The following is a 288,358-nucleotide window of genomic DNA, read 5'->3' as shown; positions in this document are numbered from 1 at the left end:
TGTCTTATTTTAGAAGCAGTGCACAGAGACAGACTGAGATGGCTCATTGGCTGTTATTTGTGCCTATATCTTCTCAGCAACCACTTGAAAGCAATTTAGTGTGTCCTGGCGTCTCTACTATGCATTTAGTGACTGCCTGTCTCATCTTTGAAAAGCTCCTTAAAAATACTTCTGGATTCACTGCATGCTGATTATCTAACAATCATATTCATGCACATGCACTCATCACAGCATATTTGATGTTGCTGTAGGGAATGTTATTAATGGACCATGCTTTTGCTCATATTTGGATTCTTTTGGCTAAAAGTGGATTAACTGATGTTGATTTGTTCTTGTCTGTTAGTTTAGTGTGTTCTTCAGGGCCCTTGTACACTGCTGTTCAAAATCGACACACTCAACAAAGAGCAATAGATTTGTTTGTGTGGCATTATAACAAAGAATTTGAGGCTTGAAATATAGTTTATGAAGTACTATCAATGACAAAGCAAAAGTTTGAAGAACCGAGAAGCTGAGCATCTTAAATATCCAAATTCATATTGTCTATTTATTGTTGTTTTCTTATATTACAGAACCCAGGCTTTTCATCTCATTACATTCAAATCACATTGTAACAGTGCAAGAAACACTGGTCTATTGGCTTATGGACAAATGTACTATAATATGATGTTCTTGAAATGTATTTGTTGATTTGTAAATCAGCATATTTGGATTTAAATGTTCGATACACAATGATGCAGTGTTTTCAGATCTCTGGCGTGGACACTCGTGGCTTGTATTGCCTTGACATGGTCATTTGCCTGTGGTGACGTTTATGTGATTTGTGTTATGATTTGCAGTGCAGGTGATGTGTTGAAAGAGAGAGAGAGACACAAGGAAAACAAAGGCCTATTGACAGTCAGATGAATGTCAGATGAATCTCACAAACCAACCAAAGCTTCCAGCGCTACAATTCACAGATTTGCTCTACTCCTTGAGCCTCTCAATGCCAGCAGCAGACAGACAGAGTGTAAGAGCTGCTCTATGATTGAGAAAAGAAGCGAAATGCAAGCAATAGCCCCAAGTTCATTTGGGAGTACACTAGCATATGGATCAGGTTTTTTTAATTGCATTTACATCACGACATAAGACATGCTTCAGATGAAAATCTTTGATATGGAATTGACTCATGAACAAAGATGGAAAATGAACAGAATACACAACTATCTGTTTCAAACTGAAATCTATTTTTTTAAAAATTCCTTTACTGGATATATCCTAGATCAGATATTTTACTATGAATATTTGATGCCTGGGAGCATGTCTGGGAGTGACACAAATAGTTCAGAAACCCTTAAATAGATGTCTGACTAAAAGCTAAGGGACATTTGATTTAATTTGGTCTCTCAGGCTACTTACAGCTGTTTGTTGGCTGCTCACTGACTCTGCTTCCTGTTTGTCTGAGCAGCCTGATGTTCTCTTAAGGTCTGTGGTGTTAATCAGAGGCAGTGGCAGATGGAGCCTGTGGTATTACGGCAGACCACTGATGAGGGATTCCTGGGTCAAACACTGAACAACCCCTGTGGCCACCTCCTTTGCCGGAACAAGTGTTTGAGATATCACTAATAAACACATACACCACTACAGGAACCACTGAAGATTGTAGATTAGATTTATGCTACCATTCATTTTCTGAAATCATTTGTGTTAACATTTCTTAATAAAAAAAGAGCAGAGAGGTTAGATAAATCAAGAGAGAGAAGCTCAATATCACTCAACACTTCAGCCAGTGAAATGCTGCCGAGGCCCTTGTCAGGACATCTGAAGACAGGTTTGCTGTGCCGTCTCTTGGGCAGCTGGCAGATTAACAGGCCCTGTAGTAAAAGGGATATTTCTGGAACGTTCACCTGTCCGTCCCCAAACCTGATCCACACAAGCTGCTCTCACTGCGCTGAAGATTACGCTCTCTTATTGATTGGGAATCATATGAGCTTGCTGATTAAAATCTTCACTGGTGAAATTCTTCCTCCTTGGCACACGGCACTTTTCTGGGCTGACGCATAATTGGCACCATATTTCATCTTCATGACCTTAAAATCAGGAGATAAAAGTGCCATTCGCTGAGGTTTATGCCAGAGCGTTTGCCGGAACGTTAATTGCATGAATGCGATCACAGCTGCCGAGCTGCTACCTGACCCTATCAGAGCGGAGCAATTTGAATGGTGAAAGTTATTATGCAAAACAGGCAGAACAGAAGAGGAACGTTCGATTAAATGAAATGTCACAGTGTCTGGAGCTTCTGTTTTGCATTGGAGAAAATAGGGAAAAATTATCAAAACCCATAAAGCCTGGAATGATGTTTTGTTTGTGTGTGTGTGTGTGTGTGTGTATACACACCATCATTCAAAAGTTTGGTATCAGCACATTTATTAAAAGAAAAGTCAGTGTTGAAGCTTATTCTTTTTCAGGATACTTCAATGAATAGAAAATTCAAAAGAACACAGTTTCTTTGAAATAATTTTCTTTGACAAAAACAAAAATTGTCACTTTTGGTTAAGTTGATGCATCCTTGCTTAAATGAAAGAATGACTATTATTTCTCTTATATAAATTTATTTTAAACAAAAAGCCCATGTAGCATTAGGGAATGAACAGAGCTAACATGATTGGCTGAGAAATGACGTGAGACGTGGTATTCAAGTCTTATTCAGAAATTGTGATGTGAGTCATTAACATTTCTAAATCTGGTTCCTCAAGTGTATTAACTCGTGTCCTGCATATCTGTGTAACCTGTTAAATCATGTCTGCGTCACAAACCTCACATTTTTCAAAAACAAGCTAGTTTCTGTTGGTGTGATGATGACGGGAAATTCCTGTTACTGGCTGAACTAGATAAGCTTCACATTTTCCCCAGTCACACAAAACCTGTGCTGTTACCTTTACGAGTTTTACCTGCTTTTCGGTTCACTTCATTCCCTGAGTCTATTATGGCTGTTTCTGTGTTGTCAACACAGTAGTTTAGACTAGGATCTTTACTGATCTTAGATCCAGCCATCATAAAGCTCTAAATATGCCCCGTCCTTTGTGTGTCTATTTACCAAATATTTTGGCTCATTTGATTGTATTTTCAGCTGCAAAATATTTGTTCAGCATAATTTATGTATTTCCTTTTTTTTTTTTTTTTTTTTTAGTTTTAAATTCATTCCAGGTGACCATATTGTACTTAAATAAATAAATAAAAAGGGTGTTATCAATAGTTTAATGTGTTAGCAATCATTAATCTAAGCATAAAAATACTATTTATTGCAACTTAAGTTTAGTTCAATGTTAGCTCATTGAACACAGTGACTAATGTTAACGAGTCTTGTAGTAAAATGTTTAATGTAGTTAATTTAGCTCACAAAATCACTCCTTTGGTTAATGTGTTCCCTACTGAGATAAAAATGCTTAATTTTTGTGTAATTCTTTCGTTAATTAATATTTTCAGTTGGGTATGTAGATGGAGTCAGCCATACATTATTGTACCTGAAGTTGCATTAGGGCTGGGCGATATATCTAACGATATGATCATGCACATCTAGTCAGTAAATCTGGTTCCGTGATTACCGCTAAATCGCCATCACCTGCTTTCAACTGGAGCGTATTTAATAGACAGAGCCGTAGACCACTGACAAGCTACGCAATATCGCGTTCATTATCCCAGATGAATCGCCTTCGTTAATAAACGCGATATTGCGTAGCTTGTCAGTGATCTACGGCTCTGTCTATTAAATGCCACTCCATTTAAGAGCAGGTGATGGCGATTTTAGCGGTAATCACGGAAACGGCTTTACTGACTAGATGCGCATGATCATATCGTTAGATATATCGCCCAGCCCTAGTATTGAGTGATGTTTTTTTTGTGAATGGGTGGGCATGATTGTGTAGTTAGTTTTATGATTGGTAACTGGGATGAATTTTGAGACTCAGCACCACACTCTGTTTGAATGCTGTGATCTGTTGATGGAGTGTATGTGATATGTGAATTAGTGGTCGACCGATATATTGCCAAGGCCGATAGATACATTTTTCTGCTTGGCCGATGTGTTCGAGGTGCCAGACTTTAATTTTGACTGTGCTGAGAGCGGCAGCGCCAGAGGATAATACTTACCCCCTAGAAATTACCTATTATATCGCTATCGGCCCCCCTGCTTTCCAAGATATCGGCATCGGCTGTCAAAAAAAACAATATCGCTCGGCCACTAATGTGAATCCAGCTTTACGCTTGCTGAAGGTAATGACTGAAAAGTAGTTTGACCAAAAGCATGTGGGGATTTGTATATTGTACCTAATCAACCAATTGTGGAACACAGAATGTCAAAGAAATGCAGCTGCGCATATCTGAAATGTATGAGTACTGTGGAGCACATCTATAGTAAAACAAAGCCATAACCTGGACATTTTAGGCAATTTAGAATTCCTGGCCTAAAAAAATGACATGTCTGGGAGAAAGAGGACGCATGTTCACCCTAATTTCAGAGAATACCACAGATTTCTAAAATCAGCACAGAATAAAAATTGAGTAAGAACTAACAATCTTAGAGAATGTAATGCATTTACTAATAAAAGACTTCTGGGAAATAACAGCAGCATGTCTGTAATTTTTTAAAGCGAGACTGTGTTTGACTGCGCGCTGGCAGCGTACTGAGGAAAGGAATGAGTGCGAGATGTGGGATTGGGTTTCTGTGCATGAAAATGGTCTTTGATCATGGTGGAGCGCTTTGGGTCTTTTGAGCATGACAGCTCGGGTGCCAAGAACACACTGCAGCATAGACGCTCTGGACTCCAGCAGGCTTTTATCATGCTGTCTGAGAGAGGGAACACTCACGCACCCATACTCATTTCCTGCCACTTCCTGCTTTTCAACACAGGAGGCTTCAAATGTCATGCTGTTATCTTCACTGGTTCTTCATTCCTGATGTGTGTGTGTGTGCCTTGTTCTGTTTATGTAGCAAATGTCTGTCCTTGTGCCTTTTATAAAGCCATTCATAATGACTTAAAATCGCATTTGCTAAGCATTTATAGGTATTTTTATAGGGATACTTCAATCAAAAATGGAAGTTCTTTGATCATTTCCTCACCCTATATGATATTGTTCCAAACCAGTATGACTTTATTTAATCTGTGGAACACAAAATAATAGACATTTTGATGATGATATTTTGAGTTTTTTTTTTTTTTTTTTTTTTGTCCATGAAAGTCAATAGTTACCAAAACTGTTTGGTTACCAACATTCTTAATAAAAAAAAAAAAAAAAAAAAAAAAAAGAACTTGTGTTCCATAGAGGAAATACAGGTTTGGAGCGACATGAGGGTGTATAAATGAGAGAATTGTAATTTTTTAGTTAATTGCAATTCTAATTGATCTACTGGTGAAAAGTGTATGTCTAATATTATTGGTGGTGATTGCCAATATTTTATATTGTATAGTATTCAAATCATGTGGCTTTTGGAGGATTCTACTATTACTTTTCTAAGCAATTGAACATAAAGATTGTTATCTGGCAGAAAATAAAAGGGGCTAAAATTTCTAATAGGCTTAGTTAATATAATTTTCCACAGTCCTGGTTACATCAGCAGAAAAGTAGTTTTAGTGACAGATAATGTTGACTTTTTTTTTGCTTTAGAATAATGTGCACTGATTAATTGTGCAAAAAAGGCCTGATCCATTTATTAAGAGAGTCTTTAGAAATGGACATGGTTGTCTTTTTATGAGTGAGTGAGTGAAGTGACATACAGCCAAGTATGGTGACCCATACTCAGAATTCGTGCTCTGCATTTAACCCATCCAAAGTGCACACACACAGCAGTGAACACACACACACACCGTGAACACACAGTTGGGTGTTCGGTGCCTTGCTCAAGGGCACCTCAGTCATGGTATTGCCGGCCCGAGACTCGAACCCCACAACCTTAGGGTTAAGAGTCAAACTCTCTAACCACTAAGACACGACTTCTTATCTTTGTGTCTGTATATGCAAGGCAAACTGAGCTGTGTTATTTTCTCACAGTTTCTGTCTTCGCTTCAGGAGACTGAACATGGTGTCCTGCCCTTGACGTGGGCACAGCCACTGGAGTGTGAGGAAGCCCACCCTCACTCCTGCCTCTCTGTCCGTGTCCTGATCGCTCCAGTAGGCACACACACTTCCCTTTAATCCTCTACTGTAATACACACCATGTCTGAGCCAAGGACAACCTATCTGCGAGCCAAACGCCTGTCCCTTCATTTTAATTTATGTGGATTATTGTGTCCTCTCTGCAAGTGCGTCTGGTGACTAATGGGTTTCAGCAGGCTTGTATTTCTGCCCAGCATGGCCGTTTGAATACAGAGCTGCTGAGAAAGTCGCCTGGACCCGTGAAGAGGAAATGTGTCCATGGCCTTGCTTACTAAAGCTTTATATGCTTTTTAAAGGTACAGTTCACCCAGAAATTAAAACTGACATTTGCTCAGCCTCATGTCATCCCAAACCTGTATTTGACTTGCTTTGGAGCATAAAATAAGACACTGAATTTCCTGGCAGCATGAGAATAGATCCTAAATAAACAGCACTCTATTGCAGTAGTCCATGTATGTTGTGTGCTATATTTCCAGTTTTCTTTCATGCTGTATTTTTGTGCAAGTAATGGACTGAAACTTATCAAATCTCAATTACGTTCATTCTGAATTCTTATATAGACCTTATGTAGCTCCGCTCCTTTTAGCGCTGTGCTCTTTGTCTTCTGTTTGTATTTCCACAGCGTTAAGGTAAGGTTATACGAATTTATGAATGAACCGCTTGTTTTAAAATCTTCCTGATCTAGTGACAGTTATGACATCCGCTTCAAACATTACAGCGCACACAATAAGTAGAGCTACCAGAAAAAATGTAAGTTCAAAGACAGAATTCTAAAGATGGCTGCACACTTGTTTCTCTGACGCATAAAGTCTATAGCATGCCAAGATGTATTGTGCAGGATTTGATGTCAGTGATACCAAATTTCTTTGGTTGTTTCATGACGTACTGAGATTCAGAAAGTTTAAATATATAAGTGCAAATTTAATTTGAGTGCTAAATATAAAGCAAATCATGACATTAAATTTCAGTGTTTTCCTTACATGAAACTATTGGATGAATTTAGAAGATGTTATGGATTTTTTTTTTTTTTTTTTGGTTAGTTTTTTTTTATTAATTTATATTATGGCAAAAAAAGATTATGGCTTTTAACAAAAGGCAAGACTTCTAACAAAAGATCTGCTTACATGTATTACATAAAAAGTCTTAAAAAAAGATGGTTCACCCAAAAATAAAAATTCTGGCATTGTTTTTTACATGATGAACAGATTTAATTTAGGCCTCTGTTTAGATACATAAACAATGATTGACACACATACAGGAAGTGCATCACAAATGGTAAACATTGAAGCTCATGAGTACGCCAATTACTAGAACTACCCTTGGTTCCCTTGAATCACACGTGAACGTTTCAGTTTCAGTGTTTACCAGATTTACCAGTTCCCTATGCATGTGTAATAGAAACCTCTCAAGGTTTTTTAAAAATATCTAAATTTGTGTTTTAAAGATTCACACACAATTCTTATGGGTTTGGAATGACATGAAGATGAGTAGAGGTGAAATAATTTATTTTTTTGGGGTGAGCTATCCCTTTAATTCTTTGTGTGTGTGCGTACTAGCGGCCTGCTCATCAGGGTGAGTCATACTGTGGGGCGGCTCTGCCACCTGTGATGGTGGGAGATTAGTTACACTGTACATAGCAACGCCCTTTTCATGGTTTACACTCGCCTCCATGGCACCCCCCCACCATCTCTTTTCCTCTCTCACCCTCTCTCTCTCTCTCTCTCTCTCTCTCTCTCGTTCTCTCTCGCTCAGATTCTTTTTATTTCACTCTCAACCGTGCCACACTGATTTGCTCACCACACAAACAGCCACTGAAAGACTGTTCAACAGCAAATGAAAAAAAAACATGACGAGGAGGAAAATACAATAGCAGCCTGTGTGAGCTTGTTCTTTCAGTACGTGGCTCTCAGGAGCTTCCTGATCGCTGCAGTGGCGGAGCGTGTGTGTGTGTGTGTAACCGCTTGTGTAACTGGTCTCTGGAGGAAGCAGGCAGCCTGACCCAGTTCCAGACTCAGGCAGGCCGAGAGACATCGCTTATCGGATGGATCGGACTTGTTCTCTGGCACCACTGATCATAGACTCGCTAACAGTCTGACGCTCGGATACAGAGAGACAAGCAGAAGAGACAGCGAGCGAGCGAACAAATGGTCCGCCTCACTTTTTTGTCATCCTCGCCCCGTTTCTTTGAGCTTCTTTGAGGCTTTTCTCTCATTCTGTGTTTCCTGTCAGCCACATAAAATGTCTGACATGTGGCCAGCATCTAAGAAGGGAAGGTCTCATTTCAAAGCACACCTCTTCTTTTAAAGACCACAAGTCGCCTTTGAGAGAAACTTGTGCTTGTTTGTTTTGTTTTCTTCCTCTTTTTCTCTCGCTCATCTGCATCCCACTCGAGTTTCTTTAACTTGAGTGGCGCGTGTCCACCGACTGGGCTCCACCTTTGGCTTGGGTCTATCCTCAAGACCAGCAAAAAGGTAAACAATATCTTGTTTTCCATAAATATGCCATGCTTTACAACTTTGAGATCGTACAAGCTAAAGACGTAGAGGTAGATGTCTCATGCTGAGCCAGTTACGTGAGGGCAGGTTGTACTGTTCACGTCTTCGTCTAACAGGATGTTTATCAACCATCTGCTTGTGTGGTGCAGTCAGTCGTGTTATTGTGTCTACAGCTACAGGGCGCTAACTTAACTGGTTGAAAGCAAAAGTGCCTTATGGAGCCATGCAAAAGCCACAAGCTCGCAAAAAACTATCAAGAACAGACCCGTGCATATATTTGGCCAGCGGAACTGAGATTTAAAGTTGCTGGGGATTTTTCCTGCTTGTTCGCTTATTAAATCAGTGGTGCAGATGACATTTGAGCGGCCCAGACAGACTGTGGGTGTCGGACAGAACTGCAGCTGTGCGGAAAGCCCCTGCTTATTTGAGACAGGGATGGATGGCGTGCCTGTTTTTGGGTGGGTGCTGGAACAGGGGTCGTCTAGGGTTGGTTAGGGTGATAGCAGGCAGAGGTGTCTTGTGTTTTGAAAGCTGTGTCCATTCATTCCAGCAAAGTAAGCTGATTATATAGTCATGTTCTCTCTCTCTGGAGCAAAGTCTGGAGGGGCATTTAATCTGCTTGATCTACTGAGAAGTTTACTGCCTGAAACGGTGTATGCATGTGTGTGTTTGAGGGAGGAAGGGCAGGGTTGCACTATGACCCATTTAGCAAACAGCTCCTTCAATGCAGCACTGTGCATAGTGCGGCTGTTTCTAATTATGCCTCTCGTATCCAAGAGAGAGTGAGAGAGAGAGGACGAGAGACAGTCTTGTTGCAGAACAGTCATTTTAGAGGGATAGTTGACTGAAAAATGAAAATGGTCATCGTTTACTCGACATTATTTTGTGCCAGACCTGTATGACTGTATTTCATCTTTTTACATACAAGGAATGTAAAGGGAGGCTGTTAAGCCACAAGTAGGTCAAAATGCACCATAAAAGTCCCCCACACAATTTTAATTTCAGGCTGTACCTACATAAAGGTAGTCTCAGCCTCAGACGTCACACCCACGGACCGTTGGCTAAACGTCTGATGCATATGGGACACGAAAGTGGAAACACTTCAGGAGTGTCGAAGTCGTCATCAGATTTGTTGAATTCTACAGGATTTCCGGGAGATGTGTGTGTCGCGTTCTTTAACGTTCTGTCCGTAAACAAAGATGCCGTGACGCCAAAGCCCTCAAGAAAGAAGAAAGCCATAGTGTTTACAACGGTGATGACGAGTGCTTATCAGGATCAACTAAACGCTGGAGTTTCAAAAGTATGTGAAATATTTAAAGTTCACGGCATAGAATCTTTCAAATATGTCCGTGAGTTTTACACACCAGTCTGTTATTGTGGACACATTTCCATGGCCTGAAATGTGACGTTGAACAAAACGAACTGTGATTGGTTGTTTGACATGTCGGTCAAATGGCCTCATGGGCGGGCCTTGGCCAATGAAAGCTGCCATGAATTCCAGACCTTCAGCCGCTACGCGAGACTAACATAAAGCTAGCAGAAGACATGGAAAACAGTGATGAGAGACAATACTTTTGCAGAACAGTCATTGTAGAGGAATAGTTCACCCAAAAACAGAATTGGTCATCTTTACCTGACAACATTTTGTTCCAAATATCTATGAACCTGTAGAACAAAAAAATAAAATAAAATAAAATACAGTGTTTACAAGGAAGCTAGAAAGGAAATGTCAAGCCACAAGTAGGCCAAAATGCACCATAAAGTGGCCGATTCGGTCTTTTCCTACATAAGGATGACAAGAACTACTTTTACATGATGATGTAACACGTGACAATAAGGTTCCATTAGTTAGCATGAGTTAATGCAATAACTAACAACGAGCAATACATTTGTTCCATTATTTATTAATCGTTATTAAAGTTAGTTAATAAAAATATGATGTCATTGTTAGTATTCTTTCTTTTTTTGTTGTATGGAAAAGAGCAGCTTAAACATTGTTCCATCTCCTTTCTTCAAAATGTATTTTTAAACATTGTCCAAATCAAGAAGTCATATCGGTTTGGAACAATATGAGGGTGAGTAAATGAAGACAACGTTTTGAATGAATTATTTCTGTATTTCCTGTATACAGTATTATTGCTGTATATCTTTGTTTTGATCAGGCTACTGTTGTTCAGATCGGTTGAAATGATTTAATGTTGTTTCTCTGTTATTGGATGTTATAAGGGAATTTTGGTTGGGTTTCATGTATTGTGTCTGTGAAGTGGGATGTGTCAGGGGAAAGTGGGAAAGTACCGTTCCTCCTGTTGGGATGTGTTTTTCTCTGCAGTGTGTGGTGGTTTCTCATGAGTCTGGCTTTTCTCAGGACTGCGGAGGGAATGTGCCGCTTTCTTTGGAGCAGGACACACACATACTGCCGGCTTTGTGCCTCTACTTAGAAACACAGACAGGAAGTGGCCATTGAACTAAAGTTCCTCGTTAGAGCCAGCTTGGCCGGGTGTCCCAACCTTCTGCTCAGTTTCACTGTTTTATGGGGGATGAAGTTCTGCAGTGAGGTTATAAATCTTGTATACTGCGAAATTACTTGGAATACGGCTCGCTTACTGTCTCTGGGCATGTTTGCAATGTCATACTGCAGTAGGACTCGTAGCAGCATGTGTTCTTAGAGTTTACTAATCACAGTATCAAATATCTATGCATGAAATACCAAAATGTGCAGTAAAAATGAACCTCCCGACAAATAAAGCAGGAGGGATACACAATTTTACATTTTATTTTTTTAAAGTTTTGTTCTGATGATCATGTTGTACCATGCTGAACCATGTCAATACACAATAATTTTGAGTGCCACATAGTTAAATAAACTAGTGAGGTTGTGGCATTTTAATAGGCACAGAGGCAGCACACTTGCAGTGCATTTTGAACAGTTACATTTTGAACTGAATTAGTAACAGTTTTTATTGAGACATTCTGGGGGAAACCAGCCCTCTGCAAACACTCTGGGTGTTTATGGAACATTGGATATGGAGTCTTCCTCCACAGCAAGAACACTGCTGGAGAAACAACAACACTGTCTGTGAGCTATTTGATGCAACAGATCAGTGTCAATGTGTTCATCTCACACTTGCAGTGTAGGCAGCTTAGTCATCGATAATGGGAGCAGTCTACTGCTCTCGGAGCAGATGAGGGGTTACTGACACCTCAGGACATGACTGACAGCTAACTTCACTAAAGATCTCAGTTCTCAGTATGTCATTATGCTGAGTTGCCCAAATGTTACCAACAAGCCACAATGGGTGTTTCATGCAAGCTCAGGCCTGCTCATATACAAATCGGGAATGTGATGCTATTTGTGGTCGTAACATTATTGCGAAGAGTGCTTGTGGTGATTTAAGCAGTCTCCCAAATAACTGCTGTCTCCTGTGAGTGTTTTTGCATTTGAAAAAAACTGCAGTTGCAGTTGAAATTGGCAGTGAATACACTTTATTTTGAAGTAATGTTACGTTGGAATTACACAAATAAGTACCGACCAACATTAATTAACTACATGTATTTACTATAGGGATTTGGTTTGGGGGAAGTTGTTTAATTATGCGTAATTTACTGTTGTTACTATAGTACATGCAATGTGTAACTACATCAACTTAAAGAATTACTGTGTATTTTTGTGCAAAACTGTTTTTTAATTAAAAACGCCTTTGTTTGCCACATAGTAAAGTAAACATGCTACATAGCGAGGTCCTGTAACACTTTTAGTAGGTGTAAAATAGTAGGCAGTATACATAAGATGTAAATGCGCAGTAAGCGGCACACTTGCATTTTGTAAATACAAGAACTTAATAACACTTGTTACTAATTGTGATTGTTTTTACAGATTTTGAGAAATTTGCTAAGGACTTGAGTGCATGCAAAAGAGACAACAGAGAGATGTATTTATTTGTTCAAAGAAAGACTGAGCGACTGTCCAATAACTGCTCCGCTGTGAGATCCTGCACGCGTATGTGTAAAGCGCAGTCGGCGTTCCTCCGTGACCTTCATCAGATAGTGTCATCCTGGAGCGTCCCAGCCTCCAGCACACTTGGCTATGCATGAACCCCGCACACGGCTCTGCCGCACATTCCAGTGCACTCAGCCTTATCAAATATTTATAGCTGAATTACGGCCCACTGCGCAGCGCCCGGCCGAGGACTGTATTTTGGAGATGCTTTGTCTGCACACAGCCGCCCTGTGCTTTCTCTGAAAGAGCTCCTCCTTTCATTGGCCTCTTTTTGTTCTTGCAGAGGGAATGAGATACATGTGTTGTGTGTTTCCGTGTGTGCAGCTGCAGTCGTGTGCATGTATCGTGGATCCACTCAGGTGTATTCTGTATTCTGGAGATGCCCAGCAATTATTCTGTTTGGCAGCATGATTGTGATGAGAGGTAACTCCCTAATGACAAGTGGCAGATGTGACCCAGTTGCAGTCGCTCAAGGAAGTGCTTCAATACCACGACTTAGGTGCCCTTGAGCAAGGCATCGAACCCCCAACTGCTCCCCGGGCGCCGCAGCATAAAATGGCTGCCCACTGCTCCGGGTGTGTGTTCACAGTGTGTGTGTGTGTTCACTGCTCTGTGTGTGTGCACTTCGGATGGGTTAAATGCAGAGCACTAATTCTGAGTATGGGTCACCATACTTGGCTGAATGTCACGTCACTTTCACTTTTTTATGCATCTCTCTGTTCGCCTGTGTTAGCGTGTGAATGTGTCACAGGGGTGATATCTCGTTTCTGATGAAAACTTCTGGCCGTAAACTGCAAAACTTTGCATTTGCGGTAGTGTTTAATGCTTAATTTTGCTTAATTACTTAATTTTGACTATAGACCGATTGCTTTCAAAGGTCGACCAGGTTTTAAATTGAGGAATCATTGAGTGAGACATCATTGGCTGCACCTGCAGAGCTACTCAGAGGACTCTGTATGTTTCTCTCTTTTGTCTGTTTTTATTTTCCTTCTCACAGCTGCATCAAGTGTGCATCTTGCTGAGCTCTGTGTTGTGTGGATGTTTTTATTAGAACAACAGAGCCTGGTTTTCCTTTAAGAGACGTGGATCTACTGTTGCTATATTTATCTGTCCTAGAAACGGCTCGAGTGACTGCAGCCTTGATTCAACTCCCTATATCCCAAAGAGGAACTACACGACAGCAGTGAAGCTTTGCTACAAGTCTAATAAATTAATGCTGCTTCTAGTAAATAATAATCACACAGATTCACAAAATTAGATTGAGATACTCTGTTAGATGTCTCTGCACTGTTCATTTTAATGCAACCCCTTGAAGCTGTACCCTAAACTTTGCAAATCTGATTCACATATTAATTTACTGTACACATGCATTACATATATTCTGAACAAACCTGTAGCGCATAAACAGGAGAAACTAAGAAATTGCTGTTTTTGTTTTGGCATTTCAATTTTTTTTAGAAAATATTCAGTCACGCCCACTGGCCAGTTTGTAAGAAGTAAAGAAACATATATGTATATGATTTTTTTTTTTTTTTAAATCTGATTAAGAGTAGTCAGATTCAAAGGTTTGCTTTGCTAATTCAATCGGATGTAAATTTAATTTGGAACAATTTCAGTTGGATTGATTGAGTTGTTTACATGAAGGCATTCAGTCCGATTGAGTCGTCAATCTGACTATAAACAGATTACTGGGTTGCATGTAAATGTAACTAGTACCATGCATATACCATGATTCAACTGTAGGTTTGGTTTGAATTCATGATTCAACTGTAGGTTTGGTTTGAATCTCTTTTTTGCTTCATGTCCAGTCTGGCATCTCATAAAATAAATTAAATATTCATGCAAAGTTCTAAATTATTGATGAGATATCATGAGGAAAAAGAATTATGACTATTTAAGTGTGTGATAGTATTGACACAGTTACAGCATTAAGTTGCCTTATTGCTAAAAATGGCTGTATTGCATTTTTAAAATGGTAAATTATTTTATTTAAAAAGTTTTATATTGCAATACTTTGCATTATATTTTAAGCAAATGCATTATTTGCCATCATTCAACTAAATGATGTAGTCCCTTGACCTGTGCAGTTACATACATTTATTTTATAGTTGGTACTACTGTACAACATGTATTTTAGCATCCCTTGAATGTTGTATTAACCAATCAGCATCCAGAACTGGAACTATGCGTAGCAAATCTTTTTTAATAGTAATTTTAATAATAGGTCAGTACTCTATATAGAAGTCAAATTCAGTAGCAGCTCACTTGACTGCTTGTGAGGCTGATGAAAGGTTTATTTTAGAAGTGTAAATCCACAGCTAGTCTTTCCCGTGCTGCTGCGGGATCAGGTTCAGAGAGACATGCAGGCAGAAAGACAGTCAATACAGATCGTCTGAGCTCACAATTCAACAATCAGAATTATTCAGCTAGACTGTGCTATCTCAGAGGTTGGTGGTTATACGCTTACACTGTTTACTGGTATAAAAACTCTTCCTGTTGGTCAGTGTGGTTATGTTTCACTCTAAAGGGCTGTTTGAAAGGGCATCCAGACATGGGCATGTCTATCTGACCTCTGTTGATAGAAATAGAAATGCTAGGTTGTGCAGCCAAGTCCAGCACAGATTAAGATCACATGCACACACTTGTATGAAATGCAGTCTTTTTTTAATCTCTTTCTTTTTTTTTTTAAGAAATAGGCCTGCTGTTCAGTTATTTAGGGGTTATTTGTTTAATAACGAGGAAACATTACAGATTTCACCCTCAACCTTCTTTATTTTATTTTTTTTAACTGCAGCACTAAAAAAAGGTGTAGGATTTACATTAAAACTATTTTCAATTATCTGAATGTTGTAAATGAGAAACTGAAATTACATCTAAATCCATAAGCCCCTGGTACATAGAATTCAGAGTAGCACAAAACAGTTGTAGATATGTTCCCTACTAGCAGACATGAAGAGTAGATTGTGATGGTGATCATGTGCAGCTAGTCTCATGACTGCCGTGTCTGCGTGTAGCATGAATCTTGCTTTCATCCCAGTGACCAGATGGCATGCCATTTTCACTCACTCACGCACACACATACTAAGTTCAGCTGCAGATTTGTGCTCTAGTGTGAGTCCGGGCTTGTAATGAATCCAATTATTGTCCACTCAGTCCAGCTCTTGTGCAGTCATACTAGTGCCAATTTAACCTTCTGATTCAATTAGAGTCTCAGGAAAGACCTCTGATCTAAGGTGAAGCTGCAGATGTTTACTGTGCCATGAGAAAGTACTGTCAGAGCCCAAATTGTGTTTAGTTCACACACAGGCGTATGGTCATAAATGCATCTATTGCTTGAGTAGAGTTGCGTCCTTTAATTTAGGGTGACTACAGATCCCTAAAAACTCTTTTTTTTATGGAACATTAAAAAGCATTGATTTGATTTAGTAAATGTGAGTGCTGCACATTCTATATGCTCATGGTTTCATTTGCATTTATAATCAGTGAATACAGCACATTTATGCCAAGCAATTGCTTAATGTCTACAGATGATGAATTTTGACATTTAAGGTAAACTGTTATAGCTTTTCTCTGGGCTGCCTTGTCATCACAGGAAGGACTAAGAACTTCATTTAACACATTCAGTGTGATGCATTTACCCCGTTATGCAGTTGAATGTGAGCCCTAGCTTGTTTAATTAAGTAGAAGAGTCTGAGATGCAGGATTTATTCTGAGATTGTATGACTTTGTTTGGTATGGACAGTATTCATTTTAAAAAGGTTTTATGTAAATTTTAAAGTTCTGCAGATAGCCTGTTAATTGGTTTACTGGCAGGAAGAACAGCTATCAGAAAAACAAATGGGTTTTCTCGCTTGAAATTGTTCATGTTTAACCTTGGGTTTACATAATCATTGGTTATCTTGGTTCACCCTGTTCATTCTTTACCTGGTTTAGCAATTAATTCTGAGTACTCAAGTTTCAAGAACTTTTTTGCATATGCACAAACTTGCAATAATAACATCGCTCGAATCACGATGGTCACGAGGTGTGTTTTCAGTCACGGTTCCTCATTTTTAGCCATTCCCTCAGATGCTGAAACTAAACACAGCACATGAAAGTTTCTGTGACTGTATAAATCATGTGAATATTCAATGAGGTTTCCACTGAGGTAGTGTATGATTGGTGGCATGTTGGTAAACAGTTCTCTGTTATATTCTAGCAAATTAACAGCAGTAACCCCAGTTTAAATACAGTGCTGACCCCCATTCAAAATAGCATGAAATGTTATTTTACCCAGCATAAAACTCAATGTGAAGGCCTTTAATAGTCAGTCACATGGAGCACGTTTGCATGTGTTTATGTGCTGTTTAGGTTGGATGGATGTGAAAAGGCATGCATCAAACTTATTTGTGTTCCATTTGAGCCATCAAGCATGACACACTTGCTTGTTTTAGCTTCCGACACACAGATCATTGACTAACCAGAGTGTTTTCTGTCCTTACAGACGTTCAAGCCTCTGGTGGGGAAGACAGTGTTAGGGTCTATCACAGCCATCGAGTTCTTCTCTGACAGACACCTGGACTTCTTAACAGATGAAGGAGCCTGTCAGCCCTATCAGGTAAGAGCCTCTCCGTCTTATTTGCTTGCATTATTTTGGAGTTACATTAGGCTGTGTTTACACTAAGCTAAAAGGTGACTGTTTACAAATTTTGGGTTCCAAGATGGATCTTCTGCTTGAAAACCCTCCGGTTACCGTGCTTTCCTCAAAATCTGTTGCTAGTATTCCCCCACCATCTGAGTATGTTCCCTTTAGCATCAACATCCTGCTGTGTGGATGGGTATACAAGCTGGTCAGCTACATGAGTTTGCCTCCATGAGCGCTTCATGCTCAGAGCACTAAGGACAACAAACAGCCTCTTCTATTGTTCTGTGCTAAGCCACTTTCATAAACAGCTTAATTAATCTAGCTTAGATAAAACACACAGTCACAGAGAGAGAGGCTCTGAAAACAAACACACATGACAGATGGGAGGAGATGCTCTCCACTGCTGGATTCATATTCACGACATGTTTTATCCCCAGTGTTGTGGGCTCACCTCCATCCTGCACGATGGATAATGAAAAGCCATCTGCCAGCAAATTATCGAGCGCTTTCTCCCCCTGAACCCAAACCTGGGCGTAGCATGTGGGGAAATTGTGATAAATTTAAAAGTGGGTCCTTGTTTTGTGAATGCTGCAGTGGTGTGTTTTACTGTGTACATGCTTTTGTTGCATTGGAACGCATGTGTTCACATTCCGTAGGTGATGTGGACTAATCTATAGTAGTCAGCATTTGAAGTGGATAAAAAAAGTTAATCAAAGTTGTCCAAAGTAAACAGCACAATTTGGCTTTAGGTTTTAGGACAACTTTGATGAAAGGTTTTGATCCACTTCAAATGTTGACTAGTGTAGTTTAGATCTATGTTTGTAGGCACAGGGTGATGAGCTTGTGATGCAAAAGTAGAGAGAAAAAAGTGCTATCTTTTAAGGTAACTCAGTGCATGCAGATCTCAGTGCTGTGTGAGCTTCTGGTATAGCATTTTTTCATGACAAACTGTGGTGGCCAACATTTTCTCTCATATTAATTTCTCTCAATTACTATTGCTCACAGCAAATAATATTATTTTATAATAAAGTATGTTTATATATAGTAATAACAATAGGGATGCTATTAGGGCTGCCCCATAATAGTCAACGAACTGTTAGTCGACCAGATAAGGCTTGGTCAACTGAAATTTTATTTGTCGCAGAAAAAAAAAAATACACAGGCGAAGTCGCGCAGTCTGTGACAGACAGATCATTAACAGCTGGTCTATGTGGTAGGCTAGTACATCGGACAGGACATCCAAATGCTCGGCTGTCATTCATCGACCTCTCATATGGTTTATAATCTGAAGTATAAGTATTTTAAATATAAAAAATAATGGAAGCAAACAGGATGCGCTTTCTGCCATCTCAGTCTCCGTGAACTTGAGCATGAAACTCTGAAAATAGAGAGTAAAATGTCTACTTTCAAATGAACCAATTCAAATTTATACATCTGAAAGCTGAATAAATAAGCTTTCCATTTATGTGTGGTTTGTTAGGATAGGACAATATTTGGTCGAGATACAACTATTTAAATATCTGGAATCTGAGGGTGCAAAAAAAATCTAAATATTGAGAAAATCGCCTTTAAAGTTGTCCAAATGAAGTTCTTAGCAATGCGTATTACTAATCAAAAATGAAGTTTTAATATATTTACAGTAGGAAACTGACAAAATATCTTCATGGAACATAATCTTTACTTAACCCTCTGGGGTCTAAGGGGTTTTGGGGGTCTGGAGAAGTTTTGACATTTTTTCAGTTGCTTATAAACTTATAGATATACATAAAGTCTAATAACACTGTAATCAGTACAAACTGGGCTACAATAATATGTAAATAGCATGTATGTACATGATTGTGTTTTTGAGGAAACAACATTTATGCGTGGTTAGTGAAAAACTACAATTTTGAAGTCACTGAAATAAGGTCATAAAACACCTAGAGAACATTTGTTCACAAGACTCCCAAACATGGACCTTGTAGCCTAGAATTTCTGCTTCAAAATGGTGTGAAAATCATCTTGTTTACTCACTCACAGAAAACAATAGATTGATTTAAATTTTCTAAGACACTTTTTGTTTTCGAAAGGGTTTATGCGAGTAGGCATGATTGACCATCAATATTAGTGTGATTCACACCTGAGAAGACAAAGACCCACATAATGAGCTGCATAATGAGCCTTTTAGTCAGGTGTGTGACCAAGAGGGAAGAGTTACAATAAAGAATGTGAGGACAAAATAAATTTATATATTTTTAGGTTTGTAGTTTATTTAGAATATATTTAATTGAGATTCACTTGCGAGTGCAGTTAAACAGTTTATTAGGAACAATCAAAGCTGACTTTCAAAGCTGAATCATTACTCCAGTCCCACGATCCTTCAGAAATCATTCTAATATTCTGATTTGCTACTCAAAAAAACATTTGTTATTATTGTTATTATTATATATATTTTTTTGATTAATTGAAAGAACAGCATCGTTTGTAACATGATTATTGTATTTATCATCACTTGTGTGCTAAATAAAAGTTTTAATTTCTATATATACTGACTCCCAGCTTTTGTGTTATAGTGTATATTGTTATCTTGGAGTAAGACTGGAGTAATGATGCTGAAAATTAAGCTTTGATCACAGGAATAAATTAAATTTTAAAATATAATCAAATAGAAAGCATTTATTTAAAATAGTACAAATATTTCACAGTATTACTGCTTTAGCAAATGCAACTTTCTGTATTTTGGATCAAATAAATGCAGGCTTGGTCAGCAGAAGAGAATTCTTTACAAAAACATTAAAAATCTTACTGTTCAAAAGTTTTGACTGGTATTGTGTCATGTTGAAATATATAAATGAACATCACATACCTGGCACATACCTCATATTACTGTTATATCGTATTGCTGTCTATGTTATACGTTAGAACATAAAAAAAACATCCTGGCATTGTGAAACATTGAGGTGATGTAAATTAAACTTCATAATGTTTCACTTGATTATACATTTAGTCTGGAATTATATTTTGGAAAAAGTCTAACTAGTAAATTGTGTACAAGTTATATGAAAACTAATACAAGTGGATTAATAATAAAAAAGACTTACTCATGTTTATGATCTCTGCTGGTTTAAGCCGCAGTAGAGTAGTGTCGCTGACTTCATCTCTTAAACCAAGAACAAAGAAAACACTAGTTTATCAATAAATTTTTAAAATGTTAATGCAGTCTCTTTATTGTTTTTCCCTGACACATTAATAATCATTACTTCTGCCGATGTGCTGTGGCAAGCTTTATGCGTGTTGCTTGAATGCTTATTAGGATATGTAGGTAATTAAAGCCTCATTATAATGATTTAAATGGTTTATTAATAAATGTGTGATTAGTCGACTAATGCTTAAAATGAACAACTACTACTCGACCAGAAAAATCTTTAGTCGAGGGTAGCTCTAGATGCTATAGAGGTGATGTTTGTAATGAAGGAGCAAAAATATAAAGAGTAACTCCGACAGTAGTTGGTTGACAGCTATTTTTTAATGTCAAACACTATTTGTGTGGTGCATGTGCATGTTGCCATCCATGTTGAGTATTTCATATCAGTCGCTTATGAGATTCCTTTGTAATTAGGTTGCAGCTTTATGAGATGGATGTTGAGTATTTCATATCAGTCGCTTATGCATGAGTGTGTTTCACTCCCAGGTGAAAGTGAGGTTATGGCGCTACAGTCACGGACAGGACACTCTCACACTCAACCGTTTGCACACCACAGCATGTCGAGAGGAAACAGGCAGGTACTTCATCTCTACAGCGCCACTCAGAGCCAAGAAATGTGCTCAAAAGGAGTATTCCTCAATCTCTGCATCTGTGATTCTCATGGGACCCTGACACATTCCAGCACATCATCACGTTGTGAAAACAAAAATCCCGCCCCACTTTCAAAAATCCAAAGTCTGACCTCTGAAGTGCTTGGGAACTTGTTTGCTTGCTGGAGTGTGATAAGCTGGCTTGCTCACTTCCTGTCTTGGCCTCTTTTCTCCTTCACGGATTTTTTCCACAGTGCAGCCCGATCCAGGGCTGAACGGAGGAGGGGCTGAAGCCCAGGAATCTGTTTGGCATAATCACAACAATTGAGGCTCTGTGTACAAGGCCAGTCGGCGAGAGTGAGAGAGAAACAGAAAACAGGAGTGCTGTTATGGTGTGCATTACTGGAAGAGACATCTACACGCTTGTGACTTGCACTCATTATTCTCTGTGGGCTACATTACTGAGCAGGATTGGGTCTGGGTCTGGGCATACATTTGCATTCGTTTATCCTGGAGTGGGATAGAAGAGGAGGAATTTGACCTCTGTACTCAGTGTGGCTGCATAGAGGACTTGAGAACTCTGTGTAACAATGAAACATGCTCTTGTTTACTGTCATGGCAGTTAAGGTACATTCACACTGACAGCCAATAAATCACTGGAGGTCACCAAGTCGCTGTGCTGTTGGTCTCTAGTAGCTGTATCCAACCTTATCAGTACTGGATGGATTCTCTGGACATTTGTCCACATTTTCTGAGCTGATTTTGGGGCAAATTCTGCAGACATGGACATAAGAGCATCATAATATTATAGTATTGAAAGAGACCTGTTATGCCCCTTTATACAATATGTAATATAAATCTCAGGTGTCCCCAGAATGTGTCTGTGAAGATTCAGCTCAAAATACCCCACAGATCATTTACTATATCAGGGCTGTACGTTAACTTTTTTTGCATGTAGAACTGGTGCTACAGAGGTTGAAAGTTTTGTAGCAACAGGCCAAACAGTTGAAGCACAAGTAAAAAATGTCTGTTATCATGTCTAAAAACAAACACAAGTAATGGAGTTCATCACTTAAGCAGGCATTGATGTTCAATTCAGAACACAAAAATACAAACCATCACAAAAAGTTTTTCTTTATTTGCGAAAAACTGTAGAGTACAGAAACATAACACCTCCTACACCTCAAAAAAATATAAAATAAAAAAGAATGGCAGACATTTAGGCCAAAGTGGGCGAAGATAAAAATCCTTGTCATTATTTATCTTTGTTATTAGAAAATAAGACCATTTGGTTATCCACATTCTCCAAAATTTCTTCTTTTGTGTTCAGCACACGAAATAAATTAATTAAATTACAGGTTTGGGACAACATGTGAGTGAGCAAATAATGACAGAAATTAAATTTTTGGGTAAACTATTCCTTAATTGACAAGAGGTAGCATGTTTAGTTCTGTCACTTTAAGAGCTGCACGCATCCGTTTCTCTCTCGAATGTTTAAATTCATTTTAGACATAACCAACTGTGTTATGTAAACCTTGTGTGTGTTTGACAGTATTAGACTCAAAATTAATGAAACGCGAAAGACAAATTAGTCTAGTAATCAGGTGCTGTTTTAGTGTGCATGGTGTGCACTCTTCATGTGTATGTGCTCAGAAAAAGCGCATGTCAGAACAGCATGTGAATGTTTAACCGGCAAGGCTTTAAAGCAGTGTCCTGTAAGTGTAACCCTGTAACTACAGCTGTAAATTTATTAATCACACAGACCAATTTTTGCATAGCATGTGCTACATATATGTTACACTGTACAGCCCTGTATATCATTTTGAAATTGCTTATTATTTGTGGAAGCAGAAACACGCTGTTTTCGTGCATGTTTTTTTAAATGCAAATGAGCTGCTGATCCCCGCTCCTTTTCCAGATTAGGGCTGTGCCTTTTCAGGCTCGTTTCTCAGGTACTCTGCTAAAAACATCTGTTTGGTTTTGATTATTGTGTCTATCGCACTGAAATTATGCGTTTTAAACCATATTAGTTTAAACTTCTGACATATGGTTTTCTGAGCGCACACATCCAAAGCACACACACAGAAGAAAGCGGCTGTCACACAACGTGAGTACTAAACTCAAAACTTCTCTTTCATGTCTTATTGCACTTGAACTGTCAAATAAACACAAGTTTAAGTTAAAAACAAGTAAGTTACAAAAATAGTCTGTTATGTCTGTGAAGGTTAACAGATGGGAAAGAAATTGCATGTTTATATTTGATTTGTGTGCATCATAATATACAGTAAATAAATCAATAAATTCACTGCTCTCGTCTCCACTGCACAGTGTTCTGTGTTCGTCAGCGCAGCCAAAGACAGCAGAGTTAGCATGCTTTGCACAAACTTTTGCCATGGCATTAGAATTGGAAGTTTGCATAGAAAGGCTTACCAAAACAATTTACTGGGTTTTTCTTTTTCCACATTTCCTGGGTTGGTAGATGCATTGAGGGTCTAATTTATAGCACTTAAACAGAAAAAAAAAACTGATTTAAAAAAAAAACTGACACTTTTAAAATATTTAGTGTTTGACCAATATGGATTTTTTTTTTATGTCTGATGCAGATAAGTATGGTGGGGTGGCTGATGACCAATATAATTTAGAGATAACACATGCACAATTTAGGCACTAGTTGGATTCGCTGAAAGTTGTGAGATTTGTGGCATTAAATGTTAATCCAAATGTTTAGAATGCATATTTGTTTTAGCTTAATGCGGTCACTATTTTAAAACAGTATTATATTATGCCCTTCAATTATTAGACAAAACGGTTAAACAAACAACTATTAAAGAGTGAGAACCTGGAGCACCTGTCAGTCTTCAATGAATAAACAGCTGGCAGTATGTTCTATGCCTGATGGCCAGTTCCTCATTTCACCTCAGATCATCAACTTTCATTAAAAACAAATGACTTCTAGTTGCTTTATGGCTGCAATTTGCTGTCAGTGTGAACAGCCCTTTAGTGTTACGCCCTCTGTGTTGAGTGGTGGGATTGTTTTTACACCCTGCATATGAAGCATGCATAGATGCCTGTGATTTCTCTTCTCTGCTGCACATCACAATATCCCAGCACCCCATAATGCTCTAACGTTTGTGAGAAATTGCATTAACAGATACTATTCCACAAAACAGAGCATACATCACACTGGCGTACTCTGTTTTAATGAAGAAACATATATCAAACACACACACACACACGGCTCAGCCACCCTCCCCCAAACACTTACACACTTTCACACGCAGACAGCTACCGTTTTAGCATGCGTATTTATACACAGAACTCCCTGAATGATTTAATCCACAACGTATAGAATTACCCACTGTAACTGAGCTTAATAAATGACCTCAACAACACACCGCTTGAAATGACACAAACCTATATGAAAGACACAATCAGCGCATACAGTTGTATTACCCCAGCAACAAGCTTTTTTCACACATGTCACGTATGTAGTATTGCCATAGCAACAGGAGCGCACACGTTGTCCGCTCCTCAACAAAAGCTTTTACGTGCCGCTGGGCTGTTTTTGCATTCATTTTTTGCATTTTCCCACCGCCGCAGCGGTTAATTGCGCTGATATTTATGCCAATGTTAGGAGACGTCACCATTAATGCTATAATAGCGTTATTATGGTATCTTTCTTCATGTCATTCCAGCTTTCTGCACAATGAATCATCCTCTGAATGCGTCATCTCTGTGAAAAGCATTTGTAGAGTGCTGGAAGGAACATCCTGTCTCTGTGCGCCCATTCGCTGTTTACACCTCTGACTGATGCAAGTATTGTGTCAGCTCCCCACGCTGCCCACTGCCATGGCAACAGTCCACCTGCATGTTCCTTTTCCCATCTCCCATCCAAACGACATACTTTTTTTAACATTGGTCCATCCTCATATGCACCCAGAGATGTGCAGCATCATTATCTCTATCAAAACGTGTTTGTGATTTCAAGCAGCATCCTTTCTGCCAGACAGGATAATGAGGTGTGTTCGTGGTGCTCATACGTGACCATTTCAAATACCATAGACCAGATTTAAAAGTACCTCTGTTTTAATGGTTAAATTACATTTTATTAATTATAAAATATACATTATACATTATATTTACTCAAATGCTGTGACAGTCGCTTTCTGTCTGTGTGCTTCGGATGTGTGCGCTCAGAAAACCCTATATCTGAAGTTTAAACTCATATGGTTTAAAACGCATGATTTCAGCGCAATAAACATTATAATCAGAACCAAAACAGATGTTTTTAGCAGATACGAGTTGTAATGGCGCAGCTCCATTCTGGAAAAGGGGCGGGGAGCAGCAGTTAATTTGCATTTAAAGACGCAGGCTTGAAAAACAGACAGACCTGAATTTCACTCAAAAGCGTGTTTTTGCTTCCTATATGATTTTATAAATGATATGTTGTGTTTTTTGATCTGTTAATTATTTTGAGCTTTATGTTGACAGAAGAGTTTTGTATTACATATTGTAAAAAGGGGCATAATATGTCTCCTTTAAAAGTTTAACAAAGTTTTTAATAAAAAATGTTTTTTTTTTTTAAATTACATTTATTATGATTCCATCAATTTTCTGCATTCCATTTTAATAATCAAAAGCCTCTCTTAATAATAGATTTTTTTTTTTTATTCTTTTTTTCCCAGAAGAACTGTGTTGGGTATTTCAATTTTTCTGGTAAATAAATTCTGGTAAAAAAATCATTCACACAGAGACCCACAGAACATGCAGGATTCATATTTAATAGTATTTTGCAGCTTAATATTCATAGAAACCAGTCCATACAAAATTTGCCAAATTTGTGACATTCCGCATTATACTGTAAATTCCATTTTATGACTGAATTCTCTCCACGTTTTCCACATTGCAACTACAAAGGTCTATACATCAGTATGATATGATTGTTCAAAATTTTAAAAGGCTACATGTTGACAGGACTTTTTGTTATACCTGGTTCAGTAAATTTGGCCTGTCTCACCTTGACACGTGGATTGTGAATCTTAAGAGGACAGGATGACATTAGCTGTCCTCTTCCGAGAGGGACAAATCAGGAACACGTCTGCCCTTTGTGTGCACAAAGACAGAGGAAAAGAGCGACGGAGAGAGACAAGTGAAGAAAGCAGATGAATGCTAATAGGAGCACTCAGTCATGTGGAGCGGGATGGTAATGGGACTTCATTCATTCTTAATGAACACATTGTTAATTTCACTGACGTACAGTAATGGCTGCACCCTGTATGATGACTAGACTAGATATTGATTTGAATTTGGCACATTAGAGACTATCTTCTATAACATACATCTTCATTTTAAACCTGCTTTTCTGACAACGTAAGAGTTTTGCATGTGGTTTTATTGATTACTTGTGGTTAAGTTGAATCTAAACACGTTAACCATTTGCTGTTTATTACACAGTATTGCAGTCCACGATTTTGGACCAATAGGATTTTACTTTGGGAGAAGCTATTTAGCATACCGTTGCAGAAATAAACCAAAGAAACAAAAAAACGTTCATATTTATCAATTGTTCAGTGAAGGTTTGCAAAGTCCAATCATCATAATAGGAATCCACGCAATCTGGAATTTTACATGAAGGCAAAAGATTTCTCTATAAACAAATTTAGCCACTGATTGGTCAAGCTTAATTGCTGCATTTACCAATTTGTCACTGGAAACTTGATGTAACACATTTACACTGCAGTCAAGTTGCACAATGTAAATTTTAAATTTGGATTGATGTAGTTTTGTTTATTAATCTTTCATAAGTCATAGAAAATGATCTCAGGCTTGATTATGTTATCATTCATGCAGATATTTTTATTTATTTTTTATAAAGCGCTAACCCACAGCTGACACTGGTTATCTAGCTATAGCTGTCAAATGTAATTGGAAACATAAAAAAGGAAAAGTAAAAGGAAACATTTTATAGTTGTATTTGTACCACCTAGTCCATGTGAAATCTCAGTCTCATCCAATCAGCATCAGCTCATCAACAAACACAGATGCTGCGCACAGACATGTTTTCTGGACCTAATTAGGAACCGTGGTGTCACTTTACGAGCTGCACCCTATAGCACATTGTTATGGAACTGCACAGCACCGAACCGTGGTAAAGAGTGACCGTTATTCAGTGGCAGACACACTTCTGCAGCTTATGCCTGTCTAGCACAGCAAATATGAATGAAGCACGTCACATGGACAGTCTGAACAAGATGTCTCTGAAACGTGATTCCTTCGTAGAGCCAGGGAACAGTACGGAACACTTCTGAGCAGCTGTTGGGCAGCGAGAGGCTGTTTTTCGGGAACATAGAGACGGGTTAGAGAAAGAGTGCGAGCACCACACCCAACCTTGTTCCCAAGCTCCAGCCTGCTGGACGGAGAGCAAGAAAGGGGAAGGAAGCTGTTTTTATCTGGGTCAGAGTTTGGATCTGGAAGCACTTTCCTATTCCCCCAATGCCGAGCACCACCCTGCTTTCGCAGTGTCTTCCACCGCAGCGCCATGTGGAAAATCCTGGAACATATTGCTGTTAAAGTGATGGATGGCAGCCCAGTGTGGAATGAGGTGGGGGATGGAAAGAAAAGTGCATCTGCTCTGTCCTTCACAAGGGTTTGTGTGCATAGGTGGAGGAGAAGATGCGATTACAGCCGAAGTCCTGCTGAAGGTGCTCAACCAGACTGTAGAAATGAGATCATGTCTCTCTCTGCTATTTTAATTTCATTGTCCTTATTCACAAGATTCGTCATTTGTTTGATGGTGAGCAGCTTTGCATTCCTTGAAGCATGCGTTGCTCTGATAGGAAACATTTGTACATGGAATATATTAATTTTATTTGGATGCTTCTCTTTCTGTCGTTGAGTAGAAGAGCTTTGGGGTAACCGGCTTCTGTTCTTGGAAGCCACCATGAGAGAAAGGTCCCTGTTTAACCTCCAGGCCAATAAATAAATCACATGTCCTGCAGTGCTCTCGTCTTAAATAGAAACTAGAATAGAGGTGTGTATGTGTGTTTGAGTAATGCAATGGTTGTTACTAGGGGAAGAGTACAAGACATTTTCGCAAAAAAATAGGCACACTGGCCATGCAACACTGTCTTTTTACGACAAACCACAGTACTTCTCAGTTCCCAAATTGCATGTAATCTCAATCAGATGCAAAGATGTTACTTCATTGGCAATTTTTGCTAGTTCCACTTCTAAATTACAAATCTGATCTGACATTTGTTATGAGCAACAGTGCAAGACATAATGGATGGGCTGGTGTATTTCACAGCAAAAGCAAAAAAAAACATCAGGGATATGACATAACAACCTTGAGCACATTAACATTTGACCATCAATATGTACATATCTACCAGTATTGACATTCCCTGCTGAACTTCAGTGTGAACCTTATACTGGTACACAGAAATTAGCCAATCAAAACTAATTTCATTTAAATACAGAACTCTATTTATAGGTAACAGTGCTATCAAAAACTGCTGATTTAATTCTTAAGGTGAAGTCATATTTACCATTGTTTAGTGAAATTTCACAGCAAAATCCAGGCATTTCAAAAGGAATCCAAGTGATTTATAATTCCGTGTGAGAGCGATTTTGCTCATGTTTAAGAATTAGATGAATTGACTAACAGAAATCAGCTTATTTTGAATACGTGAGCTGTGATTCATACATTGCTACACTATTGACAGTAGACAATTATGCTGATCTGACTGTACCTTAAGGGTCGAGAATGGGAGAGGGGATATGCTCATGAAGGAAAATGATGGCTTTTTTTAGTGCAAGAAATCTTAAACCACATTATAAATGGCCTAGAAGTAAAATTCTACTCTTTGGTTGGAAATGGCTCTATTGAAGTACCTGTGTTTCTTATCTAAGATGTGTTGTCATTCACCCTAGCCAGCAAGCACATGGCAGCAGTGTGGGCTTTTGTTTACACTGTGTGTGTATGTGTGTGTGTGTGTGTGTGTGTGTCAGCAGCGGGGTATTTCCAGGGCTCAGTTCATGTGTTCATCAGGCCTGCTGTGTGATTGTGTAAATAACTGGAGCTCCTGTCAGCCCCACCGCTCTCTCTCAACTCCTCATCACCATCAACAATTAATGGAAGTGCAGGGCGGATATCCCTCTCACCCTGCCAGGCCCTGACACACACACACATCTGCTTGACTGCTGTGCTTCTGCGAAGCGGAAATTTAGGGTTGCCGTGCATGAGGAGGTGTGAGGGCTTTCCTGTGCTTGTTTCTAATTCTGTGGGTCACTGGCCTTCATCAGATTGTGCAAATCTCTCTGTGACTGGAAACATTTTAGTGGTGATTGTAAAGCCTCTTGCTAAGGCCTATTGCTAGGCATAGGGGTTTGTTCAGACCTCTAACCCTACATATAACGCTTTGTGGCATATCTTGCTCTGCACCGTTTGTGCCACAAACCTCAACACCTCAGTTCAGGAAGTTTGCTGAGGAGTGAGCATTTAGACTTAAGATTAACCTCAGACTTACAATGGAGGGAATTGTTCTCACTATTTGTTCTCGTAATGGTCAATTTGCAAATGTGAGTGAAATTTTGCAGACTATTGTTAGTAGCATCACTCACATAGAGGTCACTATCAAACCAAGCAGCTTCATACTGGTCAACATGGTGAATTTGCGTGACCAACTAGGGGTTTATTATTACCTCCAGTACCACTCAGCACTACTTCCGCACAATTACAGTGCATTAAGCACAAAATTAGTTGTTCCCATTTAGCAGAGTTAAGTATACCAAAAGTATACCAAAAGTCTGCTAAATTGGAACAACTAATTTTGTGCTTAATGCACTGTAATTGTGCGGAAGTAGTGCTTAGATCCAACTGAAGACATACTGAAGTATATTTGATTATGCTAAAGTGGAATTATTGCAAGTATACTTCAGTTGCACTTTAAATATCATACATTTAAAAACTGAAATTGTACAGAGATCATACAGTTAAATTCAAAACATATTTTAGGCATAATATTAAGAAATGTGCATTGTGCAATAAAGAAATGCTCCAAATAAAGTTAAATTATAATTTTATATCAGTAAGTCTTAAGTGACTTTTTGAAGTTTGAAGTACACTTATGAAATATGTATGAAATAAATGTATTATAAATAAACTGTGGCATAGGTTTTTTTTGTGTGTCCTTGTAATTTTGGAAGTTTTATGCTGACGTGTTATGTTTGTTTTGCTTTCTGCAGGATGAGGTGGACAGTTTAAGTCCTGTTTTTAGGGACTATCCACATCTCCATGAAGAAGTGAAAGCGTGGGTGAAAGACCAAAAAGTTCAGGAAATTTTTATGCAAGGTAAGGTGGTCACATTTCATCAGTTATTCTAAATGGGCAGTTGTAACTAAAGGATCAGTAATTTGAGCGTACTATCCTGCTTTTGGTGTTGAAATGTCAAATTCAAAAATTACCCTATTTACTTGCTTAAAGTGATCTCAGGTTATGTCCATTAAGATTAAATGATGATTCACCTATAAATGTTTTTAACAATGACTGTCTGTTTTCATTGTTAGTTCTAGTACTGATGTTCACATAATAATGGTTATGGCAGTAATGGCAAAGAACAATAGAAGAACAGTAGAAGTGAAGTTAACAGTGTGATGTTGGCTTGACCTTCAGCCTCCATTTCCTGGTCAGAGTGTTTAAGGAGGGGAGTAGTTTTTCCCAAACCGGCTGCCAGCTCACATTCAGTTCTAGCTCCTTTCTGGTACGGAATGCCCAGTTCTTAAAATCCAAAACAGAAAAGTCCCTTTCTTTTCACTTGGAAATGTGTGACATTATGGAAGTAAAGAAAAAACCAACAAAAAAAACCTGATGTGGTTTGTAAAAATGGAAGCCCGCTCGCTGTACCTGGCTGGTTCAGGCAGAGGGTGTTGTTGTGGTCTTGGCAGAAGGTCTTGTTTACAAAGTCCATAACAAAATTCCAGGCCCACAATTAGTGATAATTGTTGAACTTGGCAGTTGACAAGGGCAGAATGGAAAGTATCTCAAAGCCAAAGGTTTTGGTGGGGAAACAGAGAACAAAAAGAAAAGAAAAAAAAAAAAAAAAAAACTGTCTGTGGTTTTATGCAGACGTCGCCCCATGGTTTATGTGCATGTGCAAACATGTGTGAGGGACATGCATTTTGGGTTGTTGTAGGCACAAGGACAGTGAGGGGTTAGCTGCTCTAGGAGGGCATATCAGGAGTAATTAATGGGAAAGACCTGCCCTGCACTAATGAGCTCCAGTCAGTTTGGACACCTGCCAGTGTTCACTGCGGCTAACAGCATATCACAGATACAAGGACTGATGTGTCATTCCCCGAGGTAAAGTTCACCCAGAATGAACAAAAGGAGAGTTTGTAGAATGCTCACACTGTATGCTCACACAATGGACAGTGACCAAGTACTGTTGAGCTGTAAAAAGAAAAAAGTACTCCATATTACTCCTGCTCTCTATAAATAAATTGAAAATGAATGAAAAACATCATGCTAAGTTTGATATGCCACACTGAAAATTAAGCACTCTGTACATTCTATCTTAGACTGTTATTAATGCTATGTGTAGTTTTATTGGATGTGTGTTTTTGAAAGTGTTTCTGGTTCTTGATAACGTCAGGTCCCTATTCGTTGAATGGCTACCGTGTACGAGTTTACAGACAGGACTCAGCCACCCAGTGGTTCACGGGCATCATCACCCACCACGATCTCTTCAGCCGCACTATGGTTGTCATGAATGACCAGGTATCAGACCTGATTTTGTTTAAGTTCTGAAAAATGTTCTGCTTTTTTAAGCCTTGAAGTGGTAACAACATAATAAAAAAAGAACACAAATTATTATTTTATTATTATGTTTTATTAAATCGTATTTTGAGGTCGACTGATATTGGTTTTTAACTGGCCCATGCCAATATTTAGAAATCAGCGCAGCCGATGGCTGATATATGATGCCGATTTTGGCCGATATATTTGGACGATTTTCTTTTTTTTCCCATGCATCTCATAAAAGTGTATTTGAGCAAATTATTATTGCAGGGTTCAAGATAGTTATAGTAGTAGTAGCCCAATTTAGAGTTATAATACATGGCTCAAAACTTCTCAAAACAGTTCTGAAGCACGCTTTTTGTTTGTTTACTGACAGACACCAGTGTTTCCCACAGACTGCAAATTAATTCTCTGCCAACAGGAGGCGCTGTTGGAGAGGAGATACAGCCAGTGCGCCTGCCTATAAATCGGCCTAATTTGCAGCAAAATCGGCCAATGCCGATTAATTAAAAAATGCCACAAATCGTCCGGCCGATCAATCGGTCGACCTCTAATTGTATTGTGAAAATATCATTTTAAGCAAATTCATTATCATTATCCGTCAATAAAACATTACTTTAAACAAATCCACAATCAGTATTGTAATTGTTTATAATATTTGTCATAAAACTTAAAATGAAGGTGTTGATTTGTAATAATTTGACTGACTCTGTGTACAGGTACTAGAGCCTCAGAACGTTGACCCCTCTATGGTACAGATGACCTTTCTGGATGATGTGGTCCATTCTTTACTAAAAGGAGAGAACATCGGTATCACGTCACGACGCAGGTCTCGCTCTAGCCAGAACAGCAACACTGCCCACGTGAGTGTAACCTACAAGAGCACACAGATATCTCACATGCCTATATGTGCTTATGTTGCTAGATGACCTGCCTTCCTCGATCAACTTTGTGTTCATTGTTATATGCCAACTTGTATTTCTGTTTTGTGCATGTCTGTCCCAGTGTCTGTTTGTGATTTTTATTGGACGTTGTGTCTGTAGCTAGCTTTGAAGTAAAGTTCCTATGTGCTTTTTTACAATCTTTTTTAAGAAACCTAGAGCCTTATAGAAACACATATCATTGCTCCCTTCATCATTAACAAGACTTCTCTGTTCCACCTTGTTTTTTTGTTTTTGTTTGTTTTCTTCTCTGTTTCCCTGTTTTAAACAATAATTGGGGATATGCAACAGACCACAGGAGGGAGACCAAGCGGCTCTACAGGAATCACTCAGGTACCGGGCCGCTCTCTCCATAGATTTAGAGCTGCTGTTATACCACCTGCATATCCCTGTCTATTATAATTATTTAGCATATAATTTATTACAAGTACTAATTTTCCAATAAGTGCTTACCCCAATTACTGTTTCACACACTGTGCTTGCATGGATTAAATGCATTTGGGGTGTAAAATAGTTCTTTGAGATACAGGGCTGGAAAGCTTTTTTTAAGAGCCATAGGAACTCTTCTTTAAGACTAGCTCTGTGATCAGTTTTTTACAGACGTGTGTAGTGCAGTCATTGCTGGCAAGGAAGTGTTTTTTTTATATTGGTGGTTTTAACTTAAACGTTCTCTTTCACTTTCTATAACCTAAATCCATTACAAGCCCTCTCATGCTTGTGTTTGTGCATCCTTTTGTGTTTTTTTCAGGGTCATTACACACGTGCCCAGGCCAATAGCCCCAGACCCGTGATGAATTCCTCTGGCTCCACCCCCAAACAGGCCTCTCAGGCTCAGCAGCAGCAGCAACAATCCCAGCATGCTCCGCAGCAGCTATCTCAGCAACACCAGCAGCAGCAGTCCTCACCAGGTCAACAGCGTGGCTCGCGATCTTCACGTCGGAAAGGCTCAGACAGTAGTGTTCCAGATGATGAGAAGATCAAAGATGAAAAATCGGACAGTGGAGGAAAAGGTAAAACACTGATCATTGTTACAGTAATCATGCCACTAATGAGACAATTATAATGTAGATGTAAATATAAAAGTATGCATGTGTGTTCTACCACAGAAAGTTGGCAGGTAGGTCTGTGTGTCATTTAGTGTGAGTTTTTTATTACTTGTGCTAAATATTTTCATAAATAATGCTGAAAGGATTAAGGTCTTTGACTGAATTACTTTGATTCAGTCATGTTTGGAATTTGATGGGAAATGAAACGGTAATTGCAGCACCCTACTCTGAGGAATTAACACATAATGAATCTCTCATAGATTGATTGGATTTTCCCCTATTATGGCTTCATGTTATACAGAGGCTATTATGTTTGGCACGGTCTAGTGCTGTATATTTAAGTTGAAGAAACCTTCTATTGGATAGGTTCAGTGCTAGCTTTTTGGCCGGATGTCCGTCTGGTAAAAGATCATTTAGATCCTTCCATCATGATTCCTGCAGTACAGTGTTGGTCAGGGTGTTGGGTCTTTGAGAGATGAGGTGAGTGCAGCCACTGCAGTGAAATGGACATTTTAAGTGTGCATAAATTCTACCAGAGTCCCATCCATCACACTTCTAATGCAGCACTTAAGATTCAATCAGCCTTTAACCTAAGTACAAAATGACATCATCCTGATCCGTGCTTGAATAATCAATTGGATTGAGTTTCCTGTGCACTCAGCTTGCATGGAAATGTTTGCTGGTGGCACGTTTTCTGCCTGTGTTGAAAGTTCTTCCTGACAGAGTTGGCCTCTTTTTCTTTCTAGATTCTTCTAAAAACAAAAGCAAGCAGACAAATAAGAGGAGAAAAGCAGATGAAGAGGACAAGAAGGGAAGTCTCAAGCGGCTCAAAACAGAGACGTCTGACCTCTCTGAGAGCAGCGACTCTGAGAACTCTAATAAGCGGAGCATAGACTCCTCATCAGAGCCCAGTTCAGAGAATGAGCTCAAATGCAAGAGCACTTCAAAAGTTCCAGAGGAGGAGGAGAAGTCCCAGGGATCCAAGCCTGTGGATGAGTCGAGTGTAATCAACAGGCTATCTCCCTGGGATGAGATGCAGGATAAAAGCAGCAAGCCAGTGGCCGTGGAGGTGGCTCAGCTGGCAGAGAGTGAGAGGTCAGGAGAAAGTACACAAAACCAAGCCTCTGGACTGACAGAGGTTCAAAGCTGTATTGTCGAGATGAAAAGCACTGTGAAAACCCTCCCCAAGGACCATTATGGCACAGGAACACCTCAGATGCACACGTCCAAGTGCGTGATTGATATCACAGAGGATGCCAACACGCAGTCTAGTTCCAGAGAGAACTCTGAGGCCGTATCGGCCCTGCTGGCATCACAGAAGTGTGATGCTTACGTCCCTGAATCCAGACATTTGGTGCTAAACACCTCCCACTCAGAGTGCAGGAGGCCGGATGGCGAGCAGCAGCAGAATGCTCGCAGCGTAGGCAGTAAAATCGAATTAACCCACTCTGAGGTCATAAGGCCGGTGACATCAGTGAGTGAGTCAGCGGCCCTGGGCGAGAGAGGGAAGCTCCAGCAGCAGTACACATCTATGGTTATTAAAAATACCTTGTTAACCGAGGACATCAAGAAAACCCATAAACTCAGTCCTTCCCCTGACCTGCCCAAACCTAAGTCCAACTCATCCCCTGACATTCTCAAGCCCAAGTGCAATCCTTCACCTGACATCAAGTCAAAAACCCACAGTGTTCATGAATCCTCCAAGCCCAAACCAAATACATCTCCTGAGGTGTCCAAACATAAACCGCGTCACCCTGAAAACCCACCTACTCCAGGCCGCTTGCCACTCAAACCCGAGCCAGACATACCCCGCTCTAGTTTTAAGCCTGTGCCAGCCCGAGGGGGGCCATCGGAATCAAGGAAAAGCCCACTTGTCGACAAAAATGAGCCTTTTATGGTGTACCGAGACCCTGCGTTGGTGCGTCCTGAATCAGATAGCAACCACATGACTTACCTGCACCCACACCTGCATCCACTACATGGTTCTTCTCACGCCACGTGTCTCACGCCCAGCTCGCACCACCCATCCCACCTCCTCCATTCTTCCTCCATGAGCCACTCTGTGCACCACCCACACCTTCTGCCCACCGTACTGCCAACAATTCCATCAGCCTCTCTTCTGGGCAGCCATACACGGCTGGACTCCCCTGGACTTGGGCACTTGGCTTTGGCCCACCACCATTCCCACCAGCAGCAGCAGTTCCTCCAGCAGCAGCCACCCCCACCCCTGCTGGCCCAAACACATGGAGGTGCCTCATATAACCAGCTCGGCCTCTACCCCATCATCTGGCAATACCCAAACGGTACCCACTCCTACCCACCTGGATACAAGTGGGTACATCCTGAAAATGCTGTCAATTCAGACTCCAGCCTACGGAGGGTATGTATGTGCACCTGTCTGTTTCCTAGCCCTGGTTGTTATAATTTATACAGACTGTAATTTGCAGCTGTGTGTTGTGAATTGAAGTGCACATTGTTCAGTTGAGGTTGTTGTAAGAAGATATCTTAGAGGAGAGACAGATACGCGGCCCCTCTCTTGCTTCTGTCAGGGATTTTTTGTTTTGAACTTAGCCTGAAACAAACTACCCTACAGTAATAAAGCATAATGTGTGTGAGCACATGTTTGTATGTGCTCTACCATGTCTGGACACATCTCCAGGCTTTTCATGATCACGATAATTCACTCAAAATAATTTAAAACTATTGACAACATCGGTGGCATGAAGGGTTTCTTACACATAAAATAATACGATAGGTGCTCTAAAGACTTCCTTGATTTCTGTCAACCCAGAATATTGCAAGATAATATAAGATAGCTCAATTGGAATCACTTTTTCACATCCTTCATTATAAGCATCTGTGAGTGAGTAGGAAAATATCCCACAATGAGAGACAGTCAATTCTTATGAATAGTTTGTGTTCTATGACTTGTTGAGAGAGAAGTGTGTGTGGCTTTGAGTGCATTATGACCTTCTGTTTGTTTTTTGTGTGTGTGTGTGCGATGCAGAACACTTCCAGCCCCTGGCTGCACCAGTCCACCCCTGTAACCTCAGCAGACAACATGGGGATTTTGAGCCATGTCCCGTGCAGACCAGCCAGTGCAGATCCTCATCGACCCATCAAGATCAGCTCACACTCCAGCCCACCGCTCTCTAAAACCCCTGGAGAGCTCCACAAAGAGTGAGCAGGCACTCACTTGTGTGTCTCTCTGTCTGTCATTAACACACGTGGTTAATCTATTCCCACAGTCCTGCAGTGCCTGGAACTGTGGCTAGCTGTTAAATACCTTGTGACCCGAGGTGGAACAAATGCCATGTGATAGAAACACTGTACGCTAATTCAGTGACTGTGCGCATAATTAAACTATTCTATTATGGCCTGCTGAATGTCTGTACTCATTTGAACCACCTCCAGTTAGTATCTGAGAAGGATCATACTGTAGCACTAACCCTTGCACATGCATATTTGTGATATACCTATACAGTAGTCAACATTTGAAGTGGATTAGAAAAGTTCATCAAAGTTTTCCTAAGTCAAGAACACATTTTGTCTGTGTTTTTGGACAACTTTGATGAAAGGTTTTGATCCACCTCGAATGTTGACTAGTGTGCATATATATATATACACTGATCAAAAGTTTCGGATCAGAACGATTTGTAATGTTTTTACAGGAGTTTCTTATGTGCATCAAGGCTGCATTTATCTGATCAAAAATACAGGAAAAAAAATTATATTGTGAAATAATTATGTTAATGTAAATATACATTAAAATCTAATTTATTCCTGTGATGCAAAGCTAAATTTTCAGCATCATTACTCCAGTCTTCAGTGTCACATGATCCTTCAGAAATCATTCTAATATGCTGTTTTATTATCAGTGCTGGAAACTGTTGTGCTTCTTAACATTTTTTTGGAACCTGTGATACTTTTTTTCAGGATTCTTTGATAAATAAAAAGTAAAAAAGAAGAGCATTTATTTAAAATAGAAATCTTTTGTAACAATATAAATTACAGTTCAAAAGTTTGGGGTCAGTAAATTTCTTTCTTTTTTTCTTTTTTGAAAGCAATTAAAACTTCAGCAAGGATGTGCTAAATTGTTAAGAAGTGACAGCAAAGATTTATATTGTTAGAAAAGATTTATACTTTAAATAAAAGCTGTTTTATTAGTCAAAGAATCCTGAAAAAAGTATCACAGTTTCCAAAAAACATTTTGCAAGATTACTATTTTTTTCTGTATTTTTGATCAAATAAATGCAGCCTTAATGAGAATAAGAGACTTCTTTAAAAAACATTACAAGTCTTACTGATCTTAAACTTTGGACCGGTAATTTATATATTTATATTTACTATTATATATTATATATTTACTATTGAACAGTAACCTCAAAATACTCCACAAGTTTGATATTTTCAGATATGCAGGTATCATGCTGGCAAACATTTTTTTTGTGATCCTAATTGATATTTTTTTATTTTTATCATTTCTTCAGAGACCAGGAGAAGAATGTGTTTGTGGACCCTATGCGTAGCATGGCCAATGCCCACCTGAAGCAAGAGCCAGATCGCAGCCGGACTCCTACCAACAAGGAGCTGCACCGTTTCTACATGGAGTCCCCCCACAGCAAGCAGCAACTACCACCACGCATGCCTCAGGTGGGGCCAGACCGTACCAGCAAATATAAGGAAGAAAACCGCCGCATTCTTAGAGAGAGCATTGAAATGGCCCCCTTCACTGCCAAGATCTGTGCTGGAGAGACCGAGCGTGAATCCTACCCCCGAATTTCATCCCAGCCAAAAAGCCATGAGAAAGAAGTAGAGCACTCTGTGGCTGATCTGTACAAGTACAAACACTCTGTATCTCAGTCCCTCCCTCAAACCAACTACTTCACCACTCTGTCAAATAGTGTTGTGAACGAGCCACCACGACTTTTCCAATCCAAAGATCTCAATCCGTACTTTGACAAAGTTCCCACAGCCTCTAGCCCTCTGTCCTTGGGCTCGTACAACTCTAGTCACACCAAGTCTTTGTCCAAGCCTCCCCCTCTCATTAAGCACCAGCCAGAGGGAGAGGGACTGGTGGGGAAGATCACCGAACAGCTCAGTCAACAAGCACCCATACACTCATTCAGTACCTCAGTGGTGACGGTCAATGAACGCTGCAGCCCGGCTATCTCTCCCTCCAGTCAGCCCAAGGGCATGCCAGCCTTGCGTAGAGCACCGGTCTTTCATCCGCCCACCCAGCAGGCGCTTGACCGCAAGGAGGGGGCATACGGTCGCCTTTCCCCACCTACACTTACCCCCATCCAGCCCGTCAGCTCAGCGGGGAAGGTGTCAGAACAGCAGAAGCCGCCCACCCTGCTCCCAGAGCTCAGGGAAGAGAAAAGCGGAGCCGAGCTGGGCTCGGCCGATTCCTGCCGGTCTGGCGGGGAAGCAAAGAGCCACGAGAAAGTGGCCTGGCATTCAGAGAATAGCCAAGGGAAGCCACAGGCAGCCATGGCATCTGTTATTGTCCGCCCTTCTACTTGCATAAAATACGACGGCTTGCCAGGTCCCAAGATGGCCCCCAAAGAGCAACACAGTAGCAGATTGTTTGCTGGCCGCACTCAGGCAGACTGCCTGAAAGTGGCCGAGAGTAGGGAATCTGGGAGAGTCATCCTACCAAACACAAATTTGGAGGATCCCAGTGAACAGTACTACAAAAACCTGATTAGAACGTCACCGGGTGTCATTCCCAGCTCAGTGGCAGTTGTTGCCAATTCTGTGTGCAACACTAGGACTAATGAAGCCATTGCTGCTGCCAGCAGCACGTTTAACATGCCGATCCACAATGGAACAGATCTGTCATTCTCCATCTCTGGCGCTAGTGGTAGTAGCAGACTGGAAAGCTCTGCATCCAAAAGCCGCCCTCCCACTGTTGTTGAGTCGCAGGAGGGAGGCTCGAGAACCACCTCCCCTAGTGCACTCCCTCAGGCCAGCTCCGCTGGCCCCACACAGGCCTACTCGAGGAACTTCGTTCACCTAAAGAAGGCCAAAGCAGCTCTGGCTGCGGCTCAGTCTCGTGGCTCCAGTAGCGCCTCGGAGAGTGAAAGCGGTAGCGTCAGATCCTCTCAGGACTCACCCACCATAGCCCAGGATAATTCCACGCCCAGCAATCCTGCCAGCAAAGCCAGCCCTGTGCCCAATGGACAGCCAGTGCAGGTGTGCCAGTCTAACTACCACAAGCTCAAGAAAGCCTGGCTCACGCGACACTCGGAGGAGGACAAAAACACAAACAAATCTGAAAAAGGCGGGAATGCCATTTCCGAGCTAATTAAGCCATGCTCCGTCAACTTGATTGCCCCTGCATCTAGTGATGTGGATCTGGGCAAGGACAGCAAAGGACAAGAGGACAAGCTGTCCCAGGAGGACAGAAAGACACGCCGTACCCCAAAGCGCCCATACGAATCGGGCTCAGAGAGCGGCGATGACTCAGACTCTAGCGAGAGCAAGCTTGAACAAAGAACTAAAAGGCAACCCAAGCCCACTTACAAAAAGAAGCAAAACGACATGCAGAAAAGGAAAGGAGACAATGAGAAGGAGGAAGACGAGGTAAAGCCAAATGGTATTTTCCGGAGTGCTAAGGAGAAAACCAAACTCAAGCTGGCCAGTACCAGTAAGTGCACCACAGTCTACATCACAGTTTGAACATTTATTTACTACACTACAAAGTCTTCAAGCTTGCCCTCTCTCCAAAGGTCTTTTTTTATGAATTTGGTTAGGCACATATGATGACATATGACAAAATGAATATGCTAGTACTTGTATCATACCTCCACAATCCACTGCAATAGATTTACCTTCCAGTTAATTCCTGATTAATGAAATCAAGTTCTTATTGAGTGTTTTGTTTTCATCAGATTAAATAGAGTCAACATTTCACAAGTAAAATGGCCTGTGAATGGCTGTTTCATGTTGACTTAAACTTTGGGGTTATTGGAAGGTTTGCAGTGTGTGAGAAAGAGAGCGAGGTGTGTTTGGTGAACATCTGGACGGCAGCTGTGCAAATGGCTTCTACTAGAATGCTCACATTTATGTGGAAAACATCTCCAAGAGCACTTGGGCTTTTATTAGCACTTTCTGATGATTGCTGTGTAGCAAAATGGTGCCTCTTTGTAATCGCATAGCTTCTAAAGCTGTAGGTCACTGTAACAGTACAGTAGGTCACAACTGTCAGGTTTAATAAATGTTAAGATTGCTTTGTGGTTACAACGTAAACATTAACTCTTCAAACCCTGCTGACTTTTTTCATCATCCCCACCTAGTGATAAACTGATACATCTGGGTCTGGCTAATATTCATTCCTGTCTTTATTATTCAGTTAATGTTTAATAAATGTGGCGTTTTAATGCAATATGTTTCCTAATGGATGAAGTAATGGAATCTGTGGTGTGTTTATAGATGGCATTCCCCGGTCAGTACTGAAGGACTGGAGGAAGGTAAAGAAGCTAAAGCAGACGGGTGAGTCCTTCCTGCAGGACGACTCGTGCTCTGAAATCGGGCCCAACTTACAGAAGTGCAGGGAGTGCCGCTCAATCCGCACCAAGAAAGGAGAGGAGTCTGCCCATTCACCCGTCTTCTGCCGCTTCTACCACTTCCGCCGGTGAGTACAAAATGAGGAACCATGTTTACATTGCATTCATCAGTTAGACTGATTATTTGTGTAGTGTAGTAAATAGGGAGGGCTGTTGCTGCAGCAGAAATAGTCAAACGCTGTAGTACATTAGACATGAACAATATTCAAACAATACATAATATAGAACATGCCAAGAAAAACTGAAGATGGTTGTTTTTAGGTTTTAGAAATTACAAAACTGCTTGTTGCAAACTGTGTATTACATGGTCATGGTAAAATAATTCACAGTAAGTAAACATTTCCCTGAGCTGTCTTTTGAAGTTAACCTAGTTAACCTGTAGCCATCCCACAATTAATTGTATTTAGAGATTAGTAGAAGTCCTGTCTGTGGGCACAAAGTGAATGTAGAGCAAAGTTTCCAGTGGTCAAGCTTGGGACATAGATTCTAACCATTTTTGACATGTATAAAAATAGTTGCTAGGCACCTCGGTGGTTGTCTTTAATTTTTCTTTCCATTTAAAATTGGCCATCACCAGATGCGTCTTGATTGCTTTATGGAACCAGTCTGACGTTGTTTCATGGCATGTTCAAGTATTAAGTATGTCTGCTTTTTTCTGCCCTGTGTGTACAGTTTTCCCCTCTCTCTCATTATGTTGTTACAGAATTGCTTTTAGGGAAGGAAATAAACTCTAATTGCACACTCTCTTTCTTCCTGATCTCCAGCCTCTCGTACAGTAAGAACGGAGTGATCCGGATTGATGGCTTCTCTGCTCCTGATCAATATGATGAAGAGGCGCTCGGTCTCTGGGCCCCAGAGGGTTATGAAGAAAACAACCTGGACCAGGAGACTTCCAAATACATCCTCAGCTACATTGGAGACAAATTCTGTCAACTTGTTATGACTGAGAATACAGCAACTACATGGATAAAGAAAGATGGTGAGCTACACTGCTTGTTTTTTGGTGCTTCATACATGATCTTCTAAAACGTTACCAGTGTACTGTTATATTTACAGCAGCCTGTCAGTCTGAAAGGAGAGCGAGAAAGGAAAATGAAAAAAGTGTGTGAGCACCGTGAATGTCTGTTTCATCCTTTTCTGTTTGCTTTGCTCTGCAGCCAAGATCGCCTGGAAGAGAGCGGTGCGCGGAGTGAGAGAGAGCTGCGACGCATGTGAAGCCACATTGTTTAACATTCACTGGGTCTGCCAAAAATGTGGATTTGTGGTGTGTTTGGACTGTTACAAGGCCAAGGAGAGGAAGAGCTCCAAAGGTCAGTTGTCATTTTCATATTCACCTTTGAACACTGACTCTGCTTGTACACTTTTTCTGTTGATATGTGGTAGGCTTAAAAAACAGTAAAATGGAAAAACTGGAAAAATGCCCCAGATATTTAAATAGTGAGGGGAACATTTTTTAACAGAAGTGACCCATAGCTGTCAGATTTTGGTGTTCTTTGTCTCAGACGTGAGTGTTTTGGAATCTGAAGCTATTCTTTAAAAAAAAGAACTCTAAAAAAAAAAAAAAATCCAAATCAAAAACAGCACAATTGTTGATATATTGTAGATTATTTATAGCTACTTGTGTACTTCATGTAAATTTATTTTATTAATTAACAGAAATAATTGTTCTAATTGAAAGTTTTTATAGGAATTATTAAAATCATTAGATTATTTGACAAAAACACAGTGTATTTTTGTTTAAATAAAAGATAAAAGTAAAATACAAGCAAAAATTAACAGACATATCATAAAACAAGTGCTAGATGTTCTCTTGCAATGCAGGGGGTCAGTGTTATTTTAGTATCGTTGCGAGGCTAATAAAGTTTTTAATAGTAGTTTGAGCAAATATTTATTTTTGTATTTTCTGTTGCTTTTAATATTACGTAAAGTTTTATTAATAACCCTGGAAGAAATAAGTGTATAGTTTTCTGTTGTGGTTTAGTTTGAATGGGATGTGTGTGTGCTGTAGGATGTGGCAGTTGTTCTAGGACTGTCTAGCTCAGCTGTCCCAGGGTTTGAGATGCGCCTCTGTGTCTTCCTCTTCTGTGTTCGCCTCATTTAAGTCTCCCCTTCCTGCAGCAGCTCTTCCTGTCTTCTTTAGGCTTGAATTCTGCCGCAGGGCATTAAACCCCTCCAGCTCTAGAAGTGTCATTTCTGCTGAATCACATCTGTGTATCTTTATCTACAAGGCTCAGAGCTCCTTATTTACTTTGAAGCATAAACACTGCGGCGACTCTACGGGAAAACGGGCCAGTGACAGCACCCTTCTCTGTGTGTGTTGTCACTCTCAGTCTCTGAGAGTAATCCACCTTTTTCTGATTTCGCAGATAAAGAGCTGTACGCCTGGTTGAAGTGTGTCAAGGGACAGCCTCATGATCACAAGCACCTGATGCCAACACAGATTATTCCAGGAACTGGTATGGAAAGAGACACTTTCATTCTGGAATGATCCCAGATCGCTTGTAGTTACGCCTTTAGCTGGAGATAGAGAAAGAGGCGACTGTATCTTTTGACTTGTTTGTTTTGTTTGTGTGTTTTAGTTCTAACGGACTTGGTGAATGCTATGCACATGCTCAGGGAGAAGTACAGCATTAAATCACACTGCTCCTGTGCTTGGAAGCAGAACACCCTCTACAACAAGCTGCCGTCCACCAATGGTGTCTCCCAGGTATGTGAATGTGTCATTGGGTGTCATTTACCACAGATTAAACAAGCTGTGAGGGATGTACAGGTCTGGTAATGCATGCTAAGTGTTTGATCTCAGTACACTGCAAAAATGATTTTCCTACATGGAATTGTTCTTTTTCCAGTACAAATATCTAAAGATTCTTAAATCAAGATACACTCTTTATTTTTTTGATTCCAATGGCAGATAACGTGTAAAAAAAAAAAAGTAGATATTAAGAATTTGATTATATAGATTAGATTATATAGTTGTGGGAATTAATTCTTAATTGATGGTCAAAATAAATATATATTTTTGTCCATGTGTCATAGATTATGCATAGCATTTTGTCATTTTGTATCTCAAGTAAATGCATCTTGATTTAAAAATGTTTCGATATTTGTTCTGGAAAACAAGATGAAAATACTGAGAAAGATTGATATCAGACAAAAAATGGAAATCTGCTTCAAGCAATTTCGGCAAAATTATTCAAATCTAATAATTACATCATTGGTTCATCCTGACCAGTGTGAAAAAAACTGAACAAAACTGTGGATTTCATGTGACAAAACTGTCAGTCTGCTATTTCAGCAGTGACCTGGACAACTCTGGATGAACCCAGTTCTTTTCAATAGCTTGTACGGTTCAGCTGGCAAAACATTAATACATCTTGTCAAAAAAAAAACACGCCTTGAGACAATATATCCCATTGAACAAACTGTACATCTACCCCTCTCAGTCACATTTCCATTCACATGAAATTAAATGTGGCATTAGCCTTGACTAGAGTGTGTGTGTGCTCTCACTGTAAACACAAACTCTCACACTCTCTCAGTCACACAGATTTTCACATTTCGTTCTGCGCTGGAATGTTGAATACAGTCCTGCTTCATCTCTCAACCACTAAAAGTCCAGGATATTTCCCTTCACTCTCTTCAAACTGCTGAGCTGTCTCTGACACACTCTTACTTTTCACAGGTGTTACAAAACGTGCTGAATCACAGCAACAAGATCTCTCTGTGTAAGCCTGAGGGAGGCCAGCAAAACTCCTCTCTGAAGGTAGAGGCCAACGGAGGGAGTAGTCCCGCCAGCGACACCAGCACCGACAGCAAGTTCACCCCACCGGAGTCCCAATCACCTTTGCACTTCCTGGCCGATCTGGCCGAGCAGAAATCCCGTGAGGAAAAGAAGGGTGGGTACAGAAACAATAAAACAATAAAAATATGGTTGGAGTTATTGGTAGCCAGGGGCAGGAGGTCTGCCAGCTGCCCCCGTGTTTTTCCTTTCTCTGCAGGCGTGTGCGTGCTTGACAGGCCGCCAGCATTCCACAATCCTCACATTTAGTGGTGTACGTTACAGGTCTTCTCAGTTGTGAGCTCCAACAGTCTAAAGAGTTCACCTGACCACATATTTATCCAGTTCTTCAGCTGCTCTCACATGCCGAACACGCCGCTCTCTCAGAATGAACTGCACTTAAAAGACCATCAGCCCTGTGGTTGCTGGCACACGTTCAGTTCAGTTTGTTGCCCAGTGCGGCGTATAGAATTTTCTTAATTTAGCAGTGGTGCTTAAATTGCGCTTTTTGACAAGTCTGCATTTTTGTTGTTTCATGTCAGCTCTTAAAATATAACAATAGAGCATATAGTTCATGCTATGGCATATTGTAATGCACGTTGCTGGTGTTTTGAGCAGTTTTTTTGTACATTGCAGTTGCTTGGTAGTTCTAGGTACTTGCAGAAAGCCCAATCTCAAGTCTCTGTGATATTTTGTTCTCCAGAAATGTCTCTCATCCTTCCTTGTCTAAGTCAGTGGGATTTTTAACCCCTTTTTATTCTCCACCCAAATGAAAATTGTACATCCGAAAACTTGTAAATGTAATAGTGTGCAGGAGTCCTCAGATTCGGCCCTGGATATGCCATTGCCCTGAAAAGTTTAGCTCCTATCCAAATCAGACACCTGAGCAAGCTAATCAAGGTCTTCAGAGTCGTTTTTTAAAACTGCTAAGAGTTTAAACTCTGCTATTTTCTAAAAAGCATATTAGAAATCATACTGTGAACATTTTATCCGTTATGTTCCTTTTTTGACCTTGTAATTTTGATTCAAAATGTCATAACACCTGCAAACGTACAATTATCTGCCTCGCTTTTGAGTGCCATGTCCACGTCTTGAAATCCAATTAGCAAGCAATGCATAGAAACAAGTCTGCCCTACATCATTTCTTTTTTGATAATCTGTTACACTCAAATATCTGTTGCAGTATGGAAAAAAAGATCTGTCGCTACCTTTGGTTTTAATCATGACTTTAAAATTCTAATAAAAAGTCCCACCATATCACTAATTATAAGGGGAATGTATCATATAATGGAAGTAAACCAAATTTCTACTATTTCTTTTACTTTTTATATTTCATATGATGTGAAAGAGATTGACATCTGAGGTTTGAACAGCCTGTTCTTCTCTCCTGCAGAAAATAAGGAGTCAGTTGTAGGGAAGATAAAGGAGGAGAAGGATCAGTCAGATGCTTTGGAGTCTCTGCACAGTAAAGCATCTTCCCTGGAGCAGGGATCAACCCTACGAGACCTCCTCACCACCACCGCAGGCAAGCTGCGCCTGGGCTCCACTGACGCTGGCATCGCATTCGCTCCTGTGTACTCCACTGCCTCGCAGGTCAGAAAACCAACACCTACTGAACATACTCAAACAGAGAGACTTGACTAGCATACAGAGGTTGCAACACACAACCAATGAAAAGTTTGCACATACTTTAAAATGTTTTGATCTAAATATTTATTCTTGAAATTAGTTTTGTACACATATTGCATATACAGAAAAATAGTAATTATAATCAAGTTGGTGTTTCCATACTTTTTATTGGTAGACAATATCATTATAAAAATAAAAAAAAACCTGATGTACAGTGTGAATTAGTCATTATCACATAAATATGGCCATGCTCGCATAAAGAGTCATGGGTATTCAATTCAATTCAAGTCCACTCTCTATGTTTCCTCCCATTGGAGGTCTGGACAGTATTTTTGTGTAATAGTAGTAAATGGTCAAATGGTCAAGATAGTATAATAGATGAGGATATTGGGCCCGAGAGACAAAGCTGCAAAAACAATTTAAATGTTTAGTTGAGCCCAATTGGATATGAATATTAAAGTTAAACAGATGTGTTATTTTTACATTTATATGACAGAAGGCCATGTGACAGAAAAGACACTAAGGTTTCAGGCTTTTCCTCTTTAAGTCTAAAATATTTTTAGATTTTGCTTTTTAGAATGCACATGTAGTGAAAAGAGCTTGAATAAAGCATGTTTGGCTCTAGCTAAATGTATTAGAGGATATAGTGCAGAAAGATCCTTATCTTAAACTACCCTGAGTGCTTGTGTACAGCTCCACTCTCTGCTCACTTTAAACTGTAGAAACTGTAAAATTGTGCACCCTGAGTGCTTGTGTACATCTGAACTCTGTGCTCTATTTGAGGATCCCTTTGACATGGAGTCTGTATCACTATAAAGAAAAAATGTTTGTTGTCCTAAAATAGCTTATGGCTTCCTTTGTGGTCTTACTACCACAGATTGTCAAGAGTGGCCGCAGCATGCCCAACATCCTTGATGACATCATCGCCTCTGTGGTGGAAAACAAGATCCCGGCAGGCCGTGGCACCAAGCTGAACTTGAAGCATGAGCCTCTGGAGGAGCCCAAAGCTGAGAGAAAGAAAGCAGTGGAAGAACCGCCCAAACTATATGCTGACATCCCGCACTGCTGGCTATATGAGCGCAGGCTGCTCTGGCTCAAAGACCACTGCAACAACAACAACTGGAAACTCTTCAGGGAATGCTGGACACAAGGACAGGTCTGTGAAACAAGCCCACTAAATACTGAATCTTACATTCCTTTCTGTTCTGTTGGAGCTGTGGTTCTTTTGAAGCCAATATTAGTTCAGCTCAGAACATTTCCTTGATCCTGTTGTTCCCTCTTCCCATCCTTTCTCTTGCTTCTTTATAATACCGCTCTGTAAAATTGGCAGAAATCCCTATTCTCATGTAGTGTTTTGAGTCATTCCTCCTGGAGCCCTGTCCATTGCCACTGATATCCTTGCACTCAGGATAATCCTAATAACCCTGTGTACCGATTACAGGTTGTGCTACAAATAATCATTATCCATCTACACTTATTCTCATTTTCCTGATTATACAGGGATGTGATTTTTTTAGTATTTATGCAGATTTCCATATTTTCCGGCTTGAGGAGATTATTAACCTTGTACACTTATTCTCATTTTTCTGTTTATTATGTGATGTTTTTCCTTTTTTCCATCTTCAATGATCACATGCTTGTTATATTATAATTTAGTGCTGTCATTCGATTAAAATATTTTAACTAATTAATCGCAATATTTTTCTGAAATTAATTGCGATTAATCATGATTAATCCCACCTAACATTTAAGTTTTTAAATATACTTTTATATTGCAATAATTTCACATTCAATCTTCAAATTAATGTACATTTCCCCCTAATATTTATCCATTGACTATAGCCATTCAACATTACAGTATAATTGAGAGCTATCAATTTGAACATTTTATTAGACTTAAAAAAAAATAAAACTTCTAATTTGTCAACTTAAAACAATCTTCACATAGACATATTATAATAAATGTCATATTTACCTTTGCCCTGCAGCAGAAATCTGCAGAAATTGAAACTGAAGTTATCAAACACTAAATTCTAAATTAAATATAGATGAATCCTTAAAGCTATAAAAGTTCATTATTTCCTCTTATTTCTTATTCCTTTGATTAACAGACATCCCAGCAGCTGGTTATTAGGTTGTTTTGGCTGCTATTTCTTTAAGAGCTGCCGCTGCTGGACATGACGCGGATCTGACATGCATCATATTTTCTCTCAATTCTCTTTACCTTTTCTGACCCACTTCAGGTCTTAAAGTCTCTACTTATGAACTGATGAGTTGAATGGGGTGTGTTAGACGAGGGAGATGGTGTTGGACTGCTCCAGGACAGTTTAGAAAACCATTTCAGAGACATGTTCTTTAAATGTGACTCATATACAATATATTACATGCATGCACATTTTTAAGGCAGCTTTAATCACCTTTTTGGTAACTTCATGACTTGACTGACCACGACATTGCATGCACGTAGTTTATTTTGTGCTTTGATGAGAAAAGATACAGGCCGGTGCCTTTGTGTGTGCAATTGAAGAGCATGGCGCTGAAGTGAAGCCGAAGTGCGCATCTGAAACATCTACCCTTTAATGTGGTCGTAAAGACGTTCTGCGACTGAATAAATGCACTTCTTGACAAGAAACAAAGTGACAGAAACAACAGTTGTGAGTGGGGTGGTCAACCCTAGCTCCGCCCCGCGTTAAATATATAAAATAATTTTTTCAGCATGTACTTCACATAGGCCATTATAGGCTTTAAATGCTTTGATTCTTTTATAGGTAGCACCTCTTCACGTGTGCTGCACTAATGCAGGACATTTCAAGTGAGCATATTACAATGAAATCTGATTTTCACTAATGGACAGGAGGATACTGAAGAGCTGTGAGGTTGAAATCCTTAAGCATACAGCCTTTTCCTATAGTTATAGCATTTATTCAAAAGCAGAGAGCCTTTGGGTGTATCCGAAATCGACCCCTGTACCCATTACTCCATTAATATGGTCCCCTTGAAGGTTTGAATGAAAACAAAAATGGAATTCGGACATTGATTCGGCCATATGGGCCATAGATGCCATCTTTTGGTGAAATGCATGAATGTATTCGCTGACCCTTCTAGTGCAGTTGAGTGTTGACTTTTGAGTGTGCATTGGCTTTACACTCATTATTACGATGCATGATTTGATTAAATATGTGCACTCAATAATGTCCCCTATGCTTTCAGACACCACTTCAAATACTGTATAGTGCACTAAAAAGGGTGTAAGGGGCATTTTGGACACAGCCTCTGTCTATTCCTGTTCCGAAATGACATTTATTGACTTGTGCAACACTCACATCATTATTATTGAGCTCTGCACTTTTGCAGAAGCTAGTTCGGCACTCAGTTTATAATATACTCACAGATTTAGGCTTTTCAATAAATGTAATTATTGCTTTTAGTCTTTAGAGTAATCCATCATGCAATTTCTTTTGTAACCAGACTTCAAATTTTTCCTCTCTTGAAAAAGCAAGTCTTAGTAGCGGTTGTGATCTCAGCTGTCATTAAAAGGCCATTTTCTGTGTGGTGTATTTGCAGCCGGTGCTGGTCTCTGGGGTGCACAGGAAGCTCAACGCCAGCTTGTGGAAGGCAGAATCCTTCAACCAAGAGTTTGCTGACCACCAGGGAGACCTCTTGAACTGCAAGGATGGAGTAATGTCCAACTCAGGCGTCAAAGAATTCTGGGACGGCTTTGAAGATCTCACGAGTGAGTGCCACTTGAAGGAAACAAATGAGCAGTTATTGTATTAATTGGCCTGTTCCGTTTAAATGCTGATCATGCTCTTTCTACAGAGCGGCCCAAGTCTAAAGATGGAGAAACTGTGGTGTATCGACTGAAAGACTGGCCTTCAGGGGAAGAGTTTATGGCTTTGATGCCCTCCAGGTACCTCAGAAACACAGGAACACCACATGCAGACATGCTAAGTAGCCATTAAGACACTGTTTTAAGGATTGTGAATGCTGTTTCATGGTGACCTTATGTATTTAATTTGTATTTTCTGATCAAGCATAGCTCTGGTTTAGTTGTTTTAGCATGTGCTTCATCTCAATGTGTAGGTATGATGATCTCATGAAAAACCTCCCAATGCCTGAGTATTCAGACCCCGAGGGGAACCTCAACCTGGCATCCCATCTGCCCTCCTTCTTTGTGCGGCCAGACCTGGGCCCGCGCCTCTGCTGTGCTTACGGTACTGCAGCTCCGTCTGTCTCTCTCAAACGTATTTTTAGTTTGCGTTTTATTAGTGGCTTGCTACGTTTTATTCATGGTTTTACTGTAGAAAATGTAATTGTTTTATCAAAAATTCTATTAAAAACTATTTCACCCCAAAAGAAAATATAAACACTTTTTGCAAAAAGAAAATGAGGCCTAATTATCGACAGATTATTTTTTTGTATAGTGACATAATTTTCATATAATATAATGATGAACATTTCCTCACATTCTCATTAGTGTAACATTACTGTAATGCAAAAAAAAAGTATTTGTTGTATTACCTTTTATTATGCCTAATTTAAAATGAGGTTAAAAAATAAAAACTGTAGATTATTTTAGAGAACTGAATGATGTATAATCCATATCTCAGGTGTGGCGGCATCTCAGGAGCAGGACTTCGGCACCGCTAACCTGCATATGGAGGTCTCGGACATCATCAGCGTGCTGGTATATGTAGGAGTGGCCAAAGGGAATGGTGTCCTCTCCAAAACGGGTAAGCCTGGGGCCGCTTGCCACACAGCTGTCAACAGCCTGTCCGTTTACTTGGTCAGCAGTGTTAGAGAAAGAGAAGGAGGGGGAAAGCCTTCTGCTAGAGCAGAAATGTTCCATAAACCCTTGAGCTCAGAGGAAAAAAAAGCAGAACATGGTTTCCACCCTGGAAACAATGAAATGTTAGAGATGCATCTGGAAGGATTTTTCTCTGCCAGTACAGGACCATAGCAGCACTAAAAAGAGCTCTCATGAGAATGAATATGTAAAAACATGGAGGAGTTTTACATATGACATATTATTATGGTATTAACTAAAACCATTTGTAGTTTTACATGACCTCTGTGCTGTCTCTGATCTTCTAATGGATCTCTAAAAGCCATTTGGGTGTGATGTTGCATCTAAAGAAACATAGGTCAGTGCTTCTTGACCTTTTTTTTATTATTTAAATTTTTTTTTTTCTTTTGTATTGTTCGATGTTCGAATGACATTTCCATTTGTTCATGATTTACTGAAAAAGGATTAAGGATTTTTAAGGATTTAAAAAAAAATGATGTACTCAGTTTGTACCCAATAAAATATCTTAAAGCTTGGCAAAACTAGAATAACATATATTGATTATAAATATGCCCATGGCATTTTAAGACTTTCTGAGTTTACATGAGTTTTCCAGGTGTAGAAATCACATTTTTAAAATTAGGCTACCTCATATATCCAGGTTTTCCAAGACAGTGCGGAAACGTGGTTCTTCAAAGTGAAAAAAACAGTAATTGAGGGGATGACTAAAAACAAGAAATATCTTGTTGGAGCCGCAGTAGGAGGCGTGGCCCTAGTAGTCCTTTCTGATCCCGTCCCCCTCACTTTTCCAATGGAAATGCTGTCCTTAGCTTTAAAAAAAGGTCTATTTTAATGCTTGTTTTAAATAATTTAAGTCACCTTTGATGTTAGCTGAGACTCCCAGTGGACCCCGGCTCCCTGTTTTAAGAACCACTGCCATAGGTGATTACCAGTAATGTCTTCAACAACATGCATTAAACATGGCTGAAAAAAACTTAATCATCTATTGTGTGGTTCAGAACAAATCTGGCAGTTACTGTACTGTACCTTGGTATTGCTACTGTACCTTTAAGATACAGTATGTAAATGACTGTACTGCTGTAGTTTACAATGATGTTGACATGTAAATGTGATAATGTTATCATTCAAAATCACAGCCATGACAGATTTTGAACGACATTTTTTGCAACTAAACTTGCAGTTGCCAGTATATAAGTCATTTTTGAATCTCATGCCAACAGCTGCTCCTCCCTCTTCCCTCCTCCCTACTGTGATGGCCTTTCTATTTTTATCCGCTGTCTCATGGGCTAACATGAGGAGAATATATAAAATCCAGACTCCCACGCACACTCCTCGCCATTCATTTTTAAACATCACTCTGTCTTCAAAAGAGGACGGCGCTCCCTGCCTTTATAATAAATTAAGCTGACTGTGTGATTCGTTTGCTGTGTAACCACATGAATGTGTTTGTGCCAAACACACAGGAGTGCTAAAGAGGCTGGAGGAGGAAGATCTGGATGACAACGTGAAGAAAAGATTAAAGGACTCAAGCGAGACTCCCGGAGCCTTGTGGCACATCTACACGAGCAAAGACGGCGAGAAGATTAAAGAGTTCCTGCACAAGGTTATTTTGATTTGATTTCTCCACTGATCTTGAAATAATACAGTGGATCACTGCAGTGTCGCTCTCTCTCTCTCTGAGTGTGTGTCCTCATAAAACCTTTTACTCTAGCACAAGGAAGTTTTAGAGGATTGATTTCATATGAATGTGCAGATCTTCAGTGCACATGCTGCTGTGTCTGAACTCAGTGTTTGTGTGTGTTTGGACATGACAGGTGGCTAAAGAGCAGGGCGTGGAGATCCCAGCGGATCACGACCCGATCCGTGAGCCAGGCTGGTACTTGAGCCGTAAGCTGCGTCAGCGGCTGCTGGATGAATACGCTGTTCAGGGCTGGACTGTGGTGCAGTTTCTGGGTGATTCTGTCCTGATCCCTGCTGGAGCTCTGCACCAGGTCTCATTGCACTCCTTCTTTTTCTGCAGTTGCTCAAATCACTGATACCACATGAGCAAATCATTTTATATATTGATTGTAAATTGGTTAATCATTTTTTATATATTACAAAATAAAATTTTTGTTTACATAATATATGTATGTGTACAGGGTATATTTATTATGTATATATAAATACACACACATAAATTATATATTTAGAAAATATTTACATGTATATACATTTATATATTTATATTCTTAAATTTTATATTATATATAAATATATTTAATATATAAACATAACATATTCTTCTTAAATATATACATGCATGTTTGTGTATTTATATATACATAATAAATATACACAGTATACACACATATATTATGTAAACAAAACTTTTATTTTGGATGTGATTAATCGTGATTAATCATTTGACAGCCCTATTTTATACATATATATATATATATATATATATATATATATATATATATATATATATATATATATATATATAGCAGTTGCTCAAACCACTGATACCACATGAGCAAATCATTTTATATATATAAAATGATTTGCTCTTGTTTTATTTTGTAAGCAACAAATCTCACTGTTTTGTTTCAGAGTTTTGCTAAAAATGAATCTGACACTTAAGCAACACTTTGTCAGAATGTCATTTAATTATTTAAAACATCCAAAAAAAAAAAAAAAAAAAAATCTGCTAATGCTTGTAACTTCACTTTAATCCTGTAAAGCCTGATATATGAAATAATAAATAATAGTTAGAAATATATATATATTTAGAGAACCAAAACTGATATTTATATGGACAAAAAGTAAGATGAAATTCTGTCGGTGCTGAAAGCCTAAGTGGTTAGTGCGCCGACATAAAGCACAACTGTGATCACAGTGACCCGAGTTCGATTCCTGTCTCGAGGTCCTTTTAACAATTATGCTAAAAGGCTTTTTACTTGCTAAATTATAAACTTTCAGTCAGATGACTGAAGGCATGTAGTAGATTGTGTAATACTATCTGAAGTTCCAGAGCACCATCATCTTTATGATATACAGTATGTCACATCAGTGCACACTCACATTTGTGTCTCTCATCCATACAGGTGCAAAACCTGCACAGCTGCGTCCAGGTGATCAACGACTTTGTCTCTCCGGAGCATGTGGTGCATTCGTTCCACTTAACCCAGGAACTCAGATCCTCCAAAGAGGAAATCAACTATGAAGATAAGCTACAGGTAGAGTGGAAATATCACAGCATGTCAACATTTATTGGAATATTGAGGCCTGAACTGGATCGCAGTGTCTCTGTGATTTGTCGCTCATTAGGTTAAGTGTCTGTGGGAAGACTGCCATTTGTTTTCCTTTATTACCGTTTATAACTGTTTGTATCAGTGTGCATGCAGTCTGATTGCTGCCACTTACATTATAAACTCAAATACTCTTGAAAATAGACTCCTGACAAAAGAACACATTTCATATTTTCAGATGCATTGTTAGACAAGAGAGAGCAAAAAGGTTACAAATATCAGGATTCCCTTTGAGGTTTCAGAGCAGTTCGCCAGCCATGAATACCACACATTTATCCCAATAGATTGCTTATGATCCACTGCTGATGAGTGTTTCCTGTTGTGTAGATGGATGCAAAAGTGCACATTTTATCACCTTTATCTTTTTACATGAGCAGCTGGAAGTAGTAAAGCAAGAGTCCCATGTATTTTGGGCTTGTTTGTAATTAAAAGTTGTTATAGTTTATAAAGTTGTAAGTATATAAAGTTTTTATGCCCCATATTATGCATAAAAACGTAAATTAAAACAATTTGCTATTAATTTCATTAATCAGCACATCATGTAGTTATTTACATTAAATATTATCACTTGGCAGCCCTGTTTTTAACACATTCAGTATATGGACCTTTGTTTTTTGCAGTCCATTAATCTATCTCTACTTCATATGTACTGATATATTAGTTCCTATTTCTGTTTCAAAAATTTCCGGATGCAATGTCGTGTGATTCTAACAGCCTGTCATTTCTCTCAGGTCAAGAACATCTTTTACCACTGCGTGAAGAATGCCGTGGGAACATTAAAGAGGTGCTGTGCCGAGGAAGAGGAGGAGACGAACTCATGACACTTGTTGACACGTTCCCCCAAATATGCACACTAACGCTCACACCGCGAACCTCCAGTGCCAAGCAGAGAAAAACCACCAGTAAACTGTATTTATTTGTTACTGACACCACAGCAGTATAGCGCATCAGGATGACTGTGATCGACATGCCACACGTCTGAAGAATCTAGTGTTCGTTTGTTTGTCTGTTTGGTTTCGTTCCCATTTTGTTCTTTCATACTGTATAGTTTCAGTGGAGAATCATATTTATTTAAAGGAGTTCTGCGCTCTGTTCTCGATCAAATAATGTAAATGTGACTTGTACAGTTTGCTAATGGATTTCTGATGGCGCTCACTACTTTGGAGACTTGGAGTTACTGTGAGAGAGATCCGCTGTCTCATGTCCTCATGCCATATCTTTTGAGAAAAAGAACTGCCAAACAATTGTAAACATTGTAAAGTTCTATTATGTAAAGAAAGACTTAATGAATAACTCACTTCAGCATTTTACTAAGAAGTATTCACTGTAAAATGGAGACATTTACAAAAAAAGTTGTAATTTATTTAAGAAAAACTCATTTCTTTCTCCTTTTTATGTTCAGATTTACTATGGCGAACTTTTGAAGTTCAATGGAAAAAGCAAATCGTACTATGCTGTGTAAATATATACATATATACATTCACTGATGTATTTTTTTAAACATGGCTTGCTTCAATTTCAAATTTTAAAGTGCAAGTGTTACATGCTTTGTACATTGAAGTTCAAAGGGGTTTTACATTTTCCATTAAAATGGATTTATCAAAAATCTGCCTGCCTTTTGCCTTCCTGACAAGATGAACGGTTCAAGATGACGTTCAATGTTAGGCCAATATATATATTTAAATATATTCTGGTAATCAAAATGTAATGATTTGTTTGCATCTTAAATTAATGTTAACCAACAGCCAGACAGTCAGTTGTAGTGCTTGTTTAGTATGAAATAGCCTCTTTTACAAGCCAGTATCTTATTGATAATATCAAATTCTGGATTTTCTTCACAATAGTCTTTGCCCACTTTTGAACACATGCTGTGTCATTCACAGATTGAACACCAGAGGAGGCTGTTGAGCTTTTGTGGGAATTTACAAACCATGAAATCAACATTTGTTTGTATTGCAGAGTCACTACCATTTCAATGTCTCTGATAAAAGAGTCTTAAACTTTGATAATGTTTTATACATCAGTTTGCATCAGTGGGCCATTGACGCTATATTCGATCAAAAATGACTTCAAACATTCTTTTATAATTATTATGAATGCAGCTTTCGTGAGCTCATACTCAGACTAGATGGAATGTTTGTACTATTACTAGTACACTTTCGACATAACTGAAAACAGATTTATGCTGCCACTTGTTAAAATCTTTAATTCTTGTCAGAACAAGCAAACTCACAAAAGAATTATACACAAATTCTTGTCTTCAATATCTTATTCCTATGCATACAGCTACCGTAAAACAGCCATTCATGCATCAAAACACTTTCGTCATATGATTTTCATAGATTTTTACATCACAAAACAAAAAGTAAAATAACAAAATCTGATGCACCCTGATTACTGTGGTAAACCAGTAATTAAACATTGAATTTAAAAACAAAATTACAATAAAAAGAGCAAAATTTGGATTTGGTTCCCTCTTCATGACAAAAATATAAGCCATGAATTCATCTCTTCCCAGGCGCGTCTGGCACATGTTGGTAGCTTTTGAGTAATGTGAGGAGTGAACCTGGTTTATTGTTAGAGCAAGGTATGATTGTGCAATCAGTTACCTGAAAATATTAACACCGTGACCCAGACAATCCTTGATTGATGAGTACAGTACAATGAAGCTTCAAACAAACCAAAGAGCCAAGCTTTCAGGACGTCCATTCCTATGCTGTTTGCACCGTGTCTGAAGAATGACACAGCGGAGATGAGAAACAACAAAGTGATTCTGTAGCACTTGACCAGATTATTGCTTATAGTTCCGAATAGTCTCAAGCTCATGTTCAGTCTCCTGAAGAAATGATCCACCTCTGTTTTTGTTTAATAAGTTGCTACAAATCGTCCAGAGATGACATCATGACTGGGCTTCGTACTAATTGCAATAAGGCAAAACAAGTGCTGCAAGCAGGTTATCAGTGTACGGAAACGGAATGCATAACTAATTGCATTGAGGCCTCTCGGCTTCCTCTATGCCCTAAATCTGCGCTGTTGATAGACGACTGAAACTGCATAACCACGACGTCAACAACGATGGTGCTGATAAAACAGATACTGCACAAAACCCTCACACACACACACACACACACAATTGAGCACACACACACACACACACACACACACACATGTAGTTCACAGTGTCTGTGTAGGAAATAACTTCGATTGAAAGTGGGATTTTGCAAGAGGCAAATTCACCTGCTGATAAAAAGTCTGATAACATAGTGTTCGACAGAATCTTCGATATCCCTTTTCACTCGTAATTCATAACAAAAAAAACAAAAACAAAAAATGCATTAGAAAAGGCACACGTACTTCAAAAAGAGTTGTTTTCTTTCTTTGCACATCCAGTCGTTACGGGGCGCCACTGAGAAGTCGTGAACCCGACGGTTGCGAGAACCGTCATTTACGCCACCGGGCTGCTTCGCCGTGCTTCCTCTGCATGTTCGCTGGCACAACGGCGATCGAAGTCTCCCTTTGGTGCGTGTTTTGAGCGCGAGTGGTCACAGCTTCTCCCCATCCAGAAGCTCTTGCAGTTCCTGCTGGATGTCCTCAGGAAGCTCCAGGCCGGGCAGGTCTTCTAGAGAGATCTCCTGAGTGGGCATCTCCAGTGGAGGGAGCTGTGGGATGGGAATGTCCTTGGCCTTGCGCTCCTCTGCCGTCTGTGGAAGCACCCATAGCTCCGACCGCTCCACGAAGTCGGCATCGGCGTAGGGTTCCTTCTTCAGCCGTGCATTCTCTGCCCGCAGCTGCTCGTTCTCCCGTTTCAGCTGCTCGTTTTCAGACACCAGTCGGTCCACCAGGTTGCGTAGGTCATCGATGGTGGTCTGCTGCTCTTCTAAACGGGTCTTGTCATCTTTCTGGGCTTTACTGCCGGCGCAGGGCTCAGGGACAGTGCCTTTGTTCTTCAGAAGATACAGCCAGGTGTCGTACTCTCGTTCGGAGGGTTGGGAGACGTCTGTGGTTGCTCCGGCCGGCTGTAGGTGGCGTGGCGTCTGGTCTGAGGGGGTAACGTGCTGGAGTGTTCTGGGCTTGTCCTCTCGCTTTGCTCGCTTCCATTGCTCCTCGATCAGCCTCTGCTGCTTGACGTGACTGTCCCTCTGAAGCTCCAGAGACAAGCGAGCCTAACAGGAAAGAAACATCTCATAAGCCGCTTTTCCACTAACAGGCCGAACGGATCTCTTTGCTTAACCGTTCCATTCCGTGCCAGTCAGCATGGATACGGTTTCATTTTCCACTGTGGTGCTGATAACGGAGCTCTTTGCAATGTAATACAAATGTGTCAGTCGTTGCCTTGGTAACACAAGTGTAATGCAAACAGCAATATGGACGATGATCAGATATTTCTGTTTTTAGGACTCAATTTTTATCTGATATTTACTTTGTTAAATAACAGAAAAAAGGATACAACTCGATGCGAAAAATAAAATAAACAGAAGGCGACGACGAGTATAATATCAATAAGTGCAAATGTTTCCTCCACAGACCAAACTTTCTCAGGTATTTTTTCTTTTTTATATTGAACGTAGCATCGCTGTTTACTTGGCTGTTTGATCAAATAGCATGCTTCCGCTTAGCCAGCTATGGAGAAACTGGTAGCCAGGCGACATAGTGGTGACGTCACGCACACGCACTCTACCAGCACGGGCCGAGAATGGTTTATAATCGTGCCGCGCCATACCAGGCTCACGTGGAAATACAACTGGAACCTTACCCGACAGTTCTTAGAACCATTTGGCCCGACAGTGGAAAAATAATAAAGAAAATGCAGGACAATGAGGACCATCTAGGCGTACCTGTTCACACTCGGTGAGCTTCATGGCCTCCTTGAGAAGTTCTGTGGAGACATTACAAGTTATTACACACACTTCCAATCTGAAGTTGAGCCCACTGGTACTCATAGATTGTACAAGAATATTGTGTAGGCTCAAATTCGACTCGCCGAGCTTTGGCGCTCTTAGTGAGACAAACCTAAGAAGTCAAAAGCCTTACACAAAAAAAAAAAATGTTTCTCATGAGGATGCATTCAACATTTACACAGGTTAGTCTGTGATTTTATTGCTGTTCGAATCCAGAATGTCTTTGTTTTTCTCCCACCACCTGTGTACAAATCTACAACTGAATGACCTACTGCTTTTTGACACACACTAACGTTGTGTGGTACCTACATCTGTGATTTTACAAGAGATTAGTCAAATTTTTCGGTAAATCCTTTTTAACCACTGCCGAGCAGTGTACGCTAACTTTTGCACTTCATGGTAATGTGAATGCATTTTAAAATATTGATATTTTGATTAATGAAAACATGAAACTACAGCTCCACTACAAGGAATGGGAGCTGTTAACAGGAACAATAAAAAAAACTGAACATAAACATGTAAACTAATGACATTTTTAAAATATTTATTATACAGATTTATATAAAATTGCCATGAAGTATTAGGGCTGGACAATTTATATCACAATATATTTCTTAATTCAAGTCAATACGATATTCAAATTCCAATATCGATATGAACAATATTTAAAAAAGCCTCAGAAAAACTGCCAAAAACACCCACAACTGTACCTAAAAATTTCTAAAAAAAATAAATAATAATTTGCAAAGTCTATGAAACCTCCTACTATAAAACTATAGAATTTTTTAGAGATAAAACCGGTACAAATAAATTATTGTTCACCTTTTCTCTCAGAGCTGCATTTGACACTGTCGATCATAACATACTTCTAGAGAGACTGGAAAACTGAGTCTGGTTTTCTGGGATCATCCTCAAATGGTTCAGGTCATACTTAGAAGGGAGAGGTTATTATGTGAGTACAGGAGAGCATAAGTCTGAGTGGATGTCCATAACATGCGGAGTCCCACAAGGCTCAATTCTTGCACCGCTCTTGTTTAGCCTGTATATGCTCCCACTAAGTCAAATAATGCTATGCTGATGATACCCAGGTTTACCTACCCTTATCGCCAAATGACAACAGCCCCATTGACTCCCTCTGTCAAAGCATTGATGAAATTAACAGCTGGATATGCCAGAACTTTCTTCAGTTAAACAAGGAGAAAACTGAAGTCATTGCATTTGGAAATAAAGCTAAAGTACTCAAGGTGAATGCATACCTTGACTCTAAAAGGGGTCAAACAACTAAAAATCAAGTTAAGAATCTTGGTGTGATTCTGGAGTCAGACCTTAGTTTCAGTAGTCATGTCACAGCAGTAACTAAATCAGCAAACTATCATCTCCAGTCCTTACACTGGCTTCCAGTTATATTTAAGATTGATTTTAAAGTACTTTTACTCATTTATAAATCACTCAATGGTCTAGGACCTAAATACATTGCAGATATGCTCACTGAATATAAACCTAATAGACCACTCAGATCAGTATGATCAAGTCAGTTAGAAATACCAAGGGTTCACACAAAACAAGGGGAGACCGCTTTTAGCTATTATGCTGCCTTCATTTGGAACCAGCTTCCAGAAGAGATAAGATGTGCTAAAACATTAGCCATATTTAAATCTAGACTCAAAACAAACAAAAAAAATCTGTTTAGCTGTGCATTTACTGAATGAGCACTGTGCTATGTCTGACTCTGAACTTATTGCACTGTATTTTATATATAATCATTTTCTATTCTTAACTGTTTAAAATCATTTTAAATCAATTTTTAAATCATTTTAAAAGTTTTTTTAAATTCCTTGTTTTTATTGTCGCGATTATATATTTTAATGATTATTTTACTTCCTTTTATGTAAAACACTTTGAATTACCATTGTGTATGAAATGTTCTATATAAATAAACGTGCCTTAACTTGCCTTTTATTTGTATTTAGCCTTCATACAAACAAGACATGTGAAATCACCTGCGAAATAAACAGAAGACACTCAGACACAACCTATTAATATTAATATATTTAACTTTAAACTATAATATTGGCCAATTATTCTTATAGACTGAAATAAAAGTGCTTCAGCTAGGATAAAGTTGCTCAGAGTTTCTGCATAAAACAGTAAAAAGAGTGAGTAACAACAAAAACATGTTGCTGGAGACGGGCTTATAGAAAATGCAAATCCATTCTCTGCCAGCAGGAGGCACTTTTGGAGCAGAAGAAACAGTGGCTTCCCTAGTAACGGCTGTAAACAAAGCAGCGCTGCACTCATGAACGCTACTTTATGAGATAAAATAAAAATGCCATCAAAACTTTTCTGAAGACAGTCGGCTCCTTTCAAACATACATTCATATAAAACACCCAGTGCTCATGTTTATCCAGCGACGTCAACCACCACAAATAAATAAATGTATGGGAAACACTGGTAATGAATTATTGGAAATGCATTTAAATATCATATCACTGTTATTGAAAAACATTATATCGCAATATATATTGATATTGAATTATTGTCCAGCCCTATGAAGAAGTTTAAATTATTTTTTAACTTCACTGAATTAAATTAATTTTACTAGTCTAACAAGTACCCTGGTCAAGAGTTTATTTCTGCAAAAATTCCACTTTTTTAAAATAACATCCATCATTTTTAGAGATAAAATGCAGAAAGTTTTTTTTAAATCTAGTGCATCAATATTTCTCTTTTTAACTAGATATTTTAATAATTAAAAAGCAAATAGGATATTATTCTCCTATTAAAATAAATATGAATGAATGAATTGTCCAAGCAATAACACGTTTTGTTTACAGCTGACAATCATGTGACTGACCACATTGCCAGGTTAGCGGGATCACAGAACTACATCCGAATCCGAAGTTTTATCACCGAGGTGTCATGTAAATTTATTTTCACAGATGTCCCCATGAGAAACAATTAGTGTCCGAATAGAGCCTACAGCCAAAACCAACCTGCAGCTTTTCTGTGGCAGGAGATGGCATCTTCAAATTTTCCTGCAGCCAGCAAGCGGTCTGCTTTCCTGCACTGTTGATGGGCCTGAAAGAGATAACATTATTTCATTATGAGTTTATTAACACAGTACAGATACTCAATGACAGCTCATTACCTGCTGCTACAGTATTTTCCCTGATAAACTCTAAACCTACATGAGATTCTAAAGAAAAGTTCATCTAATCCTCTCAATCTCAATGGATGTGGCAATGCTTGTTCTGTCATACCTCCACCACTCCAGCTCCAGCTATGTTATGATCTGCTTCGATTTTGCTGTAGTTCACCTAACAGTCCAAGGAGATCATTAGGAACTCAAGTCTCATGCTCAGACCCTCCACTGCTAACCTCATTTCACTCAAGGACTAAATGTGAACTCAGATTTTAACGAAGACCTTTAATCACACACCCAATCAATCATCAACATCAACATACTTATCCCGAAGCACAAGTATCCAGTGTTTACAGTGGCATCTGAGACCGCACTGAAAATCTGAATTTAAACTTGGAAATGCATTGAACACAAATCATTCCATTGACCCTTGTGAAAAAGAAGTGCGCTTAATTTGTATGTGCCCTTTTAGTCTATTTAAAATCATAAAAGTAAAGTACATTTGAAAAAAATAAAAATAAATGGTCATTCTTTAAAGAATCAAACTTATTTAGATGTGACTAACACACTAAAGCACATATAAGGTACTTTTGCTGAAGCGTGTGATTTTATATTACATTTCAAACTGATATATCTTAAATGCACTACATTACATCATCACCATTACAAAACAAAAACAAGATTCAACAGAAGTTATTTTTAGCTTCCTATAAACAGTACATTTAGCAAAAACATTAAACTTATTTCAAAGAGAAAAGAATCATGAAACAGCATACAAAATGTACTATTCAAGGGGGTCAAGTTCAAATATGTGCATTTAATATAATTGTAAAATTATATATATATATATTATTATATTTATATATATATATATATATATATATATTAAATGCAATAGCCTAAGTGTTCGTAACATTACATTCAGTTTGCACTTAAATATACTATTGTTAAAAGTATATTATTTCCATAAGTACTCTTTTTAAAAGTATGCTTAAGTGTACTTCTTTTTCACAAGGAGAAGATGTTCTTATGAATAATTATTATATTAGAGTATATTAAATATAATATTAATTTATATTGCTTTTACATTATTTTTAATTCAAATTCGTGGGATTATACTGACATGTATACCAATATAAGATTAGGATACTGTTTACAAAGGGAGAGAAATATCCAAAGAACAAATAAAGATTTTCTTTTGTTTTTACTGCTTTGTTTTGTATGCCGATAATATAATCTGCAATGCAACATTTTATTAAACTACAAAAAAAAAAAAAAAAAAAAAAATGTGTGTGTGTGTGCTCTCAATTTCAGGATTATATCACGAACAGACAACAGTAACGTTCTGTCATCGGTTTTTGTATTATGTAAAGAAAACAGCAACGTTCTGTCATCGGTTATGGAGGTTAGGTAATAATGAATAACGTCACATTGAAATAGCACAAGGTTTATATAAAGTCTTCACATAATGGTTAAATGAATTAAAGACCCGGGTGGCCTCTTCGCAGATTTATTTTAAATTTGTTTAGAGATGAAATGCGTCTATGCTAACAGATGCTAGCATGCTAATGTGGCTTGTAAACAGACACTTACGAGATTGAGAGGACTGTCCAGCACCTCCATTCCTTCATCAACTACAGCCTCAACTGCACGAGAGACTCATTGGCACAGTATTGTCTTTATTCCGGGACCAGAGACTCTGGTTTCACCGGCTGCGGATCCACTGCTTCAACAGACGAGCAAAAACAACAACGTCCCCTCCGCGACGTCACCGCCACGTCACCTCCCAGCGACGCGCGTGACGCGACAACGCTTTTCTTTTTCTTATTTCTACTTAGTAAATCACGCGAAATCATATCACATTCATAATAAGCGACATGTTTAAATCTCTTTAGACGTATCTCACTAGAAACCGTGTTCCAATTCTGTTCTGGAATGCTGTGATGTTACCTCACCACTAGAGGGCGCCTTTAACCAAAAAAGTTGACCGTGTCTTTTAGACCTGGCATCATAGTCATGCAAATTGGTACTTTTTTTTTGGACCTGTATCTATAATATGAAGTACCTTGGAGTATCATATAAATATGGTAAATAAGCGTAACAGCATTCCTTTCTAATGTCATGTAAATGACGTGTAATTTTACTTAATAATAACGCAACAAAACGGCAAAGAAACACAGATAAAAGTTTTTTTCTTTTTCTTTGCATACATCCTTGTCCCTGTTAACTATAACATATTATTATTTAAGTATTAATGTTAATATTATTTAATACATATAAATTAGTATAACATATATTTATTTTAATATACAAAGGCGCTGATGACATCTCTTAATCAATTCCTTTGTATTAGACTCTTATGTGCTGACAGTATGTCCCCATCTGTTATTGTTTGTTGTAAATGTTTGCTATTGCAGTAAAAAAAAAAAAGACGGAATAGAAAGAAAAGAGATTACGAGTAAATTTTGCAATTATAAAGAAACAGCAAGTAACACTTTGAATTAAATATGAAATTTTGAAGTAGGAAGACTGAAATTGTTTTTTCTTCTAAAATATACTCAAGTGTTTTGTTTTTATTTGTTTGTTTGTTTGTTTTTACACTGTATAGATGTAATTGGTCATTAAAAAAAATGTAATTACAATGTAAAAACGTGAATGTGAACATTAAGTGCATTGTATCAGATGATTTATTTAAATGTTAATACATAGTAGTTAGACCTTTAATATAAAATTGTCCCCAATATAACATTTAAGGGGGTATTTGATATCCCTCAGACACTTTGGTCAGTGTAACAATGTGAAAAGCACTGAATCTATATCATGCACATACATCGAAGACACAGTCAACATTAAATGCTCTGTGTTTTTCTGTCCAGCGGTTGGAGATTCCTTGCACAGCATAATATTTTGTTCATTCGAAGAGTGCACTTATTAACAAGTGACGTCATCAGCTCAAGTACTTTGTTTTTGTTGTCAAGTGCCACTTGCTTTATCCAAATGCTCTTCAATTACTACTAATAGAGAACAGAACTGGATCAGATACAACCTCATGAATCACAGCCTAAACACCGTCCAGCCATACACTCACAACACTCAGGGCCATATAAGGCCGGGCAATGCACATTTCATACAAAAACCTTTGCTGCATTTTTTCTTTTTTTTTTCTTTTTTACTTTAAGTGATATTACATTTAATTTATATTGCTCAGACGTTTCTCCTTCAAAGCTCATGTGACTTAATTTACTTTTAAGTCAAGTCATATTTATTTATATAGCACTTTATTCAGTACGGATTATTTCAAAGCAGCTTCACAGTAATAAACATGAAAATATCAGCGCCAGTGTTGCCAAATGTGTTATTAAATTGTTACAGTTATTAAACAGCTTCAGTTTTACTTGTACAGCAGCTCTACTGAAGACAATAGTGTCATTATTCAGTTTAGTTAAGTTCAGTGTTGACTCATTGTCTTATCTGGCTCTCAAAAATTGGGAGAAATACAAAAAAGACACAAACCGCTGAGTCGATGAATGTAGATAGCATAGCTCAGATCATTTGGTCTGGCAAAAATTTGATTACAAAAAAATTTCATTCATATTGAAATATCTTGCCAAACCTGGGCATATAGTTTGAGACGCTGTTGCGGTCTCTTCAGAAACTCAACAGAGGAGACGGGAGGGTGCTAAGCAGAGACAAAAATCAGTTGCACTTCATTTAATCTCATTGCTGTCCAATAGAAACAATTGACATATTAAAGAGATCTCATTTGAGACATTTCAACAGACATTTGAAACTGTATTCTTCCGCAGAATATAAGACACGTATATTTCGAATGCAATGTTTGTGATTCACAAGGCAGTCATGTTGATTATAAGTGTAAATAACCCTTATTTAGCAGGGAATCTCTGTGTTTTGTGTACTTTATCAGAATGCAGTCGCTAGAACACCGTGGGTGTCCATCGAGACAGTGGACAAATGTGAATCGAGCCATAACTCATTGAAAAAGAGTCTGTCCGTTCATGTACAGCAGGACACTGGAACAGAGCTGCCTTTGTTCTGGCCTCTGAGGTGCAAACTTAGCCTGCTTTTCTCCTTCAAAGTGATCCTAGATGCCGTGTATGTGTGGGATTCATTGTGAACCTGTTTCACATGCTGCTAACTTGACATTTGTGTGACCGATCCTTTATTTAGTACAAGAATGATGTCTTCTGAGCTGGATATTAGCTATGTGATGTTGTGAAGAACCACGGCTAGGTGTTTCATGTTCAGAAGAGCATTTAATCATACTGCTCTTATTTCTTCAGAAATATATTGTATGTGCATTCTGTATTGTTTGAAATATTTCTGAATGCTTAGCTTTTCAATTCAATTCAATTCAAGTTTATTTGTATAGCACTTTTCACAATTCAAATCTTTGCAAAGTAGCTTTACAGGAAATTAAACGTTATATACATTATAGCAGTAGCTTATAAGTGGTTCAGTTGATGTCCATATAGCAGAAATTCACAGTAAAAATCATGCGGTTAGTTAATGACATGCAATGCAGGAGCTAAACCATTAAGGGACTGTAAGTAAGTAGTAATATTTTGTAACTGATTAAGAACTGAATAGGTAGCCAGTGCAGACTGATCATTTTTTCTTGACCTGGTAAGGGCTCTAGCAGCTGCATTTTGGACTGCCTATGGCTTGTTTATTGAAGTTGCAGGACAACCATCTAGCACTGCATTACAATAGTCATTGTAACAGGTAACATGTTCCGTAGCTTGCCAATGTTTTTAAGATGGAAGAATGCTGTTTTGTAACATGGTAAATATGCTGTCTAATATAACACCCAAATTTTTGACTGTAGAGGAAGTAACTACTTCCGTCTAGATGCAAATTGTAATCTAAGAGATTATGTTTACTGTTTTTATATGTTATAATAAGTAATATCTCTGTCTTATCTAAATTTAATAGGAGAAAATTATTGGTTATCCAATCTTTTACATTTTTAACTCACTCTTTTAGCTTAGATCATTTAGACGTTTCATCTGGTCTTGTTGAAATATATAGCTGAGTATCATCAGCATAACAAACGGAGACAGAGAGCTGATGAGCCAGGGTGACGAGGAGATTCTGGAGGGCCGAGGTGGAACAGATGGCTCAGGCGACCGATGCGGAGGCGGGGATCCGGAAGGCTGCGGTGGAGAAATGATTTTGAACATTAAATCAGCATATTAGAATAATTTCTGAAGGAACATGTTTCACAGACAATTCACAGAAATATATTATTTTAAATTAAAATACATTAAAATGGAAAACTAATTTTTATTAAATTGTAATAAAAAAATAAAAATACTGTTTTTACTGTATTTTTGATCAAATAAATTCAACCTTGGTGAGAATAAGTGATTAAGAAAAATGTAAAAAATCATACCAACCCTAATCTTTTGACAAGTATATGCTGCAATTTTAACAATCCTTTCTTGACAAATTGTTTCATCAGACTGCCAAATTCTACTGCCTTTTTTTTTGATGCTTATAGTAGCTTACTGTAGTGATGTCATGTGACAAAACTGTAATATACTACTGTTTGTATCATTTATTGTGGGATAATGCCTCCTGTAAAACATTTGACATGTCAGCTAACTCTCTTTAGGGTTACAGTTAGGGTTACAGTTAGGGTTAGTACAAGTTGATACGTTCTTACAAAGTTACATATAGTTTATAGTTTACTTATAGTTTGTAGGAGGACCATTAAAATAAAGTTTAAGCAGAAATTAAGCTAATACTTTAATGACTGGCATGGCAGGTGACATGTTAGTATAATATCTATAGTGGGGAATAATGTGTTACCACAGGCGATGTAGAGTGCATACTGTACAGTATTGAGCAAGTAGTAAGCTAGTAATCTCTATTATGTGTGTGGCAGTCCCTGCTCTTCCTGTCGCCCTTCTTCTGTCAGCACGTCACAACAGCTAGTGTCCACTGGAATCTGCGTGTAGGAGGATGGCCCGTCACCTCTTTCACCTGGCTGAAGTCTGGCCTGAAAAGTAATGATGAGCCGGCCAAGCCATAGAAGACCCCCAGCTACTCAGGAGGCAGAATGCTGCAGCCCACACTCTTCCCGAGTCTGACTGAATAACTGCTGCTCCTCGGCCGCTTTCTTTGTCCTCTGTGCTCTCCTCTGTCCCGACACGAAGGTTTCTGCTTAGAGCGGGTATTCTGTCGACGAGCAGATGCAGGTTCCTATGTGCTTTTGGAGCTGTTGTATTGGGAATCCCACATAGCCTCCTACACAGAGCGCCCTAGAAGACAGAAAGGGAATGTGATGGGGGTTTTGAAGGCCGCCCCCTTACACACAATGGAAACCCCACAGTGAGCTAATGTGCCTGACAAATATTCTTACACATGTTAAACTAGCAGACAGCTCTCACCGCTGTCAGGTGTTCAGCTTTCTCACAACTTTCTCAAGTGGTTCAAACTGGATATACAGTGGATGAGAATCAAGCCTTGAAAAACACCAGTGATAAAGCAAAACACTACAGGTGAATACAAAGTGTAAAACTAATAGATATCACCATGCATTCTCTCTAAAGTACAGTACATTAAAGCAATTGGTGTGAATTAGGCCTACATGTTTTCTGAAACATTATGTGTAAATATGCCAGTAAGGCACTTTTTAATTAAATATACATACATTTGCATACATTCACAGAACAGAAGTCAAAATATTGGATAAAGCCAGGTTAAAATTCTTGTTTCGTTTCATTTCGTTTGGACTGATATAAGTTGGATGTTAGAAAATATTCTCAACATCAAGAAAAAATGTTCACCATGTTTAGGAATAAAATGTAAATCAGGCAAAAGATATAAGAACAACAAACCCCTCAGCAAAATCCTTCAGAATATAGTTAGAATGGTTTATGTAAGTGCTACTTAAGTGTACATAGAATAGGCTTTTAAAGAATGATTCATTCACAATATGTTTAGATTTGTTTATGTGGGTGTTCAAAATACAAATGAGTTTGTTTCTTCATCAGACCAGATTTGGGGAAATGCAGCATTACATCACTTGCTCAACAGTGGATCCTCTGCAGTGAATGGGTGCCGTCAGAATGAACGTCTAAACAGCTGATAAAAGCAGCCACATTATGTAATACTAAATTTATCTAGATCTGTTCTGATGAAGAAACAAAATCATCTACAGTATCTTAAATGTCCTGGGGGTCAAATTTTTTTTCAACTATTTCTTTAAAGACATGTATTGCAATTGAAATCTACAGGCACAAGTAGATGAAATAAACATAAATGTGTAGTTTGGATGTTTTCTTTCCAGTAGTCTAAAAAAAGACATTGTATGGAAGCAAAATATCCCAAAATATCAAAATTGATCATTCAGGAAAAAATGTTTTTCAGACATTCATTGTTCATAGTTCTAATGATTAAAAAAAAAAAAAAAAATCCTCAGAATGAATCTGTTGCTATAATAACACTACACTGTTATTATTGACTGACAGACAGTTATTAATGACCTGACACAACTCAGTTTAGGCATATTATTATAATTTTGCTTAATAATAGCAATAATTAATGAAAAAGTATGTGCTGTATTGTAAACTTAATCACTGTAAAACATGATCCACAATACAGCATGACCTCAAGTGTTTTATTAATTTTATGAGATAATGAAAACTGTTAAGGACCCAAATTATCATCATAACATTATGTCATTAAGCTCATTTATGCAATCATCTTCAATCATTATAATTTAACTATCAAATTCATGAAACAACAATCATCAAGATCTCTTAATGTCAATGGTTAAAAACTGCTCATTGAGCGACTGACTGAATGTCTATGTTAGTGCCTTTTTGTTTCCACAAAACTATATTTTCTTTCCAAAGAAGGTCATAAAAACCATGAAATCTAAACAATGGAAACATCTAGTGTTTGTCACAGCGACTCTCATTGGCCAACCTAACTGACTTGTGAGTTATTTGGCAATATGATATAATCAACCAAGATGAATCATTTAGTTCTCCTCTGGGTCGCAGAGTCTGAAATTTGACAAATTGCGATTTTCACAAACCTCAGCCTAGCGAATTAATAATATCATTATACTTAAAGCCTGTCAGTCTAAGTTATCCTTCTTCCATTTTGTCTGGGGAAAAATCTTCCTGTACTTAATATCACTTATAAGGTTAATGACTCCATAAACAGCTTTTTCATATTGCACTTGAAAAAGATTCATTCACAGAGCTATTGGTATTATTGCAGCCATAACTCTACCGACTGTTGTAGTGATAATGAAATATTAGAAATATGAATATGAAAATTTTCCACAGGAATAAATCTCATTGACTGAATAGATGGATGTGTTTCGTTTAAGCTGTGTCTAAGCATTAGGAAGAGTGAAGTAAATCATCACTTTTACTCTTGCATTGAGGATATTCTGTGCTTCATAGAGCTTTGCATGTAGTGTGTGTTTGTCCACACTGTAGCATTAACAATAACTGAATAAATGAAGAGACAAGCTTGATGTATTCTTAAAAATATATGTTACATCTACAGCCGTATTGGAGCAACTTCAACAGTTTCTGTTTTTCATATCTGTAATTTAAAAAAAGTAAAGATTATCATCATGTTCACAGTTAGCTATCACATTTTGTAGTTTCTTGCTTCGTGTTTTGGTCCTTTATGTAGTGAACATTATTCAAGATGTTGTGGGATGTCTCTAATAATAGAAGCTGAGATATGTTTCCTGACACAGTTGACCTGATTTCAAAAAACGTGCCCATTTCTACATCCATCTGTGATAGCAATACAGTTGCAATCAGATGAAATAACAGGTTCTAGGAACTTTGTTGTGGTTCACACAGTGCAGGATGAGGAGAAGCAGGCCAGATAAGGAGACAGAGAGAGCGAGAGAGAGACAAACAGACAGAGTTGCTGGTCGAGTGGGAGACTGGAGGAAATCCCCACACTAGCCGGCCTCCCACGGTCACTGCTGAGAAGTCTACCAGTGGACCTCAGCAAGCACAACTGATGGGATTTTCCTGATTCTGCAAGATTACTGATGTAAAATATGCACGGCACAACATCGTTGGTTTTTAGTCATGCATACTAATATTACAAAATACGTTTGTTGTAGGAAATTTCTGTCACATTTTCTTGATAATTAGCACCAGTTAACTACAGATACATAGTTAAGTTTAGTTTTTTTTAATGCTTTTTAAAAAATTCTCATATAAATAGAATATTACAAATACAGTAAAATTGTGAAATTTTGCTACAATTTAAAATAACTGTTTTCTATTTGAATATACGTTGTCATTTATTCTTGTGATGTCACAGCTAAATTGTCAACAGACATTACTCCAGTTTAATATGCTGATTTGCTGCTCAGTTTCTTATTATTATCACTGCTGAAATAAAAACAGTGCTTGGTGCTTAATCTGAACCTAATATTAATCTAAATGTGACACTGAACACTGCAGCAATGGTGGCTAAAAATTCAGCATCACCATCACAGGAATAAATTATATTGTAAAATATATTAAAATAAAAACCTGTTAATTATTCCAAATTTATACACTTATACAATATGCTGATATTGCATATGTGTAACATAATGCAACACTGTAATATCAAGTGTTAAGAAAATGTTTGTTGCATATAAATATTATTTGTAAATTAGATTAAAACTATACCTTAACAACTGGATATCTAGTTCTGAATGGTTTCTAGGTTTCTAGGGTGTTGCTAGGTGGTGTTGTGGTGATTCCTTCTTCAGTGATTTTTTTTCAGTCTGATCACTTAGAAAAGTAATGGCACCCTCTTAAAAATAAAGGTGCTTAAAAGATTCTCCACAGCGATGCCATAGAAGAACTATTTTTGGTTCCACAAAGAACCATTAAGGTTAAAGGTTCTTTAAAGAACCATCTCTTTCTTACCTTTTTATAATCTGAAGAACCTTCTTTCACCACAAAGAACCTTTTGTTCTTTATGGAACCATTTAGACAAAAAAGGTTCTTCTATGGCATTGTGAAGCACCTTTATTTTTAAGAATGCAAGTGCATTAACATACCATTTCCATAAACATGCAAGCAAAGCCGTGACCTTTGACTCGGCCACTTGGCTGCTGTCATCTGATTCACCGGTGACACAAGCTGCAGTGTCGGTCCTGCTCGGAAAGGCTGTACGCAAGTTCACTTTTAATAAGCTGCACGATTACCCTTTCCTCAGAATCCTGCATACATAAACACCTTGTATGATTTTATTAGCTGCCTCATAACGATGCTTGTGAGCTCGCGTTTCGTTTGAATAGAATTGATAGGAAACAATATCTGCCCTAAAGTACATCTAATGATGTTAGACTTGAGTGGGAGGAACTAGGGGGAAATTTAGCCACAGAAGCCTTTCATTTAGCTGTACAAGAGTGGGAGGCGAAGACATTACCAGGTCCAATCTAAAAAAAGAGAAGAGTTGCTAATGTTTGTACATCAGAGTAGGAGTAAATTAGTCAACTCTGGTCCCTGGCTGCTAATATCGGTTAAATTGAATGGCGATCAGTTGTTTTGGTTAAAAACAAGCCCTGCTCAGCAGCGAGGTATGTTTGTCGCAGAAGTTTACTGAGAAATGCTAACTGACAGAGACTTCCGTACACTTTGAGCAGTCTTGTAAGATTTAAAACAAATCAGTAATATTCAATATCAGTTTAGCATGGCAGTTTATCAGTTTATCATTATTCTTTTCACATGTTGTTTTCCATGACCAGACAGGCCAAAAATTAATTAATTAATTATATAAAACTTAATAAAAATAAATAATGTCAGTGGTTGTGTTTACCCATGTGAAACTTGGCACCATAGTGCTATCTAAGATTTATTTATTTATTACTTTTTAAATGAAATAATGCTAATGATAGTAGTATTACTTTTTACACCACAAGTTTGCATCAAAACAAAAGATAATAAAGACATTTATTTATTTATTTGAAATAAATGCTGCTCTTTTAAACTTACTCTTCATCATGTAATCTGCTAATCAACATTGCTAATAATGTAGTAATGACTACTGAAAATTCAGCTTTTTTGTAAATTAAATTTACAACAAATATAAATATAAAATACATTGAAAATAGAAAACAGTTATTTTAAATGGTAATAATATTATAAAAAAAGAGAAAAAAAGAAATTGGTGTCAATCCAGCCAAAACTCAATTAAATTTTTTTCATTCCTGCATTTCAAAGTATTTAGTGTAAATAAACAAATAAATAACCAGTCCCTTGTAGAGAAAAGGTTAAAGAGTTAAATAAATAAAAGCAGCTGATATTGATGTTACCATGCTGATGAAACATTTTGCAGTGTACTTGTGACTCAATCATATGCACATATGCATTTAAGACCCCTTTAAAGGATATCAATCTTTATTTTGTCCAATCTGCTGATTGCACATCAAAGACAGATAAGGTTTTGTGAAATTATTTCAGAAAATGAGATAAACCAGATTTCTCCACATCCAAAATTTCACATGGACTCTTTCCAGCGAGTCGATCCACACATCTCATATATCAGGCCATCTTTGATCACCAAGTTTCGTCAGCCTTATTTCCTTCACGCCGTCTCTCTCTCTCTCTTCAGACATATCACTTCCTCAAGGATAAATACACCAATTACTCTGCACCTGCATTTCATCATTTAGGAAAAAAGAGAGAAAATTGTGGTATTTATTAGATTTACTGTCACCGGAGAACAAACCAAATTCCCATCATTTGCATGAAGAAATATGATGCAGCTGGGCGAGCTCATTTGAACTGTTTTAATTGGTGAGAAATGGAAGATTGAGATACAAAAACATCATTACAGGCTATGTTTCCACATCAGGGCATTACTGATTTTATTACCTCTTTTATTGCCTCGATGTACTTGAGAGAAGGAGAATTTCACAGGTTTTGGCGTGTTCTTCTTAGACAGAAGTTCACCTTAACTAGAGGTAAGAAAGATGGTGAAAATCCAAAGGTAAGAAAGAAAGCGCAGTTGTGTATGTTAAACAAACAAACAGCAGAACAGAGCAACTTGTGTGAAATTCCTTGAACTCTGAAAGAGTTTCATCCCGGGCTTCTTCATACACGTCACCTTTGGTTTTCATTACAGACTTTGATCTTAATGCTTCCATCCACTTAGCAAACGTAAAGAATTTACCCTCGTCTAGAGCAGGATTAATGCTTTCTCACAAGCAAAGCAGGCACAGCTCAATCACGCCACAGGAGGACTGTGGGTAATATATGAGCCAGTGCCTATTCTCATATCCCTGGCAGACAATTTAAGGTTGTAATGATCTTTCCAAATCGCTGACATCTTTATAGATGTTGCAATACTGACAAAAGCAGTAATTCTATTTCGACTCAATCCAATAATCACTTTTGAATGTTAATCTATCCTGCAATAATTTTTTTCTTCTCTAATAGCTCAGCTGTGGTAAATGTATTCGATTTCCGCACCGCTGATGTCAGATTCATTCTCTTGGTTTTTAACCTTTATAAGCTGGTTGAGACTGTAGGTTCAGGGTGGGTTGGGAATAACTTCAGCAGGATATATATTTTCCAGCAGCACTTGAACTACTGTGATTTTCACAGCAAAAGAACCTTGAATTACGTTTATTATATCTCTCAAGAGATATTGTTCAGCCTAAGACGATATTTCATGGCAAATGTCTTTTATTTTGAAAAAGGAAAAAATAGAGGCAAAATATTAAAACATGACTGTTTTTGTTCTTTGACATTTGCTAGTCATACTGAAAAGCATGTAAAGGGCATGTGGGAAAGTTTCATATGAAAATGAAAACATGATGTTTTTTAAAACTGCCTTCAAATAACTCCAGGTTTCTAGTCATATAAGTTGACATTGTACATTATACATATACAGTATGTACATTAACTGACAGTCACCACTGATAAGCTACTACTAAATGTATTGTAGAAACTTAATTTTCTGTACAGTTGCTTTGCAACAATTTGTATCATGAAAGCGCTATACAAATAAACTTGAATTGAATTGAATTGACATCTTGGAAAGTTGACATCCTGACATGAGAGTTCATAAAATGCTAATGCCTGATTTGGGTGTTTTTAGCTGGATGCTTTGTGAACTTTTAGAAAATAAATGCCAAAACTCTATACAAAATAATATAGTCTCTTAAAGTAATAGTCGACTTGCTAATGCTCATTTCATAGCTAACATAACTTAAATCCTTAAATAACAGATTTAAATGTTTTTTTTTGTTGTTGTTGTTGCATAAATTACATCTTGACCGAAAGCCACACAAACTAAAAGCATCTTGATTTTTCTTTTTCATATTACACGTTTCATATTTTGTCTAAATGAGACAAAAAAAAAAAAATATATATATATATATATATATATATATATATATATATACATATACTGTGTGAGTGTTATATACATATACATATATATATATATATATACATATACATATATATATATATATATATATACATATACATATATATATATATATATATATATATATATATATATATATATATATATATATATATATATATATATATATATATATATATATATATATATATATATATATATATATATACATATATATATATATATATCGTGGTGGAAATGACACCTCAGTGCAATTACTGCAAAAAATTAATACAAATGATTTTCACACAAAAAATTTTTTGGTGTCCTTGCTACACATTACATGCAATTATGGATAATTACATGCAAGTAACCCTAATCCTAACCCTAACCCTAACCATATGGTAAGTACATGTAACATATTAATATTACTCAGTACTTAAATGTATAATTACACTTTAACAAGCACACCTTGTTTTAGCTTATTTTACACTTTGTTATCATTATTTTAAGACATATTTTCATTAATTACAGCTTAATTAGAAATGACGCTTAGTAAAAAGGTGACCAGCATGGAACTGAAACCTCAAAAATGACAGACTAAATTCATATAAAACTTAATGCAAATGATTTTCGCACAAATACATATTTTAAAAATTAATGTTTATTTCATACTTAAAATTACCATAGTTTCCATCATAAACTTTTATGCTAAAATTGAAACTCCTGTACAATAATATTTAAAAAATAAAATTAAATACATGCTTGAAAAAGTTTCCAAGACTGTTTTAAAAATTCATAACCAATAATAGTGTTGTTGTGTGCTCAGGACTTCTGGCGAAGGCCTCTCATCTCCATATCCTGCTGAAACAGGGTCAGTCTTCATCAGCAGAAATTCACAGACAAGGCGTGAGGGACAATAGCAGCGTCTCTCACCTCCCGGCCTGGTGCAGAGGGCCCAGTTTGAGACTTCCTGTCCAGGCCACAGACTTTCACTTCTACCGGTGGACACAAAGTTGATGATTAGCTGACTCAGTCTGGACTGTGGCTGCAGGACATCTTGTCGTTCAATCAAGGCCTTCTCCATCATGGTCGATGTGAGCAGCCCGCTGCTTTCTCTAGTCTTCAGGGATGAAGACGGAGCACCCTGAGAGCTAATTGGACATGGCGCGTTACAAGCTGAGAACAAGCTAAGTGGAGCTAGCTGTCAGGAGAGACTGATGACGATGAGCGCGGGGGACACACACTTCCACTACGTAAGCACAACGTCAGTTCCTGTACCTGGTTGAACATTAACCTACAAGCTAAAGCAGGGCTGTGGTGCTGTATCCTGAGCCATGCAGAGGAACAGGAAGAAGATGCTTTGAATATGGAGCTCGCTTGTCAAGAGCTTGACTGGCCTAACAAAGCCATCAGTCAGCCCCTCTTTGTCTGCCTGAGCAAAACAAGATGGCAGCGCATGTCAGAGAAAATTGCCCTGTCTGTACTTTTACTGTATTAAGGACATTCATGCACTGAGAAACTGAGGAAGAGCCAGGATGTTGTGTGATAAAGGAAAAATCTACAGTGCAAGAACGTACACTGTCCTGCTGACACCTTAAGAAATTACCAAATGAAAGTGCTGGGAAGCTCCGGCATTAGATGTGGGTCAATAACGTGACATACTGTTATAAAAGGTATGCAAATACACATTATATATGCAATTTATACAGACAAGCACTCAAATGCGCCTTTTCTTTTCAGTTTATTTATTTATTTGTTTGCTTTATACACATTTATCATTACAGTGTAATTACACAAATAAGTATTGAGTAAAACTAATGTAATATTATATACACACATTATTTTAGGATTAGGAATTGGTTTAGGGTTAGTTTCATTTAATTGTGCATATGCATAATTTACTGTTATTATATAGTAAGTACATGTAGCTATGACACATTAAAGTGTTATTTATTTATTTAACAGCGGTTGAGTTCAAAATGTCTAGCTGGTAGAAACTGTGGACTGTGTGGAAAGTTTTGGAAAATAAATCTTTATTATATTATATAAATATTTAATGTTATATAAAAAATTTATATTTAATAAATGATTAGGACACACTTAATATAAAGGGTATTTAATACTATGTATTATCATTTTAATTAATAATTTAATACAGTGCATTTATTGTGTACATGCAGTACATTTTTTATTATAGTCATATTTAAAAAAAAACACTTTATTTTAAGGTGTCTGTTACATGTTTCATGTACTTACTATTATAAAAACAATTAATTATGTATAATTACATGCAAGTAACCCTAAGTCAAACCCTATTCCTAACCATATATAGTAAGTAGTAGCCTAGTTAATGTAGTACCATGTAGTTGATTCATATTACTCAGTACATAAATGTATAATTACACTGTAACAAAGACACCTTAAAATAACGTGTAACCAAAAAATAAAAAATAATATACCTGTACATAATTTCAATTATAATTTATTCCTCTAATTACATCTGTAATACACTGTTGACCCTACCCTAACCCACCATTAACCCTAACCATATCACAAACCAGTCCCTAACTTTAAACGTATCCCACCTTGCTAGCAGCAAAGTCTTTTACCATACATGAACCAAATAAATATAATTTTTTCTTTTGTGTGTGTGTACAGTCACCTAATAAAAAGTGAAACCAAATATTATTTCCATTTGGAATCAACAGGAAATCTTACCATAAAAGGCAAATGGAAATGATATCAGCCAGAGGGCCTTCATTTGCATGACCTCAATGCCTTATTATTATAATAAAATTGTTACCACCTAATAAAAATAAAAAGGACACAGACTTTCATTTAAAGTTATTTTATTAAGCAAGTCTATTATTTTTTATTCTTCTACTAAATATAGTCCTTATAGTCATTCTTCATTGTGTAACAAAAATAATGAACTATTGTGCAAAAGTCAAAACTGTTACTACTCTATATCATGGAATATAATACTGTATTAACCAGTATCAGGACCAGAACTATCAATTTAATAAACATTCTTAAAAAAACGCATGAGAGCAAAATAAATACAGAAGACCATACATGCATTTTAAACTTGATTTTTCTCATCTACTTCCAGATCTTTGATCCACACCCACTGAAATCCTATGCTGGAGGAGCTCACGCTGAGTTTCTAAAATAGACTGCAGGCCTACAGGTAACCAGTTTGCTCTTTTGTTCCCACTACCCACTAATGTTAATAACTACTACTATATGCAAAGTGTAAAATGCACCTCTTATGGCTCTATCTCTTCCACCAAAAGCTTCAGTTTTTACATGGTCCCCTGTTAACATATTTTGACCCGTGCCCAAAGAAATATGTTGCTTAATTGCAACTCCAAAAATCACACTTTTCAAAGAGATATATATACCTGTATATATTGGTAGCTGAAAACATCCTCAGATATTCAATCTATATGAATGCATTAAAGTGACTCTTAATGAACAAAAGCACAATAAGGTATACTATTTGTGTATTCATTGAAGACTGTTATATAATGCATACTCTTTCACAGAACTGTATGTGACTAAATGTTCAAATGAAGAGGGAACAATAGTAGAACTGGTCTTGATGGTTCATGAATTGTTCAACAATAATAATCTAACAATAATTTTATTTAATTTTTCTTCATTTAAAGGTCAAAAGATCATTCATTTGTTAATAATGTGCTGTTTAATATGTAATAAACACTATATAGCACGGTTATGACCTAATCTGTCCTTAATTCCTGACAGACAACAGGCACTCGTTTCAGTTTGACAACAAAGAAGAAACGTGGCTTTTCTTGCATCTGCACCTCCCTCCCCACCCCCTCCCCAATCCTCGTCTGCTTAATTAACAAAGATGGGTCATTAGGGGGATTGTGAATGAGGTAACCAGACCCCGGATTAAAATGAACACAAGCTGCAAAAGAGCGAGAACACCCTCATTTATACAGCTAAACTTTCCACATTATTAGCGTCATTTAAGAATAGGATAGTGGAAGCAATAAGAGTTTATAGAATTACACAAACGGGGGGAATATTCCGCTATGCTAATGAGCTGGTCTTTGGAGATTGGGCTTAATGGGGTTTCAGTAGGAGCCTTTATTACCCGCTCCGCTCCACACCGGATCCGTCCACGAGGAGTAGAGGGGAGTCCGATAGCCTCGCTGATGTGATTGTCAGTGCTGCGTCTGGGCTAAAGTGCCTTGATTCATCTCCATCCAAATGGGCAGTGACGCCACGGCTGCATCTCCATCTTCGTCTGCAGAAGACCGAATTCCCTGGAAAATAATGAATCGCGGCTTCATTTGTAACTGTCAGAGAAAATCTCAGCTCGCCGCGGCTCTTCTTTCCGCTGATGAGAGCAAACGATCTCAAACTTCCAGAAGTTCACGGCTGTCGTGTAGTGTCAGGGCTCAGACTACTTTGCGTTGGGAAAGTTGGGTGTCTTAAACGTTTGCTAATGTCAAAACTCTCATTTATTCCCACACAAATCGAGTCTCCCTCACACCGAGCTGCCTTTCTTTTTGTTGTCTGTTTTTTTTTTCTTTCTCTTGTTAATGACAGGAGACCGAGCCGTCACTGAGGTCATCCATCTTCCGTGGACATCCACCCACTGATTGCTGCTGGCCAATCCAGACTCTGGTGACCAGCATTATGGCCGTGTCAGGGTCCGAGCCCCCCCTTTGCCCCCCGTGATTAATCATCATTTGGAGAGTGGTGCAGGGACACTCAGGAGAGGGGCCGGCCCCTGCAGGTGGTATCGGCTTTGGGGGAGAATGGACCTGCCACTGGGCCTTTGTTTCTTCTCCCCTGGACAACCGCGCTGCTGCTCTGACTTTACCTTGCTCCCAGAGCACCGAGGGAGACTTGCATTGGGATGGTGTTGGATCATAGGTAGATCGTTACTGAGTTTCATGCCAAGTCCAAAAATGTTCTCAAAAATTCCAAACACTGACTCAAATTTGACAACAAGAGAGAGTTTATGTGATATGTTCTAAAATAATAAAATAAGTGATAGTAAAACCAGAAACCAGGTCCCCACCATGAAAATGGCTTAGTAATGCAGCTAAATGTTGTCTTGCTAAGTGCATTTAATTGTACTTCAAATCATAAAAATATATTTTTAAAATACTACTTGCAGATGACATAATATTAATTAAAGACCACTTTATAGAACATGGAAAATCTGCCATAATTTATTCACCCTCATGTTGTTCCAAACTTGCGTGAATTTCTTTCTTCTGTTTAACACAAAAGAAGATATTTTGAAGAATGCTGGTAACCAAACAGTTTCTGGTCCCTGTTGGCTTCCATAGTTTTTCCCTACCATGCAAGTCAATGGAAACCAACAACTGTTTGGCTACCAACATTCTTCAAAAGATCTTTTGTGTTTCCAAGAAGAAAGAAATTCATACAGGTTTGGAGGGTGAGAACATGATGACAGAATTAAAATTTTTGGGAGAACTATCCCTTTAAGTATACTGGACACTTTTAAAAAGTGCAGTTTGCAAGACCGTCAAATTAAAAGTTTTACTTTAAAATACTTTATAAAATATATATATATATTTTTTGTCCTTTAAAGAAGGGCATTTATTTGAGTGTTGACTAACATACTAAAGCACATGTAAAATACTTGACTAAATTTAACTGTAGTGTGTTATTCAATATTACATCAGGAGGAATTACATTAAAGTACAGTGTAGTTACCATAAATGCATGCCAAAACAATGAAAATAAATATGAAATTAAATTACAATATACTTAATTTCTATTTAAGTGGGTCAAAAGACATTTTTAAGTTCAACTAATTACATTTAAATTAAATTTAACTATAATACATTTTGATTTAATTGCATGTAACATGCAATTTAGTGTCCGAAAACATAATCTTCAGTTCATACTATTATCATCATATTATTCCTGTAAGAGATGCGCTTTTTATATGTATTCTAACAGGTTCTAAAGGTTTAGGTACCCTATTTCTTGCCGTATCACTGCTAATTTCCACATTATAAGCATTATCTAAGAAAAGGAAAGTGAAAACAAAAATAACTTCAGATTCAGTCTAAATAATGCCTTATGCAAAATGCCAAAGTGTTTCTGTAAGGGGGAGGTGAAGGATTTGGGATTTGGGATTTTTACATTTTCTCTAGACAATGTGACTGGTGCTTGCACGTGCAAAACTCTCCGCCAAGATGTTGGAGGTGGCCTGACAACTTTCCCAGTATTTGCTGAAGCCAGAAATGTTCTGAGTGGTTTCTAGGGTGTTGCTAAGCTGTCACTAAAGAGTGATTCCTGGGAAGTTACTAGGCGGTTCCTCGTTGGCACAAATCAAAAGAGCCCACCTTCAAGTCTATATGATATTCTGGGCTCTAGAAAGTTAAATATTAAAAAACCTAAGTATGAGCAATTGAAATAGTGATACTAACAATTCATAAAAATAACAGAATGTATAAAACAACACAAATCAATGAGGTAATCACCTTAAAATAAATACAATATCACAATAACACACATTTTTAGCAACATTTTTAGAACAGGATAGTGGATGCAATGACAGCTAATGGATTGATGCTAAATAAAGTCTTATTTAAATCTAAAAACACCAGGTTTAGGAATAATATGATCTTAAAGAAATTACACAAACACATGCACGAGTGTATCAGAGAAGAGACACATCACACACATTCAGACTAAACAAATTATGCCTTTTAAGACCTTGGATTCATCAGTGTCAAACATTATTTTATTTTGCACTTGTGCAAAGCTGTTAGTCCATTGTGAAATCTCACAAACAAGTTCTTAAATAAGATGATTTTCCTGATGAAGACATTACATACTTTTGTTGTTTTGGTGGGAAACAGTGTATTAGAAAGCAATCACTCAGGATCACATAAATGAGCGAGCATCTAATGAATCAAAATCAACTAATTTTTCTCCCGTGACTGCTTTAGTCTATTTCTCACCATTAAACAGGGTGAACATTAAGAGGGTCTTTAATAGCTCCATTTAATAGGTGGAAGCTTTTGGTTCATAAACCTCTAATGATGCTGATGCACACAATTCATTACTGACCACATCTAGAAAATGATGGATCTGCTGCATAATGGGTAAACTTTGACTGAGCCGACAAAAGGCTAAGACTCTAACAAGACTCTCCATTAGCAAAAGGCTGGCATCAAATTAAAGATTGATTTAGCAAAACCATTTGTTACCAGCGCCTGACATGCAGCTCTGTCTGTTGAGACCGCTGAAGACACAGACACCCCATCATCTCCCTCACCCCTCGCAAGCCAAGATGAACGCTTATAATGATGCCATTTGCTTAATTTTCTGTTCTGTATACGTTTGCGCTGCTCTACACACACACCTAAAATCTGGTGCGGCTTTGTATCGTCTCACATTTTAACTTTCAGCTGCATGCTTTTGTTTTAGTTGTGATGCTTTTGTGATATTTTATGCAGTGTTGTTCATAATGTCTTTTTTTTCTACAATAGTCTGAGAAGACAATATGAAGGTACAAAATCATATATTTCTTAACAATCACAGGAGAAATTCTGAAGAATCTTCACATAGATGTTTTCCACACCATGATAGTTCATATTTGTCAAGTTCCAAAATGACAAAAAAGTAGTCCATGCAACTTGTGCACGATTTTCCAAGTCTTCTGAAATCATAAAATATTTTTGTGTGAGAAACAGGTTGCCATATTCACTGATGATCCCCTTCAATGTAATTCACATCAAATATTCACAATATTACATTTGTTGTTATGGAAAATGGTGTGCTTGTTTGAATAAGCAGAACAGAGAATAAGATTAGTTTAGACTAAAGATTAGATTTTACTAAATATTAAGAATTAATTTACTTTATTAAGGTTACATTAAACCTACAGCCTTTTGCATTCTACAAACATGCCATTCACGGTAATTTTCACCATAAAGCTTGTGAAGTTTATCAGAAACTTTTGAAATTAATGGGATACCAGGGATATCTTTAATGCCTGAATTTGAGAGTACAGAAACTCAAAGTGTTCACCCATTACGCTACAGTCAGTCCCAGAGAGCAGGAAAAAGTCTTGCGTCTTCAGTGTTAAAAAAACATTAGTGTTAATGGCTCATGTTGCTAATAGGGAAGGCAAAAGTCAATGATGGACCGGGTGTGATTAGTAATAATGAAGCTTGTGTTGGGATTTGACCTGCTGCCCCAGTAGGACGGTGCTCTGAGAACAGAACCAGTGTCAATATGAGACACAGAGTGCAGTCACAGACAGCAGTTTGTCTATGATTATTACTTTGGGCATAACAAGACATAACTAAATTTTAGTTCAGTTTTTAAACTCTTTTTATTTTACCTTTACGTTGCACCTTATCCAGTTAACAATGGCTACTTAAAGTTTCTTACTGGCACAAATCAAGTGTTTTGCTTTGTGATATTTCAACACAATAAAAATGTGCCAATTTTTCATGGCAAGTTACGATTTGCCAAATTGTTGTCTAATTCATACAGTCTCATTCATATATTTCTGTACATTCTGCTTATGCACCATTGATGGTTGAACTGTAAAAAAAAAAAAAAAAAAAGATTTTGAAAGAAAATGATTCAAAAAAGATTTTTCAAAATTGCAAATAAAACAAAGATTAGTACGTTTTACAATAAAAAAAACTATTTCAGTCTTCTTCTTCTTCTTCTTTCATTTATCCGGGGCCGGGTCATGGGGGCAGCAGTCTAAACACAGACGCCCAGACTTCCCTCTCCTTAGACACATCCTCCAGCACTTCTGGGGGGATACCGAGGCGTTCCCAGGCCAGCCGAGAGACATAGTCCCTCCAGCGTGTCCTTGGCCTTCCCCGGAACCTCCTCCCGGTAGGACGCGCCTGGAACACCTCCCCAGGAAGGCGTCCAGGAGGCATCCTGAACAGATGCCCGAGCCACCTCAACAGGCTCCTCTATTTGTGGAGGAGCAGCGGCTCTACTCTGAGCTCTTCCCGAGCGGCCAAGCTCCTCATCCTATCTCTAAGGGAGCGCCCAGCCACTCTACGGAGAAAGCTAATTTTGGCCGCCTGTATCTGGGATCTTGTCCTTTCGGTCATGACCCACAGCTCATGACAATAGGTGAGAGTAGGAAAGTAGATCGACTGGTAAATCGAGAGCTTCGCCTTGCAGCTCAGCTCCTTCTTTACCACGACAGACCAGTACATCGACTGCATCACTGCAGAAACTGCACCTATCTGCCTGTTAATCTCCCGCTCCATCAGTGTGATCATCCTGTAGTTGGAACACACCCTCCGGTCCCCCTTCTTGAAAAGAGGTACCACCACCCCGGTCTGCCATTCCAGAGGCACTGTCCCTGACCACCATGTGATGCTGCAGAGGCATGTCAACCAAGACAGCCCCACAACATACAGGGACTTGAGGTACTCAGGGCGGATCTCATCCACCCCTGGTGCCTTGCCACCAAGAAGCTTCTTAACTACTTCAGTGACTTCAGCTTGGGTGATGGAAGAATCCACCTCCGAGCCCTCAGTCTCTGTTTCCTCAATGGATGACATGTCGGTGGGGTTGAGGAGATCCTCAAAGTATTCCTTAAACCGTCTGACGATATCCCCTGTTGAGGTCAACAGCTGGCCACCTACACTGTAAACAGTGTTGGCAGAGCACTGCTTCCCCCTCCTGAGGCGCCGTATGGTTTGCCAGAATCTTTTCGAAGCCAACCGATAGTCTTTCTCCATGGCCCCACCAAACTCCTCCCAGACCAGAGTTTTTGCCTCCACAACCACCCAGGCTTTCAGCTTGACGGCATCCCTTACTTCTGGTGTCCACCACCGGGTTCGGGGATTGCCGCCTCAACAGGCACCAGAGACCTTACGGCAACAGCTTCGAGTAGCTGCGTTGACAATGGAGGTGGAGAACATGGTCCACTCGGACTCAATGTCTCCAGCCTCCCTCGGAATCTGGTTGAAGCTCTGCCGGATGTGGGAGTTGAAGTCTGTCCAGCTTCCTCCCCCACCATCGGATCCAACTCACCACCAGGTGGTGATCAGTTGACAGCTCCGCTCCTCTCTTTACCCAAGTGTCCAAGACATATGGCCGGAGGTTAGATGAAACGACCTCAAAGTCAATCATCGACCTCCGGCCTAGAGTGTCCTGGTGTTACTTGCACTGATGGACACCCTTATACTTGAACATAGTGTTCGTTATGGACAAACTGTGACTTGCACAGAAGTCCAGTAACAGAACACCACTCGGGTTCAGATCAGGGGGGCCGTTCCTCCCAATCACCCTCCTCCAGGAGTCACTGTCATTGCCCATGTGAGCGTTGAAGTCCCCCAGTAGAACGATGGAGTCCCTGGTCAGAGCACTTTCCAGCACCCCTTCCAGAGACTCAAAGAAGGCCAGGTACTCTACACTGCGATTCAGCCTGTAAGCACAAACGACAGTGAGAGACCTATGCCCGACCCGAAGGCACAAGGAAGCGACCCTCTCGATCACCGGGGTAAACTCCAACACATGGTGGCTGAGCTGGGGAGCTATGAGCAACCCCACACCAGCCCGCCACCTCTCACTGCGGGCAACTCCAGAGTGGTAGAGAGTCCAGCCTCTCTCAAGGAACATGGTTCCAGGACCCAAGCTGTGCATGGAGGTGAGCCCGACTATCTCCAGTCAGTACCTCTGAACCTCCCACACAAGCTCAGGCTCCTTCCCCGCCAGCAAGGTGACATTCCACGTCCCTAAGGCTAGTTTCCGTGTCCAGAGATCAGGTCGTCGAGGCACCTGCCTTCGACCGCTGCCCGATCCAAAATGCACCAGTCCCTTACGGTTCCTCCCACAGATGGTGGGTCCACGGGAGGTGGACCTAAAGGGCTTCTGAACCGCTCTTAGTCTGACCCGTCACCTAGGACCTGTTTGCCTTGGGAGACCCTACCGGGTCTATTTCAGTTTTTTTAACTCAAAAATTCATGTTTAAGTCAATATGTTGCTGTTTCATTGTCATTATTTGTGACATTTACTAGAAATTTGTGTGTGAGAACTCTCTCAAAGTGGACCTTCATGCTTGATTATTGTAAAAATAGTGTACATTTTCATATCTCTTCACATTTGATTTCATAAGAAATCACCATCTTGTTTTCTCATGAGATCGTATTGGATCCTTAAATATGACTTGTGTACCTATTCAATATGTACTTACATAGTATGAGTTATGTATCAAAATAGGGGTGTGTTCAAATCTTTCAGGGACAACAAAAGTATTTATGATAATGATTCACTGTTTTGCAAGTAAAAATTAGGAAGACATTCATCTGATTCACTGCATTAGAACAGATCACGTGCGTGTTGCATGCTTGGCTGTGTTGTCCACCCTTTAATCAAGATGCTTGAATGACACCAGAACCCACGACTCTGTCACTCAAAGCATTTCAGCTCTTGCACCTCTGACTTAACATTACCATGACAATTTCAATGTCAAAGATGTAGGATACACATAAAGTCCAACCATTGTCTTGAGTTTCCTTCTTCCACTTTGTTACACCCCCATGAAACAGCGCGAGAGAGTTAGACAGCACCTCATATAGCCACATGGTAGAATATAGACTATCAGTTTGAAACCAGATCAGTTTGGATGAGGAGCACCAGCTATCCCAGGAGTGTGTGAGTGTGTGTGTAGCGCTGTGTTGCTATTGGAGCGGTGTGAAGCTCTTGGAGGAGCCCACTCATATGATGGGAAGTCACAAAGAGCCACTCTCCATGCTGCACTGATAATGTGAGTATAGCGTTCACCATCACCAATGTTTCCTTATGTGTTTGAGCATGTGTGTGTGTGTGTGTGTGCACTTTAATGTACTGTAATGCTGCATGATGTTGAACCTGTGGGTGTACAGTACTTGTCTCTGTGAGCAGAGACCTTAATTTAGATAATGTGGATAATGGGATATTAGAATACATCAAATACGAAAGGGCGAAACTTTTTTCCGGAAAGGTATTATTGCTCTCGACTGTTTCTGTGAGCAATTATGTCATATGAGTGTTTCAAATTGACTTGATGTTATGTTGTCCTTCAAAAAAATGTCCAATTAGAATACAATGCATGTAATTAGACAAATAGACTTGAGTGGAAAATAATTTTTGGAATAACTGTTTTAAATACTATAAAATGAAAACCATTTTTATTTTTATGCTAGAGCATTTCTGATGATTTCTACTGATATAAATAAAAAATATTTATGAATTAGGAAGAAGAAAAAAAAGTAAAAAATGTTTTATATAAAAATATTTAAATGCATTTACATCTTCCAAATATATTGCAGCTACAAAGACAACAGTTTTCTGTAAAGGCCGTGGAATATCATGTCACCAATCCTCAAATTTAAACAGATTATTATTACCAAAAAAAAAGCAGAACAACAATTGTTAGCTCGCCAATTTCCACTAGCACAAACGAAAAAGTCCTTTGAAGGTAAGCATCTATAGAAAAGTAACACCTACACAAATTCACTAAGAAAAACGGCCTCCTACTCGGTAAAAAGAACAATTCATGTTGTGCGGAGTCTCCCACGGCTAGTCTTTAGATCTCAGCTGGCTCTAGAGCAGGTTTGTGTCCATTCACCCCTCTTCGACAAACCTCATCTGAATTTTGTGGGTGTAACTTGACAGCTTGCTTTATGGTGTATTGTCATATGCCTGACCAGTTTGGAGAGACATTCCGTTCCTGGAGCGGATTTATAAATTGTCCTGTTTTCCCTTTTCGAATACACAGAATTACAGCAATGCTCCTGACCCTTTTTTTTCTTTCTTATTTGAGCTAACTTTGGGTACTGGGAATAAAATGAAATTTTATGATAAAAAGATATTTAGAACAAAGATATAGAACGAGAAGAACCTGTAACAATCTTTCCATTCTACAAAAGGTTTTATCTATATTGTGGAAAAGGGTTATTTTAATTGTTAAAATTTTTTTTTACACTAATAGAAAAAAAAATGTCTTTTAAGAACTGTTCTCTGAAAGGCTCTTTGGGGAAACAAAAAAATGGTATGGTAAAATGGTTTATTTTTAAGAGGATAAATAGAACTGTAAAGAAATTGTACAAGAAATATAATTTCACAGATTTTTCATACGTACGCCTAGAAAGTAAACAGTAATACTAGCGAAGTAGTGAACTGGCCTATTTACTCAATTTGTGAGTACAGTTATATCATGAAGCCTTTTGTTGTGTGTGCTGATCTCATGGACAATTTGATGAGTAATAGAGAACAATGAAACAGACCTGAAAAACAAAGCGAAGGCTGATGCAGAAGGATGTCATTCTATGTATCCTCAATGTGCAGGAGTCATTTGACCCCGGGAGACCCCGAGCACATGCAAAAAAGAAAGCTCTTGAATTCAGTGGCTGCTATGTGTGGGTGTCCATTAAATTGAGACCATCATTCCCAGCAGGGACAGCCAGATCCCAGCTGCCAATGGGCATTCGGCGGGCCAGGCACGCTCTGCCAAAGCGGGCCACTTCTGCACAGTGTGCAAACATTTTTGCATCTGTAGGCGTACAACAAAAGACACATGCATCTGAAGAAGTTTCCTTCTTTCGTCTGTGGGGGAGGACGCAAGAATCCCTGAAAATGTGAAGCATTCAGTCAGCAGTAAAGATCGCCGCTGTTCTGTGCAGACTTGAGTGCTTTTGTGTCGAGCTGGGCTTCTTTATTGAGCTGTCATACAGCCACGATTAACCAGTTTATATCACAGCAGTTGCTGATGGTCTTATTGGTGCGTTGTAAATATGAAAGGTCAATAAGGTCACGAGGTAAAGCCAAATAAATGCATATCCACCACTGATTTTCAAGAGCTTGATCTCAAAGCAAATTCTTCTTTCCTTGCAAGGTTTTCTGCCCTTTGCAATTAATACAGCCAGCAGAAACAGGAGCAGGTTCATTACCTCCTCATTATGGATGTTCAGGCTCCGAACTGAGACAATATTTAAAGGGCTTCCCCCATTAACAGCGACTGACACGTCCCTGTAATCAGTCTGGCTGCGGTCTGTCACATTACTCGCTGTAGTCTTTATTCACGGGGCAAGAAAAGCACTGGCGCGCCTGATAAACACGCAAAGCTGTTCGGCACTAAACGTCCGCGAGTGATAATGTAACTGTGGCGTGTTGCTGGCCCTGACTCGCTATTGAGCGTTTAGGGTGATTTGCAGGGATGCACTCCAGTCAATATCTTCTGAGATGTCATTATGACGACACGACCTTCTTACTAATTGCCTGCTTGAGCGACAGCGGCGATAAAAGATTCAGAGCGGACCGTGTGGACTAGAGGGGATCTCAGACAGGTTACGGATGCATGGGGCCCTTATTAAATCATTACCCACAAAGCCGATTAACAGCCCTGAAAATGTTCGCTCAGTTTAGGCCCATGACAGGCGTGGGGGATGATTTTGGCTTTCTACATATTTCTTAGAGGTCAACAGAAGTAATTTAAAAAGCCTTCACAAGGTTCCAAAAAGGTTTTATGCCATCATTCTATTTTGTGCCACTGAAGAACCATTTGTTTCATGAAGATTCATGAAATTCTAAAAAACCTTTTTCTCCTACAAAGAAGCTTTTGTGCATTTAAAAAACTTCCATGAATTTTAAAAGTTCTTTACAGAACCATTGATGCCATTATAGAAGCTTTAGTGTTCTGAAGCTTTGGTTTATACACTATAGCATCTCAGTAATAGTATCCATCCACCATAGAGTCAGTGATAAGTGTATGCAGTGGCAACAGATGGATCCATTTGTAATTCATTCAGTAATTATGACACTCTGATGGTGTTCTGAGATCACAAACTGTTCCCAAGCCATGCTTGTGATGACAGCAACACCTTCTCAAAAATAACCCGAGCTTGCATGGGTGTCGATAAAAATATATGTGATTGATGGACAACAGGAAGCTTTGGGGATTTGCATTGTACTATCAAAACTGGGGGTGTGTACTGAGGTTTTCTGTGTGCAGGGTGATTTAGAATCCCATTCAAGCGGCTGTCAAGCATGAAGAAATAATTATTTGAATTGCTAATGATCTGATTTTCAAAAATGAGGACAAGCTCTGACCCTAAAGAACATTTTTCCCTGTTGATTTTTTATTGTTTTAATATTACAGTTATCACTGGTGTTAAACCATCTCTGGTGTGAAGCAATAGCAAAATGAAATGCTTTCTTCTTATAATGGGGATTGCAAAACTGATAGCAGAGAATGCAGTGTGTGATAATATCTGATATATTATGAAATACAGTGGACTTTATAGTTAAAATAGGCCTATGTGACAAATTTCCAGTGCAAATGAGCAGGAAAAAAATTACATCTGACATGTTAGCATGATTGAAAATGGAAACTGTAATTATACTGTACAAATTCACAGTCTAGTTGGTTTTCAAGATGAAAGCATTTCTTTTTGTCTACTTCAAAAATAATTTACAATCGAAATACTGCTTTATTTAAAAAAAATTATATAACTTGTTTGCTTTTACAAAAACAATAATTGAATATTTCCCTGCAGTTATAAGATGAATGGGCAAGTTATGGACTTCTGCAGAGTCCATTATGTTTTTTCCCCCTTACTATAGGCTACTTGAAGAAATAACTATATGCTAATGAGGTTATTTGGCATACATATCAGTTATTCATCTAGCAGAGTAAAAATTTAAAAAGAGTTTTTTTCTATCTCTTCAATAAAGCGTTATGATGTGTCAGTCTGTGGTAAAGGGACACATACTGCCCCCTGTCCAAATGATATGACATAACCCACGCAGTGTAAAACTGTGTATCGCGCATATATAAGTACCCTATAATATAGGCTATTATTTATTAGTTAAACAACATTTTAAATGAATATATACTTGATATAATTTTAAATAGACTATTTTTAGAGCTTATTTAAACAATAAAACTCCCTCACTAATTTACGTAGGCTACAGGCCTATTCAAATCTCTTGACAAACAGCAGTGCACAATGGCGTCGTTATATTAATTTGTAATCCCATCAGACATTTCATTTTTTGAAATGTTTACAAAACGCAACCAGGATTAAGCACGTGAGGAAATCGAAACGGATATGTGCTAATATTTGCCTTTTTATTTTGGAGAATTGAGGCTCGCTTCAGGTAACACCGAAGTGTTTTATATGTAGCCTACCGTGAATGCTGTCAAAATGCTTATATGCGACCATACGCACAGTCATACCGGCCGTCTGCATGATGTGTGGGATGTCGGAAGTTCAATGGAAGAGTTATTTCAGAGATGAACAAATATGCCCTGAAAACACACATAGACTCGAGCGATCATTCCAACAGTCATAACTCAGACAGAAGTCGAGTAGTGACTTGACTAGCAGCTATTAACCACTGGCGTGTGATTGAGACAATGTCACGGACTCCGCGCGAGGACATCAATTCATCGAGCGCGCGCGGCAACGACTCATTGAACTTTGAAAAAATGCATAATAAGTGATTTCTGCTTTGATGTTATGTGGATTTCTTCAAGGCAAAAGCAAGGCGTGCAAACTTAAACTTGGAAGATTATAAACTGAATTATGATTGTGTGCCATATTTGGCCATCTGGTTAATCCACCTCATATATCCCAAATAGCCTAGGTCATAAGTCTTCTAAAGGTCAATGTAGATGTAAGGCTGGTAGATAAACACAATACAGATCATTAATCCATTAGCTCAAGTATCGGTTATAGCATTAAACAGGAAGCTCAATCACTCAAATAAAAGCTGTAGCCTACATTTTGGATATGTAGCCTATTTAATCTGTAATAGACTAAAATCATTGGCTCAAATTCCGACCTAATCTCCCTCCTCCCCCGTATGTCTTACTAAGAGCAGTTTCTAAACCCACGAGGGGAATTCACTTCTATCATCTTTTTTATTTAGTCGCATCTTTAAACCTCACAGCGGAAAGCATTTCTATTTACGTATACAGGCATTTACATTTGGAAAGTTTGAGTTTATTGCCCTCACGTTTTAGAGCAAGTGGAGAGTCGAATTAAATGAAGTACATTAAATTGTTTAGGTCTATAACATGAAAAACAAAATAATAGCGGTGAGCAAATTTTGCAGAGCCAGGAATTCACGTGCGGCTATGTTTTTTTTTTTTTTTTTTTTTTTAACATCTGCACCATTAATGCATTATTAACACAACAAATAGTCGGAAGATAACGAAAGAAAAATAAATAAAATAAAGTCATTTTTGGTTGAAACTTTTAGAATCATAAATAAATAAATCTACTTTCCAGCAACATTCTAATTATAGAATACAGTTACTAAAAACGTTTCCCTCTTTCCAAAAACATAGGGTCTATTCAAATAGAGGTAAAGCACTTTCCGACTGTGCCATTGAAGCAAAGGTAGAAATTCCGTGATTGTGTCTCATTTGATTGTGGTTTTCTGATGCTGGTTGAGGCGCGTCTCTTTGCTCGGCAACACTCGCGAGTTTCCGATACTCAGTTTCCGGAATATGCTCCATAAATGGACGAAGGGGTGTAGCTGTTTACCGGATAAACCATTTATGGCGTGATAATGAACCGGAATTCCTGATTGAGAATGATGCGTTGTATCAAAACGTTAGATTTTCCCCCCTCTTTGGCTTCAATATATTTTAACAGACACGTGCCTTTATTTTTTGTTATTGGTGTCTTAAAATATTTTCATACAGCAAGCAATATAACGTTGCTCTTTTTTCCTCCCAGCACATTGGCTTATATGCATGAGCGGCTGTACAGAAAGGATTCTCCATTGACAAGTGTAATCTCGACGCGTCACAGGGGCTGTAACCAATCAGATTGCGCAGCGCTACTTTTCTTTTGCCATCCAGTCCTTAAATGGTCAGTGACGTAACGGCACATTGAAAGGCTCGCCATAAATACATACTACCACTAGCAGCTCCACAAGGATCTGTCATTCAACAACACAGAGCCGTCAGATGGCATCATAGTGAACGCTAAACTCACTGACAGCTATCCACATGTAACGTTTTGAGCGAGCGTTCGCACTGGCACAAAACATTTTGTGAACATCTGAACGAGTGCTTCTTAGGACTTCAAGATGACAGCTAAAACTTTGGAGAAAGCCCCTGTAACTCTTGGTGGCTTCGTGCACCCTCTTTCCGAAAGCATCTACTCAGTGGACGAGATTGGCACATCACTGCCAGCCTCTGTGACTATATTTCCAAACGGTGATTTAGGAGGACATTACGACCATATAAACTCTGGAGGTAAGAATGCTGCGCGCTTCCATCCTCACGTGCTCTGTGTTTATACGTCGCTCGCAGCTGAGGGTTTTCAGTGGGAACGAAAAAGTGTGGCTACTTTGCAGAAAAACCAAACCTGCTGGAACTGTAAACGCATTTAAAGTAAAACCAAAGTTCTTTGACTACTTCAGAAAAGAAGTTGCCTAGTGTTGATGTTATAACTACCGATGGTTTTACAGTGGACAGCTTGCGTAAAAGCGACGCGCGCTGCATCCAATAGCTGCATGATCCATAAGACAGCCTTCTTTCATGTGTACCTAAACCTTGTTTTGTGTGTATTTTTGCAGATGGCTTGATTGGCGGGGATATGAGCACGGAGAAGCGCTCCCTCGACTTGACCTATTCCAGCAGCTTCGCGCAACCAGCTGGCCCTCGCAACCAAACTTTCACCTACATGGGGAAGTTTTCCTTCGACTCCCAGTACCCAGGAAACTGGAACCCAGAGGGCGTGATCAACATCGTGAGCGCGGGGATCCTGGGCATGACCCAGCCATCCTCAGCATCCTCGTCACCTGCCTCCTCAGTCTCCCCCAGCCACTTCTCCAGCACCCTCAGCTGCACCATGGCGCAGAACCAGGCGGACATGGAGCACATCTACTCGCCCCCACCGCCCTACTCTGGATGCGGGGAGGTGTATCAAGACCCATCCGCGTTCCTCTCCACCTCCACCTGTCCGATCTCCTATCCACCGCCATCCTACTCCTCCCCAAAGCCAAGCACGGACTCCGGGCTGTTCCCCATCATCCCTGACTACGCCGGCTTTTTCCAGCCGCCATGCCAGAGGGACATGCAGTCGATGCCCGACCGCAAACCGTTCTCGTGCCCGCTGGACTCGTTCAGAGTCCCGCCTCCGTTGACCCCCCTGAACACTATCAGGAACTTCACGCTGGGGGGACCGGTGTCTGATGGGCCCCGGCTACCCACAGCCTACAGCCCGCAGAACTTACCCCTCAGGCCCATCCTGCGCCCGAGGAAATACCCCAACAGACCCAGCAAGACCCCCGTGCACGAGCGGCCCTACCCTTGCCCGGCGGAGGGCTGCGACAGGCGCTTCTCCCGGTCCGACGAGCTCACCAGACACATCCGCATCCACACCGGCCACAAACCCTTCCAGTGTCGGATATGCATGAGGAACTTTAGTCGCAGCGACCACCTGACGACCCACATCCGCACGCACACCGGCGAGAAGCCGTTCGCCTGCGACTTTTGCGGGAGAAAGTTCGCGCGGAGCGACGAAAGAAAGAGACACACCAAAATCCACCTGCGACAGAAGGAGAGGAAATCATCCTCGTCGTCCTCCGGAGTGTCCAGCTCGGAGCGCGGCGTCGCCACGGGCATCTGCTCGTCCAGTTCAAGCCAGTAGACTTTCAGCTGGACCGTGCAATATCCAACACTATGTAGGCAATATGAAGACAATAATAATGCACCATTCGTGATATATTAAACCCGGGTGGACTGATGATAGTGAAATCAAACCACAGTGCCAAATGGTATATGGACACAATTATGGCGCGCTTTTGAAGGTGGTGCGATATGTTCACTTTCTTTTTGCCTCCAAACGCACTTTGTTTGAATATTTTAGGCCGATTAATTTAATTAAAAAATATACTTAGCACGGGGGAGACTTGTGTCTTAGGTAAAAGGTGGAAAGTGGAGTTGTTACGCTTAACAAAGTTGATTTAAACAGACTAAACTTTCAAATGTGTCACTATTTTCTCCCGTCGTCGTGCCTTTCGTCCGTTCATCTTGTACATACACCCGGAGGCTTGAATTAAATTGTACATTATCCTTTAATATGAAAGTTTCTGAAGATATATTTTTGTACAAACCGTTTCGTGTCAAACGTGTTGCATTTGTGCTTAAAACAAGGATTGTGTATATATAGCTGAACTCATAGCGACTTGACGTTTGTTCTGTGGTTGTTCTGACTGATATAAATGTATTTGTTATGAAGTGACTAACGCAGGTCAATATATAATGTCCTACTTTGTCAACATGAAAATAATAAACAACACATGGATTGTGAACTTCTGTTTGTTTAACTGATTTTCATTATAAAAAAGAAAGTGTAAAAGGAAAAAGTGAAGTAGACTTTCAGGGACATTCCCGTTTGGGCATCACTGAGCTCTGACTCATGGTCTCATAAGGGCCAGCACCCACACACTGTGTTTACAAATGCACAAAGGGTGCGAATATTCACAGTCTGTAATGTCCAATATAGGGCAAAATATTTGAGGGGAAATGTCATGAATAATCAAAGAAGGGTTAGTGTAAAGGGAACAATTATTAAAACTTTCAGGTGAACGAAATGACTCACTTTGTGATCATAAATTCACTGATTTGACATTGGTATGACCACACTTTACAGTGTCTATGGTATGAAAATTGAGAAACAACACTGAAAAAATGACAAATAATTGTTGACACTATGAATCTTTGTGGTTTTGTGTGGTTGAAGGTATATACCAATCCCCGCATTCAGAGCGGGACAACCCCATATTTACATCAAGCAATACATAAATTTGGCACATAGATTTTTGGATTGGAACTAAAAATGGTGTTTGCTAAGAGGCTTAAAAACTAAATAAACAACAGTGAATAATTAAAAGAATTAATGAGAGCAAATGAATGAAATTACTAATAATTTTACTACTTTACTATTATTGTATTCATGGCAATATAAAAACACATGCGCTCTCTATTCTGAGAATGAGAGATGGATGTTAACTTAGAATTATCTATTGTTTATTTGCTCTTTCAGACTGATTATCGATCTAAATATATGCTAACTGATGTATATATGTTTACTGTATATTATATCAATTAAACTTTACAGACAAAAATCAGCACTGAAGATAAACTCAACTTAACAGAGGACCTAAGTAATTTCTGTTCAGCTCATCTAGGTCTATAAACAAAAATCTGTAGGGACGCAGGAAAGTACAATGTCAACCCGCACAGCATCTAAAAAAACATCTAAGAATTCATTTGATTAAATCATCTTATTACTTTTAGGCTGCCTCCTACGATAATGTTACAGACATATATTTACCAATGTGTGGGAAACATGAAGCCACATTAGACATTAAGTCTGTAAACATTCACAGTGAAAGTCTGACTTTTCAACAGATTTCACTCCAGTGTGCGACATAGGCTATTATAAATCAGCAGAATCGTTATTGTTAGTGATAACAAAACTAAAAACGCATATTATACACATTTTAAAGATGAGAAGATAAGAATTTTTAGCTTCCAACATTTCTCTCCTCACTTAATGTTTCTCAATTGCAGTGGATAACAACAGCTATATGAAGGATAAATCATTTAAGTAAATCATTATATAAAATCGATAGCAAATGATCAAAAGCAGTGTTTAAACACTTATAAATTAACCTATAAAAATACCTTATAAATATATCTTGTATTAGTATATGTTTTTATAAACTTATATTCTTACACATTCATATATATTGAATATATTATAATAAAATTTATAGTTATTTATAATTTAATACTTAATAAAAAGTATATTTAAAAAAAATGCAGAAGACGGAATAAATAAAAACTAAACTGATAAAAAAAACAGTAAGTGAATAATTAAAGAATAGCCTTGCACATGATGCACACAAAATGATTTTTTAAATACAAGACAAAGTCAAATTGAAAAACGATTCATGAACATTTTAATTGTACTTTAAATGTAAAAATATAAACAGTGCATAAGAATTAGTGTTTGTATGTTTTTTTTTTTTTTAATAAATTAAATACAAGTATTTAATATAGATATATAGTGTGCACTTATACAAGAGTAAATGTCTTTCAAGCATGTATACATTCATTTTTCACAAGCAATTAAGGCCACAAATCGATGTACATAGGTTTGGAATTGACATTTATAAATCATGTAGTGACATTTAAAGTCCCCAAAAACAACAACAACAACAAAAAATATTTTTTTTACATATGTGTTTTAGTATGGGGGGGTATCAGGGGATTTTAGTGTTTTTATCTTTTTACAGAGAATTTTTGGGAGGGGTGTGGGTCTCCCCCACACCAGAAATCTTCCGGCTGGGGGATCTCTAAAAGCCAGGCTTCGTCTTCACCGCTCTGCTCTGACTTTTTGCAAGTTTGTAAAACTTTGTAGTAGTGACAATCTCTCCCATTGTCAGGGTCATACGGTGGTGCAAGTATATCAAGAAACGCAGCCGGCCCGTCCACTGCATCAATCTCATGAAGGTTGTCTTTGAGAGGGGACAAGATGCAAGGGCCACTCTGAGGAGAAAACTGTCCGGAGGACCTGAGCACGGCTCTCCTCACATCATCTCCCTGGAAAGGCATCAGCGGTGGATCAAACTGCCTCTCAGTGTCACTCTCGGCACCAGCAGATTTATCCAACTTGTCATAACACCTTATATTGACCTTGCCATACAGGACCTTCAGCATGCCATTCATTCCAGGATGGTCATGAAGAGGGATGGAAGCCCCAGATTTCAGCAGAAACACTCCCATGCTGAAGACATCAGTCTCACAGATGTGCATGTATGTGACTGGAGGAACTGCTGATGACTGTGAGGAGGATATGGAGACTTTCTTCGGTGGCGCAATCCTCAGATCCGCAGCCCTGATGCTGGACAGGAGGGTGACCAACTCTGCCTGCCGCTCTAAAAACGTCTTATTATCCCCAATGGCAGAGGTAGAGCAGTTTGGGAAGGTCACATAAGCCTGGCTCGCTATCTTCTGGACCAGCGAGGTCTTGTTGTTCCTCGGCATGTTTATTAGGAGAAAACAAACGTAACCGTGATTTGCTTCGAGCCACGCGATGAGCACAAAAGCGCTTTAATGCCGGACGAGATTGTCTCGCGTTAAGAATTTAAAGCAGGCGAGTGTATTTGTGTTGAAAGTTATGATAAAAGTAACTCCATTGAGGTGCAAACATAAATTTTAGAATCTGGGTAAAATTCACAAACCCGCGTCTCCACCACCCCATTCATGGCTATCGGACCCACACGTCCGCGCCTACTGCGCACGCGCAAATACCATTTGGAACTTGTAGTTCTTCCGCGCTTATAGATGGGAAATAGATTCTTATAATCACCGATAATTATGCGAACAGATTAAGGCGAGCTCTGTCAATATACTCTGACACTCAAGTAAATATGTTTGGTTTCGCAAACCTGAGACCAGTTTTAGTAAATACACGCGTTAACTCAACGATAGAACTACAACACCCAGAAACCCCCACACTTTTGTCCCTCTCTAGTGAGTACGAGGAGTGGGAGGACCGTTGGGCCATTCAACTCTGTCCCTTCCCCCACAGCCACCCTGGACCACAACCCCACATCACCACCCTACAATCATCATCATCGCATTTTTATTTTTTCATAACTACAAGTAGGCTATCAGTATTTAAGATTAAGAATAAAAAAAAATCTAAATAAAATGCTGGAGAATTAAATTACATTTTAAAATACTCCCAATCAGACTACAGTCACTTTTTTATTGATTACATGATTACTTATTACTCCCTGATTCCTCTTATCTTTTAAAGGTTCCTTTTTAAAATAGCCTGCCACTTATATACATTCAAGAAGTCTCCCAGTTTTGTGGACATTTACACAAAGGATGCACAATTTAAAAATTCACAAATTCACATTATTCATATTTGCTTGTAAAGGTGTACATTCTGACCATCTTTGACCTAATATATTTATATGATGTACCCTGAGATTTTAAAATAAATATTTTAATAATTAAGTATCACATTTGAATGTTCACAGCTCTCTGTTGGTTAATGGTCACTTGAACTATCTTTTTATTTTTATTTTTAAGCAGGCCTTTAAAGTGTTTTATTTTGATTGATGTTATTTTAAAATTACTTATTTTAATTTAACATTTTTTAGGGTTTAATTAATTATTAGCTTTTCAATAAACTGACAACCCCCCTGCAGTTCTTTTAGGAACCCCAGTTTGGGAAACCTTGACGTATAACTTAATGCTTAATGCACTGGAATATATTTACTTACTCTTTGTATTTTTATTTCAATATGGTACAAGATTATCCTATTTAAATCAATGTGATAAACGACTCAAAAGTAATCTAAAAGTAATAAAAATTAGCCTCATTACATTACCTAAAATGTGTAATGTAAAGGATTACGTTACTGACTACAATTTTTGTCATGTCATTTGGATTCAGTAACGGACTACAATTTCAATTTTTTCAGAACTGTATATGTGTATTGTAAAATATTATTATAATTTAAAACAATATTTTTTTTTTATTTGAATATACTTTAAAATATAATTCAACAACAGCTAGTCTTCAGTGTTACATGATTCTACTAAAAGCATTCTAATGTGTTGATTTCAACAAGTATGCATTTTTGAGATAATATAATAGCCTATAGTCCATGAGTATTATTCTCAGGGTGCATCTAGTTTATCTAAAATCTTTACACCTCAGTAATTCAGGTTCATTATCTTTTGTCAGTTTGGCGTTGATAGCGAGAGGACCGGAAGTGTGCATGGACGGAGCGCACTGAGTCAGTGAAGTGCGTACTCAGGACATGTACCTTTGTGCACAAGCGCCACAAAGACCACGCTCTCGAGAAATAATGAGGCCCGCTCATTTACTCGGAGAGCAAGCACACCGTTTGGGTTATTCAATTAGATCCTCTCTCAGTGGCCAGGATATTAAGAATAGACACATAAGGGAGATCGTTCCATCATCAATCTCTTGGAGGCAAGGACTTTAATTAAATCACAGAGAGGATAGTAGTGTGTACCCTTTAAAAAAAGAGTAGGCCTACATATTACTAAAAAATAATACACTTTAAAAGAATATACTTCAGTGGAAAGTGAACGTAATGTTTTTAGAAATTTAATTGTATGTTATTTGCAACTGTACATCTATTATAGTTTAAATTGATATTAAATGCAATTAGTTTTTTTTATTTTTTTTTTTTTTATAGTTGATATAGTGATAGTTCACCCAAAAATGAAAATTCTGTCATCATTTACTCACCCTCAAGTCGTTCCAAACCTGTATGAGTTGCTTTCTTATGTTAAGTTGCTTTCTTTCTAAACATAAAAGAAGATATTTTGAAGATGGCTGGTAATCAAACAGTTGGTGGTTGCCTTCGACTTCCATAGTAGAAAAAAAAAAATACTATGGAAGTCAATGGTAACCACCAACTATAGTAAATGATGACAGAATTTTTCATTTTTGGGTGAACTATCCCTTTAAGTACATCTGTATATGTAGCCATTTATGGTTTAGCGTTTGCAATTTATTATATATATATATATATATATATGTGAGTTTAATTTGACATTATTACAAAGTGCACTTACACTTAAAGTATACTATCTTACATATAAGTGATCTTTTATTTCATTACAATTATATTATTTGCAAGTACAATTTTAAAAATCTACATTTGAAATTTGAATTGTTAATTTATTGCAAATTAAGTGTGCTTCTTTTCCACAAAGAAATACCAGCATTTCTCAACCATTTTAGCCCCACAGACCCCTTTTAAGAAACCAAAATTATTATTATTATTATATTTATTTTTTGCTCTTATTACCATTTAACAATAACTCTAATATTATTAATGTGCTCATTTTCAGTGATTCACTTATAAAACCAAAAACACTCAATAATGTGGGTGGGAAACACATGACTTCCTTTTCTGAAATCTGAGCTTATTTGTCTCTCAAAACTTCCAAATGTATTCTTAAATGTGACTTTTAACAAAAGCAAAGTCATTTGCACAAGCTCTATATAAAATATAACACAAAGTAAATGACTACTCCTGCAGATCAGTGGCAAATAATTTTTATTACATTTAGAAAATTGCACGAAAATACAGTTATATTATTTCATCATTGCAGAATGACAGTGAGTGTTTTTGCAAATTCATGTTTTTGCATTTTGATATAGCTTGAGTTTCAGTGCAATGGCTAAATGATGGGTAAATTAGTTATTGTGGTCCTAAACTGTACATAGAGTTCTCTTTGTCTGATTTTTGTTACTGTAGACTTGTTTGATTTACCAATATAAATATTTAGTTAATGGTTATGTGGTTTGGACTTTTATGATTTGGGTCAAAAGGTCGAAACATTCGAGTGCATTTCAAAACTGTAACTCATCCCAAGTTGAATGAAACAACAAAGCCTTAAGATATGAATTCAGCTCTTAAACTGTGCATATAAACCTCTCTCATGTTAGAAGGCTTACATAGTTCTCTTACAATCTCTTATCAGTAATTCAGCCAACTTGTATGTGTACATTAGCTCAGAATAAGCAAGTTTTTCCAAGCGAGATGCAATCATTCTCAGCAGCTAAAGTCCAGGGCAGATAAAGGCAACATTATTTGCAATGCTTAAAATGTGCATGACTAACATTGCATAGAGGTCAGATAGAATGGAGTTCATGCATCTCTGGTAATTCCAGCCAAGAATCCTGAATGAGCAGAGCAGAGGACAATAAGACTTTCTAATTGCTCCGACATCTTGTGGTGAACGTCCCCATTGTTGTGTTCAATCTGCCGTCTGTTCTGTTATGATTGGTGGTACATGCATGCCTTTGTCAGTGGTGAGTCTTTTATGCCTTCACAAATGAGACTCCATTGATTTCTTGAGGAAACTGAAGCAGTTACTGTTTTTAGATATGCCAGCTATTCCCTCAGATCATAAAAATTCATGTTTTGACTGTTTGGAAAATAGCTGCATGGTTAAGAGGCAAAGGCCTATGAAAATGTTGTTGTTCTTTATGTGAAGAAGGATCACTCCTGTTTAATGCATTGCTTTGATTATGTGTGTATTCTGTGAATGAGGGGCTGTCATGCAGGCAGCATGTGCGTAAGCGTTCTTCGTCATTGCTTTATTAAATAAGATTCCAGCTACACGGCTGATTCACGGGATCAAAAGCAGAACATGTTTTCACACCAGCCCAAATGCAACATGGAATCATCATATTGGAATCATTTCCCATGCATGTATTGTTTATTAGCAAATGGTAGTAGATAAAAAATGTGTCCATTTCATATTGTCCTCAGTATTTGTCAATATGTCAATACACTCTTAAAAATAATGTCCCAAAAGGAAGTTTTTGCAGTGGAGACAGAAAAGGACCATTTGGTCTCCTTAAAGAACCTTTCAGTGAGCAAGAACCATAAAAGAACACTTTAAGAGGAAGTTGTGGCCTAATGGTTAGATAGTTTGACTCCTTACCCTAAGGTTGTGGGTTCGAGTCTCGAGCCGGCAATACCACAACTGAGGTGCCCTTGAGCAAGGCACCGATCCCCCAACTGCTCCCCGGACGCTGCAGTATAAATGGCTGCCCACTGCTCCGGGTGTGTGATCACGGTGTGTGTGTGTGTTCACTGCTGTGTGTGTGCGCTTTGGATGGGTTAAATGCAGAGCATGAATTCTGAGTATGTGCACCATACTTGGCTGTATGTCATGTCACTTGTCACTTTAAAAATCCAAAGAACCTTTTTTCCAATGTAAAGAACTTTTGTGCAGTGTTAAGTTGTGCAGTGTTTTTTCATGAAACCACCAAAGCCATAACCCAGCTTACAGGGAACGTTCTCAGAACTTTCTGGCAAAGTTATACACAGACAGTATTGGATGAGAACTGAAATGATCTGGATGATGACATCACTGAATCAACAATAAAGCGACATTAACTGGAAAAACTGACTGTTTACTATTGTCCTCTTTTTAGAGCTGCTTCAAACCAGAATTGAATTTTGATTGTATTATTGAAACATTATTTTCCTGTTTAACACTGTTAAGCTTTTTTTTTTTTTACACAATCTGTATTGTATAAAGCACTATTTAAATAAAGGTGACTTGACTTGTATAGACATTGTTTATGGAACTCATTTTTTTTAACGTTACTACTTGTTTCAGAACATTCAGAGAACAATCAAAAATAATGTTTTCATAAGTTAAAGGGAACTTTCATAACAGTGGGAATGTTAGCAAAACGTTCTTATAAATATGGCTGGGAAAGAACCTTCAACGTAAGTTCTTTAAAGGGCATTTGTCTGCTAAGATGGACTTTTTATTGTATATCTCAATGGCAAACACTTTCCTTAATGGTAAGGGTCAGTAACTGTGTTCACTGCTGTCTGATGATCAAGGGTCATTGACTCATAATGAGAAAAACAGTTTTAACAGTTATTTGTTTTTCCAAACCCCCATTTGTGTCCTGTGATTCCTCCAAAGACTAAAATCTGCTTTAAATCTCTATCCAGTATTGATGCATACAGTAGACATGAACTTGCATACTTAGCAAGTGTTTCGTTTTTTCTGTAAAAAAGAAAAAAGGCAAGGGTAAAAAATTTTTTGCGAGGATACACAAAACACTTAAAAAAACAGACATCAACTACAACTAATGCTGTCATTGTCTAAAATGGAACTCTTTACAGAAGCTGTGGGTTTTGGGCAACAGGTCCTGACGATAACAGTAACACTTTATATCACTAAAGTTGTTCGCTGTCTTTCACGCTTGGTCTGTGAATTGAGACAGTTCTCAGATACACTCTGAAGTAGAAAGGATGAGGGCTGATGAGAGCTCTGCTAGACAAGATGTGAACGAAGGCTTGCTGCTTCATTGAGCTGATGCATCTACAGCAGAAACCATTGGAAAAGTCTTGCTCAGAGAGACAGAGGGCATTAATCGAGAGGTTTATACAGAGACCACATGACATCAAGAAGAGTTACCTCTACACAGTTCAATCATAAGAAGACTGATAGCAGATATTTCAACCTCACAAAAGGCTAGGTGTGAACAGAGCTGTTGTTGTGGCAGTCTGGAAATGAAGACTTTTATTCAGCAAGAAAGCAATAAACTGATCAAAAGTGAAAGTAAAGACATTAATGTTCCAAAAATTCTGTGAAAAAAATGTACCACAGTTTCAAACAAACAAACAGACAGACAGACAGACAAATAAATAAAAAAATAAAAAAATACTATTTAAATTAGCAGCACAACTGTTTCAACATTTATAATAAGGATTAAGCATATTCAAATAATTTCTGAAGGATCATGTGACACTGAAGACTTGAGTAATGTCTGCTTTGGATCACAGAAATAAATGACATTTTAAAATATATTCAATTAAAAAAACTGTTTGTTAAAATTATTATTAATATTTGAAGAGTTCATTTGTAAAAACAGATAACTCAGTTTTTAACAGTTTTCAAAAAGTCTTATTTTTTCATTGTGCATTCCAATTTATCTCAATCAAACTGCAGTTGGGTTATTTTGATGAGGGTAAAAATAACAAAAAAATACTACTTACCTAACACAATAAAAACAGAAACAACATAATAAAAAAGTTTTTTGTACAGCATATGCATTTGTGTATGCATGATTTTTGTACCAGATTTTGTATAGTTTGTACCAGAATTAGTTTACATTTGTCTTTTTGACAAAGTCTATAATGGAAATGATTTAAACTGAACTCACATAATTGTCAGTCCCAAATGTCATTTTTGTTGAACAAAGCTTTATTCAAAGTTAATGATAATGATACATTTAAAGAGAACGACATGATAAATCCAAAACAACTGCATTTTTGTACTTCTATCAGTGGAAAATCATGTTGGCAATATCAAGTATATTGCTTTGAGATATTAATGAATATAATAACATGATATTGTTCAAAAGAGATCATTCATCTGGAGATGATACTATTATCTCCTTATCATAAATGCACTGAAGTGCTGTTCTTGGTGGATGAGTGAAAAATGCAGCTATTGAGACTCTCTGAGCTAGACAAAATATAAACACACTGAATCCAAGCACCTGCGTCAGAACATCCATAGGATGATCCATCTGCGTCAGTTATGTCAAAGTGACGCCGCTGATTCGCTCTGCTCTGTGTTTGTTTTCATTGAGAAACATGTGGAAATGCACAAACACTGCATGCAAGTGGTCACCTGATACCTCACCTGCTCTTTTCGTGGCCTATAGGTAGGTCTTTAAGGTGAGTCGGATGTCCCGCTTTCACTTGTTCAGAGGGTCTCAGTTGCCATTGTGGTAGGAATGAGGCTGGGGGTGGGCAGCCGCAGAGTCACTTACACTGTCCGCCCCTCTCAGCCCTGAGAGGGCCTCCATTGCTATGCTAATTTTCCCTCTTGTCGGCAGAGACTGTCCCTGTCAAGGTGGACGGACATGCGAGGAGGGGCCAGCGGGGCAGGAAGGAGCTCTCTCTCCCCTCCAGGGGGCTTTCAAGCTTTGTGAGCAAAATGATGCACGAGACAGCCGCTCCTATAGATGCTGCGGAGAACACGACAGAGAGGGTAATTTGAGAGAAAACAGTGTCTCCGTAATGGAGACTGATGGCCTTGTCCTGTCCCTCTGTTATTGTTGAGGATCAAGATTAAAGCGGGTCCTTCGTATGAGGTACCTCATCCAGTTGGCGGTTCACGTCTGCTGGGCACGCTGCCCTCGCCAGTGGCCTTCCATCCAGAGCTCCTGGAGGTGACAGGCGCTCAGAGCTGCTGATTCCTCCGTGACATTGAGAGGCATTCCTTGCATTTCCCTGCTTTGTAGTCATAGCTCAGGTTGGGAAAACTCTCAGGATGGAATGGAGGATGTACAGTGACATGTCAGCTTGTGAGATTTTACTTCCTCCTTCTGACAAAGCTGTTGATGCTGTGAGTGTGTGAGTGCGTGTGAGAGTGTGGAAGGGAATAATGGATGTTTACCAGAAAGCTGACAATGTAAAAGGCCATGCTTCGTGACTCTAATCAAAATGCTGAGGCTTTACTATGCACAAAATATTAGTAAGAATAGTGGCACAAATACCTTAAGTGATGAATCATTTCCTGTCTCTGCTAAAGAGATACATGAATACCATCCTAAAAACAAGGACTTGCATTTGAACTTTCACTGGAATGAAATTCAAAAGCAGCTTTCCAACATTTGAGCAATTAGTTTATAATGCAACATCCGTCTGTCAATCTCTCTACATAAGGTTCACTATAAAACACTTTCCAGTATCGGATGGTGATTGCTATAAAAAGTGAACGTGTTTCACTGCATATTGCCTAATTATTAATCTCATGTTTTCTAATTATTGTGTTGAATCCACCCTGTAAGGGTTTTTTGTTTCTGTAAATGTTGGTATCATATACTATATACAATAATAGCAATCTTTAAAAAAAAAAAGAAAGAAAAAGAAAACAGTTTAGCATATGTCTTTAGAATAACTTCCTTTTCTTTTCTTTCTTTTTTTTGTATTGTAAGACATAACATACAGGCCATCAATCATTATCGAAAGATAAACTCACTACTGGTCAAATAGAGGAATAATAATTATTAATATTTTTCATGTTTTTGAAAGTCAGCATATTATAATGATTTCTGAAGGATCATGTGACACTGAAGACTGCAGTAATGATGCTAAAAACTGAGCTTTGCTATCGTATAAATTATTTCCATTTTAAAATATATTAAATAGAAAACAGTTATTTTAAATTGTAATAATATTTTCCTGTATTTTAGTGAAATAAATTTAGTTTTCTTTTTAAAATAACATTATTTAATTATTTTTTAGGCAGTGTGTGACAGGCAAATCCTTCACATTATTAATTAAAATAAAATAAAATAAATAATAAATGGACATGAAATATTGATTTATATTAATCATATTGAAATCTTAGATGAAATAAGTATTTACATTAATCTGAATTAGAGTCCTATACAGTTACCTTCTGTCATGAGGCATCAAAGGGCAGCTCATTAGGAGACAACAAGAATTAGCCTTTTAAAGTAATGACATTTTCATGTCTTCATGTGTTCTGTTTATTAGGCATACAATTTAAGGTTGTGAATCCAGACTGTATCATTTCACAACTATTTGTGCTGAGTTTTCACTTCTTTCATTTGATGTCACACAATGCAGAAGCTCTGCACACAAACAGTTGTAAAAATAATATTGTGGAACAAGCATATTCTTCCCCCCATAAGACTCAAATGAAAAAGAGAAAGTGAGATAGATAGAGCCTATCTCACTCTGGAGGTTAGTGCAGGGGTGAAGATCTTAGTACAAAGGCTCAGGTCTGTTAGGGGAATCCACAGACCTCAAAAAAAGGATATGAAATGTGTCTGCCAAAATCCTTTCTATGAAAGGTCAAAATTTGCCCTTTAAGACTTTTTAAGCACTTGCGCATTTACCTTGAATAAACGGGTTGTTTTATATGAAAGGTGAAGAGTGACTAATGATAGATGCAAAAGGGATGCAAAGAAAATCAAAGAAAGAAAGATTCCCATTATACATTGGAAATCAACCTTTGAGAGCAGAAGTAAGTGGATAACCTTTTGCCCTATGCTCCAGTGGGGAACTATAACACTCAGGTACATTGCTAAGTTTACTAAAGACATTAGTGATGTTTGTGTGTGCTCAGTAATGCTAAGGTGTTCAGTATAGTTGCTGGGGAGTTGCCATGTGGTTGTTGTGGTGTTCTAGGTGGTTGCTAGGGTTGGTTAGTTTTTTGTGGTTTGTTTTTTGTATCAGACAGATTTGTTTGTGTTTATTGATAGAAGTTGTGTTGTATAGATTTTTTTTTATAAATAAATTGTATGTATGTATTTTTTTTGTTGTGTTTGATTAATTAAGTAAAAAGAGTAATAGTTCACCCAAAAATGAAAGTTGGCTGAAAATGTACTCCCCCTCAGGCCATTGAAGATTTAGATGAGTTTGTTTCTTCATCTGAACAGATTTGGAGAAATTTAGCATTACATCACATCCTCTGCAGTGAATGGGTGCCGTCGGAATGAGTGTCCAAACAGCTGATAAAAACAACCCAATAATCCACAAGTATTCTATATGACTCCAGTCTACTGATAAATCTTCTTTAATGAAAATCTGAATCTAATCAACAAATTTATCATTACAACATTGCTTTCACTAAAATATGAGGCCATTGGCGTCATATCATCTGAATCAGGAGAGAAATACGCACAGATTAAGTACCATTTACAAACATAACCAGTCCAAAACAAATATGTTGGTGGATTTTGATGTGAGAGGACAACAGGGGATGGACCTTTTAACTAGAGGAAGAACTATTATGGATTTTGACTATACGCGACAGTTCATAGTTAAAACACCTCAATGATGGATTTGTTTCCTACAAACATGAAACACTGTGTGAAACTTTCATTTCATGTGTGTGAACTGCCCACACTCCACAGGAAGTTAAATGGGATTTTTGGAATTGTAATTCAGAGAAATTCACCACAGGTAATGCAGTTCTTCTACCCTCGTCTATACAAAAGTGTGTGTGTTTTTTGTTGCTGTTGTTGTTTAAGTTAAGATGCAAACATACATACATATATATATATATATATACACACACACACACACACACACACACACACACACACACACACACACAGTATATATATAATATATATATATATATATATATATATATATATATATATATATACATACATACATACAAATTTTAAGAGTTGGCATTGCAAACATTAGCTCTATCTATTACTCTGTCATATATATCATATCATGGGAATTTCAGTTCATTTAAATTGGAATTGTAGTTCTACAAGCTACTTCCTACATTCAGTTTCCACAGTAAGCTTGAGAAAATGCTCAGATTAAACTTTTTTAACATTCATCAGGCCGAGCACTAAGTCAGTGATGTGGAAACCACTTGTAGCAAGACTAACTGTGGCATCTATCTCAGACAAAGTGATTTTCTGGGTTTCTGATGGGGTTTGGTTATTGTACTAAGATGAGTGTTCGTTCCACCTTAGACCGCTACAGTAGTGAAAGTAGCCCCATTCATCAGGCCATGGTTTCTTCTGTGTGAAGGTGGGTGTGCAGGGCAGTGGAGGCAGACTGACTTTTTTTCCGTGACAAAATGGTTTGATCCTCCACTAAATGGGTGTTTGATATATGAGTGTTGTTTTCTCAAGTCTTCTGAGACCGTTTGTTAGCCTATTTGCTCTGTCATTGGGGATGCTATATCACAATGTTGTGCTACCCCGTGGCGAAAGAAAAAAAAAACTCTTCATTCATTTTTCAAACAGGATGCAAGACATACTTACTGTACTTCCTATAAACTACTTGCTTTATATTACTAGAGCCGGTGTAATGGCGTTACATCATTTAATTACAAAATAAATGTAACTGTAATCAGTTACAGTTACTAAATAAAAAAAAATAAATTACAGTTAGGCCAACTTATGAAAATGTTAATGATTTCAAAGGGGGTTACATTTCAATATTTACACACATCCACATATAGATTTAATTGATTCCTTTCCCAAATTGCACCGACTTCTCTAAAATATGAGACACATGGCGCTATGATTTCCACAAAGCGGAAAACACGGACTGGTTCGTATAAAATCCAGTCATAAAAACTGAACTCCTATAATGAGGAATGTCACGGAATATGCCACATTTTGGATGAATAAATCAAAAGTAGGTCAGTACACTTGAATCAAAATGTGATAGGGAATACACTGAGAGCAAAATTACCAGCATCAAACCCCATAAATTCTCCCCAAAATCTTGCAAGAGTAGAATTTATGATGTCAGTTCAATATGGAATTATTTAGAAAAATTTCAAATAGTGATATGCTCTTTCTGTTGAGAGAATGCAAAGAAAGACAACATATTAACTTTAAAAATATTTATTTACTTGTGAAAAATAATTGTGCATAACTGTATTAAATGTGGACTTGTTGTGTTCATCAAATGTTCAAAGTATATAATAATAAAAAAGTACAGATAATATAATAGCATTATAATATAATAAATAAGTTTATATTAATAATACATTATAAATTATTATATTAAATTATATTTTATTATATAGTTTTTGGTATTTGTTTTTTAGTGCACTTTTACCCTTTGTACTCATTTCTTTACAAAGTACACTGAAAAAAAAAAATATTCATTGAATTTACTAAAAAAAATTTAAGGTAAGTGGTTGCCATCAATTTATGTTAGCTACATTTAAATAAACAAATTTAGTTGATTAACTTTCAACTTAAAAAATTACTAAAAAAAATTTAAGGTAAGTGGTTGCCATCAATTTATGTTAGCTACATTGCTAAAATAAATTAATGGCAAACCACTTACTGTACCTGACTTACCTGAAAAAAGTATATATTTTTTTCAGTGTACTTTTTGTAAAAAAAAAAAAAAAAAAAAATAAAATAATAATTATTATTATTAATAATAATTTTTAATTACATATATATGTAAATACAAGAAAAGTTTCAATAAAAATTATATTACAGTATATTTTAGTTTGCCATACATGCTTTTCAGTACATTCAGCAGTACACTTTAACCATTTTGCAAAGACAAAAGCAGTAATTATGAAATTACATATAAAGATGTACTTACCTCCTACTTAAGTAGGTCAAAAAACACTCTTAAGAGTTAAACTAATTGTATTTAAATCTTTATTACTTTTTTATTCAAATGGAAATAAGATACAATAAAGTGTCTGAAAAGATTATATCCTGTTCACACTTTATAATACATTAATATTTTTTGTAAATTATATTTTCAAGTATGTTAAAAGTCTGCTTTCGAAGAGCAATAGTGATATGCTTCACTATAATGCAGTGTAAAAGTATTTAATGGGCCTTATTGGTCTATGCAAGGACAAGTCATGAAAATACATAAACCATAAATTAACCCAGAGATTCAGTCAAGGCTATATGTCCAATGCTTTATCATGACAGCTGTGTTAAGCAACAGTGTGAGAGAATATGTTGTCCCACCCCAAACGTGTCCTCTTAGTCCACTGGGTATATGCAGGAAACAGGGCTGTTTCTTAACGGCTGACTACTGCTGTCCCCGAGGTGATTTCTTTCTGCAGAGTTCTTTGTTTATTTCTCTCTTTCTCAAACACTGTCATTTGTCTTTCACTCTTTTACTATTGGTTTTGTTCAAGACAAGCATAGGCGGCGTTCTTTCTAATTTGCCACAGAAATCTCATCAGATCTCTTACATAACGATTGAGCTGCAATGCTAACGGTACATAATGACATAGCTGGCTCATTATAACACATTTGAAAGGATTTTTTATCTGTAAGAAAGAAGAAAACTGACATATAGTACGAGGGGCAGAACTCTTCAACAGTATGATGTGGTTACATGTTCAACATTATGACTCTAGGTGTTAGCTTAGACACAGAGTCGCAACTAAACATGTATCAAGAACGATGCATCGAGCAAGTCTATGCTACCTGTTTGGTTCTCTGCTGGATTTGTGTTAAGACCCAGAACAAACACTCTATTAAAAGTGTTTATCATTCAAAAGTAACCAGTAAAACAACATTTTTTTGTCATAAACAACAACTGAAGCTGGAAACACGTGTTGAAAAAAACGTGCCTGTGGCAACATTTCTATTCATTTTTATTCGAAACAGAAGAATGTGACTCTGGCAGTGTTTTATTACATGAATTGTTGTACATATCGCAGCAGTTCGGAAATCAAATATCTGGTGAGTGACACATACCACCTACACTACACCCTACTCTATACCTATCCGACAGTGTTAACAAAAGCATATGTGAGACAAAACATTTTCTGAAACAACCATTTCATTTTAGCTTGATTCTACAACTCTTTGAAATCTTTTGCGACTCATATCCGAATGCTCTGCATTGCAAGTTGAATGCTGTACCAGGTGAGCTACTGAGCAAGTTTGCTATGTCTGAAAAGCCATACATATGGAGCTGGTTATGTGTTGCAAACGTCAAAATGCATTAGTTTACAAATAATGCACTATGGTGAACGTATTTTGAGGTCATAACATAAAGTGTGCAAGAACCACATGAAAATAAGTCTTTATTCTGCTTCTAATCATAATTTGTGTTAAAAGGAATAAAAGTTGTTGGTGAATTGTATGTAAAGGTAGGTAGAGTTTAGCAAAAATAAAGATGCATTTTACAGTGAGCCTTGTATTGGAAAACCATAAGATTTCTGTGCAAATTCTGAACTTTTCTATTACAATTTTATATTAAAATTTTAAGACTAAATGATTAGTGCATTTAATAATATGACTCAAAATCTACAATGGTACATGTGAAGACCATTTAATAAAAGACTAACTCATGACCCATTTCATATAAAGTGCGCATGTCTAATGGTCAGCCTCTCTGGACTTTCGTGCTGTGCGTCTCTAAGGGCGAGGGGCAGATTTGACCATTCTGTCAGAAAGCACGCCACATCTCAGGCCATTTATTTACTTTGGCACAGTGCCTTTGTGTCAGTCCCTGCTCTGAGAGCCATCCTCTGTCACGCTTGTCTGTTTACATGGCTGTTTATTGTGGATTAGCTAGAGGAAAACAGAGGAAAACTGCTGCTCAGATGAAGCAAAAGCAATAGATCACACCGAATATTACACAATGACAGTGTGCTTATTTGAAAGGCTGCCAGTATTGTGGAGTGCATGTGTGTGAAGCGGATTCTAAGATGCTAATCACATCGAGACATATAGAAAGTCAATTTTGGGAAAATTACATTACCTGCATCAGATGTGAACATTTATCGAGCAGTGACGTCATTAAGAAGTATCCCACATCATACAAAACATTCTTAAATTGAAAACATTCACAGTTTTAGTAACATTGAAAATGTCAAGAACGGGCGCCACATATCATTGCTTCCACAGGAAGCTGCTTATTGTGAAACAGCCACAATAAATCCAGTCTGTTTTGGTAAATGACATATTTACAACTGTTTAGGCCAAGTTCAGTGCAGACAAGTAACAAGTCAGGCTCTCATTACTGAAAGACTATGTAAATATAAATCAGAAAGTGGATGTTTCCAAATAAAAAAAATAATTTATGTCAAGTCTATAATAACTGGAGCAAATAAACACAGGTAACATATATATATTTAAATAAATCTTAAACATTGGCCATATATATAATAGAATTCTATAAGAGGACATTTGAGGAGTTCATAAAACCTGCTTTTGCATCATACATGCTGAAATACTCAAACACTACACAATCTAAGCAGGATATTTTCTACTGTTTCATTTGCGTCATATAAGACCCTATCATTAGCTGGTAGTTCACATGCTCATCAAGTACGTGCCAATAAAACAGTGATATGGAAACACTGCCAGGCCACTTATCTCACAGGCTTCAGTGGGTACTTGGGACATTTTGGCACCAGGTATATGTCGAATGTTGGCCTTTTTTGCACTGGTTCACCTCTAATTAGATGCACTAATGCTAATTACCCAAGATCCTCTTCAGAGATGAGATGAGCTCTCTCCATGACCTGGCGAAATCTTCTCAGCATGGGACACAGTTGAAGTGTCCACTTGGCAAGGAGCACTAAAAATATGGCAATGATGATTGTGAGAATGGTGCCAGAAGTTAGGAGGACACTTGTAAATGTAACCCACCTAACCGTTGGCTCTCACTGCACCTCACATGCCCATGAGAAGATTTTAAAGAGAAATGTTAACTATTATTGCATCAGATATAGCTATAAGAGAATGGTTCTGTCATGTTGCATCTCATTTAACTCAGACCATATGTGTGAACTGGCTTTACCTTAAATAGTTAAAACTGTCATTATTTACAAACTGTATAACTGGTTTAAAAAAGTAGCATAGGTTTTGAGTTTAAGACGCTGTACAGCTCAGGTCTAACACATTAAGATTGATCTTTAGAGACACCCTGTGGACAAATGTTGTATTTCAAAATAAACCATAGAGAATAGTCATCTGTAGGAATTGCTCATGCAACTGAGATCTATAATCACATAGTTATTCAAAATCTTGGAGAGACATTTCACATTTCATACAGGTGAATATTCTATGTTGATGCACATAGGAAATGTTCCATCCATGGCTTTGTTACTGAAATAAAAGAAAAAGAGAACATGTACACTTTATTTCAGGACAGAAATGGCACAGCATATTTTATTCAGGCCTGTATAGTGTGAAAATTAATATGAATTTTTAATGTAACAGACATCAGTGGTGTGTCATGTTATTTGAATAACATAACATAGACATGATATGGTGAGAAGTTTATTTGTAATGTGACAAAAATGAAGCTAATAATGTAAACGGATAAAAGCCTTTTCAAATGACACTCGTATAACACACACATATGAACATATGAATGCATGGTAAACTTAATATGATTTACAGAAAAATCATTCATTTTGTTCCTTTTTTGTTCCTTCTTCTTTTTTTTGTTATTGATGTTGTTGAATTTGCTAGTTTATGCAGTTGATGATAGTAAATTGGTTACTTGTCTCAGGGACAGACAATATGGACCGGACACGTGTGTTCCTGCTTTTGTGAAGGAGAAATGAGGAAAAGTAGGCCTGCTTTGTGAGAATGAATTACTCTGTTCGAAATTCCTACTACCTCACCTTTGGTATAAAGAATTAAAACTGTAATGAAAGTTAATGAAAATGGCTCATAATGTAAGAACAGCAAGACTACGTTGTAAAATGTTGGTCAGTTAGTGTAGTTTACATTTCTACAATGATTTGGTATGATTAACTAATTAAGTTTTGTGATGTTTAATTATTGAAGGCTGTTAGCTTTGAGGCTAACATATGCTCATGTTCTACTAAAAAATATCTTTTAGCAGGGATTCACATTTGCAAATGTATGGTTTTCTCATTTAGTGAAAACAAACCAAAAAGTAATGCTGAATCTGCCAATATTTATAAGTACTTTAAAATGTAATGATGTTTATAAGTATTTTTGTAAGTAATTTTGTAAGTAAATTTTTTTTATCTTAATATCAATAGCTGGTAGCGAAGAAGAAGAAGAAGAAGAAGAAGAAGAAGAAGAAGAAGAAGAAGAAGAAGAAGAAGAAGAAGAGGAATAGGAAGAAGAAGAGGAAGAGGAAGAGGAATAGGTATGGGTATAGGAAGAAGAAGAAGAAGAAGAAGAAGAAGGGTAATTGTAAGGGCATTTCGTGAGGTTTTCAAGATTAAAATACCTTTACAGGGTAAAATTAATCATGAACCACCACAGTGATCATTTAGACCAAAAATAATTAATTATAGTGTGCGAGCATGAAGACTGCCCTCGCATTAGCACAGACAAAAATAATCGTCCGCCTCATTATAGACAAATAAGCAAATATATTATCAGAATGGGCCTTCCAACAGGGAACTGTGGGTGGACAGACAAAATGTGTGTGGACACAATGCTCAGCCTCATAGAAGACATTCTGAAGTTGCCTCCAGAATCAGTGTCAGTAGGATGACACCTGGTGGCTGTTTAAGAAATTAAAGGAAATTAGCTGTTTTCTCCAAAGCATTATCATGACAAATGTGGATTTCACGTGTAACAGAAATAATGTCACAGTTGATTTGTTTGGTCTGTTTGTGGTCACTGAGGTCATCTTGTTAAAACAGCAGATACATTTAATCATGATGCTTATTCAGACTGTGTTTCTAACATCATTGGGTGACTCTTAAGTCTGAGTCATATCACACCCTAATATTTTTAATAATGTAATGTGAACAATATATAAAATTCTCATAAAAAAAAAAAACATGTTTTCTTTTCGAGCAAAATTAACATAAATTAAAGGGTTACGTCACATGGATCATATAGATTTCTTTGTCCTGATTTTAATCATCATCTGCTGGATATTGAATATTTGAATATATATTCAATATTAAATATTATTGAACATGTGTGCCCATGTGAAAAAAAAACAACTTTTTAAATAGCACTTATTGCAGAAATAATGTGTATTTCCTGTTATTTATGAATTATAGTTTAAATTTATATTAAATGCAATAATTTTATATAGTTTTGTTGACCCATTTAAGTATCTTCAATGTAATTTCATAATTATTTCTATTGTCTTTGAAATATGGTTAAGTGTATTGTTAAATGTACTGACAAACTTTTGCATAGAAGGTCAAAGCACATATACATCACTCTTCAGCAACTGGAGTATAAAAATAAAAGTTTTATAGACACAGAACTAAATTTGAATGTTGGACAGCCAAATTTAAATTATGAAAATACTGATGCAAATAACCTCTGAGGCATATTTGCAGAGCAGGTAATAATGACTTTATTGATACAATACTGTATACTGTATGTGATATAGTAAGGCTCAATTTTTTTGAAATTGAGATTTATACCGTACATCATCTGAAAGATGAATAAATAAGCTTTCCATCGATGTATGGGAAGGATGCAGTGAAGGATACGTGTTTGTTTGGATAGGACAATATTTGGCTGAGATATTTGAAAATCTGGAATCTGCAAAAAAATCTAAATATTGAGAAAATCACCTTTAAAGTTGTCCAAATGAAGTTACTGTGATCTTTTTATTAGCTGTTTGGACTCTCATTCTGACGGCACCCATTCACTGCAGAGGATCCATTGGTGAGTGATGATGTAATGCTACATTTGTCCAAATCAGTTCAGATAAAGAAACAAATTCATCTACATCTTGAAAGGCTTGAGGGTGAGCAAATTTTCAACAAACTTTAAATCTGATTGCTTAAAAAATATTAGAACACCTCTACTCAGCAAGTATCTTTTAATGTGGGTTATATTCATAATAAATATCAATGGAATATATAGCACTTTCTAGAAGCCACTCAAATTGGACACTTCTGCATGTAAATGTGTTAACGCAGTGAAGTGACATTCCTGTGGCTGTCATTTAAAAATCAACTTCTGCCTGCTTAGTGCTTAATTTACCCACAATGGGAAGCAGATCGATTCCATAAGGAGCCATAGAAAACATGTCTATGAGGCAAAACCTACACAAAAAACAACACCATCCACAAACCCAATTGCATGGGTATTATTGTGGTAAGTAAATCACTTACATTTAGACCACAATAGTTTACCACATAGAATACAGACTTTCTAAATAAGAACATGCACTGTGAGAAAAAAATAAAAAAATGAAAAAAATCAGTAGAAAAATGGATAATGTCCCAAATGGCATAAAATTACCAGTGCCGTTTCTGTTAAGTTTACAAGCATTTCCTTCAACTCTAAAACACAACGCAATCACTTTGAAATAAAATATGTGTAAAAACACCTGTGAAAATTCAATACAGACTTTTCTTAAAGTGCGTATAAAAGCGTAAAATGCCAGACTGTGCCATATAAATACAACTAACTTATGAGAAAACAATGAACAATGATGGAGAATGGGGGGTGTAAAGAGGCAGACACCGCACTGAAGAGGGCCATTACTGCAAGAGGCTCAGATCTAGATGTTTTCCAAGGTTCCCTCAGATGTGCTGCCAAGCCTGTATGAAAGACCACAAATAACAAACACTCTTATTACATTGTGACATTTCCAGGCACTCTTACTCAATGGTATTTCTGTTAAGACTTCTCCATTTATTCCTCAGCTCTGCTTGCACAGTCATGGCCTCTTTGTCGCCAGCATTTGGAAATCTGGATCTTTGAGTGGGACCCTGTGTAAGAGGCACACAACCTTTAGGGACAGACAGCGATGTACCTTACCATCTGCGAAATTCTGTGTCCTTCTCATCTCCAATCAAAGAAAGGCACTATGAAGGCTGACATTGTGGCATACAGTGTGGGAAAGCACTTCACATCCTGTCCTGAAGTGAGAAGCCTTGTGGTGGGTAAAAGTTTGTTCCTCTGGCTGCCAGTGCTTCACACAGGCCTGTTCATACATCTAAGCCCACCTGCAAACACACGGACACCCTCTTGGCTCATGCACACCCATCCATTCAGAAAACGTTGCCATCAACATCAAGAAATACTTTGCAAACATTTGTCATTTTCAGGAAGGAACGTGAGATTAAACTTAATGAATTCCACATGATCAAAAAGATCCAATAAAAACCTCCAAAACTAACTAAATTAAAAAAAGATGAAATTAAAAAATTGTAAATCTGTCTGTTTGTAGTATAAAACACTGAGTTTATGACCAGAAAGAGGCCCAGATAAAAGGGAGCGTAATAATGAGGAATAAATGTGTTTGGTTTTTGGCTGTCTCACATTTTCCAAAGTCCAAAGCAATGAACAAACACATGTGTTAGATCCAAAACTCAAAATCCCAAACCCTTGAGGGCTATTACAAAATAACTGCAATTACACTGTAATTACTGGTATTTTTTAAAAAAATTTTTGTTTCATTTACAAAAATTCAGTTTTATTTTACCCCAAATTCTGTTTTTATTCAGTCTTAATGTTTTATTTACATTTTAATAAACAATATTAGGGCCCTGTGAAATGTTTTATGAAATGTGTATGAGTTTTTGTTGACGAAATTAAAGTCACAACTGCGCAGATTGTAGATAAGCAGCTGTTTTAAATAGGTAACTAACACCACCTAGTGGTGCAACACATATCCAGTGGTTGAAAACCTGATAGATGTGACACAAGGCTATTTATCAGAAATATCTGTGTGACTTTTTAAAACTATCTGTCATGTTCTTCATTATTCAAACTATAATCAACTCCCGAACCAACTCTCCAGTGGGCTTAACCCAAATGATAAAAACCTTCATTTGAGGATTGCGGGTAATATTTCCATTTCAAAGAAGGGTGGGGCGTGACGTTATTTATGCCTGGAGAGAAGCATGAGCCATTCCTACACATTTCACAGTCTCGGATTTCCTACGTTCCATTTCAAACATGTGGGACAGTGCCTTTGTTGCAGCGTCCTGAGCATGCGCGGACCCCCAAGGGACCTCTCTCCTGATTGGATCCATATGTCTTCCCACGTTACCCCTCTGTGAGCATGCGGCATTATGCTCATGGAAAAATTTACAACGGCAGAACATTTTTCCTGTACAGATCACCAGATATTGGGATAGTATAACTTGTAAGAGAAACATTACTTTCTCATATAAAACAGAAGCAGCAGCATAAGCACTCACAATATGTCTCACAATTGTTTTATTTGCCATTTGTTGTGTTTTGCATCTTATAATGAATTTGAGAAGGCTAATCATGTGTTTTACTGAGTGAGTCGAACAATGTATACATCCAATCTGACCTAGAATGCTTTGGTATTTCCTGTAAGTGTGTATGTGTGTGTGTGTGTGTGTGTGTGTGTGTGTGTGCAGGGGCCAGCGCTAGCCATTTGGGTGCCCTAAGCACAAATGCTTGGCGGTGCCCCCCCCCCTCCCCTCCCCAACCAACCACCCACCCACCAACCAAAGAAATAACTACCATTCAGAATTTCTTAGTTAGGTTCTCTTTACTTCCAAAATAACTGCTGCAAATGAATAATTGGAACTGAACAATGTAAACACAGAAAGTTAAAAGTGCAAAAAAAGTTTAGTGCAAATAACAGTATAAGTGTATGAATTTTATGAAGTATGAATTTTAAAGTGCACATTTTAAAATGCAAATAACCATGCAATTATACACAGTACACACACATATATCATGTAGACACAAACTTTTATTTTGGATGCGATTAATCGAGATTAATCTTTTCCCAGCCCTAATAATTTGATAACTCTGTGAATATGAAAATATACAAACACTGAGATTGTGTTTTTTTTTTCTAATTGCAGTTTCACCAACAGATGTCGCCCTTGGCCGAACCTCTTGAAAATGACCGCATGCCATAGTACAACAACGAAAAATCTTTAGTCTAAGCGGTCTAATTTGGCAAAATCACATCACGTTCAGTTGCAGGGTTTTTCTAAAGTTCAGACTGAGGCAGATAGACATTGTATTGAAGCGAAGAAATTACAATAGGGAACGTTCTGCACTAATAGCTATATGCACACGTGACACATCTGTAACGTACCGTACGGGGAAAATTTGCTTTATTGTCATTCAAATATGACGATGAGGACCCCAACGATTGGCATTCCTTTCCTTCTCAAACAAACTGCATCTTTTTTAGCTCAAGTTTCACAATTTCCCCGGACCCCGTTAAAATAAAAGACTCAACATGCAGGGCTAAAAGCCCCGGATCTTTTTGCACTACTAGCGACGCGGACGCGCCGACGCCCCTGGACATGCATACTACACGCAAGGGCTACAAAACAAACATTTTTATTTAAAACATTGTCTTACCTGCAAGCGACGCGGCGAGCATCATCCCGCTGTCTCTTCTTTTTTTCCGCCCCCGACTCTTGGTGCCTTTTCGAGGCCATGTCTGAGGTCGGTGTCTGCCAGATTTGACATTTTTTTGAGGCAGAATCGAACAGACCACTGGGAGGGGGGGAAGGGGGGGCACCAGAGGGAGACTGGCACAGAGATTCACCTTTTTTCTCGACTAATTTGGTCTAGGCCTATATTACTTTTGTATTGCTTTTGTATATTAACATACTTTTAGAAATATTTTATTTGTTATTTATACTAGTAGCCTATTGTGATGATTTTTTTTTTTCACGACCCAGATTTTTTTGGTGCCCCCCCAAGCACTTCGTGCCCTACGCGCAGTGCGTGATGTGCGTGTGCGGAGCGCCGGCCCTGTGATTTTCTGTAAGTGTGTGTGCGTGTTCTATGGGGAGAATGTCTGCACTGATTAAATTCAATTCATGTTTGATTTACAACAGATTTCCAGCAGGCACCACAGATGATTTAGCTGTAGAAATAAAATAGTTTTATCAGTTTGGCAGACAATAATGCTTGAAATGAAATGATACCCCACATATCACCAGAAGTATCTCAGAACGCACATACATATGTATACACATACAGATCTTAACAATACAAATCATTATGCTTTTTCTGTCTTCAGCTTGTTTTATTAAAAGCTTGTGAAACCATCTATATACTTTTACAAATATTTATTTATATGTTATTAACAGTAGAATCCACTAAAATGGATGAAAAAGAATGCTTGAATAATAAAGTACTAGAATAATAAGGTTTATAACCACTGGTTGCTTTATAGGTCCCATCATGTTTTGGTCAGGACAGAAATACAAAACAACAACTTCTAAATTGCATATTTTTATGCATTTAAATTTTTATGCAATAGCTATTAAGTTAGAATTTCTTTGTTCAACTGTGCTTTTTGAGTTCAGCAGTCTGTAAACATTTTAGAAGCCCAGCCCATGCAGTCTGTTAGCATTGCCTACCCTACACCATCTAAGCATATTTCTCTGTAGATTTCTCCGTAGATTGTAGATTGAAAAAACAACACAAAAAACAAAACCATGGATCATGTTTATGCATGTTTAGATTATCTCGTTTAATTTGATATATAACATGCTAAAACCCCTTAAATGTTAATATAACGACTATTTGATCTACAAAATAATATTAACATTTTATTAATAATAATAATAAATAAATGCATACAAATTGCATAAAATAGTTTTTTTTTTTTTTTTTTTTCAGTTGACAATATGTAAACAGATTAGGTTAAAGTTTAATTTTATTACATTCATAGCATGTGGGGAAATTCAATATTTGAGATAAATACAACTAGTGATTTTAATAATGCAAAAGTAAATGCTGAAATTAACATGAACTAAAATTAATAAATGCTGTGGAAATATTGTTCATTATTATTTATGTTATTTATATATGTTAACTAATGTAATTAACTAAATGTTAACTAATGAACCTTATTGAAGAATGACCGCAGATGAGGCATTAAGTGCATGTCACTGCGACCAGCTTAACATTTTACAGAGCACTGTAAACTTATTGTTTACAGAACTGTCCTATGAAAGCAATGTTACACTTGCAGTACTTAACATTGTTCTGAATAGGGTCACTTGTGTTAAGCAGCTGTTTATATATCCCCGTTGTGTTATGATTGACAGGATTAGATGAACATGACACACTTGAAACGGTGTCTGAATGTTCAGCTAAACAGCAGGATTCAACCACTGCAGGTCAGAGCAAGATGTACTTTCTGGCGATTAGGTTTTCAATATGTCTCAGACAGTTGTATCTTCCTGCTATGGCCTTTGTGTTTTGTGTGCTCTTGTTGCTGGGGGAAGAATATCAGCTCAGCAAAACAAACCAAGAAAGACAGCTTTAATGCAGACTCAGTGGAGCAGACAATGCTTGATTATGGAGTTGGTCAGTTGTGATAGTGGCTACATAGAAACAACTGAATATTAGATTGCTTAAAAATAATTGACTTGTTTGACATTTTGTACAACAGTTGACTTGTATGACATTTTGTTCTTTGCACTGAAAGATGAAGGCATTCAAATGCATGACAAAACATTGAAAAAAGAGAAGTCATTCTGCTTTAGATTAAATTCTACCAAACTGCAGATCTTGAAGGTCCTAAAAACCTTCATCAACATCAAAAGCTGGAGTCATTATGAATTATTCATGTGAATAATACATTATTTGAGATTTAATTAGGTCTGTACCACACGTAAATAATACATAAAAATACATAAATAATAAAGAAATTTAAATAAATAATCATGTTGCTTTGAAATAATGTGCATTATGAAAAGCACTGTAGAAATAAAATGTGCTTAACTTAAAACTTTACAAGTAAGCCTGGTACAAAGTAGCAAAATGGCCTAAATATAACTCCAAATTTATTTGATTTGATAATGAGTGAGCATTTTGTATATCATAAGTGCAATATGTGTAGCAGCACTTTGAAGAATTATTACTATATTTTAAAATGCAGTGGGAGAAAGTTGGGCTAAGAAAAAGAAAGACAGGATGTAAGGGAGCAGGGTTAACAGATGTCAAGGGAATCATGATCAAAACCAAAGTTCATGTCTTCTGTTCTGTTTGATAGTAAAGCACTGTTCAATGGCAGAGTCAGGAAAGGAAGTCGGACAATATTCAATGGTCTTTTGATCTGTGCATTGCACTGAGCCTTTCTCGAATAAAGAATAACATTTCTAGTTAGGGCCCTATGAAATCTGTTTTATTCTTTCTCCCAAATTCTGTATTCCATTTTTTTATGGATTCAGTTTTAAAAAAAAAAAAATAAAATAAAAAAATAAAAAACATAATCAAGAGGATAACTGATCAATTGAATTCATTCAATTTTATTATATGTTTACAATAATATTTGAAAAGTTTTTTTTTTTTCTGAAATTCTGTGTTGTCTGTTTACTATATTTAATATAATGTATGTGTATCCTTATGTACATTATTGTCTTTTTTATTTTATTTTTTATAATTTTGCCTGTGTTAATGCTCACAGCATATATTTTTATCTATTTATTTATTTTTGCATACATGTGTATTTTTATTAGAATTTTAATATTTCACGTTCATTTCCTTTAATAGATCTATTTTACACTAGATACACAAACTAGTTAAATTCAGGACCTTAAGGACAAAAATGTCCCAATTGAAACCCATTAAAATTGCTATTTTTAATCCCAAGGCCATTCATCTATAAATACTGTAGAGTTTCAATCTGATGGCAAAGCTTCAAAATGTATTTAATTATTTATTTATTTTTGGCAAATGCTGTTATTTTCTCAGGTTTGGCCTTTAAAGCAATGAGTTTTTCTCCCCCTTCCCGTTTTCTCCTTTTGCTGTGTTTTAGAGCCAGTTGGATAAATTATGCAATTAGAATTGTGTGGGTGTGTTGTTATGGATGTCAGAGTGTGGTTTGCATGAGTGAACTAAAAAATGTGCATGTGTCTGTGCGCCTGTAAAGAGAGAAATTATACTGTTCTGTGAATCACAAATCCCACTTCTGTGTATACCTGCAAAGTACTGCTGGCATCTAATGGGAAAAGGTTGGTACTGTGCCCGTATAAGATCTTACTAAAAGCTCTTTTTTTGAGATATGTACCTCAAATTTGGAACACAACTTGTTTAGATTTATGGCTTTGATTTTCTAGCAATTTTGGTGTTCAACATGTTTTATAAAATATATAATTTAGATAGAAATGTGCTCATAAATCATTTTCATGAACTAAAATCTCTGTAACTTTTCTGTTTGACTGGAGAGCCTCTGTCCTGTAGCGTTTAGCTTCAGCTTGCCTCAACACAATTTCTAGTATGTGTAGTAAGACCGTGATTGGCTGGGTCAGGTGTTTAATTGGGGTTGGAGCTAAACTCTGCAGGACAGTGAAGTTCAAGAACACCACTGGACACCACTGGTTTAAACAATTGACTATAGCTACAGTTTCAAAATAGCATCCCCGGCACTTGTTTAAATGTGTTTAAATCATTTCAAGTTTTATTTTGTTATTATTATATATTAGAAAGAATGTAACTATGCCTCTATTACCATTTTTTTAAGATGAGAGGGTGATGAGACTGAGGGTTGTGCTGTTTCATTTGGCAAGTCTCACTTCATCTATCTTCTGAATATATACATCGATCTTCTTTCTTCTCAGGCAGGCAGGTTTTCAGGAAGTCATGGTTCCCGGTGTTTCAGACTAGCAGCAGATCCTGAATCAGCAGGTTAGACACACACTGATGTATGCATCTCCTAAAGCTTGTTTAATTACTCCTCACTGTACCCGAGCCTCCTCCGAGGCAATGCCATTAATGCAGCTCTGCCTCTGAGCATCTCCCTCTGGCCTCTTCACTCTGTCCTCCTCTGGGCTTTTGATTCAAAACAGCTCTGTAGTCAGGCTGATCCCTTGTCCATGTCCCATTCTTGATTCCCACATAGTCATAGCCTGCATGAAACAACTAATCTCTGTACATTTTGCATACTGTAGTTATACTGGAAGTCATATTCAGCATAAAATGCATTACAATTCAGATGTTTTTGAAAGAAGTATGTATCTCATGCTCACTGAGGCTGCATTTATTTGATCAAAAATACAGTAAAACTGTGAAATATTATCATTTCAAATTCAACTCAGAAATTGCTAGTAAATTTCACAGTTAATGTCAAAGAAACAGCACGTTATACACTGAATTAAATGTGAAAGTCTGAAGTAGAAAGATTGAAACCTGTTTCCCGAAACCACTGTTTAAACGAACATTCACTAAAAGCTTCGCAACCATACATGGTTGGAACTATAGTGCTCGATTTGTGGTTAGAAGCATAATGTTCTGTTAGTATGACATGGATTTAATCTGTCATTAAGCAAGCTAACATGCAGTACATTGTATATCATTCATTCCCTTTGAATGTGTATCCATTTCAATCTATGTATTTTAGCGTGTCAACAATCAGCACCATTTATAAAGAATATGCATGTGCATAAATGCCCTGGAGTATGGCAAACGAGGGAACCTGAACTCGATGAGCAAAATAAAATGTAACAAAAAACAGTGTAGTAGTCATGTTCTTTACAGCAACATCTTGAATCAATTATGAACTTATTACTCCACCACCTGCATGTCACATCATTAACAACAGTCCTATATTGTTGAACCAATGTGGTTCAAACATCATAGGTGCAACCATGTTACTAAGGGTTTGGAAAACAGTTGTGACTAATTGGTTAGTTTCTCCAACTATGCATCATACTGTGACAGTTAATCAGTGAGTTACGTTGTTTTGTGAGAAACACAACCCTGAATATTGGCTCGGCTTAGATGTTTATAGCAGTGTGGATTTATGTTGTCTTCTGTCAAAGAAAAAAGTGTATTGGTAGATCTGGCATGGTCAGTAACAAAGATTCTGCTTTTCAGAAAGTAACAGTATAAAGTCAGACTTTCTACACACATACATCGTCCAACAGAGCCACATTTCAACAGCTGGGCAGTGCAGTTAATGTTTTGACTTTGACCCAAGGTTGAAACCGCTGGCTCACAAGAGTACATATCCAACTGTGCAGAATTGTTTCTTTTATGGGATAAATATTTTACCAGCATTAATCATGCAGCATGGGTTCGATTCAAGACCGTGTTAAAATTAAATAAACTGCTTTAATTTGCCTTACTGATATATATATATAAAGATGTTTTAAAATATGAATTTAGTGATTTTGCCAGAGGGCTAATCCATTTTCACTGCTGAGACTGACTCTCGGCTGAATATCATCAATAATGTCGATGATTAACTGCTGTTGCATTAACATTACACGTCCTTTAGAAAAAACGGAAACTGAGAGCAATCATGTATCACTAATCTAATAATCTAAGCAGATTGTCATCAAAATATTTCAAAACAATCCCTTAAAAAACAAAAGAGTAAGGGTGGTGGTGAATGGGGGTTTTATGAGGTTGTATTAAAATAGGCCTCAAAGGGCTCGATTATTCTGATGAACACAACATTATGATTCATATTCCAAAACAAATCACAAAGGGAGTATTTATATACAAATAAAAAGATTAAGAAAAGTAAAACTCAAAATCTATGTTTTCTGCGAACCCTCCATTATAGAATTAATAGTTTTCCACATTTTGTGCAAAATACATGAGCATTTACAAAGAGGTTATTTTTTCCTTGGTGACTTTTTGACTGGTGGTTTTCCTGTGGTTGATCTGAGTCAATGTTTGGAGAAGTCAGACAGATTCATAAGTAGTTTCTTTTACAAGCCAAACCAACGGAGTGAGAATAGAGTATTTCAAAAGCAGCTCCAACATTGGTTGGTAATATGATCTGAAAATGTTTGGAGAGCGCAGACCATAATCGTAATATGATAGTAAAATGATTGTAATAATATGCAGCCCATAGAGAAAGATGATTTAACTCTTTTGTTTTTTTTAAATTAATTGATTTGCCACTGCATGGGGCCAGCACTCCATAAAAAGTGCCCACTGATTTATTATTATTATAATTTTATATAGAATTTATTGTAATTTGGGTAACACTAACATTTCTAATAAGCATTGCATGTGTTACAGCCTTTATTAATCTTTGCTAACGTTATTTGAAAAAAATACAACTATTCATTGTTCATGTTCATGTCAGCTCATGTTAACAAATAAGACCTTATTGTAAAGTGTTACTAATTTGATTAGTAATTCTATCTTTGTAGTTTGCCAAGTTGCAATGCTGCTTTTTATAACCTCACTCATGTCATTTTTATGGACTTTATAAAGAAATGAATTGATATTGTCTTAAAACTAGGATATTACTCGTTAACACTGGAAACTTTTAAGCCCCAATCACTTATATGAGGTTACCCAAGGTTCTGTTTTTGGCCCTTTTTTAATTTTCTATTTTTGTTTCCTTTGTATTTCCCATAAACACAATATTTCACTATGTGACTACAACACTTACAACACACTGTATCTTGCATTGAAATATGATGGTGATTACCCTTATAAGTCTATTTTGGGTTGCTTTGAGAAAGTTAGATACTAGGTAGCCAATAATACTCTATAGTTAATTGAAAGAATCTGTCAACGCTATAGCTAACTATACTTATGTCCAAAAATATATAAGCTACACTCATCCTTATGAGTTGTGTGCAATGCAATGCAATGCAAAACAAAAATATAAATTATGAATTTATGATTTACAAGGTTAAAAAAGATGCAAAGTGAAGCAGAGTATTGTAGTGGGCAGAACAGATGAATAGTTGGCTGTATATTGCACAGGCCAGCAGATTACCAGAGCACAGCTGCAGAGGGTAGAAGCTCACACAAACAGCTGTGCCATCAGGACAGGCAAACAATGAACTGCCTCCACTCTTCACAGCACTGTAGTTATTGTTCATTGGTCTGGTTAAATACTGATAAGGCACAAATTTTAGTCCTGTGTCATAAAGGCTTGCACTTTATGGTTGCTGAAGCTAAATCAGTTGATAACCACTGATCTATATCATTTGTTTTTCCATTTAAATTGTGTCATTCAACAGGCGCACTGTGCTTATTTTCACATTTAATTTAAGGAATATATATAAAATTCTTTGATGAATAGCAGTTGTAGCATTATGCTTAAATGCTTTTGATAGTGTACTCATTTGGCAGGCAGGGGGCGGTCTGCTCAAGCTCAGCTGTGCTCCAGGGTGCTGCAGATGACATGCAGCAAACTGATGATTCCTTGTTTATTGAACTCTTATTTGACATTCTACTGTAGACATTCTCTCCCTCTATGCACTTGCCTTTCATTTTTTACTGTTGAGTCTGACCATGCAAAAATCATTTGTCTTTATGCACATGTGTACATAGGTTTATGTGCAAAGGATTTATTTCTGTTTTAATAGTTTGAAGGAGTGTAATGGTTCAGTTGCACAGATTGAAAACTCTTGGGTTAGCACTTGTGGAGGATGGGAAACCAGCATATTTAAGATTGTGAACTCACTCTCTGATTAGATTAAATGAAGCATTTCAAAAAGATTTTCAATTTTATAAAGCCTCTAGAGTAAAAGGAACAATTATTTGTTGTTTAGCTTGGGTACAAACAGGCAATCAAAAATAAATGTATCGAGTTATTTGCAGTTCAGTAGGATGTGTATATAAATGTAAATGTTTCAGTGTGGAAACAATTTGCGGTACAGCCAAGGCTTTCCACATTTTGCACCAAATGTGTATTTTAATCACAGAAACATTCAAAGGCAGGAAACAGAGATGGCGTCAGATGCCCTTTCCTACCGAGTCAACAGGCAACCGTGTCTGAGTGAGTTTGAGAAACACTTAATGGCACTTTGCCTCACGTGGTGGTTTGGGGCTGTGGGGACCAGCGCTGTTCTTACAATCATATTTTTTTCCTTCCCCAAGACCAAATTCTAAACTACAAACGGAAGTTGGTCACAGCGTCAAACAAATAACTTTACATGTCACCAGCACGATGTACTCACAAATAATATAATTCAGATTTAAAATGGTGTTGAGAGTTTTTCTGGGCTCCACAAAGCCAAATTTCCACATAGAGGTCTGTAATTATGTCTGTGCCTTTTTTACCATATATTTAATTCAACCACTAGTGGGAGTATTAAAAGATTGGAAAACATTTGGAGTGTATTTTATATCTTAATGAAGTGCAGTTGTTTCACGGTGAGCTTGCTCTTCTAAAAATATTTATTAGTAAGTGTTTTAAGTGGTACAAAAAGTTTTGCTGTGCAACTTGATGGTATTTAATCTTATAAGCAAAGCCCAGCTGTGGCACAACTCTTATAATGGCATCTATAAAAATGCTTCATGAAATATAAAGTTGTTAACTATACAGTGGATAATTTGGTCCACTGCTGCTATTTTAACCATAGCATGCTATATATACATATGTGGTAAAACACTGTGGAAGAGGCTTAAATTGGAACAGTGTTTGACCTTACAGCAGGGTGGCAAAACTGCATTCCTGTAGCAGCTAAAAGATTTAGGCCAAATTTCTGAAGTCTGAACCGTCAAGTTTGAACTCTAACCTCCAATGTGCAGCTGGCTGTGACAATCTTACACTGAAAGAGACACTTTAAGTGCTCTTGACAAACAGTCTAATTATGGGGCCACAAAATTCCCAGTGCTCATTACAATTATAATGAACAGGGTAAACTAGAGCAGATGTGTCCTAGTACAGTGCTTTTTCAATGTGTGCTTGAGTACTGTGGGGCAGTGTGAAATTCTCTACATGGCTGCACTATGTAGATAAACATTTGTTAATGTTTTTTTTTAACAAATTTTTAATTTTTTAATTACAAATGATGTTTCGTAGTTTAATCCATAGTAATATCCTGTACTCTACACTCTTTTTGTGTAGCTGAAGGTTATGGCATCAAGTATGCAAAGTAGGGCAGAGAAATAGGCTTAGTGATTGCATTAATTTAATGCAATCACTAATTCATTTACGTTCACCATAAAATTTAATTTTTAACCACAATTTAAGGCCCAAGGTAAATAATGTGTAAAACTTTTTGTGAAAAACAAAATTAGATATTTTGAAGAATGTCCACACTCCTTTTTCCCATACAGTGAAAGTTTAAAGGGACAGTTCACCCCAAAATGTAAATTTTATTATAATTTACTCGAACTTATATTATACCAAATTGTATGACATCCTTTCTTCTGTGAAACACCACTTGTGAAATACAGCTGCTTTTGCCAATACAATGAAACACTGGAACCTACTGACTTTAATTATATGGACCAGGGTTGAAGCAAAATGAATGATGACAGAATTTCCATTTCTGGGTGAATAATCCTTTTAAGGTTACAATTATTATTAATTTAAAAAAATACAGTATCTTGGCAAATAATATGAAAACTTGCACAGATTAACTGTTGTATTAAGTTATAAAACTGTTTATTACTCATTACAAAATGTTACATAGCAACCTTGAGTGTTACTCCAAACATTGTTGGAGTAAATACATTTCTTGAAGTTTAGCTTCTACTACTAATACATCAAAAAAAAAAAAAAAAAAAAAAAAAAAAAAAAAAATTATATATATATAATTGAAAAAAAAAAAAAAAACTGTGTTGCTTTTCAAATGTTCTTGGTACTTTCCCAAAATCTTTTGTGCAAAGAAATCATGCTTTACACTTAATTTAATACAGACGCAAATTTGACTGCTGCCAGCACTTACAGACCTTAAGTTCAAACAATATCTAAAAGTTTAACGGTTAGCTATCCTTAAACAGACACTGTTGGAAAAGTCTGTGTGGGCTTATCTAAGTGCTCCTAAAACATATTTTCCCAAAATGTTGTTTTAAATTTCAGTTGTATCTCCTGATAAAAAAGTCCTCTGAGTAAGCAAGCACAAGTGTACACCAGCAAATACAAAACTCACTTTCTGACACTTAAGTAGTCCTGCATTTTATCCTCTCACCGTCCAAATCGCTCTTTAGCCCCGCAGTTCAGAGCAATCAGAAATTACAGTAGCGAGTGGACATGATACAAAATGCATTCAGTTTGTGAAGGTTATGTACAAGCACCTTAGTCCTACATTTGAAAAAACCCATTCCACATTGCTCTGGTGATTAGGAGCGAGTTTGGCTGGGCGTGAGAGGAGCTGAAAGGGAGCCAGCAGACAGTGGTCAAAGAAGCCTGTGAAGCACATTGTATCACTGACATTTAAGATTCCTTCAAGGAAAGCTTAGTTTGTTTATTTACATGTAACTGTGTAACACACCAAACTGCAATACTTGGGTCTCTTTTTTGCGTCTTTATCAAATGTGATATCTCATTGCTTAACCCTTGTAGGATTGAAAAATAAACATATAAAACTACCACACTGTTACATTTATATATAAAAAAAATAACAACAGCAACAAAAACATACAGTCATGTGAAAAGGTCCAACATTTACCCAGGCAGATCTTGCATTATCGTATCATAGTGTTTCAGACAAAAGAGCTCTCAGAATGGACTGAAATAGCACTGTTGCATTGCACTGATTTGTCACTCGACTTTCCTTTGGGTGCCTTCGTGCTCATGCTCATCTCCACTTGGGCACCTGTGCCAAGGCAACATGTTTTCGAACAAGCCAACTGACACTTTCAAACAGTGCGGTGAGAACAAGCCACGATCAGCCCAGTTGGCCCCTATTCAAAGAAATGTGCAAATCATAAACTTGAGTGGCAAGAAGGTAAATAACAGAAATAACTTCTCCCGTGTTAAAGCGTTTATAAAACACTGCTATTCGCTGGATACATAGTGTGACCATGCTTGATGGGATTTTCTGGGGAGCATCAAGTCTGAGTTAAGCATGGGCTGTGTGCGTCCAGCCAGGGAATATCAGACTGCATCACCTAGGAAAGTTTAGTGCTGGGATGCACTGAAGAGAGTTGAGAGGGACTGAAAGCCGGCTGGGGGTGAAGGGCTGACATGGGGTAGAGGCCAGGGTGCAGAATGTCCCCGTATGAGGTTCCCACTTGGTGCCTGTAAATGTGAGCGGGATTGGCGGCCAAGAATTGTCTTTGCATCATTAAGGAATGAATAGCGAAGGGTGGCATGAGTGGTGACAGAACAGCCTGGTTCTTCAAGTACTGCAGTGGATGGGAGTAACTTGGGGTAATGTGGGAGCCCAAGCTATCACACATGTCCTGGACCTGAGATACAAATGTCCCTGGATACAGCCCTTGGAACAGGTGGGAGTGCCAGGGGATCTTGTGGCCTTCTGATGAGTAACTGCTGATGTGTGCCATGTGAGTAGGTTCTGCCGGCTTCATGGACTCGCTGTCAGCTTCCGGTGTCCTAGGTTTCCCTGGACCATCTCTTTGTTTCGAGCAGTGCAAGGGTGTCACAGCCCGGATCTTCTTCTCCGACGGTGCATTTTCCAAATCCTCAACGGTCCTTTTTAGTGGCCGTGCAGTGCAGATGTTCTGCGGGCTGCTTTTGGAGCTCAGAATGGGCCGAGCCATCTCATCGATCTTGTAACCCAAGGTCTCTTCTCCTCTGCTGTTGTGTGCTTTCTCCAGAACCTTTGAGTGAGATTCGGTTACCTTTTTAGATGTGGACACGGTCATGGGAGGAACACGACAGGCCCTGGGATGGTAGTCAATGCTTGAGCTCTGACTGTTGCCTGCTTGAAAGAGAGAAGAGTTTTTAATGTCCTGTTGAATTGTGGGATGTGGGATGCCACAGAGAGAGGATGTGGAAAGAGGCAGTTTGTGTGGAGAGGATTTTGGGAGACTCAAATCAGTTGGTTGCTCCTCTGTTACCCTTTCTGCAGGAGGTCCCTTTTCTTTCTGACTTATCCGGGCACTGTAATTCAAACCCACATTGTCAGGATGCTGGCTTGGGGGGAAGCCCTGGGCGGTCTCACAGTCCCGAGGGTAAACGTCTCTGCTAAGGTACTTGCTTATCTGCTCCTTGCTCAGGTGGAGCTCGGTTTGTCGGCTTAGATTGTGTAGGTGAGGTGAGGAATAAAAGTCACTCAGGAAGCTGGGAGCCTGGCCAGGACGAGGCACCTCAGCAGATTTCTCCATGCTGGAATGGGGGTCAGCCCTTATAAGGTATGGCTCTCTTATCGGGGTAGGCTGTGGCTGGGGTATTGGTTCTCCCTCATTACACCCCTCTTTCTGAGAGCCCTCTGTTGAGGACCTAATGTCCTCACTACCTCTGGATTTGAAACCTTGAGCATGCTGGATAACTGATGGGCGTTTGATCACCATGTTGGTATCTGCAGCGGAAGGAGCCTGGGAGCTCTGCTGTCCAGAAGATGACCCTTCTGTACCACTGCCGGACAACCTCCTACTGACTAATGGAGGTGGTGGTCCATACGGGTAATTATTACGCAGTCCTGTTCCACTGACTTGGGACAGCATCTTCTTCTTAGCTAATGGGGACATGATGCCAGGATTACCCCTAGGGTAGAGGAGGGGATTAAAACTGAAGCATGCTTCTTCTTTTTTAGGGGGGTCAGCCCTTTCGGGTGGGATTTCTGGAGATGTGAGGGGTTTCTGCTTTAGAGTGGGCAGCACCATTCCCACCTGGTTTTGGCCCTCTTTTGGCCTAGACTGTTCAACATTTGCAAGGGCACCCGGTGGTACCTTGTATTCCAGCACCCCATGCTGCCATTGCTCCAGTGTGTGAGAGTTGGGGAGAGGATGACCTTGGTGCAGCTGCTTGGTAGCAACAGGAAACACGTCACAATCCTCTGATTTGAGTGGTGCACAATCTTGTGGAAGTGAGGGTAACACATTCCCATTTGCATGCTCATATGTGTTATGGAGCACAGGTTGATCTTCATCCTTGATGACTAGTTGTAGACCTTCATCTTCAGAAAGAGGACTCTTTGCTTCTCTGTCCATCTGGGTTAGAGCCTGGTACTGCTGACTATCCTGCTTCTCCAACAGCTTCTCCTGGAGTTGTTCTGTGTCCTCCATCCCCTATAGACACACAGAAACATACTTAATGGTAGAATAACACAAAGAAACTGGACAAGCATACATTGCTTCTCATGCTAATACAACCACACGCACACATTAGTAAAAGGGATAGTTTTCCAAAAAATGAAAATTCTTCAATTAATTACGCACCCTCATGTCATGCCAAACCCAAAAAACCTTCTTCGTTCATCTTTGGAACACAAATTAAGATATTTTGGATGAAATAAGAGAGCTTTCTGACCCAGCAACGCAACTGAAACATTCAAGGTCCAGAAAGGTAGTATGGACGTGGTTAAAATAGTCCAAGGGACATCACTGGTTTGACCATAATTTTATGAAGCTATGACAATACTTTTTGTGTGCAAAAAAAATGTGCGTTCACAAGAGTGCATACGTGTGCATTCTTCTGACTGGAAACAAGGTGTAGCACATACAGGTTCTATGTCAGAACACCGACTCATGCGTCAGCATGCGTCGTGGTACTCTTGTAAACGTGCATTGACATTGGGCACAAAAAGTATTCTTCATAACAATACAGCAGAACCACTGATGTTACATGGATTATTTTTACTATGTCCTTATTACCTTTCTAGGCCTTGAACATTTCAGTTGCATTACTGTCTATGCAGGGTCAGAAAGGATTTCATCAAAAATATCTAAATTTTGTAAATCTAAACAACATGAGGGTGAATAATTAATGACATAATTTTCATTTTTGGGGGAACTATCCCTTTAAGTCACATGAGGTGCCCCCAGGTAGGTAATACAATATTAAAAGACGTGGAATTAAGTGTTTTGAATTGGTATTTTAGTTTTTAATAACTGAAACTGACAAAAATGAAACTTTTTCAGGTTACTATATTTTAAAGATACTTTTGTATCAAAATAAGTTTTACAGATCTTTATTGCAAAGAGTTTTAACTATTTTTTATGCTTATTCAATGAACCACAAACAATTATTGCACATGCACCTGTGGAATAGTTTAAGTTTACAGGCAATTAAGGTCAAATTTCATCTCCAGATCCCTAGAACTCGCTTCAAGACCTGGGTATCTAGAGCCTTTGGAGTGGCTGGTCCCACCCTCTGGACAACTTACCAGTTTGTTTTAGTTTGGATTGCTTTTTATTTGTGTTAGTTTGGTATTTTATTAAAAATCTATTTTTTCTAGTGTTTGGTATGTTTAGTTGTGTTTATTTTGTATGGTTTTATTTGTGTACTGATTTTTCTCTCTTTATTGTATTTTACGGTTTGTTGTGCAGCACTTTGGTCGGCCTTGTTCCATGCTTAAACATGCTCTAGAAATAAAACTAAACTTGAACAGTTACATTAACTTAGGACATTAAAGAGACCTTCTAGTGATTCTAAAAAAACACCAGAAGAAAGATGCCCCGGGTTCTTAATCACCTGCATGAACATGCCATAGTCCTGCTGCAGGGATTGTCCTTGCAGTGGCAAATCACATGTAACCATATGTCCCCCCAGATGTGTTTGAGAACTTGCAAATGCTTTGGTGGAAGAGCAGGGAAACATCTCACAGCAAGGCAAATCTGGTGCAGTCCATGAGGATGAGATGCACTATAATACTTAAAGCAACTTGTGGCCACACAAGATGCTCACTGCAACTCTTGATACTGATTTTTTTTTCTTTCTTTTTTTTTTAACAAGCTTATCGTCAATATAGTTCTAATAAATAGCCTACACTTTTGCAGTCCAGAATGTGAATAGGTAAAAAGAGAAGGGTGAAAACTGAGATGATTGACAAAAAGGCATGATATTATTCAGTTTTTACCTCAAAGTAAGTTTCAAGGTCCTTGATTTCATGAATGCTTTAAGAGTAGTTTGCGTTTGGATTCAGTATTCACTTTGGAGCATTATATTGATATTATAACCAGTCAGTATATATCTAACTGCTTTTAGACACTTTTAGATTTTGAGATCAAATTTCTAAATGTATTTATTATTCATGTGTTTGAATTGGACTTTAAGATTTGTATCTTGGACTGTACAATTTCAGTATGCCATTCATGGGTTTATCTTCCCCAAAAGTGTAAACATTGAGCATCCCAGGCACCATCCAAACATTTTGAGTGGTCTGCTCAAATCCATCAGTCTCTTTTCAGCTCAGCCTAGTGAAAGTTTGGGCCAGAGGGTGTTTAGCTACTGTGGGACCATGGCATGATGTGTTACATCTGAAAATAAATTCAGATTCAGTTACAGAAATGCAAGCCAAAATTCAAAGACTTGGCAAAATATGCAGAAACAGACAACCGGATAAAACTAGGGTAAACACTGGCGGTGCTTTTACAAGGTATTTAATGGAATCTTTGGGTTTCAACTGAGACACCAAAATTGAGGAGTTTCGTCTCAACAGGTAAGCTAAACTCAATAAAGCCACAGATCATTTCATACAAAGAAATGTCAGTCTGCTCAATGCTGGGAACATTGTGACTAGGTGGTACTTAAGTTGGTTCTAGATGTTCTGATTTGATTTTAAAGTATGATGCGATTTCAAGTTTTCCTTTCTCTTTGGAGTGTTACAAGCTGTTCATGCATAGATAAGATCCCTAAAGTTGCAAAGACTAAAGTCTCAAACCCAAAGAGATATTCTTTATAAAAGTTAAGACTCATCCACACCCTCCTACAACGCCTCGTTTAAACACGCCCACGTCTACGTCACTGTGTGGGACGATTTGCATGACATCGTCCAAATGTTTATGCAAAGAAAGAATGCATAACTTTTATTCTCGCTGTAGTATTGTTGCCGCCGCCGGCACCATGTCGTGGAGACTCTGTGTGTTTCGTTGTGAAAGCGAAACTACTTTGTTTGGCCTTCCAAAAGAGGACATGACTAGAAAACAGTGGTTAAGTTGTATTTACAACACTGTTCCAGAACAGTTCAACCCAAATATTCAAGTGTGTGCAGCCCATTTTGTGGAGGACTGTTTCCTGGGAGAGTAGCCTACAATGCCTGCTGTGGCACAAAGGCTGTTTCTATAAAGTGGGGCAATTCCAACTTTGCAAGGACAACCTGGCGCTTCTGATTCACAGCCTGTAAGTATGTTTTCATATCGAGACTATTCAAATGCAAGTTTTGAGCGGTGTAGAGTAATGCTTGTTGTTTGTCCTTTCTCAGATCACAAATGCAGACATGGTTTTATGTTTATGCGGCGCGTTATGCAGCGCAAGAGAGTATAAGTCATTATAATCAGTAATTATATCCCCACTGGATGCAACAAATGCCTCATTTGTAAGGTTTTTTTTTTATTGGTTTTGTTTTGTCGCGCCGTGACACCGCATCGCAGTATGGTAAGGGGCGTAACATTTCCGTCACATGCTTGAGGCATTCAGCCAATCACAATGCACTGGATAGCTGACCAATCGGAGCACACCTTGCTTTTCAGAACTATGAGCTTTTGTAAAAAAAAAATTCAAAAAAACTTGCTGAAGAATGCTGTGAGAACAGCATCTACATGCTTATGGCCAACATCAAAGTCTTTTTCAAGAGGCACGTAAGTTGTGTGCATCAACAGATGACCTTGTGCTTACGCACACCAGGAGCTGAGCTGCAGGCTTAAAGCTGATACCTCAATGCTTTCCCAATGCAAATATCTCTTCTCTTTAACACAAATGAGATAAAAGATGAGGTTGTGTAAGCTTTGCATCATTTCAGAGCTGAACAAATCAATGCCAAAATCCTCTAAATGCAGTCTGCTTAAATGAGAGTAGAAAACAGTGTCAGCATGATTGCATAAAAGAGACAGCCGACACCTGCTGCCATCCTCGTGATCCAGAGCATGATGCAAGGTTTGCACTTTGGACAAACTTCACATGTCTCTAATGAGCAGATGCTTTCCGGAACTTCAGAGTGGTGACAGCGGTGCAGAGAAGAGGCATGCACCGCCCATCCATTCATTATCAGTGTTGGAGGAAGAGATGCACAGATGTTTGACATCAGCTGGTGTCAAATAAAAGGCTGGCTCATCTCTTTCACTCCATTTCCTCACTCAACCCAGATGAATGTGCAACAACACGTGAATAATCACGTTCATACAAAACATTACGCAGCGTAGAGGCAAATAGCTTGTCCCAACTTGTTTTTGTAGACTTGAAAGTAGCATGATTGCCTTCATCTACTATCTGACAACTTTTGAGCACTATTTTATGGTAATTTATAATGTGGGCCCTTAATATGTATGCTAATGGTATTTTGTACCAAGCTGATAGTAAAACATTCTATGAAGAGCAGCTGCACACATGAATAGTCAAATGCTCTTCTTGTCCTTAATGCTTGGCGAGGTATTAATGTAAACACAGTTGGCTGTTTCAAGTGAATGTAAACAGACAAAAAAATAAATAAATAATAAAATAAAAAAAAAATTCAGATGTGTGTCCAATACAGGATCTATGCATTAGGTCTTACAGTGTAAATGAAGCCTAAAAGACCTGTCGCTGTGTATTATGTCAAACTCTGACAGCGTAATGTTGGTATTCATTTCTTATAATACTGTGCAATCATTGAAGATATTGCCCATAATACCATTACCATTATCATCTCATCTTGAACAGTTACTTGAATAAGCTAAAGCAATGCTTATTATTAAATATTATTGTCATCATGATTCATGATAATTTTTCTACAAAATTTAATTGAAGGCTATACATAGTCAGTGTTATATTATTGATTTACTACTATTTGTTTGTTAAATATTTTAAATTAGTTTTTATTTTTCTATGTTCCATTTTTTTATAAGATGCATTTTTTTTGGCATTTGTTGCCTTTATTGTGACAGGACAGCTCAGAATTGACAGGAAGTGAAGTGGAAGAGAGAGGAGGGGTGGGTTCGGGAAAGGTCCTCGAGTCGGGATTCGAACACGGGACGCTCGTAGCGCAATAGCACTTTATGCCCTACCTACAACCTACAAGGCTGTTGGCTCCGACTTTTCATTTTAATTTTAGTTAAAGTTTTAGTGATGTTTTTCATTTTTATTCGTTGCTTTTTATTTTTAAACCTCAGTTTTTTTTTGGTTTAAGTTTTAGTTATTTTTAGTACATCAGTTTAAACTAAAAGACATGTTGCTTTGGCAACTAATTGAAATAAAATAAATTGAAGTTATTTGTAATGTTCAGTTTTATTTGTTAAGTTTTATTTGAAGTAAGAACTATTGTTTTACTATAATAATAATAATAACTAAAATAAGCCTGTATCTCTTGTTTAATTTATGAATAATTATATTTATATATACTTTCATATAAATAACTTTGAATGCTGCTCTAAAATTGAATATGTCCTACAGCATAAATTTTAGCTGGCGCAGCAAAATTGGTGTCGAGATGTGGGGTTTTTTCGGTAAGCTCAAATGAGAATGAGCCTCTTTCCAAGCTGCCATTTGAGAAGACATGGTGTGAATGGAGATCTTTAACCCGCGGTGTTGCTCTCTCTATCGCCCTTTGGACACATGAACAAGTTAACAGGAATGTCTTAGGGCCCCAAGCAGCCAGTGACTAGCAGGCAAAATTAGCCAGCTGTAACGCGGCGTGAGCGCCAATTTTATAAGTTAGCTTGATTGTATTGCGTTGATTGTATTTGGTGCCTGAGGAAGGGCTGATTTAACAGCGCTTACAATGCTCTGATTCTTAGCAGAGCAGCACGCCTGTATTTGTACATGCCCTGATTATACTCCACTGAAATGCCGGCCCCCAAGACAACTCCCAGCATCTCTCTCTCCAAATTTCCTCTCTGAGATCTATAACTCTACTTTAAGTGTTTTTTCCTCTTTTCGGCACTCCAGTCTTGTCATATCGGCTCTGCTTCAAACAGAGAGTTCCATTTTCATTTTCTGCCTTATACAATGTACAATCAATTATCTAGAGAGGCCTTTCAAATTACACAACATACCAGACAGATGAGCTAGGCATGCAGCTGGAAGAGAACCTACAACAGGCCTTTTTGTTTCCACACCATAACCTATTACTCATTTCATGTGCGGTGGAAATGAATACGGACCGCTTAACGGCTTTGAAATGTGTCTAAATTTGACAATTCCAGAGAAATTTTCAAACAGGCCTTTCATCTTCTCTGTAATCATTTGCTTATTCATGTGAAAATAATAACTCAATTTTCATTCCCTTTCACGGCCGTGCTCTCCTTTTTTCTTATTTACGCTTAACTGGAGAGACATTTGCAAATCACCATGGATTTATTGGCTTTTAGGGATAAAAATAAGCACACGGTTTCTATAAGAACAAAACTGCAGCACGCATTGCCCCATTGCATATTGGTTTCTAAGATGTGATAGGAAAACATTTCCACCGCAGCTGCTCTGTGCACAAAATGTCTTGTCGATTAACAAAAAAAAAGAGAGAGAGCACTGTCATGATTTCCTTCAAAATTCATCTCTTTCAAATTGATTTGTGAACAAAACTCAAAGGGAGCTTATGGAAAATGGAACTCGGTGAATCCAGAGATTCACAGAAAATAACAGAATCGGGCACAGCTTATAAATCACCTGCAGTCAGGCAGACAAATAGCATTTGATTTTCATGCTGTACTGCAGCGGTCAGAGCTTCCAAATCAGCCCAAATAATTATGTTAAAACCAGCTGCTCCTGACAGCGCTATTCTCACACGTCTGTGACAGCTTATTTGTTGAGAAGAGGAAAGGCACATTGCCTGAAGTGGTCTGTCATGGTTGTTCTCCCAGCCAACTTTTTAGGGACCAGACACATATTGTATCTGTATTATTATTCTGCATTTCCTGCTCTCAACTCTATGACAGCCCTAAGAAACCATCCACACTGGACAGGAATATACACCACTTGTGAAAAGTTTGGAAGAATTATTTTGTAATGTTTTTGAAAAAAAGTTATTCTGCTCCCCAAGACTGCATTTATTTGATCAAATTATACAATAGTAATATTGTGAAGTGTTTTCTATTTTAATATATATTTTAAATTGTTTTCTATTTGACATTTTTTTTTAATCACAAAACTGAATTTTCAGCATCATTACTACAATCTTTACTAGTGTAACATGATACTTCAAAAAAATAATGCTTCTTATTATTAATGTTGAAAACAGTTTTGCTGCGTAATATTTTGTGGAAACTGTTATACACTACCATTCAAAAGTTTGGAATAAGAAAAAGAAAAACAATTTTCAGCATGGATGCACTTGTTTTTTTCTTTTCTTTCCTACAAAATATAAAGCAAAAATATTAAGACAACATTAATATTCCAACATTGATAATAATAATAATAACAACAATAACCATTATTAATAATTGAGTGCCAATATAATTTGATAATAGAGCAGCAAATCAGCATATTAGAATGATTTCTGAAGGATCATGTGACACTGAAAACTGGAGTATTGATGCTGAAAATTCAGCTTTGTATCACAGGAATATATTACATTTTTAAATATTAAAATACAAAACAGTTATTTTGAATTGTAATAATAATTTCACAGTATTACTGTTTTTGTTGAGCCTTGATGAGCATAAGAGACTTAAGTCTAAGTTATTCCAAATGGGTAATGTACCCAAGGCCAATTTTGGTGCTACTAGTCACTCAAAAGTTTTAGTCCCATTGGAGATATTAATGACATACAATTCTGCTATTGATGTGCTTAGCACTGTAAATTTTTGTGTTGCTTCTAAACAGGCTACAAGGACACAATGAAAGACTGACCGGCTCTGGGACTTTAGCTGAAGCATCCATTTCACTCTGAGGTTTTTGTTCGTCCTTTGGCCGCTTCATGGCCGTCATCTTTGTTTTTACAATGCTCTCCTGAGCACTTCCCTCTTGTTTGCGGGGTTTGACAGGTGGAAGGGGTTTGTCCTCCTCTCCTTTAGTAAATCTCTCATAGGGAAGGATGAGCCTGAGGAAAAGGAGGAAGTGATACAGGTTAGCAGAATCAGACGGATTCATCATCTGTTTGCACTTCTGTTACTTTAAACATTCCTGTCTTCTTCCTCAGCTGTTAATAATAATAACTGATAACATTGTTTCCTGAAGGCTTTATCTGTTATCCTAGATAAATTGAAATTGACTCATGAAACAAAAAGAAACATCTCTTTCCTGTGAACTGATGTTACAGTAAATGTGGTTTTGTTCACAATAGATGACTGTTTTTTCATATAGATACTTTTAACCCTATGGGCTTGTAAGAAATATACTCATATGTCATATGATACAAATTAAAATTTTCCTTTCTCTTTGTAGTGTTACAAGCTGTTTGTGCATAAATAAGATCGCTAAAGTTGCAAAGACCAAAGTCTCAAACCCAAAGAGATATTCTTTTTAAAAGTTAAGACTTGTCGGCAATAATGTACATTTTGTGGAAAATCATGTGTTTTTTGAACCTTAAACCGCATAAACACATTGCATTACACCAAATACACAAAATAAAATTCTTTTTAGCAACGTCATATGACCACTTTAAAACAAACTTAAAACTCACTAGATTATTTTTTTTACTTAATTTAGTTTTTAAATCACAAATCACCATTCAAAATGTGATAGAAATTAAATTTTTATATATATTAATGCCATTTAAATAAAATTCTTAATTTGTCTTGCTAATTTAGGCTTATATTTAATTGCTAGATTTGGATTATATTTATTTGTTGGAATTTAAATATTTGTATTATTTTCAAATTTTGCACAATATTTGCTCTTCATTGACACTGTTGCTAACTTAAATTATCAAACAGACAAAAATTGGGGTTAGGGTGGAAATGGCATCTCAACTTCAGAATGGTGGTAATTTTTGAAAAATAAATAAAAATAATTTTCACAATAATTAATTATTTGTTTACATCACTCTTTGTTTTGATTGCCATGGCTTATAAAAATACAATAAATATTTATTTTAGAGTATAATGCCACATTTTTAAATAAAAATTTCTAAATGCATTTTATTGATCTCACTGTAACCAATTTTTTCATGCATATGTTTAATTATTAATTGTTTTTCTCATAAATTTTCTTTTTCTGTTACACTAGAATATACGTCACAATATGGAATAAAAGATCTTTCACTACTTCCGTTTCATTGTGACTTTAAGATTAAAAAGGGAAAAAATACAGTTTATATAAAAAGGCAAAAAATAAATAATAAAGTCATGTTAATAGTTCCAAAGAAAGTCTGAAGTAAAACCCTGTTCATGTTAGTGAACAGTCAGCAACTGGGGCATAAAAGTTTTTTAACAGAATCAAAGCCAAGATGACAGTAGATATGGAATTATGATTTACTTAAGAATGTTATTGGGGATGGAGGATCTACCTTTCTACTCTTGTAGTTTGAAGTTTTTATAATGTGTCCAATGTGATTAATGAGTCTGGCTGGGAACTGTTGGAGGCATGCAGAATTATAAATATATCCTCTCTAGTACACCATTCCTAATCTAAATACATTTCACATCTCGTGCATCACGATAAACGAATGCAAAAAAGGAGCAGCAGGCGAAACCAAACATAAATATGATGGAGACGGCATAATGCGACAGACAGCTCTTTTTTGTCTACAGTTTCCCTCTTTTCATTCCCTTCATTCTTGTTTAATAAGATCTGTTGGTATCTCAAGAGGGATTCATCTGCTTTAGTTTGTAGCCATGTGTTTACTCAACGCTGGGATGTTCGGGGCTCTCAGAGGCGGGACACACTGAGCACGCTCTGACAGGGGCTGTGCGGGAAAACTATGCTGGCCAAAGTTTGGCGGCCGGCCAGTGGCAAAGCTAAGCATGAGCCCAGAGGGAACATTCATCTTCAGATCCCATTACCAAAAGAGTTTAAACATGTTACAGCTGCTAAAAGTGGAAAACGGCTTGGTCCGTGCAGTCAAATCAAAATAGCAGGCAGCTGCCAAATACCTGATTCCCACTGTAATGTTTCACTTCATGTTTACATAATGGAGGTATAATAATGCACCCAATGACTTATCTTGTTCACAGCTAATCCTCACAAATCTCCCTCGTCTGGAACTAAAGGAGTTTTTTCAAACCCCTGTAGAGTCCTTAGTAAGATTTAAGCGGGTCTTGTGACGTCCAATTTTAAACCGTGTGCAAAAGGCGACATCATATTTACCTAATATTCTCTTTCGATTAGTTGGAGGGAAAATTGCTATCAGATGTTTCTGTTTTAATTTGTCCTTTTTATGCGAGTGAGAGTTGAGATAAGAATGGAAAAAGGCCCCCGTCACAAGGTGAGAAGTCAGGGAATAAATCATGAATAATATTCCCACTCATTCTCTCCACATGACCATTTATGGGAATAACAAGTCATCGTTCCTTTCCCATTTCAGTTCATAGAGGGAAAAAAACTGTAGAAACTCTTTCCTTGCAAGTTAGGCTGTGGAGTGTTTCCTCAGAGGGAAAATGTTTTTAAGAGGTTGAGGGCGTTTTGTTATTTTCATTGAGCTCAGCAGCTGGCAGATAGACAGCAGTATAACTCCTTTTCATACAGCCGGTAAAGGGCACGATGCCAAGAACAGGAAATATGCAATTAAATGTCTTTTTATGAGAGAGAGAGATAGAGCTAAGCAAACACAAAGATTTAGTTTCAACATTGGTAGGGATACAGATATACATGTACACACATTGCTTCTTTTGCAGTCTTAATCCATTTAAGGTTTTCTTGCAAATCTTTAGGGCATTATGGCTGGATCGATAACAAAATGTTGGCTTTGATACTAAGATGATACGTTAGACAACAAATAAACAGTCTAAGGTCACTGATGGAATCACTGTTAAATGTCAATAATATGTGATCAGTCTTTTTTGCTGTTAATGCACAGTCAGTTCTTTTTAAAGTAAAGAAAACAAATCAATATGTAAGTGTTCTGCAATTCATTTATTTTTTGTTATTACTATACCACATAACGGCTGTATACAAGTCATCTGCAATTTTATCTACCACATAAAAAAAAAATTAAATGAGACTAAACACTAAAATTTGCTGAAATTCCAATTTTTTGATTAGAAAAATACAAATTCAGTTTCAGTTTGATTTCATTTGAAACATTTGACTTCATTAAATCTTTTTAAATATTACTTTTTTTAAAGTACTGAAATGTAACAGTATCTAAAATTTGTGTTAATAAAATCCAAATTTAGTGTCATCTTTATACAATATGAAAGGACAAAATATTTAATATGGGTCTACCAATTTTACTTTTTTTTTTTTTTTTTTTTTTTTTAAATACAGATTCTCTCATTGCTGCTTTTTGCTGGTTCTGTAGACATTTTTTTTCTGCAATTGTCGCTTATAACTTCAGGTGTGAAGCATAAAATATGGTAACAATAGGAAACCATGATATGCAATACCTATATTACATTCATTAGTAATATTACATGCAATCGCAAAAAGCTGAAAGACTGAAAGCACATCAAGGACAGGAAGTAGGTTTTCCAAGAAAAGAGCAAGACCACTGACAGGGCCAGCCTTCAAAATAAAAATAAACAAATGCAAAAAGGCAAATGCACCATTTTGTCACAAATGGTGTGGTGGGATAAATTTCGCTGGGAAATGACCCAAAAACCTCCTTGATGGTCTGAATGTGTACTCACTGTGGGAGTACAAAGAAGTGCCACAAGAGCGATCCATTTACAGGACTATTTCCTCTCATGTGGCTGGAAACGAGGCTCATCCTCCTTCCTGTCCCCATTCCAAACATCTCGACAAAGACCGAATACATCCGTGAACCCCGAGTTTAACCGAACAGAACAACTGCCAATAATGTACAAGTGTCATGCTGAGTTTTTCTCCCCATCAGACTTCACTTGTCAGTCCATTACAACTGTCCAAAGCTTCATTGAAGACAGACCACTTCTGAAGCCATGGGACTCCTCAGTGAACCATGGCTTTTCTTTTTCCCTCTCTCGCTTATAAAAATGACTATGCAATTACATTTTGACTCAACGAATACTTAATATCAGACTCTACAAGAGCATTTTTTAAAAATCAGCAAACAGATATATCATTTTTAACCTTCACTAAAACATTTGCATCCCCTTTTAGAGCAGCTGCAAAGTTATGAAAACAAATCAGGCCACAGTTCGAGAGCTGTCTGTAATCATGAGCTCTGCTGAAGTTATTTTAGTTCCTCTATCCAGCGCACTGACTGCAACGGTGCATTTTTAGGCCAGATCAACATGTTTTGCAGACTCTGGCTGGGCTCAGGTGTTCTCAAAGCCTGTCTCAGCCGCCCGCTTTTGTGATGGAGCAGGAAGTGGCTGCTTATTTATATGAAGGCTGGACATTTACTCATCACCACCTGCAGATTAAGTTGTGCATATACTCACATTCATATGCCATTTAAAAGCCAGCACTGTAAACTGAGGCCCACTTTTCTGCCTTCCTTTTATGGCCACGTCAAAGAAAGCAGATGAGGGCTGGAATATTAATAAACGGTTCATATACGTATTTGAAAATTATATTTAATATGCTGCAGCCACATATTTTCTCCATCTGGCTAAAATAAAATGATTTTATTCATGAATATGTTGCGTGTGAAGTTCCATGTGAATTTTATCATTAAAATAAGCATAAAGATATTGAATAAAATGAGTTTAGATAAAAAGTCCTCAAATTAAGAATTTGAAATCATAGGAAAAGACCACCAGTACACTGAAAATAATTGAATCTAAGTAAATTCACTTAGAAATTGCTAGTAAATTCCACAATTACAAGGAAACAGCGAGTAACACTTTAAAAGTTAAATTAATGATTTATAGTAGAAAGACTGAAAAAATAGTATTTTCTCTATTTACAACTATGATATGCTGTTTGTTGGTTGCAGATCCTTCTCCATTTTTGCAAGAACATTTGTCCTTGAGTACAAGTACTTAGCCCAGATAGCACTATAAAGTTCAACTTAAAAACTGCCTGAACAAATTAATCATTTATTTTAGAAATCCAGACCTGGGTTATGTGTCACCTTGAGCCTGTTCAAAAGAATCTTATAGACCGCTAAGCCATCAAAAACATTATTTTTACATGAATACCTTAATTTGTCCAAAAACAAATGCAGTCACAAAGTGACTTTGCTGTGCAAACGGCCTCCTTGTCATTAATTCAGATGCATAATTGCTTCACGAAGCGTGAGGAGAATAAAGCTTCCTGTATAATGTGGGCAGATAAGGGCATCATCACAGAGATAGCAGGCTGCTGAAAACCACAACAGTGCACCCATACACTTTTGCCTGTGCGCACTCCTCTCCATTAGGAAGACTGCTGAGTGGGTAGTAAGATTGTGATGCAGCACCCCCCCACCCCGTCCATTCTTATATAACACTAATTTCCATAATAAGCAACTCGGAGAACACCGGACTGTTAAAATTAATCATACTTAAAGAACGTAACAATTATACCAGCATTTATGCTCCGCTGAGGTGCTGTTTTTCCTGCCACCCTTGCCCGAGGATGTGTTCCACATAAGAGACGTGGGCCACTGGAAAGCTGTGCTTATAAAAATCAAGTGGGGCAAAGAGTAAATGCAGATGTGACCGTGGTTATGTAACTCTTACTGGAAGTTGATGTAAACAATAAACGGTGGATTATTTCCTAGCAGGGTGCTGTAGGAGAAGGTAATCTACAGTTTGTGTTTTACAATTTCCTGTGCAGCGGTGGCTGGTGGGCTTATGCAGGAAGAAGCTGTGCTGAGGTCAGTGGGGCTTTCCTGCATGGAGAACTGGCATTTCTGCATGTAATAGGGGAACCGTGAGGGCCTCGCTCTTGCCAGCCTTACAGCTTCATTTGCTGCAGCTCTTAACCGCAACCACATGACCAGGGCGGAACGAAAACCCTGCCAGCTTTCTCCTGATCACAGTACACTTGAGGTCAATATTAGACACCGACTGGTATCAAGGCTGTACGCAGCTGTATGCAGTCACACAGATGGATGGTATTAAAAAGACACATTTCTAAATTTGTACGACAGACCTCATTACAACTACCAGCTGAATTACTCTAAATATAATGGCTGTAGCTGCGGTGTGAATTGAAACTGCCTCGAGTGGAAATTGCTCTTGAGACATAATGCTGTTCTCAGTTGTGTTTCATTTAAGTATCTAGGAGAAATAAAAATAGACATAAATGAGTCAATTGTCGACATACAGTAAGAGAGATGTACAATAAACAAGAATAGCTCAAATTACTTCATTTTTCATTTAAATTTCAAATTAATCAACACAGTCTAATTGGAAAAATGAGTCTTTCCCTACAATGTTACAAAACTCCAAAAACATAACTATACTAGGGTGACCATATTTTTGTTATCAAAAACTAAACTAGTTTTCAACCTGCCGCAACAGTTTAAAATCCGCCCAATTCTGTGCAAAAAATGCGGATTTGGCAACCCTGCATCCAGCTCGATCTCCATCCAAAGTGTTTTAAATACTCTGCATATCGATGTGCGAAAATTATAGGCAATATTAGAATGTTTGCATACGGTAATGGTCAGAAATTCAGCAGGAGCGGGATTAAGAAAACAGAGAGCAGGGCTTTAAAACAAAAGTGGAGTGGGTTTATGGAGACTGTTGGGAGCAGGGGTTGAATCCCGGACATTTTGGGCAATTTAGAAATCCCGTCCGGATGCATTTTTTTAGACCCAAAAAGAAGATATGTCTGGGGAAAAGAGGACGTATGGTCACCCTACATAAACATACAACTGAACACGAGTGGCAGTAAAACACAAATAACTTTTGATGCAAATTATGATCACAGGGCAGATTATCAATTAAGAACTACTTATTTTTGCATGGTTCCTTGCACAGTACTATGTTATGACCTCAAATCACTTTTACCATAATGTATCACATAACCAGCTCCATATGTATGCTTCTTCTAATGTAGTAAACTTGTACTGTATTTGTGACACTGTAAGAGTCCCAGGAAACATGAGTCAAAGTACAAAGATTGTAGAATTAAGCTAAAATGACATGGACGCCTCAGCGGATGTGTTTTTATCTTGCGATTGCTATAGTTAACACTGTTGGACAGAAGGTTTTGTGGCAATACATTATGTTCAAATTTGATCGAGAAGTAAAATTAATAACAACAACCAATACAAATAAAACGTTGCCATATTCATGTTCATCCGTTCTGAATAAAACTGAACACCTTTTTAATCACTGGACATTAAAATTTTAAGTATTGCAAAACATGCAACGTGATATTACTTTGCAGAAATGTCACCATGACATATTTTTACCAAAGAGCCTGGGTTGAAATTATTTCATTTTTCAAATTGGGACAGTTCATATTAAATATTCAGATTTTTGCTTGCAGTCCTTGGTGAATGGCCAATCAGAGAGCAATTTGAGACTTTGGTCTAAAAAGAAACAAGTGAGATATTAAAGAGATCTTACTGAGTTACAATGAGGGAACCGAAAGTCTAATTTAATTTCTTCCACATTTATCACGATATATATAAAGATGTTCTCTGAAGAGTGAGTCATTCAGGCTGGGAGATATTTTTCCCTTTTCCTTCTGACTCGTAGAGCAAATGACTAATATTTAACACGGCACTCCTGTGAGCGCGGGTTCCGCTATTAGAACAACATCCTGCAATCAATACTCAGGTTTCTTCTGCCCGCTGAAATAGCTCATGCACAAATAGCTCTGTTGATTTACATAAGCATTACATAATGCAATAGACTTGCATCTGAAGAACAACATTTGGACATCCAGTGTTGCCACAGCAACAGAAAAATATACAAGTACGAATGTATCAGAAATACAGTGTGAGTATAAATTTACCAATATATCATATTATGAAAACTGACACTCGATCGACGTGAGTGTTTCAGGTGTTAAATCATTATTAATTTGATTTGATTTATGTGCATACATTTCTCACAGCATAAAAATAAATATGACACGGGCAGTAGTTGGGTGAATCGCATGAAACCTGTCAAAAATGTCTAGAATGTCTGGGTTATATTTTTATTGTGCCGCGTAAAAAGAAATGCATTCATTTATTTATTTATATTTATTTATTAATGACATTTTCATGACAACAGCACATTTTTGAAACTTTATTGTAATGTGTAAATATATTTTTATTGTTGTATTTATTGATTCTATAGTTCACTTTTATGTTTATAGATTTTTATATTATATAATTAAAATATTTCATATTATATTTTTAAATACATTTATACATTTTTTTTTAATATATGTATTAAATTTAAATTTAAAAAATTACTTTACATTAATTGGTAACTATTATGAGAATAACCATTTAGAATAATGTAGTAAAAAATAAAAAAAAGTAAAACTTCAAAATATCTTAACAGTCCTTTTTTGTGATTTACATGTTTTTTGAGTCTTTTTTCCAAAGATATATTTCAACATTGTGGTCTCATTTTATTAATATAGTTTTTCTACACACTCAGCACTGTTTAAGATGCACTTCCGCTTCTTGGTCACAAGATGGCGTAATACCCAGCTGTGAGAGGCCCACAAAACAGGAAGTAAAACATTACACTAAGAATCACAACCTCAACTGTTTCAAGTCTATTTTTAGCATGTTTGTCTTTGAGTGCTCTCGCTCACAGAGAACCGCTCTCATCTCGCTCGGCACCCCTCAGGCCACATACCGAAATAACTAAGACAAATGGTTGTTGACATCAACAATTTCATTTTCTCATTCATCTCATTCCACCGCTTTGGTGTTGGGGAGACGTGCCCGGGATCCGACATTACTGCTTATTAAACAAGCCGTCTGATGGAGCCTTGCGTTTACTTTCACAGAAGTGGCCCTAATGAGTGCTTGCCGAAATGCCACAAACCGTAAATTCTGACCACAGCCGCAGTATACGACACACACGGTCTAGATGGCAGATCAGCAGGTTTCAATACCAAATGAACGTTAAACAAACAACCAGAGGCCTGTTATTAGACATAATAGAGGTTAAGGTCGAGAAAACTGACCTCAAAACAGCACGTTCGTAATCACAATCATCTGTACAAGCCAGGTTCAAACCTACCCCTTTAAAAAGTTGAAATAATTTGAAGTACTTTTTCTGCTTTTCTCCGCAGGGGCAAACAGCAAATTAATCATAGAGACGGACCAGGAGAGAGAATGTCGACCCTTGAACTAATCCAGATTCACACAGTTAAACAGAGAGGGGAAAGAACACAAAAACAGGCCCTTTGTCATTCCTAGCCTTTTAACCTAATATTACCTCACTTACTCCCTTCAGGCTAAAACCCATTAACGTTCAACACCCAGCTTTAATTATTAAATGCTCTAAATAATGTGTGATGAGAGCCGTGTTTTGTATTGTACGGCGTTTGTACAGACACATCCTGCCTGTGAAATATTTCATTGTTGGAATTCGCTCTATGATGCAGCTGAAATGAAAGCCACATTCCTGGGCAGTGATTTACAGACTTTAAATTAGACGCCTGAGCTCGAGCGCTGCTCAATCTTTAGCCCAGCATAAACACAGCACTTACTCTCTCAGCACAATGTGAAGTGATAAAGCATAAATAAGCTGTATGTGGAAAAAGAAACTACATCAACATGGTGGCTGTTCCAAAACAAAGCCTTAAAAAAGCTTTTAAACTCCACATTATAAATACTCATGGAAACGGAGCGTGCAGCAGTACTGGACGAAACTTCAGAAGTGTCGAATATAAGTCAGCGACATATTTTAGGGCCTTCTAAATGAGGAACTTCTTGCAGACATTATTATCTTTGTTGTCAATGTCTGTCAGTTGGTTTATATATTACTACTGGGAAGCTCCACCCACTGTTAAATCGTATTGGTCCACAGTCCTGCTTAATAATTAAACATTAAATGTCAAAATATCTTATGATTTGGTTAATACCAAATCAGATATTAGAGCAAAACTAATATCCCACTGAACACAAAATATTAAATAAAAAATATTAATATTAATGACTTAATTTATATTACACTACCAGTCAAAAGTTTTTGAACAGTAGGATTTTTAAAATAAATCTCTTCTGCTCACCAAGACTGTATTTATCTGAGCCAAAATACAGCAAAAGTGTGAAATATTTTTACTATTTAAAATAACTGCTTTCTATTTGAATATATTTTAAATTATAATATATTCCTATGATCAAAGCTGAATTTTTAGCATCATTACTCCAGTCTTCAGTGTCACATCAGAAATCATTCTAATATGCCAATTTGCTGTTCGAGAAACTATTATTATTATCATCATCAATATTTAAAATAGTTGAGTACATAGTTGAGTGTGAGAGGGGTTGGAAATTACAGAAATGAATACTTTTATTTATCAAGAATGCTTTAAATTGATCAAATTAAATTGACTAAAATCCTGAAGTTATGTTTAATTATATATATATATATATATATATATATATATATATATATATATATATATATATATATATATATATATATATATATATATATATAAACATAACTTCAATATTTTAGAAGTAATTATTCTGTAAAACTATGAACAAATAAATTCATTAAAAGAGGTAAATGTTTGTCTGTGTTCTTCCTGTTAATATTATAGATTCATATTATCAAAATAGTAGACAGAGTCAGGTCTATTAGGCTGTTTGCAATGCACAGATTTTGACATAAATGTGTTTGCCTTCACTTAAGATAAATAGCATGTGTGTACATTAAAACCTTGCCAAGACAGCCATTTTGACTCACAGCCGCATTATCGTGTACTGTGTACACACGAGAGTACAAAAGCAGCCATCAGCTACTCAGACAGCCCTCTGGTATCAAATCAATAGAAAGAGTGATACGGTTTGATTTTTTAATATCCACTTTTGTAAGTACCTCAGAGCATTTTCTTGATTGAGAAATATTTTTGCTGACAATGTGCTGGTTGAAAATGCCGTCTTTGTCTCGTTAAAGCAAGAACATGATGGAATCTTAGTAGGACAAATGAGCCTGTAAACCGACATGCAAATTGCGATGATAAACTAATTAGATCAATCAGGGATTTAATTAGGTTTTGTCAGCTTTCACAACCTCAATGTCACACCACAGCTCCTTTTTCCACTAGGTAAATACAGCCAAATGGTGTAAATACAGATAAACGGCTAATCATAAATAGATGTGGATCAGTGATTGGCATTTCTAAGAACCCAAATCTTTATTTTCTGACATTCAAGAGAACGTGCAGCAGTGATATTGCTGGATTATGCGGTGCTCTTGCTAATGATTCGAGGGATAATAAATGCATATTGCAATTGTTTACTACAGCTGCAGTCTCAAATGAAGCTCCGATCTCTCGGGGGACAAAAACTGCTCTCTGGGAAAAAGCCTTCCTTCAAAGCCAGATCGTTAAACTCCACTTAAAGGGCTTGCATTGAAATCTGTCAAACTGGCTAGAGGTACAAGGATGAGTTCTGTGAAGCGTGACTTGGTAGAATTTAGAGCAAACATTAATTCTAGTGGGGGATACAAAAAGCAAGTACTGCGAGGATCTCGCATTGTGCTAGAAACGGCTATGTTTGGAATAGCATACTAACATACTATTCTCACTATTGCAAAATATTCACATTTCTGTATGCATGGAATGAATAAGTATACCAAAATTGTATTTTCAATAAATTTTACTATAAATAAATGCATACTAATAATAACGCAAATAATAATATTAAAATTGGGTGACTTTTGCTATATCAAATATGCAACATGATACTGCTTTTTGTTTGTCATTACATAATGCATTCACACAGTAGGCAGTATGCTGTATTTATTGCATGGCATTCAGTAACTAGTAAGTTGGCATTCCATTCCAAGCCAATGAATGCACCTAACAGTAGTTTTTTATATTGCAAGATAATATTTGTACATGCACTGCAAATATTATTCAAACATTATGCAAATCCGCATGCATCCTGAATTGGTTAGTTCTGCAGGGGCAAGTGCAGTGAGAAACCATCTGTAGAGCTTTTTTTATTTAAAAAAAAAAAGGAAAGTAGAAATTCACACAGCAACAAAATGGACCTCGGGTGCAAGCGGACTAAAGTTGCTCCACAAGGTTTCGGAATGCTGTTCTCGCAGAAGTATTCACAAGCAGAACATTTTTGGAACAAAGATCTCTCTCTGGGAAGAGGAGGATTAAATAAATAACCAGGGCCAGATTGATCAGTGCCACTGACCTATATAATTAAAAAGAAGAGGGGAGGGGGCGGAGGATGAACTGGAATGCCGCAGTATCTCTCAAGGTTATTGATGTCATATTTTATGACCTAATTTGTAATCTACATTTGTATTTTTCCCCCCCCCCACAACATACATAGTAGCCAAATGCTAATCAGATAATACAGCAAATATCATTAGCATTAGTTGGAGAACACACAGATATGAAAATTCTGTCGATTTATGCACCCAAACTTGTATGAATTTATTTCTTTTTGTGGAACAAAAAAGGTGCATTTTTGAAAAATATCCTGGCTGCTCTTTTTCATATAATGAAAGTTAAAATAAATAAACAGATACAATAAAATAAATATATTAACTGACAATGATCATGTCAAAAAAAAAAAAAAAAAATAAATATAAGTGTTATTGTTATTATTTTTTTTTTTTATAATATATTAAATTATTTGTTTTTTTTTGTTGATTGAAATAAAGCTGAAATACAATAGAATATACAGTAAATATAACATGAAAAACTTTCGGCAAAAAAGGCAACTAACTAAAATAGGTTTAAGATGAAACACTAAAATTATTAACTTGAAATTAATAAAAATTAAAACTGAAATAAGATAAATCTAAAAAGTAATATTTTAAAAAAGAAAAAACTAATAAAAATGACAAAAGCACATAAAATTACAAAGAATTAAACTAAATATGAAAACTGAAAATATAAAAATAAAATCTAATTCAAAATATTAATACAATCTATAATAGGCAAAAGCAGAAATTATGTTGCAGTTTTAACTTTCATTTACATCAACGGCAATTTTTCATCAATTTCAGTTTTATTTGTCAAACATCAATTTATTTTTTTGTTTTTGCAGTCATCATTCAAGCTATCACATGATTTTATAACACTTCTATTGCAATTTTCCAGAGCATGGCACCTCTAAACCCCATTCACTTTCACTATATGGAAAAGAGCAGCCAGTACATTCTTACAATATTCTCCTATAAAATGACTTTATTTGGGTTCTAATGATATTATCTTGTTGTGTAACAAGGGGTGAATAAAGTCATACAAGTTACGAGTAAGTGGTGAATATTGGCTTAATTTGCTGGGCAAATTAATTCAATTAATTACTCTTGGTAGCAGCTGCACAAGTGGACACATCAGCACATCCCTGTCTGTTTGATCAAGGTTATAACATCCGATTTTGGCAGCCTATTATTCATTGAACAGATACATTATTGGTGGCTATTGACTCAGCACTAAGTCTGACGATGGAGAGCTGCCAGGAACACAATCCCTGCCAACTCCACCTGCCCGGGCCTCACTAAACCCCTCGATGGGCCAGCCGGAAGAAAGAGACATGTCACACAAACCTTAAAGGTGGAACTGAATAGCTTTAAGAGCAAATACAATAACACTGTCTCCCCTGCCTCCAAATCATTAAGAATAAGCACAAACCCATGCCAAAACCTGCCCCACTTGCAGCATTTCAAACAGTTCTTCACAAAGTTTCATATAACACTTTGCAGACATAGTCATTTTATCTATTTAATTTATTACAGTAATAAAAGTAATTTCATTTTAATTTGATTTAAAAAATAATAATAACCCCATGTATCATTACTTAAGATATAAATTGTTTTTATATATTAAATTTAAATAACCATCTGGCATTTATTTAGTGGTTTCAGTATTTTCAATATTTTTTAAAATTATTTTAATTTGATTTTCTTTACTTGCTTGGGAATGTCCTGTTGACAATATCAATTTCTTGTTTTTAATCGCTCTTCATTTTGATGAACCAAGGTCTTTTAGTCTGTGTGAACAAAAATTTTAAACATTACTTGTAGCTTGACTGACTTCCAGTAATCACCATAAGCGTTTTTGCTTTGTTGCTTTTGATTTTGAGACAAAGTCTTAGCTTTCAAATTTTTACGAAGAAATTCAAACAAATACGGAGCTAACGAGAACTGATGATCTCTTCCTCTTTACTTCTAGTTATAGCACTAAATATAAATACACTTCTGAAGGTTTGTTGAAAGAAACATTACAACTTAGTGAAATCGTGTCTTACGTAATAAATCGATCAATATTTTAATGGGAGAAAGACATCAGTAAAATAGCTAGTAAACAGTGGAATGTTGCAGTGACCACAGGAAAGCCATTCAGTGTCCATAGCTTGCAGAAAGGATAAATGTATGCACTGTATTATTTATTCATTATATTTTTAATTAACCCAGTTAGTTATGTCTTATTTAATGTATGCATGCAAAAATCTATAATGAAAGCAAGTTATAATAGCCATTGTTTAAATGGTTATATTTCAACAACTAATTAAAGTGGAAATGTGATTAAAATTTGTTTTTAAATTTTTTTTATATTGAATTTGTGTTTTGTTGGATTGTTGATTATTAAATAAATTTAATTATTTTAACAAAAAAAAAACAACTTTATTTTTAGATTTCAGTTTTTGATTCATGAAAAGTTTAATTCCATTTTTTGTGTCTCACTGTAATAAAATCACACTCTGGATCTTTAGTCAAGGGAACCAGAGATAATAAAAACAGTTAAGTAGGACAACGTGACTTTGAATATTATAAAAACATCATTTGTTTTGAATCTGCAGAAATCTGCTGAGCTTTCTTTGAGTTGTGCAGACACAGCTTTCATGTGGGGCTGCTAATAATATGGGGTGTGAATAATGAAATCAACAGCAGGGTCAGTGCATGTATTTTAATGGGCATATCTTATCATGCATAAGAGCAGAATTTCACAGGAAGATCTGCAGATTTCTGCAGAATTGCTACATCCTGCCTGTTTTTTTTTTTTTTAATTAAATGTTTTGTCTAAATATTTATTCAGCCACCAACAGAAGTTTAATACTCAGCATCGTTTAACATATTTAAATCAGTTCCACAGAAATCTGCAGTTTCTTTCCAAAATCAGCCCTGGCTAATGAGGAAACGAGAAGACCAACCTCTCGTAGTGTCTTCGTGTGCACGTGGCAGCGCTGGTGCTACCCGGGTTGCCGCCCAGTTCATCATATACATTTTTCCACTGTCGGCGCGCTGTGATCTGAAATGAGAAGTGCAAGTTCATTATGAGTGACAAGGACGTTCATGTAATGGATGTTTGCATGAAGCAAAAATGAAATGAACACTGATATTAGCATTCCACTTTTCATGCATTCAACATTTATGTTGGGCTTTCTTTATTATGGAATGATGAAAATAAGAGGGTCCCGCGATGCATATTAAACAGACCCCGAGCTTTATACTTATTAAACGCCACCTAGCGCATGATGTCCCACGCAAGGTCATAAGATTGAGTATTGATGTATGCGGAATCTTAACCAAATAGAAAAAAAGAAAACACATACTCGATTAACATAATTCACATACACAGCGATTAATATTCATGAGAGACCTTTAGTGCATTCACCGTACGGGGGTTAAAGGATATTTAATGGCCGTTTCCCGCAGCTAATGGCTGCCTCTCTCAATAAAATGCATTCTGTGGAAAACCACATGCATCAAGTGCTGGGAAATTAATGCATGTGCGATTTAGTCGCCCAGGCCAATGTATTCAGTTACAACACAAATAAGTACAATGTTCTCACATTGTACCGGAATACAGTATGACTCGATGTCCATGGAGACCTAATCACGAGTCGATTGTAGAAACACTTCAATTAAAATACCGTCGACCATGTGCTCTACTTTGCGTTGGTAATTTGACTCATTGAGTAGGGCATCTGCCATCTCCTCCGGCGTTTAATGAAGCGTTTGCAGTTTTGACAGCATGAGAACAAAAATCGCCCCTGTGGCCGCCGCTGCCTTCTCTAAAATCCTTCAGTAATAATAGCCCTTGACTGCTGTTTGTTTTAACACGGCCATTGTGTACGAGGCAGGTTTTTGGGTCCGGAGTACAGTTGCGGTCAAGTACAGTTCAACCTCAGGAGAGGAGTTCAATCTGATCTTTTTGAGCTGGGTAAATGTTTCCAATGACATCATGGCTCCTCCTGCATGATGATTTTCATTACAGATGTCAGCTGCATTAAAAGCCAAGCTTTCTGTGGCAGAGACAACGTGAGCAGCCAGGGGACATAAAAAGGACAGAGAAAGGCAGGCAGCGATATCAATATGCAAGAAGTGGCTTCCTGTTTGCTCTTAATATAAACAGCTTCAGCGCTGATGAATGAACGCCGAAAATATCAAATAGCTGGTCGCGTAGAAGGGACTTTAATGTTTTCACCATACTTTCGCAGAGCAGATGTCAGATAAGCTGCCAAGTGAATTCCCTTTATTGCGCACTTCGCTTGTTGTACAATAATGGTCCCTTAAGAGCCTAAACATGGGTAGTGAACAGGCCCCAACCAATTTCCTCCACCGCAAAAGGGTTACACGTGTTTTCCACTTGTAGATTTTATAACAACTGCGAGCGATCTGGCCAAATTTGGATCTGAGAGAGTTCCGCATCCAGGCCAGAGTCTAGTAAACACACGTTACACAGCAGGCTGGAAAAAAAACGAAACTCTTGTTTTTCAGGAATCTTTCAGAGCCAAAGGAAAAAGCGTGCTGCCAACGGCACTGGATTTCAAACAAATTGTGTAAACACTCACCACCTCGTATCCTCCCAGCTTCTGAGCCGCTTGAAACATAGTCCAAAGGTTTACTGTAAGAAGGATAACAAGGATGACGATTAGTTCCACTGGAAGAAGCGTTTACATCGGCTGTATTCGGGATAGCATACTACTGTAGTGTACACTGCGCATGTTATGAGAATTTTCCCGGGCATGAAACAGCCGGATGACCTGCTATATGCAAAAATGTGCAGTATGCACTACTGTATCCCACAATGCAATGTACTCAACTTTCAACTTGACCTTCCATTTTAAGTGTGGTCATACAACTGGAAGTAATAACAGCCATGTTTTTAACATCCCATTTCACTCATTATTTGATCCGACTGCTAGAAGGTAAGAAAGTTTTACACTAAATAAAATTAAAAAAGGGCAAAATCATTTCATTTTGGAAATGATAATTGGACGCCAAAAATAATGAGGTCATGTGGCTTTAATGTAACATATTACAGTTTAAAATTGTCAATTGAAGGCAGTTTTATTTGTATAGTGCTTTTCACAGTACAGATCATCTCAAAGCAGCTTTACAGAAAATTATGATGCTAATCGTTAGAATATCTTAATATCTTCAGGTTTTAAAGTTGCATTTAGCAGATTAGAGCTGGGCAATTATATATAACATCTTGAGATGATATAAACAATCGAGCAGTTGAGATTTGCTACAGTATAATGGAGCTTTTCCACTGCATGGTACGGCACGGTACGGCTCGGTATGGTTCAGTTTTGGGGGTTTTCCACTGGGTACAGTACCTGGTACTTTTTTTAGTACCACCTAGGTTGAGGTTCCAAGTGAACCGTACCGTTACCAAAACGTGACATGTAAGCTCTGCCGATCACGGATTGGCCAGAGAGAATCGTCGCTACCTGCGTCACTGAACTTGCGACACAAACACAAAAGAATCATTAGATTGAACGATGTGAATAATCCCGCCCACTCTAAAGCGACACTAAACTGCAGTGGAAATGCAAACCGTGCTGAGCTGAGCCGTACCGTACCATACTGAGCTGTGCCGAGTTGTATCACGCAGTGGAAAAGTGCCATAAGTATATACAGTAATGCATAGTTTTTACTAGGTAACTTTGAACTATTTACTTAAAAGTTCTTTGGGGAACCCAAAATGGTTCTTCCTTCCTTTTGGAAAACCACCGTTATTTTTAAGTGTATAGTCTTGTATACTGTGCAGCATATAGTTCGCTAGTATTCCATTCCGAACACAGCCATACTAACACATTCTCCCAATCAACTGAACATCAAATTAAAACATGACTTGAAACCCTTGTCAACAATCCATTCCCCACAGTTTAATTTCGCCATATGAATATTAATGCTAAGCAGGGGCCTCTTAGAGAGTGAGCAAGAATGAAAAGAAAAAAGATGAAACTAAATACATTTGTGTCAGTTTAATGAAGCAGAGCTGTGCCACATTTATGAATAAGGCACAGCAGAAATTAATGAGGGTCTTTGCTGCTGGGGGACTAATCAATCAAGATTCAATTGCCACACACACAAAGTCGCTGCATTTGTCAGAGCGGTGTTTGTCTGTCCTTATATCGTGCCATATTGATTTTTGCCTCCTCCCAATAGCTACTTCTGATTGACTGTCGGGTTACAGGGCGAGTTGTTTTTAAGTAGGCTGAATGACATTAAACTTACAGCCGAGAGCTGCTCTCTCTCTGACACTTTGATACATCAGTAATGGTACAAATACTACTGAAAAAATGTTTACCTTTAGGGGTACAACAGCCTTTTTGGTCTGTTCCCACTGGTATTTCCTTTCTTTTTTTCTGCATTTTTGTGTCTTCAATATGTCTCTCTATATATTTTCAGATTTTAGTTGGCATAATATTAAAACACTGGTCCCCATGTTCAAATTTGAACCAGCCCTGTTACCATTTGGTTTTCTTTTTTTTTTTTGAGGGGTCATATGATGCGATTTCAAGTTTTCCTTTCTCTTTGGAGTGTTACAAGCTCTTGGTGCATAAGGAAGATCTGTAAAGTAGCAAAGACTAAAGTCTCAAACCCAAAGAGATATTCTTTATAAAAGTTATCCACGCCCACCTAAAAAGCCTCATTTAAACACGCCCCCACATGTCTACGTCACGGTGTGGGAAGATTTGCATAACACCGCCCAAATGTTCACGCAAATAAAGAAGGCGTAACCTGCCGACTCCATGTTGTGGAAACGCTGTTTCATTGTGAAAGTAAAAATACTTTGTTTGGCCTTCCAAAAGAGGACACAACTAGAAATCAGTGGTTAAGTTGTGCTTACTACACTGTTCCACAACAGTTCAACCCAAATATTCAGATGTGTATAGCACATTTTATGGAGGACTGTTTCCTGATCCTGGGAGAGTAGACTACAATGCCAGCTGTTCTGACTCTCATACTGTAAGTACGTTTACATATGTAAAGGATTTGTCACTGATGATTCAAACATGCACATTTTGTATGTTTCTCTTATGGCTTCGGACGTTTGTTCTATTCAAATGTAAGTGCCCTGCGAAGTGGACATCACAGGATGTTCCGCCATGATTCCAGAAGCAAATGTATATGTTCCATTCAAAGTGCACTAAAGTGTGCGAGACGTGAATTTAAATTGTATTTATTTACAGAGGTATATGATGTCACACTTCTCCGTGTGTGAAGATGTTGCGCAGCACAAATCCGTGAATGAATGTTCCAAAGTGAGATAAACTTCATCAGATTTCCCCTGCTCAGGGAGTAGGGAGCAATGAGCACTGTGTAGGGACCATGTCAATGAAAACACAGTTCATGCACGGAGCTCACTTCTAATGAGCTGATTATCTGAATCAGGTGTGTAAACAAAAATAGACGTGCAAAATATGCAGAGCTGGGGGGCACGAGGACTGGAATTGAGAACCGTTGGTGAAGAGTATCGTTTGTTGTTTTTCCGATCACAAATGCAGACATGGTTTTATGTTTATGCTGCGTGATGCAACGCAATGCATAAAAACACAGTATGAGTCACTATAATCCATAATTATGTCCCCACTGGATGCAACAAATGGCTCGTTTCTAATGGGTTTTATTGTTTTTGTCTTGTAGTGCCGGTGTTCTGACCGGGACACGCATCACAGTATAGTAAGGGGCATAACATTTCGTCACACGCTGAAGGCATTCGGCCAATCACAACGCACTGGATAGCTGGCCAATCAGAGCATACCTCGCTTTTCAGATCGAAAAGATGGCTTAGAGGAGAAGCGATAATGTACATTATGTGGAAAATAATGTGTTTTTTTAACCTTAAACCACATAAACACATTGCATTACACCGAATAAACAAAATAATGTTCTTTTTATCAACATCATATGACCCCTTTAATAATTTTACATGAATGTAAGATGATATTTTAAATAATTATTCAAGAAAAGTTCTCATGTTTTTCATTTTATCTTATATCTTGTTTTGCTCATAAACAATTAAAAATTGCAAACCATTTTATTGTAAACAATTAAAAATATAAAAGTAAATATTTGTAGAAATATCAGTTTTTGATTTTCTAAGCATCACTTTGTAATTAATCTGTGAAACTGTCAACCATGTTAATGTCAACTGTTACATTTCTGAAGGCATAATTATCTATTAAACAAAGGATTAGTTGACCCAAAAAAGAAAATTCTGTCATTGTGCAATCTCAAACCCATAGGATTTTTATACATCTTTGAAACACAAATCAAGATATTTTTTAAATGAAACCTAAGAGATTTCAGTACCTAATTTAAAAATTCATTCACTGAAAATTTGGACGCTTTAAAAAGTTAATAAAGAGATCATAAAAGAAATGCAATGAATCAAGTCTTATTACATGATAGTGTCTCTTCAAATGATGAACAGATTTAATTTAGCCTTTTATTCGCATAAAAACTATGATCAATGCACATCCAACATGGTAGCTTTATACATGAGAACCAATGAGGTTTGTTCAGTTGAGCTTCTGTTTACCATATTTAATGTACATTGATCAATGTTTTTATATGAATAAACTAACAAAATGTTTATTTTTGAGTGAACTGTCCCTTTAATATAGCTGGGGATGGCACAGTGCAATTTATAAACACTTCATTAAACATCACTTGTTGGATAGAAAAGTTTAAAACATAATTTTGCCGCATAACAATCTTAAGCCAGAAGATCGATGTCTGATTCACTTTCTTAACTGCTTTCACAGAAGAATGAATCATCTTCTACAAGAAGTGTGTCATGCCATACAAGGATAAAAAAAGGTTTATAGTGACGAGCGTCTCTAGCATGAATAAGAACATGGCAAAGTACATCGCATCTGCTCTCTGGGCTCACGCAGAGACTCCTACACTCATGTGTGCATCTTGACGTAGGTCAAATATGTCTCTATTTGATCATGATAACTGTAAAATGATCCTTCTATATAAAATGCAAATAATAGGCTTCACAGTCAGTAAACAGATCTGTTCCTTAACTTAATGAGCTTCCTGGCTATCGTATGAAGTTTTTTTTTTTTTTATTCTGGACATTCTACCTAAGATATACTTTTGTGTTTCACAGAAGAAAGAAGATCATGTTTAATTGACAGCAGAATTTGCATTTTGTTTTTTTGTTTTTTTTTTTGTGAAAAAGATTCTTTAGAAACATTCTTGATTTTTTCAAATGCCATTCATTTTGTGGAAGTGACACTATTTGTTCAGGTTGTTGACTTATGTAGTGCTTGAGATTTCCAGAGCTTGGTTATGGAGGAGGAAGTGAAGAAGCTGTACTTACTCTGTTTGAAGCCCAGGTACGGTATCCTCTCAATGGGAGTTTTCCTCTCTTTCATGTACTTATACAGCGACACCAGGAAGGCCTGCTCGTCTGTGTGGCACTCCTCACCCGTCTCCACCTTCAGGTTATCTTTTTTACAACTGTTGCTGTTGTTCCGGGGCTTGGACACTCCTGATTTTGAGTCGCTCTTGATCTAAACACCACACAGAAAAGAAACATATTTAATAATATTGAAAAGCACGCTTGGTCTGTCATAGCATAGGCGAATAACATAACAACATGAGTTACTTCAGAACTGCACCAGAAAAATATCTCAAGATTGCATTTTTTTTACACCAGTGGTTCTTAACAAGTGGTGTTTCATTTGTGATTGAATCAGTGGTTTTGAATTCATCTTTTTTTGCTTTACCACTGGAAGAAAAATAATTTTCTTAATAACTATTATTGTCTTCTTCTCCAGTAACATTGTCAAAACATCCTTGAAGCAAGATAATAATCACTGTGTTGTGTTTGCACTAACACAACTCATTTTCACTAGATTCATGCTTACAAATATGCCACTGGGGTGAGAAAAATAATTAACACTAAATTCAAGATTTCAAGGTTATTCCATTTTAATTTGTCTTATTTTAAAGAAGCTATTTCGATGTATGCTACCGTTTGGTGTCTGTAAGATGTTTTTAATATTTTAAAAGTCTCTTTTCCTCACCAAAGCTGCATTTATTTGATCAAAAATACAGTAAAATTATGAAATATTATTATGATATATAACATTTTTAAAATACAGATTTCTTCCTGAAATGGCAAATTTTAATTTTCAGCAGTCTGCTGCTTAAGAAATATTTCTTATGATAATCAATGTTGAAAACCGTTGGGCTGCTTAATGTTTTTGTGGAAATAATTTTTTTCTTTTCTTTGATTCTTTGATGAATAAAAATGTACTGCTCAATTTAATACACCCTTGTACTCAAAAGAAGTACCTTTTTTTTTATTTAGATTTACGTATTTATTTACTAACCCTGAAGTTTTTGAACAGCCCTGAAAAAAGGTCCAAAATACATATCAAAATGATTTTCTTTTTCTTTTGTCCAAAAAACAGAAATCAAAACCTGCAAACCACCAGCCAAGAACCGCTGGTTTACATACTGATTGTTTTCAGTTCCGGAAAAAAATAAAATTATGTGCCGTAAAAATAGATGCTGTGCATTTCCTCAATACCACCGCAAGCTCTCAAACACTTAAAATAGCTTGTTCTGACCCAGGAGTGAGTGTCTGAGAACTGTTCTGGAGTCAGTTTTACAGTTTCAGGCCACACCGTGCTGTCACATGCTGCAGTCGTCGCTGGCCCACACACGTCTGTTTAGCCATCTGTTCCCGATAATCAAGAGCATTTATTTTCCAAAAGGAGTTATCAAGGCCAGTGGAATATGCGAACAAATACAAAAAAAAAAAAAAAATCAAAGAAAGAAGCGCTGAAGCATTAGGTTACATTGACATGAACTAAACAACCACTGGAAGCCGAATAAAATGCTTTTTGAAGTCTATGTGTGTGTATTCTCTATCATATGAGAGCAACTGCAAAACAAAAACCCTTTGTTTTTAATTAGAATACATTTTTTGTCGAGGCCAAATTATTCAACTTTTTGTTGCACGCCAAAGATTTACACCCCAGTGGTGTTCCATGGAGGATCATGACTCTCTACATTACAATCGAATTGCTAGGTAAAGATTCCCATCCTGAGTAAAGCAGCTGATGGCATTCCGAAAGAGCTTGAACCACATTAGATCACATCACAGTCAGGGCCAGTTTAGATCACAGCATGTTTTCAAGGTTCTCAACAAAGCTGGAGTGAATTAGCTGCTGTTTTGCTGAACAAATATTCATCCAGACGAGGAAGATCATAAAACACTGCCCTCATGCTGGCAGGAGAATGGACAGGAAATGACATGCAAGGGCAAAGGTTAATAAAATAACAAGAAGAAAAACTATTGAAGCCCATTAGTCAGACATGGGAAACCAAAGAAACAGTAACACTAAATGGGGGGGGGGGGGTTGGTTGCTTCAGATTGATGGACTGAAACTGAGGCTAAGCTGCTCATAACAAACAACTATAAAATAATTATGCACTGAAAGACGTGCAGAAAGGATGACCTGTATATCTGTGACCATGTCAGTACTGGACAATAATAATGTTTTGAAAAAAGCTGATAATATGGAGGCGTATTTACTTCAATAACTTATTTAAAATGTAAAACTATTCTTTTTACCTGTTCTTTAAATTTACTCTATTGTTTAACTATTCTTTTCTAAATTTATTATTGTTTTATTTTTGTTCTAAATTATCCAGCTTCTATAGCAGTGTATTTTTTTTATTAATTAATAAAAATATATTATTTAAATATTAAATAAATATTAAACATTTATAAATTAATTATATTAAAATTAATATAATATTAAATTAAAATATTTAAGAACTGTTTAATAAATGAACATCCATGTAAAATTAGGGTTTTCAAGCAGTTTTCAAAATAAATTTTAACCTGTACTATTATATTAATTTATTTTTCTTTTAAATTATACCTTTTATATATCAGGTTTATTATTTTATCAGCAGTCTATTAAGTTAATTATTTTATTAATTTCTACTTTTTTATTTAGTATGTAGTATAAGCATTACACAATAAATGTATTTTAAATCAATACACTTATTATAAATTAAAATATTTTTATTTACTGTAAAATTCATGTTAAACTTGCATTTTAGTGTGCTTTTATAGTTCTTTATATATATATATATATATATATATATATATATATATATATATATATACATATATATTTATTTATTTAATTCACAATAGTAATTATATATCAGCCATTGTATGCTGAAATGAGACATTTCTATGGTGTTTTCCACACAAACATTCCTGGAAACTGCAGTGCATGATGGTCAGAGAGTCTTCTCATGTTTTACTTCTTCTGCAAGTGGACCAGACCTTATGCTGACAGTCGAAAGCCTAGCTCTGGGACACCAGATTTCATTCATAATATGAACATAATTATCTTTATCATATAATTTGTACAGACCAAAATTTCAACATCTGTGTATTTCTACAGCCCACCTTGGCTAGAGACTTGCCCTCCACACCATTGGTCTCTCTGGCAGTACCGCCCTGCCCCTGCGAGTCTCGCCGCTGGGAGATGGAGAGCTTCTTCTTCCGGGGCCGGCCCTTCAGGTTGGGTGCTGTGGACAGCAGAAGAATAGTTAGAGCGGTAACTGACAGCCATATGCACCCACAGCCCATAAAGACCACTGACATCTGCTCACTGCACTATAGCACAAATAGGGAAACATGACAACAGATAAGCCAAGTTTGCGACCAACACACATAGACTACAGCCAGCATAGTTCCACCAACTGGCAGCTTGACAAGTGATCCCTGGAGCCATTCCAGTGACTTACATTGCTTTAAATTATATATCATCCTCCTTCATTCTGGATATTTTTACATTGAATGACACTCAGGACTTAATTATCCTGAGACAAGGTCAAAACGCTGTCTGCCACTGTTACAGACATTCTTGATCATCAGTTCAACATCATTTTCATCATTATATTGGCCTCTAAGCAAGAATGTAAGATAATACACATTGTAATGGTAAAACAATTAGCAGAATGACAGGATGTGTCAACAATTGGAAAACTCAAACAGAACCTGAAGGGCAAATGAATAAAATCAGTAATACATCGTCATCACGGCTCAAAATAACAGCACAACTGGAGGAGCAACTGGGTCAGCCTTAAAAAGTCGTTCATCCAAAAATAAAAATTCTGTCAGTATTTGCTCACACATGTTGTGTTAGATATTCCCTAATAGTCCAACTTTCTATTTCTATTTGACATGGCACAGCTTACGCCTATGAGGCATGTGCAACTTCACCACTTCTTTTTGAAAGCCGTATTTCTATAATTGTATTTTCTACGCTCTTAAAAATAAAGTTTTTTTTTTATTGGAATCTATGGTTCTTTGAAGAAACTTAAACATTCACAAACCCTCTCCACTGCACAAACATTTCTAAATAGAGGAAAAAGATCCTTCTAAATGTTCTTTAAACTGTTTGAGATCACATCTAAAAACTGAATGTCAGTATTTGCCTTCATATTTCATACATCTTGTTTGCAGTGAATATGCTTTACATTTACACCATGTTGACCAATGGTAGTGCACTTAGAATAGAGCGTTCTTTAACCAGATTTAATAGAGAATCTGGGAAAAAAGAATAGAGTTTTTAATAGAGAATGTTGCTTTTAGTAATCTTTTTGTAGTTAAACTTTGAAATTGACTAGTTTTACATTAAAAATTGCCAAAATCATCAAACATCATAAAAGAAGAAGAAGAAAGAAGAAGAAGAGGAGATTTAATTTTTGCTATATCGCCCAGCCATATTTCTGTGAAATATATTTACAATAGTTATTTTTGTTTAAGGTCATTACAATACCAAATTTTTCATATACAATTACAATTTTAGAATTCTTGATGACAATTTTGATATCACAGCAATAAATAGTATTAGTCTAACTAATATAAAAAATTCTCAAACTTACTCAAGACAGTTGGTAATAATGTAGGAACAACAAAACAGAAAAAAAAACTAATTAAAAGCAATCGAACAAAGACATCAAGACAAAATAAAGAGTGCTTTAAGTTTTGGTGTTTTGTGTTTTTGAATTAGGTATAGGTAATTATATTGAAATTGAATAAAGTAATCAAATCTAAAATAAAACACTGCATATTCCTCGCCATATTAATTAAAAATACCATAATTCCTATTAAAGCAGGGGTGTCAAACTCAATTCCTGGAGGTCCGGAGCCCTGCAGAGTTTTGTTCCAACCCTGCTTCAACACACATACCATGTAGCTTTTAAAATAAGCCTGAAAGACTTGATTAGTTGGATCAGGTGTGTTTAATTAGGGTTGAATCTAAAGCCCCTTTCACACTGCACGTTGGACCTGGAAAATTGCCGGAACATTGCCGGGTCGCCTTCTGTGTGAACGCAAACACGTCCCGGGATTGATTCCGGGATTTATCACGGGTTGGGGACCTAGTAACATTGCCGGTTCAGTCCCGGAATGAGCTGTGTGTGAACAAAAAACAGAACTAATGCCATAAAGGGTGTGTCGTAGTGATGACGAGTTATCTCGCGACCCTTTTAGCGTGTTTTGAAGGCAGATCAACGTTCGTGACAAAACAAATATGTGCAAACTGTAACGAAGCAGAGATCAGTTAGTTCCTCACTTTCCGCGCTGAAGCTAAGATCGTTCACCAGCTTAAGTGAAAGTTAACGTGCCTAGCATTTTCGACTTGTACATTACACGTCACACCCTGATATCACGTGTCTTCACGGGACCTTTACGGGTTGTGTACGCACGCACATATTCTGGGTAATCACTGGCAGTGTAAAAGGGGCAAAATCTAGCGACCCGGGAACAATTGCCGGGACACATTAACCTTGTATTTTCCAGAATCGCAGTGTGTAAGGGGCTCCGGCCCTCCAGGAATTGAGTTTTACACCCCTGTATTAAAGGGTTAGTTCACCCAAAAAGGAAAATTAGGCTGTTTTATACTTACCCCAAAAGCATCCTAGGTGTATATGGCTTTCATCTTTCAGACGAATCCAGTCGGAGTTATATTAAAAATTGTGTTTGATCTTTCAAGTTCTATCATTGCAGTCAGCGGGTGCTGCATTACTTCAGTCCAAAAGAAGTGAAATAAAAAGCACCCATCCATAAAAAAAAAAACCTGCTGTAGCGAATCTATGCATTTTTGTAAGAAAAATATCCACATTCAAAACGTAATAATCACTTGAATCTAGCTTGCGCTCACTATTGTAAACGGAAGCAATTCTGGGGGAATAACATATGAGTCCGGCTTTGCGCAATGCTGACCTCATACGTCATGCTCCCGAAACTGCTTCTGTGTACAACTGTTGGCGCAAGCTAAATTAAAGTGATTATTACGTTTTGAATATGGATATTTGTCATACAAAAAAGCATCGATTTGCTACAGGAGGCCTTTGTTCACCCCCTGGAGCTGTGTGAGACACTTTTTTTTAAGGATGGGCTCTTTTTATTTAACTTCTTTTGGACTGAAGCAATGCAGCACCCGCTGACTGCAATGATAGAACTTGAAAGATCAAAGACCATTTTTAATATAACTCCAACTGGATTCGTCTGAAAGACAAAAAAATATTATATATATTTATATATAAATGCCTCGGAGTAAAACGGTGCCTAATTTTCATTTTTGGGTGAACTAACCCTTTAAAGCTACCAAAGTGATTGAGTCAAGAGCAGTAACTAATGATTTTCATGTTTACTTTTGTGGTTTGATTAACATTAAAGAGACTTTAAAACCTAATGCATGGATCCAGTATACTGCATCAATGCAAATCAAACATAACTGACTGTAAATATGTGAATATAAATAAATAAGACAGTCATTATGATATCATTTGTATGTATTTGTCCAATTACGTGCATTTAAAAATGTGCACACAGAAAAGTGTCTGACAGACAGCATGTAATAACCTTATTAAGTTTCTTTTGTGACTTATCCTAAGCTACAAGTCTACTGATGTATCCGCCACTTCTGATGCCCACGCTACTGAGTGAACAGTCTTTCGGGGTCAGAGGAAAATCAAATGTTTCACATTTCTAGTTTCTAAAAGCCCATTGTGCACCTGATAAATGCCATTATAGCATCACCAGCATCAAGCTGGAAAACAACAAGCACAAGCGAGAGTTCAAACTCAACCCAGCGAGAAGCAAGCAGAGCTTTTGACACCAGGACAGGTGCTCTCGAGCACAGGTTCAGTCAGGTCAGCCGCCACTGCATTCCATGTGCGCTGATGATTAAATCATCGTCAAGGTTACGACAAGCCCAAGGCTGTGGCTACAACGCTACACTTGATCATCCAACAGACTGGCAGTCTGATCTGCTGTGGGAAAAGAAAAGAAAGCATTAACTAATCAACTGGAGAAGAGCTTCTTTTCTTTTCTTTTCTTTTTTTTTTTGGGTTCTTTTCTCAAGGTGCCGCCTTTTTTCATCAAATTTGGCGCATGCAGCAGCGGGGTCAGAGAAACGGCACATCAAATGAGTCCATTTGTTCATAAATAAACATTTATGTAAGAAGCCTTTTTGTCACCTTGGCAACAGGCAGGTTGTTTATTTGGCTGCTGTGGCCATGACAAACACATTTACGCAGGCATCCGTGGGCTCGGCAGAGGAAAGGCTTACGTTTATTGAGGAAACGAGGCTGCTTCTCTCTTAAATGTCACTTTTCCTTTGTTCCTTAGACTAATTCACTCAAATGGGATTCGTATTCACCGATTCTTCTTCCTTAAGCTTCCACCCCACATCACAATAATTTGAATTCTAGTCCTGTGAGTAATGTATTACTCATGATTGCCGGAGTACATTAGCTCCTTTACTTCATGCTTGTTATCCTGCATTGAGCTCTCCAATATGAGCACTCCAATCCCATTTTTAAGACTATTATAAAAAAACGAATAATATGTTTGGGTATTTATTATTGACTTATTGCACACATTAATGTACAAAGGTTTGGGGTCGGTGAGATTTTTTTGAACATTTTTGAAAGAAGTCTTTTATGCTCACTGAGGCTGCATTTTTTATTATTATTATTATTATTATTATTTTTACTAGAAATATTAGTTCACATTTTAAAAACATTTCTATTTTAATTTTAAAATGTTGTTTATTCCAGGTGACAAAGTTGAATTTTTCAGTGTCACATGATCCTTCAGAAATAATATGCTCTAATATGCTTATTTAGTATTCTATAGAAAATGCTGCCTCCCATTATTTGATCATCAAAAGTGAAATTTAAAAGGATGAAATTATAAAAATATAATTATTTTATTAGCTAGAGTGTAATATAATAATCTTAGGTCTGTTTAAGATCTTTTTATACTAATATCTAATAATTCAACAGGCCATTGTCAATGATCCCTTATATAAATATATGTATATATACAGATACATACAGTACAGACCAAAAGTTTGGAAACATTACTATTTTTAATGTTTTTGAAAGAAGTTTCTTCTGCTCATCAAGCCTGCATTTATTTGATCAAAAATACAGTAACTACAGTAATATTGGGAAATATTATTACAACTCAAAATAATGGTTTTATTTGATCAAAAATACAGTAACTACAGTAATATTGGGAAATATTATTAGCTGAATTTTTCAGCATCATTACTCCAGCCTTCAGTGTCACATGTAACATCCAGTCTATCACATGATCATTTAGAAATCATTCTAATATTCTGATTTATTATGAGTGTTGGAAACAGTTCTGCTGTCTAATATATTTGATGAATAAAAGGTTAAAAAAGAACTGCATTTATTCAAAAAAAAAAAGAAAAAAAAATCTAATAATATATATTCTAATAATATATTTTCTTTACTATCACTTTTTATCAATTTAACACATCCTTGCTGAATAAAAGTAGTGATTTTATTTAAAAAAAAGAAAGAAAAAAAATTACTGACCCCAAATTACTGACCAGTAGTGTATATTGTTATTACAAAATATTTATATTTTTAAAAACATAGCTTCTTTTTTTTTCTTTTTTTTTTTACTTTTTATTCATCAAAGTATCCTAAAAAAGTATCACGTTCTGAAAAAATATTAAGCAGCAGAACTCTTTCCAACTTTGATAATGAATCATCATATTAGAATGATTTCTAAAGGATCATGTGATAATGATCCTAAAAATTCAGCTTTGCATCACAGAAATAAATGATAATTTAAAGTATAATAAATTTAAAAACAATTATTTTAAATTGTAACAATATATCACAATTTTACATTTCTTTTCTGTATTTTTGATCAAATAAATGCAGGCTTGATGAGAAAAAGAAACTTCTTTCAAAAACATTAAAAATAGTAATGTTTCCAAACTTTTGGTCTGTACTGGACATGCACAGACACACACACACACACATACATTTAATATAAACTATTTAATATCAAATTATAAAGATAAAGATATCAACATAATATCAAAGTTAATATCAAATTATAATAATATAAATCATTAATATCAAGATATCATCAAATTATAAAGATAATAATTTAGTTAACACATAACATTTGTTTTTATTTTTTATTTTTTTGCCAAAATTATTGTTTAAATTTAAACATGGATGAAACTTTTGATTAAATATAATCTTAAATATAATGTTTTAATAATTTGATTATTATTATTATTACTATTATTATTATTTATGCTTCAAGAAGTACATTCTGCTGTGCAATAATATATTTTTTTTTTATTGTGTTTTTTTTTTTTTTTTTAAATCCATTACACAGAATTCCATGGACTTCCCCCCAAATCCGGATTCCATTTAAGCCTGCTGATGAGACATAACAACTGTGATCTGTCTCTCTCTCTCTCCCTTATTCTTGCACACAATATGGGGACTAGATTGCTCAATATATCAGCCAGGCTGAAGAATCTGCCAATATCTGGGAGATTGGGAGATAATCAGCTATTGTGAGATAACTGGTTGTTCAGTGTTCCTACTTAGCCAGACGAAGAATGTTAGAACTTATAATTAGAATTGACATACTGTAATATACATTGAATGTGTTTACATGAGTGCCATAATACTTAACCACTAATGGTGATCATACAGTTGTCACCGCATTGTAAACCAAAGCTCCAATTATCCAAAGGAATAGCTGACCCCTTCTTTATACGTCTTCTTTTCTTGTTTCCCCCTAAACTGACGTCTCCCATTGTCACAAACCTCAAAAGCTCATTACCGCAACTCAGTTGCTTTTGTTTCCAGTAATCTCTGTGCTTTCCCTCTGTGGATTTTAACAGGTCATTTGCCATGCTGCTGGGGGCTGAAGGGTGGCCAGAGCTTTGAAGCCGAGCAGGGCTTCTCTACCTTCTTCCAAAGTCATTACAGAGCACTATGGGGTCTCTCGCAGATTAAATATCTGCCTGTGCATTCCTGTGGTCGTGCTTTTTCCTTTGAGCAAATACGTTTGAAGCATATCTGCAGATTCTCCAGAGTTTTGGCCTGAAACATTTGCAATGGATGGAAGTTTCAGAGGAAGCCAACTTAAATGAACTGTATCTGAGGGCCTCATTCAAAGTCAGACCCACACCCGTCCACCCAAAACACACACACACATGATACAGTATGGGAAAAAATATTCGCCCTCACATTCCATGCCTCAAATCATTGTACAGTATGTTTACAACTACTACAAACTTGATTTGATTTGACATGATATTTTTAAGCATTTTTTACTTGATATTTAGAAGCCTCTGATTGAATGGGAAAATGTTGGAGTATGATATTGGTTATTATCATATTTTCCTGCTCACATGGTTACATCAACAGAAAAGTCGTTTCATAAATGGATAAACTTAATATGATTTGATTTAGAAAATTCATATTCCTGGGAAAGGTCTAAAAAGGGAAGCATTGTTTTCTTTGGTATAGTGTGCACTTATGAATCATAATAAATAAAACATTTGTAAAGACAGACATTTGTAAAGAAAGCAAATAGGGTCGGTTTTGATTTCATATTACCCTTTACAAAAGAAAATTATTATTTTACAGGTTTGAAGTGGCTTGTATTCGTTAGGGTCATTATAGTTAACTATAACCATAAAAAACATTATTTGAAATAAAATAAACATTATCTGAAATAAAATATTTTAAAAATAAATAAATGGCAATGTATCTCATTTTCATTTATTGTAACTTGTAGTACTAAAATAACTAAAGCTAAATAAAAATCAATAAAAACATAATTAATAGACACGCGACACACACAAAATAACTAATAACATGACAAAACCACACACAATTAGACCTTCTAAAAAAATTTAAATATTAATACAAACTACAATAGCCTGCCAATGCAGCAATTCATAAGAATGACTGAAATGATGTTGATTGAGTTTGACATGTCTGACTGCTGTGGAAGAGCTAGACTGTGCTAAAAGGTCACGCTCATCACATGACCTGTGTGTTCATGCACACGTCCACCTGATAAACTCTGCTGCTAGGAAACCCGCTGCTTTCATTCTGCAGGAAGACAGAAGGGCTGTATGCCAACCCCCGCCAGGCTAGTCCCGCCCATATTTTCATCATCATCCAGCTGCACTTCCATTCATAACATCCCGGCACACATCAGTGAGGTAAGTGGATTATATGAGCACATATATGACAGACACATTCATATCAATAATCCACAGACCAGAGCAACAAAACAGAAACTTTCTCTTGCCTCTCTCTCATGGCATGTTAACACATACATGTTCATGAATGTTCTTAAAGCATAGCATTCAATAATACATGGTATTTGGGACTCCCAAAAGTCCCAAAGCTGTCAATATAAAAGCTTCCAACACTTATCGATGCTGATAATTTAAAAATGGCAAATATCAGCCGATACATTGGTCTTGGCAATACATTGATCAACAACTAGTACGATTTTGTCTAAGTCAATTAAAATTAAAACACTAAAAACAAAAAATACATAATTAAATGCTATAAAAAAAGCAAAGGTAACCTAAATGTAAAAATGGACAATTAAATATACTGATATATTTTTAGTATATAGACCAATAATAAAAAAAAAACACCTTGGCCTATACTGACCAATAAGGGATATGGTACCGATATACTACTGGTCAAAGGTTTAGAATAATTAAGTTTAAATAAAAAAGTAAATAAATTACACACACATGCTTTATATATATATATTTCCAGCTTTGCATCACATGAATAAATTACATTTTAAAATACAAAGTAATTAAACAAATATAATAAAAAACAGCTGTTTTAAACTTTAATAATATTTCACGATATTGCTGTTTTTAGATTTTTTAATATTTGGTGATTTTAAGGCACTGCTTTCAAATACAAATATATATATATATATATATATATATATATATATATATATATATATATATATATATATATATAATAATTATTCCCAACTTTTGACTGGTAGTGTTTATTCTGCATGCCTAATCTCAATAGCAGATAGGTTGCGTTTTTTGGAAACCTGTTTGAAAATCATCATTTTTGTGATTTCCTTATGGTGGAACCAAGAAATTAGGCACTTTGGCTTTAAACTTTTCTCAACCTCACTGAAAATGAATGGCTTGTGATCGTGTTGTCACTGCAAACTGCTGAACACCCTTTATTCTTCCTCTCTCGTGGCCTGATTGAATTCCTCACTCTGTGATTTAATACAGCTCTATACAGCAGATGGTACTGTGAGGTGCAGAAGGAGCAAAACATACACAATGAATAAATGATATCGCCCTCGTTAAATAATGCTGCACTCCCGAATCCCCCACCAAAACGGCAACACTTCTATCTTTTAATCGCTGAGAGTGTTGAGCAGAAGTCTCTGAATCAGCATCAGTGCGACTTCTCTAAGGTTTTTTACAGTGCAAACAGATTGGACCAAACAATGAGTCAATGTCACTGCACGTCCCCTCACGGGGGGGAACTGTGGTGTGAGCGTGTAGATGACGCACACACCAAGGTCAGATGCTAATTCAAGAGGGAGCAAGTGGTAGAGTCACAGCACATCGCTAAAAGCTGCGGTACACACACACACATACACACACACACACACATGCTCGCATATGCCGGAGGACGCACTGGCGCTACATACGGCGCGTTTGTTATTTATTTATCTATCCGGCTGTTGTGCTGAAGTGTGTGGTGTTATGTCATGTGTGGTTGTGGGAGAATGCTGCATCAGCTTGATCCCTCCTAACACACTCCAGCTGGCCTTATTCATCTCACAGACCTGAGAACTTCTTTATGTCTTGGGAAGAGAATTTAAATGGTGTTTGCCTATGCAAAAGTCACTGTTACTTTGATAGGCTGTTGCTAGGTGGTTGCTAAAGGGTCTTGGGTAGCTGCTTATTGGTAAAAAAAAAACAAAACAAAAAAAAAACAAAAAAAAAAATCCACATCCTATGATATTTTATAACACTCCCTTTATGTATGCCTTGGGTCCTTCTGTTAATGATTAAGAAAGATTTTCTGTGCATTTTTATGGTTCCACGGGTGAGAATAGACTTGGATACATTAGAAAAGCAGAAAGTCCCAATACTGAATAAGGTATTGACATATAGTACAATGCCTTTTAATAAAGTTAGTTCATATGGTAATGGTGATATTTGTGATGAAATCACAAGTTTTTAGTCAAGATACAAAAGGTTGTATTGTTTTTGTACATCAGTTTTGAAACCATTAATAAATAAACAATAAAACCAGTCTGATTTACTCAAAACCATTTAGTGCCACAAGATATTTTAGTCACAAAACAATATAACCATAATGATAAAATACAAGACTAATCAAACTTGATCCAGCTCATAGCAGAGGCAGAAGCAGCTTCTACTCTTCTGCTCTCAATATGCTAATCTGCTGCCTCAGCTTCTGTTATGAACTTCTGAATAGCTGCCATTTGATCTGTCTAAAAATAATCCAAAGTCATTTTGTTTCTCTCTCTCTTACATTTTCTGCACACATTTCTGTCAATCCATTCTGACAAACTGTTTTTTTTTTTTTTTTGGTGGCATAATGAAACAATAAAATCTCTTGTGAACACAGACTGTAATATTAAAAAAGATCAGATGTAAGAATAATCGGCAGCACTGGAGATTTGCTCTGAATTATTTATATGCATAGAGGAATCATCACATTGACAGCCAGTTGCCCTCTAGTGTTACTGTGAGGAATTACTCACACCAGCACACACGCACGCACGCACACACACACACACACACACACACACACACACACACACACACACACACACACACACACACACACACACACACACACGAGAGAGAGCGCAAAATACAAACAATCAATACAGTCAATCTAGCTTTAGAATCACTTTAACCCTTCCTGCCATGACATCATACTAGCTAATGTAATAACTTAATGGATACACCCCCAGTATCTTTCCTTAAAAGGATAAGAGGAAACATGGATTTACTACAGATATTATTAATTAAATATCAAACTATAGGATGTAGACGGTATGTGATCTATCTATCTATCTATACAAATAATATATAATTGTGTGTGTGTGTACATACAATTTTATATATAAAATTGTAATGTAATGTAATATAATTAAAATTAAAATGAACATACCTAAATTAAATTTAGCAAATGTAAACATTACATAAATAATAATAATAATACCGTTCTGAGTAATCCAAATATAAAATATCGTAACGCCAATAATAATAAATAAATAATAACAAACAAATAATAAAATATTATACTCTCTCTCTCTCTCTCTATTAAACATATCCATGAAAGCTTTTTAACGAACACTCCTGAAAATAAATTTGACGGTGGAGAGTGAAGTGTGTGTGTGTGTGTGTGTGTGTGTGTGTGTGTCTCTTTTAGGGGCAAGTGGGTGGGGGAGAGGGTTTAATAAAATAAGTACCCCTTTGCACTTACTAAGATGAGCACCCTGGGTCACTGTCACCCCAACCTGCTCACATCTGACTGCCCTGTGTACAAAAATATAAAAAGCTGAGACTACAGCCTATTCAAGTGTCCATTAATCTAGCCAGCGTCCGTCAGCAGGACAGCACTCCTCCAGAGCTGCTGGGACGGCTGCTCACGTGGGTGGGGGTGTTCAGTCTTGGCTCAAGCCGCTGGGCCAGCAAGTGTGGAACGGGACACTACGAGAGGGATTTATAGACATCCAAATTAACAGTCGCTGCTGAACAACAGATGTGTCGTCATCCGATCCGGCCCCTCAGTGTTTACTCAGTGTGTCTTCCCTGTGCTGGATTTCATCCTCATTTAGACATGCCACGGTCCGGGCCATGAGGAGGTTATGACTGAGACTGGATCCACTCACACTGGCGCAGGAATGTGTAATAACCATCATGCCAATTTCTCGTAAATCTCATTTATTTTCCTAACTCTCTCGCTCTGCCCTGCTCCCCCCCATTGAAGACGCTAATATGCCCTGTGGTTTGACCGAGAACTGGCCATCTGTGTTGACATTTAATGTATTGGATAGTTAGCACTTTACGTTGCAGTGGATTTTAATGCGGTCTGGGAATAAATTCAAGCGGGGTGAGCGATAGAGCTCAAGAATAGATCTGTGCGGTCTAGAAATTGCTATTAAATGAATTGCTGCTCATCTGCATATCACTGTATATATTATGTATAAATAGTATGGAAATATTATTTCTAATAAATTTCTAAATTTTAAAATGCAAATAAAATATATACAATTTAAAAAAAGCAAACACGCTTGTATATATATAATGAAAAGCATAAATAAAAATAATGTATATATATATATATATATATATATATATATATATATATATATATATGTGTGTGTGTGTGTGTGTGTACATATACATATTCAAATACTATATTTTCATTATATCCTTTCCTATTATTTTGGTTAATCAGAATATATATCAAAAATTCATATGTAATGCCCTGTAATGTATGGCATAAACCTGAAAAAAGGTAATATTATTTTTCACAGATAGATTGTGAGCTACAACAATGCAATAATCTATGTGAGAAAAGATGACAAAAAGCACACCATCCTGTGGCAAATTCATCAAACTAAATTGCATGATATCCATGTGGAGGGCAGAGAGCACAGTGCAAATTTGCATCAGAATTGCTGACGCAACTGCATTACCGCCAGAACACCGCAAGTGCGGCCCAACTGACAGATGCATCCTGGGGGACAAAATAAAAGGCCAGCATGTGCCGCAGACAGTTCTCTTAAGCTGGAAGCTTGTGTGTTTAACCTAATGTTAGTGTGTGTGTGTGTGTGTCTGAGAGAGAGACAAAGAGACGGGCAAGATCTGTCCACTTATGTAAGCATGAAAGACCTGGGCATCCCTGCTAGCTCTTCATCTTGTGTGTGTGTTGACTGTGGGTTAGTTGAGGTGGTCCTGAGGTGGGGGTGCAGCAGGTTACAGATGGCACTTCATATGTTCTTTCATATTCTTGTGCACTGCAGTCCAGACGCATGAGTGCTATGATACAGCATCTGCCAGATGCTAAATATTCCCTGCTATATATAAGATCAGCAGCATCTTGGCATGGATGGATTCATTTGTTAGCAGTGAGAGATGAAATATTTAAATAGAATTAATAATTATTTTAATCTGGTCAATTTGTCATTTACGTTTTGCCTACATATTTGATTTTTAGAATAAAGTGTGTTTTCCTGGTGTTACTAATTACTAGTAGGACCAACTTAAAATGTAGGAAATAATTCCCAAAAAACTTATATATATATAAAACAAACAGACAGACAGATGTTACTACACTAATAATAATGCAAAATTTATTTTAAAAATATTTTTTATTTTTACAACCTTAATATGACGTGTCACAATGCAAATATAATAGCAATAATAATATCAATCAACTACTACTACTACTAAAATAATTAAAATAATAATAATAATATAGTAGTGAGAATATTTTACTTTAATCTAAATATTATAAATAATTATAATTATATTATAAATAACTAAAAAAAACAATAATGACAAAAGTAGCATAGTGTAGTACAGTGTAAAGACAGATAACATTTTTACATAAATTCAAATATTATAAAATGTAAATATACCAATAACAACAACAACAACGATAATAATACAGTAGTGACATATTTTAACATTTGATTTAAAATTAAAATAATTAAAATAATTAAAATATAAAATGTAAATATAAAATATAATATAAATATAAAATGTCTCAATTTAAATATAATAACAATAATATCAATCTACTACTATTACTACCAGTAATAATACTACTACTAATAATAACAACAGTAGTGAGAATTATAAAAATATTTATATTAATCTAAATATTATAAATAATTACAATTATATTATAACTACTACTACTACTACTACTAATACAAAAGTTACTTTTTTTTACAATAATCTAAATATTATAAAATGTTAATGTAAATATAATAATATTCAATATAATATACTACTACTACTACTACTACTAATAATAATAATAATATCAATAATATAGTAGTGAGAATGTCTAACATTAATCTAAATATTACAAAATATCAATTAATAATAATAATAATAGTAGTAATAGTAGTTAGAATATCTTTAAGAGTACATTGATCTAAATATAAAATCACAATGTAAAAAAATACTACTAATACTACTACAAATAAACTAGTGTAGTGTAGTACAGTGTAAAGACAGACAGACAGAGAGTTAGATTAACAGACACATATAAAGTAGTGTAGTTTGGTTAACAGAGTGTAAAGACAGAAGGAAGGAGGGTTGGTATAGATAGCTGGTTTAACTGTAGGAGTTTGTTCATTTCTGCTGATATAATGTGAATTCCACGGTGGCTGTTATTTCCAGGCAGACGGGCAGCATATAAAGGATCTTCTGCCTGCCTCAGAAACGTTGATTTCCTCTGAATATAATTACACAGCACAGCGTGTGCTTTCTGTCACAGTCAACACAAAAGGAGGTTATTTCATAAGCTCTCATTGTGTTTCCAGCACTAATGATTTTCATTAGCGCAGAAGTAAGGGTAAATGTCTATGAAATGCTTTGGCTCGGTCTGAAACGTGCACGTGATGTTCAGCTCTGACCTTTATTTTAAAATAAACAGTTCTGTTTGCATAAAATGCATGGATTAATCCTTAACTCTAAACCTATTAAGAACTTCAAAGGCTGAATGCTGAAGATGGAGGGAGACCTTTAATGGGAAGGAGAAGTTGTTATCTGCGTGTACGATTGAAGAACTCTGGCCCAAAGCCAAGCGCTAATCATCATTATACATCCGACCACAACCTCACCATGACAACCGTGATACCGACAGAGCATGTATATTTGCCAGAAACTTAAGGCAACTTTGAAGTCGGCGCCCCCTGCGATAGATGAGCCGTTTGAATTGGCTCGGTGGAATCGATTCAATTTCTGACACATGGAATATTACAGCCTCATTTAGGAATTAGCAGTGCCAGTCTGCAGCTGCTTTCAGATGATCATTTTTGAAATCAAGAGATAACTTACGGACATCTGTTCTCCTTCAAGGTTTGCCTTGTACTCAAAGAAATCCATTTCAATCCATTTCTCTTTTAAGTGTTTTTTTTTTTTTTATCCTAACTGATATGCTTATCAAAGACAGAAGCAGGTTCACATTTTCAGGTTTCTAACACCTGTATATCATGATAGAAAGTCCATACATTTTGTAAAAAAAATTAAAAATAGGTTCTGAAACTTAAAAATATAGGAAACTATCAATAAATTGATGAAAAAATCTTAATTAAAACTAATCATCAAACTCTCATATGAGTATAACATGTTTTATATAATGTGATGTTTGCTGTTTTTGCAACTTTGTTACACTGATTTGAGCATTCTAATTTTCAAGCGTTAAATGTTAAATAAAATGCATCACCACAACAGAATAGCTATTTAGCCAAAATAACCTGCCATTCTGTAAAAAAATATAGTTAAAAAATAAAATAAAAAATAAAAATAAAAATAAAACCATTAAAATAAAAAAGTTTCTTGAAATAAATATTTTTGAGATTATAGAATTTTCAAATTGAATATAAAACATTTATAAACATGTATAAATTTATTAATATTTCAACTATTTGTCAAAGCAGCATTTTTTATTTTCACTTGATATATTAAAATTTGTAGATTTATTAATGTTTTAAGTATTTGTAATTGGTATATATTTTTATTTAAAAACAAAACAAAACAAAAAAACGGATGGAAAGGGAAAATGGAAAATAAAAAATTAAAATTGATTCAAATTATTAATAAAAAATGTAATAGCATCTTGATGATGCTAAAATATAAATATAATGATATAAATTATAACAAGTAGTAATTGATGAACATCCCAAAAATTAAAAATACAGTCAACATATCAGTTTGGGTTCCAAAAAAAAAGAAAAAGAAAAAATAAATACGATTAAGTCAAAATTATGTCAATTCCTGCATTTCACTATGTTACAATCAAGCCATATTACAGGTTTTTTTTTCAGTGTGATAAAGAGTGTGATAAAGATGAAAACTAAACCTAAAAATAAAAACGTTGGTTTTTAGAATTAATTGAGTATCATTTCAATTTATGTTCAATTTATGTTTGATTATGTTATTGTATGACAAACTGCATGATATAATATAAACTGAGACATCAAGGTACATCCTAACCATGGAAAAAGCCACGCAGTTGCTGTTCCCACCAAAACCGCAAAAATATCACCCAATACATCATCAAAACAAACATAATATAGCAAACTAAATGAATTATCAATGATCAGCTTTTGGGCTGCCATGAAAGCAGAGCACTGTGCTAGGCAAATTCAGGGCTGCGTGGCATCCAGGCTGTCCCGCTGCCTCCACTAGGGGATCCAGTCCGGCTCGGCAAACGGCACAGATGGACACATGCCCGCATATGACATGCCAGATCTGCTCTGCAGGGAATCTGATAACGAGAGAGCAGCTCCAAGCTCCTCATCTGCTAAACAATGCTCAGGTCCTTAGCTCCTCCCTCTCTCTGCCAGTGTTCACAGTGAGCTCATTTGAATATCACTGTCAAAATCTGAATCAGCAACTTCCTCGCTCTTGGCAGGACGGGTCTACCGAGTTAACCTGCAGAGGCCCTGTAGGCTGGGCGGGCCCTGTGGGACCAGAGCCCAAAGCCGCTCCGCCTGACAACTACCGTTTGTCTTTTAGGCAAACCTTAGCCCAGGAATGGATCCGCTCCATTGGCCAATGCTGGTATTTGCATAATTTTGTATTCATTTCCATATTTATATAAATAATACATTTCTAATGTCACTCAGAGAATAATAAGCAGGACATCGGGTCAATGCTTGACTTCCTCTATAAGATATTTCTTTGTTTTAAAGGGAAATTAATTATGGTCAGTGAAGAGGAATTATTAATAGTGAGCACTTAAAGGAACAGTTCTCCCAAAAATAAAATCTTCATTCAGTGCTGCTATATGGGTCACCCGACTTAAGTGCCAAATTTGTAAAAATTCAGTCTTAGCATTTATGTTATTTTTATACCATTTTGATGAAAAAATTTGAATGAATGACAAAGTAATTTTGGGTAAACATTAAGTAGAAGTACTACATTTTCTTTTCACCTTAAACGCATAACAATACCATTTTTCCACATTTTTAAATACATTTTAAATATATTTTTAAAGGTAAAATATATATATTTTTCAGGATATAATTTAACAAATATCATTCATAAATACAATTATTAATTCATAAACATTTCCTGTTATTATACATTCATAAATAATTCCTGTTATTATTATTATTATTTTATTTTTTTTACCAAAATACATAACTGTATACATTTTGAAAAAACTTTCAATATATTTTTCAAGGAAAACAGATATACACACACACACACACACACACACACACACACACACACACACACACACACACAATTTCTTCTCCACTTTCTTCATTTTACTTTGGTTTCGAAATTAAAACATGATCATTATAGAATGACATACTGTATGTACATATTGCATTTAATGTATTTTTGAATAAGTGATAAAGCAAGACAAGGAAATTAGTCCAAAATGTCCATAATGAGCATAAGAAAGAAAATAATAAACACCCAAAATAGAGAACAGGAAGGTAAGTAAATTATGCTAATTTTTGAGTGAACTATAGCTTTAAGAAGCGAAATAAAAGAAGTGATTATGCAGAAACGGTAAGACTATATCTTTCATTAATCTTAACAATGAGGGGGAAAGTTCCAGGAAGTAGTAATTAAACAACTCAAAGAACTATTGTTTGCTGTCAGCTCAATGACTCCAGAGAAGAAAATGTTCTCGCAACAAAACAAGCTGCAAAGTGGGTAGTAACCTTTACGATATTAAAACAGTTCATCAGAATGCACATTTTCTAATCTACACTTAAACATAGCCGCCATGAAAGAGTATGCATGATTAATATAATAGCATCAATAGACCTTTAGCAACCTGCGGTACGGTTTATATGCTCTGAGGGTCACAAACTCATGGCAAAACAATCTATAACAATAGCGCATTGTAAACTAGCAGTACAGTTCACTCTGCACGGCTTCATAGTTTGCAGTTCTCACAATACACAGACTGTCTTCTGGAAATCAGCAGAAATTGAGAGGAAATTCTAAATGGTTAAAGCATTTAACGACAGTAGGATGAGTGAGAGAGACCATTGGCATTCAGAACATGCTATAATGTAGTTATAATATACTTCCATACCATTAAAGCTCTACAAAATGTGCTCTAGCAGAACCTTCATGAACTGATTGAATAAGACTATGTTACAAGTCTTGACACTGACCTTAAAAAAAATATTGGTGAGGTTGTTGAGGCAAAGCAGCAAGTGCAACTGTTCTATAATAGAGATTATTTACTCATCTACCTTGAGTAGAGAAATAAAAATCTTTAATATTTTCAATAGACAAACCGATTTTAAGACAGATCTACCATGAGCTCTGAGATTACTACCATACTGAGATTTCTGTTTCTTTTTTTAAATTAATGATTTATAGAGTGCATTACCGCTGCCCACTTTTTCAGCAGCCTTGATTCTGAATGTATTTCTTTCCATAGGGATTTTCATTGAAGTGTTATAAGCCATGAACCCAACCAACCATCTACAGGGTGAATCAGAACATTGAAAATTTAACAAAAGCAAAGAAGTACAAGACTAGGTACAAGACTGTGTAATTAACAGCTTAAATGAGGGAAAGAACTACAATCCCATGAAGCACTGCAAATTAAATCAGAATAGAAACTCTGGGGAAATATAAAACCATTGACTAAATGTAAATGTAATATAAATGTAATCCTGCAGAGATATCCACCAATCAGAGAAGTCGCTCACATCCAGTGGCCACACCTGTGAAGCAGTGCAAATTACATACTTGTGTCGATCTCTTTACACTCTTAAACTACATATTTGAATATTTTGCAACAAACAAGTTATTTTTAGTTATAGTCATAAATCTATGGAAGCCCGTTTCCGCCACTAAATAAAAAATTTAAGGTAATTGCGACTTTTTTTTTCTCAGAATTGTGTGATATTAACTTGCAATTCTGACTTTTTTATTTATAACTTGCAATTGTGATAAAAAAGTAAAAATTGCGAGATATGAACTCGCAATTGTGAAAAAAAAGAAAGTCAGAATTCCAAGATATAAACTTGCAATTCCAACAAAAAAACTCAGAATTGCGACTTTATATCTTGCAGTTCTTACTTTATTTATCAGAATTGCGATTTATAAAGTCAGAATTGCATGATATAAACTTGCAATTACGAGTTATAAACACAATTCTGACTTTTTTTCTTGGAATTGCGAGTTTATATCTTGCAATTTTGACTATTTTTCTTTTTTTTTTATAATTGATAGTTATTATTTTGATATGTGAAATTACAATTGCAAAAAAAACTCAGAGCTCTGACTTTATTTCTCAGAATTGCAAGATTTGTGGTATAAATTCTTAGTTGCGAGGTTGTGAGATAAACTCTTATTTGAGAGGTGTAAGGTTTGTATTATTAGTTTTTTTTATTTAAATTGTTTTTTTTTTTATTCAGTGGCGGAAACGGGCTTCCATACAAATCAATGCTATATATATATATATATATATATATATATATATATATATATACATATATATATATTATATATTGTACCATCATTTTGATTTTTCATGGCCACTTGCAATGCTTCGTAGGATAAGCAGTAGCTTTATATTTCTCTGAAATGTCCTTTTCTGCCTAAAATTCAAGCTGGCAGAGTTTCATATTGAAGCTGGTTGGTTTGATTCCTGAACCAAGACTGCTGAAGAAGCGTGGACACAATGTTGTGCTGTATTGCTACCCAGCTGAATAATGAATCGCTACAAGCCAGTGCTGCTAAATGAAATTATCCTTAGGGGAAAAATGGAAGGAGCATATGGACTTTCCCTCTGTTACAGCGAATAAAAGCAGGCAGCCACTTGTAAACACATTCATTTTTACACTCATCTTCATCTTGTTGTTGTTAGCGGTTGAGTCTCAGTGCCATCATGAACAGCTAAGTGTTTTAACAATAGCCCTTTGTGTTTTGTCCAATAATTTCTCTATAATACTGAACAGCTTGAACCAAAACTCAGTTAGCAGTCTACAAAGGCAGCTACCTCTAAGGTAGCATCCTAAAGTAAACTGAATCCTATAAGTGACTGATTTGGAACACTTTACAAAGGCAGAACTACATAAATAGCATGTCTCACAAAGTAGCTGGAGAGCTAACACTGTGATTTTTTAATAGTGTTGCAGGTATGATGCATTTTTAAAGGCCAAAATCAAGAAACAAGATAGTATTTTAGCAATTCCGTTTCCATCGTACTGAGGTCGATGGTTTTTTTGAAGGGATTTTTGGTTAAATGCCTGACATAAGGTCTGTAATTATCACAAACCTAAGATATTTCATGTTTTATCCTGCAACATATAATATATAAGCAATACCCCCTTGTGATTTTTAAAGCTTTTACTTGTCTTCAAAAAGGTGGTTGCTAACAAGTGGCTAAATGTGACTACAGAGGTTGTTGGAGATATTAAACGTCACCACATCGAACAGGTAAAATCATCTACTCACTAGTCCACTTTCACATCCTCACTAGCTATGTTTCCATCACCTTGTTTGTATGTACATTTTGAAGTATTGCATCAGAAACAATGAAACGCCAAATTTCAAATAAAAATCCCTTAATTCGCAAAAAAGTTTTTACGCTTGCTTGAGGTGGTTTTTGACTTGTGCGAAAAAGGGTTAATGCAAATTGCGTATGTCAAATAAATTCCTCCTCGCGCATTAAAAAAAGTAATGTAACTTTGCACTATGCGATAGCAAAACCTGACTATCCAGCAGACCAATCTCCTTTCAGCATCTGAAGTGTTATGGTCCTTATAACAACACCTCTCTTCCCAGTCTGGCATAAATGGCTCGAATAGTTCCTGTATTAAATGAAGGCCCACCTTCTGAAATATGAAATGTGCTGTGATTGGTTAGCTAGGCCAGTGTGTGTTGTGATTGGCAGCACTTGGCGCCTGGTCGGAAAATGTCATGCCCCTTACCATAGCCGCCTGCTGTGAGCTTCAGTGTAAATATTGTGTGAAAATCAAATCAATTTGAGCGCGATTTAAACCCAGATAATTGTAACCACTCTAAGTTCATCTGCCTTGGGAAAGCTAGCGTGTCTCTGACATAGTGATAACACTCGTTGCCTTCTCTAGTGCAGCTCAACCAGATCTCATCCCATTCGTCGGTATTTGTGATCCCGGAGAATATACATTGTAGTCCAAACAAGTTGTTCGTTGTAGTCAGGGTGCGATTTGTGTAAAAAACAGAGAGGCGGATGCTTTTGAAAATTTTTATGAAATGTTTTTAATACGACGGAAATTGTATTTAGTGGAATCTCAGTTTAATAAAAACATTGTAAGCCTACGTTAGGCCTATTAATTGCAATGATTTAATGTCCACGGTTATTCAAACAACAAATTACATAGGGAAAGTGAGCAAAGAACACAACGGAGCTTTTTGAAACTCCGAATCAGTTAAGGTTAAACCATTGCGTCGCAAAATGATTCACTGTTTCGAAGCGCTCCAATCGGATCGCGTACCGTGAATCATTTGATTCAGATCGGGACGTCAGAGCATGTATCGCAAATCATTTGATTCAGATCGGGACGTCAGAGCGGGTTTGCATGATGTTTTTATCCCCACCGGGGATAAAAGTTATTCAGCAGAGGCAGGGATGCATAGACCAGAGGGGGGGAAATCCCCCTCATCCCCCCCGGCAAATCGCACCCTGGTTGTAGTGATTTCTGTTAAATAAAATATCTCCTTTTGAAATGGACTTTGAACTTTGTAACTTTGCAGATTTTTTTAATGCTCAAACAGCAACATTACAGACTAACTAAAGTTGAAAAAGTGAAAAAGCATAATAGGACCCCTTTAATGGTGGTGACGTTTAGGTCATGTGACCATGGTGTAGTTCGTTTATAGCCTACATTTCACTTTTAACTTTTGATGAATGCATTCCGGCTTTAAAGTCATTCAAACATTGTGTCCATTTGTGAAGATCGTCATGATCAAAAATGTGTAAGAATCAAAACTTTTCTTAGTCACAGAACTCATATTCTGCAATAATTCAAAAGCCAATGGTAAAATCGAATCGAAGGTAACCAGGATAAAGCTAACTTCCGGGCTGGCCTACAAACATATGCCAAACAAACACATTAATTATGATATTATTATAATAACACCCACATTTAGAAAAAAAGAAAATGTAATCAGATTTAGAATATGTAAGTCGGCCAGAGAAAAATGAGGAAAGAATCCAGATCAAACACAAACCGGCCCCTCATATCAACACCATCCAATTTAGGCCACTGGCTGTTTTTTTATTATTTTTTCTACCACAAGAGCTTTTTGTGTTGTAATTATTCCTCACATGCTTCCCAATGACCTTGTTGAAACAGCATGTTCACCCCTCACGTTTACATCCTTGGAATGATGTATGATTTGCCTAGCGATTCTGTGCTCCAAATGGCAGGGGAGGCGCAATGCGCTAACTAATTGTTTAAGCATAGCAGAGGGCTATTAAAGAAGCTCTACACAATGGTACTCCATTATTTCTGCATGAATGCTACTGCGCTATGCAAACCCAACCGGGGCCCAAGCCTTTTGCTCTGACAATGTTAACGCTCCTCTCTGTATCTAATACTATCAAATAAACATTAATAAATATTATCAAATAAACAGAAACCTCTCTGAGAACAAACACAGCGGTTATTATCTTGTTTATTTGTAACAAAACCCCCTTTTTTAATTTCCCAAGTAGCCAGAACCACTCAGCGTAATGACAGTTAATTACAGTGAAATACAATGCGGGGCAAATTTGTCCCCTGGGTCATTGATATGTCAGCGTAGTATGCAAAGCAAAATGCGTTTGCGCCCTAAAGCCCTGGGGGGTGGGGGGTGGAGGTGGTAGAGACGAAGAGCTCTGACAAGCATTTCTCCCCTCAAAGTTTAAAAACAGCTGAAACACCCCATGGCTAGGTTATTGTTCCCTCACATAACTCAAGAGCTATAGATAAGGTGCATACAGATGTGACAAAAGGTAGCTTTGCTTATGTGCAGCATTGTTTATTTGCAAATCACCTCAGGGAGACCTAAAGATTTGTTGCAGTGGAAAGAATTTCAGGTTGAATTTCTGGTGTATTTCTGCCTACTAGCTGTCAAATTATCATAGTCATTTAACAGAAGTAGTTCTATCGTTTATTTAAAATTCAAATTAAGATTACTGTGACTTCCAGTTGCTATTTGATCTCCGCAAAGCGGAAAACTCAGGTGGAATCCAGTCATAAAATTTAATTTACTTTATAATGCATATTTTGGATCAATAAACCAAAGTAGAGCTGCACACTTAATTTGAATTTAGCCTATGTCTATGAATATTAAACTGTAAAAGACTAAATAGATAAATTTGAATTTTGCATGTCTCTGTGTGAATGAATAGCATGTTTTCATTAACTATTTCACAAGCATTTGATTTCATTTCATAAAATTATCATCAGATACACACAGACACTTGAAAATATTAGAGAAAATTATTACTGTTCTCAAAGTTATAAAAATTACAATTTAGGGACAATTTTTGACAAAACCTTTATCAAAACATTATTGCAGGAATATTGCACAATATCAATTTTTTTTATTACATTTTAAAAGATAAATATTGAAATATGCATTTGATTACCAGCATTTTTGATAATAAATGTCTTTTAAAACACAGAATCCAAAAAAATAATAATAATCACACAGAACTTCAACAAAATATCAATTATAATAATAATTACATTTTTAATAATTAAAATTATGACAATGGAAAACAGAATTTAGGAGCATAATAAAACAGATTTCATAAAGCCTGTATTTTCAAGTTTATTTTCCTTTTTTTTTGTTAGTTATCTTGCAATAAAGCACGAGTGTTGATCTGTATGCATGACTGGTTGACCAGTTATTATTCAGCGAGCTCAAAACAATATAATTGCAACACACTTAATTGCTTATAAATTATTATTATTACTACAATATCTAAAGCCTAGCTTATTATTGCCCATGTAACACAGTGCAAACCATTGTGGCTGTTAGAAAATTGAAAGAAAATAAGATCCATGTTCCCATGCACTAATCACAGTAATGGTGACTGCAAATAAAATCAACTATTTACTCTATTATCCCACAAAGTAGCACAATATGTTTTATAGCAACTTGTTATGATATAAAATGACCGCATTGATTAAAGTAAAATCTTTATTCAATATTTTTGTATGAAATGACTGTTAAATCTGCCCATATTTAACGGTTTATTAATGGCTAAGTAGGAAAAAAAGATCATGCATTGCTCAAAATAGTTAAGATGTGGCCAAATGTGCCCCTCACAGAGATATTAATTGATGGATAGCCTCTCATCTGAGATCTCACTGATGTTTGGAGCTCTTGCATCTAATGAATTGAAAAAGTCAAATGAAAGAGAAAAAGTGTGGAAACAGAGACGTCCTCTGCATGTAGCAGAAATGAATATGGATAGATCCGTGCTCAGAGAACACCTGCAGGGAATCTGGCTCTTTACCTGGAACTGCTCACAGCGGGGGATTCACTTTCAGCACGGCCGGGGCCATGCAGGACACGCATTTGCAAAACGTAATGCAATTAAATGTGTATTTGTCTACGCATAAGCAAGTAGGGCATTACTCATGCATGACTATCAAGCAGCAATCAGTAGGTTAAAAATTAATGGTTTTATTCTTTTCAGAATGCATCTGCAAAGCACCCAATGCCACGTCAGTCAAATATACTGTATCTGACGCAAATCAGCTCAGGTCAGCTAAACAAGGAATAGACAGGTGACATGTGATCCTCCTCAGCCAGTCAGATCGTGCTCTGAGTGCTCGTGCATCATCAATCACTCAGTGATATCAATCCGCTCCATTTGTCCACACGAGGTCATAAAGGAAAACCCAGAGTCCTCTAAAACATCATGTCAGCTTTTCAGAGACATAATCAATCACATGCTGTATGTTTGCAGGAGCTGCTTATAAGTTACTGTAATGCAGTACAATAGTCCTGACTCACAATGTAAGCAATAAATGCAATATACAGTACAAGATAACTTTATTGCATATACTACTGAATAGATTCTACAATAATATATCTACTTATATATATATATATATGTATGTATTACATACGTACATTGAATACAAAGCAAAATAAAAAAGAATAATATTGTAAAATATATATTTAGGCTATAATAACATTAAAAATTCAAATCCAGATTTATTTCCAACCCCCCCCCCAAATGCAATAAATCCATGCTAATTTTTTTTTGGTCAATACGAATCTTATATACAGGCACTGCACTAAAAATACATGCATCAGTAATCGCTTCCAAAATTTATTCAACGGGTCATCTTGTTAATGCTATAAATTTATTAATGTGTTTTATTTAATTTTATTATTGAAGAAGAACATGAAAATAAAATTTTATCATTAGAAATAAGATGTTAAAAAATGACATTTCCTTTACATTCAACTTCCAAAAGTGCATTAATCTTTGCCATGTTACATTCATTTAGTTGACCAGTGCTATGTGCTGTATTAACAAAAACATAAATGGCATTAATAAAAACACTAACATTGACAAGCTACGCAATATCACGTTCATAATCGAATGCGATTCATCTAATGAATGCTATATTGCGTAGCTTGTTGGTGATCTACGGCTCTGTGTATTAAATGCATCTGAATAATTTCCATCTGAAAGCACGTGATGGAGATTTACCGGTACTATTAATCACAGAACTGGCTTTACTGATGAGATGCGCATGACAATCACATGTTGATCACAAAGTACAAAATAGATGAGGAAAACTAGGATGCCGGCTGTATTCAAAGCGGCACAATTACTGTCTAGAGTGTGTGGAATGTTGCGCTGTGATTGGTTGAGTGGATATATCACATTCTGCAAAAAAAGTGAGACTGGCGTTTGTCGCGGTTTGGAAAAAAAGGGAGAAAACATGACCTAATAACTCGACGAATATTGCATTTTGTATAAAATAACAAATTGACTTTTCAATACCGACCAGATACAATACTGATTTTGGCAGAAACTCAATTTTTTAAAAAAAATTTTGTTTATCGTGTTTTGGAACTAAATATACACACACACACACACACACACACACATATATATATACACCCACTGTTCATTACAGCACATTACAGGCAGAGGGGCCATTATCAGAGCTTTAATTTGAACCCACACCTCTAATACCACCTCACAGTCCCATCATTCCCTAAACCAGTCACACTGTGTGCCTTACAGTATCCGGTCGCCCCATTCACACTTAAAACATATGCTGCTTATTAAGCCTGGTGTGTGAATGGATCAGTTCTGTTGCTCATCCCAGCATCTGATTAATGACAAAAAAAGCACAGAAGGCAAAAGAAAAGTCTGAATCTATAATATGTCAATTGCTAACGGCTATGCTAAAATCTAGGATCTGATTAAAGTTTAATATGTGAAGAACAGTTAGCGCCCTACTTCCTGTGATAATAACATTCAGGCAAGAAATCGAGACCACTGGCTGAAAGAGAACCGAGATTAAGCAGTATGTGACTATAAATACCCATCTGAGTAATGAGCATGTTATTGAAGTTCATCTCTGAGCTGCTAAGCCGTGGTTGCCGTGTTTATTGGTCATTGTTTAGACAGGAGGAAAAGCCTTTTATGGATTAATTTGATGTAAAAAGCTCAAGCGCTCCAAATAGAAAGCTCTGTGTGGCATTTAGGAACATTACATAACCCGCAATAAAAAACGATCCAAACATTTGAGCGTTCATAATGTATTTTACAGAAAATGAAAGTGGACAAACAAAGATCTTTCACTGTAAATTACCGTTAAAGTGTGCAGCTGAAATCTATTTGACAATCTCCAATTGTTCACATGGCAATGCTGTGGGAAAACAGAGCTTGCCTTCCATTTTGCAATTCCATAAAGAGGCTATAAACAGAAAAACCCTCTTTAAACACGTCTTAACATTCGCAAATGCCTATATCAGAGAAACAGCATTTGCTGTTGCTTTCATCCGCATCCACAGCGGGCTCGATTTAACAGCGGTGGCCTTTAATTGCCAAGCTAAAAATTATAAGGACAGACATTACTCGCAGCAAAAATGCAACAAGGAGGAAAAAAACATGCTCATTCCACAGAAAACTATTTACTCGAGATTGATGAGATAAAGCGTAGTCAAGGGGCCTTGAAAAGCCTCATGTTATCAAATTACAAATTACATCCGTTATATGCCTCTCAAATAATAACTAGAAACTTTTCTGACCGGCAAGAGACACAAACAAGAAAGTAATGTTTTCCTGATGCTCTTGCTACATAGTTTACTTTAAAGCTATTATCAGACAGATTTCATGCGCATTTCTTTCATGTCCACGTATTCAGTCTCATTAAATGTTTATAGGGGAAATGTAGCAAGGATGTCTGCATGGCAATAAATCATAGGACACGCAAAGAGCTGCATCTAAACGTTGCTGGGAAAACCAGGTCACAATGTGAAAAATGTGAATTAAACACCAATCAGGCTTCGAGCGACATTTCACCTGTCTCAAAAGCAGATTTCTTGCCAGCATGAGAGTAAAAATCATTCTTGGCCCCAAAAGGGTGAGCTCCATTTTTTGGCATGAATTATTAAGCTTGCCTGTAAGTAAGTATTCTAGTGGGAATACATGCAACTAAAATCAAGCTCAATATTTACTTTCTCTGCACAGCATTCCGAATCAATGCACGTCATGGCTGTGTTTCTTCTGTTACTTTATAACACTCCAACGCTATTCAAGTGTTGACACGCAGACTTCTTTTCCAGAACACAGAAAGAGGGGGGGAAAAAAATCATTTGAGCGAGAAACGTCAACGCTTCTCCTGAGGATTTATTACAGAGAATGAGCTTTTAAAACTAAAGGGAGTCAGCGGAGCAATTAGTCTAAATCACAGCGGAGGATGCTAAAAATATCAGCGCAACCTCAAATGCCAATCCTGACAATCCTACGACCAAAACCTGGATTGTCTTCTAGGATATATTGGAAATAAATACTTTGTGACACTATATTCAAAGCGTCCATAAAGAACAGGGGTAGGGAAAACCAGTCTGCGGGAGTCCTGCTGGCCTTTAGGGGGCTATGTGATGTTCTGATGGGTCTATGACAGATTATTGTGGGGTTACGCTGATGACATCATTGTAACTGTGGGTTTAATGTCATGAGGGAAGTATTGTGGGATGGGTGGGGCTGCACGATACTGGGGAAAAAATGACATTGGGATATTTTGTATTTACAGGAATTTTCACCAGATGACTTGAATTGTCATATTTAGAAAGAATAAATCATTATAGAGTGAGTGGGTCTGAGGTGATTTTGATGAGGGGTGCATCTCTCTAAAAAAAAAATTAAATAATTTAAATAATAATAATAATAATAATAATAATAATAATAATACTTTGAAAAAGGACTTGTTTTTTTAGGGTAAAATCCTTTTTGGGCTGCAAGATTTGGGAAAATATTGAGAAAACATTTGTTTGTTCCTTCTTGGGTTTCAACTCTTTCAGTAACCATAAATAAATAAATAAATAAAATAAACAAACTAAGAAACATTTTGTAATAATACTGCCAATTCATTATGACCATAAAATAATACAAACTTTCATGACTTAATTGTGATACTGATCACGATATTGAGATTACTGTAACATAATGGAAAAGATATTAAACAAAATAAGAAATACACTGTAATAAAACAGCACATTCCAATATGATATTATTGATTATAATATTGTAATTATTGTGATATTTTGAAATTAAAATATTAAACAAAATAAAAAATACATTGTAATAATACTTTCAATTCAAGATGACAATAAAATAATAATTGTCATGATTTTATTGTGATTACTGATTTAATTAATGTTTTGTGTTAATTTTTAATTTTCAAAAAGTCTATAAAATAACAAATGTCATGATTTTTTGTGATTTTAAAATAATATTAAATGACTGAATTGACTTTATTGTGATTATTGATTAAAATATTAAAATTGTGAATTTATAGAAAAAAATTTATAAAATGAGAAATATACTGTAATAAAAAATGTAAAATATTGTAAAAATACAATACTAATATTCATGTTGACATTTACATGCATGAACCCAAGCTGTTTTCAGATGCTGAACACTGTATCATGTATCATATATGTTTTTAATTAAATTGCAGCCTGCATGATTTGACAGTTGTACCAAGCCATACTGCGATATTGATTTTATTTCAATATATTGTGCAGCACTAGTGCCATGTGTGAATATGGTTGCAAGGTGCAGGCGCTCAGCACTTATATAAAGTAGTCTGTTGTGCTCTCAGCTGTCAGAACAAAAAACCTCCAATGCCCTGTGGGCACATTAGATGGAAATAATGGCAATTTGGTTTTAATTTGAAGTGATGTGTTACAAAACACTTTCTGGAAAATGATGTGGGAGACTATGCACCTCTCTCTCTCTTTTCCTCTTTGAGAAGTTCTCACTGCTCAGGGATGCTGTCCAGACACATTTTATGATTCATAAAAGAATACAGAGCAGCTGCTGAGCTCAAACCCAGGGCAATGCAGGAACTAAGGTTCTCATTTCAAAAGCCTTTCATAAAAAAGCCAAAGTGGGCTGGCACGGTGGCCCGAACATGACGTAGACACCTGAGAGACTTGAGCCAGCTCTGATCCCTGTCAAAACCTTTTTTTATTGTTTTTATTTCTTTGATTTGTGTGGTTTGTTTGGGATGCTAAAAAATTGACGCAATTAATGCAGCACTCATCTTTTTTTTACCCATTTTCTTTGAATAGCATTATTCCCTCATTCTAATCATTCACCCTTCATTTTTCTCTCTCCTGTACTCGGATAATAGCACCAATTCAAGAGCTAATGCATGCAAATGAGCGAATGCAACAGAAAAATATGTACATCTCAAGTTAAAAATAATTAATTTATGTTATTTATTAATGATTAATTAAATGATTATATAGCACTTCCTATATGTTGACACTTCATCAATTTCAGCATATAATGTGTAAACAATATTGTTCAAATATTTGGGGTCGGTAGATTTTTTTTTCTTTGTTAGTTTTTTGGAAGAAATCTCTTCAGGGCTGCATTTATTTAATCAAAAATACAGTAAAAAAACAAACAAACAAACAAAAAAACTATGGTAATATTGTAAAATATAATTTAGTTTTACATATATATTATAGCTATATACAACATATATATATATATATATATATATATATATATATATATATATATATATATATATATATATATATATATATATATATATATATATATATATATGCAATTTATTCCTGAGATGGCAAAGCTGGATTTTTAGCAGTCATCATTACTCCAGTCTTCAGTGTAACACGATCCTTCAGAAATAATTCAAATATGCAGATTTTAATTTATTAAAACACTTAATATTGATTAAAATCTACTGCTTAATAATTTATATTTAATATTTCTGTGAAAACTCAGGATTCTTTGATGAATAGAAAGTTGAAAAGAACAGTATTTATTTAAAATATCAATCTTTTCTAGCATAAATTTATTTACTGTTTTAAACTTTATCAGTTTAATGCATGGTGGCTGATAAAGTATATCATAGTGTATATCTGTAATTACAAGTTTAAAATGTTTAGTGGAATAAATTGTGATTCCTGTGTGTACTGTACCTTGTGTTGCATTGGTCATGCATTTGCAAATGCATCAGTGTAGTAGTGTAGAGTATGTTTCGGGTCTAATGCTCATTGCAGCAGGGGGTGGAATGTCCTAAAAATGTCCAACGTGAAGCTGTTAACTTTATAAAACATCTCCACTGGCAACCGAGGTACGACCGAATATCCTTCACCGATCTGGCATGTGGGAAATCTAAGCACGCCATTGTAGAATTAATTTGAACTGATAAATAGTGACCCTGCAGTCACAGTGGCATAAACCGCAAATCACATGTGCCCCCTACCACAGCCAGCACTTATCCAATGAATGATATTTCTCAAGGCTGTGCGCTGGCAAGAATCGTAAAAATCTGCATCTGGACAGCGTGTATGTTATTCATTATGAAATGAGAGGAATATCATACCTCACCAGACAATTATGTAAATTCCACTCAAAGGCAAAACATTTTGTGATTTTAAGAGGTCGTTTGTTGCCAGCAGAGTAAGAAATTAGAATGGTATATGAAAAAAAAGTATGTGCAAAGTATGACTCTGAATTGAAATAGCAGGGCAAAAAAGGAATCAGCCTTTCAATTTCTCCTTGAATTCTTAAGAAGACACATGGATGAGGCATATGGGCTTTTAAAAATGCATGACCTTTAGTAATCCAACCCAGATTGCGAAACAAGTGGAAAAAAATGGAATCAAATGGAACATTTCAGAATTTACAGTATGATCTCATACATATCAAACTGTAAGCGTCGCACAATTTTAAGGGGGAAAAAAAGACTGAGAAATTGCTGTGTTTCTGAATAGTTCACACAATAATAAAATGCAAGCTTGTATGACTGTCCTTCTTCAGTGGAACACAAAAGGTGAATTTATGAAGAATGTCCCAAGACATTATTTTCCACATAATAAAAGTGAGCAGTCAGGCTCCAAAGAAAAAAGACATTATATGGAACATATATATATATATATATATATATATATATATATATATGTATATATATATATATATATATATATATATATATATATATATATATATATATATATATATATGGAACATTATTTGCTGCATTTTGGCTTAAAATAACCATATTCATATATTAACATTTTTTGTTTTGATACTTAAAAAGTCAATAAAATAATAGTTTACAATCATATACGGTTCATTAAATTTTAATTGCACATAGTAATGTGTGAGGAACAATGAAACATTTTAGATTTAGATTCAGATTTTGTTACAGCTTTTGCTGATAATATAACCAAATATTGTAAGGTAACCTAATATTATTTTTTGCGTAACACATTTTTTCAATTATTTGAGATTATATGATTAACAATTAGCACTAGTTGAACACTACTTTAGATGTTTTGCATTAGGTCATTCTATGAAAAAGAACAGCTAGAACATTTTTCAAAACGTCATCTTTTCTGCTCCACAAGAGTTTCAATCAGTCATCATAAACATCTTTTACTGTATGAACTGATCACAGCATAAAAATCTTTGCCTGGCCAGTCCATCCTCACACTACATCTGGACGGTATTAATAACTAGCATTAAATCTAGTGCAGGGAAATATGAGAAAATGAGTGTCTTCAAAAGAATGTGGGATATGTTCTCATCTTAGCAAAGGTTTATGTTTTGGTGAACACAAAATGCATGCTGTCAAGTAAACAAACCACCAAATATTCAGTTGTTATGTTCAGAGCAGCTTATATCCTATCTTGTTAAACAAGAAATGGCGGCCATAAATAGAAAAGAGAAGTGCAGTGAATTCACTGGAAAGTCTTTAAACGCTGAATCAATTTGGAGGCAGCTTTGTTTACTTAAGTAGTATGCCTGAGGACAGGGACTGATTGCAACATGAACTGGGTAATAATAGGTAATTCTGCCTGCAGTTCCATGTTTTTTCTTTCTTATGGGTGAGAAAAAGGGAGTGCCTGATGTTTCTCAATGTACGAAAAAGTCACTTCCGTGCTCACACAATGATGAATCCTTTCCCAGCATCCAATTATTCAAAGCTTCCAAAAGCCACATGTACTAACCAAAAGCCATCACCCATTCCCTCCCAGAACTACTCCCAGAGCGCATCTGCTCAAGGATCCAGATTTAAAATTGCATGGCAAGCATTTAAACGTATTAATATTCCCTTGAACTGTATAGGTCCAACCATATGCTAAATGGGCCAATGACATATAAGATTGTCAATGAAAAAGAAAAGAGCATTTGTGTTTGTGTTTTCATGTAATTTTGTAAAAACATGAAACCAATTTTAAAAGTTAAAATTTAATGACTGAAAAAATGTTAAGTGATTTAAGTAAAAAGTAGCCTAGACGTACACTTTGTGAATGTTATTTTCTAAAGCGCTTAAATAAAGTTTTATTTTCTCCAAATATCAAGAGTTATTCATTCATAAATATCATTATGGTTTTGCGGCACTGTATGACATTTGACAATTTTAAATAAAATAAAATAAAATAAAATAAAATAAAATAAAATAAAATAAAATAAAATAAAATAAAATAAAATAAAATAAAATAATAAAATAAAATAAAATAAAATAAAATGTCACTGACCCAAATATGTAAACAACTAAAAGTCAACTGCATTTTGATGGTTTCATATTTTTGGCAAAGCTATTTCCATTTAGAATTGTTTTTCTTACTGTCTGTGACCCTTTCAGAACAAACCTGTTACTCATTTTTGAGTCATGACCCACAAGTTTAAATACTCCTGTTCAGGAATACACTCTTACCATTGACTGCAAAATCCTAACATTATACTCAACCCTCCATAAATCCCCCAACACTACTCCTCAATCCTTCTAAAATACTTCAAATGTTTTATGAAGAGCTCTCGCATTTCTGTCGGCCTGTTTAAGATTTCTCTTAGTGCCGCGGCGGGCCGCATTGATAGCACTGCTGAGATCTGCAGGGAAGGAAAATAAATGACCCATTTTTATTGCAGTGTATGTGGTAAACATACCATCTAAATGAAAGAGCAGACGAAACCGGAACGCACTTTACCCGAACGCCCTCTGCAATTCAAAACCGCGATAAAGGAGGAAAACGCCTCATCGCATGTAATCCGTTTTATTTAAGAGCAAATTATTACCATTGAATAGTTGAAACTGAGTGGCGTCTTGATGAGAAATATAAATGGGTCTATCTTCTCGCTGAACAACATGCTATCATTAATAATCCCCCAGCAGTGGGCATCAATCACGCTGTAATCATACACACAGCATTCCCATCACATAGCTCAGCCCCTGCTGGATTACCCAGAATCCACTCTGTCTGCCCATCAAATCCATTCAGGCTAATACAGAGGTGGGATGTTCTTAATCATTCTTTTTGCATATACTTATACAGATTCTGTCCCTTATCTGTCCCTTAAGTGGTAATAGAGAACCGCTTCTTATTCTTATGTTGTTATTAACCTGTTGCCACAAAGCAATACAATAAGACAAAACAGTAAATATATAAATATATAAAATATGAATATATAAAGATAAAGATTAATAATAAAAATAAAAAAAAAATTCCATACATATACATATATATATACACACACACACACACACACATATACATATATATACTGTGTGTATATATATATATATATATATATATATATATATATATATATATATATATATATATATATATATATATATATATATATATATATATATAATGTTTCCATCATGTAATAAACAATAAAAAAAAAAGACTTTTGTCTCACAATTCAGGATTTTTTTCTTGCACTTTAAAAAAAAAAAAAAAAAAAATTACGAGATATAAACACAAATTTTCAACTTATCTCTCGAATTTTATATCTAGCAATTAGGATTTTTTTTCTCCAAATTCTTAGTTTACATCTTCAATGCATAATTATAAGATATAAATTCACACTTCTGAGAAAAAGTAAGAATTGTGAGATAAAAGAGTTGCAATTATCTTTTTTATTTTTACTCAATAGCAGAAAAAACAACAAATACAAGATGTAAACTTAGAATTCTGAGAAAAAAAGTCACAATTGTGAGATATAATCTCAGAATTACAATATGTAAACTTGAAATCTTTAGAGAAGTCAAAATTCTGTTTATATTCTAGTTTAACAGATGTAAGAGGGGAAAAAGTCTGTATTGTAAGACCTTTTATTTCTTATTTTCTTAGCCAAAAATAACAGAAAAAATATATAAATATATTTATTATAAATTAATAATAAAAATATTTAATATTTAAATAATAAAGGCTTAAATGCAAAATACACTTCATTGTATAATACGGTTAAGATCAATTATTTGGTGCTTCCTCTAAAGTACTTAAAACAGTTAATGAAATCATTATGAAAGCAGAATCATTAAGTGGAATCAGAACCAAATAATTAAATTCCTGCCGATTCCCATCACTAATCCCAATGCTGTGCGGAGGAGCAATAAACCCCTGCGAGGAACAAAGAGATGAGATCACTTGCCACACAGCACATGTCACAATGATGAGAACAACTTGAGAACATTAGCTGCTTCTCTGAAGTGCCAGAGAAAATGTGTAACTCCTTCCATAATGCAGCTATTATGAAGTCAAATCATAAGTATACGCTCACATAATAACACTAACCTCCTAAAAATAACCTCATGAGAGGCAGGAAATGAATCAAGAGAGAGGAATAATAGTGTGGCCATTATATGGCATCAACCTACAAACTCTCTTCAATAATTCATCAGTACAATCCCCCTCAACCCCCACTGTCGCATTAACTATGTCCATCTAAACATCTTCCAATCTCTCACCCTCTACAAACCCCTTACATCCAGATAAAAGTATTTCCCTCTTTCTTTCTCCCTGGCTTTTCTTCTCCCTTGTTTTATAGGGAAGGATTTGGCAATGTCTTTCTAATAAAAGGGTCATATCACGAGGAATTGAGTTGTGCTTGATCTGTTGAGATAAGAGAGTTCATTAGACTACGAAAACACACAGTAACTTTCAGAACTCAAAACACATCCACCCTAGTCCAAAAAGAGTATCTATTGAAACTGAGCTACCAAAATGACTTGCTCTGAAACTCTGAACTTCCTGCTGGCAGCTGGATACGTAAATATGACCTCCAACACTTACAAACCAACAACACTATTTTGGTGTTAAGGTAATAAGGAGGAAGTAGGACTTTTGTTCCTAAACAGCAGAAAAACTAGTGAGTACAATGTGGTAAATTCAGTCAAACCTTGTGCTGTTTCTGGCTGTGTGTAGCACCTACAGCTCTGCAGATCCCGCAGAAGAATCCCAGCAATAAAAACATGCTGTTCAAGTTATTAATTTTTTTTTATTTTTTTTTTTTATAAAATCTCTGATAATTTTGCTCTTATATCAGCAGTTTGAGCAACACATTTCAACACATTTTGTTTTGTGAATCCGTCACGATGTAATGCAGCTTTAGTGGTGGTTACATAAGGATGGTGCAGATAAAAGTCACAAATTTAAATGTGAAAAGATACAGTAGCAAAAGATACCATTTTTATTGTTAGGGTCAGAGAGAGGTTGAAAAAAATTCTCACAAAAAACAAGACGACTAATATTATTTTAATTACTTGTAAAATAAATATCTAACTAAAACCATAAAAAGCATTTATATTACTTGAAATAAACATTAATAGAAATAAGATAAAATATATTTAAAAAAACGTAAACATTTTTCCTCAGCTAGATGACGAGCCAACATTTCAAATTTTTTGTCTACTTTAATTTGAAGTACTAAATCTAAAACTAAAATTACAAACTAAAACTTATTACAAACTATATATATCAACATCAAATTAGTAAAACACTAAATGAAAACAGAAAATGTAAAAAGTAGTATATCAATGAACTACTGATTTTTTTCTGTAAAAATCTCCACCATCCTAATAAATAAGAATGCCTCACCATCTAATAACATCAAACAACAAACATGTCCTGTTTTAATAGGACAGGAAAGAAAACAGAAATGTTAACAGCATTGTTCTGAAATGGTGTGGTGGAGTGGATGTTATCATAACCATGTGACAAGCAGGGGTCCAAATCAGCTGATGCCTGAACAAAAATCCCCAGTATCACTTATTGAATTCCATATTCTCAATCCCCAACCATGCTCTTAAAGTCCATTCAAGTGAGGATAAGTCTAGAGTCAATTTAACATCCTGTTGTCTCCTAACATGTGACCAAAGAGGCATGCAAGCGAACCATCCCCTGCAGTTATTTCCGTTAACAGAGGAACAAATAACAAAAAATATTCAATATCACATCTGCACCATTCCAGCTGTATTTTTCCTTAAATAGCGCTGCTTTCCATTTTCATCTTTCTTCTATAACACACTGGACCTCTCTCAATTCTGTAGAACTCCCCTCTTCATCGCCAAGCCCTTGGAAGCACTGTTATTCGCTTCAAAAACTTAATGACAAGACTAAACGCAGAAGATTTTCCGCCAAGTAGCCATCACTTCGAGCATAAAAAGCACTAGAAGTCTTTTTCCCCCCACTCTCTCTCAGATTTTCTCGGCCAACATCAGATCTACCCCTCTGTAACAAATCTAGTGTATGGGAGCCTTTACATGAACAATGACTTCATATGTTGAACTAAAGCCTTAATAAATAACACACCCTACGAAGTTTAACAGAACGACTTCTTTGGGTTTCAATACAGCGTGCCGTGGTTGTGTTTAAAGCCCTGGCGGGAACAAAGACATTTTAATCTGGGTATTCAAATCCCTGCAGGCTGTCCGATTCGAGCAGAACCCCTCATGTTAAACTTTCAGAGACAAGAGCATGGTTTTTGAGCAATCAGAGAAACCTAAGGACATCCATTAAAGTCATTGGAAGCCATTTACTCAATTGTATTACTCACTGTCAGTTTGTTCACCCATCTTGTCAATTGCTATTATGTAAACAGCTCTATCATCTTTTACAAAACAGCATTCAGTAACCCAGCATTTTTCCAACAGGAAGTCGTGCACGTAAACTGGAGCCTCCTTTTTTTTTTTTTTTAACTGGCAGCATGTATGGAAAAGCGAACTGCACGCAAACCCACTGTTGTTTGAATGTGCCATTCAAACACAAACTCTCAGTACAGCTCCATTTCACATATTTTAATACATTTAAATACAAAAAAATAAAAAATAAATAAAATCAGTGCAGAAAATAGAAAATCGCATTTTTCATTCAGAAAATGTACACTGCTTTAAAGGGATTTACTCTCTTCTCATCACCCTCAAGGTGCTCTAAATCTGAGTTTCTTTGTTCTGTAGAGCACAAAAGAAGATATTTTGAAGAATGTTGGTAACCAAACAGTTGACGCTAGCCATTGACTTCCACAGTATGGAAAAACAAAGAAACTCATATACGTTTAAAATGGCATGAGGGTGAGTAAATGATGACAGAATTTTCATTTTTGAGTGAATGTAAACTGATCAGAGAAAGACCGCCATTTACAGCCAGTAATTACATGCACAGTTGAGGTTTTCTAACCGTCAGCCAAAAGTGGGACGAATCGCTGTTTTTGATATCACAGCAGCCCTTTTGAAAAAATCAGTTACTGACACAAGCAGACGGACTGTGATGGACTCAGACCTCAGTGTAAAAACAGGCTTTCAGTTCATCTGAGAGTTCTACTCTATCATACAACAAGCTCTCGACTCTCAACTCGACAGGCTAAAAGCCACGAGTGTCTGTTTCAATCACCAGCTCAAAGTCACTTTTTCCTGTTTGTACACCAACGGAGAAAGCTGCCGGCTCTCTTACAGCAGCCCATCGTCAGTCAGGTAATGAAGACGAAGGTCTTGTTTTGGACAACAGACTCAATTACTGAATCATTAGCCATCAATCTTTCATTCATTCATTCTTACTTAACTCAGTTATGCCAGTTCAATGAATCTTTATATGAATTAATAAGCAGTAATCAGCCTCTAAAAAGTAAGGTCAGAAATATACTTTACACAAGTATGCAAATGTTTGGTCAATGCATTGCAAGAATGTAGTTAGGGTTGGGAATCGAAAATCAATTCTAATTCCAGAATACTTACGGTATATTTACGGTCAGGAATCGGATACTTGTTGTAAAATTTCAATTTCAATTCCACCTATCAATTCCTGTGTGTGCATATTTTAGTTTTATCTAATGAAAAGTGGCTGTTAAAAATGTATTTGTCTTTGAATCATTCATTCAAGAGATTCATTCAAAAACACTGATTCATCCACTAATGAAACAAGTCAATCACTAAATCATTCCAATCATAAATTCCATGAGATTTTGTTTAGCTGTCTAAAATTGTTTCTTCACAATTGTGAGAGAACTACAACCTCTATTTTGCACACAAACAACTCTTAATCGAGTCCAGTTTTTATGTAGCCGGCTGATTTTTACTAATATTCAGCAGCAATTAAATGTTTTGCAGTAAGGCACATAAAATAAATATGTTTGATATCTAAATATTTGACTTCATTTTTTAAACCACATTGAAACCAAAAATGGGAATGGATAAGAATCGGAATTGATAAGCAGAATGGTAATGGGAATTAGAATTGATCAAATTCAAATGATACCCAACCCTAGTGGTAGTGTTGTAATGCTAACCATTAATTTTTGCATTGTTGTGGTAGTAACAAATCTCAAGTTACCTTTAAACTGATCAGTTCGACCAATATATTTACAGATTTCCACACTTTTCAACTTCGGCTATTGCTTATTTATTATCAGGTCTAAACCATTTAAAAGAACACGCCGCTATTTTTGAAACTCCCATTTTCCAACTCCCATAGAGTTTTATCGTTTTCAAATCCATTTAGCCGATCTCCGGGTCTGGCGGTAGCACTTTTAGCTGCAGCTTAGCATAGATCATTGAATCTGATTAGACCATTAGCATCTCGCTCAAAAATGACCAAAGAGTGTCTATATTTTTTCCTATTTAAAACTTGACTCTGCTGTAGTTACATCGTGTACTAAGACTGACGGAAAATAAATTAAAACCATAACAGTAATCAAAATAATAATTATTCATATTTTTCTATAGTAAAGCAGATATTAATTACAAATGACTTCTGCATGCTGGATATAAAACAATAACTCTAAATATAAAAATGCAATCTATATCGCTATCAGTCATAAAAATGCAATATTGGTCAATCTTTTCCTGAATGAATGAAACAACGCACGAAAACATGAAGTATTTGAATTCACAGTTGTTTCACACTATAAAGTTTCTTTAAAATCTACTTACCGAATTCATCACACACGCTCTCATTCTCCACCAGCGTGGGGTGCTCAAAAGTGTCCCTGCAGTAGAGGATCTGGGTGTTGTTGGTGAGGGAAGCGATTCCCCCCAGAGCCAGCACCACATGGTCCGTCAGGAAGGAGGTAGGCCGCTCACGAAGCCGCGCGATGATGGAGCGGTACCGACAGTATTGAGGGTAACTCAGTACCAAAACTTTCTTCTCCTCCACATCCTCACCTAAACACAAGAAAGTACAATTCATTTTTTAAAAGAGAACAATGTTATTTCTGGCACACAAAAAGCAACTCAAAATAATGTTTGACTAAAAAAAAAAATGGTGAAGGATTTACTCTGAAGCAATTTTCACTCAGAAATTGCTAGCAAATTTTAAGGCCATAACCACAAAGCATAAAGAAATAGAATGATGATGGGAATTCTATGACTAATTCTAGTTGAAATGTAACAATTTTCAACCATTCGCTAATAATATTTGAAATAATATTTGACACATGCACTTTTATTTGTATGTCTAATATGTTGAAAACGCAAAACGTTTCTAGCCTCGTCACATTCAATAAGGAACTATATTAATCACATAAATGATTTTATATTTTAAATCCAAAACGGTCATATTTAAGTCATTACTGGACGTTTAACATTTATATCATAAAGCAGTTGTCAAATATTAAATATTTCACTACTTCCATCTTACCTCACTCTTTTTTTAATGTTAAAACTGATACTTTTCTCTAAAATTCACGCACAAAAAGATCTACATAAAAGCTGTAACGTTATAAATTAAGTTGTAAATAAAACATTATTGAAATATATATTTAAAAAGAAATGCTATTCTAGTCTAGTCTTATTTAACATTTCAATGCTTAATTTAATGTGTTACTTGCCATTTCTTTGTGATCAATTGTGAAATTTACTAGCAATTTCTGAGTGACAATATTTCCAGTGCACTTAGAACAAATTCAAGCAGAACAGTAAATGTCAAGACGGTGAGCCTGTGTCTTTACGGGTGTAAACTATTATTTACACCACTGATTCCACCATTATTCTTTCCATGAAATAAAAATGGTGGTAACTGCACTCTCACACCATCATTTCATGACATCAGCTCAATCCAACTTGTTTATTTCAAATACAATGTTTGACATCATTCGATGAGTCAGAATGCTACACAATGGCATACAGCACAAAGACCATTGATGAATCCTATAACTTTGCAGTAATGATAATTCAACCCAAATCGAAGTGCTGTGACTTCATATAGCTAATCTTATTCTATAAATGGAGGAGAGCTGCTCCCAGGGGTTTGGATATAGATTTGTGGGCTATTATGTTTTACTACAGCCTGAGCTGCTGGTTTAACATGACAGCTCTCTGTTAGGATTGGCAATATAAAAGATTCTGGGCAGGAAGCCACGTCACTCAGTTCTTAAAGAGATCAGAGATCTGAGCAATAGCATTCGTCTGTTAGTCTTCCCATCAGAACTTGAAAAAACTCTCGGCTGAATCAAAGCATCATCGCATCTCCTGACCTCAAAAACCTGACATCTTGGAATACAAGCTCTCGTAATATGACATGCGAGTTGCAAACCTCAAACGATGGTGTCCTTGGAGAGAACTAGCTTTATTCACACACAACGACCGCAAACATTCTGCTGCTGAGAGCCATAAACGCATTTTTTACATGTAATTTCTGCACCACTAGCATCGCCAAATGGAACTGCAAAAATAATGATTGTTTTCAAATGGGTTTCTTGCCCCAACTGCCACTGGTCACACGCTCAGATCCCACCACAAAACATACTCATCCATTTATGACTGCAGTCTCAATTTGATGTCTGTAGAGAAGAGAACATGAAATATTTTGATTTATACTGCTTATCCTTTTATTGGACTTTCACTGCATGTATTATGGTTCCTTCTTAGTGGAGCACGTCTTCTCATTCTTTGTATTCTTTCTGATCTATTTTAAAAAGCATGCACCCAGACACGAGTAAAAAAAAATAATAAAATAGGCTACATTTTAGTAAAGACACATTAAGATACATACTGTAAATAAAAACACAATGTAAAGTGCTTTGAGTGCCTAGAAAAGCGCTATATAAATTTAATGAATTATTGTCATGACTATTCAATTCAGTTTTCTCACTTTTAACATAAATGTAAGTGCTAACCATATTTGAATAAATACGCATACATACATAATATAAACACTACCATTTAAAAGTTATGTTTTTGAAATACAACACCATTTATTTGATCAAAAATACAGTAGTATTGTGAAACATTATTACAATATCACATGATCCTGCAATAATCATTCTAATATGTTGATTTGGTGCTCAAGAAATATTTCTTATTACTATCAATGGTGAAAACTGTTGTGCTGCTTAATATTTTGGAGGTTATTCATTCTTTGATGAACAGAAAGTTAGCAATCATAGTAATCATTTGCAACATTATAAATATTCATACTGTCACTTTTAATCAATTTAATGTGTCTTTTCTATACTATATATATATATATAAAACATTTGAACGGTGATGTGTACATTTGTTTTTATATATAATGTTTGTACGGTGGACCAGAAGTGCAAAACCTGTGTTGATCACATGAAAAAGCCAACGACATGCGCTTAACCATCTGCGCCACTGGAGCTGATTATTCACAGCCGCTTTTAAAGTCTTGACTAGCCCAAGTGTACATGAAGTGTACATAGACACTCCGTATTTTTTATTCCACAGTAAGCGCAATTCATACAATGCATTTAAATTGAGCTAGTTTAATACAATCTCCGCACTTTCTATGGCAACTCTGCTGTACTTCAGCTGGTTCTTCCTGTATACCTTGATTGACAGATGTCTCGTCCAGTCAGCGGTGAATAATACCAAACCAATGGTGCAGTCTCAAAGTATACCTACCTCTTCCGGTTTTTCTGATTTGTCATTGTGTTTTCTGACTTGTTATAATCTTTTCTGAATTGTTGTTGTTAGATTTGTATTTGCGTTTGTACTTTTTGTTTTGTGATTTTTTATTTGTTTTTGTTGTTTTTTGTGAATTGTTTTTTTGTTTTGTTTTTAATTGGATTTATTTTTAAAGTGCTGTTTTTTTACATTTAAAACAAAAAACTGCACAAATCAGAGTTTCAAACTGTATTTAGACATTCCTGATTTTCATAACAGCCTTTTATTTTATTTAAAAAAAATCAATTTGTTATTTAGTTTGACCTCTTGAGCTGCATGAATAACATTTTCCGTAGGTTAAGCGCCTCTTTTCATTAACAATCTGTTGAAAAGAAAAACAATTGGACTTAATTTGTTAACAGTTTCAAGAGTATTCCCCTCTTTTACTTGCAATTAGCACTACCGAGGTTGCTCTCAAAAAATCCATCTTTTAAGGACCGCACTGTGCCATGCTAATCACGCAGGGATCCAATGTACATTTTCTTGATTAGATTTGGCTTTGGGCTGCAGAAGAGGTCAGGAACCAGCTCTACAGCCACGCTGTTAATAACAGCTAACCTTTTCTAAAGAAAGGATTTCTTATGTTTAGCAATTTAATTGGCTAGGACGACACTATGATTAGAGAGCACTGAAAATCGCATTATGCAATTTTCCAGTAACACACTTTGACAAGAAGCCTTTGTGATGAGGAAGGGGGAAAACGCACACAGGTAGGGCACCGATTGGTCACAAAATCAACAGACTGAAATCTGCATGAGTAATCCTAGCATGTCTCATCAGATCAGAAGGAATGGACATTTTACCCATGTCAGTTTGCTCCCCGTATACTGCTCAAGTGCTCCACAAATGTCAAATGGGCCTCTGTGGGGATATATTTACATAACACCTCTCCACCGCTTGCCGGTGCCAAAGAGGACCAATTAAACATAAAACATGGACGTATGTGGTAAAACGCCTCTGAGTTTTAATAATTCATGATATTTTTATTCTATAAAACTTGGTTTGAGGATCTGTGACATCAATCAAAAAGAATGAAGCCATTTTTTTTTTTCAACAGAACCTTTGTTTTGATTAGATGGAATGAAATTCAGGCTCTTTTTCATTATTTCAAAAAAGGACAGAATGTCAAGATACAAGACAGAACAAAAAGCTCAAGGAGACAGATTGAGAGAGAACCATATAAAACACTAATTACAGCCCAAGGTACATACTTTCAATAACAACAACAAAAAAAAAACGGCAGTGTACTTTTATGACATGTAAAAATTATGACATGTAACATGATAAAAAATACTGATAAACATCTCATAATGTTTGTTTGAAGTTCACTCTTGAACTTGCCTGAGCTTGTGATGGGAGTTTACAGGGCAATTTATCCAAATTACTTGTCAGCAGGTCTTCCGTGAGCTTATTTGCCAATCAACAATTGCAAATAATGCGATAACCCAAGATTACGACACGAAAAAGCCCCTTTGATTATAACAGAAAGAAACCTGAGCTCTCAGTAGAACATTGTTTGTCATCAGCCAAACATCTCCTGCATACTGGGGTTATTATTGTTAACTAAAGTAAACCATGAAAACATGTTTTAATACTTTAAATAAAACAAGCATTATCAGAAATTAAATAAAATATATACTGTATATATAAAAATTTCAGTTAGCTGACAAGTAAACATTTCTATTTTTTTTAAAGTACTAAAATAATTAAAACAATAAACATAAAAAAACTAATACAATTTACAAACAAACCAACAACATCACTACATTCTTAAAATGAAAATAAACACAAAATACTATATATATATATATATATATATATATATATATATATATATATATATATATATATATAAATATAAACACACACACATATTTGTACAGGTGTTTTATTTATTATTATTATTATTTTTATTATTTATTTTTTATTTTTACAGGTGTCTTACCTGCATTTTGAATTTTGGACTGCACTGAATTGTGTTTTAGTGTTAACGGAAATGTCCATAAAATTTATGGATAATGTCCTGGCAGAACTTTTTATTATCTTATCTTATTTTATTTCTTTATTTGTTTAATTTTATTTTATAAAAATATTTTTTTGTTTTATTTATTTATTTAAATAGTTAACTAAAAGTAAAACTGAATTTAAAACAATTAAAAACATTGAAATAAAATGCTATACAGCTAACACACTGAAATAAAACAAATAAATAAAATATTACAAAATATTTCAACTACATTCCTCATTTTAATTTAGTTCAACATGTACTAAAATAACTAAACCTGAAATAAAAATGTATATAGTCATACACACAAAACACACAATCTTTTGACTAAAATAAAAATGGAAAAAACCAAACAAATAAAAACTATTAATCTTGTAATATAAAACCTCAAGAATACTAAAACAACACTGCAAGGTACACTGACTAAGCCTCAATAAAACAACTGCTGTTAATATGCATTACACATAAGCTTCAAAAGTTTCGCCAAATGGGCCGGTGAATTCCCAGAAAGTCAAACACAGGCCTAGAGATACATTCCTGTACATCTCCTCCCTCCAAAACAATCCTTACCAAACATATTCTCCCTGTCAATGAGTCAGCTTCAACAAACACACTGTAATAGCTACCTGTCTCTTTAAAATATGCAGGTTAAAATATCAATTCGAGCGTGAGGACAGGGACAGAAGGTGAAAAAAAAAAAAACAATTCCTGGAATCCTGACAGCAGCTGCTTGTTAGTTGTCTTGGTTACTATATTAAAATAAGCATGCGTTGATGCTAAAGTTATTGGAGTGTGTTATTATTAGTGCTCTCTGCACCACAGAACACAATAATGAAAGGAAAATGTGTGTCATCGCCACGGCAACTGTTTTAATGCAAGACTCCCCGTCAATAATAGTTAACAAAATTGCACTTCAGTCATAAACCCACAAATCAATTTCCTGTGTGTGTGTGTGCTTCACGTTGGAGTGATGAGCGTGTGTGTGTGTGCAGAGATTGTAGAGAAATTTTAAATGCATGTCTTATTAGAGCTAGGTTCGGCATAATCAGTCTTTCCCTAATTATTATTCACAGCCGCGACCTCTAATGAGTCAAATAACATCCATCTATTAATGTTGTGGGCTGCTGAGATTCTGCGCCCCTGTTGGGTTATTAAATTGGTTCTGATACTTCAATATGCCCGATGTGAGAGCCTGAACAGATTACAACATACACTACCCGAGCAATATCGATCGCCATGTTGTAAATACAGAATAACAATGTACAGAAATATCTGGAGGTGGAAAGAACAAAAGAAGGGCTGCAGAGAAATCGTTTTGTAATTATTTTGATTTTAAAAAAGCAATCTGTTAGTATTTAACATCTCATATTGCTGCTGTTTAGACACTTTACTCATCTGCCATTGGTCGACAAGACAAATAGCCCCACCTCAAACTCATGCTACTGGCTGAAGCAATGTTGCTGTGTTGCTATGATGCTCATACAAACAGATGAGCAATGGTTTAATAGCAAAAAAATTACATGCATCACATTTGCAGTCATTCTTGAAGGAATCAAACTCAGACCTCTTTGTCAGTATCAGTATCAGTATGATATTTTCACCAAACTGAGAGGAAACATTGAAGTGAGAGAGTAGGCGCCTGGAAAAACACACTGCTCCTGCACTCAATTTCTGAAACGGTTTCTTTGGCGAGTTTGTATGATTGCTGTTTGCATGCCATAGAAATCACTCGATAATTAAACCCAATATATTGCGATTCACTTGTGATACAGATGTGGGCGGCACGACGTGGCACAACTCTACCCGTAATTCTATGATATTACTCTTTATTTGATTCCAGCTTGTCCGAGCTGAAATTACCCTGAGCTCATTTTTCCAGGATATCCCCTGATGTCGAAACCGTTTGTTGATGATTTATGGCACCTGCTGATATTTTACAGCAGTGGGCATTCGTTCGCTATAGTTCCAGCACAATTCGTGTTGCTCCCTAGCAACAAGCCAAAGCACTAATATTCCTACAGAGGGACTGGCTCCAAATATAGCTGTTTGTATTATTGATTACCAAACACCAAACTTTGCATTTAATGGCTCTTGTAAAACATGACAGGCTAGAACAAATTTGGTTATGTCAAAATGTTCCACTTTCTGAAGAGACAAGAAGAGAGACACGTTGAGCATATTATTCTAATGATGCCTCTATATAGAACACTGAATAACAAGGCGCAGCTACATACAGAAGACACAGATATTGTTTCAGGGAAAGAAAGATCACTTGCCATTATATGCTCTAGAACAAGGAAATATAGATATCTAGCAAAATAAAAGAATATTCCCCCTATATTTGTCATTATTTTGTAAACGCTATAACATTAAGCAACACTGTCAATGTTGCAATGATTGAAATAGTTTCCTAAACTGTGCAATTAGACTTGTTTTGCAATGCCTCCTAAAATATTTGAATAGTGTTTCTGACCTTAAATATTTGATTAACTGAATCAGTTCAAACTAAGTGAATTAAAGTTTTGAGTTGCTTGCATCAAATAAATTATACTGCATATTTAATAAATCAAAACGTTTTAGTAACAAAAACACAAACAATTATTTATTTAATTATTATTTTAGAAAAAATGCATTTATTAGGACACATAAATTGATCAAAAGTGACAGTAAAGATATTTATAATGTTAAGAAAAGATTTGATTTATATATATATATATATATATATATATATATATAATGATTTCTGAAGAATCATGTGAAACTGAACATTGGAGTAATGGCTACTGATTTAAATTAATTTAATTTATTCAATTAATTTAAAATAGAAAGTTATTTTAAAAAATGTAATATTTCACAATACTACACTTTTTCCCAATTAGTTTTAGTTTCATATTTTTTAAATCTAAACTATTACATAAATATATTATATGAAGAATACAGACCAATTATATGTTTAATAAATGTATACAAAAAATGTTCCTTGTCATAGCAGCATTAGCATACAGCTCAAAATAAATGACTTCCTTTATAAGTTCTAATACACTGAAACGCTTTGTTTCTACAGCTGTTCAGTTACTAAGATTATATGATATGATTACACAAAAAACAAACCAGACCTAAATCTTTCTAGACTGCATTGAACAGATTTGTGTTCAGTATCTGAAACAGATGCCTTCTTTTTCTAGAGATGTATCTTTCAAGCAACATAACAAGCATATTTGTGTGCAACATACAGCAGAATGACAGAGCGAGCGGTTCACAGGGTTGTGAACGTGAGTCATGGGAATTGTACATGTTCTGCAAAATTCTCATGAATTGTCCAAGACTTCAAAATATCATGGAACATCTCTCGTACGGACTACAAAAGAGCCGATCTGGCCCTTTGAGCGGCACCTCAGAATTTATCTCCAGTCGAGTCCAAAACAATGGAAATAAAGGAGCTTTCATCTCTGAAATGCATAAGCACAACAGGGACGGATTAACACATTGCCAGTCTTTGATGCAACCAGGAAAAACAGCTGAGCATAGCTAATTTTTATGAAACAGTAAATGCAAAACAGTATTTAATTCTATGTGTTGTTTTCTTATGTAAACCTTAAGTCATTAAATCATGTATATACTACTCTTCCTGATTAATCCACAAATGTTTTTAATCAATGAATGCATGCAAGAACCGTAACATCCTCGATACTACGTCTTTGCCTGTATTTATTTATTTTAATAAAAAAAAATTCAGTATGCAGCAGTCAAACATTGGCGATGAGAGACACGTATGTCAAAGCGATTAACTTGTGTTTGTTCACGGGAAATGGCAAATGTATTCTGGGGAGCCCCGCTGGAGACAATGGCGGCACTCATGTGACTCAACATGATGACAATAGCCACAGACAGAGGGAAAGAAGCGCATTACCCAATGAAACTAATTAAAAAGCATTTTGAGTGTGACACAAAGGAGGGATTAGATGACAGAGGATAAGAAGATAGTGTGCTATCAATGCACTATTGTGCTGATTTCTTCATCGGCAGTCAGTGGTAGACAAGGTCTTTGCAATTACTGTCCAAGGAATTAATCATTCATAATTCTCGGAGCTGCCACAAAGAGCACGCTTATTAAAGGATCACCGTCCGTCCTGAACCACGGGGTTCTGCGCTATGGAAGAAAAAACACAACCGTAAAAAAAAAATCACACTGCACTGAGCAGTAGTGCTAGGCAGTAGCAGGTTTTTTTTTTTTTTGAAGAGATATCTAAAATGATAAAATTATGATATGATTTGACCAAAATATTAATCTTATTTTAATATCATGGTAATAATATTTCACTATTTAGTTATTTTTTCTTGAAAAAAAAAAAACTTTTTCTGAGTGGGGCAATCAAAATATTGCTTAAAGAAATATTTATTTGAGCATCGCGACTAACAGAACATAACAGCAATTACTCAACCAATAAAATAAGCTTGGGGCGGGGCTATCCTTTCATCTGACCTATGGCGGATTGGGGAAGGTTTCGGGACAAATTAGTGAAAAAAAAAAGAAAAGCACACACACCTCATTCTTTTCTGTCAATAACGATAAAAATTAAACAAATCAATCAACTATAGTATTAAACAGTAAAGTATTTCATAATATTTTATGTAATAATTATGTAATAACAATACAAAATATTGCTATTATAAGTATAATTACAATTGTTATTATTATTATAATTATAAAATATTATTTTGAAACAACAACAAAAGCGCAATTACAATACTAATATTTATAGTTGTTTTTTTCACTTTGAAACACGCAGCACATCAGATTACATATTTATATAATTACAGAATTTGATAATTTCACTAAACCATGTTGCATTGTCAGGCATTGTTAGAATTAATTTTTAAATTAATTAATTAATTAATTGTTTTATAAGCCAACTGGTGAGTAACACTGTTTCAACACTTTTTTTTAATGTATTATATTAATACATCATATCATTATTCACTTCATCCATAAAAATTTATCATTACACCGCTGTTGTTAATAACAATAACAGTGTTATTATTCAGGTAGCTAGTTTTAAACATGTCAACAATTTTACGCTAATGTTACAGTGCCCCTTGTGGCAATGCTGAGAATGCAACATGTACTACACCATACCAAACCTCTACTGGTTTACATATTTCTACCACATCGCCTAGCACTTTTCTAGAGGAAGCAGATTCTTTTACTCTGAAGAGTCAAAAGTGCTTAGCTTACTGGATATTAGACACCACATGTCTGAGAGGTGCCATGTCATTATGCTTAAACTCGTGAGATGACAAGAATGGAAACACTAGTGTTCACTAATGGCTGTTATTAAGCAGCACTGACACTCACTGGAGGTTAAAGGTCAAACTGACAACTGCCCCGGGCACAGGGGGTAAGAGGTGGCTGCTGATTGGCCACTGAGGCTGTATTAGGCAACTGGTCTCAGATCAGCAGTAAAGTGCATCTTTGTTCTACTGTCTCAAAGGGCTAACAGCAAACTTGATAAATCAGTCCAAAAGAGTTTTCCAGCCACTGAAATATCAGCTCTGCTTTAAACGCATGCTGCTGTCTTCCTTTTCTGCAAGCTTGTGCAAATCACCTGGGGGTTTGAGAGCAGCCCCCCGAGAGAAATACCACATCCTCTGAAAAAACATCAATGAGGTCAAATTTAACAATGCAAAAGAAAGAAACCAACTTACAGGCACAGGTCACCCACAATTCTGTCATTATGTACTCACCCTTTTGTCAGATGCGTACAATTATGTCTTTCCATGGAACACGAAAGAATATATATTTGTAACCGTATCTGTCAATTTCCAAAAAATGACAAAAGCACTATAAAAGACGCCTATATGATTTGTACATTATATTTCAAGTGTTCTTAAGTCATATGACAGCTTTGTGTGAGGAACAGAGACAAATTTAAGTTCTCCTTTTGTGTTCCACAGAAGAAAAACAAGAACATGAAGGGGGTATAATTCTGACAGTAATGTAAATCAGTAAGATCTTTATAACAGTACAACAGACTACTTACATAAAATGCATATAGATGTTAGTTAAATGTCACTCTATATCACCCAATAATATGTCTTATTCAATGCAATATAATCATGACTGAGAGATCAACAAAAACATTCCTCAAAAACCTGATGTATCATATAAGATACTCATACTTTACCATATTTTTTCTAAAAAAACGATGTATGGATAATCAAGTAAACCTATGTTGCTTCAGTCAAGTAAGTGTTCAACCTTGAAATATTACTAACAATATAAAAGTTACTACATTCAGTAAAGATTTCAGACCATACCGACACGTGAACCACAACCTGGAGCATTTTCGAATTAAACTAATTAAAAAATATTATATTTTACTAAAAATATAAAACTAAAAATTTATAATCTACCAATAAGAGAACAGAAGGCCTTAAAAATTAGTGTGCCAAATATGATAAAGTAGGCTTTACATAGAGTGGAATAAATTTGATGAGCAAATAATTAAACCCCTCATGCACACAATATTCAGAGCCATATGACTAAGCCAAATGAATGAACACTCTTAAAGGCAAGCAGCCACTGCAGGCAAATAGGGCATTCATTAGACTAAGAGATGTAGACCGCACAAAGTCCGAGATGTTTAATATTTAAGGAAGGCCTTCTTGAATTTCGCAACTCCCCCCAAGCTTACTAGACATGAAATGATTGGCTGATGATAATAACAGATTAGTCATCGTGAGTGGCTGGGGCTTGGCACCAGACACCACAATAAGCCACATTGTGTTTCCTGACAAACGCAGCCGGCCCCCTCGCTTTAAAATATAAGATTCCACAATAGCTGCCCGGAGGGGGTGACGAACTTCAGAAAAGATCACCACACTGCATTAACATTTATTTGAATTTCCATCGCAGGAACAAATGCAGCTGTTTGAGAACATATAATGCAACAATGCTCCTAAAAGAAAAACGAAGGCTTATTTTCCATCTGTTGTTAGCAACTCTTGCTATATTTTTCCTCTTTCCGTTCAGCTTCAGGTTGTTGGGTTGGGGGGATTTGCCGTTATAAGAGAGGTAACGTTAATAACTCAACTGTTGTTTCAGGCTCTGTAATGGACAGACAATAAAACGATTCATTTCCTCAAAGGTCAGGCCTGGGAGACATACACATTGTCGGACTGTCTGCTGGCACGGATGCTATCTCACCTCACATACTTCAGCCCAGTGAGTCTTGCCTTGTGGAAATGACAAAAACAGGGCCAAGTAACTAAAAAGAATAAAAATGTTTAGGCAGTGATTACTGCTTCTTGCCCTGTTTTGTGTTTAAAAAAATGACTGTGCCATTATTAGGGAACCAACATGCTTTTTCCATTTCAATTCCCACTCCACAGTTTTGGAAACGCCGGCTCCGGTGCCTGGATTCAGTCAGAGAACAGCGATATAAGAAGATCAGAGAGCTCTAATAGACAATAAGCCCTGTAAACTTCCAGCAGGCTTGCCAATAAGAAAAACATAACGGTTAGAAAAAACGAAAAATGAAATAATCGCCTGGATTGAGAGCAGAACAAACAGAGCAATCCAAATCAGTATAAAGAGAGCAAAGCACAGGCGTTAGTTTCTGTAATAAGCATTATTTAAAAAATCAAAGCGCCTTTTCATTTGCTTTGGCAGGATGGTGATGTCTTTTTATAAATAACATCTTAATTCTGGAAATGTAAAGCAAATGCTGAAACAAACCTGTTTTTTTTTTTTTTCAGTGCTCCGTCTACAATAATGTACACATGAATATGCTCTATATACATAATAATGCATTTTGTTATACGCGCCTCAAATATAGGACACAATTTCCTGCCCAGAATCTCCATGTTTGCAACATCATTTGTATTTAGCCCAGAATATATTACCCTGGCTGTGAAAGCTAACGTGTCATCTGTTTTACTCTCCTCCGCATTAGCCTCGCTCTCCCTGCCAGTGTCAGCACAACGTGGATTGCCTTTTTCAGGACATGAAAATGAAAGTCACATAGATTCTTGTCACAAATCAACTGCAGCATTAATGTTTCTGACATGAATGTCATTTAGCAGACAGATTCTAGCCAATATCCCCAGCATGCAACGAGCCAAAAGCTGTCTCTTACAGAGATCCCAGAAAGAGGCTTTTCATACAAATACAGTCTGAACAGATAATAAAAATGTGACTTTTACTACTCCATGATAGTAGGAAAGAATCAAATGGAGAGATATAGGAATAGCTGGATAGTCAGAAAGATATATAACAGTTATTTAGACAGAATCAGATAGATAGATAGATAGATAGATAGATAGATAGATAGATAGATAGATAGATAGATAGATAGATAGATAGATAGATAGATAGATAGATGGATAGATGGATAGATAGATAATCAAATGAAATGACATACAAATACAGACAGACAGACAGACAGACAGACAGACAGATAGACAGACAGATAGACAGATAGATAGATAGATAGATAGATAGATAGATAGATAGATAGATAGATAGATAGATAGATAGATAGATAGATAGATAGATAGATAGATAATCAAACTCAATGACAGACAGACAGACAGACAGACAGACTGAGAGATAAACAAATCTGTTTTATATAGGATACATTCTGTCAGGTGTTGTTAGGCTCTATTATTCATTTTACAGCGGCTATAATTGTGCAGGTACATCACATCCACCATGAAAGAGAAGCCATTTGTGATTATATCACCACCCTCCAGGTGCTGCGCAAACGATCTCTCGAACGCCACTGAATTACGAGACATTTCCACTTCTCACGCTCCCTGCAAATCAACACCCGATCATCTTAAAGATTCCCCATCCAGCGTTGAGTTACCGTATGCTCATTATGTCCCATATCATACACAGATAGCACAGCAGGGTGGGGTTCTGATCACACGGTGCATCTGATAACACCCAGCCATTGTTCAAAGACAACGACTCTTCAGCGCTCTTCTTATATATCATATATATATATATCATATTAGTCGGAGAACCTAAACTGAACCCAGTAACACAAGTGCAGGCTTTCAGATAAGTAAACAGAAAAATAGCCAGCACCATCCTTCCTCTGACCTGAATGGGTTTAATGTCGGCAGCCAAAGCAAAAATTAGATGAGGTTTCGCTACCATCATGAGAATTAATTTGAGCAATATATCCCAAAGTCAAACTTCATCACACTGTGTAACAAGGCCAGAGGGGAGATATGTTAATTACGAGATTAAGAATGCATCAAGTCAATTTCATCTTGTTTTTCTTTTCCTTTTTTTTTTCTCGGTTCAGCTTCAGAGAGATCCATTAAACCCTTTTCCCTCTATCTAAGACACTAACTTGGCAGCTGAATATGAGCAAGCATAAGCAAATCTGCTGGAGTTTGTTACTGGTGAAATGGAATGTGACTTCAAAACTAATTGCTGTCACTTGACACTTGTTTGACTACCTAAATGTGCACTTGCTACAAGACTGATATATTACAAGACGTTAGGCACTTATTGGGTGTTTCTGCAAACTTATTCCAAAATCCCTTCCCATTAAAATGGATCCCTGCATACTCTGCAGCGAAAGTGATATTTTTGAAAGCCACAAAAAGCATTTCGCTGGAGAGGGCGGAACCAAAACGGAACATCATTAAATCTTCAGCACTTTCAAGGGCAGTTCAAAGATCTGCATTATTATTACGCAGCGTCCCAGAGCACTCTGACAGGAGCCTAATATGGCAAAATCCTTATAGCTATCTTCTCGTTCCCTCGAGATGTGGCTAAAATTATTGCAGTCCCTCTATCGAAAGCAGGACCTTTTAAAATCTAATTATTGCAGACTTCACAAATCAGAGCGTGAAGTTTATGTCAGCTTTCTAGACACTAAGCTCTTCCCTGTTGGCAAAATATATTGCAATAGAGGCGATAAACAATGTTTCAATTGATTACACACTGTATTTTTTTTTACATCTCCTCACAATTTTCTTGGCAGTCTTTTGCTGGCTTTCGTCCACATACCAGACGGTGAAAAAAAATCCTGTTTTAATTATTAATACACTCCCTATTTGTGCAGGTGAACGGTCAGCTTTTTATACAGCAGCAATTATGCCTTTTTATTTTACAGTGCTGTTTCAAAAGTGACTAACACAATTTTCATATCACCTGCAGACAGCCTTCCTTCTTAACCTGAGAAAGGGTGCGTTAAAATGCTCCAGGTCAAAAATTAAAAAGCAAAACATGTTGGTGAATCATTCTCCTCAGCCCAAATTCATTTCATAACCACCTCTGATCTCATATTAAAAAGCAAATGAGTTTACTCTGTGACCCCATAATTCATGATTATGTATTACACTTTTCAATAATAAACTGATGTACAAAGGTCAGATGTGGACAATTAAAAAAAGAAAAAAAAAGAAAAGAGGTTTCAGTTAAAGGTACAGTTCACTCAAAAATGGTATTCTGTGATTATTCACTCACCTTCAGGTTCTTCTGTGGAACACAAAAGGAGAAATTTCGAAGAATGTACTATTTGCTCTTTTCCACTGAACTGCAGTGAATGAAGCTTTGAAAGATTGGACTGATTCGGTTATCGAGTTTAACTCAATTTTTCAGTCACAGCCATTAACAAAACATTGGTGGATATTATCAGTGAATAATGACTTAATTTTTTTGCCTGTTCGTCAAACAAATCTATCTTATGATTTAAAGTGACAGTTTAATGTTCTTCAAAACCTATATGAGTTTCTTTCTTCTGCTGAACACAAAACATGACATTTGGAACAATGTTGGTATCCAAACAGCAACTGACTTTCATAGTATGGAGAAAAAAAAAATACTATGGAAGTCAATAGCTTCCGTCAACTGTTTGGTTACCAACATTCTTCAAAACAAGAAGCTCATACAGGTTTGGAACAGCATGAGGGTCAAATATAGTGCACAAGTTGTATGGACTAGTTTTATGATGCTTTTGTGTTCTTTTAAAACTTAAGAGCTCATGTTCCTATTCATGGAAAAGATCAGCTGGTACCCTCTTCAAAATATCTCTTTTTGTATTTAATGGAGGAAAGCAAGTCATACGGGATTGGAACAAAATGAGATTGAGTAAATAATGAAAATGCTTTATTTGTAATAAACAGACTAAGTCTGATATTGAAAGAGCTGCCTTTCCAAATAATCAAGTCCAGTATGGTTCTGTGCCAGAATATTTCGCTTACTGAGTGGATCTCGAGGTACTCTGAGTAAATCCATTTAGCATCCTGACAACACAAACACTCTCATATAGAGTCATTAAAAAGCGACTTATTAACATTACAAAAATGTGCACACTCACAATACACAAAGAAATAATAAGGTTGCAGGACTGACAGCGAATAAATCACAGATCTTTTTGTGCAGCTATTGATTGTCATTCGCAGCTGTAGTCTGCACATAAGCTACAGTGACAAAGCATCCATTATTGATTCTTCTATCTCATAGGAACCTCATACATCAGGCCACTTGAGAGCACATTCGCCTCCAAGCTTCGAGACAAAGCCGTATGCAAATTCCAGTAACCGACAAAGCAAAAAGATCCATCCAGTAGTGCTGCATAATTATTATATCCACCAAATTGAAGGGGGTGATATGTATATTTAGCCATTCAATGGCTTTTAACCTGCGTGAGAACGGATTCAAATGCTATGCACTGAAAATGGATTTTTTTGGGATTCTGGAATCAGATTCTGCCCAAGTCTGCAGAATCGTGGAAATCCCCCGATGGCCTTTTTGACTGCCTAGGCTAGGTGATATAGATAAAACAATTATCTTTATATTTTCCTGTCTTTACATGATAATCTATAGGCTATATCTTTGACTAGATTTTTTATGCATTTGCACTTTTAGTTACAGAAATATTTTCAAACAACCATTGTAACCAAGTATATTCAAAATAGAAGATTTAATTTGAAATAAGCCACGTTAGGCAAAAAAATTTAATGTATATATATATATATATATATATATTATATATATATATATTATAAATATATATATATATATATATATATATTGCCTAACAAGCCTTATTTCTATTTGAATATATATAATATTATAATAGATCTATATATATATAATATATATATATATATATATATATATATATATTTACAATTTTTTTTTAAAGCAAGTCATTTTTTATAGATTTAACATGAATTATTGATTTATTGAAAATATTAATGATTCGTCCTGCTTCTGACTAGCAAGTAATAACATGTTTACAAATTTGATTTGATAAACTAAAGCCTATTGGCTATTTAAAAAAATGACATAGTCCTTAAACATGTCCTTCCAAAATTTCCTGCTTCACCATGAAAAGAAAACAGAGAAAAAACAAAAGTAAGCACCTCTAGCCATTTCTTAACACTCTCATTCTAACAAGACAATTAAGAATTCCTAAAGACACTTAATTAAAAGCACATTAACATGTGTAACATTCACAGTTGTGCCTAATCTTAAATCGCCAGCAAACTGATTGTGAGTATTCGTTATCACCCAGTCAGTCCAAGCCAGCAGATATTTGCAAAACAGGAAAGCAGCCAAAATGACACATTTAGAAGGTTGTAAATGCACACGGTGCACTATATACACACACCGGTAAAGAACTCTTGCATTACAAAGGTTGCAAATATAACAACTCGTGATAACTGTCAATGGCTAATAAAAGAAACATATGCTATTTCTTGTATCTCCTTCATAACACAAAATGGAGTTTGACCCCGTTTCATTTAGTTATCAGGCACACACAGTTATTTCTGTTTAAAATAAAAAAAAGATACAAAGTATGAGCAAATGTTTTGTTTTTGCCGAAGCTTAAAAACTAAACATACAATGCTTTCATAAATCAGATCCTTACTGAGCAATCACACAGGAAGCATAATCACACTGGGTGTGATCCGTCTGCACATTAATGAGCATTTACACACCATATTGTTCCCAGATAATGAGAGACAGAAACAACCGAAGAAGGAAAAAGCGCAGAGGGAGACGAATGCCGGGGCGACACCCTGCCTGTTTAAACAAGTGTCATACTCAAACACTTTCTTGTTGTGTCTTGTACAATCACTTAAGTTTCTACTCACCGTAAAAAATAGGTTTGACGCTCATAAAGAGAAACATTCAAGCTGTGTTATTATCAAGGGCTGCAGGCGGTTAGTCGTGATAAACACCACGTTATTTTCTCCAATGTTACTTGAACGTATACATGAAGCGGCTTACTGAGGTCCATCTAATTAATCGCTTTCCAGTGTCTTTCCTCATGTTCTTTACACAGGAAATGATTGTCATAAAGAATATTGTCACAATCAAATCATTATTCATTATCCAGTCTTACTGTATGGCTTGTGTAGATGAGAAATCATGCTGCATACCTAGTTCAGCCTTCTCTTTGAGAATGTCCTTGAAGTTGAGGCCGCTGTTGAGCGTGGACTCTCTGTATTTGTGAAGCGCTTCTCTCTGGCCGTTCTTGCCGAGCTCCTTCAGCACGGTGGGTTTCAGGGGTACGGCCCGCAGACCCTTGTTCCAACTCGACACGTCCGCCACCATCCATTTCACCAGATCCTCCAACTTCACTATGACTTTCTCAGAGACGGCGATCACTTCATCCTGTCGAGAGGAGTACGCAAAGTGAGGAAGGGCACAGGTGTAGTGGCAAAACCAGGCAAAACACTGTTAAATTGCCAATTTAATGAAAATATTCACCATTTCCTCAATTGTCCCCTACTCTGTGTGTGTGGCAAACAAACGTTAATATGGTTAGTAAGTCTCTTAAAATATCAGATAATTTGACAGTGTGGTATCCCAAAATAAGTAATATTTATTAAAAAAAGAAAAATAAAAGAATGAAATAAAAATAAAAAAATTCAAATATAATAAAATAATAAACTAAAATAAATTAAAATACATTTTCAAAAATGAATAAGTAAAAAAAATAATTAAATAATATAAAATAAAATAATAAAATAAAAAAGTTAAAATATAATAAAATAATAAATAAAACAAAAATAAATTAAAATACATTTTCAAAAATGAAAAATATAAGTAAAACAATCTATTAAATTAAATAATATAAAATAAAATAAGTAATACAAAAACATTTTAAAAAATAATAAAGAAAAAGAAATCATATAATATAATAAATTACATTTAAATACAATTTAAAAAATACTTTTATTCAAGGATGTATTAAAATTATCAGTGACAATAAAGACATTTTCAATGTTATAAAATATTTCTAGTTAGAAAACTATAAAATAAATACTGTTCTTTTGTTTTTCGTAAAAATATAAAACAATAAAAATGGTAATTTGACCCTAACATAATGACCACATTGCCAAATATTTGACTCCACACAAACAAACTAATCTGATTACATTATTTGCAAAATAAGAGTGTGAACAGTTCTAAAGATTGGATTTGAAAAATAAATGAGAACTGGGTTCAATGTACACAGCCTAAGGCACAAGACAAAAAGCACAGTCATTTCTTTCTTCTAATATGTACTTGCTCAGGTCTTAATTCATAATGTTGTAATTTCGAGTACAATTCCATTTTGATGCATCACTAAGGCATTACAATGACTTCGCCAAGCAGTCTTGCTTGCTTTATTCGTTTGTAAAAGTTAAGCAAGAGCTTTGCTTGTGACCTGGCAAGGGATAACAGAACGGTCCCAGTTATGAAGGGAATCTGGGGAACAGATGCGTTCGGATTTGGCAGAGCACTGGATCATGTACTTTTGACTGACTCTACTGCACTGTTCAGCACGCTGAGAAAATTCACTGAATGCTTCCTCCGCATTGTTTGGCTACGCTTCCCAAGTGTGACCCAATAACGGCGAGCATAGATCAGAGGGAATACCTGCTCTGCGACACTACAATATAGTTCATTTCTTTGTTTCTTTCCTGTTCAGTGCTTCTTTCTGCCAGATCTGCAGGCAGCACTAACTTTCTGCTGAACAGGCCATGTCTAATTACGTCCTCTTTAAGTAGGGCTGTTTCTTTTTAGGTTTCAGATATTTTTTCTTGGTTCCATAGAATAGGTCCCATTGTCATGCTGTCAAGCAAACAATTTATCTCTCGCACAAACTGAGTAATGGAACTTTACTTCAGTGTACTTAACCGCACCATATGAAAAGGTTTATAAAGTTACCAAGAGGTACAAAGTCAAGGGGGTTTGGCCTTAATAAAAGCCGCAAATGAAAGGATATGGATGCGTTATCTATGATTTCTTTTGCACTGGGGCATGTATGCATTCCTCTAGGTTTACACAGCATTTCCCTGCTATGTACAATACTGCAGTTAAGACAGAAATGGAAGATCAAGAAGCATAAACAATCAGAAAAAAAAATAAAAAATGCAAACAATTATATATATATATTATATATATATATATATATTATATATATATATATATATATATATATATATATATATATATTATATATATATATATATATATATAATATTTTTTTAGCTTATTTTGCTTTCCTAACTATGCACCATTATTAAGTTGCATTAATAAAATAATATAAAATAAAATAATAAAATGTCAAATAAAATGAAGTAAAGTACCAATGAATACTGGTAGTAAAAAATAAATAAAATGAAAATAAAATAAAATAGTAAACAAAGCAACAAATAAATAAATTCATTCAAAAAGAAAAAATATAAATAAGTAAAAGAAAAATAAAACAAAATAAAAATAAAAAGTACACAATAAATAAATTTAAAATACAAGTAAAAAAACAATGACTAAAATACATTAATAAAAATAAATAAAAAGAAAAAACTAAATTAATTCAAATAAAATTAAATAAGAAATAAGGAATAATACAATAAAATTTAAATCTCATTAAAATAAATAAAATAAAAAAAAATAAAAAAAAATAAAAAAAAATAATTAAAAAAAATATAATAAAATAATAAAATAAAATAAAATAAAATAAAATAATGCAAGCCAGTGAAACACTCCATATATCTTTGGTTTACTTTTCATTTTGGTACTGTGTTAGATGTCAACTCCCAATTAAAGAAAAAGCAAAATTATTTGAGAATCACTAATTTAAATGACCTTTTTTCCTTTTTTGCGAGTGTAAATGGAAAACGGCTGCATACCTCCGAATGTTTGCAGCAGAAAAATGAATCTAGCCTCTCTATAATGACCATTTGAGCACAGAGGCATCTGTTTTCACGCGTATATAAAGCTAAGTGGGTCAAACACTGTTAATCCTGACGGCGACAAAGCAAACTTTACTATGAGATCATGTGCCCCGCTCCAACGCTTTGAAGCTCTGACTGCGCCTCACTGCTTTGATTGAAATATTGTTTCATTGTGTAAATTCGTTTAGGAGGAAACAAATAAAACAATAAAAAGAAAAACACTGAGCAGATTGCATTTCCCTTCTATTATTAAGTGATGTTATGAGAAAGATCAATCAAAGGCTTTTACAGATTCCCTTGCTTTACTTCTGGATTTACACTCGCCTCCTTTTTATTACCCTTCAAGGGTCTTTCAGAAGTAGAGTGAAGGGTTGTAGACGCCGAAGCCCCTGAACCAGAGTCATGCTGAGCCCGTCTCACGCCGCTGATTCAGGGTCAGCTCAAGAATTCCCCAGGTCACCACAGATCTGTACACCTGCTTGCATGCCGATTTAATTATTGACCTGCTAATGTGAAAAAGGGGCCTTGCAGATCCTTAGGAAGTCTTTTAAAGCTGGTTAAAAGTTAAATCAAGAATTCAGCTTGAATAATTGATCTCACTCTGAGCTTAAACAAGAAACTACTGGGCAATGCAACTTATAAAAAGTTATACTTGGGTATTTTTAAGGCACATTATTTTAGCCATTATTTTCCAATAAATTTAAAATATTAATTTCAGGGGGGAAAAATCTAACTAAACAAGAATTCATATTTAATTATGTCTATGTATATGCATATTAACACTACACAGTACAAACATGGATATTTACCCACATACATATTTTAAGAGAATGGCAATCATAGACATTATTTTAATATTTTAACAGAAATTATTTTTCAATAAATTAAAATAATTTCCATTTATATGCATATTAAAAATACAGTATAATTTTCAATATTTACCTACATATTTTCACCACAACATTTCAATAAATGAAAAATGGTATGAAGCAAAAGAGTCAATAAATAAATGTTTTAACGTGTTCATTGAAAAGTTTGAAACAAATCCAGCTTTAAAAGTCTAAAACTCTTAAATTTGAAATGCTGTTTAACCTAATCTAAATTATTTTCATACTCACTGACACTCTCTTTAAGAAACTTAACCAAATAAATGATCAACATCAGAATAATATACTGTAAATATTACAAATATAAATTATTAATTAATTTTATATCATGATAAAAGAATGCAATCATAATAAAGCAATTTTCAATTCAATACAAATTATTTATACACTAAAACCTATTTTTGGATAATCTAGTAAAATAATTTCTTCACAAATGAACACCATGTTATCTATTTTGATTATTTCCTTTATTTGTAGAGTGAATAATCCAGACTTATCAGCCTGGCTAGTATGAACAATGAATAAATCTGATCGCTCTCTTTAGGTAAACTTTCTTAACTTAACAGCGTCATTGACGTCATACGTTCCCAAGTTTAGACCCAAATTGTCACAGTTTATTTTTTCATCTTAAAACTCCAGTGTTGCATTAAACGTCTGTTTTGCACATTCACATTGAAGACGAGACCCACGGCTCCATCCTGCTGCAATTATCACAGTCGCTGTCAAAGAGGCATGAACTGATTCACAAATAACTTGCAGATGTGCAACTGAAATCTCTCCTGAATCTAATTCAGTTTCTTTTACAGCACACCAACAACAGCCGTTTGTTTGAGTGGGTCGAACGCGGCGCACTGATTGGACGTGAAGTGCAGAATGGGCCGCTCTGAAATATGATGACACTGCTTTACAAAATTAAACCCATTTATCATGAAACGTGAGAGCTTTGAGACACAATGCAAATGTTTGCTCGTAACGCTCAGATGAAGGTTAAAGAAAAACAAGAAATATCAATGTCATCCACACACTGGAAAGTTCAAATAATCAGGATTTAACAAACATGTGACTGATGTAGTATTTAAAATGACTAGTCACCCATCAACCAAGGTTGACCGTTTTAGCTTGAATTTTTCAATTTAACATTTTGGGCAGCAGTTCTTTGAGGAGGATAAATTTAGAGATGAAAAGAGACTTTGTGAAATATGTCAGCACGGTAAAGTCTCCAAGAAGCTGTGTTTCTAAATTCAAACCATTTACAGCACTGTCTCCATAGCTGGCAAAAATACAAATCCACCGTATTCTACAATATATTTCAAGCAATAAATGTTGCTTATTGTGCATAATTCAAAGATTTTATGTGATAGTTTAGAGTAATAAAAGGTTTAAGGTGAAGAGGGAAATGTTGACAAAGATGTCTCCTGTTCCCCATCCACTTTCACTGTAAGGTAGAGCCAGTGACATTTCTGCAAAATTCTGTCTATTGTCAATAATGCATATATGAAGCAAAGCACACACAAGCCACTTTTAAACTAAGCAGCTTTCTATTGGTCAACACAGCAAATCACCATGTACAACTTGAACTGGTTCTGAAATCTGTGTGGGGTAATCTTTCGTCCTCTCGCGCAAATTCCAGATCGTGTGGATTAAGCTATTGTTGAAATTAGCAGAACGACGAAAAATGTGAGATTTAAAAAAAAAGCAACTAAATAGCTTCTTTTAAGTTTGTAATTTTTAAGATGGTTTTAAACGATTTGGAAACACTTATGCTAAAGGCTGCATTTATTTGATCATAAATACAATAAAAACTATAATACTGTGACACATGCATATATATAAGTAAAATATGTTATGTGTGTGCATATATATATATATATATATAAAATAAATTATATGAATATAAATACATACACGTGTAAATAATTTCAAAATATATACTGTATGTGTGTGTATTATTTAAATATACTTTTTGAATATACACAGCACACACATATGTTATGTAAACAATAACGTTTATTTTGGATGCGATTAATCGAGATTAATCATTTGACAGCACTAGAAATATTATTATTTTATTTATTTTTTTACAATTAATACAGGTTTTACAACTTTTTCCCCCTGTGATGGCTAAGCTATTACTCCAGTCTTCGCTGTCACATGAACCTTCAGAAATTGTTCTAATGTGCTTACTAAAACATTAGCAAGGTTTAAAAAAGGTAACTAATACCTATTCAGCAAGGATGCACTCAACTGATCAAAAGTGTGGTAAAGACATAAATGCTTTTCTTTTGAACTTCCCATAAAAATAAGCAGCGTGACTTATTGCTTATTACTGAACAACAAATCAGCACATTAGAACGATTTTCTGTCATACACAGAAAACACTTTCATTTGTAATAATATTTCACAGTATTACTGTTCTACTGTATTTTTGATCAAATAAACGCAGCCTTGGTGAGCACTGAGCATAAGAGACTTCTATTAAAAACGTGAAACTTTTGAGTGCTAGTATATGTTCCAAGAAAGAAATAAAGTCATACAGATGAGTACATAATAACAGAAGTTATATACATAGGTTAAGTATCTCTTCAAGACTTACTAGTCACTGCCTGGTCAATTATGAAAATATGTAGCTTTGCACATCCCCAACATGAACCGCCACGGGAAAGTAAATAACACATTACGAAATGTTACCTATAAGAGGAGTGCTGATTTCATTTGAACTATAAATATGTCTTAGGGATTCAAACACAAACATGGACTAATGCCAGGCAGCAGAGATGAGTCTGGATTGCTGCCACACGCTTCCTGCGTAACTCTGAATCTCCAGGTTTGTAATTCAAATAACAGCTGAAAGAAGCAACTAATAAGACATTAGCGCCCTTCCCTGGATCCTTTGAAGTTCCTGGCACTCAAAAAGAGGAAATTTGCAAGCATATTTGCACACGCAACCATTATCTATTCTTACACATGGTTTATAAATGCACAGTACTGGAGGTTTCGTATGGATATGCAAACTATGCCTGTTAGACAAAGTGCACAGTGCTTGCTGGAATCTGATATGCAATCTATTTATAAAGCACCAACCCCATTTAGTTCTGTTCTTATGTCACATAAATGCTATTCAAGAGTATCGCCAGTGCAGAGTCTGTCGACACAGCGTTAAAACCCTTCTGTCTTTCTCTCTCTCTCACACACACACACACACTAAAACAATGATATTATGAGCTAAGGGACTCTAGAACAACTGGGTCCAATTAAAGACTGAAAAACTGTGAGAGCAGCGCTGAGCTCTTGCCAAAACAATTCCTCCCTTAAAAATGACACATAATTTCTGTGAAATACAATCACAGATGAAATATTGGCTGTGCTAGGGAGTATTCTGCATCTTTATTTCTGAAAAGAAAAAAAAAGAAGTTTTTCTGCTTAAGGACAGATTAAACCAGATGAAAGGCAGATCCGCGTAAAGCTGAGCTGAACACCAGTGCAGCGGAGTACAGTAAGACTGTACGCCCAAGAATTTGTTGACCCAGGGGGGCAGAAAAAAACATAGATACAAAAAAGCAAAACCTGCACGTCTTCACAGGAGTGTTATGTTGCCCTCTCTAGGCACAAACTCTAAGTGTTAAATTTTATCGGCTAGATCACTGCAGGCCTGTTGCTGTTTCAGCCACTGCTATCCTTCTAATGAATGACTAACCCCAGCCAGAAGGGAAATTACATCACCTGGGTGTAGAACCAAAAAGGCAACTGCAGAGTGGCCCTGTTTTATCACACAAGTGTACTCGCATACCTTCCTGTTTGCATACACACGCTCGCTAAACATAAGCACATTGCCAGTTGTGTTATGTAAAAGTTTTCGCTGGTGAGCCTTCAAATAAGACTGAATGTTGATCAAAAGTTCAAACGGTTTAGATTCAGAGGAACTTGTCAGATCAGTCGCTCTCCAATGCTTTTGCTTCGGGCTCTTAAAATAAACATCAAGCGGAGGCCCAACAATACCAAAGCCGTTTAGCGTATACAATGTCAGACTGGAATTTTTATTTATTTACTTACTTACTTAGTATGTACGTATGTATGAATTAATATAACAGTAGATTATTTAATAATGAAATAATAATTAATTAAAATAAAAATTAATTATTTTTATATTTTTATTATATTTATTGTAATATTATTTAAATATATAATATTATAAATGTTTTATATATATATATATATATATATATATATATATATATATATATATATATATATATATATATATATATATATATATATATATATATATATATAATCATATTTTTAAATTAGAATTAAGTAATTTAAAATAATAATATACAATTCAGTAAAAAATCTAACTGCACACCAATGTAATCTGTTTTCTTTTTATATTATTTATAAATATACATATATAAATTAAACAATATAAAAATAATTAAACAAAACACTTTATATACAATATAAAATGTTTAATAATATCAATAAATAAAATAACAATAAAATAAACAATATAAAAATAATATAAAGATTTTAGATTGCTTAATTTAAAACTATACATATTTTTACATTAAACAATATAAAATATTTTATATAAATATTTATATAAATATTTTTAGGTTGTTTAATTTAGAATAAAATACTTTAATTTCATATATTAGAGTATTCTACAATAATATAAAAATAAACAATATAAAAAATATTTTAGATATTTTTTAACATCAAACTAACTAATAATAACAGCACACACCAGTGCAGTCTGGGTCATATTTCCTTTTTGTAGCTTTCCCAGATGTAACCCTGGCATCCATCTTATTTGGCTAGCTTCATAGATGACAGATGAATTTGCATGAATATACTGCATCAAAAAAATAAATAAATAAATAAAATAATAATAATTATTAAATAAATAAATAAATAAAATAATAATATATATATATATATTATATATATATATATATATATATATATATATATATATATATATATATATATATATATATATATATATATATATATATATATATATATATATATATGGGAAGCATTTTCTCTGACCTTTTAAAAATTATTTTATTTATTTTTCTACACTAATTACACACAATGAAATGCTAAGTTTTTTATTATTTGCATTTATAAAGTGTTTGCACGCTCTTTGCGACCCTATAAGAAAAGAACTGTGACCAATTTCTGGTCAACAACTGAGAACAACTGACAACGACTCTCTTCTCGTGAACAGAAAACATGTCTATTATTGCACCATTAACACAGCATAGTGCAACCTCTGCAAATGCATGGCAGTTTCTTTGATAGCTGATTAACTTTATCAGCGGTCACCCGGGTTATTCGCTGCAAATGCAAATGTAATTTAATTGGACAATCTGCTGAGTGCATCTGAGGCTGCGGAGTTGTGAAGCTCACATTACTGCAGGTGCTTTGGCTGACACTTAATCACATTGTTATTTAAATTCACCATGTCTCATTTAGCAACTACACTGGGAATCCACAAAAGAGTGGCGGACATTCTTCACAGTCTTTTTGCACAATACTTGTTAGGACATGTGTAAAACAAGTACACTCTATATTACAGCAAACAAGATGCAAAAAACATTGCAAAATTTATATGAACACTTTTACACAACATTAACTCTAAATATTTTGCAACCGAATATAGAAAATGAGCACTATTCTCTGACAATGCTGGATATACTGTATGTTGGAACTGACATACTTCTGTTAACTAGCCAATCAGACACAGTGTAAAGATACAGTTCACCCAAAAATGAAAATACTCTCATCACTTGTTCACCCTCAAATTAAAACCTGTATGCATTTCTTTCTTCAGTTGAACATAAAAGAAGATATTCTGAAGATTGTTTGTAACCAAAAAGGTGACGGTAGCCATTGACTTCCATAGCATACTATGGAAGTCAATGGCTACCAGAAATGTTGGTTACCAACATTCCTCCAAATATCTTCTTTTGCAGACCTGCATAGGTTTTATTCTTCTGTTGAACACAAGTGAAGATATTTTAAAGAATTTTGGTAACCAAAAAGTTGACAGTAGGCATTGACTTTTATTGATTTTTTCCAGACTGTGGAAGTCAATAGCTACCAGCAAATTATTTAGTTACAAGCATTCTTCAAAATATCTTTTTCAAACCTGCATGAGTTTCTTTCTTCTGTTGAACACACACACACACAAAAGATATTTTGAAAAATGTCTGTAACCAAACAGCTGAGGGCAACAGAATTTTTGGATAAACTATGCACCAGTTAGTACTTAGAAATTTGTACTAATAATAAATATAATGTTATTACTCCTAAAAATAGTTCCCAAAAATGACTAACAGCTAAGAAAATGGCCCATATTCTCAAAACTGGAAAGTATACCTAAGAGCAGAGCATTGTCCTTGGCTAGTAATCCTATCTCCCAGGCCGTTTCAAGATCAGCAGTCATGAATGCGTAATAAATTTGAAAAGCAAATAATTGGCATTGCTGCTGAGTGGGGGAAGGGAGGGAGGCCGGTGGCAAGCTGGAAAGAGGGCTCTGATCAACTGAACAAACAGTGCATTAAGACTAATGCTTTTCCTCAATAACACCTCGTTACACTGTGTAAACACTATGTTTTCAAGGTCGATGCTGGCAACAGTTTATGTTTCCACCTAATATTGATAATAATTCAGCAAAGTAACCTTGACATTTCGACAGGGCTTCACACAGAACCTGTTGATTATTTTGAAAAGGCTATTTGATCCTCCACTCCATGGGGGGAGGACAGTAGAACAGTAGAGGTTCACACACAGCAGATTGTCTTTTTGTATTTGGGATTGGTGATTACATGAGCAGTGCAAGATAAAACAGGTACAGACCTTGTTACATTACCCATGTAAGACCGCAGCTGTGCTGCTTTGTTAAAACAGCAATTGCAACACAACTGCTAGAGCACAAAGGATGGGAAAGCTTTACATTACAGTCTCTACACTGTCTTGTAGACACTGTTTTATCAAAATACGCTTCATGTGTAGTCAAAAATAATATTAGTTCTGTAATAACAGTAATAAATGATATATAAGGGAAAATTATCATTTGTATGACCAATGTTTTTTTTGTTTTTTTTTTACCAATATTCACAATGTTCTACTTAATCAGTTATCTTTTTTTTAAAAGTTATCAATTAATATCAGAAATAGATCAACTACAAGATCAGCACCACTGTGTTTAACAGAAAATTACTATTTTTCATTGGTAAAATATATTTTAATAATTTTATTGTGTTGTTTGCATACATCATTTAGTTATTGTATTAAAAATGAATGTCGATAAAACTATTGGTTCTGAATATTAGCCACTGGACACATAAAAATGTTAAAATAATTTATCATTATTATAAAAAAAAAATCTGTAATATTTATGACTGACTCAACTGACTCAAACAAAATCAATTTAATGTTCAGATGAGGTTAAAAAAATCTATAAAAATGCAGTTAAAATTTTACAGAGTACCCTGCAATATCACATTTTATTGTTATTGTTATTATTATTATTACTATTATATTAAAATTTTAAGTCAGTAAAAATTTCAATTGGTTTTTTGAATATTAGCTACTGGATATATCCAAAAACATAAAACATAATAATCATCAGTAAAAAAACAAACAAAAAAAAAACAATCTATAATATTTATAACTGACTCAACCTGACTACATTAGCCTCCACAAACAAAATCATCTTAAAGGTCAGATCTGTTAGAAATAGCTATATAAAGAGTACACAATTACAGAGAATACTACAGATATCACTTTTTTATATATAATTATATAGTATCATCAGATGTAATTATATATTATTTTAATATAATAATGTATTACAAAGTAGTTACAATCAGCTCTACAACATAACACGATATATGTGTTATTAAAAATCATTTAAACCTTACTTAGTATAGCTATAAATGCAGAGCAGCGCAAACAAACACAGTATTGTAAAGGAACAATGTTTCAGTACATCAAAGGGTTAAATCCCCAGAAAGAAGCTTTTTCTGTCGGGCAAACACATCTCAGCTTGTGTGTAATGTGGAATGAGGCTGCAGCACTTTGACATAATAACCTTCATAAATGTCACTCGCTCCCTTTAAGGCATCGCAGCTGCTTGATCGGCGCGCCGTTATTAATCAATTCCTATTGATATTAGTTCGCATCGCACACTTCAAACGTCTGGCTTCCATATTCTCCAGCATAAGCCGTATATCATCAGCGGCGATCAGCAACAGTAGGCTACACTTCACATCGATCGTTCGCGTATTTATTTGCCTTGATCCACGCGTCTCATCAGAAGCCACACTATATTTTATCACCAACCAGCAGATCGCAACGCCACAACGAGGCGCTTCAGTCGTCTCGAGCAGTTTCCGCACTAGCCTATTGTATATATCAGATGAAACAAGCAAAACACTAATGTGACAACTTCACACAATGGCATCATTCTCATCATCGCAAGCGCTAAACGCTCGTATGCAAATGAGCCGAGGCGAAATGAACACAAGGGTCCACTATGACTGCACGTCTATTATTAAACGCGATGCATTAGATGTCTTGTGATCAGACAGCGGAATAGATGCGATGCGATGCAAAGCCGCACGCAGCTCACATTTCATCAATACCACAATAAACACAATAAACCTTCGTAGAAAGCAGAAAACGAGAAATTACCTCTCCGTGAGTGACATTTCTGCCCTGGGGGGTATCTTCTGGGAGAAAATAAAGTTTGGAGCTGGATAGAAGTTGCTTGGATGTCCTTTCCTCCCATAAGAGTTGTAGCTCTGCTATGCAGATGGGGTCCCCTGCTTTACATCTGACCAAGAAAAAATCACCCAGGGACAAAATTCTCGCTTTGCCTTCAAGGTGAAATCTAAACGCCTTGTAGAAAATGTAAGGTCCGTGCGAACCACAAGGTGAGCCTACCCACTGCGGAAACACAAACAGACATGCCATATTTATATTCAGCAACACTGAGACACATTTTCTATAACGCAGGATCAGACGCGACCAGCGCATTCCAGCTGATCACATGATAAATCACATTAGATGGAAATATGAATAATGAAATATTAACTTTTGTCCTAAAGTTTCTTCCATTGATTCCTTATCGTAACGTATGCCTAGATGCGCGCGCGCAATAAATTCATTAGAGGCAGAAATGAAAGCGGAGTGGTTGATATTACCAGGAGTGAGTTGGGCTCCATCTCGTCGCTCTGAATTGATTAAACTCAAACATTCTCTCCAAACTTGTTGGCTTGAATGGATCGGCAAAGGTCCTGGAAGAGCAAAATATCACCGCGCGCATCAGCGCGACGACCTTCAATATGAAACCGACGCGGTGCGAAATCGACTCACTTAAAATGTCCGCGATTGATGCCTAATATTTTTTCAACCTCCATTGTTTCGCTTACGATCATTTTGCTACATTTTTGGCCACCGCGTATTCATATTAAATTCGTGAATGCGAATCGAGCCTCGTGCATGTGCAGTATGTCAGCCGCTCGAAGTCGTTTTATAAAACCCCACCTCCACTTTCGAAAAAACCTGGCGCTGATTATGAAAATGCCCCAAATGCAAGCATGCATTATACATCAAGCGATTTTTTTAGACGCAAAACAAACAGCGTTATTTGATAATATGCGCGATTACGCTGGTACGCCTCTGTCAGGACCTGTGTAAAGGAGGTTTGTATGAGTGTACCGAAACATTTCCTGCAGAGATTCTTCCTTTATTTCTCGAATGCGTTTACTGTATAATCATTTAATATAATCATTATACTAATGCAGCAGCATTAACGCGCGTTAAGGAGTCTGGGTATGGGGGGATGTGATCGGGATTGTTACGATCCAGAAGCGCCTTTCATGATCGCAAACGCTGTTGAAATGTATCAAGCGCGTGTAAACGCGACTAATGGAAACATTCTAATATCGTCCTTTGAATTGTTGCCATTATGGCCGCTGCGATCTGAGCACGGTCTTTGGTAGTGCGTAAAACATATTACGCCCCTGTCGTGTACATTAGGCGAATAAATGTCATGGTAAGAAACGCGATTGTTTGCTAAGAGAAGTCAAACGTCTTATAAAGAGATCAGACTCTTGATGGAGCGCTAATGTTACTTTTTTTTTATTTATCGAGAATTAGAGTCGCGGGGCTGATTTTAAGGAACGATTTGAAATTGCTTTCGAGCTTTCACACAGTGGAGACGAATATAAGCTAGATCTGTCATACAAAAAACAACCCGATTGTTGTTTATGAGCATTAATATGCGTGCTGCATACATGCCAGTGAGGTTTTGCTCATGTAGTTATTTGCCTCATTTCGTAATGTATGGCTGTGCCCTTAAAAGTTGTAGCATATGGCCTAAATTACAGGATGTAACATTTACGTCAGCTATTTTTATGTCTTATGCAATGTTTTATCTCCAGTCACGAGGGGCAGCTGGTGATTATGGATGTGATCGCATTCATGCTTCATATAACAGCCTAACCCAAATGAACTGAGCAGACAATGTGCAGCAAATGTGATTTGGTAAATCTGAATCATAAGACATTATTTTGTTTTGGGGGCGGGGTTATTATTCTGAAGAGCTGGATGAAACTAGAATACATATAGGTGCCCAGGATTTAGATGCAAATATAATGTATGGCCACGCAAATAGCTGATAATTAAGAAAAATAATTGAATGTTGTTAATAATAATAATAAATAAATTAATAATAAATAAATAAAAATATTATTATTAATACATTAATAATAAAATAATAATAATAATTAATTGTGAATAATTAAGGCATAATTAGATACACATTAATAATTAATTACACACACATATATATATAATATATATATATATATATATATATATATATATATATATTGCTGGTTAATAAAATAATATATTGCTAGTCTTATAGATATATAGCTATCTTATATAATTTGTATAATGATATGTATTGTGTAATGCAATAATGTTTGGTCATTTTATTAATGAAAATTATTATAAAGCTTATATAATAAGAGGATAAGGAAAAAATTATGTATATATATATATATGTATGTATATATAGTAATCTTAAGCATGAATCAAAGTTTCAGGACATTATTCAATAATCAGTTGATCCTTATATAATATATTTGCACGTCTTGGTAATTAAGGTTATTTGTTGTCAACATCTTAAATCTCTTAGATTAGAATGAGTAAGATATTGGTCGTCAGCCAGCATTTAAGTCATTCTACTCTGCAGATTTTATTGCAGCAGTGTGATAGTATGTGACCGTCCTTGTGATTGGAGGAGGGCGGCGCTGTAAACGTCATGTCAGCCTATGATTAAACTCCTTTATTTGAGACAGTGAGCGGTAATAGCAAGTGCATTCAAGCACACCATCAATCATCCCACTGCACTGTGACACACATTGACATGAGAGGTGAAGACAGCCTCTGTACAAACACAGATCCCAATCAGATTAATGAACATGGATAAGAGCCATAACAGACAACATGCTAGCTTAATACAGTTTTTTTTTTTTTTTTTTTTGGTTAGATGGATTAAATACTGAATGATTCACCAAGTTCCTGTCAAGCCCAAACATATTTTTTTTTATATACTGTCTGCCTGTATGTGTCCTATTTGTTATTTTAGTCCAGTCTCTGGCTGTTTACCATCTCGGATAGTCATTTCACTATCTTTATAAGCTATTTTAAAATACTGTTCTCCTTCCCGATTGCTCCAGCTGTAATAAATGATGATGACGATGTTAAGAATAATTTGCCTCACAGATTGTGTGTTTCAGTGTCTGCTTTGCAGCATAGATTTCTCGTGCTTGCTGACAGTATGAGTAGAGCATATTGATAGCCTAATCTTTCTCTCAGAGCTGCAAGGAACATTTGCAGTTTGAAAGCTTGTGGAAAAATTGAATTCTCTCTCTCTCGCACCGTGAGACTCAATGTGCTGCTTTGCCTGTCAATGGATTTTTGCATGACTATGCGCTCTTCAGCACTCCATTAATCCCCATATTTGTTTTCAGAACAATGTGACACAAAATGTACTTCATTTTCAGTTCTTCCAAGCTACATTTGAATACAACTGACAAGTTAGACGCCTTGCCATTCACTCACTCCTAAATGCACTAGTGTTCTTTTTAGTAAATTGCCTGTAATTATATATTATCCGCAGAACCTGTTTTGAATTAGAAGCGGAGTAATTTCCGAGGATTGCTCCGAGGCATTGAAATGCTGTTCACCTTACCGTCAGTAATTTGCAGGGTGGGAAGCAAAAACAGCATCAGCACTTTTTCTTCCTTTAGAGATAACATAAATTAATGACAAATTGCTACAAACTCAAGACTGCTGTCAGTGGCAGAAATCACACACTGCACCCCATTCAAGAAAAGCAGAGCAGACACGGATTGAGCTCACCTCACGCATAAATACAGATCATGTGCATTTGCTGAAAAATATAACATGATTAGAATGTACAGAATTATCAAGCATTATTCAACATATTTTCAGGGGTAATATATTTAGTCATTTATAATACAAATTTATTATCATGTGCTATCATCATGCTCCACTATTAGGGCAAGAAGAAGACCCCAGGGACATCTTGTGCCAGATGTCATCTGATTTTCACAGAATCTATAATGTACATCTGAAATAAGTTTGAACAACAAATGTAATAAAAAATATTATATATATATATATATGTAAATATGTGTTATGTTTGAACAACAAATGTAATTATATATATATATATATATAATAAGTTTGAACAACAAATGTAATAAAAAATATAAATACAAAATAATATACATTATTATTATAACTTTATATAATATAGTATAATATATATATATATAGTATTTTTTATTATTTTTTAATATTTTTTAACATTATATATATTGGAAAATTAAAATACTATGTACATGTTCTACATGATATAAATACTATAGAATATTGTAATTAAAATAAAACTTGAATTTACAGTTTAATTTTTGTGTATATATTTATGTTTATGTTAGGGGAAGTCGTGGTCTACTGGTTAGAGTGTTTGACTCCTAACCCTAAGGTAGTGGGTTTGAGTCTCGGGCCGGCAATACCACGACTGAGGTGTCCTTGAGCAAGGCACTGAACCCCCAACTGCTCCCTGGGCACCACAGCATAAATGGCTGCCCACTGCTCTGTGTGTGTGTGTTCACTGCTGTGTGTGTGCACTTTGGATGGGTTAAATGCAGAGCACGAATTCTGAGTATGGGTCACCATACTTGGCTGTATGTCACTTCACTTATATATAAACATTTTCAATGTAAAAAAGTCTCTCACACATGCACACACACAAATATATATATATATATATATATATGTCACTTCACTTATATATAAATATATATATATATATATATGGATTGTTGATGTCACAGTGCTAGGAACACAGACATGAAGGAGAGTAACAGTCCTTATTAATCCAAACAAGGGGTAACATAGGCCAGGCAGGAACACATAGCACAAAGTATGGACGACACCGGACAAAGAAATCAAGGAACAGACAACACTTTAAATACTGAACTATATAAAGCTAATAAACGGGACACACCTGAACCAAATGACTTTTCAAACAAGAGGGAGAAACTAGGTCATGGGGAGCACATGGGGAGAAAACACAACAAAACTAAACAGGAACATGAGTCTGACAGTTAAAGTAACGTGGCATTTTCACTATCCCACAAGATAAAAATGAATATAATTAATGATGTCGTTATTTAAAATGCAGTAAATCGTTAAACATTTCAGTTATTCAGTTATTTAAATTTTTGAGCCAAATCTCAAAATTGTCCTATGGTGTGACTGTCCCAAGCATGGTTCAATAAATTATGACTTTTATAAATTAAAAAGAAAATGATAAGTGTCTATTTTAGTAAATAGCAATAATTTTTTTTATCCATATATTTCTGAAAGCATAGAAACTTGATACATTTTGTCTCTGAAAACCATGTCCTCTGGTGTGACACCATATCATGATTTTAAATCAGCCAATAACATGTGCACATTGTCAATTTTTGTCTCAGAATTGTTCAAATTTGTAACTTTTTTGGAACCACTACAAAAGTGGTACGTTTTGTTGTCATTTGGTGTGACACCACTAAATTATATTTATTAAATCGATAGTTCACCCAAAAATGAAAATTTGATGTTTATCCAAGATGTAGGTGACTTTGTTTGCTCAGTAGAATACAAATTATGATTTTTAACTCAAACCATTGCAGTCTGTCAGACATATAGTGGAAGTGAATGGGAATCACGGCTTTGAGAGTCCAAAAAACAAACAAACAAAACCAAATTAAACCCTGCGGCTCATGATGATGCACTGATGTGTTAAGACATGAAAGGATCGGTCTGTGCAAGAAAATGAACAGTATTAATATAGTGTTTTTTTTTTTTTTTATATACCTCTGATTTACCACAATGTCCGAACTGTCCTGAGTGCATTCGCACTTCTTCTTCAGCCTGTACGTGATGCGTCTTCTTCTTCTTCTTCTTCTTGCTTTATTGCGGATCGCGGGCTGATAAGTGCATTACCACCACCTATCTCTCAGCTGGACCATTGACACTCTATTTACAATCTCAATTAGGAGTGTCAATGGTCCACCTGAGAAAGAGGTGGCGATAATGCACTTATTAGTCTGCGATCCGCCATAAAGCAAGTAGAAGAAGAAGACGCGTCACACACCGGCTGTTGAGAACGCGCTCAGGACAGTTCGGACATTGCGGTCAGTCAGAGGAAAAATACTATATAAATACTGTTCAGTTTCTTGCACAGACCGATCCTTTTGTGTCTTTACAAATCAGTGTATCATCATGAGCCACAGGGTTTAATTTGGCTTTGTCTGTGTATGTTTTTTTTTTTTTACTCTCAAAGCCGTGATTCCCATCCACTTCCATTATATGACTGACAGACTGCAACAGTTTGAGTTAAAAATCTTCATTCGTGTTCTACTGAAGAAACAAAGTCTCTGGTGTGACACCCGTACGGTCACACCACAGGACAAAGACGTCACACCAGAGGACAAGGTCTCTTTAAGAAATTTTTTGAATAATTAAATAAGATTCTTTTAACTCCTTTTTTTATTCTTTTTTGATCATTTTCAGTGTTCTTAAAGGCAATAATTACATTAATTAAACTATTATCTGATGTTTATGCAGATAACTTGTACTGTTATAAAGTGTCATGAAAATAAGTATAAAATGTGATCTTTTTTTGAAACAGAAAGAATTGATGGAAAGCAGTTAGTGGAAAAGACGGAAAATTAACAGGGATCAGAGGGGAGGAGATCCTAAGAGAGTGATGTTGAAAGAAAATAGAATCAAAATGATGCCTTAAAAAGAGTAGCCATATAGTTTTTATATATATATATATATATATATATATATATATATATATATATATATATATATATATATATATATATATATATATATATATATATATATAATTAACATCTTAATGAATATAGTTTAAATATCAATCACATTTAGATGCATAACTGCATACATGCAGTGGGGGGCTAGAATAGTTTCAATAACATACTAATTGACTAAGAGACTGAATTTTGTTGATGTAAATAATAATTTCTTTGTTTTGTTTAAAAAACATATTGATATTGTTTGTATCAAAATAAAACTTTCTTTCTACTTTGACATGTTCAAAATTAAATAGAAATACTTTCATAGGTACCATTTCTGTACTTTAGTGTGACATTATGTCCTATGATGTGACAAAAAATAAAAATAAAAGAACCACAGATTTGTTTATATCTGGAAATACTGTATTGTAAGTATTGCAATAGGGGAGATATAATCATCACTAAAAAAGGTATAATTTTTTAGCAGTTTTGAACTGATGACAACAAAGTTTGTCTTGTTGTCAAAGTTTGTCTTGAAATTGTCCAACAAGTCATGGGGGAAAAATTATGCTAATTATAATTTCATATTAAATAAATAAAATGAAAATTTGAATATATTAAAACATGTCTAACAATTAAGATAAATCTCTCTAATGCCATTTATATATTATTAAGGTTTTTTTTTATTTATTTATTTTTTTCCATGTCACACAATAGGACAAATTTTTGGTACAGTTCAGTAAAAATGTAAAAAAAAAAAAAAAAACATGACAGATTTGACGAAGTTGGTGATCCTTTATATTTTCTCAACAAACACTCATTCACAAACACCTTTATTCATTATAGATTATCAAAATAGAGCTGGCACAGGATTATTACATTATCCCAACCATATTTTGTCCTTGACAACAGCATACTGTTATAGAAAGACAGCCATCAGGTGTGTTGCAACATGCTGGCTTGAAAAACAGATGAGCATATGTTTAAAGCACATGTTCTGAATGTTGTGCAGGAATATCAAAGACTAAAATAATCACCAAACGAACTGATTGGATTTTTAATGCTGTTTATTTATTCAAAATATCTCTAATATCTCATTGCACCAATTTTCAGTTAAAGGGAATGTTTATCAATCATCTTTACAGGTCCATCTGCTCTCTCTTGTTCGGATGCATAGACACAGAGCAGTAAATAGGATGATATATGAAACTGGCAGAGATGATGACACCAGCCAGACAAAGCAACATATGAGTTCCCACCTAAAAATAGCAAATATTGCTGCGTTCTTCCAACACCTCTCGTTCATATTTAAACAGATGCCCCCCACCCCCCCAAATTACATTCCAAATAATATTCCAAACCTCTGCAAATGCTCCTTTTTACCTACCATCATTTTTAATATTTAAGTCAAACTGAAGTCTACTTTTGGTTATGCTTTGGTTTAAAGGAAAATGTGCTCACCCTCAGACCATCCATGATGAGTAGATGTAGTAGATGAGTTTGTTTGTAGAAATTTAGCATTACATCACTTGCTCACCATGGATCCACTGCAGTGAATGGGTGCGGTCAGAATGAAAGTCCAAAAAGCTGATAAAAACATCATAAAAATATAAGTAATTCACACCACCCCATTCCACCAATTAACATCTTGTGAAGCAAAAAGCTGCATGTTTGTAACAAACAAACAAATCATTAAAGCATTTTAACTTCAAACTGTTGCTTCTGGCCATAATCCATAATATGCTTTTTCCAGTGAAAAAGTCATCTCATCTGAACTATTCAGTGCAGAGGATCCACTGATGAGCATGTGATGTAATGCTAAATTTCTCCAAATCTGTTCCGATGTAGAAACCATCTTATCTACATATTGGATGGCCCAAGTGTAAATTTTCATTAAATCTTCATTTTGGGTTGAACTAGTCCTTTAATTATAGTTTTTTAAACCATGTCTTGTTTGTTAAAGATAAAGTGTGTCATTCATTGCCACTAAAGTCACTAAATGCAAAAATGAGTGTTTTCAAACAGGTTTCCCAACACTCTGCCATTGGACAAATAAACGGATAGCCCCGCCTCAAAGTTATGCTATTGGTTGAGCCAATCTGATGTGTTGCTATTGAGCTCAAACAAAGCGACATGTTAATCGTATCACAGTGTTTACACTATTCAGAGGAATCAACCTATGAATGGCTTACTTATATCTGTCTCTATAGATGGTATTTTACAACAGCAACAAAAACATTACACTTCACCTTTAAGTAAAACTGCATTGTTTCAGCACATGAAACCCTTGCCTAATTTCACATGATAGATCACAACATGAGTTTTTGATGGATTGTGTATTGTGCTTCGCTAGATGAAAGCATACTATAGCTTTATTCAGTAAAAATGGAAAACACATGCTCCCTTTACACTGTGTCTTTTGTCAGGAAAACAAAGCAATATCTCCCATAGGATGTCACAAACACTGATTGCGTCTGCGCTCAAAAATAATTTGATTTGCATGTTTCTCAGAAACCATAGCTGGTTACTCATGCTTGAGAAGAGCACCTTTGTTGGAAAGCAAATGTGTGAACCTGACTGGCAAATCCAAACATACAAAAATGCAGCATAAATATCTTCTCGTTAATGGTGCAAGGCTGTGGAAACTAAAAGTCATCAGCTCAGCTTGACAGAGGGCTATCATTAACATGAGAATGAATGGCTTTAATTTGCAGAACAACAAGGGGGATTCTCAGAAAAGCTCTGTGGCCTTTTCATTTCTTAGATGTTTATGTCCTTTATTTGAATTGTGTCATTGCCAAATCCTTTTCCACTTTCGTATGATGCTTTTGGTATTGTATGTAGTGGCCTAGAGAGGATTTCACCATGACGACAAATTAAAACAGTGACTATATGAGTCATTTAATCATTGAAGTGGGAAAGTGGGAATTGTGCAAAAGCAGCGTAGAGCCACACAGTAACCGAATTGAACTGACAACACATAGATATGCTCTTGAGGATTCACCTTACGGGTCTTCCTTTGTAATATGCACTCTTGTTTAATGGCACCTATATTAGCAAGCTGTAATTATTTGGAAACAATGAAGGGTAATTATTTGAAAAGAGATTCTTTGGAACCAGAAATAAATATCATGTAGTCATCCCCATGATATTACAAACCTGTTTATTTTTTCACCATGTAATTTTGCATTGAGCACAAAAGGAGAGATTTAGCAGAATGTTTATGCTGCTGTTTTCCATATTAAATCCATTAAAGTGAATTAGATTAGATTAGATTCAACTTTATTGTCATTGCACATGTAAGGTACGAGGCAACGAAATGCAGTTAGCATCTAACCAGAAGTGCAATAAGCAGTAAGTACAGGATATACAGTGTCTACAATATGTTACAAATGTACAATAAATATACAGATAAGGCAGTACTATGGACATAATTTACAGATTTTTAAATACTATCAGCATGATATACAGATGGTTGCACTATGAACATACTATACAGATGGATTATGTAATAAGTATATGTACACTATAAGCAGAAACTATGAGCATATGAACATTATTTACACTAGTGCAATGGACAGTAAAAAGTGCATAGAAAAATATTCCAGTGTGCAAATGGATCATTTAGTATTCTGGATGAACAGACAGTAGTGCAAGTAATAAGTGAACTGTTTTTTGTTTGTTTGTTTGTTTGTAAGACAGACATAGTTTTGAGGAGGGGTGAGAAGTGTGTGTGTTTGGCGTGTGTGGGGGTGGTGGTGGTGTGTGTGTGTGTGTATGGGGGGGGTGTCAGAGTGCAGAATTCCGTAAGGAGACAGCTGTAGGGAAAAAGCTGTTCCTGAGTCTGCTGTCCTTGTCCAGGGGCTCCTGAAGCGCCTCCCAGGGGGCAGGAGGTTAAACAGTCTATGATCGGGGTGAGAAGAGTCCTTAAGTATGCTGCGAGCTCGACGTAGACAGCGTTTTCTCTGGATGTCATCAATAGCAGGAAGTGGTGTCCCTGTGATGCGTTGGGCGGTTTTCACCACCCTCTGCAGTGCCTTGCGCTCAGCAACTGAGCAGTTTCCATACCAGACTGTGATGCAACTGGTCAGGATGCTCTCGATAGCACGCCGGTAAAAGTTCACCAGGATGGCTGAAGACAGCTGGTTCTTCTTCAGTGTCCTGAGGAGCTGGTGAGCCTTCTTGACCAGGCTGGAGGTGTTTGTGGTCCAGGACAGATCCTCCAAGATGGTGGTTCCCAGGAACTTGAAGCTGGAGACACATTCAACAACCATCCTGTTAATGTGGATGGGATTGTGTGTGCTTCCTTTCCTCTTCCTGAAGTCCACAATGAGCTCCTTTGTCTTGCTGGTGTTAAGGAGCAGGTTATTGTCAGCGCACCATGCAGCCAGGTGCTAAACCTCCTCCGTGTAGGCAGTGTCATTGTTGTCTCTGATGAGACCAATCACCGTGGTGTCATCTGCAAGCTTAATGATGGAGTTGGATCCATGCACAGGCTTGCAGTCGTGGGTGTAGAGGGAGTAGAGGAATGGGCTCAGCACACAGCCCTGTGGTATGCCAGTGCTGAGTGTGATGGTGGTGGAGCAGGTGTGGCCTGACCTAACATGCTGAGGTCTGTTGGTCAAAAAGTCCATAATCTAGTTAATCCATAATCCAGTTGCAGAGGGAGGTGTTAATGTCCAGGTCTCCAAGTTTTGTGGTCAGCTTGGAGGGAATAACAGTCTTAAATGCTGAGCTGAAGTCAACAAACAACATCTGTAGATATGTATTGTTATTGTCCAAATGTGTGAGTACAGAGTGCAGCACTGTGCATACTGCATCCTCTGTGCTCCTATTGCTATGGTAAGCAAATTGGTGTGGGTTGAGGTGTTCTAGGACCAGTCACTCAAAGCACTTCATAACGATAGGTGTGAGTGCTACGGTGCGGTAGTCCTTCAGGCACATCGGGGAGGAGTGTTTCAGCACTGGCACAATGGATATGGACTTAAAGCATATTGGCACAGTTGCTTGGGTTAGGGACAGGTTGAAAATGTCTGTGAAGACCCCGGCAAGCTGCTCTGCACATGCCCTAAGCACACGTCCAGGAATGCCGTCCGGGCCAGCAGCCTTGCGTGTGTTGATCCGGCTCAATGCAGTGTGGACATCTGTGGAGGTGAGTTTGAGGGGTTGGTGGTTTGCCGAGAGTGTGAATTACGCTTAATTACCCTTTTCATGTGCAAAATCCAGTCACTTCAATAGAATTTCACGCAATCTTGAATTTTGTGAGAGAAAGATTTTGCCACATAGATTCATATCTTGAACATTGGGTTCAGTGATGTTCAATAATATTTTTGAATGGAATAGAACTAGTTAATTTAAGTGTTACTATTTCATTGTAGAATTCATTGTAATCAATTTGACCTATTTGCAAAAAATATATTTTTAAAAATATATACAGTTAATATGGTGGAACCATTAAAGCCTGCCTTCTTTGATTTGATTGGCCATTAACTTTTCATCATCCAAATTATGGTACATTCACACGGGGTGTCAACAGTTCTCGTTTACTTTGAATGGAGTGATGTCAAGGGTTGCCAAACTGAATTGTGGGTCCATTGCGTCATGTCACTGGTGTTGCTTGAGGCATAAGTCGAAAACTTTTAAACTTTTCAAGCGCCTACGCAGGCGTCAGCCAATCAGATCACCTTATGCAAGTGCAGACGCTAGCCAATTGCATTCATGCAACACCAGAGAATAGAGGTACTGGATGTGATTGGCTGTCGTCACTATGACAGTGCAAAGCTCCAGACATGCCCTCCGTCAGGCGTAGACGGTGATGCCCGGGGGAATGGGTCATAACAAACAGAGAATATCAAATATTGAGGGGCAGACAATTTGGCCACTTCTAATTAAAGGTGGAGTATTTCAGACAATGGACGGAAATTTTGCTAATGTGGCTGCACCTTGAGTTTTCTAAAACCAATAATACGGTAGTTTTGAGTGAGAAACAGGCCAAAATGTAAGCCATTATTCACATGAAATGTTCCCCTGTGGAGAAGATCTCAAATCTCTCAAATCTTATTCACGCTTGCATTCAATTCAAAACATTCAAACGCCACATCACGATCAGTCGCAAGACGTGCAAGAACCAATGTTGTCAAAATCAGTGGGAAATTTCTTGAGCCTTCATGAGATTTGAGAGCTATATGACAACAGGAAAACTTTCAGAAAAATACATCTCAGCTACAACACAACCATCATATGACTTTAGTAGGCCTGAAATATAGTCATATAACGATTTTTAATAGTGATTTTATGGTATTTGTAGTCATTTTTAGCGAATGATGGCCCCCCAAAAATGACTCATTTTGTGTTCCACTGAATGAATTGGTCATACAAGTTTGGATTGACATGAGAGCATGACCTTTATTTTTGGTGAATTGTTTCTTTAAGAGCAATCAATCAAAGAACAAACAGCTCCAAAATACTAGTCCCCTTCATTCAACACAGTTCACTGCGAGTCTGAAAAAAGAGTCTGTTTGCTGGCAAGCATCAATTTGTGCCTTGGGGAATATGACACTGGGCTGATAATATTAGATCAATATCCATGTCTGTTCCTCCAGCAGCACTTGCCTTCTATCATCTAGGCACATAATGACTTTTACTGCATTACTGCATTAAGGCCCAGGCTTTGAAAGGCAACTTAATTGGAGACGTTGTTTTATTTTTTAAGATACGGCTGCAAATGATCGAGCTCTATCATGTTCTGAGCACGAGGTGAATGCACTAATGTCGAGGCCACTGGATACAGCTATTACCATACAGTTCAAATAATACTGAAGGTCCTGCATAATTCACACTCCTGCATATAATAATGCAACTCATTACAATGGAGCTCCTATGCTTTAAGGAGTGATATTAAAAATGTATTATTCAGCCTGTTATACAACTTGTTTCATCTGTCACTGAGGCAAAACGCTGCTTTGGATTATACGAACCTTAACATTATCACACCCAGAATGGATTAAACAAAATGTGGGAGCCTTGAAACGGCAGAGGAACCAGCAGAGCTGGGACTTGTTATCGAAGGCGGTGTAAAATTTCACATTCAATTGTATTGCATGTACTTATCGTGTTTCATGTCAGTCTATCCTCATCCGTTTGAGGTGCTGCTAATACCAGTTTGGATAAAGGCAAATATTTCTCATTATCGTCGCTGGTTGTGACATGAACAAACACCCACTCACATGCATAGTCAATGGTTGCAACACGCATGAAAAGGCTTCAAACCGCTCTCCTGAGTCTCTGCCGGCAGCCGACAGTGTCATTCTGGGACTGATCGTAACACTGATTAGAACATGAGCAGTACATTTGCAACACATGAATACAGGCCGAGGCTAGTTGGCTTATGGCCTGTATCTCAACAGCTATTATATAGGTTTTGAATCCAATTTCATGAATGCGTGTTTATCTCTAGCTGTGATTTTGTATTCAATTATTTTTGAGAATTCTGTTGTTCAAAGTAAAATTTATTTTTTTTTTTTTTTGTTTTTAGCAATTTTTTGTTTGTTTGTTTTTGTTCTTTTTATTATTGTTGTTATTATTATTATTTTTAAATAAAATATTATTTTTCTAATATTTATATATTAAAAACCAAACTGAGAAATAAAATAAATATTTTTATTTATTTTTTTATTTAAAATCATTTTATTTAACTTAAGTTTATATTATTAAAAAAAATACATTTAAAATAAATTTTTAGTTTAGTTTTTATAATAACCCTAGCACACATGCAATAATATGTTATTATATAATTGATTTTTATTATTCATTTATATAATAGTAAAAAATATTAATGCAATGATTAATAATGCAGCTGTAATAATTTTAGTAGTAGTAGTATTACAATAATTTTATTATGTAACTGATTGTTCTTTTATTGATATAATAATAATAATAATAATAATAATAATAATAAATTATTATTTATTTATTGGTTTTATTAGTCATTGTTATTATATTAAATATTAGTGGTAGAAGTAAATTTATTATTTAATTAATTTTTTATAAAATTGTATTATTGTTTATTGTGATAATAATATTATTATTATTTAAATATGGATCATTTTATTTAGTCATTGTTCTTATATTAAATCTTTGAATTTGTTTTTATTATTTTTTTTTTTTTTATTGTTTTTATTATTATTATTATTATTATTATTATGGGTGTATTTAAATTTCTATTTCATATTTTTTATTATTTACATTTTGACAACAAGACTTTTATCTGACAGCTTACCTCATCATTTATATTGTTTGGTTTTTTGTATGAACTGTCTGTCTGACATTACAACGTCACAGCAGCCTGGCTGTACTTGTTTGCAGTCACAGTGCGAATGATGTGTTACACAGCAGTGCGGCCGTGACACAGCTCTCGTAAAGCACCAGAATCTTACTACAGTGACCTTTTTTATGTCTTGGCTTTATTGACAGGAAACATAAAGTATTAAGTGTACAAGCTAGGCTTAGATTAAGACAGCACATCTATTGGACAGATTCAAACACAATGGGTTTATTTTATCTTATCTGTGATACTAAGAGCCGCTCACAAGATCCCAACCTTCCATTTAATAGGCACAGAAAAAGTTCAATCAAATCAAACAATTTATGCAGCAGAAATTTCAGAACAACAGCCAGGAACTATGGGATGTGACATTTTATATGTGCATCGCCGGTGCATTTGACATTGTGTGTGACACGGTACATTCCTGTAGTTCCTGTAGATAGTTCTGTCAATAAAACCTGACCTTTGCAACTATTCTCTTTCTTTTTCTTATTTCACTTGAAACCAGCACAGGCAAACGCACAGTATCTCTCCAGATAAGACGACTCTAAAGCAACAAAATGATTCTTTTCAAATGAAACAACAGGGTGGGGTTGATTTAGGTCCACTTTTACTTGCGCTGCAGCGAGAAATTAATGATTTATACAACGAGCCCAAAAGACTGGATGAATTTCATTATGTAAGCAACATTAATGGTGCCCACCAGGACTCCAAATGAATCTAAAATACACTTGAAGATAATGGGCTGTTATTATTGAGTTCTGTTGAAACAAAGAGGAACCATATTGTTCATGTTTAAGTCTCAGGTTTCTAAAGAGAAACGATTCTTATGTAAATGATACGGGGGGAAAGCGGTTGAAATGTCATGAGCTTAAAGCAAACTAGGCCGAGCGCTCTTTAACATTTGCATGGGTAAAGAGCTGACAAAACAATCTAGGCAAAGCACTAAACCTGTTCACTTTAAAAGAATTTTACTGCACAACAGAGCTATCCACCACATTTATTACCAGCGCAGAACAGCAATTGCGCCTGGTTTCCTTGAACAATGCAAACATTATTTTTGTGTTCTGTAACACGACTGTAACCGCACCGAATTGAACGCGCCACGCTATTTTGCAATGAAAACAAGGTCTTAAATTACATGGCAATTTTGGAATGTGCGGAAAGCCAAGAGGCTACCAGTCAAGCATTCTGGATAACCTCCATAACTTTCTTCCACTGGAGGAAAATCTAACATCTGGTCCCAGGACTAAGACCAAATGTTAGCTCTTAAATCATTTCCATCCTAATTTATCCTTTTAACTTGTAAAAATGTTTTACTTTGTCTATTTTCTCCGTAATGCAGCAAAATTGCTACGCATATTACATCGCCTGAAGAGTTTTATGCCAAAACTAGCCTTCCCTGACAGCAGAGCAAAAAAGGATAATGACAGCTGCCTTCAACACACTGCTTGGCTTTTTTCACATCTCATAGAATTTCTGTGGCAAAGGAAAGGGAAAAATTTCAATTTAGTTCTCAGGGCCGTATTATATTGAGATTGACAGATAATTGTAATCCTCTAACAGAAAAAAAGAAAAGTCTCAAGATGGGAATTACAGTATTTCCACTTCTTTTAAGATACTTCCTTTCTGAGAAAGGAATTGTTTACCCAAAAATGTCCCTTTTTACTAACTATCACGTCACACTTGTAATCTAATTTTTCCCATCACTTCCAGTTTCACAACAACGATTTCATGGCGCCGATGTGACGTGACCAAACCTGACTGAATAGACAGAAAAAAAGTCTGCTCGTCAGTTAAAGCTGACAAATTACTTTAGAAGGCTTTAAACATAGTGCTCAAGTATAGGCTCACTGGCTCACCAATGGTTCCTCTGCAGTGAATGGGTGCCGTCAGAAGGAGAGTCCAAACAGCTGATAAAAACATAACATAACATAACAAAAAAAAAAAAAGTAATCCATACCACTCCAGTCCAGTCCATGATTTAAAATCTTGTGAAATAAAAAGTTGCATTTTTCTAAAAAAAACTTCATATCTTTAAAAGAACATTAAATCATTAAACAAAAAACATTAAAGAGTTTTAACTGTCGCATCAGGCCAAAACATGACTTCATAATCCATAATAAAGATTTCTACAGTGAGTCCTCTTACATCAAAATCCACAGACATATTCATTTAGAACGGTTTTATACTGTTTTTCTTGTAAACGGAGCTTGATCTGTGCATATTTCTCTCCTGATTCATACAAGATGACTTTTTACTGGAGAAAGCAACATTACAGACTGAGGACTTGTATTTTATCAAAATCCATCTTAATGATTTTTTTTTTTATTATTACAAACATGCAGCTTAACACTTCACAAAACATTAATTGATGAACTGGAGTGTTGTTGATTACTTGTGATGTTTTCATTAGCCGTTTAGATACTCTCATTCTGACGGCACCCATTCACAGCAGAGGATCAGTCAGTGAGCAACTGATGTAATGCTAAATTTCTCCCAATCTGTTCTGATTAATTTGGATGGCCTGAGGGTGAGAAAATGTTCAGCAAATTTTGATTTTATGCATGAATTATTCCTTCAAGAGAATATTTCAGGTTCGATACAAATTAAGCACTTGTGGCATAATTACCAAGTCATTCATTTTTGAAAAAAAAAAACTCTGGGTTATGGTGAGGCACTTAGAATTGAAGTTGATTCTGAAATGTTGTTGCCATGACAACATAATGCTTAAAACCTTAATATGACTCAATTAATACAGGCGAATAAATGTTAAGCTTAACAAAAACCGGCCCCATTCACTTCCACTGTAAGTGCCTCATATCATAATATATTTTTTTCTTCATGACATTTTATTCCATTCTTTTTCTTAGAATGATACAGAAGATAGTATAGATGCGGTACATCTACAATTATTTTTTTATTATAATTTTTTTTTACGACGGCTCATTCTGTAGGCAAACCTGAGCCTGTCATTCTGACTGTGTCACGTCTGAGCGCTTGAGAAACAGGCCGATTAGGTTTCACAAGGCACCACAGTTATGCAGCCATGTGCAAAGAGAGTGATCGGAAAAGCATTTGATCTCAATTAATAGCACTCCCAATGAGATCAGCCTGGAAAAGCGAAGGGGGGAAATCTGGATTTCGGCAGATGTAGGAAAAGTGTTTTGGTTCTGCCACGGCACGACAAATTCAATAGTGTGCAAAACAAGATGAACAACTGGAAGCCAAGAGCCCATCTGCCCTTGTTATTGTCCTCCATTTATGTTCTGCTTAACTTAATAAAAAGCAAAGCATCATGGGCTGCGTTGTGATGTGTCAACAGGAAAGCTTTCTTATTCTCCAAGTGGGGTTGTTGTGAAATAAGTTTAACTATAGACTGCCAGTACACCAGACTCCTTCCAGCTATTTTGGGGATGATTAAAGCTATAAATCATCATGTCATCAAATATTCAAGTATGTTTTTAATCACTCAGCAAAGATACACAATCGTTTGGCAGCAACTGTATCCTCATTTCCAGTTAGCTTGTTTTTGGACAAAGAAAGGTTTTAATGTATTTAGATTTCACACAGATCGCAAATGAAAACATGATTGTTGCCGACATCTGCTGAAGAAATAATAATAATAATAATAAAAGTGCACTTTAAAGACAAACCCATCTTGTAACACAGACATATGCATTATTTCTTCTTATTTAAAGTGACATCATACCCAAGATTAAGTGAAGCGAAAAGTACAGCCATGCATGTCTCATTAGGAAAGTTCTGAAATGGTTTATTAATGACTATAAAAGTGTCACACTCCCAAAAATATCCAATAATTAACATTGTTTTAGTCATCAGTAAATAATATATAATAAGTATTCCTATTTTTATTATATTAGTGTTTATTACTAATTAAATAATACATTACTTCTAAAATGTAAAAAAAAAAAAGAAAAGAAAAAAGAAAAGAAATAGTAAATCAGTAAATAATCACAAATGAAGTTTCTAAAGCTAATTATTAGTAAAAGACCTGATAAAACTGTGAAAGGATGTTTCCGGAACAAGGATTAAAAAGAAAATAAATACAATAAAAAGTATTTGCAACTTTTATCTCACAATTCTGACCTTTTATTATTTTTATTTTTTAGAGTTCATGAAATTGTGGCTATAAACTTCTGACTTTTTAGTTTACATCATAATATATCATCTCACAAGTTTTTATCTCGCAATTCTTTTTTTTTTTACACCACAGAATAAAAAAATAAAAAAGGTAACTCACAATTCCAACTTAATTAAATACATTTGAAATAAAATAAATATAGTAAATCAGTAAACAGTCACAGTAAATAAAGTTTCTAAAGCAATTTATTAGTTAAAGACCCCATAAAGCAACAGAAGCAAGTTTCTGGCACATGCAGGATGAAAAATAAATAAATAAATATCACAATTCCATTTTTTTTCTCTCAGAATTCTTAGTTTACGTCTCACAAATCTGACTTCCTGTAACTGTGAGAAAAATGTCAAAAAAAAAAAAAAAATAATATATGCCTTTTAATGGTGCATTTTCTCCAGGAAATGAACATTTGTGGAATTTAAATACATATTTTAAATATATCTGCTAAAGGTTTGGAACATTTGTTAACCTTCAAGTGTACACTAGCATCCAGATGACCCCATAAACATGAACTAAAACCACAATGGGCTCTTTAAAACCTATCCACAGTATTCCAGTAAGCGGGAAGTCATTGTTTAATGTACTCCATTGGCCAGCAGAGGGACTGTTGTTGTGCATGAGCTAAAAGGTCATCCAGCTCTTGGCTCAGGAATGACTCTATCAGTTAGTTTGGAAACAAAAAGAACAGCTCCAAAACAACCCTCAAACTGTTTGAACATGTTCCCGTGTAAGCAGCTAACTTCACCATCACATGTCAACACGGGGGTGGAAAGGCTAATGAAGAGCTAAATCAACAGGCCGTAAAACAACACAGAGGCATGGAGGAATATTGCTGTAATTTGATATTGCGCTGATTAAATGGACCTGTTTTACCCATCAATCATAATCTGGTTAAGTATTAAATGTGCAGTGAGAGTTGAATGACACAAGCTAAATTAATAATTCATCTTTATAATAACAATAATAATCTTTGATGGTATTCCGTATGCAGAATGTGCCTTGTGATGTGAAATAATGTGCTCTGTAAATGGAAAATAAGAGCTCAGAGTTAAAAAAAAATAAAAAAGAAGAAGATATTTCATATGTACTGCGGGGGATATTTATAGTTATATGTGGGCTTTCTCAAATGCAGTGGGAAAGTCACTATTCAGCTTTAATAATACATCACTTTATATGGCAACTCAGCTATTTAGGCTGAGTTACACAGCGTTGCCATAGCGCTGGGCTACTTTCAGACAGCTAATGACTTGTGGGAAAGGTGCCACAAAAACCTTATACAAACAACTTAATTAGATATTCTGTTCCCTCCTTGACGTACACGAATATGATCTGGAATTTCATCTGCATCATTTTATCTTACTGAATAAATCAAGAATGTCACCAGAAAGTCATTTATTTCTTTTAACAACACCGTACAAACTGATGAAGTCTTTTTGCTTGACATAAGTGCAACCGAAGTGAATAAAATGTTGTGTAAATTAGGAGGATCTGGGTGTATAAACCACCAGTGCCATATTCTATGTTATTTTCAGACTTGTTCTGATTGAATTAGTAAATACTGGTGGGAAATCCTCTTGGCATCTCATCAGTGCTATATGGAAGAGGCTTTTTGAAGTCGTTCTAACCTCGAGATGTAGGTCTCCTCATGAACTCGCAGCTTCTCTGTGAAGTCGGCCTGTTGAACACACAAGAATTTGTACATCCATAAAAATGCCAAACTGATCCAGGGTGGAAATTGCTGTTGGATGAGTGAATCTCAGGCTGGGGGTCATATTTCAGTCCAAAAGCAAAAGAAAAACACCCGACCCGAAGTGGAGAATACTGTACTTATTGTTTTACAGTAATGAGATTTACCTTTGACAATAATGGGAATTACATAATAATACAATAAATTACACACACACCCGTATATATATATATATATATATATATATATATATAAACAAAATAAACCCTCATGAACCTTCATGAATAAAATGCCCAAATAAACATTACAGAAATAAGAATACATAGTTAAAATAAAAAATAAAATAATATTTAAAAAAAGCATAATTGCCCTAAAAATAAACTATACTGATTTCACACACACACAAAAAAAAAAATCATAATAATATTATAGAAAATGTTATTGTTATATTATTATATAAATATAGATTGTTCTATTACAGTAATGAGATTCACATTTGAGATTAATTGGAATCACAAAATAAACCCTCATGAATAAAATGCCCAGAAAACAATACAATACAGAAATGAGAATATACAATGTCTCAAGGTAAATAATGCTGATAATAATAATAATAATAATAATAATAATAATAATAATAATAATAAAACCCTATAATCAACCTAAAAATAGGCTACCAATTTTGCATAAAATGGCCAGAAAATGTTACAGAATACATAATGTCACAGCACCCCCACCCCCCCCACCCCCACACACACACAAAAAAACAAACAAACAAACATATTTGTCCTAAAAAATAGCCTTGATTGTTTTTGAGCTAAATTCCTTTCCTTGCTGACTTTGTCTTCAATCATTGACTCACTGTACACAATGTTCCAGCTTTAAGTGTGTGCAGAGAAGTCCCCCGAACAACACAAAAGCATACTGACTGCCTCTGGTCCACATCTGGAATGGTAATGTTATTGGTAAGAAAGTCATTCTCAGTAATTCCAGCATTTGTAATTTTCAGTGTTTCTACCATATTAGGTATGATGAGATCCACAGAGTTACGGCATTCCTGGGAAACTAGCATATTATCCAAGGAAAAAAGGAAACAGAGAAGGATAAATATGGATGTAGCAAACACTTCAAAACTGAAAGCAGATGACTGTGATATTAAACATGCTTCACAGTGACTTCACACGCTCCCTGAGCCACAAGGGTTACAATTAGCATAGAAAAAACAACAACAACAACTCGATAGAATCTATTGAGGCGGCAAGATTTTTACCTAACATTTTGCATGAGGTTATATTTAGTAAAGTGATATATGTAATTGACCTTCCTCTGACATTAAAAGAGAGGAAAAGCCCAGGAGAATTGATGGAAATAGCGGCGTATCACTCACATACTGTATAAGATGCACACACAAGCCACTACAAATGGGCTCTCAAATTACAGAGCGTCTGCCATTTGAAATAAAGGCTTGTCACACAGACGACAAAGGTCTTCATGGAACATGGCAGGAGAATTGAATGACCCCCATAATCATTAATCCCATCAAAGTGAAAAACGACTCGTGTATTTCTAGCCCCTTCCATTCAGGTCTTGTCGGCACGGCCTGCGGCAACCTTTGCCGTCTGAAACCTCTGAAACATTCGGCGTGTAAAAACTTGTGATAGAGATGACACAATCTAGCAATCCGCCTGGTTGTTTTGTGCAATCGCGGCAGTCACGGTAATTCAATTCCACCTTAAGTCTAGCGTAAAATTAATCAGGATATCTGCCAGAAGCTGTCTAATGTACTTTACGTTATGCAGAGAATACCAACGATATTAAGCAGGAGAGCGTTATTCAAGTTTTAATATTGGATTCTTTTTTTCTTGGCATAATCACACCGTGGGTGGAGGTTTGTGGGAGAATATGAGCGGAATGCTGATATTTCCAGAAATACGGTTCTGATACATAGTCTGTTATTCATTTTTTTGCCTTATAAGATGTTTTATTAATGCTATCTGCGATATTCCTGCCCTCAAGCCTTGAATGTTATTCTTGTAGAAACTGGCTCGAGTGAATAAAAAAAAAAAAAAAAAAATTCTCTTTCGTTCTCTCTGTTGGTAGTAATCAGCGTGTTGTTTCTTATAAACAGGCCGTCTTTATATAAGGCACCTGGGAAGGCTTGTTATTTGCTCAAGGGTGTATACCTGTAGTTTTGCTAACATCTCCTGGGTCATTTCCTCCAGCGCCTCTCGAACATCTTCTACACTGAAGCCCACGTGATTCCCGGGACTTTCTTCCAGTTCAGCTTTTCCAGGCTCTTCCACATTCTCCTCGAGAGATTCCTGCACGGTCTAGGGCCATTTAAAGGAGAGGTCCAGACAAAGAGAAAAATTCTGTCATTATTTATTCACCTTCATATCATTTCAAACGTTATTTCGTTCACAGAATTCATTATGCTGACACACAATTTTTACATAATGTCATAATTTTATGGAAAAGAGCCATACTGTGTATATATATATATATATATATATATATATATATGTGTGTGTGTGTGTGTGTGTGTGTGTGTGTGTGTGTGTGTGTGTGTGTGTATTGTATGTATATTAAACGATTCATCCCGATCAGTTACATCCAAAATAAAAGTTTTTGTTTACATAATATATGTAGGTCCACAGTGTATATTTATTATGCATATATAAATACACACACATACACTATATATTTTAAAAATACTTGCATATATTTACATGTATACATTTTTATTATATATATAAATATAAATATATTTAATATATAAAAATAACATATTTTTCTTAAATATATACATGCATGAGTGTGTATTTATAAATACATATATTATGTAAACAAAAACTTATTTTGGATGGGATTAATCACTATTAAGTGTTTGTCTATATATATATATATATATATATATATATTTTTTTTAGTCTTTCTACTACAAAAATTCACATTTAATTCAATTTGTTGCTCGCCATTTCTTAGTAATTATTTATTACATTTATTAGGAATTTCTAAGTGAAAAGACAAAATTAATGCGTACAATGAAAACCTCTTTTTGGAGTCTAGGCTTTGGCCTTATTTTAAAATATATGTCATAGCATGATTCATTAAATACAAGCCTATTATTCACATTAAAAGCTAAATCTGCTCTGACGTGATTTATTTTGCTTAGCTTTTAATGTAACATTGTATCAAAGAACTAATGAGGACATTTACTAAGCATTCATGTGGGAAGGCACAACAGAGTATCTTGTGTGAGAGAACTCATTCATAAAAACATAAATAGTGGCACAGCGCCTACATGTGGCCTTTTTCTGAACAGCAAACACCTCCTGGATATGGTACACTGTGCATTCTAATGAGATTCTGCAGCAGACAGGGTTCCCATGCCTTTTGACCAATGCATCTTGATGTATTTCCCAAGGTTATGGATTTAAAAATCTTTTTATAGAGAAGGCAAAATGCAACTTTTAGCTGAAAATATTCTAAAATATGCAATACAGAGTTTGAGACCAATTTGACACAATATGTTCAGTTAAAACAGGATATTTAACAAAATAACATGCTGGATGGAACTTGATTTTAATACCAAGAATTGACTGAATCTTGAAACCTGGGCATTACATATTGGATGGGAGAGGGATTTGTGATATCCCTGGAATAAGAAAGTCTGTTTTTAGAGCTGGAAGTTATTACATTTTTTTTTTCTTTGCAATAATATGCACTGATGAACTGTGCAAAACAGGGTCAGTTTTGATGATCTGTTGACTTTAATGCTGGGAACTAGAGAAATGTATATTGACATAGGAACTTTTAAGGATCTTATTCTTTTTTAATGAGTTTTTTCCAGTCCTGAAAATGCAATATTTCAAGATTTTCCACTGGAAAAATTGTGGGAAAGTTGAACCGATACATCTCTTTAAATGTGAAATGTGTAGACATTTTTATATACAGTATTTAGATGAATTTTTTCTTTTGCTGTGCTCAACAAATAAATCATTAAAAATACATGAATGCAGAAATAGTTGCAAAAGAAAATTCTCTGAGGGACTGAAAAAAAAATGTAAACATAGAAAGTGCGCTGTGATGTAATCCTTCTGCTATAATATACAATTCCCTCTGCTCAGTACAGTCTATGTTCTCCAGCTGTACAGCGCAGTGTCTGTTAAGGAAAAGTGTTAGTCATACTTGGAAGCAGATTTGTGTTTCCTCTGAAAATGAGACACATGTGAAACGCATCTTCTCTGAAAGGGTAATTCCAAGCACAGTCTGAACCACAAAAAGAATACAACAGTTTACTGTGAGCCAAACACGTTAGAACGGTTATGGATAGATCAGCCATTATTACAGCAAGGACTGGGCTGGAAGAGAAAGGAAACATTTTACCTGCTCAGGCGTTTGAACATGTGGGGGAGCCATGTAATGGAAGTACAGATCAGCAGACATGCCTTCTTCCAGCGGGGCGGCAGACTCAGCGGGGTCGATCACCTCGATGCATTTCTATAACAAAAGACCCATCTCACTGAAGATTATTTCCTGCAACATTAAGTAGGATGTTAACAATCATTTTAAAATAAAACCAACAGGGTCCTGACAGAGAAGATCTGCAGCAGCTTATTGATCAAATCTATAATGAAAATAATCATGATTAATCATGATATCAAAAACATTCCTCAGTTATAGTGAGTGGTTATAGTAGTTATAGTGTATAATGCATTTCTATGGACCAAATGCATCTGCAAAACAGTGGAGGATACAGAGTTGAGCTACTGCAGGAAAAGTTCATCACCAAAGTTGTCCTGAGCAAGATTTTTTCAGTTAAACTTCACAGACTTCAGTGGACGAGCACCACCATGTGCATTTGTATCAAACAGACGAAGCACAAGAGCAAGAACAAGAGCATTTTTCTTAGAACAAGATTAAAATTCTCCATGTTACACAAATTATTGTATTTTTTATGAGAGAAGTAACAGTAAAGGGACTAATGTAATGAAATATAACTATAATATGTTCAGATGGTCCGTGCTTTTTTTATTAATATTTTTTATAATTTTTAGTGCTGTCAAACAATTAATCGTGTGGAATCGAATCCAAAATAAAAGTTTTTGTTTACATAATATATGTGTGTGTACTGTGCATATTTATTATGTATATATAAATACACACATATGCATGTATATATTTAAGGAAAATATGTTATATTTGTATATTCCATATATTTTTATATAATATAAATTATATAAATATATACATGTAAATATTTTCAAAATATATACTGTATGAGTGTGTATTTACATATACTGTATGTAATAAATATACACAGTACACACATATATATTATGTAAACAAAAACTTTTATTTTGGATGCGATTAATCGAGATTAATAGTTTGACAGCACTATTCATTTTCAATTTAGTGAGTTTAACTTTCTAATGATAAGCAATCAGTTTAAATTTTTACCCCTTTTTGAACATAATGTTTATTTGCAGATACATTCACTATGTAATATTGCTATTAACTGATTAATAGAAAAACATTTTTTCATCAAATAACTGATTACTTGAATAATTAATCGAGTTATTGAGTTAAAGTTAATAATTAATTACTACCCATTAATAACTGTACATCTTCATCAAAAAATATTACTTTTTAAATCCCATATCAACCTTGACCGGTGTTGGGGGTAATGCATTTCAAGTAGCGCAAGTTATGTTACTAGATTACTTTTTCAAGTAACTGGTAAAGTAGGGCATTATTTTTACATTTAAAATGAAAAATCTGAATTACTTTTTCAAATAAGTAAAGCACATAATTTGTTTTCCTATTCATTCACTGACATCCCTCTTGTCCCCCATGTTGAGAAAAATTGAGAATGAAGTGCAGAGGCAGAGACACTTCCTTCAGCCCTATTTATTTCACTTTTGGTGTGAAAGGGCTCTTACAGCTGGCCAGAATATAACTTTTGGGTTTTTTGTTAAAAAAAAAAAAAAAAAAAAAAAAAAAGCAAAATAAGCAAGCCCAGCCCAGTGGGACAAAAGTAATACAAAAGTAATGTAATGCATTACGTTACATAAAAAGTAACACAATTAGTTATTTTTTTATGGAGTAACACACTGATCTTGACCAGTGTCAAAGATAGACATGAAATTGCTCTTTTAATACTTTCAAATAAATGTTATAAAAATTGCATCAAATATTCTTGACCAAAGTGTTTAAAGAGAGAAGGTTACTTTAAAAACATGCATTTTTACATTGGATGTTAAGTTATGATATTAAATCCACAATTGTTTTATATTGAACTGTTCTAAAGACTATGCAGTATTTAATGTAATTAAATTAGAAGTAAGTGTAATCAAATTAGAGAAAAAGTAAGAATAGTTCCTTACTTCTAAGGAAAAATATTTAAAGCACAGTAATTAATAACTTAGTAATGCATTACACCCAACATTATTCGTAGCCCTAAAGCAGGGTGTTCTTGTTGAATTATCTTTAGATGAGTGGTCAACTATACCACATAAATATTAAAACTATTTCAGGGCCTATGACATATACAGATATCAGTGTCATCAATATTTTACTTATTCATTTATTTGGTGAGTAGTCTTTATAATTGTGGTTTGGTGTCATTATGTGTCATTGGGAGTCATTATGTAAAAATAAAACAAGTATTTCAGAGAGCACTGCATCTTAATTTTGTGTGTGGTGAATTTTCTCTTCCTTTGGCTGGAACATTTTACTGTTCATTTGGCAGGAGGCCCTTAACCCAGAATCCAAATCTAGTACACTAACAAAAACAAAGAGTCTTGCGGTTTGTATACCGAACATAATTACAATGCCAAATTGAAGCAGGGGAGTAGAACAATGCTCTTTCATTACTGCATTGTTTCCCATTATTCCCAATGACATGATTCATGCATGTTCCATTTCAAGCAATAAACAAATTAACGTCAACAGTATCATTTTAATAGGAGTAAAAATAGAACGCCTGCTGCAATTCATTGTCCTGTTTTGCTTTTGTGTAATTCGTAAAACATCTTGATTCAATAAACTGGTTCAAATTCAAGGGGAAAAAAACAAGTACGTTAATATTCAAAATGCGCTTTGAAGTCCCTTTCAAAACAAATAAAATATTGTTCTGTTACATGGTGTTCGGTGCCAGTGTATCAGTGACCTAGATTTTGTTTTTGATCCCTGTTCCCTGTAAGATGCTCAGCTGCAGCTCTCATTATCTGTATGCTACAGCATAAAGCACCATTCAGACGCTAAACAAATCTGTGCCTTGATGTTCTAATTTTACAGATCTCAGATACACAGATGTACCCTGCATGCAGAAATGTGGAATCAAATGATTGGTTATATTTCTCTGCCTTGACATTTTGAAAGTGTACTCAGAGCATGCACGATCATTACGTGTTAATTATGGATGAGCAAATCAGATGGGAGGCAGATTTTCCGCTCAAGTTGAAATTCAGAGAGAAAAACGACAACCCGCATAAGTGTTTCCCTCAATGGAGCATAACAGAGGAGACACGAATGGACATGAACAGTGCTGTGTGAAAATCATAAGGAAATTGATTTGAAGTTTCATAGAATTCGTAAAAAGCACAAGGAGTAAAACATAAAGCTTTAATAAAATTGGGATTACACCACTGGAGTCACATGATTTAATTTTACATTGCCTTCATGACCCTATTGGATGAATGGACTTTCAGTCAAAGAATAGAAATCAGAGTACCTCTTTTATGTATTTTTTATATATGAATTCTGCAAACAATGCTTCACTGTCATAAAAATGAAAGCCATTCAACAATTCAGTATCAGATTTGATCATAATCATATATACATTAAAGCAGTGATTTGATCACCTGGTTTGATTTTTATAGTAGATGTTCTGAATTAGCTAATAACTTGGTAGCCAAACTGTTTTGTGAGTGAAAATGTTAATTTCAAATTGTGAAACCGTGGTGATATATACCTTTAAGCAGTGCCTATTTGAATAAAAACTAACGGTATTAATCCAAATAATTTGCATATGCTTGTTGGAGTATATCATAATAGATGGTGTTCTGAATGTTGCAAATTATTTAATAGTAAGTGAGCAAAACAAATTATTTATTTAAGTATTTTGGTAACACTTTATTATAGGAACCAATTCACATTAACTAGTTGCTTATTAGCATGCATGCTAGCATGCTAACATATTGGCTGTTTATAAGTACATAAAGCACATATTCTACATGACAATATTCTACAACCCTAATCCTACACAATACCTAAACTTATTAATTAATAAGCCAAAAAATTAGGAGTTTATTGAGGCAAAAGTCGTAGTAAATGGTTTGTTAATAGCGAGAACTGGACCTTAAAATAAAGTGTGACTAGTAATTTTCCCCCTTTTTTATCTCATCTTAGAATCATATTTTACATTGTACAGCCATATTACAGGTACTGTTTTGGAGTTGATGAAAAGATCAGTGAACACTGCACTGATTATGAATGCAACATTTATACTGTGGAATGTAAAACAATTCACCAAGCTCTGAATAACATGACTGAACTGGTGATTTAGACTAAACAATGCACTTAAATATGTTGATTTAACATCACCATTGTCTCGATGCAACTGTTAGGCAAGGAGCGATGACATAACATTTCACCAAAAAACATTATGTATTGTTATATCATTATTTATTTACACTCACATTGTTTCAAACCTGTTCAATTTTCTTTCTTCTTGAAATAAGAGAAAGTAGCAAAATGTTCATGTTTTCCATATAATGAAGGTAAACAGCCTGTCCAGCTCCAAAAATGATAATAAAATCATAGTAGTCCATAAAACATGTGATATATTTCAAGCTTGTCAGATTAAATTTAAGTTAAGATTTCCACATTTAACAGAGACTTCTATCCAAAGCGACTTACAGCGGATCAATATTTGTTATTTACTAATTATTGAAAATTTAACAACATTAAAATGAGTAAATGACAAAACATTTTGAATTTAAATGTTAAATCTGAATCTTACCTCTGTTTTCAGGAGTTGCTTCTCTCTATGAGTGAACAGATATTCATATAGTCTGTAGTGCTGAAAAAGACTGTTTATATGGTATAAAGAATACATTAGAACCTGTAATAATGTCACAGTTGTTGACAATATTGAACGGTGCAGTGATAACGTGTTTTTGTAGGCCAACCCAGAAGTTAGCATCAACTTGGTTCCCTCAACAAAACCCCAATAGATCTCTCGACTAGATTCTGGATTATTTTAGAAAATAAGGTCTGTGGCCAACAAAAGTGTATTGATTCTTACACATTTTGTTCATCTTGATGATCTTCACAACATTTATACATTTAGCCTAAATACAAAAATCGAAATGTAGGCTATAAACAAACTACACACGATTTTACGTCAACACCATTAAGCTTCCAACAACTCTTTCAGTTAAAAAAAAGAGAGAAAGAAAGTTTGAGTTAGAATAGTTTGCAAGAGATTATGATCAATGAGGATGCAAAAGTGGACTAGTGAGTAGATGACGTCACCTGTTCGCATGATGATGTTTAATGTCCCAAACAACCTCTGCAGTCCCAATTAATGAGCAACTGCCTTTTTACATACCTTACTACATACCTTATTTCAAGAGACAATCAGGATGATGGAACCAGAAATGCTAAAATTCTAATTTCTGGGTTTTGGCCTACAAAAATATATAATTCAAACCCTTGATGTGCCAGCAATTTGCAAAGGTGTAATTATGGTCACTGCTGAAGATGTCTGGCTATAATCCCTATTTATGATACTATGATTTGTGCCTCAAATGGTAATACCGCATTAAAATTCAACGTTACATGCTGTTCCATGAATAATAACTCTTTTAAAAAGGCAAATAAATTATATTAATATTTTAAATGGACATGCTAAGTAAAGGAGACTGAAGATGAATTAAACTAAAGCACTAACAAGCAGTCTATGCTACTGAGGCTAAGCAGAGAAATCAATCGTGTTCAACTATACTGTGTGTCATTTTTCAGCACTGTGCATCAGTGGGTTTTTTTTTTTTTTTCTTTTGCTTTCTAAAAGAAGGATGATTTCCATGCTTGTTATGCACCACAGTAGTCTCCATGCTTCACAATCCGTTGCTGTATGAATTATGCATAACATTAATTATGAAGGGCATAAAAGGATTGAAGTTTGCTTGCTGCTGGCTGTCTAATAGCAAAGCAGCATCTTGCATCAATTAATAACGTGCGATGGGTTGAAAATGACCTTATCCATATTCAACAATTAAATGTGTGCTTGAGCATAATCATATGTATTAGGAGGAATGTAATTAAAGGACGGATGTGACATTGAGAGACATACCTGGTCTTGAAGTAATCTGTGATGGCTTTGATTTGATCGGTGGTGAATAAAAAGCTGGCTTTGGTTTCCGATGATGGAGATTGTCTGGTCGCAAGTACTGTCTGGGTAAATGCCTTGAAATTATCAGCAAATGATGACTGTTTATCTGAAATAAAATGCAACAGGCATTGTACTGTATGTGTGTGTGTGTTTATTATTATTTATTTTAAAAAGTATTATGTTTGGTGAATTCACAGCAGATTCTTAATCAAATGGATTTTTAAAACATAGTAGACTTAAAGCAACAACCATGTTTCAACAAATCTTGATTTCAGAGAACTCTACTTACTTTTTATGTTGTCAAGTAGTTGCTGTAAAAGTGGCATGATAAATGAGATCTGCTGAGAGTTGAAGTTCATCTCTTTGCCCCACCAAAATCCACTGACAAAATACTCCAACAGCGCAGCTTCTTTCACACGTTTGGAGGTTTTCGAAATTCAGTATATCCTCAAACTGTCTTAAAATGCAAGACATTCAATATATTATAAAAGTCATTATATATGTAAATTAGATTAAAAAAAGTGTATTATTTTATAATGACAGCTGACAAAAAAAAAAGATAGCTACTGTTGTTGCTCAAAAGAGCTGCGACACATGTGCATATGATTAATGATTTCAAAGAACCAATTCTTAATAAACTTACAACTGCACTTGGTCCATAGACAGATTGAGAAGAATATTTAATTGGTCTTGCTTTAGAAGTTCCCACTGAGGAAAAGATATCTTCACTTCCTAGAATATGAGATAACATTATTACTAGAAAATACAACGTGCATTACGTTAATGAAAATTAAAAAGAAATCTATCTTAGCCTTAATTAATTTGAAGGATATTTTATAATATTTAATTTTAACAATATTTTACAGTATATCATCAGCTATGTGTTTAGTAGCTTTGCAGACACTGTGTGTTGTTGAAAATCAGATGTAAAAACATAAACATTAACACATAAACCATATGATTATAGATATCCTACATATAAATATATTGTGACCATTTATAGCTGTATAATTGCACATCAGGACTGGTAAGTGATATAAAATAGGTTTCATAATATCTTTTGCATTAGGCTATTTATGGGTACTTCTATAAATACTTGGGTATTTGATTTGATGTCAATAATAACATTTGAGATTTAAATACATACCATCATACCAACACGTAGTAGTCAATTGTGACCGTGTAAATTAAAAATATTTCACTTCTGACACTGAATTTCTTTACAGATTATATAACATCAGCCTATAAAACAACAGTTGAATTGATGTTTAATTACATTTTTAGTCATTGGTATACAACTTAAAATGTTTGTACATGTTATCAATACAAGTTTAAAAGTATTTGTCTTGTTTTCCCCCTTCTGTATATTAGCAGGGAGCTTCTTCAGAGGTGCAGGCGACGCTAGATACTTCACTTTATCATAGATCTGTAGCAGTACGTTAGTGAATGACTGAATTCATCAGCATGTACTGTAGTTTACATACACTGAGTCTACTATCACATTTATCTGCTTCTTCTCCTCTCTTGATCCTCTCTGAGTTTTCAGCGGATCGGACTCCCTCTCGTGATCTCTCTCTTCCAGTCATGTTGTTTTCTGTATACTGTTGCCCAGGAAACCGCAGTGGGTGGAGCATGTGTTCACGTGCGCCTTGAAGTGAAACTCGAATCGCAACCAGTTTGGAAGTTTCATTCGGTTCATTTAAATAAATAGATTTATTTATTTATTTATTTATTTATTTATTTTTGTGCACGGTCAGTTAATGGCACAGAAGTCCCTGTCATTAGCTACTGTGTGGTGAAATAAATTTGTCTATGTTTATATTCGTGATCATTCCTTTAAAGAGGAGTGATTTCACTGTTTTAATCAAATACATTTGGAAGAACCGATTCACTAAGTCATTGCGAGTTGTGTCAGTGTTTTGTTTTGAGTGGGGGAAACGCCGCCCTTAAGGACTGTGTAATTTTTATTCTGTGAAGCCAGTTAAATGTGTCCAGAATAGATATTTTAAGTGACAGTGACATAACTTATAAGCAAGTATGAAAGATGTCCAGAGTTTTCATGTTATTACATATTTAACAAAACTTAAATTACCAAGAGGGCGTTTTGCCCCGCAGGTGGGGTAAGATACCCCCAGTCTTACACAGCATTTTGCCTTCTAAGTTTACAGCCAGATCAGAGTACAGGCAGTTTTAGTTTAAAATTTTAAACAATATAATCAATAATTATGAATAACAAAATAATAATAGCCTATTTGTTAGCCGATGCTAACTGGCTAGCTAACTAGCTACCTGATGCTAACTTGAGGTAATTTTTAAGTTCAAATATTTTTATTTAACCAACTAGTTACAGTAGAATAGGAAAAACTAAGGATTCGAATGTTCAGAACAGAGTTGGCTAACTACAGTAATTGACATTTAGTCATTTAGCAGACGCTTTTATCCAAAGTGACTTACAAACGAGGACAATAAAGCAATCAAATCTAACAGAAGAGCAGTACACATAGGTATTTATACACACGTGCACACACACACGCACACTATTTATTTATTTATTTAATAAGCCATGTCCCCTGGGGGCGTTTAACCCCACAGGCCTAGGTTTGACAAAAACAAAATAATAATAACATAATTATATTTTTCTTAAATAACATGTAAGCTACTCACTATCTACAGGTCTTACTATTCTCATATCATTATCACTGTGATGTTCTACAAAACAACAAGCTTTAAAACACTTTTTTTCTTACTGCTGAACATTAGATCACTGTGAAATCCGTTTTACCCCAAGAGGGCGTTTTCCCTACTCTACCCTATAAATTCGCAACAGCCTACTGAGAAAATAGACGTAATTGTGAGCTAAAAAGTTCGAGCTGAATTTTGATTAGAACCTTTTTTATTAAAACTCACATAGGGTATCCAGATTTTTTTATTTGTACTTTACAAATCTATATATATATATATATATATATATATATATATATATATATATATATATATATATATATATATATATATATATTTTTTCACAATTCTGAATAACTCTAACTAGATAAAGCACGTCTGTTAGGTTATGATGTTTTCAAATGTTAGGGACAGGGGGAAAATTACTCAAAATTTTCCATCTTGACAGTAAACCTAATAAAAGTTATGTTCAGTTAAGCTACAAATTGTTTTGATAGTCACTTCTTGTGATGCAAGGTTTGTGTTTTTCTCTAAGTGTGTGCATTTGTTTACATTTCACATATTCATTTCATTATAAAAGCCCGTTCCGAGTTGTGTGGAAAACAACGTTTCAACATGTTTTCAGCAACTCACAGATTCACTTAAGCTTGCAACTCCATAACAAAGGCATCGCTGATAGTTAAATGGTTTACGATTCGGTTCGATAAAATTACTTAAATCAATCTGATTAACCATTTGGACCTCAATGCACCCCACTTACAGTTTATTCTCAAAAATAAAATACTGCTAAAAGTTTCAGTCGAATTGTAGCCTACACCAGGGGTGCCCAACCCTGCTCTTGGCGATCGACTGTCCTGCAAAGTTCAGCTCCAACCCTAATCAAACACACCTGAAGCAACTAATTAAGGTCTTCAGGCTCACTTAAAAATTAAAGGCAGGTGTGTTTGATTAGGGTTGATGCTAAACAACGCAGGACAGTCGATCGCCAGGAGCAGGGTTGGGCACCCCTGGCCTACACTATAACAAAATCACTGAAACGTATAGGATACCAAAATATAATTTAAACAATTCTTGTGGATAGATTGAAATACTTTGTATTTCTCTTTCTCAGGGGGGAAAAGAATAAATAATAACATGGTTAGGTATTCATAACAGCAGTCCCGCCCAAATGATGTGAAAGGTGGGAATAAAAAAAACGTAAAATGAGCTTTCGTTTATTCAGACTGGAGAGGAGCACGTGAAAACCTCAACTTTCCTTTCTTCATTAATCAGCCTAAAACTCTGAAAGACATGCTTGTCAAATTTATCTGCGCTGTTGTCACCAGAGCTTTGTTTATTTTAGTGTCTCTCATTGGTGTATGGAGGGTGACATGGGTTAAAAATAATAATTTATACTGGTTTCTGACTATCCTCTATCTACCTCTCGTGGCTGAAATGATTTTAACTCTGAGAAGAAGAAAAGGGAAGGATTACAAATGGTAAGTCATCAACATTTATTTTTGCAAACATAAGAATTTCGAGACCCAAGCTGAACCTTCTCTGAGGTCAGCATCCTAAAATATCATCTAGTGTATCTTAAATAGGCTACTTGTGTGAAATTTGACAGTGCAAGATATGCTGAGTGACTCAAACTCTGATCTTTAGGTTTTCTCCAGCAATATTGTTTTTCCTCATCAGCATTATACCAACCATATGGATCCTTGAGTTGCACCATCAGAAAAACAAATCAAGTGATACTAAGGTATTAGTAAAGGAATGTAATGATGAATTAGCTAAACACCTTTCATAAATACATTTTAGATTCTCTCTTCTGTGCAAACACATTTCGTGCTGTCCTGAAAACATAAGACAAATAAAAACCTGTGAATCCCAAAGCCAATGCCTAATGCATGTATAACAAAAATGCTGATTATTGCAGTGTACCAATCTGGATTCATCTGAGAGCATTCAAGCATTTCTTGATGAATGGAGAAATCTGACCAATGGAAGCGTGAGTGAACAGGTACTGCCTCTTTGCCATTCATACTAGTTACAGACATTTTCCATGAAAGTAGACTACAGTAATCTCTGAAAGAAGACCCGAGCCTTTCAGACATTTATTCACTCTGTCTTGCCTCTAAAAACAACGTCTAGCTAGGGCTATTTGTAAATACAAATGTTGGTTCAGCCCTCAGTACAAACAAGACCTGTGTTCATGGTCATGCATGGTTCAAAACTACTGTTATTTTTTCAGAAGTTACCACACCTTCACATACTGTATGAGATTTACAGGACACGCTTTATGTAAGTGTGACCTCAGCTCTTCCAGAGAGCAACACTTCATAGCTGAATACTCACTTTGTGGTGGTATTTTAGGACCCTCTGAAGTTTTTGTCATCGGTGTGTGCCAATGACTGGATCCTGGCCCTTCAGCAAATCGTCCTGATCCTGCTGATAGTGGGGAAGTGGCTTCTACCGATCGCTGGAGGGGTCACCAGAGATGAAATATCCCAGTTGTTACTCATCTTTGTGGGCACAGCTGCTGATATCCTCGAGTTCATCAGTGAGACGCTCGCTGATGTGGAGTAAGTGTCATTTGAGACTAAAATAAAAAGCACTGCATAGTCTACATTTTCACATTTATTCCAATTCTCAGCAGTGTTTCAGTTAGGTAAGTGTTATTAACCCTACAAATCCTACTATCTATATGATACATCAGGCTTTTGAAGAATGCTTATCTTCATCTCTCAGTTATCATTGTATTGCATCTCAAGCTTTGATCACAAACTAAGCATTTAAAAGCCATCTTATTAAGACAAATTATTGGGAGATATAGTATTATGTAAGTATTCTGCTTTACTCTCATTAGGATCTCTCTGATTTACAGCTATCAGAAGTTCATCTTTCCTTTTGGCCATATTAATATCAGCAACGGCACCAAATTGCATATTTTTGCTCAGCTTGGGTTTCTGAATAAAAGTGAGGTGTTTTTTCTCCTCAAGTATGAGCTCCATATGGTTGTCAAACAAAAAAAAAAGTTTTTGTCTAAACAGTTTCATTAAATAAATAATAAAATAGATTTTTCTGACTACTACTTCATATGTCAGGCTTTATAGTTGTAATGATAAACCTTTCTGTTTACTTCCAGATTTAGATGAAATAAAGATTCTGTGTGGTATTACAATATATCATATTTCATTATATTCTTCTCCTTGTTCTAGGGAGGACAGTATACAGTTTGTGTGCATTATTCTTGCGGTCTGGACATTGAGCATGTTCCAGTTTCCTTTGCATTTCTCAGGTCTGTACTCTTACGTAATTGTTACATTGAGCATGTTCCAGTTTACTTTGAATTTGTAAGGTATTATAATTGTAGTCATTGTTGTAAAGTTCTGTCTTGTTTTTCATTGGCATCTCTCAGTAGTGAACACCAAACCTGAGGATTTCTGTGAAAGCCAGGATGACTCTCTCATTGCCAAGTTCAGGACAGATATGTGGAACATTGCGGGAACCATTTTTCTTCAAGATGGCCCCTTCTTTGTTGTCCGACTTGCAGTTATAATTTCTTTCTCTGACTTTCATCAAATGCTGGTCTTCTTTACCATTAAGAACTTCCTAGTAGTGTTGATTAACATCTACAGGCTATGGGTCATTTGGATAGATAACAAACCTTGACATGTACAAACAGGAGCTTGTTCAGTCAGTCAACTGCAGTGATGATTCACTGACATGAACATTATTTTGAGAACTGGCACTGTGCCAGTCACAGTGAAAAGTCTGATTGTGTTAATCATTTTGATTCATTGTAACAGGACAACTTAGTAATAATGTATGCATGTACAATATGTTATATTATTAATAGTGCTGGAGAGCGATTAATCGCATCCAAAATAAAGGTTTTTGTGTATATAATATGTGTGTGTGTGTGTGTACTGTGCATATTTATTATGTACATAAAGACACACACACACAGTATACTGTATATTTTAAAAATATTTACATGTATATATTTTTATTAATAAAATTTATATTATATAAATATATTTAGTGTATAAACGTAAAATTTTTCTTAAATATATACATGCATGTGTGTGTATTTATACATACATAATAAATATACACAGTACACACACACATATATTATGTACACAAAATGTTTATTTTGGATGTGATTAATCGCGATTAATTGTTGCCCAGCACTTATTATTAATAAGGGCTGTCAAAGTTAGCATGAGAATAATGAAATGTGGTGCTATTTGTGCTGCTGTGTTATTTTTAAGGAAGTTAATGCATGAATTAAATTTGACATCATAAATTTTTCATTCTGCTATTCTGATTTCTTAAAACTAAACCTTGCCACAGTACCACAGCAGAGAACACATTTAGTAAATGATGCACAACTGATGCATGAAAATTTTTAATTGTGATTTATTTGAAAACAAAAACATAAATGATAACAATTACAGATGATAATAATAATGAAAAATTAAAGAAAAAGATAAAAATGAGTACAAAATCCTAACTGAGTATATTCTGCTAAAATTTTGAAGAGAGTGATCTAATCTAAGTATAATAATCTAAGTATAAAAAAGAAGACAAATGTAGTTGTCAGACTCTGTCCCGTGTTTTGTGTGTGTTCCTGCTCCCTGATTGTTTGAGTTATTAGTTAATTTGATCCCATGTGTTTCCATTGATCCCAGGTGTTCCTCGTCTTCCCCTCATCAAGTCATGTGTTTAAATAGTGTTCCCAACCCAAGTTTCTTTGTCTGCTGTTAAATGTTATCCCCGATGTTCCAGTGTTTGTTGTCTCCTTGTTTCCTGAATAAAACTTCTTTGAAGTATTCTCCAGGGTCTCCTCGTCCCTTCCAGCCTGAGTGACTGTGACAGAAGAGCATACTGAACATTAAGCGGCATTCCCTCTCCTCGTGTTTATTTTCTGTTTTTTAATAGTGTTTTGGTTTAGTTTTTCTGTGCCCTAATGGAGGAACGAGCCCTGGCCCGGTCAGTTATGCGAGGGCATTCGTACCGCTCACCCTCGCCTGCTCTCTCGAAGGGGAAACACTTGTGATGCTGTTCCGGATCGGGATAACATGCCATCATCCCGTGGAGCTCCCAGACACAACCAACCTTGACTGGAAGGAGGCAGTCATCCGGTGTCTTGAGAGCCTCCGGTCCCAATCCGGAACCCCTCAGCCAGCAGTTTCCAAGCCCAGTCAGCTGGCAGTTCCCAAAGCCCAATCAGCCAGCCACGCTGAAGTCAAGCCCACTGCCGTTCGCAGCTCACCCAAGCCCGCCAGCTCATATGGCAAGCCCTTTGAACATTAATATGGCAAGCCCGCCAAATGGTAATCCAGCCCCAGAGCTCGCTCCAGTGTCGGCTCCAGCCCCAGAGCTCGCTCCAGCTCCTAAACTCACAGTGCCAGCTACCCGCTTTGCTGTGCCTGCTCCTCAAGAGCACCAGCCGGTGCCAGCACCACGTACGCGCATACCCAATCCACAGTCAAGCCCAGGGAGGGCTCCTGTTCCCGAGTCGAACCCAGAATGAGCTCCAGATGTCCCGTTAAGCCCATGGAGGGCTCCTGATTCCCCGTTAAGCCCAGGGAGGGCTCCTGATTCCCCAAGTTCAGACCTGTAAGTTCCCCCAAGTATTTTTTTTTTTGGCGGGGTGGGGGCTCCTGATCCGCCATGGTGTCCTGTGCAGGTGCCGCTCTGGAGGTCCACTGTCCCGGGTGTGTCCTAGGTGCCTCCAGAGCACCACCCCCCCTCCGCCCCGTGATGTTATGTGGTGTGAGGTCATGCCTTCCGGAGGGGGGTGTCATGTTAGACTCTGTCCTGTGTTTTGTGTGTTCCTGCTCCCTGATTGAGCTATTAGTTAATTTGATCCCAAGTGTTTCCATTGATCCAAGGTGTTCCTCGTCTTCCCCTCATCAAGTCATGTGTTTAAATGGTGTTCCCAACCCAAGTTTCTTTGTCTGCTATTAAATGTCATCCCCGATGTTCAAGTGTTTGTCTCCTTGTTTCCTGAAAACTCCTTCGACGTATTCTCTAGCATCTCCTTGTCCCTTCCAGCCTGAGTAACTGTGACAGTAGTACTCTCCAGGTTAAACATTAATTATTTATCACTCAAATCCCTTTCTATACCTGTCCGTCGGTTGCGTACGATGGCGTTTTAGTGCCACATTGAAGAAAAAATCTAAGATTACGAAATTAAAGTCGAAATACTTCGAGAATAAAATCAAAATGTTTCGAGAATAAAGTCGAAATGTTTTGAGAATTTAAATCGTAGAAATTAAAGTTATAATATTTTGAGAGTAGGCCTTTATTGCGACTGCAAATGGCCTGGATTGCGAGAACCGGGAGAAGTTGCAGTCCACCGGAACTGATTTGTCTGAGCGGCCGCAGCATCTTACTGGGATGAGGAAGAGTTAATTTTAAGGACTCGCGGAAACATCTTAATATCAAGAATATATTTATTAACAGACTGAACAGGAACAACTTATCTTAACATCAGCTCACATACCCAATCGACATTCCTTTGGGGGGCACTGTAGCTCTCTTATTGAACGCTTTTTTTAATACACTACAAATATGTGGGATTATTAGCAGAAATCATACCATGTGTCATACTCACGGGGACAGTATGCTTGGAAATATTTCATATCTTCCATTGCATTCGTTATTTGTAGTGCGCCAGCCACCCAATAGCAATAAGATTTGTGCTTTTGATAGACCTACTTTTAATGTCTCAGCTTTCAAAATCCGTTTTATGGGAAACAAATTGTGTCTTACAATGTTTTTTTTCAGGTTCTTTTAATGATCAGATCACTGTATTTTTGTGAAACAATTCATTAAATTAAACTGTTTTCTTTCTGAAAATTCCAAATATGTGAATTTATTCTCGTAATATTTCGACTTTACTCTCAAAACATTTTGACTTTACTCTCGAAACATTTCGACTTTACTCTCATAATCTTAGATTTTTATTTTAACGTGGCACTAAAATGCCGTCATAGTCGCGCATATCTACGGGCTATTTTAATGCCACGTTAAAAAATTTAAGATCTGAGATTACGAGATTAAAGTCGTAATATTTCGAGAATAGTCAAAATTACGAGAATAAAGTTGAAATATTTAGAGAATAAAGTCGTAATAGGCCTACTTATTTTCATAATATTTCGACTTTATTCTCGAAACATTTCAACTTTATTCGCGTAATATTTCGACCTTATTCTCGTAATTTCGACTTTATTCTCAAAATATTACGACTTTAATCTCGTAATCTTAGATTTTTATTTTTTTTAACGTGGCACTAAAACACCATCGTAGATATGAAAGTCGAGAATAAAGTCGAAATGTTCCGAGAATAAAGTCGAAATATATATTTTCAAATACTATTTAGGATTGATAGTATGCAAATTTGGACGCAGCAAAGAAGAGATTAGTGGTTGTCCTCTTTGTTATCTGAGGATGCGCTGCAATCATGGTAACTTTCTCCTAACTTCTCTCCTAACTGCCACCCAGAATATAGAAATTGCAGCTGGACTGTTCAGTGCAAACTCATTGTAACACATTAAAGTAAATTAAATGAAACTTGTATATATATGTAAATAAAAATACACATACACAGACACAAAACAAAATATATACAAATAACTGAATACTTTTGTGACCCAAACTCTATGCAGGGTGGTCACACTCTTCCCAAAAAAATAAAATGTCATCCCTGGCATCAATACTCTCAATACTCATGTAAAGGTACCAGGCCACATGTTTTACATATTCTCAACATATTTTCATTTTTTTTTTTTTTTTTTTTACATTCAATACGCTACATTCAATAATCACACATCATGTTCCTGTTTTACAGACATTCCTTTTCTGACTTTTCTGAATTCAAGTTCAGTGAGCTAGGGCCACAAACAACAGTCCCAGAATCAAGGCACTAGGATCAAGTCCATACAGGAAACAGTCAAGTTCAAGTGCAATAAATACTCCAATTTAGGCCGTTCTCCCAGGTGCTCCTAGGAAAGTTTCAAAATGTTCATTCATTTAATTTGTCTGAGCCTTTATATAGTCCCCCTTTTTTTGGCCCAACAACAGTTCATTCTATGAGTGTCACAGACAGTCCCTTTTGTTGACAACAGATAATTGCAATCAATTAGGGCAGTTAGTGTCAATATGATGGCAGTTTGTCAGTACAGTTCTGCGGTGCCATCTATGACCAGGTATGTAAAAGTTCATTGGGGTTCTTTAATTGGCCGGATAATAGATAAGTGAGGGCAGAAAATAATGAATTGGCAATGGTACTCAGTAATTCATATTTGGTGTCCATGTGTTAATTAAAGCAATTTCTTGCATTTTGCACACTGTAGCATGTAGGAGTTCAAAAGTTTTCATATGTGAGCTTCTTTGGTGGTCGTTGTTGTCGGACTCTAGATGGTTCCATCTGCAGGATTTCTCAGTGCAGGTAAGTGATGTTCTGGTAAAGGTTGATCTGGTAATTGTCATTCTTCAACAGGTAAGTGTTGTCTAGGTGAGGGTCATTCAGGTAAGTGGTGTTCTGAGTGAGCTGATGATTTCTCACCGCAGTAGGTAACAGGTTTATTATGACTATTTGGCTGTGTTCTAAACTGGTAGGGTTCAACTTGCACATAGTAGGCCTACTCATCATCACTTTCACTGTCACCCTCTGACTCATGTTCCTCCCTTCTCTTAGCAGGTAAAGCTGTTCTTTTCTTTTAGTGTTTTTGCTTTAGTGTGGCATTTTGAGTCGGTGTGGTAACCTGAGGTAAGTGGTCACAGGGGAGAAGATTATTACGATGCAACACTCTTGATCTGCCTTTGCTCTGCTCTGGTTTCACTTCATAGATTGGAGTATCTTCAGCAGCCTGGTGGATGACAATGTGGACTTCATCCTCCCCAAAAGTTTTCCACCAAGAAGCTTTTTTGTGTTAAGGGGTTTTATATCAAGAAGATTTTCATTGAATTTAGGTTTGGTTTCTTCAATTTAGGCATATTCACTATTGATACACTGCATGTACAGTAATATTTCAGTTAGTTTGAAGACCGATTGAAACATTCAAAACTTGAGTCTTTGTTTTAGATCGATGTAATATCCATTATTTATGATGTGAAATATTATAACTTTTAGAGTGTATTATCTCCCCTAACAGCTGAGAATGACCTGTACTACTGTCTGCAACCCCAGAGCTTAATACATCCATCAGACTTAACAGTTATTTTTTTCCCTCATACTTTTCTGTATTCTTCAAACATACCTTTGGTGCCTGTGGCCAAAGAGTTGAGTTTCTTACTTTATCAGACCACAACACTTGCTAGTGGCTTATCTAAGTGTGGTGTTAAATTGTGATACTGACATTTATGCTGAGGTTGGTTTCCTCCTTCCATTCAGATCATGTTTGTGCACACTGACCCCTGTAGCAGCTCAATATTCCCACAGATGCTTTGCAGTAATATGCTCTGTTCTCTATTCCTAACTACCATGAGCAGTTCTGTCAATCAGTATTTTTGTTTTTCCTGTAATTTTGATCAATTAAATTAAGCCTTAGTGCATATGAGATACTTTATTATTCTATGTACTGTAGGCCAAGCAAGGGTCAGGCTAACAGCATAAAACACATTATGAAAATACGTCACCTTGACCTTTGAGGACAGAGTGTTTTTAAACAAAGTCCAATGATCATATTATTATTTTATTTGGCTTTCAACGTTTTTGGATATCATAACAAGGAAAGAATAGGATCCTTTTGTCGGGTTTGGGACGGAATTTGAGGACTTGATTATGCTGACCTCATATCAAGAAATGACTGCAAATCTTGATAAACGGATACATAAGCTGATTGGTGCTTTCCTCTTTAAACTCGATTAATTGCCAGAGGGATGCAAGTTAGATAAAGATGGTTCAGACTCCAGTATAATCACAGCACACAGTAGCTGGGATCGAGAGCAGTAAGCTGTGGATGTGTTCATCTATGTTCTGTCTTCTCCTGCCAGGATAATTGGATGAGAGGAAGTCATGTGTGATAAAGTTGTTCATTTCCTTCCCTTTCGCGCTTGTTCTCATTATTTTGTATTTTCTTACTGAAAGCTGTTCTATTTTTTAATTTTGAATGAATACACGTAACAAAAATGGATGTAAGAGGGAGAGACTTTTAGATCCCTTAACAACCAATATTTTTCTTTATTATGAATCAATCAATAAAATTGCTATTTTATATTTAATTTTATGTATGCATTTGATTAATTGTTAGTTGTGCCTCTAACATCATATATCCACCAGAGGGCATCATGGGATAAACAGGAAGAGCAACAGAAGCAGAATGTTAACATATCCAACAAACAAGATCACATTTTTAGTTTCATTTGATTTGAGTTTAATTTTAAACGTAAGATATTTATACCCTAATTCCTAATTAAATTATGTGTTGATGGTTCCAAGTGATAAAAAATACATTTTAATACCCTTTCTGTTTTCATGCAACAAATTTGCAAAGATTCTTTCCTTTTTTCTTTTTTTTTTTAATGTCAAATTGCAGGATCATCTAGGCTAATCTGCCTGGCTGCATATATAAATATTAAAAATGAAATAAATTATGTTATGCAGCTATGGGAACAACACAGTGACATGAATTTAGCTGATCGATTCTGTTGAATTTATTATTATGAATGTATAATTTATAAAAAATAACAAATAATTCCAATAGATTACAAGAAATTTTATAATACATATATAATAAATGTATCATTTATAAACATTCCAGTGATATGATTTTATCTGAATAAATGTATAACATAAATATAATGAATAATTCAGTTACACTTTATTTTTAGGTGTCCTTGTTACAGTGTAATTATACATTTAAGTACTGAGTAATATTAATATACTTACATTATGTGGTTAGGGTTAGGATTGGGGTTTGGCTTAGGTTTACATGCATGTAATTATGAATCATTTATTGTTATTATAATAGTAAGGACATGTAACAAGGACATAAAATAAAGTACCAATAATTCTAATAAATACTTTATTTAATTTAGTAAAACATGAATGTATCATTTATTATAATAAATTCAACAGAATCAATCAATTTAAGTAATGTTACTTCATGGGTTGTTTTCATAGCTGGATGTTTAACTGCAACAATAATATGAATTGCTAAAGATGAGCTAAAAATGAAAAGTAACATTGATAATCTATTCTTGTGTTACCAAGCCTCTGAGAATATAACATTATCTATGAATACCCAGCAGTGTAAGTATCTATTGATTGTCCTGGTGTGACAATAACTAAATATTCCAGGAGCAACTCAGACTCTTTTTTTGTGTTCTGACATTGACACCAACAGCATTGTTCTGTTTGAGGATGATAGTCAACTATAGAGAACAAAGTAGTGCAAATAACAAGAATATAAGAGATTAAAACAATGTGTTTCTATAACCTTTGAATAATTAAGTTCCATGACTTAAAAAAAAAAATACATTTACATTGCACTGACAAAGACCAACTTCCGTAGAAATTTCCAAGGCTTAATAATATTTCATTAATTTAGTTCTTTAAGATTGAGGTGCCCAGATTTTTAATACAAAGGGCCAAACACCAAACTTGATCGAGGGCCATGGCCTAAAAATTGCATTATCTCTAACAAAATTATATTAAAATGTATTCAATTTATTAAAAAACAAACAAAAAACACAATTATTACAATTTCAAATAAATTTTAGAAAACTTTAAATAATTTTGTAAACAGGTTCTCTCTCTCTTTTTTTTTTTTACATTTGAATGCAATAATAAAATAACAGCAACAACAAAAAAGTTAAAACAAAAATATAAATAATTTTAGCAATTTTTATGTTATTTTAGTGCATGGTTCTGTCAGGTTGAGTACAGTTCAGTGGGAAAATCATACCCTTAAAAAGTAAAAAAAACAAAAAAACAACCTTAAAAAGTAAAAAAAAATTGATTTGGACCATATCTTGACATTTTGGTTTTTTGTAGTTTATATAGATTATAATTGTTTGTGTTAATGATTAAAGATTAACTATAATCCTGAGTCTGCAAAGCTGTCAACAACTTACAAAAGCTGTCAACTCAACCATTTGGATCGTTCGGTTAAGCTGTTTTAGATTAAATTGTGTATTTTATATAATTTTCTATATCAGTATTTCTATTAATTACATAAACATTACTGAGCACATTTTTTACTTTTAGTTCAATTTAGTCCATTTTTAATTTTGAGGAATTACTGCAATTTGATGCAAACAATGAGCTCATATCATCATCATCCCAATCAAACTGATAGCGTTTTCATTATTTAAGCATTAAATTCAGCATAACAAACAGCAGGAAGTAATAACGTCTTCTTCACTATAAATGTCTTGTTTACTTCCTGTTGTGGTCCTTGGCCCTGTTTTATTTTATTTTTGTAAAGTTTTCTATGCACACTGATTATTTTGATATGTTTCTCTAACATCGTAATGTAGTAAAATTTCCACATTATATATATATTTTTGCTCTCCAGTCAAATTATGAAAAGAGAATGAATTCATTATTTCTGCTTATAGTCTGCATCTTCCATAAACCCCAAGCCCCAAGCCACCCCCCCCCCCCCCCACCCACACACACCTTCTTGCGTTAATGGCATATACAGTCCCTGTACAGTTTCCCAGTCAATGTCTCTAATGTGTGACTTGGCCAAGTGCTTGTACACTTCCAGAAACATGTCCTGACCTGTCACACGCTTTACCTGTAACCCACTCCTGAGACCTGAGCTCAACCCCTCTGTGGAAACGTCTCGCAGCAGCATGTGATTACAGCTCTGTTGGCAGTTTAACTGCACTCACTGACAGTCAGCAGCATTAGCCGAATCCTAAACTGACACAGGAAGCCTCCACGCACTCCGTTTCCCTACAAGTCAAGTTATATAAGCAGATTTTTACCCTCTCGCCTGGAAGCCTGTGTCGGAGGAGGATTAGGTTGGGATCAAAGAGCCACATTATACAGGATGTCACTTTTTTTCTAAGGAATTATTGAAGCAACTCTGGGGCTTTATGTAATATTACTTTTGCATATTATTTTGGTCAGACATTATTGAGCAATAAATTTAACCCCATGTTTCCTGGTGGTTTTCACTTCACTTCCTTCAGTTTGCCCACGCAAATTGACTTTTAATCAACAAGTGTCGAGGTGTTTTTCCCAGCAGAATAACCAGAGGTGTAGTGCATCACATTAACTAAGACATGTGCCACTAATGCTGAACAGCTATTAAAGTGTCACATTACTTTTTGTTTTCATTTTGAAAAGTGTGTGTGTATATATATATATATATATATAAATATAAATATAAATATATATATATGTAATGCTTGCTTTGATTGTTATTAAAGAAATAGTTCTCCCAAAAACAACAAATTGTTGAGAATTTACCTCAGACCATCCAAGATGTTGGTGAGTGTCTTTCTTCATCTGAACAGATATAGAGAAATGTAGCATCACTTGCTCACCAATGGATCCTCTGCAGTGAATGGGTGCCGTCAGAATGAGAGTCCAAACAGCCAGAGGTGGACAAAGTCCACAAGTCAAAAACATGTGTTTTGTAAGGACACGCACAACAGTTGTTCTGTGGCTTTATAGGTAATATTTTTGTTTACAAAACTTTGCAAAATCATAACAATATTGTGTCTAATATATACCACAATTTTAATCTTCTTATTATTGAATTACTGTAAATAAATATCACATTTGCAACTGGCCAGTGTTCGAAAAAAAACCCAAAAAAATGTGAAATCAAATCATGTAACCCTAAAAGAGTGATTACTGAAAGGCTGACAAAAAAAAAAATCACATTTTTAAAGAAAAAAATCACCCACTGACTTTCAAAGCTGCTATAGTAATTACTGTCTACTTCGAGGACCTTGATAGTGGAGTGAAAAGTACGCGACAATATTTGTTTTTCAAATGTAGTTAAGTTAAAGTTATAAGTTTCCAGAAAAATAATACTCAAGTAAAGTACAGATACTCAAAATGTGTACTTAAGTACAATTCTCGAGTAAACGTACTTCATTACTGTCCACCTCTGCAAACAGCTGATAAAAACATCACAATAATCCACACTACTCCAGTCTGTCAGTGAACATCTTGAAAGCGGTGTATTTGTAAGAAACAAGTCTATCATTAAAGTGTTTTAACTTTAAAGCCAAAATCACTTCTGACCAAAATATCAGTCCGTAATCCATAATAATGCTTCCTCCAGTGGAAGAAAGTCCATTCCTTGTTGTCTCTCACATCAAAATCCACCAGCATATTTGTTTAGAAAGGTTTTGTTTTTTGTTTGTGGATGTTGTTTAGTTTATGGTTGTTCGTTTTGTTTTTGTTTTTAAATTTGATTATTTTTCTCATATTTTAGCTGTAGGTATTAGTTAGAAGTTAAAATGACTTAAATATAGATTCACTTATTATAAACACACAACTTTTCACTTCACAAGATATTAATTGATTGACTGGATTCTTGTGGGTTAGTTATGGATTATTGTGAAGTTTTTATTGGACTGTCATTATGACGGCACCCATCCACTACAGAGGATCCACTGGTGAGCAAGTGATATAATGATACTGTAAATTTCTACAAATCTGTTCCAATAAAGAAACTAATTACCTAAATCATGGATGGTCTAAGGGTGAGTATATTTTCATTAAATTGTCATATCTGGGTGAATTAATCTTTTTTAATATATTTTCTGTATTTATAACTGCTTTGTGTTTTGCGCAGATGTTATAAGTGTCTAATATAACAGCTGAGGGAGTAACAACAATTTATAATAACTGAATATTTCTTTTTGGAAGTCATAAAAATGCTTTTTTTTTTTTTTTTGCTGTTGGGGCAAATGGGAACACAAAAATTATATATGTTGTAGCTTCCGTTCACTACTATAGAATTTTACCCAAGTTTCTGATGTTTCTGAAAACCTTTGAAATGTGAAAAGGGTCCATATTGTGGCAAACTAAAACTTTGCATATATGATCATAAATTATAAGCATGAGTATTTATAAATCAGTGGATTTGTCTGTAAATCTTTGTATTTATTGTAATTAATGAATGCATTGCTACGGTTGGAAATTTCAAGTCACCTATCCAATTATCAACCCATGAAAGATCGAATTGAATTAAACGAATGTAATTGTACAAGAAAAATCAATTACTCAATACCAAGTAAAATCAATAATTTATTCAACAGTTTTCCATTTTTTAAAAAATAAATGAGTGAAATACATAAATAAACAAACAACCTACATCAAAGATAATGACCAGCAAGATCAAAGGCATTTAGACAGCAAGAACCAAATGAACCAGCCATTTGGTTTTCAGCAGCTAACAAGAGTTAACAACAATTTCGCCAATACCACCGAAAAAGAACAATCATGGTATCTTATGCATGTGATCATCTATATATTGCTTTGGTAAACTAAAGATTATCTACACTATGGTGACTAAACACTATTATATTTCTTCAAGTATGAACGTTCGTCTTTTATCAATAGGCAGTTACATTGTTCGTCCGGTTTTGTTTACGATACATCGGCACCGACGCTGTGTTTCGTTATGCAAAACCCTTCACCTGCTTTAACATACCAACACATAA

The 288,358-nt window shown here is 36.1% G+C and overlaps 7 protein-coding genes across 12 annotated transcripts in view; 3 read left to right on the top strand and 4 right to left on the bottom strand.

Moving 5' to 3' along the window:
* The window catches only part of LOC109100035 (probable JmjC domain-containing histone demethylation protein 2C), a 128,647-nt gene extending 71,089 nt beyond the window's left edge, over nucleotides 1-57,558 (top strand). For 2 of the 5 annotated variants that reach the window (XM_042735081.1, XM_042735084.1), the window contains 25 exons: nucleotides 17,105-17,218; nucleotides 30,266-30,371; nucleotides 31,672-31,796; nucleotides 32,537-32,680; nucleotides 33,047-33,091; nucleotides 33,507-33,768; nucleotides 34,551-36,184; nucleotides 36,812-36,984; nucleotides 38,295-40,456; nucleotides 41,242-41,443; nucleotides 42,140-42,354; nucleotides 42,533-42,685; nucleotides 43,742-43,831; nucleotides 43,955-44,082; nucleotides 45,058-45,271; nucleotides 46,547-46,746; nucleotides 47,660-47,938; nucleotides 50,347-50,515; nucleotides 50,602-50,692; nucleotides 50,866-50,996; nucleotides 51,393-51,515; nucleotides 53,053-53,192; nucleotides 53,404-53,580; nucleotides 54,679-54,810; nucleotides 55,614-57,558. In XM_042735081.1, coding sequence (XP_042591015.1) covers nucleotides 17,105-17,218; nucleotides 30,266-30,371; nucleotides 31,672-31,796; nucleotides 32,537-32,680; nucleotides 33,047-33,091; nucleotides 33,507-33,768; nucleotides 34,551-36,184; nucleotides 36,812-36,984; nucleotides 38,295-40,456; nucleotides 41,242-41,443; nucleotides 42,140-42,354; nucleotides 42,533-42,685; nucleotides 43,742-43,831; nucleotides 43,955-44,082; nucleotides 45,058-45,271; nucleotides 46,547-46,746; nucleotides 47,660-47,938; nucleotides 50,347-50,515; nucleotides 50,602-50,692; nucleotides 50,866-50,996; nucleotides 51,393-51,515; nucleotides 53,053-53,192; nucleotides 53,404-53,580; nucleotides 54,679-54,810; nucleotides 55,614-55,703 — 7,299 coding nt within the window. In that variant the 3' untranslated portion in view covers nucleotides 55,704-57,558. Of the gene's footprint in view, nucleotides 1-7,315; nucleotides 8,601-17,104; nucleotides 17,219-30,265; nucleotides 30,372-31,671; nucleotides 31,797-32,536; nucleotides 32,681-33,046; nucleotides 33,092-33,506; nucleotides 33,769-34,550; nucleotides 36,185-36,811; nucleotides 36,985-38,294; nucleotides 40,457-41,241; nucleotides 41,444-42,139; nucleotides 42,355-42,532; nucleotides 42,686-43,741; nucleotides 43,832-43,954; nucleotides 44,083-45,057; nucleotides 45,272-46,546; nucleotides 46,747-47,659; nucleotides 47,939-50,346; nucleotides 50,516-50,601; nucleotides 50,693-50,865; nucleotides 50,997-51,392; nucleotides 51,516-53,052; nucleotides 53,193-53,403; nucleotides 53,581-54,678; nucleotides 54,811-55,613 lie in introns of those variants that run through there. The other 3 variants (XM_042735083.1, XM_019113528.2, XM_042735082.1) reach the window with 3 other exon arrangements.
* Nucleotides 57,559-58,023: 465 nt separating this feature from the next.
* nrbf2b (nuclear receptor binding factor 2b) lies at nucleotides 58,024-64,784 on the bottom strand. The gene is made up of 4 exons (XM_019113531.2): nucleotides 64,517-64,784; nucleotides 62,775-62,859; nucleotides 59,718-59,758; nucleotides 58,024-59,045 (listed from the first exon to the last, which is right to left on the bottom strand). The coding sequence occupies exons 1-4, from the start codon at nucleotides 64,544-64,546 to the stop codon at nucleotides 58,425-58,427; spliced, it is 777 nt and encodes a 258-aa protein (XP_018969076.1). The 5' UTR covers nucleotides 64,547-64,784; the 3' UTR covers nucleotides 58,024-58,424.
* Nucleotides 64,785-87,946: 23,162 nt separating this feature from the next.
* Nucleotides 87,947-96,780, top strand: egr2b (early growth response 2b). Of its 2 annotated transcripts, none has more exons than XM_042735080.1 (2): nucleotides 87,947-88,094; nucleotides 94,904-96,780. In XM_042735080.1, the coding sequence occupies exon 2, from the start codon at nucleotides 94,924-94,926 to the stop codon at nucleotides 95,977-95,979; it is 1,056 nt and encodes a 351-aa protein (XP_042591014.1). In that variant the 5' UTR covers nucleotides 87,947-88,094; nucleotides 94,904-94,923; the 3' UTR covers nucleotides 95,980-96,780. The 2 variants fall into 2 exon arrangements, with proteins under 2 accessions (XP_042591014.1, XP_018969077.2); XM_019113532.2 differs by lacking the exon at nucleotides 87,947-88,094 and adding an exon at nucleotides 94,059-94,580 and having other exon boundaries at nucleotides 94,904-96,774.
* Nucleotides 96,781-98,621: 1,841 nt separating this feature from the next.
* Nucleotides 98,622-99,661, bottom strand: LOC109052668 (2-aminoethanethiol dioxygenase-like). The gene has a single exon (XM_019070084.2). It carries the CDS (start codon nucleotides 99,384-99,386, stop codon nucleotides 98,622-98,624), a length of 765 nt encoding a protein of 254 aa, XP_018925629.2. The 5' UTR covers nucleotides 99,387-99,661.
* A 32,769-nt stretch (nucleotides 99,662-132,430) lies between these two features.
* LOC109088376 (AT-rich interactive domain-containing protein 5B-like) lies at nucleotides 132,431-239,538 on the bottom strand. Its single transcript, XM_042735079.1, has 10 exons — nucleotides 239,257-239,538; nucleotides 238,745-238,999; nucleotides 226,365-226,599; nucleotides 207,971-208,201; nucleotides 167,837-167,958; nucleotides 164,714-164,906; nucleotides 159,936-159,988; nucleotides 158,292-158,389; nucleotides 142,874-143,063; nucleotides 132,431-135,183 (listed from the first exon to the last, which is right to left on the bottom strand). The coding sequence occupies exons 1-10, from the start codon at nucleotides 239,275-239,277 to the stop codon at nucleotides 133,102-133,104; spliced, it is 3,480 nt and encodes a 1,159-aa protein (XP_042591013.1). The 5' UTR covers nucleotides 239,278-239,538; the 3' UTR covers nucleotides 132,431-133,101.
* Nucleotides 239,539-258,132: 18,594 nt separating this feature from the next.
* LOC109058211 (ciliary-associated calcium-binding coiled-coil protein 1-like) lies at nucleotides 258,133-271,953 on the bottom strand. Its single transcript, XM_042735078.1, is given in 9 exon segments — nucleotides 258,133-259,626; nucleotides 261,822-261,968; nucleotides 264,028-264,141; nucleotides 268,667-268,736; nucleotides 270,002-270,146; nucleotides 270,330-270,454; nucleotides 270,456-270,497; nucleotides 270,684-270,772; nucleotides 271,525-271,953. Coding segments are annotated over 9 exon segments (966 nt in total). The 5' UTR covers nucleotides 271,675-271,953; the 3' UTR covers nucleotides 258,133-259,542.
* A 1,727-nt stretch (nucleotides 271,954-273,680) lies between these two features.
* Nucleotides 273,681-276,602, top strand: LOC109048174 (transmembrane protein 26-like). The gene is made up of 6 exons (XM_042734840.1): nucleotides 273,681-274,200; nucleotides 274,367-274,463; nucleotides 274,641-274,724; nucleotides 275,078-275,286; nucleotides 275,923-276,002; nucleotides 276,123-276,602. Exons 1-6 carry the CDS (start codon nucleotides 274,013-274,015, stop codon nucleotides 276,374-276,376), a joined length of 912 nt encoding a protein of 303 aa, XP_042590774.1. The 5' UTR covers nucleotides 273,681-274,012; the 3' UTR covers nucleotides 276,377-276,602.
* The last annotated feature ends 11,756 nt before the right edge of the window (nucleotides 276,603-288,358 follow it).

Source organism: Cyprinus carpio, chromosome B12 (assembly GCF_018340385.1).
Source record: "Cyprinus carpio isolate SPL01 chromosome B12, ASM1834038v1, whole genome shotgun sequence".
NCBI classification, from domain to species: Eukaryota; Metazoa; Chordata; class Actinopteri; order Cypriniformes; family Cyprinidae; genus Cyprinus; species Cyprinus carpio.
The sequence above is the reverse complement of the archived record's forward strand: the minus strand, read 5'-3'. Positions and strand labels throughout refer to the sequence as shown.

What these genes read in the sequence shown, in the direction of transcription:
- nrbf2b (XM_019113531.2), bottom strand. Translation starts at nt 64,546, where the DNA reads ATGGAGGTGCTGGACAGTCCTCTCAATCTC. An exon ending in TGGACAGTCCTCTCAATCTC is followed by an intron (nt 62,860 to 64,516) that starts GTAAGTGTCTGT and finishes TATCTCTTTCAG; the next exon opens with GCCCATCAACAGTGCAGGAA. An exon ending in CTGCCACAGAAAAGCTGCAG is followed by an intron (nt 59,759 to 62,774) that starts GTTGGTTTTGGC and finishes ATGTCTCCACAG; the next exon opens with AACTTCTCAAGGAGGCCATG.
- egr2b (XM_019113532.2), top strand. Translation starts at nt 94,412, where the DNA reads ATGACAGCTAAAACTTTGGAGAAAGCCCCTGTAACTCTTGGTGGCTTC. An exon ending in CGACCATATAAACTCTGGAG is followed by an intron (nt 94,581 to 94,903) that starts GTAAGAATGCTG and finishes GTATTTTTGCAG; the next exon opens with ATGGCTTGATTGGCGGGGAT.
- LOC109052668 (XM_019070084.2), bottom strand. Translation starts at nt 99,386, where the DNA reads ATGCCGAGGAACAACAAGACCTCGCTGGTCCAGAAGATAGCGAGCCAG.
- LOC109088376 (XM_042735079.1), bottom strand. Translation starts at nt 239,277, where the DNA reads ATGGAGCCCAACTCACTCCTG. An exon ending in TGGAGCCCAACTCACTCCTG is followed by an intron (nt 239,000 to 239,256) that starts GTAATATCAACC and finishes GTGTTTCCGCAG; the next exon opens with TGGGTAGGCTCACCTTGTGG. An exon ending in AGCTGGGAGGATACGAGGTG is followed by an intron (nt 158,390 to 159,935) that starts GTGAGTGTTTAC and finishes TTCTCATTTCAG; the next exon opens with ATCACAGCGCGCCGACAGTG.
- LOC109048174 (XM_042734840.1), top strand. Translation starts at nt 274,013, where the DNA reads ATGCTTGTCAAATTTATCTGCGCTGTTGTCACCAGAGCTTTGTTTATT. An exon ending in AAAGGGAAGGATTACAAATG is followed by an intron (nt 274,201 to 274,366) that starts GTAAGTCATCAA and finishes TCTGATCTTTAG; the next exon opens with GTTTTCTCCAGCAATATTGT. An exon ending in GAGACGCTCGCTGATGTGGA is followed by an intron (nt 275,287 to 275,922) that starts GTAAGTGTCATT and finishes TCCTTGTTCTAG; the next exon opens with GGAGGACAGTATACAGTTTG.